Consider the following 248,859-nt stretch of genomic DNA (forward strand, 5'->3'; position numbering starts at 1 on the left):
AAATCAATTCGTATTTTGTGATGTCATGCAAATAGATCGGATCAATTAATCTATTCACTATGACTAAATCAATATCTTTCTTCAACAAGTATTCCACATGATTCATATTAAAACCACGTAACGATTCATTATTCTGTGAATCAGTTAATCTAGCTAATCCATAAATAAATAAATTCTTCAAAATCTTTTGATACCAATTTAATCTGCCTAATTAAAGAAGACACCTGTCCATCAAATTTCATTACTAGGACGCTCTCAAGACAATGCAAAGAGTACATATGCTGATGTATATAATGTTATTGTGAGCCAGCTAAATATATATAAAAGTATAAAGCTGCTTAGCAGAAGGGGTTGGCGGCTTCTTTACCCGCTACGATTTGAGTGTAGTTTCCGTCTGGTTACCACATGTTTATACTGTCTGTACGAGACTTCTAATAAAGCCGACGTGATGCCGAATTATTCATATTTTTACGTTAGAGCTGTTTCAGATGATGATGGAAAAGTTAAGACAGAAAAATTTCTAAAAGGGTAAATTGAAATAATCAATCAGTTGGATTCTTAGTGAAAAGTGGTAGTGATTGGAGTTTTCTTGGTTTAATTAGAAATCCAGAATTACTTGGACTTCCGCAAGGTGTTTGGAACACCCTCGGTCGGTACAACTTGCTATCAAGACATCTTCGAGGAGGTCTTTCAGGTTCTGGAGACGTTTTGCATCCTGCATATGCAACATTTAAGGTTTGAATTTCAAACAAATTATACGAGTTAAGATGTGAGGATGCATGAATGAACGACCGCAAAAGATGTTTTTAAAGTAAATAAAAAGAAAAAAATCCAATTCTATGGCTTTTTTACAAATTTTTTGGAATAAAGCCAAATCTTTACGTTAAACAAGCCCGGATTACTGTCTCATATTTTTAGTTGAGCTATTTTGAAATACATTTCATGTTTTACTTCCCCAAAACCATCACTGGACTACCCAAACAAAAAATGCATCGCTGTGCATTTGAAGTTTCACTGCTTACCCAATGTCAAGATTATTTTTGACGTTGTTGTCAATCATTGGTAAATACACGCAACGATAAAAGACAAGTTAAATAAAATAAAGTGACAAGTTCGTTAAACTAAACTTCTATTTGTTTTGACACTAAAATTTATTATTGGCATTTATACTATTATGACATGGAGCTTAATCTATCGACAGATAAATTGTAAGGAAACTCGAGAACATTTATTGTTACGTATTACGTAAAGGTCATTGAAAAATTACATCCAATTATGTGACAAGGGCGCCGGTTTTACTTATCACAATTTACACGTTAATAAATACTTGAATGTTGTCTAAAATTATAGAAATTTTTTAAAAACATTTTTAACAATCACATATTCATATGACATGTGACAGTCACTTTTATAATTAGCTACAATATATATTTAATTAATTTTCCTATTTTTATCATTCAAAAAAAATTTAATAAATGATAACAAATAATAACAGATGTTCCTAAAGTAATATCTAGCTATAAAAATTTTTTTGCGTGCATAAAATGACATGACACTGAATAAAAACCATCTGTTAACTTTTTTCCAACATTCATTGCACATTTTTTAGTGTGTGCATTTTTTAGGACGTTCGCAAAATGTGTTTAAATGCTTTCTCAAGTCATTTATAATAAATAACCAAAATAAAATGGGTTCAAATACCTTGGTTATTATCAAGAATATTAGGAGTGATAACATGTGACATATGTTTGAATCGATTTAATTTGTAACGCGACGCAAACGCATAGAGTATTACAGTAGTTTACGTACCCAAATGACAATAAATCTTATCTCTTTTATGGATTGAAATCATGGTTGAAAATAATAATCCAGCCTTCTTTTTGTTATGGTTTATTTTTATGTTTTTGGATCTGTTTGAGTCATCAGTTTATGATTGCCTTTTTTTTAAAGTGGTGCAATGACAGAGGCTGTTCGCTCCAATATCCGCAGTACACCACGAACTGTCAGACCAGTAGCGTAATATTTAGTTTTCTTACTTTTATTAAATAGTCAACTTAATTACTGATCAAATAATCATATGTTTACTTGGTGAATTCAATAACAGAGTTTGAGTGTTAATATTGAATTCAATGAAAAGGTAACTCTCTAATTGAGTTTTCCATATCTCAAATCATCTTTATTTATATTTCACGTGGCTGCTACATGTGCAATTATTCTTATAATACCAAAGAATTGTAAAATTAGTTGGCTAAATTATTTAGAAGTTGATGAATCACCAAGTATTGACATACAGAGAGAACTGAAAAGTGATCTAGAAAAGGTCAGACAACATTGATGATAACAATTGTGATTATCAACGCTTAGCACTAAGTTATTTGAAAGTAAAAATAATAATAAACATGAGCAATAGTTATGGATGGAACATGAATGTTATTGCTGAACCAGAGTTCATTCAGAAAAAGGTTGAAAAAGCTGAAGTAAGTAAAATATGGTTATTAATTTTAACATGGATGTAAAGTAACTTGATTTTTATGAAACATTTTCAATAAAAACTGTTTAGAGGTTGATAAAAACATAACTTTAATAACATCCTTTGAAGGAAATTACTAACTGAGATGGAATCTAGATGACATGTTGAAGATTTACAAAGAGATTTTTAATTATTTTAAAATAATTTTTACTAAAAGCATGTTGTTAATAAATGTGATGAAAGTAATTGATGCAATGCTATCATATCTATCAAAGTACCCAATTAATATTAGAGTCACTTTGTCATCTGAGTTTAACATTTGCAAACTTTTCTATCAAACTCATGCAACACACATCATTAATTTCGAGTCTGGTCACGCTCTGATGCATTTACACTGCCATAATTTTAGCTGTCACATAATAAACACAAAAATAGTTGCAAATAACGATATTCTAGTGTGCTTTTATATCAATTGTTCAGCTCAATATGCTATAAGGGACTTCAATAACCGACCGATCTTTATTGTTACATACTTTTCTAAGGAAATCAATTCTACGATGAAATATTGAATGTGTTGTGACTAACAATATACAGAAAGCTATTTCCTTGAATAGATGAGGAAATAGCCTTGCTCTATGCAGCAATTTCGAAATAAAAAATTAGATTTTATTTTTGATACTTTGAACTGTATTTTTTAAGGTCAGACCTGAATCACTGTAATTGAAAATTCTTAAAGTGTTGAAATTAATTAAGAATTAAATTAAAAAATGACTCAATATACATCACATAAAAATTTTTAGATTTGAAAAAATTTATATTTCTATTTTTATTAGTATTTAAGTTGTTTTTAACTATTTGAAATGGTTAATCTCCTTGGAAAACAAATAAAAAATATTTACTATCAATTTTTAAACTTTTCATACACTTTAATTCTTTAAACATTTATTTTTCAGTAAATAATAAATTTTGGAGTTATTTCCTTTAACTCGATGAATATAAATATTTTTTTTTAATAGCAATTATTCTGCTCAGACACTATTGTATTGCTTATTATACTATCAATTGCATTCAAAAGGTAATTGAAATAATAAAGATGAGTCGTTGACCATCGTTATATTCCTCTCCCATTATTCTGATGAAATCAGATAGGTGAAGTCAGCCTGGAGTTAACGGGAAAAATACCTGCTATACGAATCAGTTGCTATTCGACGCAATTTACTTTGAATAACGTTGTAACGTTTGTTCATTGAGAATTGTGGTTCATTTTAACGTGTACATCTCTTACTTTTGACACTTAAAAAATAATCACAACAGTGTTTACGTTATTAAGAGTTGTAAATTGTACTGTAAAATATTAATAAATAGATATGGGTGATGGATATTATGGAAATTATCCACAATCTTGTGGTTATGGTTGGAACATCCAATCTAATGAGCCAACTGAGCCTGGGAATGACGTATTTGTAAAAAAAGTTTGCGAAGTTAAACGAGTATTACCATCTCTCAGCAATATTAAAGTGGTATGCCACATTATTGACACATCAAACACAAATTTAAACACCTGATATCGCTTTCTCCTAATCCTGGATGTGTCACATGCATGCACTGATAATAATTGTTGAGATAGTCTGCAATTTCATATCTATTTCACCAATGACATTATTTGCTCAATAGAATTTCAGTTTAAATTAATTAATTATTCATGACATTTAACAAAAACATTGATAATTCAGTAAAATATTTATTTTAGAAATAGTAGAGCCATCCTAACCTCAAACATAACATGTCAAAGTGTCAGATGCTTATACTGTATGATTGTAGAGTTTTGATATCCAATATTTTGGATTCTTCATGATGTAAATATAATAAAATATGGCTTATTTAATTATTTATTTAGAAAATGAAATGAATTATTCTAAAAATTGAAACTCATTTAAATAAATAGATCAAAAAAATGATTAGAAAATCCAACTCAAGTTGATAAATATTTTCTTTTGAATTTTTAATGAGATTTACTCCATAAATAAACCAAACATTGAATAGCACTCGTTTTCAATTGATTGACTTATCATTAAAATTGTAGTATTTCAGAAAAGCATAATGGATAATATTTTTCTGAATGAAATCAATGGGTATAAATGTCTATTTATCATTAAACTTTTTCACTTTTAATAAATGTCATTATTCATGTACTTAACTTTATTACTTTATACCTAAAACTACTTGTAGTTATTTAATTCAGTTAATAAATTGATGATAATTACCATTAAGAGTACTTTTTCATTAAACTCACGTGCTATCGTATTTACTAGCTCATCATTCATGTCACTCACTACATTTTTATTTAACTTTGTCACAATGAATTTCATAAATAAACCATTTACTGTTAATTAAACTCGTAAAATAGGGTCAATAGCAACTGTGGTCAGTTATGCTTTATTCTGTTATCAAGAAAGTACATTTCCTGTGAAGATAAACAGCCATAACATAACTAAACATACTCTGCAGTATATATTTGGCCTTTGTTCCGACTAGTAGATTTTTAAATTTGTTTGACGATTGACAATCTTTGTCAATGTTAGTTCAACAATTAATATGTATAGCCAAGATTTGCGTAAAGTAAAACATTATTTACAAAGTGAAGTTGCTGTTAAAAGCTTAGAAAGAAATTCACCAATTCAATTGGATGATATTTCACTAAATTCATTGTCTTCATTCAGCAAGTTATCAATGTCTTCTATGGATAAAACGATTGTAGAAACTCCTTCAACAAAAAAAATCCTCACTTATTCTGATACACCGATTCGTTCAACGAAAAATTACGTTGGAAAATCTGTTTACAATGTAAAGAAGAAAGTTTTGAAATCCTCTAATCGTTGGTGTAGTATTTGAAGAATAATTTAAGCTTATAACTATTTACTCATAATAAAGAATAGCTCTTTTCAACAACTTTTGAATAAAAGGATATTGGTGATTTTAATTAGTTTCAAACTTTAACAGAACTAGAACTTTAATTACTAAGTTCTTTATGAAGATGATTTCCAAGTTAACCTTCATTCAAGTCTTTTTTATTCATTTCTAGTTCGAGTTACTCTAAGGAACTTGATAAAATTGTTATGGCATTATTGTTTGATAAAAGTATTTTTACAGCTTGGGGAAAGAGGATCTGGTATACGAACTCGTGGGGCAGTACAAGACTTTCAACAACTACGACAAGAATGTCTTTCACAGGGAACTTTATTCGAGGATCCAGAATTCCCTGCGGTAGATTCTTCTTTATATTTTTCGAGAAGACCTGACAGATACATTGAATGGAAAAGACCAATGGTAATAGCTTTTTGAATTTACAATGCCAACAATTTGAAATCAATTTTTCCATTTTAAAATTTCACCTCATACCTTCGGAATTTATTGGTTTCCATAAAAATCAACAAATTAATTCAATCATGCAACTGTTCATATTTGATATATTTTTTTAGGAAATAGCTGATGATCCTCAGCTGTTTGTTGAAGGATATTCAAGATTTGATGTTCAACAAGGAGAACTAGGAGATTGTTGGTTGTTGGCAGCAGTAGCAAATCTAACAATGTATCCACAGTTGTTTTTCCAAGTAGTACCTGAAGATCAGAGTTTCGGAGAAGATTACGCTGGGATATTTCACTTTAGGTGAGTCTATTCATCAAAATTAATCAAGCGTACGCCTAAACAAACATCTAAATATAAGCTCAAATAAAAAACAATGTGTAAACACACCATTTTTCACTTGAAAATTTATTTTTAGATTCTGGCAATATGGACGATGGGTAGACGTAGTGATTGACGATCGTTTGCCAACATACCACGGTCAGTTGATGTACTTACACTCAGCAGAGAATAATGAGTTCTGGAGTGCTTTATTGGAAAAAGCATACGCGAAGCTTCATGGCTCTTACGAGGCTTTGAAAGGAGGTACCACCTGTGAAGCAATGGAAGACTTTACTGGTGGAGTAACGGAAATGTATCAAATGGATGAGACCCCACCGAATCTATTTCACATTCTCTTGAAAGCTCACGAACGAAATTCTATGTTGGGTTGTTCTATTGAACCAGATCCTAACGTGCTTGAAGCAGAAACTCCTCAAGGGCTTATTCGAGGACATGCTTACAGTATTACTCGTGTCCAGTATGTTGATATCGCTACGCCCAACACTTCCGGAAAGATTCCACTTTTAAGATTGAGAAATCCATGGGGAAATGAAGCTGAATGGAATGGACCTTGGAGTGACGGATCTCCAGAGTGGAGATTTATTCCAGATCATGAAAAAGAAAAATTAGGATTGACATTTGATATTGATGGAGAGTTTTGGATGTCTTTCCAAGACTTTAAAACATATTTTACAAGTTTAGAAATTTGTAATTTAAACCCTGACTCTTTGACGGAAGATGATCTAAACTCTGGTAAAAAAAAATGGGAGATGAGTGTTTTTGAAGGAGAATGGGTTCGTGGTGTTACCGCTGGGGGTTGTAGAAATTTCTTAGAAACATTCTGGCATAATCCACAATACCGAATAACTCTAGAAATTCCTGATGAAGATGATGATAAGTGTACAGTTATTGTAGCCTTGATGCAGAAAAATAGACGAGCACAAAAGAGTATGGGCGCAGACTGTTTGACTATTGGATTTGCTATTTATCATCTCGATTATCCTGATCGTTTGCCAAAACCTCTAGACATTAATTTCTTCAAATATAATGCATCTGTTGCAAGGTCTCCATCATTTATTAATTTAAGAGAAGTTAGCTGTCGTTTTAAACTACCTCCTGGAACTTATTGCATTGTACCTAGTACCTTTGATCCTAATGAAGAAGGCGAATTTTTGTTACGAATATTCTCTGAGACTAAAAATAACATGGAGTAAGTTACATAATTATAATAATCACTCTACTTAAAATTCTTTCAGAAAAAGTCTTAATACATTTAATCATTGTTTACAGAGAAAATGATGAATCTGTTGGTATTGGAGAAGTTGATGATAGGGTATGTAAAATAATATCAATTACTATAAGCATCCTTTGTCACTTCTTACAATAAGAAAAAAACTTGATGTATTGCACGATTCTATACTTTTATCACGTAATCTATTGATTATGAATGAGTCACTAATAATCATTTGTTGAGTCACGTGTAAAATTATAAAATACATAAAACTATTTATTGTCTTTCATAAAACGATAGTTTATAAATTGGTCAAGGCCAATTTAAAAGCCTTTACCGAAATTGAACTTTCTAGACAAAGTGAAGCAATTTAACAACACTAAAAAATAAAGTAAATTTTTTTTAATGTCCGATTTATAACGGATAATAATTTTCACATTTATAATAACCACCTGAAGGCTTCATTCCCTCAGGAAGTTATGTGAAGGCTGATATATCTATAACAGCTTTATAAATAATTATGGCATGTTTATCACGTTTGCTTTTAAGATAATTGACTCACGTGATAATGAGAGGGATGAGAAAATTAACAGTGTAAGTAATGCACCCCAATAATTAAAAACAGTTCTGTAGTGTCGTAGCGAATAATAATGAGCTTCAGATGATGTTAGAAATTATTTTATAACAAAGCTTTCAAGAAGTTTATAAACTCTAGGAAGTATGAATATTCAATGAAATAAGCAGTTGATGATGTTTAGAAAAGTAGATCTATCACTTGGCTAGAAATTAATACTTTCCTTTACCTTTCATGTGTAAAAGAAAACATTTAAACTCTCTTTAAATTAATTAAAGGTACGAGAACAACCTGAGCCTGATCGCAATGAAGAAAAAGTTCGTGAATTCTTCAGAAAACTTGCTGGTGACGATATGGAAGTGGATTGGATGGAGTTGAAAGAAATTCTAGACTATGCTATGCGCAAAGGTATGAACTTTCAATGATTTCTAATTTACTAACATTCACAAATTTTTTAAATCTAATATAGTAGCATTATGTCATCTCAGCATGGCTCATTAATCATTAATCAGAATTTTAGACTCGTTATGCTTAAGCCTCGAATTATTTCACTTTTTGTAAATATATAAATATCAATTCAGCTTCTTTGCTTTTTTTCAAGACTTCCGCTTTACTAAAATTTCAAGGTAATCACATTTAATTATCATGAAATAGCCAATTTATTTTTGGCACAAATAAAGTAACTAAGAGAATATGACAGTGATAGTTGTACTACTTTTGAATATTAATTGATTTGATTGCATGTAAGCAATAATAATAAAGCTAACATTTAGTGTGTGTTGCTGGTAGAGCTACCACTGTCCTCTCAACGTAGTGAGGCTCATACTTCAGACAATGTACAAGAAAATGGCTCTTTTGTGGATACAATCATCTCTCTACTATGTAGTATTGTTTGCAATAACGAACAATACAATAAGTCTACGGGTAAGCAATTTTGTTATCATCACCATCATTGCAATCATCATTGAAACATTTTTTGATATTATTCGTTTCATTTTTTTTATTGAGTTGGTAAATGAGTTTTTAATTTATTTATTTATATTGTTTTATAATTTTATTAGATTTGATTTCTTTTGTTGAAGAGTACTATTATTTTTACATTATTATTTCCCAACTCAATAATCCAAATGTTAATTTACTCGTTTGTTGATGGTAAAAAAGTTCTTTGTAATTTTGTATGAGTATTAGAGATGCTTTTACTAATAATATTAAAAATGCACATTTGAATATGACTAAAATAGTTTGTCTTTAGAATATTAATTAGAAGTTTTAAAATTGAAAATGATGAGTTAAATAATAATAAATTCGAGGAAATTTTTTAACTTCAATAATAAAGTTTATAAATGTTAATAATGTTAAAACATTTGAATTTTGATGTTATCATTATAATTTTATGATAAAATTTAATGTACTTCGAGATATCAAGTCATACAATTACAATTTTTAGGATTAAAGTTAGTAACTATTATTCATGAAATTAATTTAAAAACTTCCTTGAATCCTCTTTTTGTAACAGAAGTTTCCAGTATTTTATTATTATTAACAGTTAAATATAATTTTTTTTAAATTTATTATTTATAAACTTAAAAAATTTGTTTCCTTTATCTAATTAAATGAATATATCGTATAAAAGACAATCCTATTTATATAAATAATAGCAATACTATGGATGATGTAATTTTTTTATTTCTAGAAATGCATAATGAAGGATTCAGTAAAGATGTCTGTAGGAGTATGGTTGCTATGATGGATACCGATCATTCTGGAAAGTTAGGATTCGAAGAATTTAAAAGTTTGTGGGCTGATATAAGAAATTGGAGGGTAAATATCTTGATACAAAATTTAATTATTTGTTCAGATTAAAAAGAAGGAATTCCATTCTCAAGTATTTTTGATAGCTTGTTAATAATATAATACCTAACAACTTAAGGAATCTATTATTTCAGGCTGTGTTTAGATTATACGATAGAGAAGGAACAGGATATTTGAGTGCCTTTGAACTAAGACAAGCACTCAACAGCGCTGGATATAAATTAAATAATCATATTCTAAACATTTTGGTGCACCGATATGGAACTAAGGAAGGAAACATTACCTTCGATGATTTTATTATGTGCGCTGTTCGATTGAAAACCATGATTGGTGAGAATGGATCGATATTTGATGAAGATAATTTTTTTAATTTTGATAATTATCTATTGTAAATGTAGTATCAATATTATTTTATTTTTCTTTGCTTTTCATTATTCATGTTATTAATAATCAATTAACTTACCTTTTTTATAAATAATATAACCCGAATTAATTTCCTTTTGCTTTGTTTATAGACATCTTTCGAGAACGTGATCCAGATCATACTAACTCTGCAACCTTTACGCTGGAAGAATGGGTCGAAAAGACTCTCTATTCATAAAAATCATTATATAAATCACATTTCTATTAATTAATACTCCTGTAATTAACTGACTATAAAATGTTCCTTCAAATTATTTAGAAAAAAATACATTATACTCGACAAACGTCTGCCAAAATTATAACAAATCTGGCGTCTGTTGGAGCGCATTTTTTTTAAAACAATGGCGCTGTCACAATTTTTTACGCGCTAAATTTTCAAAAATCGCACAAATAAAAATTTTATAACTTCATCATGTGCCTACTATTCTTGCATTCGTCATTAAAACAATTAATATAAAATAAATTGTTTAGAACTTATATACTATTGATATTACCGAAGATGAATGTATTAAAAATGATAAAAAAATTGTGATTAATATATTGTTTTTAAATACTCATGTGTTGGTTTAATTCATCATTTATTCAATTATTTACTTATATATAATTATTATTATTATTATCGGTATTAAATTAAAAAAATCCTAGTAAATATTTTAATTATCAACAACTACAAAACGTACTATTGCAATTAATTTATAAAAGCATTATTATAACAAAAGAATGCTTTTCATTCGAAAATTTTCAACATATATTAGCTAAAAATTGAGCGATAATTAAATTAATTATTATTGATTAGTAGAATTTATTTGTTGCAAAAGTCTACCTAGTGTTAAATATTATCATTAGTTCAATATATACATAAATATTAATGAATAATGTTTTTTTTTAATACAGATGAGTGTTATAATAAATAAATAATTAAAAACGTAAAATGGAACTGTTAAATAATATAACACTGAATAAAATTCAAAAAATATAAAATATGCAAAAGTGAGTAGACTTTTGCAATAAATTGATATTAACATTTAAATTATTGTACTAAATTAATATTAATATCAGTCTATAATCACGTTAAATTTTTTTTTTAATATAAGTACGTGAGGTTGCATAATTTTTGTATTTATTATTATAAAAGTTATTCATAAATAAACAAAAATAATATCAAGAGATATTACGGAATGTGCATTTGATCATTTGATGATTACATTTTGCTAACATTTATCATCTCATATACATCAGATTCTTTTTTACAGTTAACAGTTGACTAGAAAAAAATACGGAGTGATAAGTAAATACATTTATTTTACAATAATGTTTTTTAATTGTTAAAAATGCACTCTGGAGAACTCTATATTTTTGTAGGAACAATTTACATAAAAGATCTAAACTATTATATGTATCTTATGGCTTTGAGCCTTTGGTCTTATATTTTAAAAAATATTGAATATTTATTTTAAATAAAAAACATTAATAATTATTAATAAACTTATGAGAATAAGCCATTAAATGTATGAATGTTTACTGTATTATACTCTCAGTAAAATTAATCTTTAATAAATAAAATGTCCAAGTTTACATCGAAAAATACAGTCTTTTGATATTTTTTTTCAGTGTTTCCTTAGTGGTTTCATTACTATACGCGCAAAATAATTCAAGCATTTGTTTTAATATCTAGGGGAGGTATGATATGAGATGTTCTTTAGATATATTAAATTAATTTATATTTTTAATGATCTTTTTTATAAGACTAGACAGTTTAAATGATTTATCTCTTCCTTTTCTTTTCCATATGTTGCTTCAACAATTTAAATAATCATTTATGTTATTTTATTAACTATTTTTTTGATTCAGTTTGTTTAACGAAAAAATTTAATATTCATTATTCAAAATAAATTGAAAACTGTAAATAAAAACTGTATTTACACAATACAGAATATTCCTTTTAAATTCAATTTAATGCAATTATCGACGTATTAATTTATTCACATTGAGTATGCAAAAAAAAATATTTATGAGAATATTTGATCAGTAATATGATTGATTATTAATATGCAACCTCTCGATTAAACGCATCTCTCATTAATCATCACATTTTCCGGCACTTGTACTTTCAATCATCTGGCTAATATTCAGTAATCTTATCACCTTATCAATTGATCCTATCATTCACAATCTGTACACTAATAAGCCATTAGCCATATTTTTTTCATCAATTATTTATGCAATTATTTTATTATCAATGTATTCATCTTCATCCTCATCAGCAAATTTAAATTCCTCTTCGTCTTCACCAATAAAATCATAAATAGAATCTCGAGAAATTTCTTTTATATCAGCCTCTACTCCATAATCCGGACTTTGAATTTCTTTTTCACGCGTAATATCTTTATCAGTCTCTTTTGATTTGTGAACTCGAGCGGGAGATTCATTTCGACCTCGAATGAATTCTTTCATCGGTATACTTTCTACACCTATTTTTCTGCTTTCCGTAACAAAATTTAAGTCGGTGAAATCTTTTAATCGGCGATTAACATTTGGAGTTTTTGGTTTAGGTAAAATAACTTCATTTTTATCATCATCCCGATCATTATTTCGGTTTGAGGAGTGTCTTTTAGGTTTTGTAGGTTCATGAGAATTTTTTTTTCTACTCTGACTAACTTTAGATAATTCACTAGAACTTTTAGAAGCTTCAGAGGATGCTTGAAGTTTTTTTGTATTATTTTCGTGATATTCCTGCAATTTATTCCTTACAGTTGCAGGAGTTTTTCTTTTGTCTTCGTCAACTAATTTATTATTTCGTGATATACTACATCTGGAGTGCTCTTGTTCTTCAACTAATCGGTCTCGATTACTTTTAGGAGTAAATTTTCCATCAACAGATTCTTTAGAATCTCTTTTATCTGATTCTTCAATTAATCGATTAGGAATCACATCCAATTGAAAGTCTTCTTGACTGTGCCTCGTAAGTGATTCTTCACTTACTCTTACTCTAGATTCTTCTAAGATACGATGAATTGGTAGCATTCCTTCTTGTAATCTGGCACGATATTCCATAATTATTTCATCATGAAGTCTACATTCACCAGGATCCAGTTTACGAAAAGGAATTTCACTGTCTGTTTTAATTTTTTGATATTCCGAAGGTGTCAGCGCAGTGCCTTCAGTATCAAGAATTACTTTCGATTCGTCGTCAATTCTTCTATCAGGAATCTCTTCGTAATGATGGTCTTCCTTGATAGCTTCGAGGATCTCGGTTTCTCCCGGAATTAGAGGTGGAATCCATACGAGAAAAGCAGGATCCATAGCTAGATATGATCCTGGAGCTGCTCCAGCATTTGATACATTATAATCATAATAATCAAGCTCGAGATCAGTGTCAGGATTAGCTAAGCTAAACTCTGAGCCAGGTCCTTGAAGGAGTCGTTCACGATTTCGTCGATCTTTTGTTTCTTTACCACACCGGAGCGTTGATGAACTCGATAAAGTGCTTGCTGGCGAGAAACTCTGCAATATTTCAAACCATAATGATAACAATGATTTTATGAAATCCATACGTAAGTGATTTGTGGTGGTGAAATGCATATAAATGAGCGGTGAGGGGAGGAGATAGTAGAGGAAACCCATCCAAGATATTATGGCAAATTAATTAAAGCATTAATATTGAGGACGGGTACCTTGGTCTGCAGACTAGATGGTTTTGGGTGAGAGACGCTTACGTTATTCACGCTGGTTGAACCGCTGGCAGTACTGCATCGTCTACTGTCTTCTGAAATTGATGCCTCTTCTGACACAGGACTTATAGGACCAACCGTGCGAAGCCTGTAAAATAGTTTCAAATTACTCAATGAATGTGCTTCTAAGTTAATCAAAATCTATTGAAAATTAATAAATCCAGTGACATATCCTCGAACACAACTGTTCTATCAAGCGTGAATAGTCTCCTGAGCGTTTTTGCGTTTTATACAATTGTGTAGATAGATATAATAAAAGTTATAACATCTAAATGATGCTTGAAACAGTGTCATGCACATTTGTTTTTTCTTCTTTTGTTTTTTTTTTAAATGTAGTTTTGTTAATTATTTATTTCGAATGTGAATATTTGAAAATAAAGCCTGCCAAAAGTTTTTTAAAAATACTAAAACAAATTTAGTTTTAATAAAAATCTTTTAGAGTGGTTGTAAAGAGTTTTTATTAATTCAATTGTTCATTACTTGAAGAGGAAAAAAATCCGATCAATAAGTTTTTTCTCTTCAAATAATAATTAATCGACTTAAGCAAAATCTTTACAACTATTACGAAAAAGATGATAAAAAAACTAAATTTTTTTTAAACAAATATTTTACTGCATTACAATAACATTTCCGTACTATAAATTAGTATCATTTGTATTGTTCTTAAAAAAAATTAATATCTATTTTTGGCAGGTTGTTCTTAAAGATAATTAACAAGTGTTGTATGATAAAAAATGATCTAAAAACTATAGTCTTTGATTCGTGCAATCGTTTGGCACATTACTTTATTTGAATTCCAGCCAGCAATTCTGGAGAAGATTGTTATAACAGGGAGGAATGCACTAAAAACAGATATTAAAGCATACGGGAATATATTGAAGTTCATAAATTAATTAATATAAACCCAATAACTAATCAATTATTATTTTGTTTGCGTAAATTAGCAAAATAATAAATTTGAATAATCATAATCCATAATAATAACAGTGACAAAAAATTAATATTCATAATTATAATTAATAAGTTAAAAAAATAAAAATGATAATTAAATTCAGGCAACATGCCTATGAAAAACTTACTTAACTGGACGGGCGTACTTGACCTCAGGCTGTCCTGAAGTTATTGTACTAGCTGTAGAAGATCGTTGAGATGGAGTACTTCGAGCACTTGCAACTATCGTTTTTTGAGACCCACTTTCTTCCAGTTCTCGCTGTTTCATAACTCCAGATTCTAGACTTTGTTCATCATCCATCCTGCAATTATAATAAATAAATTTCAAAATGTTAATAAAAAATTATGCCCCAAGGCTTTTTATATTATATTTACTAGAGCATTGAGTTGTTGACCACAAAATATTTTTATCAAGACTTCTTAAATATTTTTTTATAATACATCGATGAATGATGCCCTTAAGCACTTGAATAATGAGATAAACGGGTAAATCGATGGAAAAAAATTATACAAGGTGAGTAAATGTAAAAAAACTTACTCTGCTTGAGTTTCTGTACTTTCGTAACCGTCTTCAAGATCAGCAGGTGTTTCTTCAAGTCTCCCGTGTCCAGAAGGTCTTCTTTTTGGCAATCGAACGAGAGAAACGACCTCGGAAATGAGTGTCGCTGATGATAATGCTCTTGCACGTCGGGCAAGTCCTTGCATCGAGCCACTACAAGCTGTGATTTAACAAATTATTAATTTATTTCAAAGCGGATTTATCACAGCGCAAAGTTGAAATACATTAAATGAAATGTGTTTATGAAAAGCAAAATAATTCATCCGTATATATGAATTAAATTAACATATTTTTGTTATATTAAATAGTGCTACAAACTGTGTTAGTATTCCAACCTGTGGAATGTACGGTGACATAATTTTGGAAATAAACAAACATTCATTACTGAATGATGATTTAAATATCACAATAAATTGACTGATGTTAATAATAATTCAATGTACTAATTGAGTCATCATTTTGAGGCTTTACATTAACACTCTTAATCACTTTTGAGAATTTATTTAGAAGGTTACGAGATAATAGTTTAAAATAAATCCCTATATTAAGGAAAATTTAAATTATTCAAAGAATTTCTACCTGAATTACTTTGTGACGAAAAATTTAAAAAATGGAAATATCTAATCCAAGAATTATCTTTAAGGATTTATATAATTACTAAATAATGTATTTCAATCACATATTCTTGAATCTCTGTATATTTCGTTACATTTTTTAGCGCTGCTATTTCCATCATAAATCATATCATTTTTTAGTCGGAAGCTTTCAGTTAAAGAATTTAATATTTATAAAGTTGTTTTTCGTGCCGGCTGTGTTATCTAGAAAAGCTAAAAGAGGAAAATTGATCTTACTAGAGTTGTCAGTCAAGCTATCCAAATCCTCAGCAACTTGATATTTTCGATATTTTACGGCGTATTGCAACGCTAAGAACATCGAGACAAGAAACATGAGCAGTAAAAGCACGGCAACAACTAAATGAGGTGGAGACAACCATAATGCCCATCTTCCGACCGCTGCTATCACTTTGGGTCCGATAAAGACAGCAGTGGTGACTTCTGTCTCATTCTCTGGTGGGTAATTTGCTGTAAAACGGAAGCAGATTAGACAATCAAGTTCAATATCATCTAAATTTTTTAACTTGAAATAAATTTATGACTATCAAACATTTTAAAATAAAATATTTTATCGAGAGAAATTTATATAACACTTGAAGTGTTTAAAAGAAATAAATTTTTCATTATATTTACAGAATGTCGTTGCATGTGCTAGAAATCCACCAGCGCAAGCTGTTCTAGAAGCAACTATTTCATCACTGAAAAATTCCAAAAGTAAATTTTGTCCTGAGGATATCACCGTCCCTGATTCCGGAATATTTCTATCGTATGCAATATCTGCCAGAAGCTCAGCACTTGTAGAATCACCATCTCTAGCTTTTACATATTGACCAGCACAAGGAAACTTGGATTGATAAAAGTGGAGTTTTACTACAGATCTTGGTTCAGCCTAAAAAAGAACTTTGTTTACTTTTGTCTTAGAGGTTTCAAAAAGGTTGTTTATCATGTCATTTACCTGAACAAGCCAAAAGGAACGCCCAGGGCAAGCTTGAGTACTAGCTGCTAAAATTTTTCGTGAAGTTTCATTACGGAGATTGATAGAACAGCCACACCTACACTTAGTGCCTACTTTTGCAGTTATTTCTGGTCGCTCAGCAGCCAATGCTTGGCCATGTTTACATTCCCATTCGCTTGCACTCAAGGTTTTTTCCAAATCTAGTTCACTAGCACTTCCACAGGATTTCGCTTCTACGGCTTCACCTTGACAAAATTTTGCGCCGTATCGTGGAGGTGGTCTATCGCAAAATCTGTAACGTTTTCGTACTCCATCTGCACACGTACTGCTGCATGGTCCCCATGGACTCCAATCACCCCATCCACCTGCATCGCTATCTGCCAACATTCAATTGATTTATGTAAATAACACAAAGATAATTGTAATGAATATACATTTGATAATTTCAATCAGATATTGGATTTAATAGCCAACAGTTATTGACTGTCTAGATCAGAAACCACAACTGTAATGAGATTTGCTTGTGAAACATGCATAATCTTGTTTCTATTAAACGTCTTTTGATTATTAACATCAATGTATTCTATGCATTGAAACTTTAACTCAACCATTTGCTTTATTATGGTCATCAATATTAAGCTATTTACTTGATTAAATAATTATTATCATAAAATAAGATTAATATTAACATCAAGCACAAAAAAGTTAATACTTCATTTTCAAGAGATTAAATGTTGATATTAATTTAATACAAATCCCAATAGGATTTAAACGTGAAATAAAAGGCAATAAATGTATATGATGTGGATTTAATTATATCTTTGAGATATAAAAATTGTATTAACGTATTAAATACTTCATTTCGATGGTCATTACAATGTTTGAGATTAATTTATCAATTTTATTATATTTTGTATTTTATTTTTTCTCTATCTGTAAATTATATTTTTAATGTTGAAATTAGTTTTGTAGCAAATGAAGAGGCAGCTGAATAAATTTCGTTATTGCAATTTAATACATAAACTAAAATCATAAAAAGGCAAAATTGATGTTAAAAAAGTTTAAAATCTTCGAGATAAATATATATGTACTTCTTTTTACTCTGCCAACTCAGCTAATCTTTTTCTTGATGAACGTCGAAATGGACTCTCTGGATTGTTTTGTGGAGAATGAAGCGCGTCTTATAAAAAAGATCTTAAAATGTTAGTAGGTTTCTTAAGCCGCCAGTGAAACCAACTTCATCTCAAGAATTGTGTGTTATATAAAGAAACTTGGAAAGTATTTACAATGCTATTCTTTAAGGAAAAAAAAATAGTAAATTTTATTTTTGCTTGTATTATGTAGATGATTTAACTTTACTCTGATCGCGTCTAAGCTTTTCTTCTTCGTTGTTTATGATTATTCAGTAATGGTATTTAAAATCAGTTTGTAATAAGAGACAACTCTAAATTTAATTGTTTTGATTGTATCACAGTAACTTAAGAAATAATCTCAAAAGTAAAGAAAATCTTCCTACAGTGTACTGAGAGAATTGAAAATTTTAATTAACTATTTTCTTCACTGTAAAATTTACGTCTTCCTGGTAATAAAATAGTGACAAGAGCAATATTTTCTCATTTAAAAAAAAAAGATAGAGGTAAATGAATTTTCATTTATTCCTAGAATATATTATTTCTAGTTGTAGATGAAAAGGAAAGATTTTCATTTTTCAAATAAAACATTAAATTTTTAATAAAACATTTTCTTTAGAAATTTTTATACGGGAATAAATTATTTCGAAATTACACGCTTTTTCACTTTAATAAGAAACATCGCTTCAATTTAAGTAAATGTTATTTACCTAATAAAAACGTCTTCCTAACAGGAATTCATATTTTTCTTGAATAGTATAATATTTTTTTTTTATTTAATAAAAAAACCGATGTAATAAACTATTTTTTCATTTTCTATTTTAATTTTTACAAAAAAATTAAAACCCTTTTCTTTAGAATTGTATTTTATTTAATTCGAAATATTTATTGAATTTTTTTATTATAACTTTGAAGAAATATCCTATAAAATAGTGAAATTAATGACATTTAGATTTAGAATGAGATACTTTGTCACCATTAACTAATGTTGCAGTAACAAAATCAGATTTCTACACTAATATAAGAAATTGCAATGAATTAATAGCTATATAATGTTATATCTTGGTCGTCTAGATGAACGTAGGAAGTCAACGAGGTTGGTTTATATGCAAATTGAAATAATTCCATTAGCTTCACCCGCGGGATTTCCACAGTTACGATAAAACGAGTAATCGAAGTGACGGATAACTATTGACTGTTGTTAACTTCTCTCTCAATTATCTTGTCTAACTCACAACTTTTTAGAATATTAAACATTTGATAATTTTGTTATACTCTATACGTACTATTATTATGAAAATTAAATTAAATACTCTTTCGTCGTAAAATTAATTAACCTGACTACGCAATTGTTTGAGAGCTCTAACAGAGCAAATAATAACTCGTTGGTGGTATATTCTATCTAGTTTCACATGTTAAGTGGACACTTTACTGGTGGCTGGATGCTATATTTTACGCAAAATTTCGTCGTTTAAATTCGACGTCAGTGGTGCAAACGATATTTATAGAAGTGAGTGTTTTGCTCTACAATCATTATGGTATTGCTATGAAATATTATTCGATCTGTACTAGTCGAGAGCATGAAGAGATAATGTATTCTAGACCATAAATGATCACGTATTATTACATCCGAATATCAATGTCGATAGCTATCGATTTGAAAGCTACATTCATGTTTAAAATCTTATATTATCATTAGAATCCAATTGTTGATTAATCATTCATTTAAAAGCTTTGCTATTATGTTGTTTCCTAAGTAGACTAACTTATTTATCGAATGAATATTCATATAATTTTCTCTCACTGTTTCGAAGTTTATTATCAATTAATGTTTTAGATAAGCAAAGTAAATTTTTTTAAATATTTAGAAGGTTCATTTGTGATATTTTTAATAGATCATTTTATCGTTAATGATGCTGTTCTCGAATGTCTCATTTAACCTTAGCTCTTTCTAATTATTTCTTATGCTCATGACTCTTTAAAGTTAATCAACAATTCATCTTTATAAAGTTTAGAATTTCTGATTAAAACTGCCATTTAGGCTTACAGAATCTCTTTAAATGTTCATTTATAATTAAGGCACCTATTAGGAATCTTTAAATACGTTCTATGATAGACTCTAGGCTAACGATCAATCATAGCATGAATCTGTTTGAGAAATATGTAAATTTTGATGAATAATTAGCAGAAGTGTTTTTATAGAAGTCACATTAAGAATGTTCATTATCTTTTGAAATTGTCTTGATATTAAATAACATAGAGGAAAATTAATTTACTGGATCAGTTCGTAATAAAAAGTTAATAAATATTTTAAATATTTAAAAATGTGTCTTAAGTTAAAGACTTTTATATAAATGACTCCATTCTTTTAAAGTTTTTTTTATTAAACTTTTTTTGCTAGTTTGCTTTGAAAATGTATTTATCTAAGTGACTGAAAGTGTTTACTACTTTGTCTCAGTCTTTCTTTTGGTAATGGAGAAGAGCCACTATTGCTTTTGCTCACTGAGCTGAAATGAGATGCTCATTTATCCGTAATAGAAGTGAAGCAAAGTGTTTATATTCAGAGTTTTCCTCAATAAAATACATAACAAATAGACTTCTACACAAAGATAACTGTCTTTTTATTCTATCTTCAAACTTGTGTTAAGTAATTAACTTATTTATTAGGATTTATCTGTACTAAGGATTCAGTTGTCCTGAAAATTAATATTACATCGACTAAAATATTCAGATTTTAATAGTAAAAGCTCATTTTTAGCTATATATTAGTGGAGTTAAAGCTTCTTATTAACCCGTTTAATAAATTAAAATCTTGATGTTAATTACCTTTGATAGAAAATGTTGGAATACAATCTACCCGCACCTCAGCTACTGCACCGTTGATTGCTTGACTAACATAAACGAAACAGTATTCAACAAACTTCTCTGTAAATATTTCACAATCAAATTTTAACCGATTTTTTTTCCGAGGAGCTTTCAATTCTGCAATATATTTAAGCGTCGATGGTGGTGCTAGTGACGTTACATCTGCTCTGAGACGTCCATAAACTCGTACACGATCGTCTTCAAGCCGACAAGACGGATATTCGTAAAGTACTGACAGCCCTCCAGAACTTCCGTTACAGGGATAAACTGATTTTTCAAGAACATTGAAGATATACTGGTTCGAAACTTCTACCTGTAACATTTGTGCCATTTTGATAATAAATTTCCCATCTTAACAAGAAGAAAAATGATAATGTAAACATTTACGATGTCTCCAACATTTGATCATATTTTCTCGTGAATAAAATTCAAGTAAAAAAATACTGACAGACAAATACAATTTACTTTTAAAATATTTTTATTGGAAATAGATGTTGTAACAAGATTTTCTACTATCTATCAATTTTCATATTTAGATAAAAATGTTAGTTTTTATTCCTAGATGTTTCAAATAAAAATAATAGTACTGTTGACGTGCTTATTGGAGACATATTAAACGCATACAAACATAGTATATAATACATGCAAAAAAATATTAATAATTACTTTTATTTAAAATTTTTTTCATTATAAAGTGTATGCTACTACTGATAAATATTTTTTATTAAAAAAAATTGTGAGTAAAATTTGCTTTGAATAAAATGTTAATACTTAGATAAAATGAAGAGCTTACTTTCATGTATGCACTGGTAGTTGGAGCTGTTGAATTAACATCGGACGGTTTTAATCTCAATGCATAATGTCCAGCAAGTCCAAAGAAATCACATCGCAAAACAAGATTCTTTCGCAATGGAAATCCTGTGATTTTTTCAGAGTAAAGTATCTGAAAAATAATACCCAATTCTATAATTCGATTTTCCTTATTGAATTGAGTACTCTCCATTACCTGCACGTTGCTTTTGTTCCTCGGATCACATGACAATACACTGGCACCACAGTAGATGAGTTGTAGAGAGAACGTGTCTACAGGAATACCTTCAGCTGGAGCACATGAAACTCCAGTGTATTCTAAAGTTGCATCAACTGGTTTATCAGGATAAGTACTAAAGTGGGAGTCTATAGCTAACGAAGGGGTTGGCCATCTCACGTCCAATGTTGTTCTCATCTATTTAGGAAAATTCCATATTGTGATTAGTTTTAGATTCATAGAATAGATTATCAAATCATTTTTTTTTTATATTATCATGACTAGAAAACAAATTATGACCAAAATTTTTGGTTTTATAGAATTTAAAAAAACTATGAAACATTTAAAGCAGTGTATTTTAAAATTTGATTTTGTAAGAAGATTAAAACGTTCTAAATAAATATTATGGTATAAAAATTTTTCATTATAAAAACAATTCATGTATTCACTTTGAGCTTTTTAATGATACCGCGATGGTTGCTGTACCATCATTCGTTCGTAAATTACAAGGTTTCAAAGAAAAAGTGATGTTTTTGCTTCACTAACTAATATGTAGTATCATATAATATATTAAAAGACATCATACTTGGATTCATTTCTACATTTTTCCTAGCATTAAATTAAATTCAAAAGATACATTAAAAAATTGCTCTATCATTTTCGAATTTAAGATAAAAACTGTGAAACTATTATTTATTATTAAAGTTACGATAAATTAATCAAAGTCTAAACTTTGTCTGTATTTATCAAAAATTTTATTCACAATTTTTATTTTGTCACTTTGTTAGAGTTGAATTTTATTTGCACTTTACCTGAACTCCATTAGTATCCATAAATTTTCCACTAGCAGGTACTGACTTGCGTTGAAGTTGTAACGAGTAAGCACCGCCACGAGTAAAAAATCCACAGGGGATGGAAAGAGAAATATTCGCTACTGATGTGGAAGTTGTTTCTATTGCTACTTCTCCAATTAACTCCGATGAGAAGCCATCTAGACGCATTACTCTGGAATAATTATCTTAATTATTATGATCCTTATTATCCTTATTATTATAATTATTATTTTTATAATTATTGTAAACTTTAGCTTTAAAAATAATAATAGAATAAACTTTTCAATAAGTATTTTTTTTACAAGTCCATTATTTAAAAACCTTATAACAAATGGGTCTTGTTGAAGAGATGATTGCCAATCATAATTATCACTTCTTTTCTCTTCTTCTTCTTCCTCTTCTTCTTCCATTATGATATCAGCCTCTTCTGTTGTCGTGCCAATTCCTGGGACACGAGTACTAGTCTTCACACGGTCTAACGCTGATAAGTTGATTATTAAAACTGCCAAGTCTCCTGATAAAGCTGTATGTGAGGCTGCGACAATAAGTCTTGAGAAAAAAGAGTCGTCTGTCGCCAATGTAAATCCCATCATATCTAGAAAAAAAAATGATAAATTCATTAAAAAACAATTAAAAAATTCTACTCTCATAGCTTGTATGCCATGTAAAGAAATTAAACAGCAATAAAAAAGAACAAAATTGTACAGAGCATGAAAAGCAACTGGTGGGTGGAAAACAAAAAGAGAAAATAAGCGGATTCGTGGTATTATACATCATCAACTTGACTAGGAATTATGGCTAGCTATCCTGTGTAAAATTATTTTTAAAAAACTGCTACCTAGATATTAATTATAAAAAAAAGAGGAAAAAAAAATATCTCCTCTCGTTGATCTTTCAAGAAGTAATAGAGTCTTTTACGAGGATAATCCTCAAGATAGGCCGACAATCTTGCGCAATTTCATTTTCCTTTTAAGCGTGAACACGTTTGCTAACTCACTCAAGTGGAAATCACTAGTGGTCAGAGGGAAAAAGGTGGAAATGATATAAAATAAAATTACAAGTAATTTCATGTTTGATCCGTCAAAAGTATTACCACCAATAATAGGTTGAAAGTTTATGCAAGTTTGAATAGATGTTTGCTGAATGTTGCAACCAATTAAGGATGATTAAAGTATTCTATTATGTGCATATAATGTTTACAACAAACTATTATTCATATTAACAACGATTCATATCGTTATGATAAGTATTTCAGTAGGAATATTTATGGATTAAAAAATAGGAATTCAATCTAAAATCAGTGTGTTATTTTCAAATAGGTGATGATGTTGTATTAGATTATCCAGATTAGCAAGGGAAGAGAATGTGATCTACCTCATGCATTGAATTGTTTGAGATATAGTACATATTAGGTGCTAGGTAAACCTTGCTATCTGTCATGAAGATATGCCAAGCTGCTAAGAGACACGGTGAACTGAGTCAAGAGAACAATGATCATTCAACGCAACATGACATCAACCAAAATAGTATCTAACGCAGACATATAGCGATGTTGAGAACACCACTAAGCTTTGGAGGTCTCCATGGAATGCAATCTCTTCAAGTACCACAAGTCAATTAATTAATTGCTTGCATACGTAATGGTTTGGAATGCAGTATTCATGGGATAAAACTCAGCTTGGATTATTACTAATGGATATGAAATTTATCTTGGTCAACAGGAAAAAGCAGAAAGGATAACAACCGAGTATCGATCGCATTATTTCTACAGTGGATATGGTGGTCAAGAGTCACATCTCCAGAGAATTATCTTGAAAAATACAATAGTTAAGGGGTATTTTTCCAACTCATGATCCTCGTGAGTTCCAATTGGTCCACCAGAATAAGAACATGCTACGGTACCAACATACAAAGTCTTAAGAGGAGGTGAGAATTGCAAAAGAAAATATCTTCAATCCGACCTTGTATTCCCTTGAGAAACATTACATCTTTGTGTCCATATCATGGCGGCACAGAAGAACAAAGATCGACTCTGTATGAAATGAGGGGACGTAAAGTCTCTTACCCACTCACGAATAAAATGAAATATACTATCTGAAGAATGAAAAAGTTTTCATAATATTTTTCATAACCATTTTTACCAAGAAATATTCTTTTTTTTTTATATCTCAATTTAAAAAAAAAGTTTCTATAAAATCTTCAATACTTTTAATAGGTATTGTTTTGAAATCAGTAATAAGTTAATAAATTAGTCTATTAATGTTAAAAGTTTTGAAATGAATGTAGAAACTTTATATTAGTTTATCACGATCTTATGTTTTTCTCTAATCGAATAAAAAAAGTGCTAAAATAAAAATTAATAGCTTTTATCGTAAAAGTATGTGTTAATAAAACCACTAATCAAATAATGGCTTCTGATGGACATTGTATACGAATAGCAAGAGAAGTAATTAATCATCTAGATTAAGATCGATAGTAGCAAACTGATGAACTCAATGATATCAATCCGGATTCTAAAGTTGGTAGCCTAGACCAATGACCAACGACCACTGAACCAATCGTACCGTAAATAGTCTCATTATCTCCACAGTGAGATTACTGAAAGACATTTCAACAGAGATCAATAAGGATTTGGTGTCTGACCACCTTGCATCATATTCAATGCTTGATAATGTCTGAATCTTATTAACTCCCTTTCATCATCGGAAATTACAGGATTCTATGTGAGAATGAAGGGAAGAAGCACATTCGTAGAAAGAAGCCATTTTCAAGACTTTTGGCTAAGGATGAAGCCTTTAAACTTCATGTCATGTAACATGAGAAAATAAAATGTTTATTCAATTTATATATCATCAGCAAGTTTTTGTTTTGTTTTACCCATGGCCCATTCACTTAGGAATTGACTTTCTTTAAAAAAGCAAATTTAGATTGAACAGGAAATGAACATCCAACAGTTTTTGATTGCTCATAGACCAAGTCACTTACTGAAGAATGATTCACTGAATTTCATTGTATCCTATTGAGAACTTCCATTCAACATTCACGCATAGAGCATAATATTAGATCTGACTACTCAATTAGTCCAAGCATTGAGCATGTTCAAATCTGTTGCTCAACTATGATTCAATTAAACCAGATCATTTTTTTTCTGGTCTAGCTTTGAATTGATTTTAAAATCAATATTTTTTGGTATTCTATAAATTCAATTAACCGCATGAATAGTTAAATGCAGGATTGATTGGTGAATCATGAGAAATCATGGGATACGGTTGGAATCAAGCTAATTGTTTTGAAAACTTCATTAGTTAATTAATTCTAGCAGTACTTGGAATTGTAAATTTCAAGCTGACCAGTGATAAAACATGAATAAATGATGGAATAATTTTATTAAAAAATCCAATGAACTCTTTCTAGATGATAATTACAGCTAACTGAACAGGTTGTTATTGAAAGGTTTAGGGAAAAAATATCTAGTGTTAAATCAAGTGAATCATGTGCATATGTTTAGAAATATACAATAGTGAATTGTCAACACTCGGAATTTAACCTCAGATGTATATGACAGATGCTACAATATTCAGCTTCGTCGAACCGCGAAACGGCAGTTCTGATGGAAGGTGACTGAATAAGAATTTTGATTACTCTCTATATACCCACCACCACTTGCAAACTGTCAATGCACTTGACATGCGTCGATATAATGCTCCTCACAGAATATCTATGAGTCTATTTCCGCGTCAGTGTCTACGGACCATCGGAAATGTCAGAGGTTTAAAACGAGACATCGATCATCTTATGCATGTTTGGGAAAATTGGAAAGAGTGTTCAACACTTTAAGGAAAAATCTTTCTGCATGCAAAAACTCATTAAGTTTTAAGAAAAATGATAATTTTTATCAAATGGTAAACCCATGTTAACATTATTTTTTACTGTTTATTTACATGAGTGAATTTATTGAATTTTTTATCACATTTTTCTTCAGATAGACATGAAAGACTTTGCAAAGATTCATGAGCTTACTTTAATTTGATGGAAAAATAAAAAGCTATTGGAAATATTGAAAAGACGTTTTTTTATTTGATAAATTATATTATTTTTTCAATTGAGTTATTTTTTCATTTCCAATAATATTTCAGAACAAAATAAATTTTTCTAAGATATTTTTTTTTTCATTCATCAAACTTCAAAAAACACTAGGAATTTTTGAATGTTTGTAGAAATGTGAAGTATTCCAATCCAATCCATCCGAAAAAGCAACACATGTGTAAGAATTTTCAGCGCCTGGTGAAGAATTGGTTTTCTTTAAATTTCGATCTTGCTGTGATCCATAATAGATAAGAAAAAAGAGCATAAATATCAATCTAAGAACAGCAAAACCAGATACCTTCAATATTACTTGTCTTTCAGTCTTCAATATTGTTTCCTTTATTCTGAAAGAAGAAACTTGGGTTAGTCTTCAACAACAGAATTCCAATATCTTCAGAACGAGAGTCTCTGTAGCGTGATTTTGAGCAGCTCTTACTTACGATATACCTATATTCTTGTCAAGAGCTTTTTCATACGAGCATCGCTTTAAGCTTGCGGGACTCCTGAGACCTGGCTCTTTAGAATAGGTATACTCAGTGGCACACACAATAGGCTGTTCTCAGCTTGTATCTTTTTCAATCCTTTAGCATCATTTCTATGCTCCATAATTTTTTTCCACCTCCCTTTATATTCTCTTTATCAAGGTTCTAAGCTTTAACTCAACAAGGTTTCATGGAGGTCAAGAATCAGCGGCTTATTCACTCTGTCAAGCGAATAAATTGCTCAGTACTATTTTTCTCGCTTTTGTCTTTCTATAGGAATCATGACATCAGGTCAAGTATTTTGTGGCATGAAAGAAGGAAAAAGAAACCGATTCACACCTGCTAGACTTTTTTTTAGTAGTAGTTTCTCATTTGCTTTTTCTTCTTCCTCTTTTTTTTCTTTCTTTACTTTTTGCTTCTCTTCCGTATTTCTACTTTAAGATTTCCGCACAGTTGCTTGTGTCTTGCACTCGTTAAAACTTTTCGCTTTGTTTCCTTTGTTGCACACATTTGTACGTCTTACGATAAAACTCTGTTGTACAAGTCAGACAAAAGGTGAGAAGACTTGGTAATGCTCTTCTTTCTTATTACCCAAATTGAATGTTCAACACTCAATTGGCTTTATTTTAACAAATTATTATTAAATCTTTTTAACACGTCATATAATATGTATGAATAATTACTTTCACGTATTTAATTTCTTTAAATAGTCAATGGAACTAAGTCAACAATTATTGGAGAAGCTTTTCATCAAATTTCATGAAATTTCATGAATTATTCAACAGTTGTATACACTATATCTTTTTCAATGAAGCATGCTGAGTAAATTATTTAATTAAACATTAATTTCCTATTTAAATGGAGTTGGAAAATTTTTTAAACTACTGAAAATTCAGGAAGAATTCAAACAATGTAAAAAAAAACTAGTGAACTGTCTCTGTGAAAATGTTGAACATTTGATTTGTGAATATAAAACCAGAAACGAGGGTTTTATTGAATTTTTTCACCCAGTTTAGTTTTTATCTTCAACTAATTCAACATTCTAAACCTTTTAAAAACTATTTTTCTCGAATTTTTCATAAAAGAAACATGTAGTTTGCTTATCAGAAATTTGGTAGTAACAGTTTGAGAAAGCATACATTTTTTATGAGATAAGTCATATGTCTACATGACTTGTGTGCTGGTTGAGATATATGAAATGAATGGGCAAACAATCTCCAATCTTGTGATGTACGAGAATCCACTAGGATCTGACCGAAAGAAACGCATCCAATTGCCAAGTAGATAGTGAGAAATCTTTCTTTTCTTCTTACCGAACACCAGTTATCATCCACTTGCATAATGATTGGTGCTATTACTCATAACTGACACTTTTCTTATAGGATTTGTTACAGTTGGTAAAACGAATAAGTCAAATCATATTGATAAAATCGGATTGTATATATTGAGTATTTCCCTTCTTTCATCGAATTCGTTTCATTGGAAATCAAACATTTATGCTAGATAAAATAATTAATATTAATTCGTCACTTACCCCAGCTGAAGAAAATGAAAAAGAGAATTCGTAACAGCGACCATCTGAACAACCAATTCATGTCCAATCAGTCATCGGATATTTGTTCACATAAGAGCTCCTGTGAAAAAAAAATCTCTATTAAATAATCTTTTTTTTGTTGGTACTTTAATTAATGGATTTACCATGTAATGTGAACTAATTAAAACTAGCATGCTGACTTCATTATGGAGAGGGAGTTTTCTTTTAGAATGTTGGCTTGTAAAATACATTAATATGTGCAGTAACTTAAAGCATCAAAGATTTTTAAAAAATTATATTTTTTAAATTCAGTATCATAATTATTGTTAAAGAAAAATACAAAAATATCCATTTGTAAAAATATTGGTCTGAATGGCCTCTTCTTTATAATAATTACTATTTTCAACAGGGTAAATATACTTTTTAGAATTTTTTTAAATTTAATTCAAGATAGGATTACCTACATGGTAGAGAAATACTTTAAAATATTAAAAGATGATTACATGTTAAAAATAGTTGTAATTCGAACGAATGTAGAAGTGAAATTAAATGATATCTCCAAAGGTTTAATTAATGAGTTAAAATGCATCATCTAATCTCGTGGGATTGTTGAAAGATATTCAATTATTATTATTATTATTTAATGTTGAGCTTGAAATATCTGCTACAATATGACAAATTATTAAATTAAAATAAACATTGTGTGGTAGTAATACTATCAACATAATAAATGTATAATTTCTAGAATTAGATTTTCAAAGTTATATAATTAAATAGTTAAGTATACTAGATTTTAGTCACGTAAATTAACTTGATATCATTAATTAACTACATCCTATTGAGACATGTAAAACGTTTTCGTATTTCTTTGATATTACTCTCATGACAATTTTCTTTTGCATTCAGGTATTATTTATTTATAAAAAAATACCATCATAAATGTTAAAAGAATTCTTTTACTTTAATTATAAATTTCATTGTTATTTATTTGCTTAGGATGTTCATTAGCTTCCTCAAGTTTATTTAAAAGAAAGAATTTTTTAATTAAAATTTATTTTATTACCATCATTTGCGAATTATTTGAAGCTTTTCTCACGAAGAAAAATACAAGTTTTTTTTTTTTTTTTATAAGACAACTGAAGGCTATTTGTTGGACTATAAAAAAAATATAGTCACAGAACTCTAAGAGAATTTTCCTTCTTATTTCTCGTGTAATATAATCGACTATAGGCTTAAAAGGATCGATAAAAGATCAAGAATATTTTTATTAGGACATTGTAGTTGCTTCCGGGTAGAGAGACACGTTCATGGTGTACTTGGGAATTCAATACATGCATTTGCATCCGGTTGTTTGCGATGCAAAGAAAGGCGTCACGTGTGAAAACATGAATACGTCTGAGTCAAGGAAATTGTCCTCAATAAATGACAAAGTACCAGTGAGCGCAGTGTCTCGTTATCACTGTATATTCTCTGCTAAGGTTGAACGCTCTACATAAATTCCCATTGAAAAATGTCAAGCGAATAAATATTCCAGTCCAAATATATTTTATTGGAAAACAAGAATAAAATAAATAGGTGCAATCGTCCATAAAACTTTTAATTAAACTTTTTTTTCTCCTGCGAAACAAATTAAATTACCTTCATAAAAAATTGCCCAAGTCAACTAAAACTTCCGATAAAAAAAAAAAAGATAAAAATCATAACTTCCAGAGGATGCTTTTTTTTTTAGCAATGAAAATGATTGATATGATGATGGATTGTAATAAAGAGATACATCATTCTGATTTACAAAAGCTAACATGCGTTTTTTTGGTTTTATAATAGAATTGTAATAATCACATATGACGTGATTAGCTCTCTTCTTCTGAGATCAAATTTCTTTTTTTATTCCTTAATCCTCCTTTGTATAATCACTTAAACCTTTTTCAAGACCATCTAATCCTAATCCACACTGAAACCCGACTTTAATGTTTGGCGTGCGAACGTCGCTTTTCTTTTTGAAGTTTTAAGCATCCGATCTAAAAGTTACTGCTTAATACGTTTCTTCCATTATATCTATATGCATTTATGCACTGAGTACACACATATAATAGATGTATTTCAAGAAATTTCATCTTCCCTGTGGTATTATTCCAAACAGTATTATTATGCAAATGAAAATTCTTCTATTATAATCAATGTAATAAAAAATATTTGCATTGATGAAAAAACTTAAAAAATAATGTCATAAATTTATTATAAAAATATTTTAAAAATTTATTCTTTTTATATTTTTTTGAAACAATTATTTTCATTTAAAACAATGCACTTTATTAGATTCTTTAGGGAATAAAAAAAAAATTATTTTTACCAAGAATAAGAAGCTTAAAGGTCTTTGTTTTAATTTAAGAAATATTAAACTCTAAATTTTTACTTCAAAAAATTTTTTTGCCCTCTACAACACAACTGATGTGACATCATTCTTTAGAGTTTAAACATTTTTATAATAAATTTTACATGAAAAATTCTGCTCCAATTTTCAAAGAATTTTTTAACAAATTTTTCAAGCATAGTTTATTTTTAAAACACATTCAAGATTTTTTTATTTCAATTTATCTAAAAATAATTTTGATGACGGGATATGGATTTTAAATGAAAAGAGCTGATATATCTAGCATGGGTAGCTGATCAAATAAGCTTCATAGACCATAATTAACCAAATAAGTCTGTCAAAGACAGAGAACCTTATTAAATAGGCCCCACCAGTCAACAACTGACATGATGCATGGCTGACTACTGATATACTGACCCGACTTCAATGTTGTTCCCAAGATTATTTACATTCATGAAATGAATAGCTGGAAGCAGTATTTTCATTACTTTCAGATATCAACGACTATACCAAACTTCTTTATTATGGCTACCAGCATACTTCACATCCCTCTTCTCATACTTAACTATTTATTCATTCCAGTGTTATCTCAAAAAGTTACATCAAATTTTATTTTCAAATTAGTTTGGAAAAAAATCCTAATTCATGTACACTTTTTCATGAAGTGAAACTTATAGATAAACTTTTCCTTTGAGATAAATAATTTGATTAAATCTCACTCTGTATTGTTTTAGCTTTTGTTCTCAACTAGTCAAGGAGTCGAACAAAATTAAATGAAAGTACACGAGCAGATCGTAAACTTGTGTAGCTCAGATATTTACTGTAACAACCTCAGTAATTGTTTTACCAATATTAATCTCAAAAGAAATTGATATTATTTAATATTTCTAAAATAAATAAGAAAACTTACTGAATAAATACATCAATATTAAGTCAAATAAAATAATAATAAAAAGTTAAATATACAGTGTGAAATATAATGCAATATAAATTTATTACAGTGTTATAAAGGTAAATCAATAATCAAGAAATAATTATCAAATAGTGCTCTGTGGTTTCCTGACTCCTTTGTACAACACTGACTATACTGTTATTTCAATGGCGTTATGATGTAATTAAAATGCAAGAGCATGATCATAACAACGTAAAGGTAGGTCAGGATGTTTCAGACGAGCCCAAAACTTTTGTTTACTAATAAAACCAATAAAAATAACTGAATTGAAATTTTTATAAAGAGAATATAGCATATGATTGGTGTAGTAATTAGCAAAGAGAATAATCAATTAAACTAAAAAAATATATATATTCTAGTTAAATTAGCTTTTATAGTTGTTTAATTTCTAATTGAATATGTCAAGAACTTGTTTTAATTGGAACAATTACAAGCTACAGAGAAATGGAATTTTTATAGAATCATAAAATGAATTTCTTACTTCACCATTATGTTAATTCAAGTCAACAAAACAAGCAGATAGAAATAATTATGATTATTACACCTTTCAATTTATGTGAACAACATTGACTGGTTTGAATAAATTATATACTGCTTTGATAGTCAATTAATATAAATTGATTTTAATGATTAACTCTCCTCATTGAATTCCTCTAAACCCGAAATAATTGTTTAATTATAATTTCTAATGTCTACTTCATTTATGTCTAATCGAGGTTCCAATTAATTGAGAATTATTCTGTACTCTCATTATTATATTTAATGAGCGAAGTGATTTAGAACATGTCTAGATAAAATTATCCTAATAATCGTAATCGTGATGGGTACTTAATAGATTGTTATTAATTTTAGCTAATCAATAAATTTGTATCAATAAGAATGGAGTATTATTTTTCATTTCATCTACTTTATTGCAATCAATCATGGCATCTGCATATTATGGGCTTGTGACAGCTTTGATACATAATTAAAAAATAAAAAAAAATGATAAAATTCTTTCGATTATTAGCTATTGGAATTTTTTCAATAGAATTCCAAAGTTGGCTGATTTTAGTTCAATAAAAATTTTAAAAATATTCCAAATACTAATTACTTTTGATTAGATTCTAATTACAAATTCTAAAAAGTTCAATTCCTAGCTATGATTAACATGAATACTTAACATTTTAATATAAATTATTTGAAAGAGGAAAATACATACAGAATATATTGAATCAAACTTTACAGTTTAATGATGATTTGAATATTATTTGTATTACTTCAAGTTTTAATGATTAATAGAAATGATTTGTTTTTGTTTATGAAAATTTATGTTTCTTTGAAAAGCCAACAACTTTCCAAATTCAATAAACTTGGATGTGGAGAAGACAAATTGGAACTCGAGTACGCCCACCAGTCCCTACAATCTGTTAAAGCTTATAGTTTCATCGAAGTTTGATGAGGAAGTCGCTTAGATTTCCTCTCCCTTCTTTACCTTTCCTCTCTACTTCTATCCCATGTAGTTGATTTGATAATGAGATATTTTTCTCAAAGCAGCACAACTGAAACTTGTGATAAGAACAACTTGGAAATAATCATTTCTATTAAAAATAAAATCATTCTGACGTGACTTGAATATGTGTGTATTCTACATCACTTTTTAATGTCATTAAGCTGGTGGAAGTATAAACTTGCTTTTATGATAAGCATAAAAAAATTTACAATTTAACATAAATTACTTTAATCATCAGAAACTCCATCACATTTTTTCTTATTATTAATTCAGTACAATCTTAAATAATCCGCAAGTTTTCCTTATCAACATTTATTATTCTCGGGTGAAGAATTTTTTCTTGTAATTCAAAGATGAGCCACTTGGACTTGGCACGTAAAGCAAGTGGAATGGAGATAGGACCATAGGAAGATTCTCACCTAGACGAATTTTCCTTGGAATTTTTTCCTTTACTTTTGTCTTTTTTTTTTCTTTTCGTTTCTGCTGCAAAGGTCCTCGAAAGCTGTGTAGCATGCGATGCAGAAACAAGATAGACTCAGAGTGCATTTCACATTATGTACACTTTTTTCACAAAAAAAAGTTTGTTTAGTATGTCAAGTACAAATTTTTGTGCCTGGAGGAATTTTTATAATTTTTCATCACAACAGTTTTACTGGAAGCTAACTTGTAATGGTTTATTTCAAGTTTCAAGTTTAAAGTGGGTTTCGATAACGTTCGAAAGTTGGATTAATTCTTCATCCCTTTAGTGGTTGTGATCAAGAGTATTCTTATATAAGTTACGGTAGCTCTTGAGAGTTTAAACGTCATCAGTTAGCGATTGGAACAGAAATATATCAACTTCATACGCCCGATGTATTTGAAATCTATAGAGAGTCATTAATGCTCACGTGAAAACGAAACTTTCAGAGACTCACGGCTTGAGCTAGTGTTTTAATCCTACCTCGGGACGTGGAACAATCCTGATGGCTCCATTTGTCAGCGCTATATTCAAGTCCCTTTCATCCCTTAATCCAGTTGAGAATGCAATTATCGATAACTCAAAACCTCGTATCACAAAGAAAAAATTACTTTTGCATCGCAGAAATATATGACCCATTTTGATTTATACTATTCAACTGTAAAAATTAGATATTAAAAAAGAATTCGGTATTTAATTTTTAATTTCGGCAACATTTTTAAATTAAAGATAAAAAAAAATTTTAAACTAATAATACACGAGGCTTCTAAATATTTAGAGGATGAAAGCCTAAATTATAAGCTCAATCTGAGTTATTCAACTATTTCTACCAATTTTTTATGAGTGTGAATGACCTGTGATGTCAGTGCAAGTAAAGCAAATATAAAGCTGAATTTTTTTTCGTATTTATTTAAGCATCAGAAGAATGTGTATACCTGGATTTTCAGCTGGATCTGATTTGTCAAACTATTCTCTCAATATTTTTGTATAAACGCCATACAGCATATGTAATTTTCATGTTAAACTTCATTGTTAGTTCTTTTTGTCGTTAGTTTGAGTAAAGTTCAAAACTTCACTTACTCACTATTCTAGTTCTTATATCAAAACACGTTGTGAATATTACATATACCTTCATTTCAAAAAAATGAACAACAAAAACATGTACAAATTATTGATTTCATAATTTCAAACCTGTCTGTCAGTATGAGTAATTTAATCAAGGGAAAACACAACTGTAACGGTCCCAGAATTTTATTACATTCATCATTTATTTTTTTCCATGACAATTCATGCAATATCGATTTTTTCAAACACTGTTCTATCTATGTTACAAAAAATATCAAAAAAAAATATCATTCATTCTAGGGAAGTATCTAACTAATGATAGTTTTTCCGGACTTCACCAAACATTAATTCCATCAATTCGATGACTAACTTTATCTATGAAATACATATTTGAATTTTATTCTTCATAATTACATCCACAAAAAAATACCTTTTGATACACTATCAATTATTAATAAATGTTGAAGGTAGGATTAGAAGCAATAGATTTGTCTAAGGCATCCAACTTTGACAGTCTACATTTCACCTTAATAATAGACGAAGAAACCAGACATTACACAGACTAGTATCTGCAGCACCCGAGGGAACGTGCGTTTCACGAGCACGCGTCTTTATTAACCCGAAGGCAAACCCCAAAAACCATTTACTTCACTCTGGTATCCATCGTAACTGCGGGGGTCAATGTATATATAACGACACCAACCTTAATCTAGTAATTTCAAAGTCAGTCTATTGGTCCGCTTCAACTATAACTCCTACAAAATTGCTAGTCATTAATTGTCGCTGTAAAAGTGGTTTTATCTATCATAAGGTCATGACACTAATTACAGGTTCCAACTATCAATTTTTTTCCAACTGTACCTCGTTTTTTTTTATCTCATTGATTTTTTAAACCATTCGAACCAATTAATCATCAAAATCCTGATATTTTTAAATAAAAAAACATATCAGAATTGATTCAAGAGGCCGAGACATAAATTGGTGGTTGTAAAAATATTCTTTTGAAATGACAGCAATTTTTTTTTATAATCATCTCACAATACTCTGTTCTCTTTTATGAAGGTTGTGTCAACCGGAAAATTATTTTTATCAATTAAGGGAAATCAATGTGTATTTTACAGTTATAATTAAATCATCAGTGATGAAAAAAAATTCGCTCTTGGAATTGATTTTACAATTTTTCCATCAAATTGAGAACAAAAGTTTTTTTTCCTACTCGATATACAATTTTCCCTCTCGAGTGAATCATAAATAACCGTACAATCAACGAATATAATCTCGCGTGAATCACGCGATGAAATTGTCTAGAGATCGGATTAAAAAATCGTCAAATTTTTTGCAATAGTCAAGTTATAGAATATTTTTCTGATTTACTTAAATCAGTTATTGAAGTAGAATTTAAAGCAAAGAATAAATATAAAATTTTTTAATAGATACCTATAATACTTCTTCGAATTTATAGCTGTGCGGACAATAGAAGAATATTTATCGTAACAAAAGCAGTGCCCTGGTATTCCTAATATTCAATGTGGCGGAAATTATTTGCTAACTCGAGAGCAACGACAGTAGAAAAAATATAAATAAAAGCGTTATTTATACTAAAAAATTGTGCGCATTGTCAGTGAGTTTGTCAGCAACACCAGTCCCGCCTCGTTGACCTCAATAATTCACATGAAGTACTTACAAAAAAAATTTTCATGAAAATATAATTTCAAGTATTTATTCTTTACACCATTGTAGTCACTGAAAACCATTTTTCTAACTACGATTTTAATTTATTGTGCATGAAATAATTTTGCTATGATTTCAGATCCCGAGTCGAAATATATCCACATATTTTTTTAACTTCAAAGTCTTTAATTACAACTTTGAAGTTGGAATTCGAATTTCAAGTACATCACTAGACATATAATCTAAGCCCATTTTCGACTTCAACTTTGTTGTCACGTCGGTTTTAACAAAGTTGAGGTTAAAAATAGATCTTATAAAATTTATTTTGAACTTTAAAAATGTCTTAATGTCATACAAGCAATGTTATACAAATTCATGATGGCATTGATGACCGAAATAAAGTTCTTTAGATCAGTCTAAGACATCTTCAATGAGGTTGGTGATTCCAAAAATGGAATTAAATTATAGGGAAAAATTAGAACATAAATGAAATTGAAGATTTTGAAGTTGAAGCTGAAATTTAAATTTAGTCTTGGGTAGGTATTTTTTTAATACTTTAAGTCCTGATTTGTAAGTATTTAAAATTACCTAATTATTATAAATTAAAAATCAAAAAGCCATTCATAAGTACTATATACTATGGATTTTAAGTTCTAAAATAAATCCTGAATTATAAAATATTTGTGAGACAGTAAGTTTTAATTAATTAAATATTATTATTTTTCACTGCTCATATTCATTATACATATTCATCATGTGTTTCGATTAGGTGTTACAATTTACTTTAAATTAATTACTACAAAGCCTTTAATCTTAAAATCAATTTTTCTACAAAACTGTTTTAAAAAAATATTACTTTAAGTATATTTTAGTGCTTAAAAAATATGAGAGAAATAACAATATTGAGGCAACAAAAAGATTAAAACCGAAAGAAGAAATTTTTAGTATTAAAACAGACTTTGAAAGTGGCAAAAGTGATCCAAAAAGACTTAGACATGAACCTTTATTTTGACTTAAGATATACTTAAAACAAACATAAGATTTATTTATTTTGTTTCTTGAAAATTTGTTATAAAATGGTGGACATAAAAAAATTTTTTTATTTGGTTTTAAAAGATTGGATGAACGGAATGTCACTGAAAAATCCTTGATAATTATAACAAGTAGTTGTATAGTATAAAAAAGAATTTAATACATTTGTGATAAATTGAGTTATCAACACAAACATTTATGCTGTGAATGCAATTTTTTACCAATGAAATATCTGTCAATAACATTTTTTTCCCCTTTTATTTCTATTTTTTTTTAAAGTTCCTATATTGATGAATCGAGGAAGAGGAGAGAACGAGGATGGTATCTCTTCTGTAGCTTGTCTAATAGCAATACACGCTATCACTCACTATTCTCGGTGTGAAATTGACCTCCGTTAACCTCACGGAGGGAGTATGGTCGGTAAACTAAAGCTTTCGCTTGTGCACACGGTGATGCACCATGGTAAATATATCGTCCGAAAGGCCGAGAGCTTTCAACTCACCGGAACAAGTTTCCGCCCTTTCGCCAACTTTGTTCATTCGCCACTTTGCAATTAAACGCCTTTATTTGGAGTACTGAATGAATGAGATATCGCTGCGACAAATTTTAATGACCATTTTCTTATAAAATTAGGTCTTGGATTTCTTATTATTATTTTAATACGATTATCTCTCATTATTTATAAGAACTCAAGTTGTTCTTTATTGCAATTTAAAGTGCAAGAAAGTAGAACAAACTAGACTATTTATAGCAATAACGGAGCCATTGTTTCTATACTACTGAAAACGTGCCGGTGTGAACTCTGATAATTCTACTTTCCACTGGATTGAATTAAATGTTTCTTTCTAATGAAGATAAAATTATTTTGATTGTTTTAAATTATATCCAATGATTATTTTATTGATCTAAATCATTTCTTTAATGATAAAAAAATTTTTTATTTCAATTTTCCAGTGAGAATAATTATTTTACTCATTAGTTAATTCGTAATTTTTTTCACTTAAACCGATTAAACGTAAATTCCTTAAAAGTAAATAAAATTAAATAAAAAAAAACGGATTTAGCCATGCAAAACGTTAGTTTATTTTCGAAATTAATGAATTAGCTTATTCGTCGAAAAAACGTTTGAAAATGAAGCATTTAAATGAGCTAAAAGAAAAATCATGACTAAAATCAGTTAAATAACTTTTAATTCCTGTAATAAGGCTTAAGATTAAAAGTGATTAAAACTGTCAAAAGTAAAATCTTTCATTTAAATAAGTTATTCCCTTTAATTAAAATTGATCTTCTTAAAATTAAAATTAGATTAAATGGAAAAAGAAAAGAACGACTATCAATAAAATATCATTTTGAATATGTTTCTACCATCTGTGAAAATTTTTGTTACAAAGTATCGACTATTCAAAACGAATAGAAACTTTTCTACATCACTGAATAGTTATACAACAAAAAAAGTAGTATCAATTTTTGCAACAGTTTTGTTTTTTTTTTTATCGATACTGAACTGAGTATTGTTGAATATGTAGGATTTGCAGTCTAATGAACTCTAAATGTCATTGAGAGCAGGCATGTGTCTACCATTCAGAAGTTAATTAAATCTACGATTTCCGCACGAGCTTCAAGAATACATATACATGTAAATTCAAGTCATGTCGTGGCAAGAATAATAATCTACGCTTAATAAGATTAAGAGCTAAAAGTCTACTAAGATAAAAGACTAATCTGATGATACTGTGAAATCATGAGAATGATGAAGGTGGATAAAGCATAAAAAATAATTAACATTACACCTCCAATTATCAACTTTAATTTGGAAAGAAAAAACCAAGTGGTTGCAATTCGCTGTTGATTTTGCGCGGTTGCAGTGCTCAACGTCAGTGCAGAGATCATATATTTTACGTTGGATCCTAGCCAACACCAAGTGTGTGTGAGAGTCATTGATCTTTTTTTTTTTTGATTTTAAACTATTTTATTTCCCATAAATCTTTCTGATCTACAATTCAATTTTGATTACAAATACGAATTAAACTTTCCTGCTTAATATCGCGTTCTATGAGCATCATGTTGCAAAAAGCTTTGCTCTTGATTCCACTGCTTGGGCAATATTGTTTGAATTTGTGGGAATATTTCAATTATTTCCAGATCTAAGAGTTTAATTAGCAATTAATAACATGGACTATTATTATCAAATGTTTGACTAAAAAAAATTGCTGAAGGAAAATTTCAATTCTAATTAAATTTAGGATTTATTGTTTTTTTATTGGATCAAGTAATAATTAAATTTTTGGCTTTTAATTATCTGTATGCTATTAAAATTTTTGGACAAATGTACAATTGATGTAACGAATATCAATCGTCCACAATGTTTGTTGCTTTTGTGTCTTGTGGTAAGGAATAAAAAAAATGTCTTTTATATTCCTCTTAATTAATATTAAATAAATGAATTACTCATAGACAATAATGTTTCTCTTCAATGAGATTGAGCAATTTGTAAAATAATAACTATTATTGATTTTTAGGACACATCTAAATAATCATAATTTAACAATAATCCTAATTAATTAAACTTTAACAATGTTGAATTAAATAATTATATTTAACTGTACAAGAAATAGAATTTTCTCTGACCAATTTAATTTTAAATAATTACTTCATGTCTATGTAATAATGCAGGAATAATGAATTGTATGTAAACGTAATTAATGGCCAATAAATCTCTTATTTGAAATATATCGTTTAATAATGATAAAATGAGAGAGTATGGTGTTATTTATTTCTTTTAACGGTTGGATATTAAATGTATTAAAGCATGGAAGAATGTTTTTTTATTAAACAGTAGCGCAAGAGTAAGTTTAATTTAGGATGATTGATCAAATTTAAACACGTATAATTGAGCTTTAGTGTCTACATCTCCATTAATTTTGTATATATAATACGACCTAGAGAATCTAATAACACTAACGCGTTGTGTAATTAGATACGGAGCGAATAAAATAAGAAGCTGAGAACACCTTTGGAGCTGCCTCCAAGTACTTTGCTCCGACAAGTCTCGAGGGTGAATACCATTTACTCAAATATATAAATTCAGGGTAAACTAGAAATGAGGACCACCATCGCTTATATGTACCAGTTTACATAAAATCACGATGGTTGAGTATTCAAACAAATTCGTTATTCCACGGGCATATAATTATCACCCAGAGCAAATTGAAATAGTTTGCAGCAATTAGTTTTGCAAATGTTATAAACCCAAATGCGCAAACATTTTACTAAGCAAACTAGAATCTCATTATCATTTCAAATTTTTTTATCATTTTCTTTTTTTTATTATGGGAAATTCTCATCTCCACCCATCTCGTATGGAAAATTATGTCTTTTCTTCTTTTTTTCATTTGCAGTCCAATTAGAAATATCAAAAAATGCGTTTTTTAATTTTCTGCTGTTATTCTCTTTTACATGTTCGTGAAATTATGTTTGATTCTATTTTCGATTCAGTACCACTTTATTGTGCAGAATCAAGTGTTTCATCAAGTAGGATCACGATTCTTTTTAACACACCCCATTTTATCCCTTGATAACAAACTCTTTTTCAATTTTTTTCTTCCCTCTCGTGTTTCTATTCCTTTTTTTTCCCTTCAAGTATCTTTAAAAGTGCTTGGGGTAACATATGTTCTTAGAATTAATACTAAATTATTTTTAATTTAATGCATACCTTTTTCCTTCACTTCAACAACTTCACTACTGTCTCGTTCTTATTATGTAGCATACCGATGAACCTGCAACAAAGATTTACAAAAAATTTTAATTATACTAGAAAATTCTAGATGAAATACGGTAAGAAAATTTATAACTCATTAATTCTTCAGCTGTAATTATTTTTAATTACCTAAGAAAATTTTTAGTCAAAGGATATATTTTCTTACGAACCTATAAATTATCTTAAATTACTATAATAATATTTATATTCTTTTTTTTAAATAAAACAATGTTATTAATAAATAAGAATAGAAAACAAAAAATTTCTTAAAGTTTAAAAAATTTTCCAAACCATTAGAATGAACAAAAAAAATTTATTAAAATAAGTAAGATCATTATAAAAGGCGGCAGCAATTATTCTTCAGATTACTGAAAGTCTAAAAAAAACTTTTAATTATGAGCAGAGTGAATTTTCTTTTTTTTTTTTTTTTTAATTAATGAACTCACAGTATGTTCATTCGTTCCTCTATAGCCAATCTGTAACTATATATCTACTGGAACGTTTTCAGGACCACACCGTGTTATCCATAAAATAATTCAAAAAGTTTTTCAATTTAATATTCGCTTCCGATCTTGTCGGACAATCTCTACAACATGACCTTATCTTTGAGCTACGATCTAGAAATTTGTATTTCTGCTTTTATCCATTATGCTCTCGATTAATAATTCACACTGATATTAATACTGCAAAAGTATCTTCACAATTAAAATAAAAAAAAAAAAACACGAACAATAGAATAAAAACTAAATTACTAACAGCAAGAGAGGGTCATCTATTAAATAAAAAAACCCACTTTTTAAAATTTCAAACATCAATTTGCAGTTAATAACAAATGTTAATTGTTAAATAAAAATCAACAAAAATGCTTTTATCAGCTATTTATAATACTTGATAATAAATAAATATTCCATTACTATATTATTATATTTAAATTTTATAATAATAAAATAGTACTCGTTGTATTTTTATTTAACAGAATATCAAATGCTGCAAAAAGTAAAACACATGTTTTTTTTTATTATTTAAAATCAAAAGCGTGTATAAACTATTTGATGTAAATGACATATTCCTACAAATGCAACAATACTTAATAATAACGAGCTGTACAGTATCCACGGCCATAAAATATCGCGTGGTGTGGATATAAAAAAATACAAAATATAGTATAAATATACGAGGGTAGTTATACAATCGGAAGCTGAAAGCATTGCAATAAAAATGCCTAGAGGGTTTTCCACGATGCGTACAATAGACTTGGCGTTCTCGGGGTTTTTTTTTCTCTCTAACTCCCCCATATCTTTAACTCTCTTTATTAAGACCTTATACGTATGTAGTAGTCTTATAAATCCGTATATAAAAATATTTCATGCAATCTTAAAGTATAAATTTTTATATAAAAATATTTTAGTCTTTTAGAAAAGTTTTACCGCAAGATCGATATCATTCATAACCATCTGCAAATCCTCTGAGACTCTCTGACATTATAAATAATGTTTTCTAAGTATAAGTAATGTATTGTGGAAGTGTTTATTACCATCAAAAAGACATTCATTTTCCACAGATGAAGAAAACCATGAAAAGAAGGACAATGATTTTCTTGACGTGACATGTATTCAACAATACTGTTATGGATGCTAGAAATGCAGCTGCACGAATTTTGTGACCGTGTTGAGTGGACAACAACACCCAAGGGATATGACAGACATTCATTCTACATTAGCTTGTGTAGAAATCACTTATCCATGCAACTTTTTGCTCTCATTTTAGCTGTTTCATTAATTCGTCGTGTTTTTTTTATCAATAAAACACTTTTCGTGTGGTAACATTCAATGACAAACATTTTTTTTTTATCCAAAAAACCTCTCGGAACATAAAAATACTCTGGAATATTTTTTTAGAGTCATTGGTTTGCAATCAGAATATTTAATTACAGCTTACTTGGTATATTTTTTGTGATGATAATCATTTTCGTTGATTTTACAATCAGTATAAGCTCAAAAAATATTCCTACTTTATTTGAATATTATTTAATTACTCCAAAACAATGATTACTCCAAAAATGTTTCATTTTACGTAGAAAATGTGTTAATATTATCATTCTAACCTTTCATTGTCTGCTAATAATTGCTTTAGGAAATGATGAGTATTGATTGATTGATAAATAGCGATACTAAGAGTAAATATTTACTATTATTATTTTTGTAGCTATAAGACAGCATGGCCGAGTGGTCTAAGGCGCCAGATTTAAGCTCTGGTCCTCGAAAGAGGGCGTGGGTTCGAACCCCACTGTTGTCAATTGTTTTTATTAATATTTATATTAAAAACAAATGGCAATTCTAAGAGTGACTCATTTCTAACGTCTTATCTTTTTTTATGAGGCAGCGTGGCCGAGTGGTCTAAGGCGCTGGTTTTAGGCATCAGTCCGAAAGGGCGTGGGTTCGAATCCCACCGCTGTCAAATTTTTTTCCTTCTGAATAATATTTTTATAGCTGAAAGGATTGAATCCAATAAACAAATAGTCAAATACTAGGGCAATTAGGCTTCTGTGTATGAATTGTTTGCTTGGTACTACACCATACAGACAAAATGCTGAGTAATTTTTTCTGTTGTCAGACTACTTTCTATCCCACAGTGAGCAACTCTTTGTGAAGCAAACTGACGCATTTGCAGCTCACAAGCATTATAACTGCTTGACAGAATAAATCGCTTTGTTTCACTGGCTTCCATTCCCTATTTCTTACTCACCCTTTCATCGACTAACAATTCACTCTTTGTCTTTATTTCAGCTTTACAAATGCTGTTGTCTGCCCTCTTACACTCAATTGTCTCAATAACACACTAGAATGCTGATAAAATCATAGATTGGTGATAAAAAATATTATACTCACTTGAAAATTGCAATTAAAAGGCTACAAAAAAGACACTTGCTCCAAAATAAAAGTCATAAAAATGTGATACTTGGATTAGAATACCAAATATGTTACATCTGAATACATTTGTCATACAATTGAACTATGTTATATGCGCATAAACCAATAAAATAATTCAAACAGTTTACCTTGTCGAAATATGCGCCAATGGAATTTTAGAACGTCGTGAGGGATTATTTGAGAATTTACTCCATGTAAAGTATTTAGATCGTATTAAAACTTGAACAACGTTATTAAATTCACCCTCAAAAGCTCTCTTGTGATATGTATCCACTTCTTGTTCGAATTAGGAAAGTACATAAATCGAGTAATAATTTTTGTTTGCAGAAAAAAAAAGTCTTGAGTAAAAGAAATGAGACTCTTAGATCCATGTCAATATAATTATTTGATTGAAGTAATTTTACTAAAATACTTTTACAATATTCCAGAGTATTTTATTTCTTGTTAAATCAAGAAAAAACTATACTTAACAAAAACAAAATATACTCCAGGTTTAAAGTAGATGATAAAATAGAAAACAAATTATTAACAACAATTTATGTTGTGGAAATGGAAAACTTTCCTTGAAATATTTTATTTTCATTATTAAAAATTAATTCAAACGATGAAAGAACTTTTTTTTTTAATAAAAAATGTATTCATATAAGAAAAGTAAATATTAACAATGTTACAAGTAATTTTAGTAGCAGTGTTTCGTTTGTTCATTTTAGAGGCATAATTTTTTCTTAAAGTGGACAAGTGAAACAATAATTAATTAAAAAAATATATCTCTACTGTTCTGTCAAGTGAATACATGAATATTGAATGATAAAAACGTCCAATCCAATTAAAAAGAAATCAATGCAATTTATCACCATAAATTTATGAATTCTCATTGATAATGAAGATGATCAAAAGGTTCTTTGAGGCATTGAAGAATATTTTAAAATATGTAAGAGTGTCTACTATAGTAATATATAAAGAAATTTCTTCTTTTTAAAAAAGGTGCGTTCTTTTTTTTTTTGTGGAGTCACCGTGCCACGTGGCAGTTGTCACGTGAATAGTATAGCATTATTGTCATAGGAACGTGTCAGAAGCGTACAATACACTCCCTCATTATTCGCTAATTCCCAGCTGGCATGCTTTTCTATGTCAGACGTTTTACGCCTCCAGCGAATTGCATCAACCAACTACACAACTCCTACATAACCAAGAGCTTCAGCATCAAAGCTTAAGCACCGAAATCTACTCACAGTAATTCATACAATCAGTGAGATGACCAGAATCCTAGGTTTAAAAGCTTCTAGTGGCCATCTAGTTAATTGTGATTTGTAAATGAAAAAGTTCAGCTGAGATAATTTGTATGACTCTATAAAGTGCTTTTTATTTAAGTCAAAAGAAATAAAGACAATTGTTTTTATTTGAGATTTAATAATAATGTTGCTTTTTAATTAACAAAAAATATTCATAGAAAATTTGCGTTTAATGAAGTTTGAAAAATTTTACAGCAAGTTTGTTTCAATGAGTTTTAATTAGAATTTTTTTTTAATAAGATTTACTTAAAATTGTCATGGCAAATATTTACTAAACTGAATTTAATTGATAGTTGAAAAAAAAATTAATGATTCATTTGTAAGAGGAAAAGTTCAGCTGAATGAAAATTATTCAAATTATAAAAAAAAGTTTGTATGAAGTAAAATTAGTTTTATAATACAAGTAATTTTGCTTATTATTTCGTTCAAAAGAGTAGAGTATATTATTTATCATCAATAAAAAATTGTTCAACGAATACTAAAAATTATTCAAATTCAAAAACTTCATTAAATAATTGATACCAAATTCATTTCCATATTGGAATATATTTTTTTTCTTATTCAATTTAAAATTTTTTATCATTCCAACTGTTAATATTTCCGAACACGTACCTATATCAATTAGTTTGTTTACCATAACAAATTGTTTCCAAGCAATACTGTAAATTTGATTAAAAGTAAAAGAATAATAAAGCTAAAAATAAAAAACCATGTCGTTCCATCTCCCACATAGATAACACACCATGCAAACTAATTATAATTACTATAAAGGAAATAAAAAAATCAATTCTAAAATACGCAATCTAACTTTCATTCACAAAAATAGACCAGTAAAGCCATAAATATTCATTGCCGCAGACAATTGATCGTTTTTAGAAATCGGATGGCTTACCCTAATCGTTCTGTAACAACTTGGCCGTGACTTAAACCCAGCCTATCTAAAATATCCAAAGAGAAACAAAGGTGGATCGATACTTCAGCTCATTTTCCGGGAGTAGTCTCGCCAGTCGACGGTCTAACTACACGCGAACTCGCGTGAGCATTAACGCCCTCGACCGCAAGATGTTTTTGCTAGCCTGTGCTCCAAGGCACATATGACTTTTTTCACATTAATTACAAGAATACTGACTGCATAAAATGCTGTTGCTTTGTTCAACTCACCTACACTTTTCCTCATATTAAAATCCTCCTCGCCCATGTTTACATAAAACGATCATTTATTAATTTCTAATTGAGTCGAAAAAATTACCGGCTAAAAGCTACTATTTGAATTTAATTAAAAACTACATCAATTTTTATGATAATTTATTACTTGAAACACACATATTTCATTTATATAAACTCATTGAGTTTATTTTTGCTTCTATTCAGACTAATCGATAATTTCTGCAATATTTAATTCCCTTCTTTGTATCGATTATTTTGAAAGGCAACTTCAGAATACTGTTGGGGAAGATAGTGGTGCATTGATATATATATATACCAAACTCTTAGAATAAAATCAAAGAAAAGATTGAAAAATGTGTGGTTCACCGGTTAGTCACGTGTCGCGGAAGAAAGCGTTCGTTCACTCGCGTTTCATTTCGCTGATTTGCGCTTGGATGCACGAACAACCAGCTAGTGAACGAGAGCCCTTCCAACTCGACGAGCTAACGGGACGCTCCATCCTGTAGCGTTACTCCCCATAAGCTTTGTACGGAAGAGAGAACGTAACCCTTCGCGTCACCATGACGACCATCACAAGATGTGTCACGATAAATGTAAATCAGACTGTGCGAAGGTCATTGTCTAATTAGATCACCCACTGCATTTTTGCATTTTTATTTTATTATTAAAATTGCCAATTATCAGTAATATCGCGGTACTTTGCACTTCATTCTTTTTTCGAATTTTCAAAATTTACTATCGAGCTAATTGGTGAATAACGATCGTAAAGTGATATTTTATTGATTTTAATCTCATGTAAAGTTGATTATGAGATAGAAATTGAAACTTTTTATCAGGAATTGTAATATCAAAGCTATAGATTCTTCATATTTAAATGTTTGAATATTCATATTAGTATATCTTCTTTTGAATTACTATAAAAGTGAACCTTTAAAGTTCTTTTTAATAATAAATAGTTTTAAAAAAAAGCTCTTTGCATGGGAGAACTGAAATAAAATTTTTTTTATATATTTTTTGATGCAATGTGGTAATTAAAATCCTCACAAAGAATATTCACATGGATATTAAATAAAAATTTTTTAAAAAAGAAGTTTGTGTATTTTCAATATATTGTTATAAATGAATGAAAGTAAATGTATACGATTTGGTTAATAATTTTATAATTAAAAGCAAATAATGAATTATTTTAATAACTTAACTACGCTGTAAAGTATTATTTACTTCATATTGATTAACCAAAATATTCAATTTAAATAAATCAAAAATTCATGTGATTAATTAAACATTGCGTCAATTGGAAAAATCTTATATTTTAATATTAATGTCAGTTCTCGAATTAACATATATCAATTTAAATGTAAATAGATATTCAAAACAGATATTATCATATAAAATCAAACCCGGAGTTTTTTAATAATCGAATCAAAAAATCCTGATGACACTAGATACTAATATTTATAGGATCAAATTTGTTGTCAATTAATCAGGATGATTTTTAGGTCAAAGTCAGGAGCGCTGCATTGAACGTTTGCCAAATTTTCGATGACCTATTGAATGCTCTAACAAATTGACCCTGATTCGATAATATCAGGTAACGAAAAAGGTTACATCTATCATCGACTGAAATGAATGTTAAATCCTGCATGTTGCAAACAAAAAGAATATATAAATTTATAGAGCAAACTTTTAAGGTAATTCGATAAATAAATATATATATATTTTTCTTAGAAAGTAATATAATAAAAAATGGCGATGAGAAATTGACATCCGCGTGGGTAGTTTCTTTAAAATTACTAGGGGTTTTATTCTCGCTTCGAGGGAAATAAAAGTCGTGGCTCGTCCTATGGGGAGCTTCTGGGTGCGTGCAAAAGCTACGAGCGACCACATATAGAGCAAAAGTATATACATGTATGTATTAGAAAAGAGAGGCGGCAGGTAAGTAAATCGTTGGCTTGGGAATAAGGGCGAATGAACTTGCCGAGTATTGACTGGACGCTACTTGGAAGGCTCCTCACATACACATACTCTATTCGTACACGGAGAAAAAATTCCGTTAATTTTTATTTAAAAATCCATACAAAAATTACCGTGCTGCTCAAGAATGTGAGTTCAAACTTACTGAAAAGTAAAAAGTAATGATCAACATACAAAAATTATAAGTTACATAAGAAAATGTATCATTCAGTTTTTTGAAAATTACTTTGGCAGCACCAGAAAATTTAGTGTTCCACAGCACCTGAAAATTTAGTAACGTTAGCTGTGATAACTACGTAACCGACAAACAATTTTATTTAAGTTTAGTGATAATTTTTTTGGTTATATAAACAAATAAATAAATAAATTAGGTTCATTGATAATTAACTTTCTTAACTAATTAATTCGTTGGAATGAAATACGGCACACGTTTTACAATACTGCCCCCCCCCTATCCCTACGATCGGGATCTTACGCAGAAAACCTGTGTCGTCGATACAACCACCCGGCTCTCCGAAGAGATCTTCCTCTCCCGCTCACGGTGGCCCGAGAAAAATCATATAAATGACTTTTGTCTCGGCCGGGACTCGAACCCGCGACCCATCCGTGTGTCAAGCTGACGCTTACCCATGAGTCCACCGCGTCAATCCGTTTAAGCTTATCATAAATTGTTAAGATATAACGTGTTGCCGCCAATATTGAATCGTAACGAAAAATATGAATGTCATCTTTGTTTACAATATGGAAAAAGTAACTATAGCACTGAGGGTGTTCACACAATCAAAAACAAAAGCCGTAAGATGTACGCATGCGTACAAACCAATTTTTAACTTATTATGATGTTAGTATGCACGCGTACGTCTTAAATTGTACGTTTTACGGCTTATGTTTTTGATTGTGTGAACGGTCTTACAATACAAAGAAAGATTGTGTTGGACCGATAATTCGAAGATTCCCGACCCAGCACGGAAACTCTCGAGAATAGAAAAAATTATAGGAGAGCACCCGAATTTTTCCTACCACACGGATCATAATAAATTATATACAGATTCTCATTTTTTTCTAGTCACTTACTAATTTTTGTTTAAAGTTTGAATAAAAATTAATATTTATCGAATATTACCGTGCTGCATAAGAATTTTTACTTTTACTCTTCTTAATAAATATTGAATCTATAATAAAAATTTTAAAAGGATTACTAATTTTTCTTTGAAGGTTGTCTTAATTTTTTAGGGAATTGACATTTGCGCGTGGATTGTTGTGCTGAGCACGGTAATTTTTATTGGAATTTTTTCTCCGTGTAGTTACCTATATTCAAAGGTGAACCTTTCAAAGCAACCGCAGTTACTATCTTTGCCATCAAGTAGCCACAGCGTGTGCCATGCATCTAAAATAAATAAAAATTTTAAAAGAAATTATCCAAAGCATTTCCTGTCCACTTTCTTGGAAGTCACTTCTATTGCTTTTGTTCAGTGAGACATATTTTATTCGCGTCCTCTCGACATTATTTATTTTAATCATTTTTTTCATAGATAAATGTCACCTTTATTTGTTGTACTTTTTTTCTGTTTTGTATGAATGAATCGAAATCTCTTGAATACTCTTGTAGCTAACACAAAAGCCAGCCCCCCTACGGCGCCATCTCGATATGTATCAATGACAAGGTTACATTTTTCTGCCCTCCTTCTAAAAGTCGTAAGTTAAGAAGACATCCCTATAAGAAATCAATCGGGCGTAGCGAACCAAGTCGAAGAGATGAGTATACATCATGACAATTTCAGGAGCGTAAAACTCATCACTTCCGGAATTCGATCTTCAATAAAAAAAAAAATAGTGTGAATTTTAACATTCAATCGGAAAATTACCATGAAAATTCTTTTTCTTCTATTTTTTAAGAAAAAGATCTGTTGATTTTTGTTGTAGAACCAGACAATATTTATTTAAATATTTACTCCAAAAATCTTAATCGATATTCAGCAGGATGCGATGTTAGTCTCCCCCTCCCTCACTAACTTGACTACATATTTAATAATATCGATAGTATAGTCGCTCTCGGGGTGGTTTAACACACACGAGAGTAAGGGAAACCAATAGTACATACCGGTTGCACGCGAGGGTTGTTATGTCGGCTGTGGCAAAAATTTCAGACAATAATTCATGCACAAATTTTATGCTAAAAATTGTCCAGGTAATTTAATAGTTTGAAGAATTGATTTCAGATATATTTTCAAAATATTCTCATGGCTGATTTTCCTGCTGTATGAATTATTCAATGCACTTGATACTGGTAAATATGTGCAACGGATACAATATATTATGTAAAATACATCTATGTAAAATTGCACCTAAAGCCATGCTTTATAAAATAATTAATCAAACCCTAGTCATGGTAATAACAATAACATGAACTGATGAAGTTGTTAAAAAAAAGCCTAGACATTAAGGAATAGTTATGAACTTAATTATTAATTTGGAACATTCTATTAAATTTCAATTATTGACTAAATGTCATAAGCAAGGATAGTTACACTCAAGTATTCAAATTAATTAGCAGGTAAAATGGAGATCATAAATTATACAACTTTGAGTTCAGAAGAACAATTAGTTGACAAATGATTTTTTTTCTGTTACGAATATTGTGAGAAATTCAAATAAGCTACAATTGGAAATAATTTATCATCCAATATAAATAAAAAAGAAAAAAATTTAGCTAGAATGCTTATAAGTATAATCACGTAATCATGCATACAATGGAAGGAAAGTTTTTTTTGTAAAAGTTGATTTAATCTGAAAAGCAAATGGTAAAACATCTACAACGAATCTAGTAAAAAGTCTACCATCACAGTCGACATGTTCCTGACTACCACGTGCTAACAAGTCCAACAGAAGCTGAATAGATTAGAGGTAACTTTGGTGAATTATTAGCGAGCTGAAGAAACTTTCTTTGCTGCAATAAATGAATTCTTCTCAACGATTATGATAAAAAAAAATTATACCTATTCTTTATGTAAACAAGTATGATCTTCAAACTCAAATAATAATTCTTATGATGATATTCCATATTAATTTATTCTTCTGATATTCTTTTTTTAAAATGTTAACAATTTTAGTGATTACAATTCTTTTGAGGAAAAATAAATGAACTCAAGTGTAGAGGGGTTAGAGGATTAAAAGTGCAAAGGGAGCAGCGACGATGAAGTTGAGGGTGAGAAAGGACTAAGAGGTTTATGTCTGTCTGTGTAACTCTAGAGAATAAATGACTGGGTAGAAGTTTGCACGTATTATGGTACTACATACTAACAGAAAGGACAGAAGACTTGTATAGTTTGCACGCTATCCGCTCATTTCCACATCTGACCGCTCATCAGAACAAACTCAGCTATAATTTGACAATAGATTACTTGTTTATTTTAAGGTAGATTTTTTTTTATCTAGAATTGTTCCTGTAATTGTATATTCAACTGAATGTATGATATTTTATTTTTAATTAAAGCAATTGTTGTGAATACCACTGAAAAATTACATTTAATATTAAATCATGATTACATTAAACATGCACTTATTTCATTCAATTCTATGCAAAAATGTTTCCTGTAGAAATTCACATTTTTTGTGATCTAATTTTTTTAAACTTTTTCTTCTATTTAAAATAAAATCATGACATATATGAAAAATGTAAAAAAATCTGGATCATGAGTTAACCAGGACAACTGCTGGGTTAGAGAATAGTTTATCCCTTGAGTTGCAGTGAAAGAAAAAATACATAAAACATAGCAAGAATAAAAATTTGAGTGGTTATCTTGGGTTACTTTATTTTGAAATAACCCAGTTATTCTGATGCCAATAGAAGCACGCCAAGTATGTGAAGCACCTGTAGTAAGGCTGGTAAAAGAGTGAGGAAGTGAACAAGTTTCCAGAGACAAAGACTTAGAGTAGGGAAATTGCTGTTGAACTATTCCTCTCTCCATACCAAGACAAAAAATTCTGCTATTCATTATTGATAATTCACCAAAGTAAGCACATAAAACTAGATAAGATCAAATAAAATATGGATATGAAAGAAGACTTCACTAACAATCATTTTATTGAGTATGACATTGACCACAACTTTCTTCCAATACTCAGAAGTTCTATGAATTTTTCAGATGATCGTAGACCAAGTTATGTGACATTGCTGATAACATAAATATTGATGCAAATGGTCGGTTTTCAGCAGCATTGGAATGCCTGCGGTTCATCAAAATATACAGTAAAGCAAAACAAAGACTGCACTAACTCGCTGGATGCTAACAAATTTGAGCCAATACCCTAGCCACCAAGACCACGATGTGGTCAATAAACCGGAGAAACAGACATCTCCAATTTCCTCCAGACACACAATGTTCGGTCCAGTTATTTCTTTTTCCATAAATCAAATAACTTCAATTACTGAAATATTTCGATCTACTTTTACCTAATTAATTATTTCCAGCTTCTTAATGAGCTTTTTAAATGAATATTTTACATACATGTGTACTTTATACTGCTTTCAAGTTATTATTGATCTCCAATGCTCTACATTTTTTCATATTCTTATTCTCAATAATTAATAACTTTCAAACAATTACGACACTTTGGTGGATTATTATTTAATGAAAAATATATTGGCATTGCAAATAAATTACAAGTTGACAAGATGTTGATTGATCAAATATTTATTTAATCATGAACTCGTTAGTGAGATAGGTTTGATAAAGAACCTAGGGCAAGATGAAGTATCTTCAGAGATAGCATACTTACAAACTCAGTTAAAATGTTTATTTTTTGCTAAAATATAAAAATAATTTTAACAAGATAAAAGATTTAATCATTATTTCTGAAAAGCTTCAGTACATACTAGGTTAAATAATACATTGTGAATATTTTAACAACTTCCAGATTATATGTGATGCAATATTCATAAAAAATAATATAACAGATACATGATCCAAATATAAGGATAAAACATAACATCATTTATTTTAAAAATTTTCTCAATACCTGTCATGCCCGTTGGCTATTTTATTTATTTTTTAATGAATTTTATTTTTTCAAAGAACAACTAGTTAAAAATACAATTTGACTGGGTATTATTTTGAACAATTGTTTGGAAAAGTCAAAGAAACCATCACGAAAATTAAATCACAGGAATAGGTTTTGATATTGTAGTTCAAGGATAAACAAAAATTCATAACTGAATTTCCTACGTCAATCATTAGATATTGACAAGAAAATTCAATACTGGTTTTTTATTTGAAAAAAATTGAACAAAACACCAATCAAAATAATCTAGATGAAAGGTTTTCATTTTATTTCAAAAAAAAATTTTAAATCTTAAAAAAAAATCATATAAATAAAGATTAACCATTGCTAATTCAATTAGCACAAAATAAATACAGACATTATCGATAATTGGCTTTTAATCACACATCAGAAATGAGATAGGACAACAAATGAAGTCCAAAATGGAATAAAAAACTTTAAATGAAAAATCCAATAACATAACGACGATAATGAGGAGGATTGAACAAACATAAAAAAAAAGTGTAGACGCGGAATGAAATTATTCATGAGTTAAACGAGTGATGTAGAACAGGTCCAGATACAAAAAAAAGTCGATCAATCGGTATGTTTGAATAACTATAGGGATATAACAGCCGTGAGTTGATTGTCATTTATTTGACCAGTTTATTGATTCATTTTTTTATTTTTTTTATTTTTTTATACGTGTTATGTTTATGATAAAGCAAGTGTTTGATATTTTGTAAATGATGAGTTAAATTACGCAATTCATTATCAGCTAATATAATGTCAATAATTCATTTGTTATTGAGTTTCATAGAAGAATACTTTGTTTTGAATATAACATGGTGGTACGCAGAAGAATTGGAGTTGGAGAATTCGCGGAAATTCAAGCTCTAACGAAAAGCAAAAATTTCAAAAGGATCAAGTGTATATAGCAAGTTATTGTATTGTTATGATTGTGGATAAATATTCATACATCGTAGATCGTGATATAGAGAATTTGCTATGAGATTTAGTTAAATCCAATATTATGACTATATATTTTATACAAATACAATCAGTTGATTGGGACTGGGATTTTAATAAGCACACATAAATAGATGAACATAATTTGCCATTTTTGAATATGATAAGCTTGCTTAATCAACAATTCAAATAGTCGTAAATTTATAATTTATCATAAAGCATCTAAATTGAAGTTAAAAAAAAATTTTACATTATAATAAATAGTTTTACTTACAAATTTGTCGGCATTCTCGTTTCGATTTTTTTAACATTTTCATCAAGTAATTTTGTTTCCTTTGGCTTATCTCCAAAAAGGTTTTCTTCTCCCTTAATAGAAAATTAACTAAGTTACTTTTATTTTAAAATTTCACTGTAATTCAACAAAAACTTTCTTCTCCGAAATTTGAATTCAATTGACGACAAAAAACATTGTAAAAATGCCTAGCATTTATTGAGGTTATAAAAAAAAAAACTTTTCAAACACTTTGAATAAACTTGGAAAACATTATGAAATTTTTTAGGTATATTGACATTTATATTTTATGATGATTTTTTTTAAGTTTTTAGTTGGTTTAACCGGTTTATTTCGAAAACTACATGAAGTAAATATTATACGTCCAATAGACGCGCGCGTCGCGACAACACTGGGGTTGGAGAGACACCCTACTCTGAGCAGACCAGCACAGAGAACACCCCGCTCCAACGGGAATAAATGGGGGCGTAAACTGTATATGGATAAGGACTGCCGAAAAAGAGGGTGATTTTCAATCGAAAAATAAACTATGTAGAGTATCTATCCGAACTGTCTGTCATTTTTAAGCTTATTCATTTTAATTTATCACTAAAATTATATAAATCAACATTCTAGCAAAAATTTTATCAAAAACTTCTCATTCAATAATTGCGAACGGTAATAACTTTAATCAATAAAAAGAAAAGATTACAAGGATTGTCATCTGCAATTAAAAGACTCAATTATGTTAATTAGGAACGTAATTAGTTCTCTAATTTCAAGATAAGAGAAAAAAGCTCGATTAAAATGACGAGCACCAAATTTTAATAATGTTGATAATGCAGCGACCATTGCATGTAAATGTTGGTATTATAGAAATTTGTTGGTAAATTGATTTAGCATTGGGTAATTTATCTACTGATGTTTTTATTGTCTGCTGATAATGAGGATTCATTAAATTTGGAAAAAACTCCAAAAGTTTATCCTTATTTATTTGAGTATTGGATTAATTTCATTCATAGCTGGAGAAAAATGATGACTCCGATTCATTAAGGATATATTGTTGGAAAATTTGCACTTGAAAAGATATAACAGAACTGAATTTGTTAAAATGCATTGAACAAGATGTATTTACAAAATCAATTGTTAAAAATTGGTAACAATAAAACTGCCTAGATTGTTATAAAATACAATTAAAAATCTCTTTTTTACATTTTTAATAGTAAATTAATTGTAATTAAATTATATTAAAATCATTTAACTGTAAATGGTTAAATATTTTTTCGTGTGCAAACCACACAGCGTAAAATTTTACTTCTATCTTATCATTCAATGATTATTTCATAATATTATGTTTATTAGTATGTATTTGACTTTGAAATACATATTTCAGTTGTTATCACAGACTTCACATAGCACCCCTACACTAATAACATACTTTTCATCGATACTATTATTAATATTCTCTACAGTATTATCTTCATATCTATTGAAATGGTTACAATGAGCTATTGTTATATTCGAATTGTATACGAATCCTTCTAGTATCTATCTCAATAAATGCATTCAACTTTTTTAGAACTTGATTCCAATAACGATTCTTGAATTAAAAAGTGATTAAAAATTGACCAGGGTTCAATGACTGACTGCCCTAAATACTACCATTTCAACTGGTCATTTTAGACTTACAGTAATATATAATTTGGCTAATAATCTCAGAGATCGGTATCAATCATAGCTGCATCAATGACGCATTCTTAAGTTAAATACCTTCAAAATTATTTCAATTAACTTAATTAAAATATTTGTGCGATCTTAAATATTCTAGATGCGATATAATACCTGGAATTATTGTCAAATTCTATACACTGTCTCAAATAAAATACGTTAAAAATATAACTTCTAATTGGAACCTTAGTCGATTTCTCAATAAAAAATTACAATTTGGCAGTTTGGTTGTGTAATTAAATAATTATCACACAATATTAATTATATTCACGTACGGTGGTTTGATAGCATTGATCCGTAACCTTTTACTTTGGAGTGATATGTAATTAACTTACTATATACAGACAACGTTGCCACAGATTTCGTCACATTTAACGGATGAAGAATCATTTGATTGCGATAAAGACCCGTAGGGTCTTTTCCGACAGCAGCAAACTCTATCGAGCAACTTATTCCAAGTTGGATCATCTGGTTCCTGGCTAAAAACACCACTGGATGCTTCGTCAGTGCAAACTGATATAAAAGCTTGAAGATCACTCTTTGGAAAACCGTCACGGTAATATAATTTAATAGTGTCGTAAGCATCCATGATTATGGAAATGAAGAGACTCAGCACGACGTAAATAAAAAGAGAAAGAAATGAATAGAGATAAATACGACAGTACCACCACAGTATTTGGGACTTGAATGATGCCATGGAAAATGTGGCGTATAATTCATCGCCATTGATAAGAGCGAATAGACACTCAGATGTTGTCGCTAATGACCGGAACTTCATATGATAAGGCCCGAAAATTAGCCATCCACAGAATGTGAATCCGGCATAGATGAGAATGGCACAAATTAAAAATCTCACTACTTTTGGTGCTGCTTTTTTCAGTGTAAGAATTACTACGTTGTACGTTTTAAAGAATCCAAGATACCTGAGTACTCCAAACCAAACTAGAAGGTTTCCTGTACCCAAGAAAATACTGCATATATTCCAATGATCACTATCAAACGATTTCCTTTCGATTTGTTCCTTAATTGCTGATCCCATTATTATTAGAAGGTCATTGATGATTATCATGATATACCAGAAGTTGAGAAACTCTAATCGACCCTCAAGACTTAGATTTGTTCCATATGTTCTTTTGAAGAAATTTATCGTTTCAAATTTTAAGAGTTGGGCTCTGTATATCGATCGTGAACATAGAATTAAAGAGATTCCACAAATGAGTATGACAAATAGATTCAATATAGTCCTGAGAGCTGAATCGATTTGATTATCTGTTATATACTGTATATCACCTTTACACACTAATCTTTTTGGTTCAGCATCAAGTGATAGTAACATTTGTCCATCAAAATCACTGTTGTCGAAGATTATTTTAATGTTAAATTGATAACAATCAGGAGGCGTTATTGGACCAGCTGCTTTTAAGTTGACTGTTTTTACAGCAAACTTGAGATGTGCTTTAACTAAAGCTGAGAAATTTATTCGAATATTTTTCTCTTCTAGTAATTTCTTGGAATGAATTCCATCACGAAATTCGCCACCAAACGTGTGATTTATATTGATGCATGTACGTTCGACTTTGTTATTAAAGATATAACTTTCATTAAATCCAAAAATAATACCTTCTTTGTATTGATATAAACATAAAACCACTGGACCCACTGAATTGTCTTCAGCTGTGTAGGAATATGATCCAATTGCATTACTGAGATTGTAATATCCTTGTAGAGCATAATCTATTGTTTCATAAAAATCATCTTGTCTATAAAGAGCAAAAGGTCCATGAGCTGGCGGGTAGGCTGGTACCTATAAATTTAATTTTGAATGTATTATTGTTTTATTATCAATTCAGTAGATGATTAAAAATCATGAAAAATACAAAAAAATTTTAACAATACCGAGAATAACCATGAACTTATTATTTTATCTTTTACATTGAATTTTTAAAAATATTTTTACGATTCTGTTTAAGCTATGAGTCATGGTCAATTTTAGTATAAAACAAAAATGTTAAGCAAAGATAATAAAATCTGCAAATCATAGCAAACTGTGTCCTATTCAATGATTATTATCAAAGTTTTCAGAATTAAAAATATTTGAATCAACAATCTTCTTAACAAATAAACTCAAGTAGCGCTTACGTAAGCGATATAAGTACTTTACCTCTTGATCGGCGTCCCAATCTTTGAGAAAGAGATGAGAGAATGTGATACGGTTGTCCCATGTGTAATTCACGTGAATATAATTATTGTGAGCAAATAAACAAAGCTGAACAGTAACTAAAATGATCTTCACCACCTGAACAATAAACTTATATGGGAATCGTTTTCTGGCTTCCCATTTTTCAATGGGATTCATGAAGAAAAATTTCAATTTTCTTCTCATTTTATCTTCAGCATAGGCAATAGCATCATAACGTGGTTGGTTCATGATGCCAGTCCTAGAATCAAAGTCAACAATAAAAATAATTATAACAATAAAATTAGATAAGAATTATCAGTCATGTATAGGAATTTACCTAGCATTAATTGTGTCGTCATTTGTAAGAGGAGAGACTTCATCCTCACATTCTGAACCTTGACTCCAGGTATGCGTTCTCAATGAATTACTTCCTCGAGCACGATCTTCAATTATTGCGTTAGTGCTTCCTTTATTCTCTATTTTATCCGCCATTTTCGAGAACTTTGTTGATTGAAGTTTGTTAGTTGGTGAAATTTAATACTTGAAACTATCTAAACTGCTTTACTCTCTATCCCGAAGGGTCGAGACTTAATTCCGCGAAAGCTGCGTTACATCCGTGCTCCTAATTAAATATAGAGAGGAATATATTACTAAATCATTAGCACTAATTCTTCATAACAAAGCATGGTGTCAAGAAATGAGAACAGACTGATTTTACGGGTGTCGAAAGTGTGTTAGTGGAACAATGGAAGGTTATGACATTGTATACATGTAATTTGACCGTGTAGTGAGTAATTGTAGTATTTTTTTTACTTACGAACACACTTTGTACGAACAGCTGTGTTTTCTGTAGTTTATTGTAATGCGTTTCAGCCATCGGACTAAATCAGACTGAATTAATTCATTTTACTGCTGTTTGCACATTGCTAGCGCTGTCATGACGTAATTGTTTGAATAGGAGACGACAGATAGCGTTAGTGGACGTTATTTAAATGTGAGAAATATTCCGACATTTACATGTTGACTAATAAACTACTTTTTTCACACTATTTTTGCTTGTTAATAACCGTGAGAAATAATTACAAAGAAAGTAAACTTTCAAAATTATTTTATTATTGTATATTATACACGAAATACATCGACGATAATTTTTATTGTCCAAGGACAAAAACGAAGCTTACATTTAGAAGTGAAATCAACTCACATCATTTGAAAATGACTATTCAATAGATTTTCAATGATTGGATAATCTTAAAATAGGAATTTAATTCAATTTAGTTAAGCACATGTGTTTATATATATTTTTCAAGTAATTGTTTATAAAAGAAAAAAAAAAACAAAAGGATTAAAAAAAATAAAATTCATGAAACAGCTGAGCATTTAAAAATATCAGATTACGTAATTAAACGTTTATTTATAATTCAATTAATTCGACGTATGTAATCTGTTTTACTTCACTAAATGTAAAATAAATTAGTAAGAAAGTCATTAATGATTACAAAAATAGAGAGCATTCTTTAATAAATTACAGGTTAAGTAATACTTTGTGTCAAAAATTTATAACAAATTTAGATATCAGAGAAATTAATAGAATTTATTCGATCATTTTTGGTATGGTCTTTTCTCGAATAATTGTAACTACTGAAGCTTTATTAGATTTGTTGTAAACTCTAGTAGGCTTCTATAAACGAATAGTGAAGACCACCAAGAGCTGTGGAATTTTAGAATTTTTCTAACTCCCAGCGAGGTGAGCACTATTCACAATTTTCGTTAAAGACCATCGAGAAAGTGTGTGAGAGTACGAAATAAAAGGATTTTGTGGCTTCAGTTTTTTTTTTTTTAGTAATACCTGTTTATTATTAGAAAGGTGAGGCTTATCACATATCACTTTTTACGTTTCACATTTGTGCCATTTCATGAACAAAACAATTAAACAACTATTATTTATTAAATATCAAAGGAAAACATTTTGAAAGGATTGCAAAAAGGTTCAGTAAAAAATACATCACAATTCTACTTTCTAATTCAATATTTATTTATTATTTACATTTTTTGTCGTTTCTTCTGTTTTTAATGATTCAATATAAATCATTAATCATCGTTTATTCGTTGTCAACGGTTGATTTTAATTGAAAATTAATATAAAAAATTTATTCAGTGTAAAAAATTAATTGTAATTTCATACGTGATTTTATGAGTGAAATTTGTGGATTTAATATATTCAGTATTGAAGAGGTCGATCTCTCTACAGGTAAGCATAATAATTTTCTAAAATTTATTATAAAAACTCACAACAATAGCTCAGGGTGAGTATATCCACACGATTATTAAAGATGTAGGACAGAAGAAATTTACGGAACGAGCATTTTTAGGTATTCCTTTAGACTTATAATCCAAACGAATATGTTGTTCATGGAATAATATCATACTTTACATTGTACAACATAAGAATATCAACCAAAAACACTCAAGAGGAAAAATTATAAAGTTATCGTGTTGCTTTTATTTATGTACTTTAAAATGAAGAGGCTCTCAATTTATTTAATTACCAAGCTAATTAATTTATTCATTAATAGATATCATTAAAAATCTTTATCTAGGTAGAAAATTAAAATTCTCTTACATAAGTTGACACAACCTAGGTAAACAAATAATATCTTATCAATAAATTATAAAAAATGTATTTTATAAAATTTATTTTATTAGATAACTAATTTATAAATTCCTGCAACATTATGATATGTTCATTAGAGTCTGACAGTTTGATGATTAAAGTTTATGTTAACATAATTGACGTAAAATAAATTAGAATGTCATCCTTTTTATATTTTCAAATCTTCTTAACTTTTCTCTGCTTCAGTGGAACCATTGGAGATGAAGAGCCTGTTCGTCGCACTAATATTCCAATAGGCAAGGGAAATTAATTTTTTAAATTTCAAATAAAATGTTAATATTACATCTATCAGTCAGTTGCATATTTAAAATATATATTCATGAGTTTTATATTTTATTTAAAAAATTATTGATCATACTTTACAGCTCTCCACAATTCATCAAAGCCATCAATGTGGACTAGGATCCCAGTGGGCTATGAAATAACACCTGGTATTGGTGCACTTAAGATCAATCAACGTCGTGTATCATGGAACCAAGCACGTAATTTGTGTATTCAAGAAGGAGGTAATCAATAATAGAATAAATGTCTCAATTAGTTGTATTAATGCTGATGTTAATAAAAAATTGTTGCAGCACATTTGGCAGTAATTAATTCCACTGCTGAGGCAAGAATCATAGTGCAAATGGCTTATGAATTGGGTGTCTTTGGTAATATATGGATAGGAATCCATGATATTTTTGAAGAGAATGATTGGGCGACAATTCATGATCAACCTTTGTCAAATGTTGGTTGGCTTAAGTGGGCAGCTGGACAGCCAGATAACTATTATCCTGGTCAAAATTGTGGTTCACTAACAGCAAGAGGAGTTTACGATGATTCTTGCAGAATCTTATTTCCATTTGTCTGTAAAATATTACTGCCTGATAGCTTGTGATTTCACTATATAAATGTTGATCAATGTTGATATACCTGGTACATTATTCAAATAAATATTCTTTATGATGCTGTGAAATTAATTTTTTTCTTCATAAGCCCCAGCTGGTCTAGACCAGAAGAAAATGTTGATACTTTCAAGTTTGAAAATTTTCTCAGTATTTTATGTAGCAAGTGAAACAGTAGGACAAGAAGAACTGGATTTTGAAGAAGCTAATTCTTCATCAGGTAAGCAAGATTAATTTATAAAATTAGCCATAAATTGTTGAAATAGTTTATGGTAAGAACTTGTGTATGTACTTAATTATGAGAGGTTTATACCAGCAATGCTAATAATACTATACTTTACATAGTACAGCTACAAAATTAAAACCACAATCGGATTTTTCAAGAATCCCAGCAGGCAATGAAATAATTCCTGGCATTGGTGTTCTTAAGATTAATAAGCAACGTGTAACTTGAAATCAAGCACAAAATTTATACTCTCAGAAAGGAGGTAGTTAATTCTTGAGTTAATTTTGTAATTAGTTCATTCGTTATTTAATGATAAAACATCTTTTCAGGTCATTTCGCTGCTATTAAAGTCGATTGCTGAGGATTCTTTTGCAAGAAGCTTGGGAAATGAATATACTAAGATTGTTGTGGAATGTTATATTAATAGATACAAAGAAACATAAATTATAAGATTATATTAAATAGGAATAAATAAATATTATATTCAATATACCTAGTTAATTTAATTTTTCACTGGATAGACAAGTCTAATTGTGATCTTTAATTCCCATGACGCTTTTGCTCTAGAAAAAATTTAATAAATCATAGATAGTTTCTTTTATTTTTAATATATAAACTACGTGACATCAGGTAATCCTTGATACAGCACAGAAGAACAAACATCTGGGAAACTTTGTTGTTTTGAGAAAAAAAAAAAATACGATCACTAATAAAAATGATTGAATTTGATAAAATAATTAATAAAAAAAATAAAAAACACATGAGAATAATAATTAGTTATATGTAAAATAAAAAATAAAATATTCCATTATATAATTTATAAATTTGTTTACTTTATTAAGAAAATTTTAATCCACAAACAATTTTTTTTTTTTTATTAAAATAAATTTTGGATCTCTTTGACCCTATATGCAATTAAGGTACTAATTTTTGAGCTTCATTACTCCAAAAATGAATTATTCTTCTAATTAAAGGTCCTCCTCATTAATAGTTAAATAATTAACTAATTAATTAATTTATTAAAATAATAAGGAATAATTTAAGAGAAAGTTTTTTTCCCCATGGACGGTGCGAGGTAATAAAAATCACAAAGGCAGAAATAGGGGTGTGAAAGCTCTATGAATAGTATAGATGATTGAAAAAAAAAATGTCTTTCTTTACTTCTCATATACTTTATCATATATATGTATTTATATACTTAAAATATATACTGTAAACTCTAGACGCAAGTATAATATTGATTTTCCCGGTTACAGGCGCAAGCGCTACGTCGATTTAACTTGCGTCAGGGGGGTGCGGTTGTTACCATGGATCCCAGTGTACTCGCCAACATGGATAAAGACGCACTGAAGAAGCAGATCGAGAACATGAAGTATCAAGCTACTATGGAACGGTGGCCCTTGTCAAAAAGCATTGCAGCGTAAGTTCACAGGCCATCTCAAATTTCTTCTGTAGTATCGTCATATCATTTTCTTTTACCTTTGTTTTTTTTCTTATCGTTTTTCATTGTCTTTCGATTGAAAAAATCTCAAGATTATCTCACCTCCAACAGTATCTTTATGTTCACTCTTTCCAAGAATGTACAACAAGATAATAAACCTTTTTTTGTTGCTTGCTTTGCTTTCGTTAAACTTCCTGTTTGTGGTTAGACATGAATTTTAAAATAATCTGTCAAAAAATGATTTTATAATATATTATGCATAAGTGATAATTATTCATGTGATTAGCCAATATTGTGCATAATTGACCAAGGTGGGAGTAGAAATAAGTGAAAAAGAGACCTCGATAGTGTGTAGTGATTGGAATAAAAATAATTACGCTCGAGAAAATCCTTGACTTCGAAGCGAGTCATAATTATCAGAAAATGTATCAACTGGAGCTTGTCGAGTAGAAGGGAGAATAGTGAAAAGTACTTGGACGTGGGTTAGACTGTTCGGAAAGTAGCTGGCGCGCTTGTTCCTCATTTGCGTTGACAGTCAAGGCTGAATTATCCTCTAAATTCACACTCACAACCTACAAGATCTCCTTGGAAGATTCCTTCTCTGTACACCAAGCCATCCATCTCCTTATCTCTCAACACTGTCTCAAGTCATACCTATTATTGTTGTTATTCTTATTATTATGATAAACCGTATGACAGAAAATCATTATCTAGATCTTAGATATCCAGCTAATCTTGAATTCAAAGTGATTTCAACTGAGCATCGATATAATTTTATGTATCTAGATCAACAGCTACGTTAGACCATTCACCTATTGTGTGATTCGTTGGAATTAAATTCCATTGAATATCAACATTATCATATTGAACAATCTCCAAATAAGTAAGACCAAGTACTGAAACCTTGGTTTTGTGTCCTTGTGTTTTTACATTGTTTTTTCGAGCCTTGACAAACCCTTCCTGGTTTACAATCTCTTTCAAAATCCCACTGATCCATTGGGATACTCTTACTTGGAGATACTGGGATATATGTCCAGATGGTTGCTAGGACAGACAATGCTCCGATATCAAATCAAGTTGTTTACCGGCTAAATTGTATTATAGGAAAAAAGCCGGTGTTTTGCGGTCGACGAGAGTACAGAGTGAAAGGTTCGTTTATAAGAGTACAGTAAACCGGATCGAAATATTCTTCATCTATATTAATCCCCATTTTATTTCGTGTATGTTCAACTCAACTTTTACTCTGAAAATTTTTATTTCAATCAATACAACGATTTTTACATTTTTTAATGAAATTTCAATTTTCAAGGCAATTTTTTTACTACATTCTACTTGAATGATGACTAATAAATTCATTTTCATTATAAAAAGGTGCATATATGAATAATAATAATAATAATATTTACCTTTCTATTTTATTTTTATCAATATTATGAAGAAAACTTTTCTAAACAAAAAAAAAATATAATTGATGAAATTATTTTAAAAAAAAGAAAATTTCTTTTTTTATTTCTTAGTGGTAATTAATAATTGTTAAATTTAATTAATAAGTTGCCTCCTAAATCATATTTAAAAGTTTTTATGAATAAAAGTTGTTTCATTTTTTTTTGAACAAAATAAGTTTTAATTCTTAATTAGTTAAAAAGTTTTTACAATTCAACTTCTTATTTTTTTAAATTCAGTTCAATAGTAAAACCTCCTTAAAAACAAATAAAAAGAGCCTTTTAAACTTTGATAATTCCAATAATGACTTCAGTATAATCCTTCATTCTTGGCACAGAGTATGCTTTAGATTTATTTTCCTTAAATCTATGCAAGGCTCAAACTCCTTGAATGCAAGCGTTGAGTGCAGTGGCAAACTCCCTTTCACCAGAGTTTCCAGCAGACGGTATATAACGGTGGCAATGAGCAGTTTTACTGCAGCAAGAGAAAGAGAGAAGGAAAAAAGACTGACTCGTTCAACTACACATCAACGATGAAAAATGTATAAAAAAGATAGAAGTCTAGATAGATCAATATTCAACATGACGACTAGCTTGCAGAAGCTGTGAGCATTGATTTTCCTTTTATTCTTTATCATATTATGCACAATTTATTCACAGCTGAATGGTTAGTGAAAATATTTTGAAAGCAAATGCATGATAGGTATTAATTCTTTGATCGTTATATGATGCTTTTAAAGAATATTAATTATTACTCAACCCTCCTCCAACCTTCTTCGCTCTGGCATTGTAGTTATGAAAAAAAAAACTCATTGTTATGAAAATAAACTTGTGCTATTTTCCATTTCCTTGTTTATACTCCACTCAATAATATTTTTTTCTTTATAACTGGATGAAATAAATTTAAAATCAGGATAATTCTTTTATTCCAGAGATGAGTCATCTTTATTGATCTTCATTGTTAATGAATGAATGGAAATGGAATCGAGGATTATATTTTTACCCAATTTTTACTTGAAACCTCTACCTAGTATGTTCCACAGTTAATCCAGAATTGATGAAGTTTAGAAGGGGGCTAAATCGATTTTGTTGTTTATCTAGAAGTTCCGGAAGAGTCAGGAAATTAACTTGTTTAGTTGAAATTTTGTTCTCGGTCAATGTTTTGAATCATTTTTGAAAGTGTCATCAATCATTTTTCTAAGTAGTTAATATTTTTAAGGAAATTGTCAAAAATGTTAATTTTTTTATTAGTCATCAACTTTCTTGTCATTAAAAGTCAAATATCTCTAATAAATCAATGATATTATTTTGATGGTAATTAAATTTCTCATGTCTTCTTTTAATTACATCAATCTAAAGTAAACACCTAACGGTTATTTTTTTTTACTAAGAATCTTAAATATTACTTTACAGTTATCAATATGAAAGTTCTACATTCATTTTAAATATCAAACCAATTATTATAAAATCTTTCAAAACCATGGAAAAGTTTTTTGTTAGTTAAAATGTAACATTCACAGTCACTTAATTTTTTACATAATTTTTTTTTTCATCAAATTAAGAGTTAAGTCTTGACTCCCAGTAACCATTGACTTGACTCGTTGACTTTTTGTCTGAAGTTGATGACTCTAAAGTATTTTTTCTTGTTTCTAAAACACCGGAAAATTATTAAACTCTTCTGAAAAAATTACTCGACACCAAAAAGTGTATAATTTTATTCAACAGCAATCTTGAATATAAAACTGAAATTTTAATTATTTATTTTAACGAGTAAAAACTAAATGAAATGGCATAGACCTTATCATAAAAGCAAATTTTTTCGAAAGCATCATAGTAATTTCACGTTGTCTAGCAATTTTCATTTGAATTCTAAATTAGATTCTTAGTTAAAAACAAAAAGATAGATAATTCTAATTATAATACGAATACAGAATACTTGCAACATTACCATTAGTAGAAGTGAATGCCTTTAGCTTGAGAATGATTTTTTCATAAATTATTTTTAGATCTGTTAAGATAATTTCTCGCGCAGTTGTATTTATAGTAGCACATCGATCTTTTTCAATTGTAAATGAAATAGACGAGGTTCTTGTTAATCCGGAAGATGTAAATTCCCGAGTTTGCTGAACGTCGGAAATAACATGGGAGAGGTGGAATTGTTTTCAGAAAAGGGACAAGAAATAGGAGGGTTTCGCAGGAAGGGATGTTTTCCTAATTAACACAAACGAGGCTACGGAACTTCATCATCACGAGAATTGAACAGATGAATCAATGTCAGTTGTATGCCGTTAGATTTTCAATCTTAGTATGTAGGCTTCTATAATCGTGCAGTTTAGTCTAACGACGAAAGAGTGAAAGCCTTAAGAATTATTAACCTTTGTACTTATTTAAATATTTATCTTTACCTTTCTAATATACTTGAAGCATCTTCTTCTTATTTACGATAATTTTTTCTTACCTTTATCTTCATCTCTGTCCTTTCTTTTACAGAATGCGGGAGTATGTTGAAGACCACGAGAAAAATGATCCACTGATCCACGCGCCTGACAAGAAAAGTAATCCTTGGGCAGAGAAGGGCAAATGTATAATCATGTAAACGAAGGAGTGACAAGAAAAAGGCCAGTAACAACAGGCAAATAAATCTTAAAAACCATTGCAAGCTGCAACACTTAAAAATCATTAACAATCGGCGAACATATGAATGGAAAAAAATGTGAACGACTGAGTGAGAGGTTAAATAAAAAAAATTACATTGGCTGTTAAGAAGTATGATGAACATTCTAATGTTCCAATAATGTTACTCATCATTTTAAGAAAAATAAAAAATATTAACAAGTGGGCCAATTATTCAAGGCTTCGATCTAATGATATTTTTTATTATAATTTAACAATGAAGAACGATTAAACAAATAGGTATTAATGTTTATTATTAAAAAAAAAAATTAACATCTAAAGTGAGAAATCCATTCAATGGCCAATTAATTGTATTTTAATGTGAGATTATTTCGTCGACTTCACCAATCATGTTTATTCATTCCTGAAGTCCTCGAAAATGACCATAAACTCAGCGATCAATCTCAAATATCTCCTGTGTATGAAATGCATTGAAAAATGTTTTATTGACATATTAATATTATAAACTGAAATTGTGTCAATCACATTGTATTACGAATTATTATACATACAATTTATCCACGAATTTTTAATCATTTTATCATCATCTCGATGCGATATTAAATTATTTATTTAAAATTAAATAAAAATACTTATACACATTATGATGATGAATATTTCAATATCTTCATTGTATTATTATTATTACTAATATGTATCGTAGGAACGGAGTTGGTAATATTATATTTGAGCTATTTCTTATGAAAATATACATGTCAAATGGTCTACATTTCAAATAACACAAGATTCTAAATCTTTAAATCCTTTAAATTAGTGCTATTTATCTTTTTTGTTAGCTAGTCAAGCAATATAATTGCATATAGATAACATATCACTGGAAAATTATAAGTCAAAAGTTTCTAGATGAGTTTTAAAATTTTCATCATTTTCAAACAAATATGATTCTGTAAAAAAGTTTGTGCTTTGGAGTTTAAAAATGTTCTTTACAATATTTTGTATTACTTTATTCAACTGCAAAGTCAAAGGAGATTAAAAAACTAATCTTTCAATATTTTTTTTTTTGTTAAATTCAAAGTCTTCCCTAGACTTAAACAAAGATTCTTTGATGAATTCAAATATAACATTCTTTTCAAATGCTTTTTAAAAAATTGTTGTACTGTTTTTTTTTTTTTCTTTTTTTTGACTGAATTAATTGTAGTTAATGTAAAAAAAAGCTGCTTTTAATTTTAGGCTTTATAATGTATTTAAAAATATCATGAAACATTTTATTCCTTTTCAACTAAAGCTTTTTTTCAAATGAGTGTATTTAAAGTGGTAAATGCTAAAAGATATTCCAGTGTATATTCAATTATGTAGCTGCTTAATGCAATTTACTGCCGATTAAGTGAAGAATAATGTACTGCTGTGTTAACAAACATGCAGTATAAGGTTTTTGATAATTTCTTATTCAATTTAATATCTATTGTTGCATTTTAATTTATCACGTTCATAATTAAACACTGAATAATAAATTTAAAGTCAAATGAATACTTTATCATTTAATTATCAAATTAACTTGACAAGTCAATAACAATTAACGTTGCATTTAATAATTCAAACATTGCTTGCTTTCCAACAATTAGCTAATAAACTCCTTAGAACTCCAACAAGATTAATCGAAAAAAAATCATTACTCCAAAATTCTTCAAATGGTAGATCATTGAATAAATAAAATTGTATATTATTCATCAAACAAATGTACTCAATAAGTGATTGTATGATTTTTCAATCCAGATTTTTAAACAATAAAAACATTTTATAAGCATACTAATAGCTACTGATTATTATTCAAACCACAAAAAGCTAAAAAATGATGAGAAAGTAATTGATTGGATCAAATTAAAAATCTGGATTAGAATTAGAGCTGAAAAAGGATCGCTTGTTTTCTCTCGAAACAATCGTATTAATAAGATCACTGAAGGATCAGTCTCCAAGCAGGTTACTGATTGTAAAGGAAAGGAAATCAACGGGATTATTAGATCGTCTTATAGATTGGCGAACTGTGACGTATTTGAACAGGTAAGTGTTTTGGTAAGACGTTTTTTTTTTCTAGTCAGTTGTCTCTGGTCTGGTCGTTGTCACTCGCTCTTTTACCTTGTCGCGTCGTCAAACGCATTTGCAGAGGATTGGCGTTTCACTCTCTCGCGTTCTCATTTAGCTCCATTGGGATTGGATATATAGATATACACACAAGAGTAATCGTCCCGGTGGGGATCGCGACACAGAAACGTAACGGTGTTTGCCACTATAGTTAAAATGAAAGGTGGCTTAATTGTTGTCTATAATATTGCTCTGGCAAGTACTAAATTTGAGAATGATAGTTTCAGTATTTCCTGAACGTCTGTCAGTGTTAGACAACGCCCGAAAGCGAATAAAAACCTATTTGAAAGCAATCGAGATTTTCTAAGTCTCTTATTTTTTAAGTGATAATTATAGTGAGGGACAGAAACATGCGGTGATTTTATTTATTTATTTTTTTTTTTATTTAACAGTTTTAGAGAGTTTTAGTGGTTGATTATTGTGTAACTTTGACAGTTTTTTTTTCTAAACAATCTATTACAAAATAGCATAAGGAAAGTCTTTGTTATTATTTTTGGAGGAAACAAGGCTCAACAACTTGCGTAAAAATGGTGAGTCCAAGTTTGATTTTCAAATAAATTCCAAGTGCGCAGACTCAACGTCAATGAGTTTAAATAACCCGCGCTGAGAATTGGATAAAATCCTACAAACTCTGATATTTTGCATTAGATGTCATGCAAAGTCTAAATTTCATTCAACTTAAATTATTTCAAATAAAATTGTTGATAACTCTTTGAAATATAAAATAATCATTATCGAGATTTCGTAACAAAGTAATATATGATCCAGTTGGTTTTAAGTGAGTAATAAAAAATACAAAAGTCATTTAACAAGAAAAAAAAGAAGGTAAAATGCCTAAAAACTGGTCCAAGACTTTGCGGTTAAATGCTTTCTATCATCTGACTGAACTGGAACTCATTGCTCTCACTTTCATCGTACGATAACCTCGTAATACGTAATTTTGGCAGGTTCACGTGGCACAGTATTTAATATCATGAATATCTGAAAGAAATTTATAGAATAAAGTGTCAAGATCTCATTCGTGGTAACAATAAATGTATAGTAGAATTGGAGAGGGAAAATGGAGCAATGGAATATCGGAAGGCTGGTGAAAGCACATTACCAAGAGCACACATACTTTGTGTAATACATATGTTTTATATTAGTATATTGCCAAATAAATCGAAAATCATGTACATTAAATGTATCTCTTTAAAAAAATCTCCAGAGTTTATGGCATGTTTATTTTTTTACAACCATCAACAAAAGTAGGAAATTTATTTTGGCTTTTATCTCGTGATTTATCAGGTTTATGTCAAAAGTAGTCATTATCTAATTTATTACTTAGAAAATTCTCTACAAAAAAGGTTCTTACATTTTTTTCAACGCAATAAATTGTTTCCGAGAAAAGAAGCCTGAAAGTTGGATTTATGTAATTCAGTGTTGCTGTGCAATTTTTTCTTTGTAAAATGTCTCGAAAACTATTGATCAGGGAGACTAGTACATGGAGTTAGTACCTTTAGAGAATCGTTTGACGAATAAAATAAGCTTCGATTGAACTCTCTACGACTTGTAGTTTACGAGATATTTATTATAAAAGATAAGCGTGTGAAGTAGGTACGCTAAGAAAATAATGCTAAGTGAAATTCTCATTTGACCGGATTTATATAAAACGGAATAAAATAGTACAGGTATGAGATGGTGTGTATAAATTTTTTGCTTTTCTTCTTTTTCACCAGTTCCTTTACAAATTTAGCTTCGACCCATTTCCCCAAGCGATAAGATCACTGTTATTATGGCAATATGGGTGCGCGCGTGTTGTCAAGCCGGGTCTCTTATAGACGAGTAGTCGTAAGTAGAAAAAGATGTGAAGAAAGTGGTTATATCCTATCGTGTCTGAAGAGTCAACGAAGCTTGAGCTCATGATGGTTATGTGAAGACTTGTTTCATGCCTGTTATCTACACACGTATATATTCACTGTTGTCCAGCACATTTCACAAACAACCAAGCCTTTTGTCGTCACTTGAACTCGCAAGCCCCCACCGGAAGTGGTGAAAACGATCAGACGCGTGCTTTGCATCTATAATTCTTTATAGCTATGACATCTTGTTCTGTGAAGGAAATTCGTTTTCGTTTCTCTACACACCGGATGAAAATGTCCATTCTATCCAATGACAAACAGTTTTTTTGCCAATAAATCACATTTCCACCGAGAAAATTGACCGCAGAAAATTCTCTTTCTCCTCTTTCTGTCTTTACTTTAGAGCTCGGAAACACTCTTTCATTATTGATGAAAACTTTAACTATTTTTGATGTTATTTAAATTATTTTTTATTATTCTATCAATATTGAAGTAGTCGAAGTTGAAGTGACGAGAGAAATTCAAATCAATTGAACACATCTTTTTGATGTTTAATTTTTTTTTAGTCAAGTACATTTCTCTTATCAAAATATGTTACATAAATTACTTTGTGACAAATTCAATCATGTTTTTTTTTTACTTTAAAAAAATTTACTAAATGAGATTTTATGTAATATTTACATTTATCAGTCACTTTGTTATTGATTTTAAATATTTATAAATTTTACTCATCAATAAAAAATAAAATTAATTCTCTCAATAAAGAAATAAACTCCTGCTGATTTTATTTTAATAATCTTTATGTCTCGTAATCTGTTAATTTTTTAGTATTAATATTTATTGGAAATTTATTATAAATAAAAATAAAAGGCAACCATAAAAACTCTACAGAGAAATATTTTAGTATCAGATATTTGCAATCTATTATTGTCAGGAATTTTAATAAACTTCTCTAGAATGCATTTGAATAATCTCAATATTTATTGAAGAGTAAATAAAGAATCTAAGCATAAAGAAGGATAAAGAGAACAACCGTAAAAATTTTCTCTATCATTTTTTTAATAATCAATCGGGTTTTATTAATTCAATTAATTACGCTCATTTAGATGTCTTAAAGATGAAGAAATGTTTTGCTTTTTACAATATTACAAAATAAACATTAAATTATTATTTAGTAATCAATAAACTCTTACTGAATTCCAATAATTAACAGCAACTTCAACATTTCTCGATTGGTATAATTAAGTAATCGCCAGTAGTACCTTAGATTGTTAAGAATAAATGAATGTATCGTCTTTACAACAATTTTCAATAGATGATGCAATTCAAATCGTGAAGAGAATTTTAATCGGTTTTTGAGCTTTGTCTTTGATGGTCTTTAAAGTCTATTGTAATTTAACATTTAATTATCTGCAATAATGTACAAAGTGAAATGAAATACTAGTAACTTGACAAGAAAGTTCTTCTTAATAAGTATCGAGACTTATGAAGGAGAAAAAGCAAGATGTTAAATCAGTCACGATATTAAACTATAACCAGCAAAAAAATCATTCCTTGAGATTGATTTTTGACATTAACGCATTCACTATATTTTACTCTTACTCAGTCGTAAAGTGTGTGCCACTTTATCAGAGGCCTTTAGTTATCCTCTCGACTGGTCAACAGGTTGATACCAACTTGAAACAGTCACCTGCCAGCTTGCCTACCTTAACCCACCATGTGAGCTTATATAAGTCCAGAAATATCACCGTCTCTTCATGCCACTTGCAACAAAGCCGCCTTTTTGTACTCAAGCAATTTATTGAGACAAACCACTTTACGATTGTAATTACTTACATTCTACTTATCACCACTTTTCAATCTAATATAATTTGGAATTTGCTGAACAAGATTTACTGTTTCGTGAAATATCTTGAAGATTCCAATGCCTTCCTGGATCATTATCAGATAATTTAATTAACAAATTAATCAGTTGACTTGTGAATTACCAAGAGCATTTACAACTTTATCTTATTTTATTATCGATTCTTTTTAAAAACATTATAATAATTTCCATTAGTGAGAAACTTGTTGAACAGAGTGAAACTATTTTCTACTAATATATTTCAATAAATTAGATTAAATTTTTTTTTATCAAGATTGCATTAAATGATTTAATTTCACCATATGTAAAATCATAAAATAATAAAATCAACTACACAGCTGTTATTTATATCAGATAATTAATGCATCAATACTTTTTACATCGAAACTATCTTTCAGAACATTAAAAATTCATTTTTAAATCTCCTTGAAATATAGATAGACTATTCAATTGTCAAATGTATAATTGACCATCACTGACATTTTTATTTTTAATTAAATGAGTTATTTTACATATAGACATTAACATGAAATATCATCTTAACTGGATGATAAAAATTTTATTTCTCTAAAAGATCCTTTCGCTATAAATTTTTTTTTTCAGAGGATATTTTCGTCATAATAAAAATATATTCTCATACGAAAGAACAAGAGTCACTTGATACCAATGTCAAAGAACGGCATCAGTATTAAGTATACGGATACTTGGTGTAGATTAGAAAGCGATCTCTCTCTTTCTCTTCCTCTTTCTGTCTCCCTTGAGTATAGTTGATATAATGATTGCAGCAACAAAAAACGAAACATCTGAATATTTAATAAATACATGGCCTTGCTAGGTCATCGAAATAATTAAATCTGTAAGCCATAACGGAAGTGTATGACCTTTAAACAGGTTTATCACCAAATTAACTTGGGGACCTTAAATATTTTCAAAGAACCGCTGATTTAGAGTCTCTTGGACAGGTAACTCGATGAAAAATATTTTTATGACTCCATACACTTACGCATAAGTTTCACCTAGGAGCATAAAAGAAATATTCGAATTTTCTTATGCAAAGCTTGACATAGTAAAAATAAAAAATGCTATATAATCGTAAAAGTAAATTAAAAAAGTGTCTTCTTAAAACTCCAGTCTCTTGATACTGCTCATTTAAAATTCTGCAAGTGATATCGTTCTCGTTTTAGTCAGCCATTTCACTAGAGGTCAAGGTGGACTGAATTATTATCAGTAAATAACAGTAGTGATGGATAATTTATTTATTTTCTTATCATATTTGTAGAATGTATATTAAATGAGAACCAAGGGATTTATGGTATTGTAGAAATGTTAACTCCATGCATTATCTTTTACTTTCTGCATTGAAAACTATTATAACAGAAGCATGCACATTTCCATCAAAAGAAACGAGCCATGAACGAGGTAAACGTAACGTTGGACGATCAAAAGGAAAGCTAAGCTGGAAGCTGCTTATGGTGGGAATGAACTCGTCAACATATACTACACCAACGCTTACGGTACTTTCGAACCAAGCTAAAACCTTTCTTATCGTGTATACATATATCTGTAGGTGTGGTCTGTGTATTATGGCAGTTGATGCGATTCATTGTGGTTTACTTGATAGATTTTCACCGTGAAAATATGCTTTTCAAGTGTCATACGTCAATTTCATATCGAAATGCTGTTATGAAAGAATATTTAATAGAATTCCTTTAAATCTATTTTTATTACATTTTATTCAATATTAGGTAATTAAGTTGTTGACAACAAGAGGAAGTTTATTAGAAAAACTCTTTGTTGAAAAAATAAAAACTACAAAGGAAGCATTTTTATTCATCAAAATATTTTAAATATATTTTTTTTTATTATGTTTAGGTATTTGGAGATTAAAATAAAATGCATTACAATTTTTATTTATATTTAAAGTCGTATTAATTTCAGTATTGCGTGTAAATCAAGTTACTTCGATGAGATCTTTATTATGGTTATTAAATGAAAAAATTAATTAAAAATCCACTTAAATAATCTTGAGTAGTAATTTATTAGATAATTTTCTCCATTAATAAATCCTCATAAAAAAAAATTAGAAATCATCTTAATAATTTTTTATATTCCATTTTAGAGAGCTATTTAATCATCTCAAGTGTGAAGAAATGCAGGAAGAATTATAGCTAAACGTTTTTATATTTTTCAGGAAGCATTGAATAGAATAAAACTTTTCCTTATTATTATCATCGTACTTGTTATCTATACAATGTTATTCGTGAATTGATACTCTTCATTTCAATCATGTGAACAGATGGATTTTGAGTGTCGTACATTAACCTGATGTTGAAAAAGTTGTCATTGCCGAAAAAGTTACGTGAGAAGAAGATGAAGAGGAAAAAGAAGAGGAAGAAAATCAGGTCGTTCAAAGGCTTCTCTTCCTTTTTTTTTTTTCGTCCAGGTTTTCTACTTCCGTCGACTCGACACGGTCTATAAATTTCCTCACGACTTTCTGGCTAGAGTCTCGATGGCCTGCTAAGTAGATAAAAATTGTTACTAGATGAGTGAATGTACCGGTTTAATCCGAGAGCGCTTTCTCAAAATTCATTTTTAAGTTGTGCTTATTTTTTTTTTTTTTTATTCAGCTCCAATCACATTTAATAAAACACAAATAATCATACAAATTGTCTCACCTATTATTCCAACATGTCTACATGAACATGAATACATTTATGATGGGATGTGTAATATTTGAAAACATGTGTTTACATTATTTAGTGACAGTGGTGAATTTAAAAATTGTCTTCGAAGATATTTCTTATACTTGTTCAGTTTTAAATCGAGAAAGACATGAATAGAGTGAGGTAAAATGGAGGCGTTGTGAATAGGTACTTCTCTGCCAGAATATCGTGAGTAAAAAAAAAAAAATGTGAAAGAAAAAAATATCCTTGGAAATAGAACAGCAGAATCGGTAAAACTGCAGTCTTTTTCTGCTCTTCACTGCACGTTGATATTTTTTGCGTGAAAACTGACGCGAAAACGGGGCATGATTACTTATTCAAATTCCAGAATGCGACAAGTACTTTAAAAAGAGTCATTTAAACTTGAGTCTATTATCATAAAAAAATAATATTTCATATAATCAGTTATTTAAGTACAAATTGTTCTGCAGCATATTTTAGGAAATATGTGTGCAGTAATTTCTCTTTATTTTATATACTCTATAAATGTATGTATATAAAAGGCATCTGCATGGTTGAATATTCCTTGGGTTAGAGAATGTTGTGTGTAAAGTAACAGAAGCATCACAAACGAGAGGGCTTCAAAAAAGAGCTTCCAAACAGAAAAATTCCAAAACGTAACGACATAACGTTCTTTCGTACCGCAAACTTCTGGAATATAAACCCAGGGAGTCGTCAAGTGAATAGCCTGAAGGTGGCAAGAGAATAGAACTAGAGAATTGGCAATAAACGGTGGCAAATAAAACGTGTGAGTAACGGTATGCGCGATAGTGTAGAGTTTCCGTTTGCTACTCGGGAATATATACCAACTTCCAATATTCTTCACTAGCCCGCGGATATCCATCCTGGCGTCGACGCCAACCCCAAAGGCTTTGCATATTTTTATCCATTTTTTTTTATTCCGATATTAACCAGTAACTTGGTATATTAGCTGTGACGAAAGATATTTCTGTTACGCAAGGTATATCCACTTTGATAAAGATGCATCATTTATGGTGAAGATTTGATGTGACGTTGAGAAATTTTATTCCATCCTAAGATCAACAGCCATCGGGTTTGAAATTTTTATAAGATATAGCCTCATTATATTATTAAATAATGGCGAAAAAGAAGCTCAGAATAAATAAACTTATAAACAAGAACACTTTTTTTTTTATTTGTCATAAAGTCCATTGAAGTCTGTGGTAAATCAAATGATGAAAACTTTTTTAAATCCCAGTGACACATTCAAGTTGGAAAAGAGAACATTTATATAGGGAGAATTTTATGTTTAATAGAATGACTGTGAGAGAATATTTTTTTTTTTATGTAAAGATATGATATAAAAAATAAAGTCAAATTGTTTTGATTCATTTAAGATCCATTTCAAGAAAAATATTTCTTAACATTAAGAAGACTTTTAGCTTCTGACTTGGAGTGGATATTGGAGAATATGCACTCCAAAATAGTTTGTTGAATTTTGTGAAACATATTTTCAGACAATTTTCCCTTGTTTTTCGAATACCCTAGTGATGTAATGGAAATAAATATTTTACGTTTTTATTTTTTTCGAAAAAATATGTCACAGTAATTCGAAACGTTTTTGATTGGATTTTCATTAAAAATATACAGTGTTATGTTTTCTCCAGAGATAAAGTAGCTCTTGATTAATTTAAAATAATAAAAAATTAATCAATTCAAGACAGTGAATGTTTTTTAAAGATTGTGGTTGAGTTGACTTTAACTTCATTTGTGATAAAAAAGAAATGAATTTATCTACAAATATAATTATGATTATTACATTATATATCTCTTGACTTCAAAATAAATACCCTAAGAGAATTTTCATATTTCTCATTCTTAAGTAAATATTTTTTATCCCATTTTTGAAAAGATCACAAATTTCTTTACATTACAAATAAATTATCATTAAAGATAATATAGTATCCTGGATAAGATGAAAACGGAAGGAAATAAAAGTGAATAAAAATGTGAATAAATATTTATTTAATATTAGTCTATTCCCACTTTCATTACATTAATGATATCAAATAAAACATAAGGAGAAAAATATGCATAAAAGCGATTTCTGCATAACAAAATTTACCACAAAAATACCACTAGAAGAAATTTTATCTGAATAATATAACATTATAAAATACTATTCACACAGAATAAAATAAGAAACAAAGTATGTATTTTTTCGAATTCAATTTAATTTTTCATCAGTTGAAAACGAGTAAATATCCACACACCTCAAGGAGATTCTTGGAAATTTTCAATCAACATTTTTCTTAAATAAACAAAAAGAGGATTCTCTTCCTTTTTCTGACAAGTCTTTCGCTACAAATTTCTCTCTATGAAGACAAGGAATTCTTAAGCCAAGAAAGAATCTTATTATATTTAACTCAAAAGATAATCTTCCATGAACCAACAAAAAAAAACCTCTTTGAAGCCATTTCTACTGTTTCCTTTTTTTCACATAAATAGCTCCTTATTTATAGTTCAATTTGTTTAATAGTACAGTAGCTGTTAAAAAATTTAGAACTTTTATTGAGTACTCTCATCTTATTATTATTTAAGAAATAATAATAAATCCTGAAAAAGAATTGTAAGTATATTATTAGACTCTTATTCTTTCTCCCTACCCAACTCTTCAATAATTCTCCAAGTACTGTCTTTCTTGCATAACGAACGTAATAAAATGTAGATTAGCAAGGCGCACAAGGTTGTACGCATTCTACATCGCTTACTTATTCGTTATGAATCGCTTAATAAAATAAGTTATGCTGCGTCATCCAACAAGAACAAGTTTTCCCGAGAAAAGAATGGAAAAATAATCAAGTGATAAAAAAAAATGAACAAATATATGCATCTTGAAAATTTAACATTTTTTCATCAATTTTATGGTAATTAAAAACACTTAATGAATTTATGAAGTGAATTATTTTCATTTATGAATTGTTGTTAGATTTTTAATGAACTTCTCTCGAGTACACTTTTACATCTATTGATACTTATCATTCTTGCTAGTAATTAAAATGGAATTTTTTTACACGATTAAGAGACGATGATTAAAGAAATTCACTTTCGTAGAGAAATCGTGAATTAAATAAAATATTTACTGCAAATAATTAGAGAAAAATAGTTTGTTTGATTAGGGAAATGTAATTAAATATCAACAGTGAAGTAAACAATATTAATGAAGTTAATTAAATTGTTGTATGAATTTAATATATATCTATTGTGTTTAAGGAAACCATTAATATGAAATTTTCATGAACATGGTGCTTTTGTTTACAAATTCAAAGAGATTTAACCATGTTTATACTTTAGATAAAAATTTAATTAATTTTTTGAATTCTCCATTTCAAATAGTTCAAGATAAGTTTTTTTATTTTTTCAAAATTGATATACATCATTCAGCAAGTGATTCATTTTAATAATTATTTCAGAAACCAAGTCCTCGAAGAGTAACAAAAAACAAGCTTGCTCTTCAAAGTATGTGGAAATTCACATTTTTAAAGAAGAATAAATTTCAATAGATCTTCATATTTTTTCACCCTCTAAAAACACCGTACGAATTAAAATAAATAATTTCTCTATAAGAGCCTGAGGAAGAAAGAATTTGAGAAAAAATAATTCAAGCTTTTTTTACAACATTCGATAGAACACTTAATAATTATTCTCGAAGTTTTATAGATTCTTTTAAAATTATCAAAAGATATTGAAATAATTAAAAATAAAGCCATCCTCCGTGGCATGGTTTAGTATTCCTTATTATTTTGTAAAGTGAATTTTATTTACTTGATTGAGAAGAAGAAGTAAATAATGATAAAAAAAAATGTTAAAACAAAACTAGAGGTTTGATTAAAACTCAAATGGTGATTGGAAATGAATTTATTAAATAAACTGCATTCAACGACAAATTGTTAGATAGTTAATTGACTCTTAAATGGATATTTGTTCAAGAACAACCTTTGGCTCAGTCTTACTCCTCTCTTTCTTCTTCTCGTCTGAACGAGCCAACGAGTTGAGTATACGCGCGTAATTACTAGGCCATATTGTTGCATAGTTGCAGTGGTAAAGTACAATGCAAAGACGAAAGAAAGAGAGACTGAGAGGAGACAACGTCGATACCATCAACGACTGACTCCAGTGTCTCCCTTTTTGCGTTAAACACAGCACTCACTTTATTCCATGCATACATACATATACATTATATATTATACATATGTTTATAAACATCTGTAGCGGATATCAGGGTAAAAATAATGAGCTGTGTATTCTCACAGCTTCAGATATGATACATGTATATATATCTAACGCAACAGCTTTTGTGTGTCGTGGGTGACATATTTTTTATTCTCCCCAGGTATTTTGCATAAAAAAGACGCAGAAAAATGCTTCCAATTTTAGTTTTATGCTCACTACATTTTTGCTTATTCCATTGTTTCTTTTGCTATTTAATTTTTAAATAAAAGGAAAAGTGTATGCATTTATTCCTATTTTTATGCATATCTTTCATCACACTTCACATTGTTTATTTCTACACAAGTGTGGACGTATCGTACTTTTAAAGTTATCATTATTCTCAAATTAAATTTATGTTATTTCATTTCGAGTATTTAATTATCATAATGTACGAGAGAATGTTTTAATGAGATATGAGAAAATAACCTAAAATGGTGGATTTTTTATTTTTAGAATCAATATATCAAAAGGAGTTATCTTCAATTAATTTGAAAAATTGCTGTGTTGTTACATAATGAAATTTAATTAATCATCTAACTATTGATTGATATTATTACGATTTTGTGACAAAATATTCAGGATATTGCTTTGTTATCTTTATTACATTAATATTTTATTATTTTATTGTATAAAATATTTATTACTCAATGAAAGTAATATTATCAAATTTTTTTTATATTAATATATAAATTTTTTGTAGAGATATCAAAATGTCATGAGATATTTTAAAGTTGATACATATTTCAAATCCTCTACTTTTATGACTTTATCTAAGAAATTGATATTCCATAAATTTTTACGATATTTTTAAAATAATTATACGGTTTTTGACACTGCTCGGAGGTGAAATATAATATTTTCTGTCACACTAAGTGCGAAATATTTTGATAAAATAATTTTGTTCAACTAACATAATAATAATCGAACAAGTTTCCAATGTTGAATTATTTAAAATTAATCTCAACATATTATGTAACCATTTTATTCATTCGAATTCGTGCATGAAATACTGTTGTCAAAATATGTAAACATATTTTTCCTCGCAATAACATAAAAAAAGATACTTTACAATAAACAAAATGAATAAATTATCGATAAAATCGATGTTTAACATGCAACTAAATGTATTGTTACCAATATTACATGAAAATTAAAAATAGATATTGATTGGAATAAAAAAAAATTTTTTTTCATTATTATTTATTGATGCAAATAAAAATAAATTGTGTAATATCGATTAAAAATGTCCATTAAATTGAATTGTTTCTGATACCTTTTAACCAAAGTTTTTAGCAAAAATCTAAAGCATCAGAAATGTAATTACATTTGTCGAGAGAGCAAGAAATGTAACCGCGACTCTTAACAGACTTTCGCCAGTTATAGTTTTATGTTCGATACCTTGTCAAGTGGAAAATTCGATTTACTTTTTCTCTCATCGTCTTTTTTTCTATATAGATATGTACATAAAATCGTATATACACATAGTTAACAGTCTTTTTCGTTCTCTCAATGTATATATACATCGACGATAAATTACCAAGTGAATATTCACTGATCCGAACCACTTTCTTTTTGCTTCCAGGTGTCGTCTACAACAACGAAGACGGCGTTTATATGCTTCGCTTTACTCCTTCTCCTCGTCCAAGTCATGAATCACGCGGAAGGTAACGCCCTGTTACCGTATGCTATCTCTATTACATAACCCGTGAATTTTGTAATACACTTATCAACCTGATAAAATAATTGAGCCCAAGATCACTCTGAGAACACATCATACCTTACATGATAATGGCTAATTTATTCAATGAATTAGAGGCTAATGATATGTATCAGCCTATAAATTTACAAGTTACTTAAACCTCATCATTCTGATGAAAGGAACATTAATGCTAGGTACCATGTATTGGAGAAAAAAAAAATTTTTTTTTCATTAATTGAGTACAGTTCATTGCTTATAAATACTCTAGACGAGTTTTCTTGCATTAAATTCATTTATTTCAGTGAAAAAAATGGTATTAAATCAGCTATATTGTTCTTGGATAGAGTAGAATCATGATTGAACTTGGAAGTATTTTATTCAATTGAGTGAATGATTTATTGATTTTATTTAATAGTTTTATTTCATTTGTTAGAAAATTCCACTTTTTTTTTCGTTGAAAAATTCGGTCTATTATTAATGGTATTATTAATCACAACTGAATATTTTATTTGCCAAAGTTTTCGATAAATTGATTATAATTATTGGAAAAAGTATTTTTAACGATAAAACTTTTTTCTCAAACAAATTTTAAATAGAGAATTAAATGGAATCAATTGTGTACTGAGTAAGAAATGATTAAAAATATTTTAGCACAAATATTGTGAAGTTTAAAACTTTGATGAAGAGTTTTTTCAAATGTTTAAAGCACCGAAACTTTCAATAAAAAAAAATGCTTCAAAAATATGGGTTAAAATTTGTTTTCATATTTTTTAAAAACATTAAAAAAAAAAAATGATTTTGGTTAAGTTTGAAACTGTAGTTCTTCTCACTTAAATTTCATCTTTAAAAAAAAATATCCTACGATTCTTTTTCACCAAGTTATCCTTGCTTAAATCTCAAACCATCTCTCCAGCTTTATGACTCGATTACTCAGGAACAAAGTTACGGGGAAAAATTTTAAAAAAAGGGAAATTGAAGCTAAAAATGTGGACTTTGAAACACTTTCAAGTAAATTTAACTATAAATTTTTTATTTTTTTTTATAAATTTTAACTGCAAAAAAATGAAGCTGATTTAATCCTCTAACCAGCTAAAAAATCCAATCACAATTAATAGTCAAGGTTGATAATAAATATTTATTAAAAAAGAATAAATGAAGTAACTCGGGTTGATTGGGAAATCAGGTGCGAGAAAACGATTTCGCAGACCAACGACATCGGCGCCTTCTTTAACAAGCGACCAAGAAGTTTCGGCCAGCGTCAACAGATTCAAAGTGACGAGAAATCGTTTGGGCACAAAGAACACGAGGAACGAGCTTCAACCAAGCAGTGACAGTCCTGGCAGCAAGTCAAATGATTACAAGGTAGGCTGATCAAAGAGAGAGCAAAAGTCACTCCATAAAACGCTTCTTAATCAAACTTAATTACGTGAAGAAACTTTGAATTTTAATTAACAATGATTACTATTAAGATACAATTTACAAATCAAATACTTTAGTACTTGCCTACTGTTGCTGCTACTGACTGAAAACTTATTTACAATTAGCCTGTGTATTTGTTTGAGTAAGAAAAGGTCTAAGAATATTCATTAAGTATTGAAAACTAATTTTAATTACTAATGGAACAAATTAAACTTTTGAGAGGTTCGTGTTCACAAAATGCATTCACAGGAAATTTCACTGATGTTTATTTAAGCAAATATTCAACTGAATTTATTCTCACTTGATAGAGTAATGGTTCTTCCTATCAAAACAACCGATTTACATAAAATTGATAATTTTTTGTTTATTTACAAATAACCAATTGATTCAATTATTCGATTTATTCAGCTTTTCGGCCTATAAACTCGTTCATAAAATATACTTTGAGATGATAATGACGATAAATAATTCAACATTTATTTTATTCCATACATATTTCCGGATATAAATATTTTTGCAGCTTCAAATGGCATTTTATTGGCAATTAAATTAAATTTTTCACAATTAATTGAGGGTGTTCGTGGGGAGAGTTTCAAGAAGAGTGAAAATAATTGAAGTGTTTTGAAATTCATTATCATGTCAAAACACAGGATAAAAAGCTGTATATGAAAAATCGGAAATCGATCTTCGGAAGATTTAATGGGAGTATGAATGGGAAAAACTGTTTCAGGTCGTTTGTTACTATACCAATTGGTCGCAATATCGAACGAAAATTGGTAAATTCATGCCTGAAGACATCCAACCCGACCTTTGTACTCACATAATTTATGCATTCGGTTGGTTGAAGAAAAACAAGCTCACAAGTTTCGAGTCAAATGATGAAACTAAAGATGGTAAAATTGGCCTGTACGAACGTATAGGGAATTTGAAGAAGGCAAACCCATCGTTAAAAATTCTTCTTGCGATTGGTAAGCTACATTATTGTGTTATTTTTTTTTTACAAATTCACATCATGATTTTTTTCTATTTAATTTCGGCATTACATTCAATAGTTTTTTTTAAAATATTTTAAGTTTCCTTTTTTTTAAGGTAATAAATGAATATTTGATTGCTCTAAAAAAATGGCTTTCTATCATTTCAGGAGGGTGGTCTTTTGGTACTCAAAAATTCAAAGACATGACGGCAACTAGATATGCACGACAGACTTTTATTTACAGCGCCATTCCCTACCTTCGTGATCGGGGATTCGATGGACTTGATATTGATTGGGAGTACCCCAAGGGTGGTGACGATAAAAAGAACTATGTTCTACTGTTGAAAGGTAATTAATATTCTCTATATATTATATAATAATATTGAACTCAATAGTGAACTCATTGTCTAATCATTATTATTAAAATATGCTTACACATACTACTACTGTATTGCATATATTATGAATCATTATCCTCCGCTGATCCACTTTATTATGATAACATTATAATAATTGTGGTGACGAAAATATTTCACTGGAACACAAAGAAATCAATTGCATCATAATTCATCTCATATATATTTTTATTCTAAAATTCCTTTAGAATGAAAAAACGGAAAAATCCCTGAGTGATAGTTGAAAGTATTTTTTCAAGATATTCGAGATGTTTTTATTTTGTTTGAAAAAATTTTTACGTTTCAACATTTCCTCTCTAATTAATTTTTTATTAATTAATTTCCTTTTCATACTGTTTAATAATTATCTACCAAAATTATACTTAATAAAAAGCTATTTTTTTTGAATTGCAAAAAATTTTATACTCGCTTATTTATAAATCATTGAAATATTCTATAAAATAAAATTGTTAATTTTTTTTTTTTTTTTTTGAGTAAATATTCAAACTCTCGATTCCAATAATAAATATTAGGCAAGAGTTAATTAAAAGTTGATTAAAATTTCAAGGATACCAAGATTTTTAAACTGGTAAGTTAACCGGGAAATTAATTAATGAAATCTAAATAAAACTAAATAGAATAAATAATTTTTCTTTACCATTTCTATGAAGCAATTTTTGGATGTACAAATATTTTTATTTAAAGAAAAAAATTAAATATTTATGACATCAGTTTCTCATTGCCACAAAATGACACTGTCGTAACTGGAATAAATTAAAAAACTAAGGAAAAAAAACATACAAGTGTGAAAATAAAATTTCGATAACATCTGTTATAATCAGTTATTAATTTATAAAAAAATCAAACAAATGAAAAGAAAAAAATTGATTGCAGAACTGCGGGAAGCTTTTGAAGCAGAGGCTCAGGAGCGGAAGAAGCCTCGACTGTTGTTAACCGCAGCTGTGCCAGTTGGACCGGACAACGTGAAAAGCGGATATGATGTACCGGCAGTAGCGAGGTAATCACCAATACTAATTAGTTAGGCAGCTCGTCAGGTGCGATAAATCAACATCGATGGCAAGCTTATCTCGATCGAGTGGTAGAATAGTTAATTGATGGAATTATGGTAGCACTTCGTCTCTCTAGTAGAAACGGTTATAATTAGTCAGACGCACTGTGTTCCACGTAATTTAAGCTGTAGTTTATGAATTTTCTCTTTAATCTTTGTCCCCTATCCCTTCACCTTTACCCTATGTCCAATTTCTCTACTCTCATAACTCATCAATCCGTCCCATTAATCAATAATAATTGATAATCGAATATTTCTCGAGCTTTTTTCCCAAAGTCAGCTGTACTTTTCCACTAAAGCACGTTAGAAAAATCGGGTTTTCAAACTGTACAGCATCGTTTATTATACAACGTTCATCTCTATTATTATTTATGCATTATTGACTTTAATATCTGATAAATAAAGCCGGGAAATTTTTTTTTTGTCTTATAAATATTTTAAACCCAAAAAGTGTGAATATTTAACTGGTCATTATTTTGAAGGGGGTTGAATTATATGGTAGTAAAATTTTTTATAAGATATTTTCTGGAAAATCCGATAAAATAAAGACACCAGTGACCCTCTAAAAATCGACCATTATTTAAATTCTCACGATATATGAACAAAAAAGTATGAGATATGCACGTATAAAAAAATTTGATTGTCACTGTTTTACTGCTTGGTACCAGTACTTTCGTATAATTCATGAGTTTGACGTTATATAAAGAGGATTTTTTTATAATACAACCTGATAAACCGTCCATTCGTGGATAAAAATATATTCTGATTTTCAATTTCCAACTATTCAAGTCTAGTCAATCGATTAATAACCAGTTTTTTAATAAACTTCAAAAAATTATCTGCTGAGTATTTTTGTGAAATTAAAATGTGGTTGCTTTGTATCATATTAATATAATGTGGTAGGCCACAAACTATTTTAGCAAGAAAATTAGAGAAAAAAATATCATTTCATCAGATTTTTTAATTTATCTTTTAAAATGATAATTAATATAAATTCAAATAAATTTTTTAAACTTACACAATAAATTAATAAAGAAAAACTAGGTCAATTTTATTACGTTTATTTATAAAAGAGTTTGAGTACTTTCAGAGTGATATTATTCCAAAACAATTAAATTATAAAATGAATTAAATAAAATTAATCAAATTTATTCCATTAAAAACGAATAAATCAATTAAATTATTTGATTCAAGAACTACACAATCAAACCAATTAATTACATTAATCAATTACTTAAATTAAAAATTACTTATTTTAAATGAATAACTCAACTGCTGCAATAAAGTTTTAATTAACCTATCTAAGTTATTGCACTTTTATTTGTTTTTTTTTATCAAGTATTTCTTCAAATTTTTATCCAAACAAAAAGACCAAAGTATCATCATTCATTTTGAACCTGAAACAACTTTAAAATCATTTAATTACTTTCAAAGGTATTATATCCAGTGCAAGTGGGCCACCAAAGCAGCAAACTGACTTCACCTTTCACTATAATTGGTTAATTAAAAAAATTCTATTGGAGTAAAAGCAATTTTTAGCATTAATGGTTGTCATTAATTATTATAACGATAATGGCAAATCATTATGATAATGAATGGTCAATGAATTTACATGCCATGTATAATTACAGCTACCTGGACTTTATAAACCTAATGGCCTACGATTTCCATGGAAAATGGGAGCGAGAAACTGGACACAATGCACCATTATATGCATCTTCGTTGGATTCTGAGTGGCAGAAACAACTAAGTGTTGACAATGCTGCTTCAATGTGGGTTAGACTAGGTGCACCTAAGGAAAAGATGATTATTGGCATGCCAACGTACGGAAGATCATTTACCCTCTCTAATCGTGACAATTTCCGGGTTCATGCTCCTGCTAGTGGTGGTGGTAAAGCTGGTGAATATACCAAAGAATCAGGATTCTTAGCTTATTATGAGGTGAGTTTTCTCTTGTTTATGCTAAAAAGAATTGTGGTTTTCTTCTACGACATCTCGAGAAAAATAATATTGTAGTTTACTTTTAAATCACACGATAAATTTTTTTTTTGTGGTTGCGGATATTTTTTTTTTTTATCTTGCGGTAAAAACTTCCGCATTTGATGAGAGTATCAAAATCTATTCAACTCTGATTGTCTGTGATGAGGATATTTATTCTTGATAATTATTTACAATAATGCAATAATTTTTTTCATGGAATAATAATTCTAAATTAATGTATTTTGCCAAGTTGGTTTTGTCAAATAGTTTCTCTAAAGAAATCAATCATGAAGTTTTTTATTCTATAAAAGAAAATAATTGCTAATTATGAAGCCACAATAAATTTTGTCGAATAATATTTATTCTCTAATAGTGAGGAAGTATTTACTAGAGTTGAAATGAATATTTGATTAATAGAAAAAATTCTTGATTAATTACATAACTTGAGCAACAATATTTTTTCTTGATTGAACTCGCGAACATTACTCAAGTAGGATCAATATTTATTCCATCAATCAAATATTTTCCAGGACATTCTCGAATATTTTATTCTTACTTGAAAATTTTTTTTTTCGTCAATAAAATACCCAGACATAAATACTTAAAAGTAATGTAAAAAAATTTGTATAAAAATCCACTACACCAACAATTTATATTTAATGAAATCAATGATAATTTAATTTTTTATCTTCACTATCAATATTCAACTAAAACACTTTAGTTTTATTTTAACGAAAATATGAAAAAACAAATGAAAATGATGTAAAGCTTTCACATCAAAATAACTGAATTATTCTCTCAATAGTGTTTTTTACAAAAGATCAAATTTTTTCCAAAAAATAAACAATTTTCATCTCCCAACATATTCTATAAGAGCCAATAAAAATATTCTATAACAAGCCATCGAGTTTTTTATTGTGTAAATTTATGTAAAAACATCTATTGTTTATTATCGTTGAAATTCAGAGAGGAATTTAAATATTCAATGACCTTTCAGATTTGTGAGATGCTGCAAAATGGAGCAGCATATATATGGGATGATGAAATGAAAGTTCCATATCTTGTGCACGGAGATCAATGGGTAGGCTTTGATGATGAAAGATCCATCCGTGGAAAAATGCATTGGTTGAAAAATAAAGGATACGGTGGTGCAATGGTGTGGACGGTTGATATGGATGACTTTAATGGAACAGCTTGCGGTGGTAACGTTAGGTATCCTTTGATTGGTGCTATGAGAGAAGAGCTGAGAGGAATATCACGAGGCAATAATGCTAAAGATGTTGACTGGAGTACTGTAGCAGCTACAGTTAGTGAAGTTGTCATTAAGAAGCCAGAACCTTATAAAATAGCTGTATCAGAAGTTTTAAGTAAAGCTAAAAAATTAACTAAACCCAGCACACAATTAGTCATCAACACACCTTCTCAAGGTATTATTTAGCATTCTAATGTTGTGGTAAAAACAAAATTTTTCATCATCTGATAAAGAAAGTAATTTAATTAGTTTTTAATTTAAGCATCTCTTGGTATCTAGAGGTATTGTTTTCTCTTAATATTCTACTTTTGTTAAAGAACAATAGATTATTGTGAGAAAATATTTGTTTCAATTCAAAAGAAAGTAGTCATTGGAATAATCTTTAATTAACTTCTAAATTCATGTCTTCGAGCTTGAAGAAATCTTCACTTTATTAATAATTTATATACTCGGAAGTCTCGTCTTTTGGGCTAATTATTAAGAACACAAAGAATTTTTTTTTTATACTAAAAAAAACCCGAAATAATAGTTTCAGAGTCTCTTCTTCGAACACATGAATATTCATCATTGAATGTAGAATTCATGTTTTTTTTATAACGAAAAGACGTTTGTTTTATTAAGATATAACTACCAAGAAGCCAAGGATTTCCTGAACAAAGAAATATTTTATTGATATATTTTTGTTCGTTTTAATAAATGTAATGAATATTCCTTCATCACCCTAAATATAATTTATTAATTTATTCTATTTTAAATCATTTCAATTTTCCTATTGGACTAATTTTTCGTTAATTTTCTTTTAAATAGAACGAGAAGCTCAGGCCATTTGTTATTTAACTAGCTGGTCTCACAAACGCCCAGGCGCTGGAAGATTTATGCCAGAAGACATTGATCCCTTCCTCTGCACCCACGTTGTCTACGCATTCGCAACCCTGAAAGATCACTTGCTGACAGAAAACACCGAGAAAGACGCTGAGATGTATGAGCGTTTAATAGCCCTTCGTGAGAAAAATCCGGACATTAAGGTGAGTCGTGAATTTATGTTTTTCTAATTATTTATTTTATCTTCCTTTAAAAGAAACAAATTTTCAAGAATAATAAATTTCATTTGTTCATTTCATTTCTATAAGATTAGCTTTAAATGGATATTTTAAAAAGTCATTTATTTTATCTCATAATACTTCATTTCCATTTAATTTCATGTTTAAATCGTTGATTTAGTCCAATGCCTTCAATTATTTTTTTTTTATCCAGTAAACCATCATAATGATCAAAAATTCCTTTCTCACCTCATTATTAATTAATTATTGTCTTCATTGATTCATTAACAAGATATAATTTATCAAGAAGAATTTTCATTAATGGATTTTGATCACATTCATAATGGCATTGTGAAATAATACATAAAGAACATTTTGAAGAATAATTCTACCAAAAGATTGAAAATAATGTAATAATTTCAATCATATACTCGTCTATGATGGATTATCAAATTAATCAAATTTATTCAAATGTCTTTTAAATTTCAAGATACTTTTGGCAATCGGAGGTTGGGCATTTGGTTCGAAACCCTTCAAAGAACTCACCAGCAACACATTCCGCATGAATCAATTTGTTTACGAGGCCATCGAATTTTTGCGAGAATACAAATTTAATGGACTCGATGTCGACTGGGAATATCCACGGTAAATGAATGAAGATAAATTTATAATACAACTAGAGAGCTTATAACTTGAACAAAATATAAATGAATGGCGTATGTTCTCAGAGGAGCTGATGATAGAGCTGCTTATGTGAATCTTCTAAAGGAGCTTAGATTGGCCTTCGAAGGAGAAGCCAAAGACTCTGGGCAACCTAAATTGATTCTTTCAGCGGCAGTTCCAGCAAGTTTTGAAGCTATTGCCGCTGGGTAAATAATCTTATTCTCTACATCTCGATATAAAATGGTCTCTAGCTTAAATTGCTTTAGCTTCATGTTGTAATAACTTTTCAAACTACTTGATAGATTTTTTATTTTTTATTAAAGTCATCGAAAAGAGGAAGAAGTTATACAATTTTTCAATATATATATATATATTTCCTTTTTTCCTATCGTTTATTTTTATTTATTTTTTATTACACTCTTTACAGTAAAAAAAAAACGTGTTAATTTAGCACAGTTTTCATGTTGAAAAAGATCCATAAAAGAAATAGTGGCTAATCTAAACGAAATCTTATTCAAGTTAATAATTAACAGCAAAAATTATTATTAATTTTATTTACAATTTTTATTTAGCTTAATAAAATTTTATTATTACTCTGCTTAACATAAAGTATATATTGTTTGAGTAAAAAAGCCATTATTATGGATCATGTTAAAAATATCTACACGAGATTTTTTTTACTGTATCAATTAAATTTTGTTGTTGTTCTCAACCTTTATATTATTTATTTTCATGAAATAAAAACAGTTATGACGTTCCTGAAATATCCAAGTACTTGGACTTTATAAATGTGATGACATATGACTTCCATGGACAATGGGAGAGACAGGTTGGACACAACAGTCCTCTCTTCCCCTTGGAAAGTGCTACAAGTTACCAAAAGAAGCTCACAGTGGTAAGGGAAAAACTTTCATCATCAACTTATTTTATTATATACATATATTTTTTTCTTAATTTTTTATCTCTCATTCCACTCATTCCTTTTGTACTCCCATTTCGTGATTTTTTCATGTTCTCATTTTTCCTTAAAACTTAAACTTCTTATCTTACGACAAAAATAAATTTTATTTTGTAATTTAATGTTATGTTAATGCATCCTTTCTGTCTGCTTTTACAGGACTATAGTGCTCGTGAGTGGGTAAAACAAGGAGCACCGAAAGAAAAACTGATGATAGGAATGCCTACGTACGGTCGATCTTTCACGCTAGTAGACAAGGACAAGTTTGACATTGGTGCACCAGCTTCAGGGGGTGGAGTTCCTGGTAACTTTACTAACGAGTCGGGTTTTCTCTCGTACTACGAGGTACTTTCTATGGAAATGAAGAAGAATTCACATAATAATACTTCGTTGCATTTACTTTCTATGTAGTTTTCTTGATCACGTGATTTTAAGTTTGCTTGAGATGCATATAAGTTTTTCTTTTTTTTTTAGGTTTGTAGTTTTTTGAACGAGGACAATACGACCCTTGTGTGGGACAGTGAGCAGCAGGTGCCGTTTGCATATAGAGATAACCAGTGGGTTGGATTTGACGACGAGAGGAGTCTCGTGAATAAGGTAATGAGACTTACCACAAAAAGAAAAAAACATTGAGAAAAATTTTTTCAAAGGCGACAGCTTGCGACTTTCCCACATTAAATAATTTCAAACATTTTCAAAAATAAGAAAAAGGAATGATTAAAATATAAATTCACATACATTTGCATACGCTCAAGTACACTCACATAGACCTTCCCTGTAACAATTGGGCATTGATCAATATATTAATATATTATAATATAATTTTATTAAATTATAATTATGATATGTTGATTATTGAGCGATCTAGCATTAACTAATATTGCTCATTTATTCTCACTCAAGATGAATTGGCTGAAGGAGGAGGGCTTTGGTGGTATCATGATTTGGTCAGTGGATATGGATGACTTTAAAGGAACTTGCGGAGCTGGCAAATATCCTTTGATTAAGACGATGAAAAAAGAACTCAAGAATTACTCAGTCAAGCTCGAATATGACGGTCCTTATGAAACTAGTGCTCGTAGCGGGAAATATACCACCAAAGATCGTAAGTAATCATTCATTATTCCAAATTGTTGCAAAGACTTGACAAATTAACATGAGCAAGAAAATTCAAATGACGCAGTAAAAACTTTTGTGTTAATTTAGCATAATTTTATGTAAAAAAGAACAAGATTCTCTTTCATTTAAAATTCTCTCTCTTAAAATTAAATAATAAATTCATTAAATATTTTTTAATAATTTAATTAAAATAAATTCATTGAAATTCTTTTTATTCATTGTTTAAATACCACCAAGAGATATTGACTTTGACTTTTTTTTTTTTTTGCTTATAGATATTTTTGATTAGTAGTAATTGAACAACCTTCTTTAGAATTCATTGAATAAGTACACAAATATATGTTGTTTCAATAAATCAATAACTTTAAATATTGACTATAAAAACTCAACATGAACCACTTTTGATATTTACGTATACATTTTTTTTTTTCACTGCGTCAAGTTTTAGTGATTATTTTTAAATATTTTTATTTACTTTTTATTATTATACAAATATAACATTGATTAATCTGTCAAGTTTACGATTATAAAACAATTTGATGAAATGAACAATTATTCATACGACAATTAATCATTTTAGCTAATGAAGTAACTTGTGATGAAGAGGATAATCACATTTCCTACCACCCAGATAAGAACGATTGCACAATGTACTATATGTGCGAAGGAGAACGCAAACATCACATGCCTTGTCCAGTGAATTTGGTGTTCAATCCAAACGAAAATGTTTGCGACTGGCCTGAAAATGTAGAAGGATGTCTTCAACATACCCAGGCACCACCTCCCTCAAAATAAATCTCATACTTGGTACTAGCCGTCCAAGTTTGTATAAAAACAAAAAACGAATAGGATAAAAAAAAAATATTATAACAAGCGTTACTATGTAAATTTTTACATGAAGCCGCGTCGACTGTATCCGTCTCTCTTTTCTATTTTACACTCTTCCTTATTACTCTGTGACTACCTAATTTCATATTGTTTCAAATCTTTTTTCCACTTCTTTCTCGTTCACTCTTTCTCTATCTTCTTTAATTATTTCGCTCTTTTTTTTTATTGTTATTTGATTAAAAAATTTATTCTAATATTAGACCACTTTACCGTATAAGCTAGGTGTGGTTGATGCTGAATTTGATGAGAAAGACAGTGATGAGAAAAAACCAGGATTCAAAAGGTCGTATAAAATGTCCACTACTAAGAGCTGATGCTTGGCAAGCAGTGTGAGGTGTTCCGAGAGTTAAAAGTACTCGATCAGACGAATACGATGGCGTTGTCTCTGTGCAGACTGCACGACCAGCTATATTTCTCAGCTGCCTTGCGTCCGACTGTGAAGCCGTATGAATCTGCCGTGCTTCTCGTAACCATCTCCGTAGCCAGAGACTCAGCCAGGCGATCTCACAATCACACTCAAGGGGATTGCCCGACACCTGAAGACCACCTGAGAATTTCAATGAACAAATAGTTATTTTCCAAATTTCTAAGACTCTATTTTTATTCTTTTACTTATAAACTATCCTAAATTTACGAAACTTTCTCAAGCATTAGGGGCAAAAATTACTTTCAAATAAAAAATGTAATCAAATTTTTTTGCTGGAAAATTGTTTTATAAAAGTTTATATTAAATTATTTGACTTTAAATATTTTCAACAGTTTAATAAAATTTTATCAAATATTTATTCTGTTTAGTGGTAAAGCTTTCCACAAATTTATGTTTATCATAAAATAATTTTTCATGCAACTATTTCAATTATTTAAAATAAATTTTTGCCCTTAATGTATTTTAATAATTATTTCTTAATAATATAATGTATAAAAAAAAAAAGAAAGATGTAACAATTTAATTTGGGTTATAAATTAGATAATAATTAAATAATAGTTAAAAAAATATTTTTATAACATTAAATTGTAAATTGCTATATTACAAAGTGAACAAAAAAAAAAAAAATATTCCAATATTGTACAGTAGAAAGTAGAAATTTAAATTGTCAATATAAATTTAAAAAATGCATATTTATGATTTTTATTTGAGATATTTTCATTCTCGTTTTCGGTTAGTTGTTTTTATTTTCTATAATAGCCATCCATGTACATACCTGCTACGAGGTTTGTACCAACAGTCTCCCACGAGAGATTCCCGTAGATTACAGATGGACTGAGTTCGTTGATGTGATTGTTGCGTAAATCAAGCGTCAACTGTGACATTCGCCGTGCCAAAGAGAGAAATATATCAGACTGAAAGCGTCGCACATGGGTGTCCTTAATTCTGAGGATTAGTTCACTAGTTTCGATTGTAGAGAATGCTTCTGACGAAATTATCTCAAGCTCTTGACCTGTGATGGTTAATTCTCTCAGTCGACGAGTAAATGCATTGTGAATCTGTGTCTTCAGCACTGCTTCAGCCACCTCTATCTCAACTGTTCGCAAAGGTAATCCACTTAAAAGTCGTTGTAAATTAAGTCCGCCGACTTGAGGCCAAGTTTGAATGCTCAAGTGTTTGAGGTAACGTAAATGTCGAAGACAATCGTTATGCACTGATCTAATCCTTTGAAGCTTCCGTAAATTGAGTATTTCCAGTCTAGGATATCCAATGAATGTATCTTTATTTAATTCCTAAAAAAAGATAATTAAATAATTAAACTCGCTAATTCATATGCATAAAGTTAATTAGGTAGACTCATTTGCAATTAGCTGCAATAGATAGTATCTATTATTAGATTCGCAAATATTGGATACTTTTTTGTGGCATCTATTTTTGTTCAAGAGTATCATTGAACTTTCAATAATGACCATTTTGTTATTTCACATAAATATCAATAAATTATCCATTCATACTTGAAAAATAGTTTTCAATGAGAAAATAATTCTGATGATTTGACTGGCATTTGGTTAAATTTAACGTTTTTCCCTGTCATATTACGTTTATTTTAAAACTGTTACCATATGAATTAACTGCATTAACTAAAAAATTTTGACAGGAGCATATCTACCACCACTCTGTTATTTCAAGATATTTTTATTGGATTTTATTCAGATGTTATTTTGGATTTATAAAAAAAAAAAAAATTCTCTGATATATCTTCTCTATTCTATTTGTTGTTTGTTCCAGTTAATTCATATAATCTCACTGAAAATCACTAGAAATGATAAAATGTGAAACATCAGGCTTTTTATTTTTGATGAAATAACTCAACATTAAGTCAGTTTAACTTTATTATCACAGCTGCTGAATAATATTTAGACAATATATCAAGGAAACTGAATATGATATGTCATGAATGTACTTAAACACCTTTTAAACACTTAGGCTGTAATTAATTCTATTTAATTATTGAATTATAGCTTACATTGTTTATGATTGCAATTAAAACTTGCTTTTAACAGCAAATAATTACATTATGATGATGAATTTGAGATATTTACTGCATTACAATATTACTAGAAAATTTATTAATTTAACTAATATTTAAATTGCTAAATTTCTAGATTAAATTAAAGAATAATTTAATAAATTTTGGAGTATTCGAAAAAGTAAACTTTTAAGTGTTTTATACCATATGTTACAATTCTTTTAATCATTTCCATTGTGTTGGAGAAATTTCAGAAATTCAGAGAGGAAATTTCTTAATTTTTTTTTCATTAGACGATATCATTTTTCATCATAATTCTCAGATAAAAATTACATTGTAAAAAAAGTTTTTTCTTTGAATCTAGTGATAACATTTGAAATAGAACATTATTAGGTTTCCACTGATATCCACGTTATTACTATAAAATCATTATTTAAAGAATTATAAGAGTTCGAAGTTTAAATGGATCTTTTTGCTTCCACAGCTGATAACTAGATTTGGAAAAAAAAAATCGAACAAGGATTTTGCAGTAAAAAACAATCCAAAGAATAATCCCTTGAACTTAAAGATGCTTTAAATAAATATTTCTAAAGATTTTTTTTTTCTTTAAGAATGTTTTTAAATTTTTTTAATAACTAAAGAATGCTCTTTATTTTTTCGAATCTCTCACAAAGTGATAAAGAGAGATGGAATATTTGGAAAAATGAACTATAGAATAAAAAGTACATACTTTTCAATTCATTACATTTACATTTCAATCTACTAAAGTGACAAATCATACCAAGTAAAGAATTTTTAAATGGAAACTAATTGAAAATAAAAATATATAATAAATGAAATAATAAACGAAAATTGTTAATAGTTGATAAGAAATTGAAATATAAAAGCAGCGAAGGGAGCTTTAATCTATAAATTTTTTTGAAGTTAACAGTGACTCGTGATAAATTTTACCTCAATAGGGTTGTCAGAAAGATCCAGCTGCCTGAGGAGCGGTAGTCTGACGTCTGGCACAGCGATAAGGGAGTTGTTAATGAGCCGTAATACCTTGAGGGACTCTAGGTACTGTACATGAGCCTGAGTAAAGACGTCTATGCTGTTGAATGACAGATCTAAAATGTTGAGGTTTGCCAAGGGGAGCGTTGGTATTCTTTTCAGGCCACAATTGGCCATGTAAAGCTGCCTCAGTTCTGGCAGATAGTGAAAAAGCTCCTTCAAGTTAGCTTGCAGATGATTCTGTGACAGATTCAAACTCAAAAGTTTAGTGAGTGATTCAAAAGAGTTATCAGGAAGTATCGTAAGCCGATTGCTGGCAAGATTGAGATTGATGAGCTGTGAGGTAGAGAAAGTTGATGAGTCAAGATGCTCAATAAAGTTTTCCGCAAGGTTGAGATCTCGTAGGGTATAACCGACCTCAAGAAAAGCGGATGAAGGCACGATACTGATCCTGTTTGAACTAAGATCAAGTAACTCAATACGTGTTCCCTCAAAGACATTTCGAGACAAAGATCTTATATGATTTCTCGACAAATTGAGAATGCGGAGGTTCCGTAGATTGCGAAATTGCTCAGTAGATAATTGAGACAGAGAATTTCCACTTAAATCCAGTTGCTGAAGCGATGACGTTCCACGAAAAGCCTGCTGCCTTAAAACTCCTAGACGATTGTCTTGCAAATTTAATGTTTCCAGACGATCCAGATTAAAAGTACCTGTACAAGAATTCATTTAAACTTGCTATAAATTCAGTAAAAATCTTCGAATTATGTAAAGAAAATTCATTCAACGAATATTTACATTCATACTGTAAGAATATTTGAGGTCAAGTAATGCAGTCGAGTCCAATGAAATATTCTTTTGATGTGAGAAATCTTTCTTTTTTCTTTTTTCTGTTAAAAATATTAATCTACGATGCTTTTAATACGACTCTACAATTATTTTAAATTTAAAAATTACTCTAAAAAATTGCTTCTAACGAGATAAAAATTTTTTTTCTTAGACATAAAGAATGTCTCACATAACTCTGACTTTTTCTACTGAAATACCAAGGTAATCTTTGTTTCAAAACACAATGCACTATATTTATAGGAATTTTTATCGTGTTCGGTTTTCATTCTCTCTTTTTACGCCACAAAAAATTGAAGCTGTCGACTACTTCGAGAAATGAGCTTCCATTAAACGTCAACATTTTAACATTGTAGCAGATGGAGAAACAATTTTACCTTAATATTTATATTATTTACGTCGACGAATGATTTTATTTATCCTCTGATAACGTATTCTATTACATTGAAATAAATGCTGAGAAATTTAATGCATTCACATAAAATTTTTTACTAAAACGAAATAAAATACCACTAATATATAATTTTATTCAACTTTGTGCGCCTGACATTATTAAATTATCAAATTAATTTTATATAAAAATTTTCATCTTGTGGATGTTTAATTTTATCCAAGAATAATAACGTCTGTCTTTAACATGCAGATTGCGTTTCATTAACACACACCAAATGTATCATACTCTGCAATTATATTGTCTTTTTTGACGGATGAATTTTTTTTGTTAATTTTTGGAAAATTAATAAAATGTTTTATGATAAAATTATCCGTTTCTCTTTCATTAACTTGAATGGATTAATATTAATGAAGAGATGGAAATATTAATGATAAAAGTTTGAAGTTTCAGAGAATGAGGGAAAATATTTATAATAGATTTAATCATTTGTTTCTTAATTAAAGGATTCTTCTAAAGAATTCATCTCAAGTGCTATCCTCTTAAACACATAAAAAAGCTTTCCTTTATAAAAGGATTACTCTAAATTATTTTGCATCTATTGTTATTGTACCATCATGAAGTTTTTTTCGGTAATTTTCTAAAATTTACGTGATTGTTGAGTCGTTTCACTTAACTAGTTTTCAGATCACGATTTTTAATAGCCACTTTAGTCAAGTGCTTAAGTAAGATTATACTTTTAGTGCACTAAAGCATAAATGCAAAATGTCAAAGCATTATTTAATATACTTAAATTATATTTTTTAATATTAAAGTATCATTTATAGATATACACATTGAGAAAAAAAAAATTATTCCTAACATCACTGAGTTTAATGTAATTTATATACACACTTTTAATGAGTCACAAGAGTAATTTTTAATTACTACGTTTCTTTGTTCTCGCTCAATAATATTAACCCTTTATAATATACATTTTTCAGAAGTGTTCTGAAGAATAATGAAGGTAATTATGATGTGGTATGAAAAAGTTAGGAAAACTCAACAAAAAATCTATGCAATTGAGTTTTTTTTTTTTGTTTTAGTACTGAATTTTTTACGCATCTAGATAATTACGAATAATTATCAACTCGGATGGATGATTTTTTTTGGGGAATTTTTATGAAAATATTTCCCAGTTTATAAATTTTTCCAAGATTGCAGGTAAAATTGTGATATATAATATTTTTTATAGAAATAAATTGAATAAATATTTTGAAAATCAATCTTAATCTATTCAATAAGAGTATTTTAATCAAGAGAAGACAAAATTTGAATAGAATATCTACCTAAAATTAATTTTAGTATTGAAGTTATTTGATCAATATTATTGGTATTTCAATAAAAAAGATAATTAATCAATGCAGCAGAGTTTAAAAAAAATAAATAAAAGATGCAGAATGAAGAGAAGAGAATAGTTTTTGACTCACCTGAGTGGAGAAAGGTGAGGTAATTACTACGAAGATCAAGAGTCTTGAGATTAGGCATTCCAGTAAAAATTTCCGCAGGTAGTTGAGTAAGATTATTGTAGCCAAGGTCGAGACTGGTTAGATTTATCAGACCAAGCTCGAAGTTAATAACAGAGATAGAGTTGAAAGAGACATTCAGTGCAAATTCAGAACCACCAGTTTCCATTATCGCATCCAAATCAAGAACAGTTAGAGCGTTAAACTCCAAATTGAGAAACCTGAGGCTAGTGAGGCTCCTAAATGTACCCTTGTCCATCGTAGATATTCGATTGTAAGCTAGTGAAACGGTAACTAATTTCGGACAATTTTCAATAGTTCCCGACACAAGATAGCGTATTCGATTGCCTGTTAAGTCCAACGATCTTAATTCAGTTAAATTGAGAAATGTACTTTCTGGAATCTCCTCCAAATAATTATATCCAAATTTAACGTCTCTCAATTCTCGATGGATTTCAGCAACAAAGAGTTTCTCTGGTAAGTAATGAAATCTATTGGATTCAAGATTGATGTATCTTAGTTGGTAAAAGGAATAAAAGAAATCATAGTCAATGGCATGGAAGTTATTATTGTCAAGCACGAGCCATTGAAGATTCTTTAGCGGTGCAAGAGAATCCTTTGGCAAAACATCAGTAGCAAAAGCAAAACTCAATTCTAAAATTTCTAAACTGTCCTCGATGCCAGTGAAGGCTTTGTCATCCAACTCGGTCAATTGATTGAACGACAGACTGAGCTCCTTGAGTTTGACAGCACCTTTGAATGTGCCAGGCTTGAGTTTTGCTAGAACATTGTTTCGTAGAAGTAGTATCTCGAGACTTTTGGCCCACTCAAAGTCTCCAGGGAATACATGGGTGATCTTGTTGTATCCTAGATTAAGATGTAAGAGTCTTTGACAAGAGGCCAGTGCAGCAACTGGCACAGCTGCTAAATTATTATTAGCAAGGGAGAGGGCTCGTAAGTACTCAGCAAATGACTCAAAAGCATCGCTTGATATATTGTAAATATCGTTATTACCGAGATAAAGGTATGTAATTCTCTTGAGAGTTGCTAAAGCGCTTGGAACATTATTGAGATCGTTATTCTCTAAATTTAGATACTCCAAAACATTCTCCAACCCCCGAAAGGCATCTTCATCGATGAAACTGATGTTGTTAAATGACAGATGGATCCGTCGAGTTTCTGCAAACCGGAAGGCACCAGCTGGGATTATTGAAAGTTTGTTGCTTGATACGTTGAGATCTTTCACGTGTAGAGTTGAATTTGTTGAGGTTAAAAAGCGAATTGATTCGATCAAGTTATCGCTTACATCAATCAGTTCAAGCGATGAACTTTTTAAGTTTGGTAATTCTAATACTTTTATAGAATTACCCCGCAAATATAACCAACTTAGAACTGCCAACTTTGATATACTTATTGGAAAATTCTCCAGTAGGTTATTGTTCAGACTAAGAGTACGGATATTTTTAGGCAGAGATGATTCTGGTACATCTACTATATTGTTGTCATCTAAATTAAGCCATACGAGGTTGTGAAACCGCGATAGAACTCGTGGAATTTCAGCAATGCAATTCTCTCCAAAAAATCCATTAGTTAACGTCTCTGATACCTGATCCCAGTCGCCGTCCAAACTTGTTATGTGATTACTGCCGAAAAATATACACCACTGATCAATTAAACATCTAGACTAATTTATTTTACGCGAAAATTAACTGTTAACTTTTTTTTTGTTACAACTGAAATAACTTTTTTTTTCACAGTTTGATATATTTAAAAATATTAATTTCAATGATTTATTTATAAAAACTTTTATCTTTAGATGAATAATTTGTCTACATCTATTTAAATTTGTTAGGGAAACTTTCACTGCTGCAGAAATCAAAGCAAATAACACTTTGTGATATCCAGTAACTAAATCTATTTATTATTATATTGCTCCACTGACAAGTTCCACATCTAGACTAATTTATTTTACTCTAGAATTAATTGTAAAGATCGTTGTATCACCATATATATATAGAAAATTTCAATTAAATTAAATTGTAATTGAATCCTTTCTTTTTTTTTCTTTCAAAAATCAATAATAATTATTTATTTAATGTAACTTTCTATTCTGAACATGAGAATAATAAATGATTAGATAAAATTTACAAGTTTCCGGTGCAATTCAATTAATTAATCACTTTTGTTCCCTCGGTAAATTTTTTAAAAATGAAAATAACATTTATTTATTACGATGCACATGAATAAACGTGAAAAATAATAATTCGAATGATTTATTAATCTGACTGAGTAATTTATTTATATTTACGTGAATTTTGCTGTAAAAAATCGTACGTTTACGGAAATTTAATTGAAACAAATAAAATTCAATGAGATTCAGAAAGTAAATTTATTAATTACAGAATATTATAGACATAGGAATAATTAATATAAAATTTGCATCGTTTTATAGGACTATTGGAAAATGAATATCGATATTGAGTTAATTTTTTAGGCCAAGTGCATTAATGGCATAATATTGAATTTTTATTTCAACGTATTTAAACCGGATGATATTTTAAAATGGTTATGGATACTTTAACAATATTTCATTTTACGTATTAAACAAATAAATACAAATACATATAAAGAGAATGTAGAGGTCAGTGAATGCGGCAAATAGAAGCCCGTGGGCAATTAACGTATCGGATTTTTTAATCCAGGTATCGGGTGTTCGGTAAAAAACACCACGGGAGAAGTGAAATAGAATAAATACATTAGAGAGAAACAAAATAAAAGAGTAACTTTGAGTAAGAGTATCAATAATCCCTATCGTTTACTTTTATCTATTCGTCCTTTTTTACTGTACTCTTCCTTTTGACTTCAATAAATAAATCTGTCTAAGCAAAAATAACAGCAATTCGATTCCAGTTTAACTATATTATCGTTCTGGAGATTCATCATCCCCTGACAGACGATCGATTTCGTGAAAGAGCATGACACAACAGTCAAATCCCACTTCTTACCTGTGCATGTTGAGCCAATTCAACTTTTTCAATCCTCGGAGAGCTTTGAACGAAATTTCCTCCAGTGAGTTGTAGCTCAAATCCAGGGATCGCAATGTGCTGGACATACTCCTGAAATACACGAGATTACAATGGAAATAAAACATGGAACGAAATTTTTAATAAAAAATTCCATAAATTTGGAATAAGACAATAAGGGGTAAGGGAAAACGATAAAGAGATAATTTGAGTTGGGAAACAAATAAATCAAACGAGAAAGTAGAGATGGGAAATAAAAAATTGGGAGATGGGATCGATGAAGACAATTTCCGCTGAGTAAAACGTTTGGTCAACCGATCAACAGGAGTTGTAAATTGATGGAAGATTGGAAAACGAAGAAAAGTGAAGTGAATATAGAGGAATGAAAACATCTTGAGGATAGAGGGAGGTTAGTGCAAACACTCACACGAGAGACTTCTCACCGATGCTTACGAGACGGTTGCTCATGAGTCCAAGTGCCTCGACACCCGAGAAACTCACCGGTGCGTCATTTTCAAGAACCTGCATTCCAGAGTTCACGATGTCCAGCTGTGCCACATAACTCACGGATACATCTGAGGATAAATAAAAGTTACGATAAAGAAAAGTCGCAACATGAGCCAGGAGTATTTTTATCGAAAACTTTCCTCTTGTGTGGCAAATGCTCGACTTTTGCTATTTTCACAGCAAAACATTTTATTGAAACTCCTACACGTTGAATTTATATTAAATTTCAATAAAACGTTCTTGTTTTTCCAACGATTAATATTAAATATTACCTACAATAAATTTCATCAAACATTTATAAGCTTAATGTTACCTTAATAATCACTTTTTTATTTTCATTATATCACCTCATTTACTCACATCATAATTTTAGTTTGTGATTAAAAAATTATATAAATAAATAATCCATCTCTAAACATCATTAAAACAAAATTGTAAATAACAAAAAAAAATTCCATCATCAAATGCAAATTTAATTCTGTTCGTTGATTAATAATAATCTACTTAATTTTTAGTGCATTGGTATTTTATAAAAACCAAATTACCATCAACTCTTCTCTAGAAGTAATTAATTGGTCACGATCATATAAATAAAAGTTAATGGTATAATGTTTCATTTATATTTGTTTGATACCAGAACTTAAAAATTATTTATCGCGATAAAACGACGAAACATTTGACTATAGTTTACTGAACATCACTGACAAGTGGTTTTATCAATATTCCGATAATCCCATTAATAATTGTAATAGGTATAAGCATTTATCCCTCACAGAAATACTGGTCAATGTTAATATATTTTTACGGTTAAATAAAACACCGACTATACGGTTGAATACATCAACTTTGAATGACATGTTCAATCAGTGAAAGAGAAAATGAAAAAAAAAAATATATTGGAATAATACTAATTTATAAAGTTTTAAACTCAAAGACATGAACAGTTAATTTTGAAAGATATCCCCTCGAGAAATTCTAATCTAAGTTCAAAAATGACCTCGGGTAAATAGACTTCTAAATGAACAGTTGAGATCTGAAGATGGACATGAAACATAAATTTTGCACATATTTCAAGTTAACTTGAACCACGAAATTTCACTCTTCCCTATTACTCTTCTATTTTTTAATTTATATGAAAGAAGAGGAATATTAATATTTAATGAATGCAAAAAATTTTTGAAAAAGAATCTATGCTTTAGCATAATTAGATAAAAAGTTTCAAAAAAATAATTGTTTATGTGAGATAAAAAAAAATAAATAATATTAAAATGATGATTAGTCATTTCACCAACAGTGTATAATCCCGTTTGTTTAGCCCAAAATGAAAGTGCGCAGCTAAATTTAAATTTACTTTTCGCCTGTAAACAATAGAGGTAGAGAATAAGTAAGGAAATTTATTAAAACCCAAAAGGTCTTTGATATATATATATATAAAAACATGTATAAAATTACTTAGGGAAAAAAAACTATGTAAATAGTTATGAGTAAAAGGACAGAAATTAATTAAAATCCAGCAAGAAGTTGGATCCCTTTGATGTCGAAGTATTCATTGCGGATATAAATTAACAATAGAAGTGAAATGGGTTAAAGGGTAAATAACTCAGTATTTAATGGAAAAGTAATATTCAAAGAAATTGGGAGAAGATGTAAAAGAGATAGAGAGAAAGTAGAAGATAGATAGAAAGGTAAGCGCATTGTGGTGACCCTGTGTGCCGCTTATTGTTTTCTATTGTACATCCGTATTAATGCTTTCTCTCGGTATTCAGGAAATAATGGGTATAAATTGTGAGGAAAATGCAGTATTCAGCTGGTCTCTACCTCGGCTCTCTCGTTGGAGCTTGGCATGCTCTCCAAGTTATGAATTTAACACCGAAAGCACACACTGTACGCTTTAAAAATTATTGCCTCACAATGTGGAACGCGGATTAATGCGGATTTTAGTATCCACAAGATGTCAAAACTCATTTATCATTCCTTCTATTATATCTATGATCTCATCTGATCACGAAATTTTCCAAAAATCTCACTGAACGAAAAATTTTTATTTATATACGATGATAAAGAAAAATTTATTCTCTACTTGACTCTAGATAAATGATGATGAACATTATCATGATCCCCGTCATATTATCCTCGATATACTTGCAAGAGATGAAACGACTATTTCTGACGCATATTTATTACATGGTGCTGCAAAATTGTCAGAGCTGTATAAACAAGAGTACATCTCACGCCGTTTAAACTTCTAAATTGAAGACAAATTTTAGTTTCATTTCATCAAGTATTAATTCAACGTTTCAAGTAACTGTTTATTTATTTATTTATCTTGTTTAAGTCATTTCTCGACATTTTCATCCAAAGTATCATCTTATTTTCTCATACTAAAATAAATAAATATTTCTTTTTTATTTAAATAAAAAAACATTCGGAATCAAATAACAGTTTCCTCAATTTCATTTTAACTTATTTGAAATTTCTGGAATTTTAAAAAAAAGTTTACTTAACTATTGTTGTTAATTCAGATGTAATGGAAAAAATACGAAATTTATGCATCTAGAGTTTCGAATGTTCAATAAACAAGAGTTAAAAGTAGAATCAGACAAAGTTTAATGTACTGGTCAGGCATGCTAAAGAATAGAAATAAAATTGATCGACTTAGTGTATGTTAAATTGAAGTACTAAGCTGATTTTGAAGCTGTTAAATGGTGTAGTATTTACTTCAAAATCATCTTCTCACATTGAAAACTATCCCTCACAAGTCCAATTACTATTTTTAAAATAATTTTCTTTCTTCTTTACAACAAAAATTAAAAAACACTGAAAAGTACTCTGATATATTTTTTTTAGAAAACCCTAGACCTATTGAAATGTCCTGCATTGACTTTAATTATTGTCTCCACAGTTGATAATATATATAAAATGACATAAATAGCTTTTATTCGTACAATTTTTTCAATTTAATCTCAACAATGATTGATAACATTAACAAAAAAAAACTAGACTTCAACATTTTAAAAACTTTATAATCAATTCATCATCTTTTCAAACATATCCAATAATTCATCTCACTTCTAATAACAGAAAGTAAAATTTAATATTACGAAAATTTATATTTAATGATAATTTAAAGATAGTTTTAAGTAAGGCTTTTAACTGCAGCATCATCTGCGGACTATTGGATCTGCAGTAGAATCTTTTGTTGTTACCCAAAGTAGGTTGCAAGTTTCGGTAGTTAAATAAACGTGTTTTTACTCATCACAGCCTCTACCACTAAAAAATTAAATTTTAAAAAAATCTCAAGCTCAGGATGCTTTTAAATAATAAGCAGTCTTTCTGTCGCAACGAAAAAAATGCGGAAAAAATATCAAGCAGAGACCAGAATACTGTTTGGAGAGTGATGCAAGATGTCTTTGATATGGTTTCCTCAGACACATTTACTCTTACTCAAAATCATCAAAGCAACTCAGGTGCACCGTATTTCTACGAAAACCTAGTACATATACCTGGGTCGATTGTGCATCAAGTGCTAAGCTCACTTTTCTCCATTTTTCTATTTCTTTTACAATAAACTCCAACCAGTACACAATGGAAGAAATCACGTAAATGACTCATGCAATTTTTCCAAAGTAAATTATGTTCGTGAGTGTATTACAGTATTAGTCAAAAACAAATTCAATTAACAGTGAAAAATAACTTTTACTAACGATTACTAATTCTGCGTTTCAGTCTATATATCATCAGCTTTAAATTGTGTTTCTAAACTTCCAACCAACATTTTTTTTTTTTTCAATTATCAAACTTGAAAATTTACTATTTACTTTAAACACTTGTATACTTATATCATAGATCTAGGGGAACAATCACTGTGCGATACAGCTTTTGTGTTAAAACTGTTTAAGACTGTTTAAAACACGATATTTAAAATGCATTTTTTTTTAATTAAATGAAAAATTAGCATACTTTTGTGAAGTTAAATAAAAGTTTGATAAGACTCGTGATCTTATTGCCAATATGATTTTCCAAGTAACTAAAAGTAAAACTTAAGTAAATAAAAATTATGTAAGCATTCAGAATATCATACTTGAGAATAAAAACTTTTGGAGCCAATTGTTTATTCACTATTATTCGACAAATTTTGAAAACAAATCATTCGACGATGAAAAAAAATTTAGTTTGAATAAAAAATTTTTTTTTTTTTTTACAAATAACCACAAAAGGGGATTTTTTTTTGTTTTATTCTTCAATAAAGCTTTTTAAATATTCATAAAAATATTTTCATTCTCGATATGTGAATATTCAAATATTTTTTGCTCATTAATTATTAAGTGAAATGACAAAAAACTTTTTTTGAGTAGTTTGTTTGTCACTGGGACTAATTTTTTTTAATGAACTTTTTTTTTGGAGTAGTCAAGTGAGAAATGTCAAAACAAAACTGGATATTTTTATTGTTTTTTTTTTTTTGTCAATGTAGGATTTTTTAAATCAAATTTTAGAGCACAGGAAAAAATTTCAAAAATGCTTTATCTTCAGTTGAAATCAATTAACTGCTTAATAGTTTTTTCAATTTAACCATCAGAAAAAATTTTCGAAAGTGGAATTAATCGATTTTGTTCGGACATTCAATGTAAAAAAAAAAATCCACTTAAAAAAACACGAAGGATACAAGCAAATAAATTTGAAAATAGGAATTGAAATTTATTGTAATACAATAAAAAAAGAAATAAAAAAAAAAATTACCAGGAAATCGAGTGAAGCGAACACCCACACAGCTGATGTCCATCCTTGAATATTCTTCGTCGTCCTGTATCCAGCATAAACACATTGTATTGAAGGCACAGGGCACATTGTACGAGTCAAGTAGATGTACGTGACATTGCAGGAAAAACAGTGTGAAGTAAAGAAACTTGTTCGTTGTCTCCATCTACAACGTCAACGTAAAAGCATCACCAAGTGAGTAGGATAGAGTTGAAATAAAATGTAGGTATGAGTGTCGTGAGAGTCTAAGGGAGGTTGAACGAGTTCGAGAGTTAAAAATATAGCAAGAAGGTAAATGCAGGTAGAACGTAAACAAAACTTGAGTTTATCTTATAAAGTGCGGGAGAGCAAAGTCTCTTAAAAAGTCATTCTTCAGTTGCGTCGTTCACGAGTTTACGTAAACTTGAAAAAGTTTCCTTTGGAAAATGTATCTCATTTACCTTCAACCAATTTGCTCGTTTCAAACATTAATAGTGTTAATACAAAGTAAATACTCCAACACCACAAGTCGAATGTAACAGTAACCGGAAATAATACTGAGTAGTAGTTGATTTTAGCATAAAAAAAGAAGCTTCGATAATTCAACGTTTAAACACAGTGAAATTCCGGCGGGAAATAGAGTTAATTAAAAAGTAAGAAGCAAGTAAAACACAATATCCGTTGAATAATGTATGGCCAAACCTTGGTTGTTTTGGTCATCCGGTTAAATTCCAAACAGTAACTTTATAGCGTTTACGAGGGTAGGCTTTATTGCTTTCGGATGCCGGTGGTGAGAGGTGTACTCTTGGCAAAGAGACACTCAGTAGTCGAGGGGATATTCATGTATCTACATATATACAAAGTATTTACTTTATGTAGGAAACAACACAGTATGAATGAGAATAAGAGCTAGAAGAACGTTGGTAGTGCGCGTGGATGCGAAAATTCGGTGGCGCGTCAGCCGCCGGCCGGCTTGATTTTCCGGCGGGACCTCATTGGGGTATCCGGCAGAGGAAAGAGAGTCGGCAAGAAGCACCCACAAGGACGAGAGGGAAGCCGTACTAGAGACACGCACGACTGCGGGCCACTATGTGAGAGACTTGGTGAGACTCGTGGCAAATGCTCGCGATAGGGATGCATTTGTGGAAGGGGCAACCGCGACGCCGGCGTTAGGAAGGGAGTCAGACTGAAACGCGGCTATGTGTGTACAGACTCCCCCCTCGTGAGGCGCGGCAAGGAGTCAACGAGAGTAGAGTACAGTCATCGTCGTCTGTAGACAGTTGCTTTTGGCGGGGGTAGATCGAACTTGGCGCAGGTTCCGGGTTTAAATGCGCATGCGCAATCCCCACGCGATTGTGTTATGGATCGCCACAAAATTGGGGGAGGATTTATCGAAAGGGTTGAGAACTGGTGCGTTCGAAGAACCATCGTAGTTTAGCTCTCTTACGACCATCATTCGAGGGACTACCGGATACCGTACATATTCAGTTTACTCATGTCTACTACTTCCACGTGCATTCTCGTTTGCGAGTCTCTCTATTCATTGGCTTCTGCATGTTTCCGTTGGCAAACACAACCGCCACACTAGAGAAAGACTAATAGACAATAAATACCTCAATCCGATATATACAAACTCATGAAATCATCTTACCAAGGTAATCAATCAAATAAGCCGCTGGGGATAAAAGGAATTAGTTTCATATCGCTCATGTACCCGGATGATTGGTCATCCCAACATTTTCCTTGCTTCGACTATTGCAATATGTACCGGAGATACATCATACCAAGATATACATTCTATTTCCACTTATCCACCGCAATCGACGTACCGCAGATAAACGAAAATTTTTCCCAAGATTATACGAGCCGGAAAATTGGAGATTGCTAGCCTCGATTGATGATTGTCTCAGGTCACCTCCAGGGAAAACTAGTTTATTCACCAGGGAAATATTTCTCCTTATTTCGGCTGCACTTGCACTCATATTCCAAATAAAATATTCTATATTTCTCACCGGAATTTTTTATCCTATTACTTGTATTTTTAATGCATCAATAATACCTTTCGACCAGTACTTGTCAACTTCTAGCCAAGTCAGTTTCTATTTAATACTCTAGGCAGAGATTTTTAAGCTCTTTAAAACATTCCAATGATCATCATTTAAAGCATTTAATTATTCATAGAGTTGAAATCCACAGAATAATAAACGCAGTTCATGTAATTTAATTTTTAAAATGAATTTTACTCTTGAAAATTTGGCATGAATAAAAAAAATATCTGTCTATTGAATAAAGTTGCTTTTAAAAAAAGCATTACAATTAATTCGATTGTCTGTTGATAAACGTTATTTTTATTCCCTTTCATTAGTACTAAAATAATTATTATCTTCGGTAATAATCAAAAATAGCTGATCACTTTTCAGCATTATATTATTGTGAAGCATTAGTTATATATAATCAAACGTGTCGTCATAAATCATCGAAGGAATTCACGATCGTTTCTGATAAACAATGCACGATATCAATAGCATGCGGATGACAACACATTGGCACGAGAAACTTTTTGATTCAACATTTGAATCAATGAAAGAAAAAGTCTCATCAAAACTTTGACAAATTGAGGTAAAAAACTTTAAAAGAAAGCCTTATAACAATTTATATCCCCTAATAATACTATAAAACAAAGTTTTTGAATTATTTATTTAATTAAATGACATTGTATATAAGTGCATTTAAATAAGTAGCTTTGCCTGCTTTGCTATTCGAGGAACATGTAATATTGATTAATCGAGTTGTTCGGGTGCGATTGAAAGAGCAAAGAATAGATGTACTTGATAGTTCAATAGGAAGAACATTCGCGTACTTAGCAAAAGGTCTAGAATTCGATTTCCGGATGAGTGCATATCATTTTCTACTCTTTACTTGATCTCCAACTCAATGGAAAAACAATACAATTATATATTTATGTCATGAGTTATCTATTTACATTGTGATGGTGACTTTATATATAGAAGGCCTCTTGTCTTAAGGATGACCTAGTATTCGCTAAAAATAAATCAGGAATTTTCACTGATCAGAATGTTGACAAGCTTATCTTGACATCATTTTTATGACATATTTTATCGATTGTAAATGTTTTATAATGCTTGACTGGTTTAAAATATCAAATATATGCGAATATATTATTAAAGGGTATCAAACACTATAAAATAGATTTTAAACTCAAACTTGAATGGGTTTTTTTTTCTATTTACTTCATTCTTTTGACCGTTAATTAAATTATTAATTGAATTTATCAGAATAAATTACCTAGAGATGAGTAAATTTGTAGAATATTTTAATGAGTAAAAGTAATGTAAGAAAAGTAGTATTTGTTTAACAGCTCTCACCAGTCCCATCAACCAGAACATTTACTGAATCCTAGGCTACAGCTCAGTGATTCGATCAGAAGATAATTCAGCTAATCCCAACCGTTAAATTTCACTGATTTGCAAATGCGTACTTAGGGCTGTCACCATGAATCAATATTTACTGATAGTCAATACCGTTTCTAATCTATTCTTTATTATTAATTAATTTCCAACAAATATCACCCTTCAATCAACTACAATGTATCTATTATTTTTCATTTGTAATCTAAAGCCTCAACCATCATGCATTCTATTTTTTTTTTTTTTTACTAAACCATTTTCACAAGGTTTTTTATTAGCTTGTATGACAGACACTCGGATCAATGATACTCCAAAAACTATTTTTTTTTTTTTTATGTTCCAAAGAGTTTGAAGCATAAAGTTCAATCAAATTTTTGACAATGTCAATTATAAATTATTTAAAAAATATTCATCTGACTGAAACAAAAAAAATAGACTGATAAGTGTTAAATGATGAAGCACACTCAGTAAAATTTTGCTGAAATATCGAGAATAATAAGACGAAAAATAGAAAAGTCATAATTTCATTGGGTGACATATTGAAAGGTGTGTAAACGATAAATTGATATAAATTTATATGTCTATATGTTTGTAAGTAATAACGATGAAAAAAACCTTTTCGAGAACCATATTCTATCGAATGACAGACAAATAAACATGTACATCAAACAATCAAATTTTCCACAATTTACTGACGGAATTTTATCATCTCTCGTTGATCCCCTATCTACATAACCCGCGTGTCGGTCGATTGAATTTCGTTGATTGACCTTTTATATACTTTTATATATATGTAAAATCTGTATTAAATAGTTAATTGATTTTATTGAACTTTCGATAGATATTTACTTTATCTGGGATTCTTTGGGATATCAAAAACCTTCAATTAACAATGAGAAATAGTAGGATTACATTAAAAGAAAAATACTGAGATAAAGCTTGAATTACAAAGTGCACTTGAGGATGAGAGCGTAAAGCACACTTGAGTTCTCGAGTGCAGTGTTCATTCAAAATCAGATCAACCATTCCCAAGTGTTTTTTGAACTATATATTCTATTGCTGCTTTTTTTTTATACATATATATTTTAATACAAGTTGTATTAACACAATAGAAGCTTACAATAAATTTGAATTAAAAGTTGTTTTTAATATCACTTTTATCTATTGTATACAATTATTATTGGAGTAAGTTTAGAATTTTATTGTTAATGTTTGTTAGATGCAGCTTAAAAAATAAATTCAATGTTATTCGTAATTTTAATAATAATTCATAAAATAACTTGAGCGTCATAATTTTGTTTACCATTGTTTCACAAACATTTCAAATTTGCTCAAACGGAACAACGCAACAACAGAAATGTTCCAAACTTAGTCCCATAAACGTATGTCAGAAGTCAAACAATTGAATTTTTCAGGCATTTAAATGAACAGAATAATAAAATGGTTTGTTTCTTTTTTCATTAAGTTATCCTAAATGTTGGGTTGGTAAAAACAATTAAAATAATAATTAGCATTTATTAAATAGAAGATGAAAGATATTAGAGGTTAAAAGTCGTTGAAACATTTTAATTAATAGGCATTTAAAGATAGAAAGGATAAGAAGTATAAAAATTGAAAGAGTAAACGATGAAAAAAAATGATCATATTTTATACGTCCTGTACTGATTAATTAATCTCTTCTCCGTCATTAGAGATAACGAGTAAAAGAGATTTTACGGGTCATCTTGTAAGTATCACGATTTACGAGTTGGCAATAAAGCAGTTTCCTGTGAAATTGCTATGGGACATCGTTATTACGCCGGAACGCCTCTATGGTCGAATAAACTTTGTTTTTGCAGCACACCGTGAGTTTCGTCTTCATTCCAGACCAAACTTCCTCTCCACTAACTACCCTATATCTGTTAGAAAACGACCGAATATCTCTTAAAAACTGCTTCATTCTTAATTAACTTGAAAAATGAGAAATGCCTGTCTCTCGTTTGAAAAGGCGATTAAAAACGTTTATACTAAACTTTAAAATTTTTTTCATATTTTGTCTCTTTGCATCATCAAGTATCCAATTTTCTCTCATACGTCATATTTTCACTATAAAATGTAATTTTCCTTTTAATTCTACCAAAAAATAGCATTTCACATTTATCTTCTATCAAAGGAAAATTCAATATCCTGAATATTTCACCAGCATTTTCACTACTTCCATTAAAATTAAAAATAAAAATATCTACGTCAAATATAAATGTAAGGAACATTTTTCATCTAACATCTAAATAAACTAATATCTAAAAATGGCCACTTATTTAGAAATGATGAACAATAAATAAAAATATTCATCAATTATTGATAGAATAATTGAAAACGTTCGAGTAATAAATATTGATTTACTGCAGAAAATATCTATTTTTAATTAGATCCATTTTTAATTACACTCATATTAATTAATGTTATATTATATTCCATTATCCTTAACTTACTACAAAATAAATTATTTTAATTAAACGAGCATTGCATATAGAAAGATATTAAATTATTTCAGAATATCATTTATTGAAAGAAAAAAACAAAAAGTAAATAATGAAATCAGAGTATCAATAACTTCATTCATGATTGCCATATACGAAAAACTCATAAATTATTGATGTTTTAAATTCTGAAGCTTCATTCAACAAAAAATCAGTTTTAATAATTCATTAATTTTGATTTACTTTCAAATTGATTAAATATGTAATACAAAATTTTTAAATTAAAAACAACGATTGTCCATTATTTTAAAATATATATTTTATACGATTAATTGCTTTTACTTTATAAAAATATTCTCTAAAATCAATTATCGCCAAATAAAACATTACGTTCAATTCAATCTTCTTCCAAAAATTTTTTTAACGAAAATGTAAATTAAACCAAATTTAATTAAAAACATTCCTTTTTATATTATTAAAAAATATTTATAATTTTATTGCAGAGAATTAATTGTAATTTGAAAAAAAAAATCAATTCAACTATACAAAAATCTTCTAATTAATATTAATTTGTAAAGCTTCCCAATTTTCCATTAAAAATAAATAAAATGAAGATAATATAAATCACAATTCAAAATCATCAATATATTTTTCTCAAACTAAAACAGGATTCAAATTCCATTAACACGTTGGGACACATCACGAGATAGATTTGTACATTTGGAAGTTGAATTATTAAATAGCATTTGGCTTGAGAGTTGATTAAATAAATGAGTTTAAAAAAAAATAAAGTAATAATATTATCTAAAATAACTTAGACAAGTAAATGAACAAGGTTAATTGGCGAATGACATTGAGCTAAAAAAATATTTAATTGATTTCTAGTCGGAAATAAAAGAGTAGGAAATATATAGATATAAGCAAAGGTGGATTTAAAGTTGTCAAAAAGTGAAAGGTTTTTATACGAGAACACACAAATACATATATCCCCCACACGTTCTGTATTCTTCAAAATACCGATCTCTTCTGCAGCATCTCTCTGCCTCTTACTTAGACTCAACATCAGACCTCCCTCAATCGTAGTAACGAGAAGAAGAAGTCGAAGCCGTACACGTACAAACGAGACTCCGAAATTTTCATTCCAATATTCGCGACGAGGACTTGAAAAGGTGTCTGTTCGTGACGTGCTCCTTTCATGAATTGCGTGATTCGATTTATACTAAGAAATTTCTCCGGCTACAGGTTTAGTATAAAGGAAAAAAAAAAAATAAACAAATATTGATTAAAAGTGAGAGACGATTCGAGTGAAATTTCCTGTATTAACTGAGTTCAGGAGTTGACAATGCAAAGTGGAAAAGCATAAATTAACGAAATAAAACAGAATAAATGAAATTCAGTATACTGGTGCTGATTTCATTCACAAGTGAAGGTGTCTGTTCTTAGTCTTTTTTCCGTTTGACTTGAATCTGTTTACCCTTTTATTTGTCTCACGGATTTATTGAGTACGCTGAGTGTGTTTGCACGCGGCTCAACTCACCAAGCTCATCACTCCATCTCTTGAACTTTCAATTTGTCTTAAGTTTCAATTTTTTTTTTCCAATTTTTTTGTAAATGTAAGAGCGAAAAATTTTTCCACTTTTCTGGCAGTGATTAAATGACCTGAAAAAGTGGAAAATCCTTGTGTTGGTTTGTTATTTTTTTTCATTTTTTCCGTGTATTTGTGTGGTACGTCGTTTACCTAGAGACTTTACGATGGCAAGTTACGAGATTCGTGCTGAGTGCATGAGCTCAATGGAAGAGGAGTGCCTTATTGAGAGACAAAGAAGCACCACCTTAAAGGAGTGCTCCGATTTCCTCAAACTTGAAGGATCACCGAAATATGGAAGAGAATCTTTTCGAAAGCTTTTTCAGGATGAGGTAATTTATTACTGAATCTTTTATAATAAAAGTAAAATACAGCAATTAAATTATTGCTTAAAATTACTAACGACTTTAAAAGCTCGTAGCACGTAAAATTCTGACTTCTAAAACGTTATTCATAAATGTTGGAAATATAATCTTTTAAATATATGTACCAAACTTTGCTGTTCATTTTATATACATAATTTATTTGGATATTCACGTGGAATTAATGATTATGTCACATAACTAGAATGAAAATTTTTCTTTACTATTAACATTTAAATCTTCATTCCAAATAATAAATTATAATTTACTCTCTGAGTAACGACAATAAAAAATTTGTTCTGATAGTATCAAAGATTTAAAAAAAGCTGATAATGCTTTTAGGAATTATTCGATAACTGTAAAATTTAAAACTAGAGATTTAAAAAAGCAATATTAAAATTCATAAAATTTTTTCTAAAACCCACAAAAAAAAAGAATTTATTTTAAAAATCAAACTTCCAAGCTTTTGAAAATCAGTCAAATAATTTGTCTTTAATTCACTCTGCATGAATCGATAGAAAAAATCATTTGAACAAAAAAAAAACACAATAAAAAAAAGTAAAAAGTGAATACACTTGCAGATTATATCAACTCTCTTTCACTGAAACCTTTGAATAACAGATTGAGAGAGAACGAAAGCAGTGAGTTTATTTTTCTGCCAACAGTTCTGTTGGTGAATTCATGAATATTCGTAAATTGATCGAAAGTCTGACAAAAACAGTAAAATTTTTTCATGTGAATTAAGAAAGACAATTAAAGATCTTGGGTGTAAAAGCACGTTCGAGATAACGAACGCAAGCTGCAGCTGGCAAGGAGGTAAGGATAAAGTTAAGTGGTAAGGGAAAGCAATTGTCGGCCACCCCCGGGCAATCGACGAGGTCTCGTTAAATAATAATCGATAGATCGTGCGCGCAACACGTTCTTCTCTTCTTCAATGCATTACTAGTCTCTGTGTATATTACGTGATCAGGTAATAGCCGATTCGAATCGAGGAGTAGTCGATCTATTCAGGGCTTTCTTGTTTGATCAAGGCATTCGATCGCCTACGGCGCGAGACCTTGACGCCTCGAGCTCCTCGCACATTACGAGAAACCTATGTATACTATCAATGGAGAACAGAGATGGAGATAATTAAACCGATGGCCTGCAGTAAGTTATGCCGAGAGCCATTTGATTTGATGAAATTAGCACATACAAAAGTGTACATAATAAAAGAATGCTATTTATCATGATAACAGTTATTAAATGGTGTGAAAATAATAAAATTACTTGAATTAAAATATAAATAAACTGAAACAAATATTCATTTTTGCGCCTTCAATTTTTATGGATGATGAAAGCGTTGCTCATTAACTCGGTGTATTTGTTAAAAATATTCGCCAAAGCGAAAGTAGAACTCTGGATAATCGGATGATAATTGGCGGCACTCGTTGAACCGTCATCAAGATTACGAAGTTTGCTCGAGTTTCGTTCAAGAATGGGATCGGATATACATCACTCATACCATCACTTATATGTCTATGTATAAATTTATATATATATATATGTTACTTGTACGAGTTATATGTACATTTCACGTTGGCTGAGTGTGTTTATACTTGCATAGTATGCTCTTGGGAAAGGGCGAAAACCAAATGCAGAGATTGGTTTACGGATGCGACCGTGGTATTGACCCATTTCTCAATTGATCATGATGTAAATATACGGCTTCAACACTGTTTACTTCAGTATTTATTATTGCGAAATGTTATCTTAATGTACGGAAGACAGATCGTGACCACGAATTTTTAATTTAGAATAATGGCTTATAAAAGTGCATAACCGTTTTCTGAATATTTTTTTTTAATTTATCAGAGACTCGTAAATATGTTATCAAATTTTGTTCATAACTTTAGTCAACTAAATGAAAAAAAAAAATTTGATTAATTCTTTTAAAAGCAAATAAATTCAGTATTTGATTCATTTTTATATTAATTAATATCTTCGCTACCTGGCTCGAGGAATTCAATCTAATTTTTTTTTAATAAAAAAAAAAAACAATACCGACAGAACAAAGGTCTTGATTGTATTATGAGTCAAAGCATATTATTTTTTATCAATAATATTGAGCATTTTTTGTTTAACATCAATTATTTTTTCTTAATGAGAAATTGTGGAAGCTTTGATTTACTGATGATTCTTGACTTTAAATTTAAAAAAAAAAAAATTTTGATGGTAGTCTTTATTCTAGTTAGCATGAAAATAATTTTTTATATGTATAAAAAATAGAACGAATGACATCAAGGTATTTCCTTGGGGTCTTCAAAGTTTGTCCACACAGATTTAATTTTTTCTGTTTTTTTTTCGGACATTCAAAAATATTCTCTGCAATCATTTTTCCAAAAGTTATAGAAATACAAAGTCAAAAGAAACTTTTTGTCTTTGACAGGCTCATAACTCAGCTAAAAATATATATAGATAAAAATTTTTTAACAAAAACTTTCAAAGAATAAATTTAAAATAAAATATTCCTCTTTATCATTTAGTTGTAAAACAATCAACGATACTTTATTTTAAAGATAAAAAATTAATTACGTGAAAATTGGAGCTCTGAAATGCTTTCTTAATAAATTATTTCCGATAATTTCAGTAAAAATAGTACCATTTTAAAATTTCTCCTTCAAAAATGTTAGAAGTCTTTTAAGTTTCACAGAATTTAGAACTCAACTAAAATAAAAATTAATTTTAAATAAAACAAAATTTTGTACTTAACGTAATTGGAAGATTAATATATCAACATCGAAACTACGAAAAAACTCCTTCAATATTAATTACATCAATCCAATATTAAAGTATATTCTCCAACTGAACTATTTTCATCAGTAATAATAAATATCACTTCGTACGTTCCACTTTAATATTATCTAAAAAATTTTCCATCAGATTATTTATTACAACAAATCTAAATATTTTTTATTTAATGTAAAAATAACACATACGAAAGGATATATATTCAAAAAATATTATCCGTAAAAACTGTATATATTTTAAAGAGCATCTTTTGATGCATTACAAATAAATGCAATTCCCAAGTCTGATTAATTCAACGGTACAAGCACGAATGGGGTTGAGAATATATCCATCATAGCACATGTTAATACATTTTGTATAAATGATAGATATTTAAAATATACTACGGGTCGTACTTTCATGCAAACTGAATACATGTTTAAAATAATCCTTTTTCATTTCAAAAATTTTCATAAAACTTTTATCAAGATATAGTTTAGAATCACCATCAAAAGTTTGATCTTTTTTAAATAGTTTCTTTTATTTCACTGCTTTCCAATAAAGTTTTGCTACTTCGAATCACAATACAAACAAGAATACTTAATAATTGTATTCCTTATTATATTCCAAACTTCTCACAAAAACCAAACCTCCAAACACAAAAAAATTCCATTATTACTTTTTATCTGTTTTCAAATTTGATTAGCAACACTTTTCAAATGTTTACCTTTTAATAATTGTTTAGGACTGGAATAAATTTCCATTACTGTTGTATAATTCATCCAAATAAATCCGTAGAATCCGATAAATCAATATGGAAAGCCATGTTGTAAAAAGGCGTGTATGTTCTTTAAAAATACATCGTATGTGTATTGTATGGAAAGATGGAAATGAAATGAAAGAAGCCAATAAATTCCACAAGAAAAAATTTTATGAATGATTTAGTAACGCAAAACGTCTTCACAAGGAATGTAGTAACTTTTCCAAGAATCTGTCCGTGTCGTAAATCGTACGAAGCAGTTCGTACCAACGCATGTCAGAGTTGGAGGATCTAGAGCAGCGATGATTCACAACTCAAAGCCAACTGCTTTACGTATCAACTTTTAGGTACTCCTGGGAAAATTGTTTATACTCTTTGATCAAGACAGGGATGGTCTGCTCAAACAAGATGACTGGATTGAATTCCTCAAAGCCCGACTGACGTGAGTACTTTTTTTTTTTTTTTTTGGCCATGAAAATTTTACACCATTTTATATCCCTCTGTCTCTCTTCCTATCTTGTCTGTTCATTCCACCAAGTGTGCGGATTTATCGTCGTCACGTACATTCGTGCGACTATCACGTCAAAAATCCATTCTACCTCTTCCCACATCTTTTTATTTTTTTTTTTTTCACTTTCGGTTTACTCACCAGAAGTGACAAACAAACAGACTTCATTGACCAGATAGAAAGTGTTGCTTATGTACTGTGTGAAGATGAGCCAGTGGATTTAATTGCTTTTAAAAAAATTATTTTCGCCAAAGGGGTGAGTATATTCACACATACAAAAATTGATAAAAATAAAATTTCAATTAAAAATATGAATAGTCATTGAAAAAATTTAATATTAAATTGGTATTTTCAGGTTATCGACAAGTTATTTCGATTAATCGACCAAGAAAATACAGGCTACATTTCACCATCACAAATAATGGAGTTTTTAGTAGCAATAAGTAATCCACGGTATGAAAAAAAAATATCTTTTATTTTCTTATTTTCTTTTTAACACATTTTTATATGTTTATGAATTTTTTTCTTGAATTGGGCTTTGGTGATGTGTTGATATGATATCAAAGATCACCAGCAGGATTCGATAAAAGTAGTTTGGAATGGCTGGAGAAGATCTTCAAGCAGACAGTTGGAAATGAACGAGAAATACGTCGGGAGGAATTCAAGAAAATCGTTATATCGAAGAACGTGAGGCAGTAAATTTTCGCTTATCTTAAAGGCACGCTTTGCCCTCGCTTCAGGAAAACAACAATCTTGAATAAAGCCTGGCACATTTTTATCCACGTTACAGCCTTTCTTCACGGAGAGAGTATTCCAGATATTTGACAAGGACAACTCGGGTACAATATCTCTCCAAGAGTTTCTTGACGCGATGCATCAATTCGCTGGGAAAACTCCAAACGACAAGATTCGATTTCTCTTCAAGGTCTACGATATAGATGGTGAGATTTAGCAGTGTGCTGTCTATTTATTTATTTATTTATTTATCGTCGGAATGATATTACCAAAGAGATACAGTGCAACTCAAAAATATTTCAATTTGATTTTTTGTTGAAAAATGTGATATTCTGTCTGATACACTGATAGAAGTATCTACATGAAATAAAAAAATATTTATTATTATTTAATATATGCCTAATTGAAATGATTTTTTTTTAAAAATTAAAAACCGATAAAATCATTTATGAATGAGTAATCAATGGATTTGAAATAGATAAATTTCACTTGCTTATATTGGATTGGAAAAAGTTTCAAAAAAAACTTCTACCTGTGTGTTTGATGAAATCATCCATTAAATTTTTCTGGTTCTAGTTTTTACATCATATTAATGAATATTTCAATTGCATAACATAGGATTAAAAACAATCTATTTCAGTAATGTTTGTTTTTTTTTTTAAAAAAAGGTTCTAAAAGCATTCTTTCAATACAATAAATTAAATATTTAAAAAAAGCATTTTTCTGCACAATAAATTTGATTGTTGGTAAAATTGACAAATATTTTCTACATAAAAATTTTTTGTTAATAATTATTTAACTGGAATATAAAAATATTCCATTTACAATTATTGAAGCATATATATATTTTTTGTTCAATTGATATGAACTTTTAATAATTTTTTTTGTGTTTCAAACAAACAATTAGTAATAATCAATCTTATTCTCTGAGCACATTTAGTGAGTTAAAAAGAATATAATTCACTTCTGCTTCGAATGATAATTTTTTATGAAACAAAAAGTTGGTAAAAAAAAGAAAGGTTTAGGAAATTGTAAATGGCTTGAATAAGTTGGCTGCAATCATAAAAGACACACTCACAAACTGAAGGAAATAATGCCAATTGGAGATCATACTTTTAACATTTCTAAACTCTCGTGGGAAAAGTTTTTAAGATGAGCCATTCACTTAATGCGAGTGCTTAAAGTTGTACAACTAATTTTGGCTATGACTGTATACTACCAAAGTAATGTATGTCTATAAAATTTTATTTGAAAAAGGCGATGGACTGATTCAATATCGAGAGTTGGAACATGTGATGAGAGCCTGCATGGAGGAAAATGGAATGAAATTTAGTGATGAACAGATTGAAGATTTGACTCTTGCTTTGTGTGAAGAAGCTGATCAAGAAAATAGAGGAGCTATAACATTTGAAGCCTTGAAGAAGCAACTGGAGAAACATGAAGGTCTCTTGGAGAATCTATCAATCAGGTAAGTTGATACAATAATTTGTGTCTCACTATTATCGATTAATTTCCTACAATATGAAAACTTTATTATTGGAAAGAGAATATCATTTGATACGCTTGACTTTCCCATCTGGATTACACATTTAATCGTGGATCACAATTCTAATCTGCACAATCGGATTACCATAATTTTTCCATAATTTATATGCGTAATTCAATTCAGTAAAGTTGAAACATATTAAACAAAGATATATGTGTATTAACTGGAACATAGAACAGTAGGAGACACAGAACGCGGTGTGAATAAAATGAATTTTCTTTCAGTATAGATCGATGGTTAGTACCTGCCAAGCCTGAACAATCTCCACGATCTCCTCTAGGATTCCTGAGTTCACTTAGACCATATCAATTGACGAAACCATATTTAAAAAATAATTATGTGTTCATTACTTTCTTTTTGGGCTTCATCTTTATCAACTTTCTTCTGTTTGTCACAAGAATTTATCAATATCGGCATGCTAATGGATTTACAATTGTGGCTCGAGCATGTGGTAAGATAAATCTTTTTAAAAGAAATTAAACAACGTTCAGTCTTGTTCACCTTAATTAGTTTTTGTCGGTAAATTTTTTAATTGAAAATCATCTTGTCTTTAAAATGATTTAGAGTTATTTTATATTTCGACAAATTGGCAAAATTTTTTAAAGGATAAATACATGAAATTTCCAATAAATTCTTCTTTGAAGCAAATTATTGATTACTTAAAGCCATGTGTATATATAAACAACACTTTGATCACCTACAGATTTTTTAGCTCTGAAAATATCTCGGAAATTCCGTAAATATTTTGTATTGGCAGCTTTATATAAGAGTGTCTGAAATAATTGAGATAATTTTAGCTATGACCGTATAAATTTCTTATTACCATAAAAGCATCTAAAGTTAGATAAAAATGAATAAAAAAAAATGATTTCAGGACAATGTTTAAATTTCGATTGCACATTTATCCTCATTCTGATGCTTCGTCAGTGCATAACTTTTCTGCGAACGCACGGATTTAATTCAATTTTACCTCTGGACCATCACATCTACTTACACAAAGTGGTTGGAGTGACGATTGGTATTCTATCACTCGTCCATACGATTGCGCATCTCTTGAACTTTGGTAAAACATCCTGATTATTTTACGTGAGATGAAACCAAAGAGAATAATGTACAATTTATACTTCTGTTCTCATTTACCACTAGGTATGGTCGTGATCAACGATGAAGTATTAAACAGCTCACACTATACCATGTCAGAGTGGCTTTTGACTAGTAAACCAAAACTCTTTGGTCTTGTGAGTGGTGGAGCTAACCCAACGGGTGTTGCCTTGATCATCATTCTGTTTGTTATGGCTACGTGTTCAATGCCCTTTGTTCGACGCGGAGGATGTTTTGAGGTAATCAACATCTCATTCTAATTATGTACTTCTAACAGTTGGAATATCAATAGTCATGATGAACATTAGGATTATCACCAATAGCAACAGCAAACCAGTAATTGATAAGAGTATACGGAGGAAAGGATTACTATAGCTAATGTAATTTACATCTCATCTATTATTATATCCAATCAAATAATTGAAATTACCAAGTTGCATCTCATGTGATTCAAATTTAAAGATAGCTTTTTAGTTCTAAAACAACTAAATTTATGTATTTGAATTTTAAGTCAAGCATTAATCAGTCAATTTTTATTCTATTATCTATTATAATTCTAAAACTAGAACACCAATAACTTTTAGTAGTGATAATAACCACTTATTATACTGTTCTGATAATATTGATATTAAAGCCTATAGCCGCAGAAATCTATATTGTCGTTTATAGAATCAGAGACTAATCAAAAGCTGAAATCATCAATAACAGATTGACCACCAGTAGGAGAGATTATTCTGTCATAATTAATTGCCATGGCAATTAAACTTTTATTCATAGTGAATCAGGCTCCTTTCATGGAGAGCAATATTTTTAAACAGTAATTATATCTTATAATGTTAAATGCACTGCTGACTTTTATGAAAGAAAATATGCAGACAATGCTAAGATTTTGGTCATCATTTTGTACATATTAAATTTTTTATAGTAATTTTTTACTTTGCTTTTAATGGTTTTAAATAACCTTCAAACAATTCTCTGAACTCATTAGTTACCGAGAAACTTTAGTAAATTCTTTCAGAAATTTTAAAATGCTGAGAAAGAAGATTTAACAAAATTGTGCTCATTAGTTATAGATAATTAATTAAGATTTATGTTTATCAAAATTAATTGATAAATTATTCGGTAAATATATTTATTCATCAATTAGAATGCAATAGAAAGACAAATATTCTGATTAAATTTTTAAACGTGCAATGAAAAATTTATTGCCACAGTTAATTACAATATGTCCACCTATTGACGACAAGAATGGAATCAAAATTTGAAAATCAATTAAATGAGGAAACAATTAGAATGAAAGAGTAATTACTGTAAAAAAGGCATCATAACAATTCATTATAGAATTCTATTTTAATTAAAGCAATGAAATATTATTTGAATAGATATTCTACTGGTCTCATTTGCTGTATATTCCCTTCTGGATTCTAATGATATTCCACGGACCAAATTTCTGGAAATGGTTTGTCTTACCCGGTACAATTTACATCATCGAACGGGTACGACGTTTGATGTGGCTCCGGTCACAGCGTGGGAAAACGTACATAAGTTCTGGTCTCCTTCTACCATCTCGAGTGACTCACCTGGTAATTAAACGACCTGAACATTTAGATTTCCGACCTGGTGACTACGTTTTTGTCAATATACCAGTTATTGCAAAGTACGAGTGGCATCCATTTACTATCAGCAGTGCACCAGAGCAAGAGGGTAAGTTTTCTCTGTTTTTCATCCTTTTATTTTCCTTTTCTACTTTTTTCTATCTTCTACTTCATCCGCGTCGTTCTCTACCCTTGTGGATCTCGGGCACAAAGCCCTTGCGATGCCACTTTAAAAGTTCCCTCCTTACAACTCCCAACTTCTCCAGTGGAAAGAGATGCCGAACTTTTACCCCGAGCGGATTGAAAACGTACATCCTCAAGCAGCCGGCAGGTGTTAAGATTTCTTTTTCTGACGCTGAAAGAAAATCGAGAAGTTCTTGTGCAACGAATTAAAAAAGTCAGACTTAACAATGCTTGTTAGAATACAGAGTTTATAAACATCATAAAAAATAAATTTGTTGGCCAACTTTTTTCTATTATATTCAAAGCTGCTCCATTTTTAATTTAAAACTATCATTCATTTATTAAAAATTTGTATTATTAAATTCATTTACAAAGAACAAGTTTAAAATTTTATTTTACTCTCTAAAAATATGCAGCAGTGATTTTCAATGATTTTCAGTTTTATTTCTAAAGATTATATTTTATTAAAGTACGTTATATTAAAAATTGGAGTTTTTTTTTTTTGAATTCATTAATTGATAAAAATAAAACTTAGAAAAATGTGAATTACATGTTTTTAATCTCTATGTAATTATTCTCCAACAATGAATTTTCATTATAAACAAATGGAAAAATAAATTGCATTTACAGATTGGAATAATCTCTTTCATTGAATATCGATTAATTGTCAACAATGATAATTTTTTTATTTTAAACAAACACGAAATAAATTAACATCTTTAAACTAATAATACTTATGAAAATCCAAATTTTATGGTTGTCATAAAAATAGGATTTATTGATTAAATTGCTTTAATACTTTTCCTGAAATAAACTCCAAATCACTGACCTTTTTAATCTGAGAGCAATTATTTACAGCTGTTGACAAAACTTGATTGTGAATAATTAAAAAAGAGTCAAAAAGTTCGAGTTAACAATGTTTGTTACCAGAATTTATAGCACTCATAAAAAATAGGTTTATTAGTACATTTTATTTATTTACTATATGTACGATAAATTAATTATTGTTTCCTACTTCAAACTCATCGATTGCTAATTATAACTCGTTGTACTGATTAACTTTCAAAATATATTTACAATCAATAAAGAATACCTGTGGTGTCATCAAACAAAAAAGATTGTCGATAACAAATATTGTTTTACCAACTTTTGTAAATAAATAAAAAATAAACAAGCATGCTTTCAAATTAGTGATAATCCAACGATAAAGTTATAAATTACTTGAGTAAAAATAAAAATATATAAGGAACATAACAATTATATTTTATTTTGACATTAAAAAAAAAAATATTAATCATCAAAAGAGATGAAGAAATAAAAGAAGTAATTGTTTTCAATTCAATTAATTTTTTATTTTCTAACAAAGCAGCTTTAAAAGATATTGGTTTTATTGAGTTGATAAACGAAATAAACTTGTGCACATTAGTGAAATAACTTTGATTATTATTGTATCTAGCATCTCTACTTCTAAAGATTCGATAATATTTTTATTTATGTTTTCTCTTAATATTCCGCGATAGAACCATATGCATCCGATTCTTGTTTTAGAAAACTCAATACGCCGGTGTTCTAAAATATTTAACATCTTTGTGTTTCAGAATATATGTGGCTGCATATCAGAGCTGTTGGAGAATGGACCAATAGTTTGTATGCATACTTCGAGAAGGAACAGGAAAAACTTGAACAAGGCGACGTAATAATCGTAAAGGGATGTGAATCACAAATGCAGAATACACTTTCGTCAGTAATTTTATTATTTTTATACTTTTTTACATTTCACATTACTTTTAATGCATGCATTGAAACACAAACATACTTTAAAAGATATGAAAAACATATAAATATAAAATATTCATTTTCTATAATGATATTTCTATAAAAATTTTTTAGTTTTAATTTAAAATAAGTTCTATTTAATATTAAATCTCTGTTGAATAATCAACTCTTTATCATAATTTTCATAAAATATTCCTTATTATTTTATCTATAAAAAATAATATTGCTCTAGATTTTATTATCATTTATTTAAGCTGTATATTTTAAAAAAAAATATATCCAGCTTCAATTCTGGATCTACTGGAAAAGTTTAAAATTAAAATAAAATCTTTCTATAATTTCCTACAGTTTGTTGACTATAAAAATTATTGGATTTTTATTAAGTTTATTTACTAAATGAAAAAGACGTTTTACTGTAGAGTAATTTTTTTCTGAAATTTTAGAATGCCAAAATCAACGTCTATAACAATAGAGAAAAAGATATCAAACGATTCTCTCGAGGATTCTCGGGGCTTGGATAACCCTCGTTTCATTCCAGACAGTGACAAGACAACGTCCAGTCCAAGTACCAATACACCCACGACTTTTCTTTCAACTCCAGAAAGTAAGAAGGAAAATTGAAATCACTTTACACACGATGATATCATTCCATAGCAAATATCTATCGTAACTTTGAAACTTTGACAACATTATATTAAATATAATTTTATCGATGGAGAGGTTTTACGAAAGAATTGTACATATCCAATACTCGACAATTGCAGATTCAAATGGATGTGAATTGGGTCGATCTCTACAAGACAGAAAGCTGAGACAGCTACTTCTTAACAGTAAAATACCGCTTGAAAAGTCATTTTCAATGCCGGACATGCAGACTAAGCGCAAGAAGAGAGAACGACTGATGGCGTGAGTTTAAATAAACAAACGTTGATTAAATCAAGCAACCTGACCAAACCTCATTAAAACTTTAGCTCAATTACGGGCGCCCGGCCAGTTTCATTCAGTTGTATATTTGTAACAAGGTCTATTTTAAAATTAAAATTTAAAACTAAGTATGAGTAATATCAAATTTCATATTGCCATGATTGGAATGATCCTCTCGTATACGCAAACCAAAGAAATTGGTAAATTCCATAACGATGCCACTATTGTACATTTTTTTAGTTTAAAATATTGTAGAATATTCAATTTCATTGATTACATATTGTAGATCTCTTTTGTAAGCAGCTCATAGAAAATTTCGGGATAAAAATAAAAGGAATCAATCAAAAAATCCTGGCTGTCTATCTCGTTGAGGTCATATTTATTCGAAAGCTGCATTCAATATTATTTCATACTTCAGAGAAATATGTTTCTCACTGATAATTACTATCGAACAAGTAAATAATCGTATAGAGTTATTATCTCTTTAAATAACATAGATTATTTAAAATCATAATATTTTTTTGTATACTTTCTCGATTGCTATATGTATAATTTTTAAATTTTAATATTAAATTTTTATATTTTTTATTTGAAAAATATTTTTACCAATTACATTATTCAATGATGGGTAACTACGTTGATTAAAAATTTAATTTGAAAAAATTACTGTAAAGTTTGAAAAATTTCTCATTGATGTACATTACCAAAGAAATAGATTCACAGTAAGCTCTTTCTATTAAAAAAATCCAAACATCATTCATTTAGTGTAAGCCGACTAACAGAAGATTATTGGAAATTTGATAATTGGTAAATGTGAATGACCTGGTGAAAAGCTTAATGATAAACCGTAAAAAAATAAACAAAACTATGAGAGTTAAAAATGGAAAAAAATTTTCTTTGTTTATTCAAAGATAGTAAATTAGGATGCTTACATAATGGGTTTTTTTTATCATTGCAGACTAAGAGATTACATGAGATCCGAGTCAGAGAGAAGCTTTGATAAAACTAAAATTCGACGAGCCCGACACAAGTCTCTAGGTTTAGCTTACCTCAGCCCGCAGAACAAATCACTTGCACAGAGTTTTAGATATATGAGAACAAAACCTACTATTATAGCTTTTAAGACACCGAGTCTGGAGGATTGTAAACGCGAAATCCCCACTGATACGTCAGGTAAGGCTACATTCAACTATTTAGATAATATTTAACTAAATAATCAAACTCATGTTTATCATTGTCAGTACTTTGCGTCATTTTCAGAATTAACTAGTTAATTAGCAATTTCCAATGTTGATAATTCCCTTGGCTAAATAATTATATAGTAATTCGTTTACAGCTGACAACTTGTCAAGTGTAAATTATTGCGTTATGTATCGAGAAAGGCGAGACAGAATAGAAAGCAAAATAGAATATTAATAATTTCTTTGCATTTCAATTTATCTATGCATTCAACATCTCAACGTCTAACATCTAAATTATTAATTATTCTTCCTCGAGTTTCTGGAAAATAAATTTTTGATAACTCTGTGTTCTGTAGATGGTGAAGTCTACTGTATAAATGTAGCTTATCTCATAAAATTCTCTTTTCTTATCACCATTTAATTTTATTCAATGAATACACGCATGTTTTTTTTATACACATAGAAAAATAGCATATAATGCAGCCTAAATACATGAATTGATTGTAAATATTTTTTCATGACCACACACATTTTCAATACTTAAAATCTATTACCTGTTTCCGCTGAGAATAATTTATTTCAAGTAAGATCATTTATTATTAATAATTAAGGTCTTAATCTTATATGAATTTGTATTTTAATAAGTTATAAAAATGCACATAAATGGAAGCTGTTTCTATTCTAACAAACAATTTCCCTTCAGTAGCTTCAAATAATTATTTTTAACTTGATTATTTTATCACTGACATAGAGAAAAACCATGAAATATAGACATAAATGTACTAAAAGTACATTCAATGTTTTTCAATCGTTCTTATGTAAAAAAATAAAATTGACAAATAGAATGACGAATAGACAGATGTGATTATGATGTTTTTTTCAATCTTCTTTGTATATCTTCTATTTAGAGCTACAAATATCAATAATGTCGCTTTTAGCAATTTCAACTTTTTTTTTAGACGTTTTTCAAAATATTTCCATTTATACATTCGTATGTCTCTTCGTTTTTCATTAAAAGATTTTTGTGACAATAACTTAATAAAAAAAATTTTATATCAAAGGTGAAAGAAATTCTTGATAAAAAAATGTTTATTATGTTTCGTTAAATAAACAATAAATTCTGTCGACTATCTAAAAATACGTTCAAAAAATAATATCTCAATGCACAAATCTTGTACCTGCAGAATGAATGCGATAATAATAAAACTGTCTTATAAAAGAATTATGGTAAAATAAAAAAAAAATTGACCCTATCATGTATGTGGGCATACAAAGCTCAATTTTCTTTTTAATATTTGTGAAAATTGTCTATAACGAGATTATTTTGTTGAAATCAAAGAAAAATGAGATTTTATAAATCGATTTTTTGGATTAGAATTTTATTTTATTATGAATAATAACATATTCGTTTTTTTTTTTAACTATTCAAAAAATATTGATTAAAAAATGTTGATTATAGAATTTCTATTCATTGATATTTTTTGCATTTATTGATTTTTTCTAATTTCAGCTCAACAAAATGAAGCTAGACAAATTGTACTATCTACAACCCTAGCTACTATTGCAGCTGAGGAAGGAAGAGTAGAAAATAAAATTACACCAATTGAACAAAAAAATAATAATTCATTTATAGAAAATCAATCATCTACTCATGCTCCAATAAACTATCCTATCGGAAAACCACTTGAGGTACTTTTCGAATACCTTAAAAATTAATTTTAAATCCAATGTAATCATTCAATCTTTATTCAATTTTATATTATAAAGACTTTAATTCAATTAGAGCAAAAATTCCCTCAATAAGTTATATTTATACTCGATACCAGTGATATTAAAAATCTATTAAACATTGCCAATAAATTGATTCAATGAAATGATCAGTGATGCACTAATATTATAAGAATAAGAATGATTTGTATCATCGACAAGTTTTTTCCATTGAATATTTTTCCATGTTCTAGATATTTCTAGATGGTCCATATGGAGCACCATCCAGTCACATCTTTCAAGCACAACACGCTGTCTTAATCGCCACCGGAATTGGAGTCACACCTTTCGCGTCAATCTTGCAATCAATAATGCATAGATATTGGAAGGCACGACACACTTGTCCAAATTGTCAATTTCAGTGGGCAAGTGACATACCCATTACAGTCATGAACTTGCGAAAGGTTGATTTTTTCTGGATCAACCGAGATCAACAGTCATTCGAATGGTTTGTTAATCTTTTGTCACAATTAGAGATGGAACAAGCTGAGCTTGGTACCACAATGGAGAGATTCCTTGAGATGCATATGTATATCACAAGTGCACTCCAGAAGAATGATATGAAAGCTGTGGGACTTCAGCTTGCTATGGATCTTCTTCATGAAAAGGTAATTGTTTTTTCTTTTTCCTAACAGAAAGAACGATTTTTAAACGGAAGAAAAATTTTACAGAAAAAAGAAGTCTATTCAAAATTTTTGGAATACTTCTAAAATACTCTTTCAAGTAATTATTAAAAAAGGGATTAACAAAACATGCATTCACTAAATGGATATTTTTTTAGCACGTACACTAAGTAAATAAAGCTTGCTTTGTTCTATTTCACTGATTGTACTAGATGACAATAGCATGTTAAGAACTTAAAGAAAAAGAGAATTTTATTCCAAAAATTTTCTAAACTGTTACTGAAACTTAAATCTTAAAATCCACCAATTTCTATTGATAGTTCCAATTTAAAAAGTCTTTTGTGAAACACTTTTTCTTTCAACAAAACAATGTTGTTTCTTGAAAAAATATATATCTTTGGCTGTTTTATAGTTTTAAAAAATTAATAATTTTTTTTTGTTTACTCAGGAAAAGAGAGATTTGATAACAGGTCTGAAGACAAGAACAAACGCCGGAAGGCCAAACTGGGACAAAGTGTTTAAACAGCTTCAAGACAAGAAGAAGGGAAAAATAACAGTTTTTTATTGTGGTCCACCCCAACTAGGAAGAATTCTACGTTTTAAATGCGATCAATTTGGTTTTAATTTTCGAAAGGAAAGCTTTTAAATTATTCACGAGTTCATTTTGATTATGTTATGTTCTGCTCTTCTCTTCCTTCCCCTCTCTCGTTTGGTGTCTCTTTGATTCGTCATGAAAACTTGTACACCATACGTGTACAGACAGTCAATCAGCGAAGAGAGATGTGGCATTGATAATCCGTCGATTAATAATCGTTGGTGTACACGACAGTCAGCATAGCACGGGGGTTGAATCGTGAGTATGGAAGCACCAATCGATTGCGCAAATGGAGCGAGAGCAAACAAGAAGACATTCCCATGTGACACATCATATGTATAAACGCGTCAAAGGATATCCTCAGGACATATCTAGATGCACACGAGATTTGTACTTGAGTTCAATTATCATAAATAAATCATAAAAAGTCCATTTGCAAAAATTGTCAAACGTCACTTACAAAAAATTCTCATCATTTATTTTTTACCTTTCTTTGTTCAAACTAATCAACTCACCATTAATTTTTGTCCAATATTTTTTGCTGATGATAAGACAAATTATTATGTTATTTATATTTGATGATTAATCAATCTTACACCTTATACATTCGAATAAAAGTCTACTTGGATTTAAATATTTTTTATCACTGCTGAGTTATGATAAATATTGCATCGGTTCCATTTGTAAAATGTCACTAAAAATGTTTTATATCATCAATTTTTTACTTTTGTTTAGTTAAAGTTAATGAAATTCATATTTGTTTTCTTTGAACAAATACTTTCTTCCTATTTTATATTCTTCATTAATATAAAAAATTTGATTTTCTTGTATAGTTATTATTCATTTACAAATTAGCTCAATTTTTTCTAAACTATACGGTCTCATATGTGTGTTGAATCATAAAAATACAAGAAACTCACGCATTTAGGATCCTATTGTAGTTATGTAAAGAGTACAAATAAATGATGTAACTTATATTAAATTATAAAATTAATTTTTTATTGAGATAAAAATAACATATATTATCCATTATTATGTTAAAAGTAATACTAAGTTGGTTTCTTACAATAATTCATACTAAGAAAAAGGAATGATAAATATAGAATGTTCTCATAGATATAATATTCTATAGTGCTCTAGAATAGCATATGTAATAATTTATCACAAAAGTCTTTGTAAATTTTTATAATAATAAATTTCATTTACTTGGTTGTTTATTTATAATTTTTAGATTGATATATCTGAGTCGGATAAAAATATTTCATTCTTAACCATAAATTTTATAACAAACACTTAACTATTTAAAATTAAAATAAAATACTGTAAAAATAATGAAGTATTTTTGAATGTAGATTTGTATAATAAGGACTAGATTTGTATATTTTTATTAATAAATAACTAAATCGTATTACCGCTGTTATTAATCAATAAACAAAAGATGTAATGGATTGTACTGATTTTAGAAATTCGAAAATAATTATTGATGCGTCGACATCAACATTGATGCTTGATTGCAGTGAGTTATGGTAAACTCACAGGGACTTTGATACCAAGGTTCACCATCGATTTGTACTGCGCAAGAGTCTAATAATTTTATCTGTTGATAATAAATTTATGAATTATGTATGTGGTGGATAAATTTGATGGGTTACAATTAAATCTTAATAATACATAAATTATTTATCACAGTAATTTACATTTTATTTCATTACCTTGACTGTTTTGGCTTGGCCTAAACGATGGGGTTGCGATAGTCCAACTTGCAACTGAGCTATGTGGAATGATGAATACAATGCACAGACTTCCAGTTTACCATCGTTTATACTTTGAAAACCGACACCGTCATTACCTGTCGTGAATTCTTCAATTATTGTATACATTATAATGATATACAATATCATTGAACAATGTAAAATATAGTTATTGTTATAATTATTTTAATAATACCCTACGTAAAATGCTACGGTTGTGTTTCATGTAAAGTATACCATTAAATTAGTAAGGCTTTTAAAATATATTACGAAAGATTCATTACAAATCATCGTTTTGTGAGTAATTGAATAGTTTCTGTTCAAATAATGGTTTAATATATTTACAGGTTCTTTAAGTTGAAGAATCTCATTTGAAGCAATGCTCATGAATATTACTTTCTTAAGAAAATCGATTAGTGACAAATCAGCGGAATGATCGGACAAAAAGCTGACTCAGAAAATGTAAAATTTTGCAGATTTGATACTTTTGTTGGAGAGATGAGAAACTGCCATGTGTCGCATTTGACTTGAACATTTGATTCTTTGGCAAATAATTACTTGCTATCTTTAACATCTGAACGTACTTTTATATTTTTACCTCAAATTGATTAAAATAATATTATGCAAGAATTCATTGGAGGAAATTATTTAAATTATCAATATCGTAATTTTTCAGGAATTCAAATAATGAAAATTTTTTCTATTTTTTAAACAATAGAAATTTACAATAAAAGTTATTAGTTTTTGTTGCTAGGAGTGAAACAATAAATTACCAGATCAACTAATAAATTCCCCTTTAGAGAAAAAAGCTTTAGATTGTTATCTATTATTTTTTATTGCTCGAAATAACCATTGACCAGAATATTTTTTAAACCAACAAAATTGTTTCACGAACATTTAGATTTTAGAAAATACATATGAATTTTTCATGCGTAAAAATTGCCAAAAAACTAGAGAAATTGGAAAAAAACGTCATATCAACTATCTCCCACAACAAAATTAATATTTATTTTTATTTCAATTCCAACGATGTGTATTTGAACAAATTACAATGATAAAATATTTTATAAACAATTTTCGCTTACCTTGAAGTCCTAATTCCCAAAGCTTGACTCCAGCACCCCAGCACGGAATGTTCAAAATAACTACACCCTCTGATGAGGGTAATTCAGCTCGTTTTCCATCTAAGTAAACTTCTATGCGTTTATCCAGGTCTTTACACTCTCGTTCTACCACTTGCTGAGTTCCAAAACATAAGTATAATATCTGAAACAGTGATATTCACCATTATTTTATTACTCTTAGTAACATGTAATTTAAAAAATAATAATAATTTAAAGTAACTAAACCAAAAACACACAAATAAGGATTTTATAGTACACATCAAATTATCAAATAACTTTTAAATTAGCTAGTCCGGAGAGGAAATTTTATCTTAGCTAAAGAGATGTCTATTTTTATCATTCTATTGTATTTACCTTGTTAAATATTCTACGGTTGAATAAATAGAAGCCGCTTTCTCTTGTCCGATGAAAATTTAAAGCTACCTGAGCATCAACACCTACACCCATATAATTGTACATAAACTTTCGCTCCTGTGAGCCCCTAAACCCCAGACCTCGCCCGTCATATGCTGAAGTGACTGTCCATCTAAATAATTGTTTTGTTGGATAATAAATGATAATTTGAATAGAAAAAGATGGAATAAAAAAAATTAGAGATAAAAAGTATTATTCACCTGTCCAGTTTGACTGAATGAGCCTTTTGAATTTGATACAAAATCCTAGTAGGATCCACATCCGCATTATATTCTTTACCCCAGCCTAAAACGCGGGATAAATCATTGCCCGTGCCTAAAGGCAAAATTGCGACAGCTGGCACTGGCTATTTTTAAAAACGAATGGATTAATTGTAATAAATTTTGGATATTTTATGGTAGCAATATTCCTCTTATTTATTTTGAATGTTCAATAACAAATGAGTCAAAAGTAATTGATTCCAACCTTCAAGTGAAGTTTATGAATCGAGTTCAATAACCAAGCTACAGTTCCATCACCTCCAGCAACTAAAATACTACAAGGCTTGTCACCCAACAACCGACACCATTCTAGAGCAGCAACAGGATCACGTTCAGACAGATCTACAACTTGAGCCGGATTTAATAATCGACGAAACATTGAAAGCACGATAGCACCATCATTATTGCCTGACTTCTTGTTAGCTGAAAGTAAAAGATTAAATTTAGAAGTAGATCAGATCACTCTTCATTATCAATACAATTTAAAAGTTATTTTAAAAATAATTATTAATGAATAATAAAATAAACTAAATAAAGCAAGATTTAAATCAATTGAACGGTTCATGAAAATAACGTAACTTAACTTCAATTCATAAAATGTATTTTAATATTTTATCGATGAACTATAATAGTTCATACTGATTGATTAAATCAAGTGATGCTGTATTACTACAAATGCCGAATAATTTACCTTTTATTGATTAAATTGTTACTATATTATTGGCTTGTTTATTCATCTTTTTTCAGATGATATAAAATATTAATATTCTAACTTTGGAATATTGAAATAATATACCTATCTAATTTATCTTTCTGCTGATAAAATATTTATCACAGAATACATTAACCAATTTACATAAGGATCAAATAAAATCAAAAATAGTTCAGAATCTTGAAAACGAAAAATTGAATAAAATGTAAGAATATGATATAAAAATTTCCATCAATACTAAGTTTATTTCTCCATGTAATACCAACCTACTACTATAAGAGGTTTCCACTCATCCCAAACAGGAGGTATAATTGATCGAAGCTGTAATCTCTTACGCACAGTACTGCGTCTATTCACAACTTCTAAACTTCCAGGTGGTATAATCATCAGCTTAAACTTTCCAAAGTCACAGATCTGCAATTATAATTACCTGTATTATTTATATTAATATTATAAACAATTTTATTTCCTTTAAAATTATTTATATAACTCTCGAATCATATTTCTTTTTTTGTGATAACTTACTTCATTTAATTTAGATTTACAAAGTTCATGGGTACATCTTTGACACCAGCAACAAAACCAGTCATTGAGTCCAGGTTCAGCATCACATTCTTCATCACAAACATCACACATGGCAGCGATGGGTAAATTTCCTGAAATGTATATAATTTTAATTCATGAACGCAATAAGTGTTAACATAAAAGTGTAAATATAAATATTTACTTGAATCATTTACGATTTACATACAATAAAAAAAATAAACTGGTACCCTTAATCCAGTGATGCTTCATTGGTCCATCAGTATTCAATGTTATTGCTTTACATTTCAATTGTTTATCAGCAGATTTAATGCATCCAGTATCTACACATACACCACAAGAATCACACAATACACCTGCCATATTCAATAGAAGTGATTCACAGATACTGCAATAATATGACTGTAAATAAAAAAATTGATTCGTTAATGGAATATATTAAATTTTCTGTAAAAACTATTTTTTAACACAAGAAATACAATGACATTACGTTAACTAGAAAAAAAATTCTGTAAAACTCATTGATATACACTGAATGTAAAAAAAATGTATGTGTGTTTATTTGTAATGTAATCAATAAAAAAATTAGTTTTCCTTAAAAATGTTCAATTTATTGCATACTACCTTAATGAGAAATAAACATAGATATGTGAATAAATAGATCAGAATTTGAGTTGTAAACAAATGAGTCAAGTAATAAACAAACTAGGAACAATTACCTTATCATGTCTGATGATAGTAGTCCAATTATGATTTTTAGATGCATCTCTTATAGATATATGAGGATCCCTCATCAAATATCTCATAAGATTAACTGTCAACATATAAATTATCATTGTTGACACTGTGGGAATTATGACAGTGCATAATCCAGCTTCCCACATGCTTACTGTAATGTTATAACAATCTATCTGGATATAACTCTAGATGCTTTAATAAATAACTCAAGCACAAGAATCTAACTCGTTGAATTATACTCTAAATTAAAGATATTCGAGTTTATATGGTTTACTTAAAAACTTTTTGTGTATGAATTTTTTTGCCCATTCCACAATAATGACAGATGTCGAACAAACAACAGCCACGAAAATCTAGGAAACGCATAGACCGTAGTTTTCGCATCAGCGCCTTTTTTGATTAAACTGTGCAAACTATGAGCTATACATCTGTTGGTAAACAGTGATTACCGATAACATAGTATGTATGCATATTGGTTGGAGAGGAGGGGGATCATATTCGATGGTTGAAAGACAAGATTATTAATGTTGATAGGTTGGAGTTTAATCAAGTAACATGATGCTGATTACGTATTAATATTTGTCTCTATACTAATTGATTATAAGTAAAACCCTATGAATCTCATTAGAAATACAAAACAATATCGAATCAATAATATTAGATGATTCCATATTGAAATCAACTTGTTTCATTTCATTAATAAATTTATATGAAAAAAATAAGTTTATATTTACTCAGAATAGCAGTAACTAGAATTATAAAACTAAATAAATGTTTTTTATTAATTTTCCATAGATCTAAATGTTCCATTTTATATTTAAAATACTTATTTACAATATTTACATGCTCATATTAAGAAGTTTGTTGGTCATTGCCTGAATGGCTAACTCCATTAAGCTATATTTTATTTTCATTTCCTACCTCGAATCACGAACTTTTTGTGACTTTGGCAAACTGTACAACCATGGGTTTATCTTTCAGAATAAACCCATTAGTTTCATTCAAAGCAAGCTGGGCTTGACCAGTATTTTGAAATGTAACAAAAGCCTGCCCTTTCATCCTTCCCTCTTGCATTAACCGGACATCGTATTGAGACTCAGAGTTCTCTAAACTTGAAATAACATATCTTCGATAAATGTAGTGAAGGTCCTTCAATTCAACTTGTTTCGCTAGGTTTTTAATATACAGTCGACATGAAGGTTTTCCAGGATGATAATTTTTAAATACTGGTAACACTCTTTGATCTGAAAGACCAAAAAAAATAAAGAATAGTTTTATGAATTAAATTTATCTAATAAAAAGTACTATTGTAAATTAAATATTACCATTTGCAGATACTCGATTAGCAGCTAGCTCTTCTGACGAAATAAATTCCTTCGGTTTTTCTTCTTCAACTTCAGTCTTACTTTCTTCATCATCTTTTTTAGCTGGGAACATCAATCCAAATCCTCCTTCTGGTTCCTGCAAATCTTTATTGCTTCTATTAACGTCAATACTTTCTTGATTCATTAATTTTCCCACTGACTTCAATTCGATTTTCATATTTTTTATCTCTTCTCGTTGGACAGACTCAAACATATCTTCAGGTCTAATTACTTTTTGCGTAGAATTCACAGATATTGGATGCTTTGTAGGGTTAACAAACTTAGGAATCTTTAATCGTTTTGTGGATTGTCTTAATTTTCTTTTGACAGGAATTACTTCTACAGGTTTTACATTACTTTCTTCATCTGATTCCAACTCTGACTCTTCCTCCTCATCTTCTCCTTCAGGCAATTTATCATCTTTTATCTCTTCTGTATCACTAATAACTCTACCGAAAATGTCTTGATAATTATCTACATCGTAAGCTTCCTTTAAACTTGGAAATTCCGCTTCAAGCTCTTCAAACGGTGGAGGTAAATTCATTTTATTCATTAAATGTAAAACCTGAAACAAAGAAATGTTCAGTCCAATCAAAAAGATAGATTAAAATCCTTTATCCATGTACTATCTATCATTTTGAAGTCTTTTATTATAATATCGATACTTTGTATATTTTTTTCTTATGAAAGTAATAAATATTACCTGAGTATAAAATGCAGGTTCTTTTAAAAGTTGAATTGCTATTCGTAACAAAGTAGTCTTAGTAGGTAGTGGATATTTGTACATAATATTTGGAGGTGGTGGTTGTGAAAAATCGTAACCAGAAGCCCAAGTATTCAATTTATTTATAAAAGCTTGGAAATGCGTGGAATCAACCGTCTCTTCATTATCATTGATACTCTTCGATGTTGATAATCCATTATCAATCAATTCATCCATAGATTTTCGAGCAAATTCCACCGATAAATATTGTCCCTTAATTTCTAATTGATGTAGGTGCAAAAAAGCTCTTGTAGCTTCTGCTTTCGATGCAAATTTAACAAAGGTTTCAGTATAATTGTCCGATTTTCTAATTGTTTTGGTATTAGTAGCACCATATTTTTTGAATAATTCATCTCTTTTTGCATCATTTAAATATGGAGGTAAGCGTAAAATTCTTAGTGTGTCACATCCCTAAAAAAAAACAATTAAACTTTTATTTTACTAATAATGATTATTATAATCTAAAACTATTAATAGGGAAAGATTACTTTATTCTTTTATGGAGTTATTGTTTGTCATAAATATGTCAAGCTGAATAAATATTACATACCGTTGAAGAAGACATATTCAAGCATATAGCTATACAAATTGAACGCCAGTATTTGAAAAATATAATTTTTAGGATGTGTGTGTCTAATTTATTTCACAATACACGAAAAAAACATCAAAAAACAATGAAAACAAACAGTGCTTTATGAATATATATAGCAGAGAAGAGAGACCTGTACGAGTCTCTCTTCTCTGATGTACAGTCACGTCATTTAGATGAAAAATACTGACATCTTGTAGAGTACAAAGAAGTCTTCTCTCTGCTAGAGATGAAGATTTTCCCTGCTGTCGGTAATTGCTCGTAAGAGACAAACAAGTCATAAATGCTCCGTAAATTTCTCCGAATTTTTTTTATATTGAGCTCCAATCTACAATTTTTGAAAATTGGACTAAATTGAAAAATTATAGAATCCGGAATTATGTTCCAGTAAAGATATCTTAGTAATATATATCAACAATAAATGTAATTTTAGTATTTTTAATAATTTTCCGTCTTAATTTATCTCTAGAAAATTCTCAAAATTCGGAGAATCGTGGGAGTTTTATAAGGACGTGCTATCTTTCAACGTTGATTGAAACGAGCGCTGTGATTGGCTGTAGTAAGTGGGGGAAGGTAGCACAATGTGCAATCTCTGTTGTTCGCGCAGGTCCGCTGCAGTTTCGGCGGGAGTGCAAGATCGGTTGGTCATGTGAATCAGCGTCTTCTCCTATTTTACGTATAAAATAACAATTATCGTTATCGCTATGATTAAATTACTCATTAATTACAAAATATATCATTTTTACAGTAGTTTTAGTTTTGTTTGTAATTTATACTCCATTTATTGGAGTCATTTACTTTAAAATAAAATCTCGCCTTCTAACCGGCTTGGGTAAACGACGCGCAGTCATCTTGTTCTTGAAGCCCGCTTCTAGACCGTTTAGTATAATTAATTTGGAAATCCATAATTCTTTTAAATCAATCAGTGATTGTGGAGTAAGCTTGTGTTTACATATTTATGTGCTTGAAAATAAAATGAAGTTATTTACGATTTTTAGATAGTGAAGTAATTTTGTGTTTATTGTGTGGTATAGAAAAATATAAAATCATTTTATCATAATAAATAATTTTTGAGTGATTGTGTGATGTAAATAAATGCCCACATTTGAAATTGCGTAAATGAATTCTACGAATAAAATGCTGGGAGAAAAAAAATGTCAACAAACGTAAGTCGTACATATTTTTTTTTCTTCACTTTTCAGAATTTAGTTCTAACTTGATTATCGGAAATTGTGCACGTTAATTATCGATTAATTTTTTTTCAAAAATAAATATATGTTGCGTTGTTTTCATTGTACATGATGGGTATCAGAATAGCTTGGAGTATTTGAATGAGTATCTGAACACAATTTTGAGAAGTTTTTTATTAATAATTTTCGACATTGTTCAGTGAAATCTTTTGTTACATTTACCTACAATAGTTACATTACAAATACATGGCTGGCTACTAAACTCAAATGCATTGTTTTGATAAACTTAATTGTTTCATTTCGATTTGGCCGTGATCTATGCTCTAGAGTCACTGGATACAACGTAGCTTCAGTAACAAAATTACATTATTTTTCTCAATTTTATTGTTTTCGTATGAATTTATGAATTCCCATAGAATATTACGTATAACACATATAACACACAATAAACTGACAATCACACATTCATACGCCTTTTTTACAAGAAAATATTTGATTTTTAATATTCTGAATCTTTGATTTCTATTTAGCTTGTATATTTTTGTTTGGTTTTCTCTCTGATATGTCCAGATTAAATTATTTATTGATTTAATGCATTATTTTATATTCCATCCAATTGTTATTATGGGATTGTCCTTTTTCAGGATTTATACATAAATGATTGAATTTTTTTTTTTACAATCAGTTCTGGAATTAATTACAACATACAATGTTCAAACAAATTCAATTTTATACATATTTCTTTTTCTTCATAGTTTTTTTATTATCGAACTATTAATTCTATCGTTATTTTATTGTAAATAGAATACTTCATCTTGAGCATTATTTTGCAGAGAATTTTCTTCATACAATAAAAAAAAAATCGGCAATATTATTTTGACACATAATCATAATATAAAAACGACAAATTTCTTTTTCATTAATTTTTTTTATCCCAATTCTTTCTATATATTCCCCTTATTATCCATAATAATTCATTATTTATCAGTATTATTATTAAATCTCATTCGATAAAAATTTTATTTACATTTTATTTATAGTTATAGCTTCCTTACTTTATTTTTATTATCTTTCCTATCATTACTTAGGAGTTATCACATACAATTTTCATTATCATTACACTCCATAGCTTAACAGTGCAAAAGTCTTATTTAATCAGACGTTATGTTACCATATCAATCAATGTTTCGTTGTCACCAGCCAACCCATGTAACCGAGTGGGGATAAATAAACGACGGAGAATAATATGATCAAGGTAGCTTGAAAAATTACAACGTCGATTCGTCCTCTCGAAGTTATCTTGGGGTAGGTGGTGGTGGTGGTGGTCATACAGCACTTCCAGTGTAAAAGCTTGTTTTACCAGCGATACCAGGCGCTCGTTGTTTTCTCTTTTCACATTCAAGGGTGCTGAAGGTATTCTGAGCAATCTGAGACTTTCGTTTAGGATTTTGTAAGGTCATACTGCGTTGACTGGAGTTGGAGCTAGAACTAGTACCTGGTTCTGATACCCTGAGAATTCCTGAATGAATTGTCCCGAAGTTTTGATACATTTGTTGAGTAGGAATAGCAGAAACTGTTGGACTATTTTGATGTTTCAGCGTTATTGGTACTGTTTGTCCTGCCATGTGATTATATCGACCATATCCAACTGGAGCATCCAGCAGAGATTCGTTCTTGGTGTTATCAGCATAGGTGACATGCCTGGGATCGAGGACAGTCATGACATTATTCGTATCAAACACAGGTTCAACAGAACAATGATCTAAACATTCATTTTGGCAACAGGTCACATACCTGGGCTCTTGCCCGTGAATGTGCTCTTTACTGTCGGTGAACGCAATCATATTTTGCCGGGAATCGGGAAGCATTCGAGAGTCCATGAGACCTTCTTTATCAGCGAATCCACTGAGCCGTGAGTCGACAACACCAGGATCTGCTTTATCGACGAACGTAAATCGGGGGTCTACATTTTGCGCATCGGGATATGCTGGTAACATGTGTGAAAGATCTGCTTTATCGACATAACTGATTGCCTGAGGGTTTGATGCACAGATATCTGGCGCAGACTTGCATAAAAGTGATGTCCCCTCTTCTCCAAGACTTTGTGGTCCTAAAATCACGTCTTTAAAAGCCATAATTAGAAATTTATAGAGTCTTTGAGGAATTATTAATGACTATTAAGAAAGTCGGGTTTGCTACCTTTTGTTGGAGGATCAAAATTTCTTGCTTGAGAAGCTCCAGGGGATTTTTGATGAGTTCTTACGAGATATTCCGATGATAATCCATGCTGTTCTCTTAACTTTCGTGCAGCACCAGGAACCATAACTTGAACCTATATAAAGAGACAATCTTTTAGGTAATCTATTGAATAATTTATTGGATTCACAGACTGTTCGAAGTGTGGGCAATAAATATTTACCATTTCTTCGACTGTTGGAAATCTTGCCATATAGCCGGACACAGTTAAGAGGGCTGCAATTTCAGCAAGGATCAGAGCCAAACCTGAAAGTTGCAAACACCAGCCATATTGATATTGCGGTAGGCCATTATCCTCATCTGAAGTTGTTATGGATGAAAAGCTATATCTTGGTGATTCAAAAGATGCATCGGAGAGTGCTGATGCGAGTACTATAAGTCCTCCTCCTAGAGCAAGTCCTAGAAAATTCCAATACGATATTTAGACTTGTTTATTTTTAAAAAATTATTAAAATTTAAATATTAATTTTTTGTCTTTCTTTATAATAAGGTATAAAGTGACACAACACAGAGGAATTTGTATTTAGCGTTCATTTAATTTTTTAAGAAGTAAAATAAATGAATATTAGATACAAGGATTTAATTGCTTTCTGTCGGTATAAGAAACTAAGACGAAACGAGACACAATAAACTTCTTTAGTATCGCGAGACTCGAAGGAAAGAAAGAGATGATATCGATAGCAATTTGTAGTCGGGACAATTTCCTCGTAAGCTCTCTATTGGGACTCCGATATCGTTTTTATTACGACCGATCGTTCTTATTTCTTCCCATTCTACTTTTCATTTTCCTTTCAAGCAAAACCACGATTAGGTACTACCGCGACGAACTATACAAGAAGCCGTATGCGTTATACACCAATATCACAGCTTCGATGTCCCGTAAAAAAATTCTGAAAAATTCGGGTTCTGTTAAAGAAGGAAACGATTGACGATATTTCAGACGCGATAAAATTTTTACGCTTCAAGAACTCTGTGAAATCTGTCATCGGAGTCTAAAGCACAACTCAAATTCCTAGACTATCCGGTAGAAACGCGTGACCCGAATGTAAAATATTTTCTTTAAAAATCATGAAGAAGATGAAAGATGAGAAAACCTGAAAATTGTGAGTCTTTTTTTGGTGCATACCGCAAAAATAATGTTAAGGAAGTCTGTGAAATCCATTTTAGAAATTGGAAATGTAAAATAAATCTACGGAAATTAATTTAATTTGAAAAGTTAATGAAATTGAAAACTCACATTATTTTTTATTATTTATAGAATAAAAATGAATCGTTTTGGATTTCAGACTTATTTTATCGCTCAAAATTATTTATTTTTAAAGTCAAAACAGATCGATAAATTTATTTCAATTGACATCAATTTAAAGGAAAAAAAAAAAATTAATAAAAATTCTTTTATTACGTCGAAATGAAAATAATTAAAAATAATGAATAGAAATAGCAAAGAAATAAGCTAATATGTAGAACTTATTGTTATTTATATAATAAAGTGTTATTAAATTTTTTAATTTACAAAATATATTTAAGTACAAAAACATTATCAAAGGAAAGTGTGATAAAAATTGTCTACCCTTGAAATTGCAAAAGCTTGAAAAACTTAATTCAACCAAAGACAGACGTAGAAAAATATAAAAACTGACATCAGTTCAATTTTAGAAATAAAGAAAAAAAATTTCTTTGACTTTAATAAATGTTATTTCACTAGAAGAAATATACGTAGATGGTTGCCGAGTGTGAAGCAGATAAAAGATAAGAAAATCTGAGCTTTATTTGAACTCAGGCTGCATCTTTTCTGTATTTTACACTTACGTTACTTCTTTACATTGCCCATCATCCATTCTTATACATTTCCTGTACTCAACTTTTTTTATTTCTACGTTTTCTTGTCCGAGTGGCATAAAATGAGCGAGATGTAAAAATTTGCATTGCCGTAAAACCAGAGTTTAAGGTCGAGAGCGTATAAACGCGCGCAATCTCTCTACTTGAGAGAGAATATCTTGGTTTCCTCATAGCCTTGTATGCTTATGTTGCCATAGGGAAGGAAATACGAATGTCTGACCCCACAACGACCATTTTTACTGTTGATCGTTCTCGTTGCTGGCTTCTTATGTCAGCTTGTCTTCTTATTATCATGGAACACTTTTCCACTCTTCTTATCTTCTTTTATTATTTTTCTACATTCCGTTCTTTTACCATACTGTGTTCTAGATTATCGGTTTTTCGACTTCTTTTTGCCGTTAAAACTCACCGGATTTCCGCATAAAAACGAATGAATCCAACTGATTGTCGTGGGAACGATGGCAGAAGAAAGAAATCACGTAAAGTGACATCTTCATAGATTTCTTTCCTGGCAGAATCTTTATGGTCATTGGAACTAAGGGAGTCGTAGTTGCGGTGTGTGCAGGGGGTGCAAAGCACTCGTTAGAGACCGTCACAGACGAGAGAATTCAAGTAGGACAAAAGAAATAAGAATAAAGAATGAGAACTCTCGAGAGATTTCGACAAAATTACAATTGGATATCCGTTTTCCATCCACTGAGTCTCTTCTTCCATTCTCGTTTTTCCTTTTCTCTATATCTGTGCAAGGTGTCGAGAGGTCAAGCAACCCCCGAAGTAACCTGCAGGCCCCCAATAGAGTCGCTCCACTTTCGTTGAAGAAGCACAACGTCAAGCTGGATCGACAGAAGAAAGTCGAGACAATGGAAAGTAGTGAATGAAATGGGGACAATGGCTTGACTGGTGAAAATTCTTCCTTTTACAGGAATTAATGGCCACTCGTTATCAACCAACTGTAAAAGAGATGGAATAGAATCTTCTTTCATGAACAAAGGTCGTCCACTCAAAATGTCACAGTCCAAGTTGTCCAACTATAGACTTTTAAACTTACTAATAAAGAATATTACGTTTTTGTTGAAAAAAAATTCAAGTTGTCATTCCTATGAGTGATGTATTTTCTTTCAGTCATGTCATTTAATATTCTTCATTAATAATCAATCTATATTTTAATTAATATTTTATAATTAATACATAAATATTAGAGATGAAGAAATATGATATGGAAAATAATGATTTATTCTCTGAGAGGTTGGTGAGCATATATTTAACAAATTGAGATGAAAGGTTGAAAAAAAAAATTAAAAAATCATTTTAAAATTTTCTGGAATAATATCATAAAAAGAGATAACAGCGAGTTGGTATAAATTAATTTCTACAAAGTGATAATGAGGTTCGCAGGCTCGTAAAATTATAATTTATTTTTTCCAACGCACTTTTAGGTAGAAAAAAAAAATTTAAAGTAAAGTTTAACTCACTTTTATTAAATAGTACATCAATAATGTTGATGTTAATTCATTCCAATAGAAACGGATTCACTCGATTGACTCAACAAAAAAAGCTTTCGGAAAAATGCCAAGGTGTTTTTTGACTTGAATCTTCGTTCCAATGTATTCCCTCTTTCTTCTTCTTCTTCTTCTTCTTCTTCTCTACGTCGTCATTCACCCCTTTATTTTCCTTGCACGTACACTATATTCCGTTCTATTTGTCCGTAGCAACTCCCAACCCGTTTTCGCCCCCAATCTTACGGCAAATATTTGCCAAGAGCGAAGGCGTCGGCTTGAGAGTCGCACGAGTACAGAGAGAAAGAGAAGTACATGGAAAAGAAGGTAAGCAGGCAGGATCTTTCCTCGTTTCACTCTCAAGACCCCTCATGGGAGTAAATAACTTTTTCTCTCCTTCCGCGAGTCGCCTGCCAGATTCTACGGATCAAGTACGCTCTCTTCCGAAGAGTGGGAAACAGAATTTTGTACTCCTCTACATCAACTTCTCTCTTCTCTGTACTCTCTAGGTTTCTTTTCTAGCCACTTGCAGACTGCGAAGCCACTTTCCGGATCTACCTTCGTATCACTAGAGAAAAAGCTTCTTTCAACGTACCTTTGACACGTACATCTGCCTTAAGTCAATATAAACTCACTTTCTGTATACACTAAACGTATTTCATGTTTTCATTACAATCTCATATATAACGTAGCATCGAAAAATATGATGTTGAAAAATTTCATCAATGCTTTTGTTGAAAATTAATAAATATTTTCTACACATACCCAAAGAATATTGATATTCTATTTTATTAAACTAGAACATTTTTTGATTTTTGTGTTCAAACTGATGAAAAGTTTTATTTAAATAAACCGTGGAAATTGTGATAAACATTAGAAATGGAATTTGAGAATGAATTTCCAGTAATAAATCTATCAATTTTGGCTACGGATTTATATATTATTCAACTGAAACGGTGTTTTGCAGTCAGATAAAACTAGATATTTTTTTCCAATAAATGTATTTATATATTTTTTTTTGATTTATTTTGTTTACTGTTTTCTTTTAATTAAAAAAAATCCGATAGTTATTATGATTATTACATTTTTTATTGCATCTAAAATTCAATCTAAGTTTAAAAAAAAAAAAACAACGACTTTAACTTTGAGAAAGTTACATAAATTAATTTGATGTTGAAACAAAAATGTCAATCAATCCCGTCTTCATCAAGGAGCTTTTGTTTTATTAATTAAAAGTTGTAAAATTCATCAAATAATGTGCTTTTCATTAGCTCTTGATAACACTTGGGTTTTATTATTAAAAGAAAAATTCATTTGTAAGTCATAAGATAAAATTTTTTTAATATAATCGAATCAATTCTAAAAAAATTTATTTCAAATAATTAAGTTATTAAGAAAAAAAAGAAATAGAATTCTATAAATTTCAATTCGAATAAAAAAAAAAAAATGAAACTTATTGCATTTTTCTATTCATGAATAAAGTTCTTAACGACAATCGGAATTTTTCTAATATCACAAAATCAGTTTTCTGACGACATAATTTAAATTCTTCCTCTTATCAGACACATTTGATCAATAGAAGAAGCTCTTTGATAGATTTATAGTCCAAGTAAATTTAGGCATTGAATTTCCCCGAAAGCGGTTTAACATGATTTAGTAAATATTTTAACTGAAAAAGTTGTCTTAATAAAATGTTTTTCCTCGGAACAAGAGGACCATCCGTCAACGACTGACACACTGATATATAAGTTATGTTCACACATAGTGTTTTAGTTTGATCACTTAACATAGAGTCACGCCAATCCTATTTCCGATTCCCTCTTTGGACCCTTCTGCAATCAAAGTAAATGTTGTACTAGCACGTAACACATATTGTCTACAGCTTCCTTATAGACACGAACTAAATGGCGATTTCATCTAAATGATCTCATATTATTCTCGATACTATAACTAGATAGTTTAGCAGAGCTTTTGTGTCAAGACCACGCTCTTTGACCAATAAATTAGTCGTAATTGCAATCTCGTCTTTGAACGTAATATCGAAGTAACTTTCAGTTGACTGGTTGAATACATGATAGACTATCTTAACTATACCTATAAGCATCAATGTGTCTACGTGATAGCTCTTGATCTACGTCTATATAATAAGTCTCGTCTCCTCATCATCGTCATCAGGGGAGACCAAGAAGATTAGAGTTGACAAACTCCATTTACGGTAGAGAAACAAGAGATGCAGTGAAAGGATGTAAGGGTCAAGTGTACTATACACGTGACCACAGTCTTCTGCAAGGACTTCCGGTTGATCGAACAACAACCTCTAGAAACCCCCTTGTATTCTAGCAGTAGCACAAGCTGAAAGTTTTCCCTATGTTTCCCGAGGCAAAACAGCTTACGAGAATGTTTTGAGGTCGTATTTCCAAGTTCTCATGCTTGTTTGGGCTATCGATTAGGAACGAGTAGTCTCGACCGTTCGAGCTTTGAATATTTCAAATTAAAGTACCCAAGGGTATTCTGGATCTCCAACGAATGGAGATCTGGGTGCAACCTTCAAGCTTACTCTCAGGATCGGTATCGGTTCTACAACCTCTCTTCTATCCCCTCGCTTCTGCAACAACGAATATTTACTGGATATATACCCGACATCCCCCTGGCACACGGTACCAAGCATAAATTCCCATCGCGTCCCTCGCTTAGTTTATGTTTACGGGATTAAATAACTTGACCCACTGGTAACATATCATGCGTGTCGAGATGGGACATTTCTACATGTGTGAGTATGTGGAAATACATGTCTTGAAATGTACAACTCACCCAAAATACGATACACTAACTTGTAAATATGAATTTTCAGGAATATATTTGGTATTTATGCGACATTTCATCATGATTTTTGTTGGAGTAAGGTCGAGTGTAATTTATTCAAAGAGACAGGTAGAAAGAAAGTAATATGGAAATTAAAACAAAATTTTCTCTAAATGACATGGATATAAAAAAAAAGTCAAATAAATGGAATTTTAATATTTCTCGAGAATAAATAATTATTTTTGTTTATGTTGTGTACATAAATTTCTCTTTTATCAGAAATTATCATCGAATATTTAGTTAATATTACTCGGTATTTTGTGTTATGTAAAGCATAAATAAATAAGGTTATTTATTATCTGACTGTTGGTTGACGTACCTCATAAAAAAATATTTACAGACATTATTCATTTTAATATCATTTATAATATAAAAAAAATAATATTTGTGTGCAAAAAAAAATGATGTATTATTTGAAAATTCAAATTTTTCGATTTATTTGTCGAGTACAATTCTTTTTTTTAAAAAAAAGGGTACACAAAAAAAACGTTTTAGAGAGTTCAAAGTTTAGTTGAGTTAATTTTTGATAAGTGGAAGATCGATATGGTCGATTTGGCCGGGAAACTAAATTGATTATTCTCAAATGGGAATTTTACTTTCCTCAAAAGCACAGAGTAATATTAAATTCCATTTATACCCCTTCCGGCGACACCTAGGGGTCGAGAATAACTCGAATGGCTTCGACGTAACCGCAGGCTAGTAGAGAAATAGTCCATTCATCTCCACACAAACGATTTAGATTGATTAAATTAATTAGCGTCATATGCAGTATGTGCTATATTCAATATATAAAAATATCATACTTGAAATTTCTTTCCTTGATTAATGACATGATTAGTGAATATGTTGGAACACCTAAGGGTCATCTCTAAGACTCATCTAACAATCTCGTTATCGTATGAGGTCGTCTCAGTTTGCATCTACTTGCCTTATGTCACTTTCAAGCTTCATATGAACAGGTCAAGATGCTTTTTGTTCATAATTGTCCTATATCCCACATTTTTTTCACACCAGTATGATAATTTAGTCTTGTATTTCATGAAAGTTACACTTTGATTCCATTGAATATTAGACACATATGTTTTTGCATATTTCTTTCAATTTGATATCTAAAAATTATTAATTTATCAAAGTGTAAAATAATATGAAGCATTAAAATTAATACTGAATTTTTTATGACAATAATTACTGACCATTATGTTTTAATAAATATTACTTTTAATTTTTTATATCATTTAACGAAGGATAAAAAGTGTAAATGATAGAGATAAGTTTATTTTCATTCTTTTGAATATGGTTTTAAAAATAACTTTTTTCTGTTATTATCTACAGCAGCTAGATCTGATGCTGCTAATGATATTAAAATTTCCATGACTCCTTTGATTGCCATTTTTATATGATAATTGTACAGAGCGTGAGTGAAAGGAATGAAGAAGATTATTACTCTGCAAGTAGTACCTTGGATTTTAGATTTTAATTAAAATGAATATCTAATGGCATAAAAAAACATTTTTATGTAATGAGATATGACTTCAATGAAGTATATTAACTTCAATTCCACATTAAAAAGTTTTTTAATATTTTTTAATTTCATTTTTTCTAATTAAATATAAAGAAGTTTTTTTTCATAAACTTCTCATTATATTTAATAATATTTTTTTTATTGATCAATAGCTAATTACAATCTATTTTTTAAATAAATAATTGTGATGTCTTAAATTCAATAATATTTCTACAAATATTAAATACAACTAAAGATAATAATGTGTATTAATAATTTTTATTATTTTTCTTAAACTCATTTTATCAACAATAGAATTCAAAAAGTAAAACTTGAATTTTTTTTTTTTCAAACAATAATCTTGGTTTCAATCTGCTTTATGTTGCATGGTGTTTTCCATTATCATCATTTGAAATATAGATTTAGTACAATCGTTATATTGTAATCCATGGTATAACCGATATGATCAATTTTAAATCGAACTTTAATCCGAAATTCGATAAAATGAAGGAGGAGAGCTTCATTCAATCGATCGTGTGTTATAACTATTCCACCCCTTGGCTTTGTTTCGACACTGCAGCCGCATAATTCTCGATATTGTGCTCTCCGCAGCAGCAAGTCTAGTTGTTCGCGATAATTAGGCCTATCGGGCGTTCACAGAATCGCATCGTTTGTCAGTCTACTCTCCCTTACCCCTCGTTTTCTCGAATAACAAACCCCCTCGGGACGATTCCATGCGCGTTCCTATATTCTAACGCGTGGCATGCAAATTCCAAACGCGTTCGTGGCCGCTAATCTCATTGATTTTGTTTAGAGTTGCCACAAATCAAACCCACCGTTTTGCCATTCGCTTGTCTGAGGCTAAATTGTCGACTATGGTTGACCAAAATTCCTACAAAAATTTTAAATATAAGGGAAAATACAGTCCATAGTTGGATTGGACCGTACAGAATGTGAGGTTTTGTCTGTTGACGTCTATATTGAGAAAATTATTCATTCATTAGAGATAAATTTATTAAATATTTCACTAATATATTTGAGTAAGTATGTAAATACAAATATTTATAAAAAATTTATTAAAAACATCGATTCATTTAAATATGTTTTTATTCTTTATTAGCAATATAAAAATTTGGAGAAAGAAATCATCCGTGTATAATTACGAATTTAATTGCAACGAATTCGGCAGTGTATATTTAATTAGTAAAATACAATTTTAATCGTAATGGTGAGCGTGCATGGAGAATAATTATTTTAAATAGGTACTGTAGGTCATTGATGTTTACAGAAAATTAAATTATAATGGTACAGGACATTAAAAAATTTTATGTCAAATGAATAAATAAAAATCAATGATGATATATAACATGAATAATGAAGAATACAAGTTCTTCATCGAGTTATAATGCATTTTAATAACCAGATAATTTTAATAATTAGATTAAAATCAAGTTTTTAATAAATAATTAATCGTGTTTAATTAACGTAAATACACATATTTCGATTAATTTTGAATCAAGTTAGATAGTTTATTAACAGTTACGAAATACTAATTTGTTGCATTGGACGTTAAATTGGTCATCAATATTGATGTAAACTTTCCTACAATCAAATTGGAGATTAGATTTTTAGATAAAAATAAATATTTACTTTATTATAAAAAAAAATTACCATGATTTAGTATTAATATTATAAATTTAATCTTAATATGTTTACTATTGGACAAGTTGAAATAAATTTTCAGCCATTTTCTATATTCAGTATCAAAAGGCGAATTATCTACATATTAATTTCTGATATTAAACGAAATAGATTCAATATCATATTGAAAAAATTTTAACTAAAGCTCAAACGAATTCCTCTTAATATTTCATGCTGTACGTCAATGATCTCAAAAAAAAAATCTTTTTGTAACATAAAATGAGGAATATTTTTAATTAAATAACTGTGAAGATTAGAATGAAAACCAAGACATTATTCTCTCATGTATAAAATATTAACTAATGAAATTTATTAAAAAATGCCTGACAAGTTTTCAGTTAGTTAACCTTTTTTAGTTTTACTTTGAAATTTTCTCTTCAAACTTCTAAAAGCAAAATGAAGTTGTTTTGAAGTGAAAAGTCTGGAACAGACAGACAAACAGACTGGACGAATTTATCAAGGTTACTGGTATTTTACCTACAGAAGCCTAAAATAAGAAGTAAATTGAGATTTTCTGCATCATCTGCACGTTTTTCTCGTTTATCCTCTTCACTTTTTTATCCTACTCCTTCAAACTTGTCTTTCTCCCTTGCTCAACCACTCTATCGTCTGATAGATATATTGCATCGTTCATCGCTCACTCTATCAGGGCGTCTGGTGTGCTCTTTTCCTTCAATATTGATTGGATGGTGGTTTTGAGAAAAATTGCTCATCGTAATTGATCGTCAAGATTTTTTTTTTCTATTAGTAAACGGATTTAAATGCAAAACTTGATCTGAGAGTTCTGATGGGATTTATTTTCTGTTATCCATATAACTGAAAAGAGTTGAAAGAGTGAGAGAAAAGAATGGAATATCTACTAGAATAATTACTCGAAAAGTACGATTATTTACTCGTGGGTTAGTGCCAGAACTGTACTTGGACTTGAAATAAACTTTGAGAACTACGACAGCTACCATTAATTCGGTCTTTCTCTACTTGAGTTTTCGTGCAATTCTCGTTTCTATTTTACCTCTCACTCTTTCCTTCCTCTTTTATCCTCATTTCACTTGCTTTAGATTCTTGCCAATTATACAGCCGCGGGAATTTTCGAAAATTCAATTACTAACGATTTTTCCATTAAATTGTCCAAAATATAAAATTAGAGACAATGAAGTTGCCGGGATTCAATCCGGAACTTTTATTATTGTTGACAGGATAAACTCTAAACACTTTGAAATAAATTTCACTCTATTTATCCTTTTGTTCTTTCATTAAAATAAAAAATTATAATTAAATTAACATCAAGATTTATTTGCTACTGACAATGAGTTGAATAATTGTTTAAAATACCAAAATTAGATTAAATAATAAATTGACCAAGACGAGTGGAATTTATTTAGTTATTTTTTTTTTTTGCCTCTGAAGAAAGAAAAATAAATATTTTGAAATTGAAAAAGACAATTTGTCATTTTTTGCTTTACATATGAATAGAAAATTCGAGGTAGTGAAGATAGTTATGATTACGTTCCGCAAATATAGAGTGCAAAAGTGAGAAAAGAAAAATACATATTGGACAATCTCGACGAAAGCCGGAATCTAACTTTCTTCCGTAGTGAAGTTTGAAAGAATAAAGACTGAATGATGGTTATTCAGATTGAACATCACGTGGTTATGATACCAAGTTCAGTCTTGCACTCAAAAAGTTTCTTAACACATTGTAGTAATAAAAAAAAAGTGCCACTTTTTATTCCATTCAATTGTTACAATGAAACAATAAAATAAAAAAAAGAAATAAACCAGCGTCAATTGAATTATATCTTGTGAAAAAAAAAACAACATAAATGAAATTTTGTCGTTTTTCATTTATTCCAAAATGTCTTTGTGACAATCACCATTCTTCGTCGTTGATCATTCTCCGTGAACGTGACTAACAAAGCTAGAATAAACGATCCCTCGTAAATGGAACACGTGTTTTTCGATCCATGAGTCGAATTGAAGATCCAAAGACTTAGAAGTAGAATAGAGAAATGGAAGAAGAGTGAGTTGTGGGGATGATGAATGTAGTTCAACGTTTGGACCCCACTGAGCCGCGTCGAGATATCGTGATTTAGAAACGTGGTTGAAACTGGTAGCGTGCCCGTACAGAAAAGCGTGTCTTGAAAAGTATGAGGTCGACGTCGCGAAGGACGTTTATTACCCTCAGGCTTCAGTGTTTCATTTAAAAATACTTTCAACAGAGTTCCTTCAGTTATCTCGAGAAAATACAAATCATTTTCTATCGGCTTTATTTTAGATAAAAGTGATAACAGTTTTATTGTTATGGAAAAATTCTTAATAGATAAACAGTCAACAGACTATTGAATCAGTCGATAAATTAAAGAGGATGGAGTGTAATAAAAAATAATATTTGCTTTTTATGGATGATGTTATTTGAAGAAAATATAATATCATCCATGTTGATTTTTGTTAAACAAGATGTATCTATTTATGTGACTATCCTAAAGCTCCCCAAGATTTACCCTCTAACTACGTTTATTTAATAAACAAATAAATTATGAGAATCCTTGACTAATTATTTGAGCAGTAATTTTATACCAAGGGTTCATTAAAAATTCTTTTTAAATTTATCTTGTTCTCCATCACAATAATTAATGAACAAAACAAATCTATTATAAAATTTTAATAAAATATATATAATAATAATGATAAAAACATTTAATAAAAATAAAAAATTTAATAAAAAAGAATTATTGTTATAAAGAATATAAAAATAGTGTTTTTAATTTGCCATGATCCAATAAAATAATCGAGAAAAATATAAGTGAACAATAAAAGTGAGTTTTCGATAGACAAAGGTGTCATTTATCAAACTGAATTCAGCCGAAAAAAACTATTGTGACAGGTCTACTGTAATAATGACAAGAAAAAGGTTCGAAGTATAAAAGCTTTTAAGCTGAAGACAGAATATTCCATAAAAATTTCGGTAGATTCAATGAACAAAAAAAAATGAACGTCATAAAATAATTGGGAAAAATGATAGGAAAATCTGTCAGAATTTCATACATCTACGTAATGAGAATCTAAAGAAGGAAAAAAAAAGTAAAACAAATTAACAAAAAATAGATAATTATACATGAAACTCGAAAACTATCATTAGTGGTTTTCAGAAGTTAATAAGTGGCAAGGGAAATAATTTTCTTGGCCTCAAACGAGCTGATAATTAAAGTAATTAATAGTTGTCTATGCTTCGACATTTCCCTCTTGCATATTATGAACCCTGCTATTACGTTCAACTCTTAAAGTTTCATTCTATCCTTAATACTCATTAATATTAGTCTCTTTCTCTCTCTCTTTTCATTTTATCTTTATCTCTTCTCTCATTCTCCTGAAGCTTTCGGGCAGAATGACATGTGCTTTTTCACGGAGTTATGATTACATCATGAGCAAAAGTTCAGATTTCTGTAGTGAAGAAGAGAGGACGTTCATATTATATACTCCATGAGCTTTCAACATCTCTTTTGTAGTTAAATTTTCTCTTCAACTCGTTACAACTTCAAGTTAACATATTTGCTGTATTCTATTTAGCTGATTTCCTGTAGATTTTCATCTACATAGCAATTATATCTTAAAGGATATGAAGCTTGCTAAAATTGTTTATGCTAATGAAAAGTATGCTATAGTTGAGAAGATTGAGAAGAGAAAAATTTCAAGAGGGATTCGTGAATATAAGAGATAGTAGGGAAGTGTTTGTGCGATTTAATAAAGAAGGCAAATTTTCACGAAAAGGAGCATCGATCACACTTGAATACTGCCGGGACAAGAAAAAGCTCTGTTTAGCATAGAAAGCTCATTTTCCACGTTAAATTCTAGCTCCTACTGGCGCCAAAATTTTGCTAATACTTCATTCTCTTTTTTTTCGCACACAACTTTTTAGGTTCTCAGTAATTCCAACGTGTCATGGAACACTTTCCAACCTCTGGATGTATGAAATGATGAATTTCAGTAAAAAATCTCTGCTGCGTAATGTAATGGAATGACTAGAAGTTTTATGTAACTAGAATTATGATGGTTTAAAAAATGATAGAAACTAGAGTTCTAAATTAATTAAATATCTAACAATTACTTCATTTGTACTAAAATCAACCCTTAAAAAAATATTTGGAATGTGACAACATCACTACCATTTCAGTGTTTAATAAATGTGTTGAAAAACATTAAATACTTCAAATTTTATTAACAATAAACAAAATCAGTTAGTTATTTTTTAATTATTAAAAAAGATTATGAGAAATAATTCAAGGCTTTGGTCTGTGACATAAAAAAAATTGTGAATGATTTTGAGTTTAATATTTAATAATTATTAAAATAATTTAACTTGACTGCCATTCGAAATAATTTCAAATATTTCTTTAAAGATGATTGGCATTTATTTTTACTAATCCAATATGAAATAATGAAAATTAAATTTCCCAACCGTAGCAAATTTTCTCTAGTCCAAACAGAACAGAATACAAATGTCTAGTATTTTAATTCAAATGAACATTGACCAATTTTAATTTTACGATATTATTAAATATTTCAAAATTAAATGAAAATATTTTATTACAATTAAATGTGTTGCATATTAGATTTATCTATTTTCTGTAGGTTAAAAATGACATTGAATTTCCTAGTTTCCATATCAACATTTTAACTTCAATAAAACTGTGTTCAAACTCGAAACAAATAGTATTATCAACTTCAATCCATATTTCACCTCTATAATCTCTTATGTGCAATTTCATAAGTTCATTCAACCTATTAAAAGATTTTATAGGTCAAAATCTCTTCATTAAAATAACCATGTATTAAACATTTTCAGCCAAAAAAAAGGGGGAAAAATATCCAATGCTTTAAAAAACTCTAGAAAAATTCAGAAAACAATGTGAAAAATCTAGTTTTTCTTACAACACATCCCCAACTACTATGAAATTGTTTTAAAGCTAGTATAGCATGATGTGATGAATTTTCTCTAAACATTCCAACCTCTATTTGTTACAAAAGTCTACTGGGAGTATCATATGGATAGAAACGGATTATAGCGTGTCCCCAATGAGCAGAGTGACGCTGAGGATGGGTGAGTTTCATTAAAAGCACGAAATCCCAGTTAGCGAAGTAGTTTTCATCGACTGACTAACTCATTCGTTTGCTGCTCAAGTTGATACAGCAAATATCCAACGACGATGTTTCCTGTTCTATGACCTCTTTCTCTTTGTATTAGGAATTATTTTTTTTTTGTTCCTTATTCCTTTTATCTTTTTATATGTCTTTGTGCAACTTGAATTTAAGCTGAGGGTATCTTGCTGATACGAACGTGGTAAAAGTGGATTTTATTGAAATGTTAAAGCCAAGGAGTCTTGCGTGACAAAATCAATTTGATTCTTCCCTTGACGTTATACTCTGACGGTATTACCACAGCCTTGAAAAATCCCATCAGACTTTTCTGAAAGCTATGTTGTATTACGTACAGGATATATATATAAATATATATACATTGGTTCATTTAAGGATTACTAGCATGTCAAAAGCAAGTAAAATGAGTGAAATAAGTCCTTGTCAAATGCCATGAAGATGAATACATTCATTAAATTATTTCTTATGCTTTTCTCATGTTCTCAACTTAGACTTTCATTTTTCGAGGTCTTTTATAACTTTATAGCAGCCGAGTGCAAATCTCCGAAGGTAAAGTTTGAAATTATGAGGTGAAATATATATTACAAACGGTAGGAAAAAGAAAGGTTAATGTTAAAAAGTCTCTTCGGATTCTACCGTTGTTGATTTACTGTGTTTGGCGCTGGATATTAATTTAGACGTTTTTCATGACTCGGGAGATTTTTAACGCTACTTCTCACAACTTTCCATGTAATTAAAAATTTTTAATACTCATAAAACGAAGATGCCTGTTGCAATCGAAACTCTTTCTTACCAGCTGCTGCCAGTGTTTAACTCACCATAAACAAATCTTAAGAAAAGGAAACATCTTTACTGAAGATGAAAAACATTTACTAGTGTTTGCTAATAGATATTACAACATACTTGCTCGGGGATTAAGCACTGGATATTTATTGTGACCAGTGCACACAGTTAATGTTCAGTAGTTGTGGCATTTACTGGGCAGACAGTTGAAATTTTTTGATAGATAAAATTTCATTTTTCAATAATTTATCAATTGAGTAAATAATTCTCAACTACATTGAATAAAATATATGGAATATATTTGAATTTATTGAGAAAAAAATGAATTTTTTTTTTGATAGACTAAACTAAAAATGTTATACAGGGGAAAGAAAAAAAAAATTATTCATCAAAAATTGCAATATTATTTGTCCGGAAGTAATTTCTAATTTATTTATATTCAATAAAATTCAACGAATGAAAATAAATTTTTGTCCAGCGTGCAATCGATCGAGTATTACTTTAACGTAACTATAATTTTTAAAGTGAATTTGATGGAGAAAACGATCGAGGTAAGCCGAGGTATATACAGTTAAAGTGACGAGAAAGAAGTATGAAAAGAAAAAGCTCTTAAAGCTAGAGATCTTTCGTGAAATTTTCGGTTGATTCGGCGATGAGAGACCGGAAGTGAGTGGAACGACGAGAAAAGTAGTGCATACGAATCGAAAAACGGAGGTCGTTCATGGTCGAAGGCATGAAATCGTTAAAAGGAATGCTTGGTCAAGTGAAAATATATTCTACCTTTTCGTTTTTTCTTAAAAATAAACGATTGATATAGATATATATATATTTATACATGAAGAACAAAAATATATAAGAACCTTTTCATAAAAAATTCATGAGGAGAATAATTTTAAAATGTTTTTTCAATCGACTCCAATTTATTATAATCTAGAAAACAAACAACTTTTTTTCTTTGGAAGAAAAATATAGAGAAAATGCTTTCATTTCAAAATAACAAAAGCCATTAGGTGTAGATTAATTTGCTGAGATTAAGAAGATGCAAAAAGTGATAACAAATGAGGGAGGAAAGACGTCGTAAAGCGATGCGACTTCTCTCTGATGAGAACATGGTGTGCGTTTAGTCTTCTACCCAGTCATTATGGATTTTTTTTCATCACTTCCACCCACACTGTGTATTTTCGCATCCTACCTCGGAATCTTTCATTCTCTAAGCACTTTGGATAATGCTCGCGCTCTGCTACATTAACCTCGACTTATCCACTATCTTGCACGCACACATTTAACCTATCCACGACTTGTGAATTTATAAGTACCACGTGTTTACTTATCATCTTAAAAAGAATTTCACTCTAAACATTTGAGCCAAATTGGAAGTTTAGTGAGTAATGATATTTTGCCTGGTATTGACAGCAAAAATAAAATGATTTTTTGAACGTTTGATTCACTTATATTGCATCGTTTAATTTGACACTTTAATATATGGATCTAGGGTTCATGCTTCTGAAGCTTAAAGAGTAACAGTGATCCAATATATAAATACACAAATTTGTGAAGAGGTTTTGTATGAAATTGAAGGCAGCCAGATTAAGTTTGTACCTCAATTTTTTATTAAAATTTCCTGTGTGTCTCGGGACGTTATAAAAAGTAGTGGACCTTTTTTCAAAAGAAGTAAAAAAAAAATTCCAACATAAAAAAGGGGTTTGAATAAATATTTATCAAAATATTGCATTTTTTCTTTTAAATTTCATCTTTTGTAGAAATAAATTTGGAGTGTTTGATTTAAAAAAAAAAATTGAGGACTGGTTGATTAAAATTCAAGGATATTACTATTTATGTTGATGTTATTAAAATTTAAATTGCAATAAAATTATAAAAGTACTATGATTATAAACTTTATCAAAGTTACATTTACTTAAGCTTTTTTTAAGTATAAATTTCCGTCTAGAATAATAGAGCTTTATTGTACCAGAATTTGTTTAATCTTTTATCACTAATGATTATAATGAGAAAGGAAAACAAATGAGAGTAGGAAAAAATTCCGGGGAAGTTTTGGTAGAAAGTAAAAGCTAACATATAAACTTAAAAAAACAATGGCAGTCTATAAAAATGTCTAACTCCAAGTAGTTTTATGATATATAGTTTTGATCGAAACCACAGCTTAGAAAAAGAAAGAAAAATATTTTGAACAAATAACTATTAAATTATAAAAATTATTTTTTCTTTTTATTATTATTCAATAAATAAATTCCTTGACTATTGATCAACAATAAACCTTTTGCATGAATAACAGAAAGAAATAATTATGAACAAATAAAGCTCGAGCTTAAAAGTAAAAAACATCATCAGCAAATCATAAATAAATTGGTTTTTTACTTTTAGTTTGAAGATAATTGAGATGTGATGATAATTAAGATGTATTTAAGGGAAACAATTAACCAAAAGTATCAAGAAATTGTAATTTTGGACTTGAGATAAAATGAAGAAGTATAGCTGTCACGACAAAAGTTCCAATGTGGTGATAGGTGTGGCCCGTAACTTGGTCTACAGGGGATCGTACCAGTCGTCCTATAATTTCTCATGTCTCCTGACTAAGCATTTCCTATCAGAGCACGGTTGGTACGCGTATTGCTCGGTGAATTGCTAGCACTTCCCTTCCCACAACTAACCCTCTCTGCACTCAGTCACTCTCACCCCATCTTCTAGTTGGTGCCACTTAACCAGCTCCTGTCCCATCAGCATGGTAGTGCTCCCTCTGGCGTTTGGCTCTCAGGCGTTATTGCCACTACCATCTTGTCCGATTGCTTTTTGGCGTGATCGACCCTTACTAATTGCTCGTCATACTGTATATCTTGGTTAGAAAATATGCATTACTCTCCATCTACATGTTTCGCTCAATAACAATAAATTATTATCTTTTCAATAAAACTTGATTCATGTCTTTCAGAAAATATTCATTCATAGTTATTGAGGAATTTTCTAATTTTAACATCGATATTTTATTTCTTAAAAAAAAAAGAAATGCCAGTAAATCATAGAAATATCTTTCATTGTAACTTCATGCGTAAGCGAATATCAAAATCGAAGAGAAAATGATGCGTGTAATTGTATTTTTTTTTCTACAACTTGGTGGAGATAATAAAAATACTTTCCACAGTTCATAGCCGTAACTTAATAACAGTGGAGAAAGTTATAAAATTTTAAATAGCATCATTAAATCGAGATCCACTTGATGAAGTTTCGTTACACCCAAGAAATTTGCTATCTCATTAGAATATCGATTGGAAGTGAAATCGAGTGTATAATCAGAATATTCATCATTACGGTTAGGAAGGATTATTATTTGAAATGATAAAAATAATTTTGAGCCAATAGTTTTTCTATTTTTTCAACAATTACCTATTCGAAATTAACAGATTTAAAATAGAAACACTTCCAAAAAATTAAAATTATTTCTAATACTTGAATATTTTATTTTGATAGAAAAAAAAAATTAATTATTGAATAGAAAACTCTTCTCCGTTAAGATTTGTTTATAGGAATACTTTAAATAATTCCTACAACTATACATTTTTTTTTAGTGTAGTTTTTTTATTTTTAGTCAAGACCTTTAGACTTTTGAAGATGAGAAAAAATGCAGAATAAATTTTCATAGTCTTTAATTTAACTTTAAACGTAAGCAATTTGGATGAAAAAGTTTTCGTTACCTATATGAGTATTTATAAGAGTAGTTAGAAGTCATATAATAATTTTAAGCACAAAGGACATAGAGGACGACGTATAGCAAAGCGTCATGTAAAGCAGGAAACGACGCGCAACCACACTCGTGATCTCGTTCTCGAAACAATTACAACTATGCTTGAACAATTTATAATTTTAAGCTTCTAACCCGTTCTGGTCTGTATTCCGACAGTCTAACCACTCTCTCGTACGACGCGCGTCGGTTAAACGTTATTACTTCAGCCTCTACGGATAATTTCCCTCATTTGTTCGTCGGTACTGTGCTCATACCACTGAGTTGCGAATTCGCAGTGCACGTACGAGTTGAGTTCGCTTATGAACGAGGGCCACCTTCAACACCAGGAGGGAAACTCGAACCTAATTCGTAGAGTTACAAGCGTGTTCCTCATTGTACCAAGTGGCAAAAGAGAAATAGAAGTAGACAAGAGACACACTCAAAACTTGCGATTTATTAAGTAAATAAAATTATCAAGTTAGGATGATGTCAGAATTTCTCATAAATTTCAAGTGAAATATTTCCCCTGAATATTTCTTCAAACTATTTTTTTTTATATGTTTAAGGAGCAAAAAAAAAATAGAATTTATTCTTGATAAATTTTAATAGAAAGGAGTTGGTAAAGGCATGAACAAATCGAGTTAAAAAATACTTAGATTGTGGATAGTGAATTTTTTTTTATTATCATTAAAGAATACTTGCTATTGATTTAACGTAAATTTCGAGTTGCTGTTATTGACAGTTGTTTTATGTACCATGTTAACGTTTTTTTAAATCCAAAGTTCAACAATTTATGTTGCTTTTAAGATACTGTGGGTTATTGCAAAAAAATTGATATCAAATGTTGCCGGAAAATATTGAAAATTACTTGACGATAAAATTAATGAAAAAGAAATATCTTAAAGGTGATATAAAAGACACACATTTATGTTAGAAATAGAAAAGATTGTAGGAAGTGAGTAAAAAGTGATTATCTAATCGTTATAACCCTATCGACTTCTATTAAAGTCTTTGATTCATTTCACCAATGTGCTGAGAAATAAAGTTTGTGTGTGAATCAGCCAAGGGATGAAAATAAAGAAGTTATCAGGTTACGATTTCAGAGAGAAGATAAAATGGAAAAATAAGATGAGAAGAAACTGGTCTTTGAGATCTGGCGATGGAAGTAAATCCACGCGGAGTTGAGCGAAGATTCTCAGCAGTGGTAAGACGAAATCTGTGGACCTAGACCACGGAAGCTAAATCAGACTAATCCCGTAGCCCCTGAGTCTTATACTCCACCCTCTTTCCCGTCCGTATATCTTCAACTCTCATCTCTTGCCCTTGTTCCCCCTACCAACATCTACTATATCTATCTCTCCTACCAGACTTTTGCGCTATCTCTTTGTGTCACTTCCGTCTTTTGGACACGCAATTACGAGCCTGAAGAGATTTTCTGGACATCCTGAACCTCCTAATCGTATCTAAAAATCTTTATGAAAACTTTGTAATAAAAAAAATTTCTTTATCTTTAATCATTCAGAAAAAAAACAACATCTCCTTTCTGAGTTTATTTTTTTCTACTTAAATATTTACAATAACAAAGAACGTCTCTTCTGTAACAACAAAAACAATTTTCCAAGGTATTTAAAAAAATGTTATTAAAAGATATAATCCACGTTTATTATCAAGTTGTGAGTTCTTATTTTCTCAACAGTGTAGACTCCTAGAGCTTTAAGTAGGTGGAACGGTTGAAAAATGACTGGAAAAAGACATCTCTATTGATGGAGAATGTGCAACGGAATGTTGAAAAAAAATAAAGAAAATGAAAAAAAAAAGAAAAACAAAAAGTAAGGGTCAGACTTTCTTACAGTATGGATCGAAAAGGAAAGCTAGGAAAGTGCTCACAAGTGTAACGAGGGAAAACGTCGCCGAGAAAAAGAAGTTTGAGTTCCTATATCTATATTTCCTTTTTCTTTCTTGAAACTCTTGGAAAAGAGCTTGCGGTAATCAGTGTTGAATTCCCAGAGCGAATTCATTTAATTGAATTTTGTGAAGCGTATTAACAAGTGACGTGACCCTTGACCTCAAACGTTAACTACACTTTTCATTTGGCTTTGGTTTTGTTCGATTGTGTCGATCGTCAATATAATACCTTATTATTCTTAAGCTTTATTTTATCTTTCACAATGAGAAAAAAAATTATGTTAAATGGTAGCTAATGATTTTTTTACAGTTTTTTTTTTTATCAGCAAATAATTCTTTTCTATTTGACAAACACCTTAAAAAAGGTTTTGTTTATTTTCCTTAAATGAAAATAGTATTTGTTACAAATTTATTTATAAATTAGACTGAATGGCAATTTTTTATTGTTTTATTCAATAAATCGGTTACTATTTTCTCTGAAGCGTATTCCTTTATTAGTGAGGGAAATAATTTAAAAAGAAAACAGAGTACAAATAAACGTAGAAGAAAAAAAGACAATGTTGCAATCAAAAGCTCTCAATTCAGTAGTAAAACATAGAATAAACATTGCAGAAAGTATTAGAGTGTAAGTCTTTTCAATCGATAATTGAAGTTAAGTATAAGTTTTCATTGTCTTGATTGGAATAATAAATAAATTTATTTATAAATTCGATTGTCTGGTAGAGAATTCACGCCTTTGGAAGCTCGATGTACAAAATGGAATGGAAAATCCCCAAGCTCAATCCTTATACACACTGAGTTGAAAATGAATCCTCTACTCACAGTTCCTTTCTTCCAAATACCCTGAGTGTATTCAAGAAAGAAAAGAATAAGATCGAATAAGAATTGTAAGGATTCAGAAGCTGGTGGTGAGTTTGAACGAATAAAAGTGGACCAAGGCGAAGGACGAATTGTAGTGAATGAAAAAGCTCCTAGTCATGGAAAAAAGCTACGTAGTTCTATTGAATGTGGTTCCGAGAGTTGACCATTAGATATTGTTCAGATTTTTGTGGGTGATTTTGAACGGAAGTCTACAATATAGCGGAAACTCAATGTGCTTGTGGGTACACGCAAGACGTCCCCGAGGACAAAGAAGTGAGAAGGTACACACTTTGTATACTGAAGAAGGTCGGAGAATACTTGGAAAAGGTGGCTGCACGTGCGACAACAAGACCAAGGATCAAGAATCGCATTGTTGCCTTGGTAGAGGGAAAGTGAAGCTAATATACGACACTCAAGACTTGTAGACTAAAGAAGGAGAGATGAAAAGGCTCTAAGTACGTGACCAGTAAGCCAAAGAGTATAGCCGTTTACTTTCGTCCTCTTCAACGCCTCTGAGCTTGAAAAAGCATCATTCTTTTAATCCTACACCCGACTTTTTGCTATTTATTCTACTCGTTTTCTTTGTTTCACTTTCTCGGCTTTTGTTTCAACTGTAGTTGTTACATTACTTACCACCCAGTAGAAACAACCCGCAAGCTATCACGGTCTTATGATCAGCATAACAGTGGCCAATCATTGCGGAAAATGTACCAGCAAGAATCAGAGCTGCTGCTGCTAGTTGAAAAGGTGCTGATATTCTGCAACAAATTATTTCATTTCTTTTTTTAACATTGTCTCTTTTTGGTTTCATTTTTTTTAATGAAATGTGAAGGCATGTAAATGAAAAATAAATGGAATTTATTTATTAATATTTTTGTTAAATAGTAGAGGATGGGTGGGCAAAGTAAAACGCTCGAGAAAATGTACCAATTTATTAAAAGAATTTAAAAAACGCTCATTGTAATTTTTGTTTATCAATTTTTCAATTTATTAATGCATAAAAATTTATTAAAATTTTTTAATTTAATGGATAATTTGTTGATTTAAATTTTTTCGTGGTGTTTCACTTTATCCCTTCTTTCTCTATAATCTTTTCTCTTTGATCTCAAATTTACTTTATAAAGAAAATTTGTTTTTATAAAGAAATACTTTATATTTTACAGAATAAATCAATAAATAATAAATTATATGTAATCAATACAAGTAAAATTGATATTGAATAAATGAAATGTGATCAATACAATAAAGGAAGTACTTTGATTAATATATTTTTATCAACTAGAAAAAATAATAACATCATGGACAATGAATTTTTAATTAATATGTAATTGTTATAAATAATCTAGGTAAAGTAAGTGTATTTGATAAAAGCATTTCAGTGTTGAAATATCTCCTCAATTAAATTAGAAAAATTAAATAATTTATCATAGAGTTTATTATGAAAATGTCCTACTTTTTATGTTTATTTTATTATCATTTTATTTTTTCTCAAAAACTTTTCTCATTTTCAAGGAGAGTTAAGTAGAGAAAACTTTTGTACGTACTCAATTTACTAATTTACTCATATTAGCGTAAAGGAAAGCAGAAAGCTAGTATGAATTACCAGTCATACATACATATGTTCTGTACCCAAGTGAATAAATAAACGTCGCATTATCTTGTAAAATATCAACATAAATTCCTTTAGCACAAGTGAGAGAAAAGACTCACGTGAGAATAAAAATAAAAAATAATGAAAACAAAACAAAAAAGAAATTTAAACAAGAGCAAAGAGGAAACCGAAGAAAATAAACTGAAAAAATCTTGCCGCGAGCACGCGGATACATTCACTATAATAATTTTCTTCATTGTTAACTGTGTCGTGTAGTCGGTAGCTTCGTCGTCCAGAGCATAAAGGAGAGAGAGGAAAAGGAAGATTCGAAAAGTGAGACGTTGTATTCAGATGAAGACGTAATACATGTATTTGTATTGAAGCAAATGGAGTGCATCTAGTTTTCTTTTCTTCTCTTTTGCCACTAGAGATTTTTTCTCATGACGTTTTGGTTTTATGAAAATTTTACGCCCCATTATTGCAACTTTTCCACCATTTTAGTGAATGAGTTGAGAAAAAAACATTTTCATTCACCAAGGTGGAGAAAAAAATTGCTTGTAAAATTTTTTTTTTTTTAGAGTTGATATAAATTTCTCAATAGACGCTTTGAATTTTGACATTTATTTTGATATTTATCATGTTTACAATAGTTGATAAGAAAAGATAAAAATAGGGCATTCAAAAAAAAAAAAAAAATGATTAATGGATAAATTTTAAATAATGACATCTGCAAAAATCAGATAATTTCTATAAAAATAAAAAGATTCGTCAGAATAAAATTGCACTGATTTTACTTTATATTAATAATAAATATTATACAAATATACACATATTTAAATACTCGAAATATAAGTGAGGATGAGAACAAAAAGTTTCCCTTGACATAATAAACAGTAAAATTTATTTTTTATTAACTCTACTCATCGTAATGAAATTTCATTTCATTTATTTTAACTAAAAAAAAATCTCTCCAGTAATTTATTATTTAAAAAACTGCATCCTTAGCATTGCAAATTTACGAAAAAAGATAAATATGACTAACCAAGTTTTTAATTAAATTAAAATTCAGAAAAAATTTATTAAATTTTTATTTTCGTGTGACCTAAATCATTAAATACACATTTCCATCATTCACCCAACAAACAATCTAAGTTTTACTCAATCAATATTCCATCAATATTCACTAATAAAACTTAATAAACAATGATTGACATAGAAATGAACGAGATACCTGAAAGCGATTATTGCAACAACAAAAATCGCAGCAAAAAATCCCTTTCACATTTCATCGAATTCTTTTCTCATTTTCATGTGTTAGGCTGATAATCCAAGCGACCACAATTTGAGGAATTATCGAAACTGTTGCAGATATCGTTGGCAGTAGTGTCCATACTGAATTCAAGCCCCTGGTGAGCTTTACGTCACTTACGCGTGGACGTAACCAGGCCGAGCTCGTTAATAACGCGACGAAGCTCGCACACGCGCATCCGTTGTCACAGTAAATAACAATAAAACTCTATTAACGTGGTAGTACTAGTAGTTACCGTTTCTGGCAGTCAGCCAAGAACATACCGACGTGGCTATTCACCCTGTGGAATACACATCTCTGCAGTATACCTTGCTGAGACTGCTGCATCCTTGCACCTTGAGCATATTCTCCAACTGTTCCTCTACTCCATGTTCTCTCTGTGATCTACCTTGTACGTATACCAATACACCATCCCAAACTATCCTCAGTTTACTTCATAACTGTTCTTGAATCTAGAAATGCACACGCAAATCTTGTATAATTTAGAATGGTTGTGAAGCTTCATGCGGATTTTGCATTTCTCTAAACCGTACAAAATCATTTCTTCTTATGTTCATGAGTAAATGGAAGCTCTGCCAAGTAGAAAGAGAGTAAACTCAAAACTTTTGTCTTTCCTTAATGCGCTTTCATGTGAAAGCAAATGCATACTCGTTGGTGTTGGTGGTGCTGCTACGATAGAAAGGTGGTGATAGAATTTTCAAGAAGTTGCATAAGATGTTCGTGTGAAGTTATAATGACATGAATAAGACAGCGTAAATGTTAGCTATCAGACATCTAATTCGTTTTGCATTTATCATGACGTGACAGTTAAAACTCTTCAAACTACTAGAATTATTTATCGCGAATGGAGAAATGGTTTTCAATATTACAACAGTGAATTTTGATTTTATTTATTTAAGATAAACTTTTAAAATGTTTTTAAAACTTTCACTTCCAATTTTACATTTGTTTTTTTAATGACATAAATCATTGGAAATCTTTTCTAAAAATAGCTATAAATATTGAATAACACTAGAATTAAAAAATGTGAAAAAATTATTGAGAATTTTCGAGATATGATATTTTCTTTTTTATTTTTTCTATAAAACAAGCAATCGTTGATTCAACACTCCGTGGCTATCCTGAGGTCCTAGAGGTTCCACTAGATTGGAAAAAACCAGCAAAAAAATTTTTCCAATATTTTTTTTTTCGATCGGTGGAAGAAGGCCGTTCAGTTTAAGCCAAAAAATGGCTACTGAGGCGTTGCTGACCACAGCATAGTCATTGTGTAGACACATTGCCACTGAAGATTGAAATTAATTTTTTACTCCAAAAAGAAAACAAAAGACTCCACAGTACAAAAAATATTAAAGCCCATTTTTTTGGAAAGAAAACTAGATTTGAATGATTTTATCGTTATAATTAAAACCAGTTAAATTTTTCATCAAAAGTCAACAGAATGTAACCTAGTAATAAATCTATATCTCAGATAAAAAAAAACGATTTGTTTGCTCAATGTTATTTTTAGCTAGAAATGTAACAATCGGTTATTGACAAATATCGTTTTTATATCTTTCAATTCGATCGCAATCTCTCTCGAGACGGAATAAAGGACCAAAACGAATAAGCTTCGTAGATCCTTCAATAATATAAGGTCAAAGAAGTAAAAAGTAAAAAACAAAAATTGTAGAGCTAGATTTCTAATAAAAGAAAACTCCAACACTCCAATATTATTGTGAAATTAGATTTCTCTATAGTATCCTTACAATTGTTTCTCTTCTCTGCTATACAATTGAAGCAGACATGAAAAATAAATTTAATTTCAATATCAAAAGTTCGCCCATTTCTCACACCAATGAACTAGAAAAAAAGTCAATGAAGGCACGAAAAAAAAAAGATATTTTTAAATACTATGCTATAGAAACAGGTAATTTACGGTAAGACAGGTTTGGAATTTCAATTACATTGGCATTATTTTAAGAATTGGCGTACTCTCAGTCAGACACGTTTTGTAATTTGCATTAAACGAAACAAAGAGTAATAAAAATAATGAAATTGAAAATTCTCTGACAATACTTAAACAATTTCTGAGATCATCCTAGTGGTTAAAATAATGGTAGAAACGCGGTAAATGTCCGATTAAAATTTCACCAATTAATCGATAATCTTTTCGGGGATTGATGTGAAACGTTTCATTACTACTAAATGAGGCTGATCGTGATAGTCTATTAGTACTACAGAATTTCTGATATATTACAGAATGCAGCTGCCAAACTATCAGCCTTCCATATAGTTGACCAACGAGCTTTCCAATATTCCATGGTCAGCCAGAATAGCTCTTCCTCTTTCCTTGCTTTAGCCAAAACTATTAATTTTCAACCATTGTGCTGGTTCGTGCGTTCGACGAATAATTTCATTTTCGTTTGACCGTAAAGTAGATGCAAAAGGGCTTGAAATTAATTATTATATATTGCTTGACTACTACGTATGGTAGTCTCTAATTTTATTTGTCTCTTCATTCTAGCTTGTCTGCAATTAATACTTTTAATAACATTCCAGTGTGGGTAATGAACAATTTATGTTCTCATTTGGTTTAGAGATTTTTGTTAATGGAAATGTTTTGAGTATTTATGGTGAAAATAACTTTTTGCTTTTAGATAGTTTATAACTCAACAGAAATGCTATTATTGTTTGATAAAGAATGAATTAAAAGCTTAAATGATAACGATCAAATGATACTTTTGCATTTGCTGAATTTTTTATTTTAATCTTTACATAGGCTTTTACAGTTCATAAAAAAATTACAGACTTTTTCCACTTTTTTTCGATGGATGATTTTTTTTTTTATTGAAGTGTTTGAATTGTCAAGCGTTTTTTAGCTTCCTATAATTCAATTATTTTTAAAAACAACTTTTATTTATTAAAATTTGAAGAAAAATAATAATAAATTTCGGCAATAGTTTTTTTTATATCTGCATATCAGTAGGAAAATTTTAGAAAAACTTTCAACTTCGATGAAGAAACTTTGTCGAGAGATTCTGTGATCTGTTTGTCACGTCGAAGAAACAACGTCGTTGTGGTTTTGTAAGATAAAAAGAAAAATGTAAAAACGTTTGCCAAAAGTTCCTCACAAATATTAGAGATCTCAGTATGTAGCCAAAAAAATTTGTCGAAAAAGTTCTGTTTAAAAATTGGCAAGCTCGTGTGTTATCTCAAACTAAAAAAAAAAAGAAAAAAAAATTTCTAACGACATATCTCTATTTGTTTTCCGTCGATATCAAGATAAATAAATATATACATAAACAATTACCGAGTTGTAATGAGTTTAACTCGAGAGGTGTACATGAAAGGAAGGCGTAAGGTTTTCAAATGACCAGTTATAAGCGGTTGAGAACGAAGTTGTGGAGAGTCAACTTTCTCATTGAGTTTGCAGAACCCTTCCGAACGGCGCTATGCATTTCTATCGGCTACTTAACCTCCGGAAAGTCAACTACCCAACATTATTTCCGGTGTGAAAGCATAAAAGAAGACGGTAGTAGGTAGCTACTAGTTGGTGGAGACCTAGCAATGGGTTTCTATCACGTTGAGCAAATATCCGCATAAGTCCACAAAGTTTTACGTACAACAAAAAATTGCTTTCCTTTCGGCTTTTTCTTCTACAAATAGAAGCTTTAATCCGAAATTAATGGGAATTTATCTTCTATTTTTCTCTCTACTGCTTTTTTATCATTTATTTATTCTCGGATAAATATCGAAGAAAGAAAATGCACAGACATCGTGAAAATACTGCAAGAGAGGTGGTTAGATAGTTACAGTTTTTGTTTTTTTCTTTTATACGTTAGTGACATAAAAGCGTAAATTATTTCATGTCCTTTTTTATCAAGCGCTAATGGCTCCTACGCGGCGTATAGCTACGATTAATGGCCAACAGTCCGATGGACAGTTGGAAATTCCATAAGCGTCCAGCAAATCCGCTTTCTTTTCTCTTCTTTTTTTTCTTCGTTGAAACTATTCTCTGATGATGGCAGATGAGCTTGAGGTTTAATAAGCTTCTAAGTCCTTAATGCCTCTAGTTGACATGATGTGCTGCAACCAGATGAAAAGAATTTTTCTCTCCTTCCTCATTTCTGGTCAGGTTAAAAATGTAACTCAATAAAAAAAACTTGTCTTTGCGATTAAACACTTTTAGAGAGTCATGAAAATGCAAATATTGGGGTGGAATATGTTTTTTTTCTGCTAGAGAATATTATTAATTTTTTCTCTGCTTATGTTGGTGAATTGGAAGTATTATAAATCATTTACAGTACATTTTCCATAAACACACAGTTTATTTGAACATACTGTACTGAGTTTATATTAATTTGATAAACTGCTATTTCGTGGTGATTAATAAAAATTTTATTACTATGTTTTAATATATTATTTTCTAAAATGTCACGTTGGATAAAATTTTTGATGGAGTTGTTTGCTATCATTGGTGAATTTATTATCTTCATTAAATCAATTTCACCGAATATTCATGATGATTCATTTTATATCGTTTGATATAAAGGATATAAAGGACTATCAAGACATGTCCTACTTTTTTCATTAGAGCTTTTTCAAGAAGATTATTTTTTTGTCACTCTGCTGAGAATCTTGATAATAATTTGATTAATTTTGATATATACAAGTTTCAAAGAATTATTTTTCATTACGATAATAGAGTGTTTTTTATGATATGAAAATAGAATACATTCAATTTACAGATTACTTAGAACATTATACTTTATTGTGTACTTTTGGCAAGATTCCTCAAGCTGTTTTCCTCAGCTGAACCATCAAGACTAATCAAATCTATTTACTCTAGAATCGATTGTATGAAGTATGACAGTTTAAATTTTAGAAATATTTATTCTATTCATTTAGTAGAATGTTGCTTCAGCACTTCATGATTTGATTGCGTCTTTACTCATACTTTATTCCACCGAAAAATGCTAAATTATTTTTTCCAATACTCCTTGCCTAAGTAGGCATTAAAAATCCTAACAAAAAATTGACTATAAATTTTTATTATTCAAAATTTATTAACAGTGCAAAATAAGCAAAGCAATTGATTAATATTTTTCTGTTATAAACTTTTAAAATGCTATTACAAGTCACTTAGACAGTGATTCATTGATCATGAATTACCTTTAAACTCAATTGATGATCATCAGCATTGATGATCAATTGCAAAAAAATGATACACATTTGCCATGAGCTATTACTAAGAAGGATATGTTAGTGAATGAAATCAATAAATAGGTAGATGTATAAAAAGAAATAGACATCATAGACAATCAGAAGTGATGAGGAAGATAGTGAAAAATCTATGTCCACTCGAAACATGTGGTAGGAAAATTAATGCAGTTGCTGGTTTTGTCAGAAGGCCGCTAATACGAGCAGCTTTTTATTTATTCTCCTCATGTCGTCCTCACACTGCACACTCCTGTTTCTTTCCTCTATTTCACTGCATGTATATATATCCTTTTTTTTTATTATTATTCCACAAGAGTGTGACTCTCTACATTTTCCTCTTCTCCTCCATGGTTTTTTCCTTCTCCCTTGGAGTATGTTATGTTTTTGTTTGTAAACCGACAGTGTAGTGGTCGACCACTATTCTCTCATCCTCTCGTCGACGACTCTGACGATAAATAAAAAATGCATTCTAACAAAGTTATCCTCATTGTTTAAGTATCTATGAAGTCAATGGATAGATGTTGATGAAACTAAAGTGGAAAAAATTAAACAAGTGTCAATTAATAAGTTAGTAAATTAATAATAGGAAAATGAAAGAAGATGTTTTATATTATTTACAATGTTATGGAATAGAGAATCCTATTTCTATATTATCGTCAAAAGCCAAGCATGAAATTCCACCTAACCGTTGAGTATTTCACAACTTTTGGCAGCAAGTCTCAGGTTTCATTAAAGTGCCACTTTCCTCATCAAAATCTCGTGTTACGTGGCTGCTGTCAAACAGCTATTAGATTCCAGCAAAGAAGCTTTTAACTCGTAGTCTATATAATTCTGAAATTCACCAATTAAAGGGTTTTCACATATTTATTATTCCTAGGTATTTCGTTGCTACTTAAGCTTCCACGAAAGCATTTACTATCAATTAATTAATTAATCATTTTTTCTGTAAATAAGAATCAAAGTTTAAATGTCATTTTATAAATTAGTTAAAATATATCGAAAGTTCTTAGATATGTTTTAGTGTAGAAAAATGATGTTGGTAATCTGATTGTAATCCTAGATATTCTGCTTACATTTGTAAATGTATATTTAAATGAGAGTCTTTATAATTGAAAATGATCCGATAAAAAGTACTTTTAGATCTTGAAAATAAAGCATGAATTTAGTTATTATTTATATTTAAATGTATGTTTTATCTATCAACTTAATTAACATTCAACAATTGAAAGAAAAAAAAAACAAAGATAGAGTTAAACTTTCTTTAATTATGAGATAGAATATTTAAACTTTTAGTAATCAATTTTAATTCCACTAGAAGCATTTAATGTTTCTGTTATTTAAACAAAATTTTGTCAATTTAATTATTTTTTTCATTCAAATAACCTTTGATAAATTGGGATCTAAAAGTTTTGAAAAAGTGTCAATAAAAAAATTGGACAAAAAGTGAATGATAGTGGGTATAAAAAATGAATTTTACTGGTCACTTTAGCCACACTAAAATGAAATTCAGTTGATAGATACACTTGAAATAACATTCATTGAAACAGTTTTGTCATTTTCTCTTCGTTTCATTTGATCATTGTTTAAAGTTACATTGTTTATCATTGGATGTATTACGAAGAGCGTTTTGAATAGCAGTCGAAATGATGGAAATACATTGAGATGGCCTACTCCAAGAGTTGTTTAAATATATACCATGAAGACCATATATACCTCATTCTCTTCTATTCGTTCATTCTCGTCTCTTTTTCTTTTCAAACTATCCGTCACTCGGCAACGACATGAAATGCTTATTGTCGCACATTCACATTGAAAAGCCACGCAATACGAATAGAACGCGCGAGAACGGCAATTAAATGCGAGAAAATAGAAATTCCAGAATTTAAGGGAAAACTGGAATTTGACGATGACTCATTTTGTTTCTTTTGTTTTAAAACACCTATTCAGACTCAGTGTATATCGACAAAGTCGTATTTTTGTATGTTTTTTTTTCCCTTCTTCTACTCTGCCTCGATTTTAATTAAAAATCCGTTTCCCATGCCATATGCCCCTCAGGGAAGGTACATCGATAGCAGAGAAGAAAAAAAGGAATGAATTCTATTCTTGCATCTGGCAATCGAATACTCAGTGATCCAACACAGGACCTCGGCTAATTTGTACTCATTCAATTACAAAGTCATGCAAATAAAATTGAAAAAAGTGACTGAATGAGGATGAAAAATGTAATTTTTTTTTTTGTTGTTTTTAACATTTCCCATCCTCTTCCTGATTGACTCAATTTGATTAACGATAATTTTATGAGTTGATAATTAAACTAATTGATGGCTCAACACTACGATTTGCAGTAAAATTGGTAGAGAAATATTAATTTTGTTAAAATGTTGGTGTGAACAAAATTATTTTGTCGACATAAATGACACATTACAATTTTTTCTTTTATGTAATTTTATGTCATTTTATGCCTGCAAGCATTCGTCTTTTTTAAATATAAAAAACAAAAAAATATACTAGGTGTTTTTTTTGTCTAGCTCTATGTTGCTGTTGTTGTTTAAAATTTTCTGTAGTAGTCTCTTAAAAAATTCCGACTCTGCTTCTATCCTAGTACGATTTACCAAGTAATTAACCATGTTAGTTGGTCTTTTTCCTTCTACTTTTCTGTTTTTGTTCCCTAGAATCTACTTTCTGTGAAATTGGCCGTTTATTTCAGACGTAAATTTAATTTACATAAACCTTAACATAAAAGACCTTAATAAAAATAAAATAATATTAATATTCATTTTCTGTATCTACTCACAATATTTAAATTCCTCAGCAATTATAACTTTGATGAAGAAGCTTTGGTTTAGACATTTACGTATATAATGAAATTAAGTTAACAAAATAAAATGTTCAATCCCTGCCAAAATAAAATGACTTTTGGGATATGATTTTTGGTTATGATACTATACTTTAATCACATATATACATATCCTGTACTAATTGAGTTTAAAAAATATAGTGGAAAAATGGCGAACCTAACGGTTAGTCAAGTCACATCGTACTCAGTGTAATCTGATTTCTTATACGTATCCAAAATAATATCCTAAATTATTTCCAAAATAATATCCTAAATAAAACAATTTTAATTATAGAAGTGAAAGAAACTATTTGGTATGACTGCAATGCATTAAAGTTTAAGCATACTAATTTAATTTTGGATTTTTCTTAAAATTACATCAAATGATAATTAATTTTCTTATATTCTCTTCTGGAAAACTGTAAACGAAGTTAATTATTTACTCGTAATGCATTTAATTTAATTTACATCAAGGTTTTAATATTTTTATTAATTTTACGTCTGATGATTTTTCAAGTTTAATTACAACCTTTTTTTTTTTATTTTATTGCAGTTAATGATATAATTGTAGGAAATTAAAAAGCTTCGGGTTATTTATGTGAAAGAATGATATTAATTATTGTGGTAATAAATATAAATTTTCTGGTGATGTCATGTGTTACCTGATATTTGACATTTAACATTGATTTAATATTAAATTGTCCATAAAACAATTTACTATTTGGAATTAATATAATTTATTGATATAACAATAGCTATTTTTCAACTTTATCTCTAGTTTTAAAAAATCCAATAAAATAAAAGTAGACTTTTAACTCTACCAATCGATAACTTCTTGAAAGAAAAAATATAAAAATTTCCACAAATATTGAACAAAAATGTAGAAACTTTCGTAAGGGTTTTTTTTCATTTCAAGAATGCTTTTAAACTTACTCCAAAATTAACCATTTTTTAAAATTTTTCCTCAAGTTTTTATGAAGTAGTGAAAGTTCAAAAAATTTGAATGTATGATTTAAAAACTGGGTGCATAAGTTTTCACTTGTATTCTGGTTCATCAAAACTTGCTAATTTTTTATGAAGACTAAACTTTTAAAAATTATTTAAATTCTTCAAAATTACTTATCGAGGCTGTATTAATATTAAGTTCATTTCAATGCAGGCTTTAATTGTTGATTAGAAAATTTTTTTTATTTAATTAAATCGACAGTCTTATCTTTCATTCAAATTATATATATATATTATTTTAATAGAATTTTTTTTTCTAAATAAAGATTCAACTACAGTTAATATTAGGTTGGCAATAAAATAGTGAAACAACGACAATAGTTTTTAATTTAAATTTTTTATTTAATGGCTTACCAACCTTAGTCTCCAATGCAGTCATCATGTCCATCATTGACTTTTATCCATCTCCAGAGCAGAGACATTGTGGTAACATCATAATACTCTACATTTTCTAATATTTAAATTTTAAAAGTGTTTCACTATTTTCTTGTCAACCCAATGAATCTTGTTTACTTCAACAAAGTTCTAACTCATCCTGTACGTCTAATCACAGCATTTAGTTCCTCTCAGAAGACAACAAAAGTGCACATACTCGTTTCAGATCCCTCTTTGATATGATTCTGTTTCGAGTTACATTTATCAACAGAATATGCTTCATTCCACTTATTCAATCAATTTCTAGGAATTTTTAAAATAAAATCAGTCGGAATAACATTCCAATGTGAAACATGTTCAGAGCTTAATTAAGACAATTAGAGAATTAACGTAATATATATTCTTGAAAGGAATAACATACATAGATATCGATTCAAAGGAAGATGATAGTAAAGCAATGCTGCAGTATCTCCTGGTCGTCAGGCTGTTACCTCTATTAGAGGGTTCTCTGCAGCCCCACAGGCACGACACGTACGGTCGACATGGTATGCGACGAGTTTATGCGGGTATACCTCGACAGATCTACAGACAAACGGAGTAGAGCATACCCTGTCGTTGACAGCCTTCTCTCTAGTTACACTCCCTTATCTTCTCTCATCTCTACTTCCTTCTATCTCTTTTCATTCTGTTTCTACCACTATACCCCAAGTCATAATGACTGTGTGTGTTGCTCAACTCTCTGGTCTGTCCCTTGACAACTGGATAGGACAGGAACTGTTGATGTTTTCATAGAGACACTCATCCGTGAAAAACACTTTATGAATGAAAATAGAAATAAGAAAAGAAATATGATGATTATTTTTAGAAGATAATGAAATTCTAGCGAGACAAAACAGATGTGAGAATTGTTTGCATACAAGTGAAATGAATATGAATAGGAAATTGAAAAGCGTGGTGAAGATGTTGGACTCTGGAGAGACTTGTTGAGAGAATTGGAGGCGTACCACGAAAGCAACGAACAGTGAACCTCATGCGCGCTCGTCTTGATCTAATTTTAGTAGAATCCACTTAATTTAAATGGCTGGCTTTCCCTACTATATACCATTCACTTCCTCCACTGGCACTTTCTTCCCTTCAAAAGCTGCGTCTCTATCGTTTCTTTGAAAGACTAAATTAATTGCTTCTTCACCAACTGAAATTATGTTTTCAAAAGTAACTTTGTCCTTGTATTTCTGTGTGAATTGACTTCAAGTTACTCTTAGTTACATCTAGGTTATTCGCAGAATTGAGTGATACAATAATTCTGGTAACATAGAAATTCGATTTGAATAGCATGCTAACTATTTTATCATCTATTAATGATAATAAATAATAACTACTTCATTTTTTTCTTTAATTTTTCAACTCTCCCTCATCTTTTTAATTCAATCGTTTCATTTTTTTTTTTGATAATGTTCCACTTTCATTTATAGAGGTCTCATCAGTGTGTTGAGATAAGCAAGAATCTCTTAGCATTAATCAACTCGTTAACTAGTTAATTGGGTAATTAATCAACTCTGCCATTAGTTAGCTATGCTTTTAATTAAATGACCTTAGGGAAATGAAAAATAAAAAGATTGCAAACTCCATTCTTTATTCTATTTTCATTAATAATCACCAATCAAATGTAAATTCTCTTGAAAGCACAAATTTATCCAATCAATTTCATTCAAAATTATTTAAAAACATTTTTATTTAAACTCACTCTATTTAGTGAATATAAAAATTTATTTTATTCACTGAAAAAATAGAACGATTCACTATTTAGGAATAATTTGAATCAAGGAATTGGAACGCCAACATTTGGACTTATTTTCCATGTCTTGCAACAGATAAACTCTCATACCAAAGCACTTGTAGCAACATCCAACTCGAATAATAAAATGAATAAAAAACATCCACAGATTGAAAATCTTCAGAATCTATACTAGGTTTTAAACGTCGAGCATCTAGTATACAACAACAAATTGAATTATTTAAATCAGCTACTGTTATCCGGTTAGTCGGCATAGATTCGTATCTACTGGGACGAGTGAGAGGAATGAATGAGTATATATACCACAACAGAGAGTATACCTGGAATGTATATACAGTGACAACACTCGCGAGGATATACAGCAACAGTGGTGGTGGTGGTAGTTGGAGTCGCGCTGGAAAATGTTGGGATAACTGTACGCGTTTCACATCGGAATTGCAAATGCAATCACCAAGAGAAAAATTGGCTGTCATCTGACGTGGAACGGAAGGGAAAGCAACGTTAAAATGGGTGTGGGCATTGTCAAGGGAGCAAACGGGGGACTGAGAAAACGTGCAGAGGTTCAACGAATCAACGATAAAAAAGAAATAAAGAATATTCAAAAAGCACTTAGATGTTGCATTGATGCAATCGATGAAATGGAAACTCTGGTCGGATCTAATAAACTTAGCATGCATGAATGATCATCAAAATCAAATAAAATCTCACCAACTTTAGCTTCCATAGCAGTTTATTTCAAACTCAGAATCCAAATATGCTCAAGCTTTTATTCGTGCTGCGATCTTTCAGCTTCATATCTTGACGATATGGCTTTTTTTTTTTTCTTTAATAATGCACTCTTTTTACTATTATATATATATATATATATATATATATGCAGCCCGAGGCGTCGCGACACAGTGAATACGAGGGTTGAGCAACAGGTGACGCGTCGCGGGGTTGTCACTGTTACGCCATTTGATAAAATCGCGCGCAGATGGGAGTAACGGAGAAACGCGTGCGTCCCGTAAATGTCCGTGCGAATTTTCCTGCTCTCTCTCTCTCTTTTGCCAGCACACTCTCGACCGCACTCGAAATCCGAACACAATTAGCCAGCTTCCAATTACCGGAAAACCGCTGAATAGTTATATACTCTGTAGCCAGTCAACTGCTTGAATCGATTTTAGTCGTTGGCGTTTCTCTAACATTCGAATTTCCCTGCTGACTCTTTTGTTAGGTATGTAGGTCTCATTGTAGACACATATATATATCTATACCACTGTATAGATAAGCTATCGATTAATATGGAAAGAATTATGACCGTTATTAGGATTGTAAGTAATTTTAATTACCGGTGATTTATGAAATTAGGTCAATTTGGCCATTAATAAGCGATAATGGCCTCCTATTTTTTAAGGAGCTTGTCAATCGGGTGGATTTTAATGAAATAATAAAGTAATAAGGTTGGAAATTAATTAATAGGACAAGAAAGTTAAAGAAAAATTGAGCGTGAAAAATGATAAATTTTTTACTGAGATTGTACATGATTGGTATTTTTTTTAATCTTGAGGAAAAGAGGATTATTTGTGATATATTTTAATATTTTTATTGAGCTTGAAATAAATATTTTTCAATTTTGAAATTATTCACTGTGAGTAGATATGTTTTATAATTTTAAATAACGATATTCATTTAATGTTAACTGAATCAAAGAAATATTTGCTTTTTATTTTATTCCTTTTCTGCAGTTAAATATAGAATTCGATTTTTAACAAATAATTTTCAGATACATAATAATAATTTATTATATATTATTCTGTAATTAATTCAGCTATAGAGATTCAAAGTGAATCATGTTCTATGAAAAAAAAAATATACTTTCAATGTGATTGATAAATTATTATTTCAATAAATTATTCATACTGAATATTGACACAAAAATGTGAATTAATATGAATCTGATAAAAAACATTTGATGTTTAATAATAAAATTCATATATTAGTTTTCAAAGTACGTAGATTTTTTTTTCCATTTTAAAATAATTAATTTCGTATTAACTATATCCAATTCAATACCCTTTTTTTAATTTTAATTAAAAACAGGATAGAAAAAAGAATGTTTTACACAAAAGGCATCATTTCTATTTAAAATAAATCTTGAATTTTTTTTCCACCGAATATTTTTTGAAATAAATTATTTTAATGAATATTTAGAAAAAAATTTTACTGAACAATAATAACGTTAAAAATAGCTAGTAAACAAGATTATCTTTTTCATCATCTTCCCCTTTTCCAATAAAGATACTTTTAGCAATAAAAATTCTTCTAAAACCTTTTGATATCCTTCAACTGCAAATAACGTTCCCATAATAGACTTCAGATACTTTGTAGCTCCATTTGGTCGAACAAATTATTAGAAATTCCATTAAACTATCGTACACAATAATAAGATCATAAAAAAAAAATTCTAACAATATTTTTGTATCAAGTTAATGTAAAAAAAGTTGTGTAAAAGGCGTGGTTGGTTGGGCAGTATCAGTTGGAGACTCTTTTAAGAACACAGAGGTCTTCTAACGACTTTGTTAATACCCACTTGGAGTATCTCGAGGCTCTCAGCACTCTGTTCTTTGAGAATTGTTGTGAGAGAAGACCGGTGTATTGTGAGGGTGAACAGAGTTGCAATAGCCGAGAGTTCGTCTTGCGCACGCGAATGAAAAAGGATGGAGATAACTAAAGGGGGAAAAACACTGGAAAACTCTTTGTTTTCTCACTGGCGTTTTGTTGCGGGATTACGAGCTTATGAAGTATTCGTGTTAATCCACGGTTCTAGCGTCTGCCAACGAGACAGGTGATGGTGTAAAGAGAAGAAGATAAATAAAAATTAAATTTACGTCAAATACGATATTTGACGATATTTCATTCCATATGTCATCATTTATAATCGTCATTGAATAATGTTTAATTAATTATATGTTTCAAATTTCAATTAATAACCGATCATCGCTTACTATTAATTCACATTTAAATGATACGTTTCATTTTCTCGTTGATAAATGAAATGAGTGTTCAATAAATGTCGACAGTTATTCAATTAGTTGTGGACTTTTAAAATAGAGAATTTAAATGAATAATACTCACCTCATTTTTGATACCACCTCTGGCGTGAAATCCAACTGATTGAAGCCAAGCTCTTGCGATGTCACGTCTGCTAGACTATTGTACCTCACATATGTACAAGGCGGTGTCGTTATATCTGTAAGGAAATTATTTGCATTGATGAGAAGCACAGTAAAAGCAATTAACGCGGTAATTTTGGAATAGAGATTCTACCCCTTTTATTCTCATGGGTAGTGCTTAAACTACCAGGAAGTAAAGTCAAACATTTAATGAAGATAATGATTTCTATCTGTAAATAATTAATTTCTATTATGTCATGGGTGTCGAATGTAAATACATTTTAGTCGTTATAGTTGACAATTATTTAAATAATTGATAATCATTGGAAAATAAATTCTTAAAAATTATTCAACAAATTATTATTTTATTAATAAAATTTAACATCATGAAACAATTTAATATTTATTGATGAATTAATTTGATGTTATTTCAATTTAAATTTTCTATTGATATTGTAAATAAATAAAAAAAAACATTAATTTGTAAAAAATACCAATCAATTTTTTAGTGATAATTTAAATAGTTAAAAACTTTAACCAGTAATTTTTATACCTAATAACTAAAAAAAACCAGAGTGAATGTAAAATTGATGAATTTCCGATTATTCTCTTGAAGTAAAACAATTATCGATAAATGAATTTAAATAACAAATAAAAGTTTAAACTTCTTTTTTGTCGACATTTGACCCAAAAGAACAAGAATAAAATGCAGTCTGATATCTCACATACGAGAAAACGTATATAAAGCTCACTATCGATTTTACAATCTCGTTTCCCAGTGGAGCATCTCTCGTTCTCTCTCATCTGTGTTATATTCTTGCATCCCTTGCGTTCTCTATAGCTATCGGATTTTTTCCAACGTATTATGTTCTACTGATCCATAGTTAATGAGGCGAGAACAGACGCTTGGGGATATCTGATAAGCTCGGATTCAATGATGTAGACTCTAGTGTATTCAACCATGTATTTCATAGCGATAAAAGCAGCATTTGTTGACACATGAACATCCGATGTCTACGTAATTTTTTCCTGTATCGTACTGCACTCTCTAGAGTGAGACATCGCCAGCTGCGACGTAGATTCGTTTTAAAGCTCGTGAGATACAGCAAGAAAACAAAGTGCTACAAAACAAGGCAATATTCTTGAGGACTCGGGAGTAGACACGAGCGTAAATTTCTGGCGAAAAGTCGTTGACAGTTCACAACTTGAAAATTGCATTACTGCAACAGTTACAAAGTGTAGTACTTTATTATTATCTCTTAGATATATAATACTGGGGACAAAGCGACGTGTAATAAATAAATGAAATAATATATTTCAAGTGAATTTTTATTGAGAATTCAATAAACTTTCATTTCCGCTGTACTGTGCTTCATTTTTCTCATTTCCAAAGGCACCGAGATGCTCCGGGGATACATTTCATGGTGAAAAGTCACGCTCTTAATAAGTATATTTTAACACACTAAGCATACAGAGTAACGTGTTGGAATATTTTCAGCTAAAATAACTTTGTGACAATAATTTATCATTAAAATATTCCTCTACAGAAATTCATTAAGATTAAAAATATTTACAACTGTGACTAATTTTTTTTTTTTTCATTTTCTTAAAATAAATATTTCTATAGAATAGATTTTTAAATTACAAGCCAAGAGAATAATAATTAAATGGTGATCATTTTATTAGTAATGAATTTTAATAAGATTATTTTTTTAAATAAATTAAATTTTAACTTGATGTGTTGATACTTTGATAGATAAATGATGAATAAATAGTACACTAGTGCCATAGAGAATCACGTTAAAAATGATATTTGATGTTCGTCACCCATAAATATGTAATGCGAAAAAAATATTTCATGATGTCGGAAAAGGAACACTGATGTTGTACGTTTTACGACCTTACGATGGAAAGTAGCTGATAGAAAAAAAATATTCCTTACCAAGAGATACTTTAGAATATTCAAAAAAAAAAAAAAATTAGCAGTACTTTTTTTTGCATTTTCTCCATGCACTACCTGTTTCATGATTCTAAATATTCAGACAAAAAAAAAAAATAAAAATATTCACTTCATCCACAAGTTTTTATTCTAATGTAGCAGAAGACTGATCATCTTTTATACCTACACATCTTTAAAAAAAATTCTCCTTCGCTTCATAAATCAAACGAATAATTTCCTATGATTACTTGTATTTATGGCATAAATGAAGTCTAACATAGTGTAATGAACCAATGAAATAATAAATCTAAAGTGAATTTTCACTTAAACTCAATACAACCTTCATCTCCACTGTCCAATGTGTTTTTTTTTTTCTCATCTCTACGACTTTTCCAAGAGATGTATTTCATGGTGGAAAGTCATTCTTTCTACGAAACGGTAGCGGAAATGGCAAAAAAGAACATGTAGAGTTGCACATCCTGGCATAGTAGTACCTCTGTGGAGTTTTCCTTACGCCGGTTGAGTCGAGAGGGGTGTTTTTTCTCGCGCAATGCACGTCGAGAGAGAAGTAAAACTGCGGCCAATTTTTGTGAGTGCACCTTAAAATAATCATACCGAGTGGATGTAAGTTACTCCTTCAACCATATACTCGGTTCTATCTTCAGCTTTCAGATAGTGTTCACGCGCGGAATATATCCTCTATCGCTCTTTCTGTATAGACCAGACGGGACTAGCAGACAAGTTTACATACCAAGATAGAGATAGGATGCTTCAAGAGCTTCTTGGAGAAAGACGCGAACGCGCTGCTACGACGGCTATACAATATTCATGCCGCGATATTGCATCTTGAGTGGAGCCATTAGGGTGGAGCATCGTCTCTCACGTCGCTCTACGAGTAATAGTTTGTTGTCTGTTTGTTTTTGTCAGATGTAAGTACTTTGATGATGTCGGAATACCGTATACTCTAATGTACATTACATTTTTTAAATGTTCAATGTCTAGATCTTACTTCAAATATTTTTCAATTTAATTCAAACTATCAACTCATTCCATTGACATACAGTTGCTTTGATCTGATAAATTACTTGATAATTGAGAGCTTTCTATTAATTATGAATGTAAAAAAATATCATGAGCTATAATGCAAAATATTGAAGAAGTTGTTTGAGTTTATGAAATTCATTTTTAATTGTAACTAACTCGAGTCTTACTTTGTCGAGATTTTGCGACGAAAGAGAAAATATTTTGAAGGTATATCCTTGAGTATTAATGGTCTTTGGTATGGCTTTTACCAAGAGCTTTTTATGATTATGAAGGTATCATTAATAATGAGATGGCCATTTATTTTTTATCATAACGACAGAATTATGAATTGGAGTTTAATTTATTACTTGTAGCTCTGAAATGAATATTCATTGGGAAAGCTATTCAAGTCACGAAAAAATTGACTTTTTCATTATACAAAGCGAAAATATCCATTTTTCACTCCGTTTATATTTTATTGATCAGCAAAAAAAAAATATAAATCACAAAAATCTTACCTCAGGTAAAAATTATTATACTCCGTTTAATAATTCTGATTGTAAAGAAAGAGAAGAAAGGTTTGAATAATTTTTCTTTTCATTATTATGTGTTTTAAAAAGTTAGAGGTGTAGAATTTCACTTAATGACATTTAATTCTTTAAAAACTAAAACATTTAAAATAAACACGAAATTTCTATAGCTCATCATTGATCAAATTGGTAAAATGTGATTTGTATTCACTGTGCTTTCGACTTGGAAGCGGTTTGAGATTCCCAGACGACTTGGGAGCATTAATGTGAGGAAGGAACGATGATAACAGTGCTGAAGCATTGGAGGGAGAGATTGTGTCGCGGTTCCTACTTCCAAAGGCGTACCTTGACTGTTGACGTGGTGGCACGAAGTTACGAAAACGTTCATAGAATACTATTTAAACTGTTGCTATTCAAAATACGTAAAAATATATTTAAACTTCATTTTACATCTCATTGACTTATTTTATAATTACACCATCTACGTCAATTAATTATTTTACAACTACTTTCGTCTTCTAACAATAAAAAAAAAATATTAAAATGATTTTAACCCTATAATAAATCCAGTGACATATAAGGTACATCCAATATTATTAAAACAGTTCTAGATTAGTATAATATAGAATAATATTATTAAAAACTAAGACTACAGATTATGAACTATTATTATTATTAAAGACTAATATTATTAAAAACAATTTAAACCTTAAGTAGAAGCATATATATATTTTTTCAGACCAAGAAAAAAATCATGCATTGTAGGTTTAAATTTTTTCTTCATTTTTAACTACATGGAGAGAATTTTTTCACTAAATGTAAGTGCAAAAATGGCAAGCTCACATTTCGAAATTTATAAGTAAAAATATTTCCAGTCAATAGTAAATTTTGAGTTCTTGTAAGTGAATACTTGAGACTTAACGGGTGTCTTAGTAAAAGAATTACTTAAGATAACTCCAAAATTCATTGCTAAACAGAAATTTTTTGACTTATAAATTTTGAAACGTGGGCTTGTCATTTTTGCACTTACATTTAGTGAAAAAATTATCTCCGTGTACATCATTAAATAACACTTTTCTTGGATAATATAAAATTACAGGATATACATACGAAAATGAAATTCATCACAAGATTATAATGCTGATAGGAATTTTCAGTCTATTTTCATTACAATATAGATAATAATATTTGATCAAACGAAACGAGATTTAATTAATTGGCTCGTTATGAAAATCTATTAAATCACAATTTTCAATTATCTATATATATATATCGTAGCGATTTGATTATCACATTAATTTATTTTATTCCATCTGATAATGATTATTTAATTAAAAAAATTAACATGACTGCAGCTGAAAGCTCAATTAATATTCTACTGTCGACAAATAAAAATATTCGGTTAATAATCGAATGCATATAAATTTATTGATTATCAATTACTTTCTTCAGGTACAATAAATTATTCTTATCACTGTTGTGATTATTGTTATTATCATTATTAATATTATTATAAATGCTGAGTAAAAAAAAATTAATTCATCAATGGTATGAGTCGTTGAAAAGTTGTCGTTTATTTGTACAAATCGATCGGTATATTCTGTTGACGACGCATGAGTACAAGAATAATTACGTTTCACCTGATTACAAGTTCCTCTTAAATTGTCAGATTTTATTTCACACCCAAGCATGTCCTAGATTTTAACCAATGGTGACATGTTAAGAGCTTTTCGTTTCTGCCAACCGGCTCTTTTACGCTTTATAGAATTCCGTGGCTTCTTCCTTTCTACTCTCACTATTCTCTTACATTTTATTTTCTATCCTACTCATTTTCTCCATCTCTCTTGCTCACGTCCCCCTTTCTTGCCTTCATTCGTTACCACGCAGAAAGCTCTGCAACGAGACTCAATTCCAATGCCAGGAAATTTGATTTCACAAAGCCAACGCCGTCTCGACTCACTGAAATTTTATTCTTTCATTATGCAAATTCAATATTTTCAATATTAAATCAATTATTATTTTCGTGATTAAATTAAACATTTTTTATTTTTGACTTTATTTGAGGAATGGTAATTTAGACTGTGTTTGTGCAAAAAAGAATAAAAGGCTTTTTATATTTTTTTTTCTCCATTCAATGCAATTATTGTGGTGTATCACATGTGATAGAACTTTGTTTAAATTATTAACATCACTATTGATGATTTATTTATTTATTTTTCATTAATTTACGTATTTATATGATGAAGTGAATCTTTTAATTATTGATAAATATGCATCTGAACAGATCATAAATATTTATTCAGTCTTAATAGCACGCAAAAAACGTGATAAAAGTGAAAAACATGAGATCGAACGTGTATTTATCAGCACATGTTTGCTTTTAATGAATAATGCCTGAAAAAATTTTGTATTAACTCGTTATTATCGACGATTTTTTTTCTCTTAAATATACTTTATGCATGAAGTGTAGCATGCTACACTTAAAAGTTGACTAATGAATGTATGGTTTGTTTATAATGTTTTATCGCAAAAAGAACATTTTATAGTGGTACTATTACGCGCTGAGTTCAAGTTATTAGACAAGTACAATGGCCTTTACAATACCCTTTTGCGTGCCAGATGTACATTTGATTGCGAGTTGTTCATAATTGGAGTGTTCATTACTTGTTATCGAGACAGATTTTCAACTCTAATATTTTTGTCATGAATTATGATTTAAACATAAATTAACACATAACTAATTTTTACTATAAAAATTAAAAAATAAATTAACACATTTATTTATTGATAAATATTTCCTTTAACTTGTTAATTAGAATAATAACCATATATTTTTACAACTAATTAAATTTTAGGAGTAAATAATGAAAGAGAAAATAATCAATTCTACCTGTATTGTATACCTGGATAATATTCTACTCTTTATTACTGTACCATACCTTGTCTCCTCTTTACCATATTGTACATAAATTCTACCATATTGCTTTGGAATTAAAATGATTATGAACCGTTTCTGAGTGTAACATTAATACAAATAATCGAAAAAAAAATTTTTAATTACTGAGAAAGAACCCTTCAAAGACTAGCTAATTTAATTTTAAAAAAATAGCTTGTAAAAATTGTAACAGAATTATTTGATTATCTTTTCTATTTGATGATTAAAAAATTGCCAAAGTTATTTGATAGTCGTGAAGATATAATCGTTGACTAATGAAGGTACGATAAAAGGTGAATAAAAAAAAGAAAAAAGAAGAAAGTGAGTGCGAATGCAATAAAAATAAAGCTTTGTGTATCAGGCAAGTCTCTTCAGTAACAAGATGGCCGACCAAACAAAGCACTGAGGATGACGTTGTTTACGAGCAGCGATTGTTTCAGAAAAGGAGTAAAAAAGAGAAGGAAGCTACAGAAAATGAGATAGTGTCGGAGTGTATATCGGCAACAGTCGCTGAAGAAAGTGGCTTAGAAGGAGAAAATAAAAAGAACAATGCTCAGGAAGTATGTGGCAGTGACTGAAGTAAATTTATCGGATAAAAATAAGGTGACGATGAGATCAAAGTATTTGTGATAATTATTTTAAAAAAAAATATAATACATAAATTACTACAAGTTCAAATAATTCATTCAGCCAACATAAATGATGGTGAGGGAAGTGGAAAAATGTAAAATAAAAAATTAACACAGGTATTCAGGATTCTGTGAAGAATATTAAATTAATAACTTCATAACAAGGACGAATTGAAGAAAAAAACTGGTTAATTAAACAAAAAAATTAGTAAAAAGCTCGAATATCAGTAAAAAATTAAATGAAAGCCAGTCTTATTTTACGCTTTTACTTCGAGATCAACGAAGACTTGTAAAAGACATTTATTGCTTCTATAAAACATCGTCCAGGATTATTATTATACGCTTGAATCGGCATGAAAACTGCAGCCTCATAAAACGCTTCATCGCCATTGTTCTACTGCCTTAATTTCCCTAGATCTCGTATTAAAAGTGGAAAATTAATATTTTTTATATTTTCCGTCAGCTTTAGACAAGTTGTTATATTCAACCTTCCATTCTCTTAACAGCATGTAACTTTTACAAATAGTAATTTTTAATTGAATAATAAATTTAATTGGAATCAGCATATAAATGTTGACTGTAAATGAAGGGATATTAAGTTTTATGCAAAAAGAAATATAGTTAGTTGATAAATTAATTTAGAAAATAATTTATTTAATTTTTACCAACTTCTCAAAGTGAATTTATCATTCTGTCAGTATTCAGTGGATATAAATTTCCACTATTCGTTTTATATACCTTCTAGTTTTAATTCTGCAATAAAAATTACGAGTGCAATTGATATCAAGAGGCCATCGGTGATTCTCCACAGCAGGTCAGTTAGCACACGAGAAACGAGAGAAGACATTAGAGGCAATTTCAATCAAGCCGATTGAATCACCAACACTTTACTCACAGAATTTCCCTCTTTCTCATTTTATTTCTTTTCGTTTTTCTTTTAGTACAATGCACTCCAACATTTCTCTTTGTATTTTTCTACATTGTTTTTCTGTCTCTTGACGTTGTCAATTCGAATATTTGATCAACCACAAAGAGTAACTCAAGCTATCAGAATACTCAAACCACTTAACTTCTTCAAAGTAACCTCGTACTTGCACTTATATTTTTATTTTATGTTTTTCTGCTTTTTTCATTTTTTTTTCCCCCTTTTCATACATACCTACTATCTTTTCTCCAGTCATCCAATAGTTAATCGAAGATCAATCAATTGGAAAAATATTCTCTTTGTTCCAGTATCCACCAATGTCAAATGTATACTTCGAAAGGGACTTTATTTATTTGTTTCAAATTTAGAGAGATTTTTTTCAATAAAGGATCAAAATTTTTTTTTCTTTTACTCTTTCATTTGGTTTGAATAGGGGAAAAGGTTATCAATTAGGGAAAGATTGATGAATTGAATCATTTCAGAGTAAAACGATCATAATTTTACATAGCTTTATGTTTTTTTCTGTATGAGGAATTTTATTTAATTACTTTATTCATTTTATTAATCATATTTATATCATTTGCTGCACTCAATTCTTTTAAATTATACCTCAATTCTGTCTCTACATTGCCAACCTTGGTGTTTTATAAACGATTTGTTTAAAAATACTTCCAGTGCTTGGAAACACAATAGGTTTTGTTTGTAACAAATTTGTTATTGTAAAACATATCGATCGCGAATGCATTAGAAAACAAAATGCAGCAAAATCCTTGTTATTATAAAACATTAGAAAGGTATTATATTGCATTAAAACGTTGTGATGTTTAAAAACTATTTCCAAACATTGTGTCTATTTTGTTTCAAAACCTTTAAATCGTAAAACATGAAAGTATTTTGAACATAACGATCAGTGTGTTTTAATATTAAACACTCAGTTAGCACTATTTGCAGTGTACTCTGGTAAAATAAAATAATAAAAATCATGGAGTCGATGGTAAAACAAACAAAAAGTTATCCAAAACCTTGGAAACCATCACACTGCAAATCTTGGTGTTTTATTTTAATACACTGAAAGTGTTTCAATATAACGTCATCTGTTCGATCAACATTGTCTCGTTTTTAAAACCCTTAAAAGTGTAGTAGTTTTCATGTATTAAAATAAAACACTAATTGTAAGATTTGCAGTACAACTGCTGTCGATTTTCCTCAAAAATTTATTGAACCAGAAATTTCACTCCTGCAATCAATTATCTACAGTATACATGCTATTAAAGAATAAAAAAAAATGTTTTACCTTGAATAACTATTTAATTAATATTAATTATAAATCCGGATCAAACTTCACTGAAATAATCTCCCGTCCGTAGATTTTTGTAATAAAATCCTCGATAACAGTATAAAACGTAGTAAAAACTATCAATTGTCCTCGAGAATTCGATAAAAAAAAAAAATAAAACCCAGACTAATCTATCTATTGAAAAGAAAAATAATTATCCTTGAGTGAAAAAAAAAAGCTTCGATTGAATTAATTAGCTATAAATAAATTCTAATCCTAGATATAAACCCTTTAAATAGTGGTTTCTGTGGAACCTTTTGGTTATAAGTAGCTTTAAGCAAATGTCTAAATTTTCCCAAAGCTTTTGGTTCGATTCTAGTTTAACCACAATGCTGGTAAAACTTAGTATCACAATACCCAAAAGCGCGGTTTCGAGTCTGATTGCACATGTAGGTATTCCCCAGGTGGAGTGGCATCAAGATTGCCATCAAGATCGTATCTTGCCCAGACAATAACGATACTAGACTTGCCTAGATCGAGGTCACGTGGTCTGAAATTCAATCAGGAGGTAGACAACAAACGCCATCCAAGTTTACCTCGAGATCGGTGCGGTAATCATCCTATCGATTAATCCGAACGCCTGAGGTCTATTAGAAATTGCATTTGCTTCCGAAGCATTTTGTGGTTATAATTCAAACATTCATGTTGTTACAATCATCTTGACATCAGTATTGATGATATTTACTTATTTATTTTCCACGTATTTTGAGATGTTTTTTTTTTACAGGTTATTATTAATGTGATGTTTAGAAATGCAACAAACTGCTTACTCGTGCGTATGCTTGTTGAAAACTCAATTAAAAACAGAATGCCGCGTCGACGCGTTGAGTAAGGGCTGTATTCAGAGTGCAATGAATTGTGAACGCGACCAACTGGAAACATTGGATTCGCGCCAAACATGCTTTCTCTCATCCTGTCTTTGTCCAGCCCTTCCTCGCCCTTTAAATGCATCATCATGTTGCCGAAACTGTTAATAGGTATCCGATCGAATTTTCTCTGTGTCAACAGTCATTTCCTGCTTTATAGTCTTTTTTATTGCGGTTAAAAAACCGTAGGTTTTGTAATATTTATTATAAATACTTCAGTTTATTTATTGATAAAGTTGGAAACTTTTAGATCAAAGGGGAAGCTGTCATCAAAGATATTGCCTCTTAACCCTTCAGAAAAAAAATCAGAGAACCCTTTGCTCATTAAGGGTAGGGTTTGTTGGGTACTTAATTACCGAAAAAAATATCTTAAATTGAAAATCAAAAATATTAATGAAATTGGAAGTTATTAGTTAATTAAAAGCAACTGAAATTAGGAATTTTATCATTAAAATATTTCTCTTGAATTTAATATTTTAAATATTTTTTTTCAATCGGATATAAAAAATGACATTGTTAACTTTGTATTTACCCTCTCAAGGTTTCAAAGCTATTCGGAGAATAATTTTCCAAGACGTTTTTTTCATCAACTAATGATATTAAATCCTTTCTAAGCCCTTATAAGCTCATTTACGTATGTTGACATATCGATTAAATACTTAAATATATGAGAAAAGTTTTGAAGAAGTAATAAATGATTTATTTTATAATTCATAAATTACGACTTCGTTATTATATCAAATACAGTCAAATTTTAATCCGCTTGGCAAGCGAGTATTTGGGATAGTTAGATTCATGGTAGAACGAGTCTAAAGCTTATCGTTTGTTGAGAGATTTTGCGACCGCTCGACAGCAGCCAAGTTACTTCATGAGGAAAGGTAAACGTGTAAAATGCAGATCATGTTTGTTCGTGTGGGTGTGATTAAGCTATTGGCAAACTTGTTTCTCAAAAGTCGAAACTCATTTACTCAAGAACTTTTCAAATTGTAAAAATAAATTTATTCATATTTACTTTAGCTTGGAGATAATAAGTATTCTATTTCTACATCATAAGTATCATTCAAATCAACATTAACTTCCGATAATTAATTTTTTATTTTCCGTTTAAATTTAAATATTCAAATATTCCTTTAATTTTCAGAAATAAAAATTATTCTTGGATTTTTAAAGACTTGGAATTTTTATAGAAATAATTTTTTTGGCTTTATAAAAATGATTTACGTCAAATAATAATCAGACAGTGTATGAAAAGCAACTGCGAGAAATTATTTGGCACGTTTGAGGACCTATCGGGACACATTTTAAGATTTACGCAGTCTTTTTCAACGAACTGGAAAGCTCGATAAGCGTTTGTAAAAACCATTAAAAAAATCCTGGGCCATTGAGAATGAATGAGAGAAAAAAATAGAAAACTTAAGTACGATAGCATTCAGACTGCACACCATCAATTTGGCAGAAAAAAAAAATCTGGTAAATCTTGACAAAATTAGTCGGAAAGTTTTGGGGGATACAGACGAAATTTTATGGAGGTTATTTGGCCGGGAAGTTAAGGTTGATATTTTATTACTGAAATCGGTGGTTTCTCCCGCCAGTCTTGCTGCTTTGTCGTATGAAATACTGCTGCCGGTTGTTGCTGCAAAATCAATATTACTCCGCCCACTCAACCTACCGTCCGACGCCCTTCCTTCCTGCCATACTCCCTCGCTTGTACTACGTTCTCATTCCGTCACTCTCATACATGTACCACATACTGCACACGTTTCCGTACGCATCGTTCAAACAAATGTTGAAGTTCCCTTTGTTGAAAAATTATTATCTATCCATTATCTATTAGATGACAGTTTATAAACATCTAATATCATTCCTGATCTTTTTTTTCTCTTTTCATCGTATTAATTCGATAATCATTTGTCATTGTCATATAAGAAGCTTGGAATCATCAATAATCATTAATTTTTTTAAGATTTATTAATTAAAGTTACTAAGAAATGATTATTATTTATTCCTTCACGATTTATTTATCATATTTATTATAATCAATCCACTGCTTTTATTCATTTATTAATATAAAGTTAATGCATTTTTGACTCATCACCAAGCTAGTCATCTGTTTGAAACAGTTGTATTATGTTCACTATTTCGCAGTGATTCACAATAATTGCCACTGTTTCATTTTTAGAGAACATATTCAGGAATCCAAATTAGAGCCAGCTTGGTAAGCTAATCTTGCTCTTTATCAGAGATCATACCTTGATAACATACATATAGCAGAAAAAAAAAAAATTTTTACAAATTCCTAATCAATGTTCTCGAACATTTATCCCAATCTAGAAGTATTATGATCAGCAATTATAACAATGAGTATCAATTTGTCACTCATTAGATTATTATCCATTCTACTGTGACATAAATCCTGAAATTACTCAACAATCTATGATTGCAGAAAATGCTGATAAAAAAAAATAATCAATTCAATCATATTCAAATGAGAGGAGAATTTATTTGAGACAAATTTCATAAAAGAATATTGACATTAATGATGTAACTATCAACAATCATAGATTATTTATCTAATAATTACATTGACTGATGATTTTATTAGAACTGAAAATTCGAAATAAATTCATTAGCAAAAAATGAGACAAATAAATTCCGACGAATATTTAGTAGTATGGAGTACGAAAGATAGAGTGAAAGAGAAGGAGAAAAAAATATATATTAATATTCAACGTTGTACGAATTGAGAAGTGGTGTAATTTAATCAATATATAGAGCGTAAATAATGTAGACGTGAGGGTTGTAATAACTTGCCAAAGGCACTTTAGCTTTGTCCAGTGCATGTATTAAGGGTAGATAATTACCAAGAAGAGTATATAATGCACCAGCAGCACATTATTGATCGTAACGCGACATCAAATTCTGTCCTGTGTTATAAAATATTAATGAAGCATGCGGGATGCATTGACACTGTTTTATTTATAGCACTAGAGCCATTGAGAGTGTTGGAAGTCATTATTATATGGAGTATCTCTATTATTATTACAATAATACTTGGCTAGCTGACAATTTTATTTATAATCTGCTACCTATGATTGTTTCGAAATGGACTCACGTCATTTACAGGATAATCATTATTATTATTTTCATAATAATATTTATTCGAGTGTTAATACTTTCATAATTAAAAACACTTCACATTGCTAATAAAATACCAGGGAAATTTCATTAACTGTTCATTCCATTTAAGTTCAATTACCTATTTTGAATGGGCCCTTTTTTAATCTGCCATTTTCTTTTTTATTATTTAAAAAAATTAATAGAATTAATAAGACTATGAATATATAATAAAGATATTAGCTACTTTTAGAATAATAGCAAACTTACTTAACGTCATTTTATTTATTAAAATTTTTTACAACATTCAAAAGAGAAATAAAAATATTGATATTGTTTAGTAATACGAAGTCAAATGGTAGAACAAATTCAACAAACTGGAATTTATACATGAGGAATATTTAGAGTAACTTCTGAGGAAAAGTATGAGAGACATTTTACTCTTTTAGTTACTCAACAACGTAAATAAAAATTTGTAAAACTTTATTTATTATTTTTATTCAAACATAAAAAAGAAAAAATATAACAAAAAAGAGATAAAGAATATTGTTGTTTAATATCAACTTTCATGTTGATAAATTTTTTTTAAATTACTTTTGAATGAAACATCAGATGTTGTGACATTTTTGTTTATATATGAAGTTTAGTTCTAGTTTATAATTTTTCTTTAAAGAATCTTTATTAATAATATTATTCGTAACTCCAATTTAAATAAAAAAGAATTTGATTATCATAGTTTAGAGTGCCTTCATTAATGATGTTATTATGACATCTTCGTTATATAAACTCAAATAATAATACTGCTTCAACAGTTGTATTACTTCCTTGTTATACTCTACAATAAACCAAGAAAGTAAAGAAGAATAAAAAATAAAATCATAATCATATTTCTACGGTTCAGAAATGGTTGTAAAGCTCTTCATTACAATCATTATGTTTTTATTTTTTCTTTTTTATAAAGAAAAATGTTTTTTCACTCGAAGAAAGTTTTATATAATACAAGCTAGTAACGTTACTAAGTGGAAAGAAGGTTGAATTTTTTTACTTGACATTATAAAGTGTTCTTTGATGTTACTATAAAATAATATAAATGCAACTCAGAGTCACTAATAAGAGGTAGTAGACAGTCTTCTGTAAGATCCTTGGTCTCGTGTGGCTTAACGAGCTTAATACGCGTCGAAGTTGCCTTGGAGGTAGCCACCTGGCTCCTAGTATACGAGCAGACAAACGAACTTGGTTAGAAGTTGCCCAGTTCTCTCGTTTAGTTGTAGAATAGTGCGTGATACGGGTGAGTTTGGGCTTACAGAAAGGGTGAAATCGAGCGAGACTGCATGAGATGAGTTACAGAAGGGTATGAGGACCATTGACTGAGCAGCGACTAGCTTACTTCCTCCTTCCAAAAGCATAACTTTCAGCTGCGGTTCCAAGTAGTTTCAAAGCAGTTTCATATGCATCAGTTCGACAGAGATTATGGCAACGGGATATAGATATTGTTGATGGAACTTTTACATAGTTTCTTTTGTCTCTAGTTTTTTATTATGTGGTTTACATATTTTTATTTGCATTATTGTTTGTCAATAAAATTTTATAAATGGCGAAAGAAATACTTCAAAAGGTTTCTAAATGGTTGAAAAGATCTAAAAATATAACAAAAGAATAATAAAAATATATAATAAACTGTAATGATAGAAAAATCTTTTTTGAATGATAGAAATTACTTTCAATTGGAAGCAGGTAGAAAATTGAGACATGGAAGTTTCTTCTTAAATGAAATATTAAAGAAGAAAACTTGAGAGGAATCAATGGAATATATCCTCTTTATTTTTATTGAAGTATTTATCTTCTTTTATTTAAATATTTTTATTACTCAAAAAAACTTCATCTCAAAATTCTCACTGACTTCATTTTACTAAACACAAAAAAAAACTACTTTTTGATTGCCACAAAAAAACCGAATTTCCATGAAGCAAATTTTTGTTGACATACTGACTAATTGCAGCTCTAAAAACATTTCTGTTAAAACCATAAAATATTATGTAGACAGAACTCTTGAACATCAGAAGAAATCAAATATTTTTCCACACACTAATTTATTTGCAAAAGAAAATTTGTTCCTTGGGTAAGTGAATATGGTAGAAAAATTCCCATTAATTACCAAAAATAAAATTCAAACAAAAATGTGTAAAGTACATATAGTTTTTTTTTATTTTATTGCAAATTGGTCGTCGTGTACATTGATGTTTTAACGAACCAAAATTTTATTTCTATTTATTTTATTTTTAAATTATCCGAGAAAAATCGGAGAAGATATTTTTTTTATTTTCTGAGAATTACGATCGAAAATTTTACAAGATAGAAAAGGGGAATGGTTGATATAACGACTGCAAGCTGAGGGTTGTACCTCTGATGGCTCTCATCTGATTGAACATTCGAGCTGTTATTGATGAGAAAAAAAAATACATACTGAAACAAAAGTAAATATTTATTATCTCTTTGTTTATTAAAATGATAGGAATTGTATTTTGCACTGCCATTAATGGCTTGTTATTTACTGTTGGCAATAACCGGCACGATAGTAATACTAACTAGTATTATTATTATGACTTCACATCGTAAATACGATGCTTGTTGTGATTATTGTATTTTGATTGTCACTGTTTACGAAGATGTATAGTATGAAATTACGTAACATAAAATAAAAATCAAATACATTAATAGTAGCCATTTAATAAATAAATGAACGAATAAAACTTTATAAACAGATCTGGATGACAGCCAGAAATTGGTATCATTTTTTAAAATTATTTTTCTTATAATTTTTCAAACTATTATCTCATGAAGTGAATTTATCAAAAATTTTACTATCACTATACATGATGTATAAATCAAAATTTTATTCTTCGGTAGAAATTAATCCAAGTTTAAGATAAATTTATTGAGCAATTATTCATAATAAAAAAAAAATATATTCAAAATTTCGTCAACTCTAAAGATGTACTAATTTATTATTTATTTCATTTTATTCACTTTATTCCAAAAATCTAGATTTAAATTTTCAATTAGTAATTTATATTCTAATCTTTTTTTTTTTCATAGAAATAAATTATTTCCATCTATTTTATGATTATGTAGGATAATGTACATTAAAAATCGCAAAATTCTCTTGTTCATTATTCCAAAATTTTATAGAAAAATGAAATTAATACTAAAAAATTAAATTCATTTATCCCAGAACACTGAATTACAAGTTTTGTTTAAAATATTGAGAAGAGGATTTTAAATTTACCAAATAATGTAGAACAAAAAAATTTTTTCTCTATTTATCATTTTTAATATTTTTAAAAAATTCATTTCGTCCAAACACAGTTAAGCTTGAAATATAATAAAAAACAAAAAAAATATTCGAATAAAAAATATACAGCTTTTTGAAAGAATAGTAACAATAGAGTACATAAAAAAATTCATTTTTTTATCCATTGTAAATAATTCGTAGAGTAAATTAAATAAATTGCCTATAAAGGTAAATAACTCAATAAAACTTCTTAGAGATATTCCGAAGAAAACCTGAAGAAGCAAATTTTTTATAATACTCTTTTATTGACGAGTTATTGGAAAAAGTAAAAAAAAAAACATTAGTAGAATATTAAAGTATCATTCATTTGAGTAAAAAATTCAACATTGAAGGATAACAAATTGACTTCGCGATTTATCAATTTGCTACTTCCTATTTGCCTCGGTTTACCTTCAGTTTATCCTCAAAGGGATTGGATGAAAGTTAGTAATCCTCTGACAGATTTTCAATCGATCATATAATGTAAGAAGTCAGTCAGTTTTCCATATTTCGCTTCCAACTTTATTCTTGTTTCTGTGTAAACTCAATAACAATATTTCATTTCGTCTTTACCACAACTTGAAAAAAATAGAATAAAATATATCATCTCATAAATTAATGATTTTCATTAAATTAAACCACGAATGGCTGCTAAGTAATTGAAAAAATCATTATACTTTCTGCTCTTGAAAATAATAAAACGTAAAACATGAACGCATCAAGCGATATAACCGAGTATCATAAAAGTTTACAGACTTTTTATAAGTAATATACATTATTGAATGAATGTATATATATATATTCACTAGGACAAAGTAAAACATATATTTTAAAATATTGAGATGTATATAATATATTAAACAAGTTTGAAAGTATCATTACAAAGTGACGAGCTATGTGTACTACCTTTCGTTCTCTTCCTTTGTGTTTTTTCCTCTTTTGCTGTTGCCACGCAAAAATGCCAGAGTTTTAGTTTTATGCCAGCGAAACTTTCCACCGAGTTGTTTTTTTCTTTTTATTAATTTACACCCAAACGACAATGTAGCAAAGGGATAACATGAAAAAAGAATTTTTGACATAAAAAAAAAAAATTAACGACAACGAAGAGAATTAGAATTTTCAAACATTCTTCTGTTGATTTTTCTATAAACATAAAACAAGGATATAATACACATTGAATAGAAATTTTTCTTGCACTTTTATCTATATTTGCACTTTGACCTTCTCCGGCTTCGTCCTACTCCGTGATAACTTTCGCGAGCTGGTGGATACGCTCGTAAAGTTCAATTTGTCGGAGACATAAAAGTTTGCTGTGCGGGAAGGCGACGGTCTTTGGAAGCGTCTCGGGGCTTCTTTTTCTTCGACAACGAAGAAACGAGTGAAGAAAAAGAAAAAAAAATAGGAAAAAATATACTTAAAAGAAACTGGAGAAAGAAGAAAGAGGAGGAAATTTACCACGCGATCGGAAGTAATCCTTTCTCGAGACGAGTCCAGACCCGGAAGATTCGATCGATTAGAGTGGAACAAGAGGAGTAGCACCACAGGATGATGCTGGTAGCAGTGATGGTGGTGGTGGTGACCGGACGATATCCAACGGCCGTTCGCTTAATTGCTCGAAACGATAAATTCTTAGGGGCGGTAGCTACCACCACTATTCTACTACAGCTATTCCGTTGCTGCAAAGCCATATTAATTTGTGCCATAGCCTCCATCCTTTACTTCCATCCCTTTTCATTTCCTCTCTTTTCCCATGTTCGCTGGACGAGTTGTGTGTACTCGTTGCATAGCAGCATAACGAGCACGAGCTTCAGAGCTTTGGATTTGGTACAATGGTTCTGCTAATTCACGAATGAGCCTCAAACATCACCGGCACAAAATGGAATATATAAAGCTTATGGGCTTTTGATCGACAGTTTTCATGAAAGGAGTTTACCCGATAATATAGATGAACATGCAACTGCTTTAAATAAATTCAGACATCGAGAGGAGAGATAAATAGACATATAGAATGATAAAAGGGATGTTAACAAAATGTCTGCTATTAGATGAGACAAACCAGCGTTGAAATATATTGAATACTGGTAGGCATTTGCCTGGAAGTCAGCTCATTCAGAGGAATACTCTATTATATAAATACCCAGTATAAGAGCAGCCAAATTTTAACTAACAAATCAATCTTCTCAAAAGAAAAATAAATTTTTATTTGAATAATCTTTTTTCACTGACTAAATTTAGTTTACATTGAAAAAAAGATTTTTTTTGGCTTTTTAAGAGAAATAAATCATTTGAATTGAAATAAATATTTTTTTAATTTAATTATTGTTGATTTTAGAGATATTTGAAGTGAATTTATTTATAGAGAAAATGATTTTTAAATTAAAATGAATAATTGTTTTAAAAGTAGTCTATCTAGTGTGAATAAAAAAAAAAAACTTTTGAATATTCATCCAATCACTCTTTGTGGAGAGTATCTCACAAGATTACCTTTCAAACATTGTGATCATCCTTTTTTTGTCCTCACTTTAATTTATACTGTTTCAATTATTTAATCAATCTGTTACACCTCCACTGAGATTTTTAAGCATCAAAAAAAGTCTCAAGTCATATAATCCTAATTTCTTTGTCTGAATTAAACTTTCTCAGCTTCAAAGTCATAAAAAAGAATCATTATTTGTTTATTCGAAAATTTGTAATTCAATAAACTCAAAATAGTTTAATATTTTAGCATAAATAATAAATCTTTAGAATTAATAATTAACTGTTGCAACTGGGCACAATTGTTTAATCAAATTCAATCCTAATTTCAAGTACTATTTTCATTATTACTATTAAAATAATTTACCATGATAGATTGAACAAAGTTTTATTCATTGTTATTTTTATTTCAATTGAAAATCATACTTTTTCTTTAAAAATGAAAAATTTATTGAAACATCTTCTATATCAAAATTTTCTCAAGTTATTTTTCGGCAATATGTAAATGGTAGTATAATCCAGAGTAATTAGAGTCAGTCTGGTTCAATATTTTCTCTGATTTGAAATCTTGAAGGTAAAAGAACGAACAAAAAAGAGAAGAGGAAAGGAATATATATATATATATATGTTGTATTTGATTCTGTGTTGCATTCCAGGGAAGCATCGTGCGGTGGGTTGTAGCTCAGTGGCTCGGAAGGAGAGCAAGACCGTGCTGGGTCAGACCACGGGCGGGCTTTGAGCAGAGTTAACTAACCGGAAGTGACACGTAGATAGGCGTCGTTGAATAGGTTCGTTTCGCGTTGCCATCATGAACGATTCGATCAACTATCTCTTGTGATTCTACTGTAATATTTCTGTTTTGCATTCATGGAGTTACTCTTAAATTAATGATTGTAACTATGTATACAAGATTCAAAGTGGATACACACAAGTTCGAATGGGAATGAGAGGATGGTGAAAATGGGGCTGACTTGGTGGTTTACCCAACACCACAGTGACTACAGCTACAGTTACAGGAGCTAACTAATGATATACTATAAGTTTAAACAATACCTCTCAATTAATGACCAAACGCACTCTAGAAAGGTTAAGGTATACAGTTACGTGAGCTTTAAGTACACTCAGTCACTTTGTCTTTGTCTTTCAACCTTATCTCATGTTTCTTTTGTTAAGGAAAAATTTATTGGTGATTAGATTTAATTAAAAGGTGGTTTATTATTTAATTTTTGCTAGTATCTTTGCAATAAAAATGACCAATAATTAACTTCCATCAATTTAACTATATAATTATTTGTGTTACTCAAATTGAATGACAACACTCTTTCTCTTTTAGGATTGTACAGTTAGATGTATCATTTAATTTAATTTAAATTTAAGTATTTAAATATTAATGATATTAAGTGAAAAAATTCTACAAAAATCTTCTTTATTAAAAAATTTATACATTTTATATTGTTAAAGACGATATTCATCAATTTCTTGAGAATAACAAAAAGATGAATAATTGATGAACGTCAAGAAAAAAATTTCCAATCATTTAATTAATTCCATGGATACTTTTACCTTCTTTTTTTTTTTCTTTTATTCAATATTAAAAAAATTCTGTTTCACATCTTAATTTGAATCTCTTGGGTCGACTTCCAACCAAGACGCGTCACACGACGAAGTTTGAAAATCAATTTGGCGAAAAGACCGTGAAAAATTATCGAAAGTAAAAAAAAAGAAAACAGTAAAGTCGAGTGAGGGATTACGAGGTGGATGAAATAAAGAGAATGGAATACAGAGGGTGAGTAAAGAGAAGTATGCCTCAAAATTGATCGTCGTCGTCCCCAACGTCGTCGTCGTCGGCGTCGTCGTCTACGTTGTCGTTTCCGCCCGTCGACAAAAGTTTTCCCCATGCGTCATCTTAATTGGCTTAATGCCGACAAGTTACAGCGTGCAGCACATACCTAACTTGCTTTTTTCTCCTCGACCTACTCTCTTTGTGTCTCCATCTTTTTCTACCTCTAGGGACCTCAGCACCAAATCATCGCAAAGTTTACACCTCAATCTCCCAAAGGGCGATCGCTCATACTAGCCACCGGAAATTCTCTTGGGTTTGTGCTAGCTGAGCTCTCTTGTTTTACGAGCTATGACAGGAAACAAAATAATTGCTCAAGAAACTTTGTAATTGTTATTATGGTAACTTTGAATTGGGACTGCCATTGTAATGAATACTTATAAATTCAAAAATTAATTCACCACTGATTCAATTAATTACTCATCTAATTACGATAATTAGGTTGCTGAAAATACCACATTGTTGGATAAACATGAGTATCCAATCCATTTTCTTTGATTTTCCAATTATTATTTATTATTATCTTCATTATTGAGTTTATCGAGTATCACGTAAACCACTGCTTATTATTATAAAAGTTGTAACAATATAAAAATTTTATTAGGTTCAGGTGAACGATACAAAGGCAATACACGTAACTTTAACATCAAGGAATCACTATAATTCGATTCAAAACACGTGAAAGAGTTTAAATTGTAATAAAATTCCATCGTATCATTTTATTTTTTTTCTTTCCATCATTTTATCGACTTAGTAGTGTTCATTACAATCATTCTGTCGAATTCCTGCTCAAATACCTCGGAACAACTGAATAAGAAGATTCCACAATATGTAACGAAAAATTCAACAATCGAAATTGTCTATGAACGTGAAAAGAAAAAAAAATAGTTGGATAAAAAAGTAGATGAAATGAGAGAGAGAGAGAAAAAAAATCAGGACATTCCTCGTTGCAAAATCCATTTCGAGTGTGCACTTGCGAAAGTCTATCCTCGTAATCTCTTGGTTCTCTTCAGAGTTTCACTAACTTTCAGTATCTCTCCTTGTTCTCTCTAGCTTTCGGCTTTTCTCTTCTGTTCTCGTTTCCTCTCAGATTGAATGGAGGAAAAATAGTGCGGATAAAAAATAAAAAAAGCCACAAGCACAAGAGAGCAAGAGATGGCGTTGTCAAGTACTCGAAAAACTACCAGTGGTTTTCTCGAATATAAGAGAAAAGTGTAAAAGAGAAAATCGCGTGTGAGAACACGACTTGGTACGTTTGGTTAACTTTTCCTTACTTATTATCGTTGTGTGCCTCTTTTCTCAAGACAAGCCAAGACTTTTTTAGTTCTAGTTATATCCAAACTCGAAAAAAATCCAGGAAAAATTTGCTGCGTCTTTCAAGCTCTGCTATAGACATTGCAAAAAAAAATATGAGCTTTTTTATACTTTTATATATATATATATGATGACGCGACGCTGTTACATTATACGCGAAAATGTTTTTCGTTTAGGAATACCATGCCCGGAGAGTCGTTGAGGTTTTTTCATACACCATCTCTCACACACCTACCCAGCGAGACGTATTAAACGTTTTGACGCGAAGTTTTTATGCGCCACAGGGGACCCCTACGAAGGATTACCACCACGCAAAGACTTTACCCTCCCGTCGTTTGTAAGAAAAAGAAAATGACCAGGAAACGAGAAGAACTCCCAGCGAGCACAACTTTGTACGAGAGTCTGTGATTATTTCCACTCGTAAGAGTGACAAGAAGTATTAAGAATATTTTTTTTATTCTTCCTGAAGTTGTGATATTTGTTTTTTTTTTTTAACTGAATGAATTAATATCAACCACAATAACCACGAGAGTTAAAATTTTATAGTTGTGCTTAACGATGAAAAATGGCTAAATAATTTTTTTAATATTCGAATAGAGAAAATATTAAAGAGATGGATCAAGTAAAAAGGTTAAAAGTGCAGTAAACCTGTGAACTTTATGGTGAATAATAGTTTTTAATAGTTTGACGTAATTTTTTAACATTGATGCTTGCATTAAATTTAAAAATAATTTTAAAAAAATACATTAGATAATTTTATTAAAAAAAGAAAAAAATAAATAAAAAATTCCATTATTTTTTTGTCGATTACATTCAACTATAAATTTTTTTTTATTATAAAAAAATTTTTATAAATAAACCGCACACAATATAAATATGATCTCCACCTCTAACAACAATACCAAACTACAATAAAAGTTCTCTGCAATTTATTTGAAAATAAAACTGATGCTCGAATTGAAAATTGATAAATCAAAATAAATTAATTATTAAAGATCGTTTTTCTTTTGTTTAATGAAAGGTATAATGTCTGCCTTATCACAGTTTTTTGTCACAAATCCCCTTGAAGAAGTGTATTTTTAACTAGAAAAGAAAAATAAATCGCTACTCCAGTTTTATCTTATAATATGAAATGAATGAACGACTAAATGTTTCGCTTTTTAATCGAGATTAAGCGACCGAGTCGCTGAGTAAATGTTCAACTACCTCGTCGCTGAGTGCGAGTGGAATTTTAAGTGGAGCATCCCCGGAAATTAGGAAGATTTGATCGGCCGTCTGAATTACAAATAACTTCATTATTGTAGTTCCCACGTGAGATGCCTCCGTCACGTCTATTTATCCACACCCATAGTTAAATGGATCGCTTTATTTTATTCATCCATATCCCTTCCATACTTGAGATCTTCATTTAGTTAACTTTATGATGAAAAAGCATAGAATGTTACATCACATTGACAAGAAAATAATAAAAAATCGCAATTGTCAAGAAACAAGGTTCCATCAGAAGTATTATATGACCAAACATAAACAACTGGACTATCCTTTTACATTCCTTCCCAAAGGACTCTCGTAAGGTAAGACGCAAGAGACTCACCGTAGAATATGAGAACTACGTGAACTGAAATAAAAAGGACTATAATGAAAAAATATATTTTTTTTTGTTCAGAATTCGAAATGCCTCTAGCGATACTCTCGTCCTCTCATTGTCATTCGTCCTGAAAGGAATTATTCCACGGCCATGAATAATGCTCTCGAGATCTAAATTCTCTGGAAATTCATGCAGAGGGTTCGAATATGAGAAAATGGGGAACAAAACGGGAGGATTGAATTTTATTTTTCATTTTGCTTTATTCGTTGGATTCTTGATGCATTCTGACAGGATAATAAAGTATTGAAAAAAAAAAAAAAGAGAATTATGTCAAGCAAAAAGTTAAATTTTTATTATACTTGCATTATCTATGTTACGTATATTTTATTTTTTGATGTTACAATAAGCCTTTTGAATTTGCTTTGTGAATATTTTTTGTGGTTCCGCGTGAAAGCTAGTTATCATTTTTATTCATCTACTCGACGTAATTTTATATTGAACCTCACAACCACATGATATTGGTGGTCAATTATTTATTATTCTACAAAAAAAAAAAAAAAAATGGTGGAAGTTGATGTAAATTGAAGCAATAATTATATTAATGTGTTGATATATTTGAAATGAATGTTAATATTATGTTAATACTCCCTGTTGAGATATTAGAGGTCTCATCTCTGGTAGGGTAAATACGCTATAGAGTAATCTCACGTGTTTACCAGCGTCTTTAGAGTTAGTTTGATGGTCTAACAACGTTGGGATATTGCTGAAATAATTCTCTCGATTCCTCTATTTCCTCAATCTGATGTTTAATCATTAGATTCCGCTTGTAATAATAATCAATGAGATGTTTCCTATAGTCATTCCATCAAATAATCGCTTCTTTATCAAATAATTTGATTAAAAAAATTGGAACTTTCTAAATAGTATCCATTAATAGTGAAATTGTTATCATTATTTCATTTAAAGTAACATTTTAGGATGAATTCGAAAAATAAATGGGTAAAAAAGAGAATGTGAGATAAACACAATACACATACATGATTCAACAATGTAATAGTTAAAGCCTCGAGAATAGACGAACAAAGAGTGCTTTCCCACGGCTGGACGCCCAGTGAAACTTTCGAATTTAATTCGATTAGAGTCGACGACTTGGGCTAGAGCTTTAACGAGTAAGAAAAAGGACCAAGAAATAGGTAGTAGGATAAAAAAATAATCTAATAAAAAATTATAGTATTGAACTTGAATTTTCATTAATGTTTGCTACATAAAAAAAAATCAGCAATTAATTCTTTGTTTTTTTTCTGTTTAATTGATTTGATAGATAAAAATGTGAGTAATAATCACTTTTGAATATATTGAACAACAAAATAAAATTAAGAGTACAATAAAAAAAATTATCTAGAGCAAATTAAATTTAATTAAAATTTCACGTAAAAACTTTACTTTTCAATTACCGATTTATAATCAAATAGCTTCGGGCGTTGAAAAATGTTTCAAAAAGCGAGAAAACTTTATGCAGTAAATAATTGTCAATAAAAGTCTAGATACCGTGAAACTTAGATAAAAAAATTTTTTTCTTCTATTTTTGATGCCCTAGAATAGAAAGTGGAGTATTGTATATGAGTATGTGACTTGGATTTCTCTCTAAAAATAGATTTTAAATATTATAACAAACTTTATAAATAATTTGATACAATTTAGATCGTTAGATTTTTCAATTTTGTAAATAATAGAACTGTTGAAATAGTGGTTGTAATAAACCGTCAAAAAATTCTAGAACTATTTTAAAAACGTGTCTCGTTGATGGATTGACTCAACTTGACCTCATGCAATGCAAAAAATGATAAACAAAAATTTTATCATGATTCTAGCACGTTTTATTGGCAGAATTAAAATTTTTTATAAATTCTTATCACAATTTAGCATCATTAAAAATTATATTTAAAGTATCGAATGATATTTAAATTGCAACATGAAACTAAAACTAGTAATTGAATATCCGACTTGTGGAAATTGAGTTTCAATTTAGAGGAAAAATCAATAAGTAATAAAAACAGGATAAATCAATATTTACAATTAAGAAATAAACTTTGAAAATTTTTTGGTAAATTAAAAGAAATAAATTTTCATCAGTAAATAGGACATTTTTGATGGAAGTGAGGTTTAAAAAGGTTTAAAAAAATAAATGGCTGTGATAAGTAATTATTTGTTAATTCTATAAACCGTAAAATTCATGATAAAGACGTGCTTTATCTTAAAAACACATCTAAAGTCTCACGAAACGCCCAACCAACTCGTTACGTGTCTTTTTAACGATTAATTACACCTCGGTAGAACGGCGGGACGCGAGCGATTTGTCTTCATTGGCGAGACGACTTATCGGACCGCGGGAACGTACGCTAAGGGCACAGGAGATGGAACGAGATAGCAAGATGGATGCCCCAAACCAGCACCACTTCAACCCCTGTCTCGTTGGAACCATCTATCAATTGTTTTACAATATCGCCCTGTCGTACTCTACATTTTTTTCGTCCTCTATTTTTCATTTTTTTTTATCTTTTTTGACACATGTCCTAGATATTCCTGGTGCTTCCTGCGGAAACATGCCAGTCAGTTTTGCGTTCAATCATCCGAATAAAATTGTTATTTGCTATTGTAGAACCAAGATCATATATGATACCGATTACTTTATTCGCACCATTACGGTTTTAGTTAATTATAAATGCGATTAAAAATGTCCAGTCATGAGAGAAAAATCCATGGGGGATAGAAATTCAATATTGACAGTGATAATGCACTATTATCTATATATTTATCAAATTTTATTAAACTGTGATTGATGGGAGACTACATGAAAAAAATTAACTCAACATTAAAAGCATATTTCGATTCAATAAAAAATTGATATTTTTCTGCAGTATTTTTTATTTTGAAATTTTTCATTCGAATTAGTGTTATGTTATAAACGAAACTTTACATAGAGAATAATTAATAGAGAAACATTTTAAAACAAAAAATTTTTTTTTATCATCTGATTTAAAAGGTTAATAATAATTTGCTTTAAAAAATTCTAAATATCTATGAATTGATACAATTATTAAAATTAAATAAAATGATAAAATTCTGCATTATGTATTTAATTACATTTTCAGATGCCTGAAAGACGGAAGTAATTGGCACGAATCCATTAATATGATTTCCAACATGTGAAGTAAGTGATGAAAGATATAATAATAAATAAATTGATTTGTTTTCATTCATAACATTTAATATTAATATTTAATCAAAGGAATATTTTATATTATGAAAAATAATTTAATTATTGACACCAATTGTGAAGATTAATTATACTAATTTATTTAAACACACCATCAAATGAAAAAAAATTGGATTAAAATCCAAACATTTTATCTAGGACACCCTTTCAAGAGGCATTCAAAATCTCTTTATTAAATAATAAAAAGAATTATTGAAAAAAAATACTGACCCACGCCATTCAAGTGACTACGTACATAATTAGAAACACAAAAAGAACGTTGCCCTAATCCAAAAAAAGAATCAGACGTGAAAAAACAATTTAGGTCCTTTCGAGAAGTTAAATAACACACGTAAGATGCCTCAGGGGAGGCTTGAGGCTAAAATGTGTTACAAGTTCCCCCAACTTTCAGCAGTATCCTACGTCCATTGAATGTGAAAAGTATCAAGTTACTTCTCATCCAAAACAACCCTCTGATAACCCTGAACCCTCTATTCAGAATCATCAAAAGGTACCGAGTGGTCTCGAACAATCGCCATTATTATAAATTTATTATAATTGGTATATTTTTCCACATAAGTGTAAAAGTGTCGTAGCATAAAATAGCACAAAAATGACACAAAAGTTGGTAACAATAGAGTGAATAGACGATGCAAAAAAAAAGTAACAAGCAGGCGACAAAATGAAAACGTCAACATCAAGAAAATAAAACACAGTGTCTGAAATATCAAAATATCTTTTTTTTTTTGTCTTCACATTTTAGCAGTATTCATCTACTCTTTTTAAAAATAAAAATACAGACATATAATATTTACTTTATTAAATTGCTGCTTGATAAAATTACCTGACGATGATAAAATAATGTTTATTTAATAATTAATAATATATGGTGTCAGAGTAAATTAATAAACCATAATTATTTAAAATTTATATTGATTTTTCACGAATAATATTACTTGAATAAATCTACATCTGTTGCTTTAATAATAGATAATATTTAAACAGTTAGCATATTTATTTTAATGCAAATTAACCAGACATTACCTGCAATTTCACACAATCTGGCTCATTAAATTCAGCAAATAATATACAGAAAATTAATTTCCTCATTCATATTCTATTTGCATCGAAATAAATGAATGCATAAGTAAACAATGTCATAATTACTAGAAACATCAAATCAATAATAAATTTATATTTAAGTACTTACGAATTGTTAAATTAGCTGGCTTTACTATCTTTGGACATACTTTGAAAAGTCCAAGTTTGAATTTGACACTGACTGTAGACGCAAACTGTCGTGGAAGATGTGGAAGGAAAAGTTTTTCTTCAGTGTGAAGCCAAGCTGGGCCAAGAAGTGCAGTCGAAAGTGCGGCGAGTGCTGCCAGACCACAAACGACTCCACATCGGGTCATCCTGGAACCACTCGTGCCTCCAGAGCAACACATTTTCCTTTCTTTTTCTTTTATTCACTTTTTCACACACAATGCTATCAACTTTCTTTCCTCCCTTATTCTATTCTATCTCCTATCCTATTTTCTATCGCCCTCTACACACGTTTCCAACAAATCGTGAGTTCTTTCACGTCGAAATCAACTTAACAAATTTTCATTCAAGCTTTGATTCACTTTTTTTTCATCTTTAACGACTTTTTTATTTAATTATTTCATTTATTTAATTCTCCATTTTCATCATTATTCATCTAAAGATTTTTTCTTACACTTTTGTGTTCAATTAACATTAAAGCCAATCATTTTTCGTGATTTATTTTGACGAATCATTTGATTTTAACTGCTTATTGCTTCAAAATGATTCTTCTGCACCGTCAAGTGTCTGAGTTATGTCCCAACAGCAATCGGAAAGGCTATTTGCCGATATTGTTTCGTGTCCTGTAAAGAAAAGAAAAAATATTACTGAAGAAAAATATATATATTAGGATATCCGTTAACATCTGGATTTCTTTATAGATATATGAACAAAACTCTTGTTTTTTTTTTGTCTTTGCGATATCGACGGGCACTTAATATCAGAGCGTGAAAAACGATCAGGACAACAATTCTAGGTCGCTACAAAACTTAACCGATGCCAAATGCAGCTGTCACACATGAGCTGTATATTGGAGTGTAGAGAAACTGCAAAGAACTAGTGAATAAAAAGGAAAAAAAATAACTGAGATTGAAGATCAAAAAGTGAAAATAAAATAAATAAAGTCAATAAAGAAAAGTATTTAATAATTGAAATAAATACTTCATTGAATTCTAGTCAATATTTAAATAAAATTATTATTAAATACTAGCTTTACTTCGTTATGTTCATGTATGTGAACGAATAATTGAATTTATTAATTCATTTTTCGATAAATTATTAATGTTCGGTTGATTAAGGGAGACTAGGGTAATATGGGAACATTGACGAGTTATATTTACTTTACAATTTTTAATAAACATTTTCTATATCCCTTAAGTAATAAAAAAAATTATATTAAAAAAAAATGGGTAATTAACAAAATTATTTTTACATGGGGTTCCTTTTTACCTTTTGGTGGAGGAGAAACCAAGGCAGTACGAGGTGCCAGGAGTAAAATGGGGTACTTTAAAAAGTAAAAGAATGACTCATAAAATTTTTTTTATCAATTCTTCATTTTTTATTTAATGTAATTTCTTTAGTAGTTAAGACCTAAAAAAATTGTTATTGAGAATATTGAAGTAATTATAAGTTCTTGTTGTTCTCACATTGTCTCAGTTTCATCTAAAGATGTTCTTCATGGCCATTTTTAATCAAAAATTACATAAAGTTAGTACTCTATTGTTAATACCAATAGTCTATTGCAAAATATGTGAAACGAATGTAAAATGAATAGTTAATGGATAATAAATTGTTATTAGTGAATATTTCAATATGATTTTTCAACTGGAATGCTTTGATTTTTGATTATCAACTGATTCTCAAGGGACCATAAAAATATTGAGGTTCATGAGAAAAATTGTTTCATGTTTAAAGCTATTTTCCTACCATTTCAAAAATTTTAAAAATTAATTAGGATATGAATACAGATGTTTTTTTTTATAATTTCGAATGTTCTAATATTTGTTTCACTCATAACTTTTATATTTCCAAAAAAAAATAGAAATTAAATACATTGGTGAGAATTGTATTTTATTTTCATGAGATAATGGTTCAATAACCTTTTAAAAAATTCAAAAATCTGTACTAAAACTTTATTATCATCCATTCCTATTTATTCGGACCATCATTTCGATCGATAGTTAAAGTTGTAATGGTGAGTATTAAATTGACATCAATATTAATTTCACATAATCTGCTTGAATAAAAACATTAATACTTTTAAAGCAGCTATTTCATTCTATTCAAACTCTCTTCATTCTCACTGTAATGTTCCCATTCGTACTTTACGAGATAAAAAAATTTAATCGGCCTAAAGTTAGTCCTAAAATCATCACGAGTAGAGTAAACATACGAAAGAATTCATTACTGGACTAAGTAGACCATCTCGGCACGTGCTGAAGTCTCCATAGGAAGACTAAAGCAAAGTTAAACCTTGGATGGAACTTGGATAACTCGCTTATCGAGCTGAGATTATTCTCTTTTATTGGTGGAAATTGGACCAAGAGTCTTTCCAAGATAACCATGAATCGTAGGAATATTCATCTTTCCTTTCTCTGCTCACTTCCGTTTCTCTTTCCATCATTTCCTGCACTTACTGTGTTGGAGTCTTATACAACAAGGAATGGCTTTCTTTAACTGATCAATTACTGTTCATATTAAAACTTTCCTAATTACCTGCAGGATAATTTAATTATTTTTAGAACCATAAAGGGGGAATTTTTTTTTTTATTATTATCTGAGGATTATTTGATTATCGTGTAAATATTTGTATTTGATTGAGTTCAAAGGATAAATTTGGTTTTAGGAATTCTTTAGAGTTTTGGGAAAATCCTATAAAAAATAGAACGTGACGCTGGATTGATTAAATGACATGTTGAGACCAAACGGATTTAAATTCGAAACTTTTCTTCAGAAGGAAATTCTCAGGAATTTTATTGAGTTATTTGGATTTCAAAGAATGAGATAGAAATACGAGAGACATAGAAACTTTGATTCTCTTACATGAAAAAGATTTAAAAAAAAAAAAAAATGGGAAGAATTTAAAAAAAAATATTTCCTCTGAATATTATGCTTAAGTATTTATTTGAAAAAATATTTAAACCTTAAAATTCATCTCAACTACTTTAAATATTTTTGTAAAATTCTTATTACTTCTTTTTTTTTTTATACTGAAAAATATTTTATAAAATATCCTTGATTTTTTTTCTTTGATAAACTTTTTATTTTGAAGCGAAAAAAAATATTTTAGCCATAAAAAAATGTTTGCAAATTAAAATAATTTTAGCTTAGTTCTCTCAAAAAAAATCCAAAGAAAAATGGTTGGTTTATTTAGAAAAAAAAAAAAAAATTATCATATAAATAGAATTTTGTCATGCATAGTAAATAAAGAGATGTTGATTGGAAAAGAGGGGGTTATATTGTGAAATATCAAAGACGCATAAACTGCGAAATTCATTGGAAATACTACTTTACTGATAACGAGAGGATCACAAGAGTTGAATGATGGTTAGTACTATTCGAATTGTACGTGCGATAGTAAGCGTTTTGCAGTAACACTTGGTGCAAAATGACGATGTATATACGCACATGCATATGTATTCCACGAACGTTTCACTTGAAGCCAAAGGCAATTTCACCAAATGCCGAGCAATTGTTTGAAGCCGCTGAGCGAACCGAGCTACATGAAGTGTCAGAGTAGCAGTAGGAAAACGAGAGGAATATGAAAGAAATATAGCCAACTGATGGTAAAGAGAAAGAGGGAATCATTTTGAAAAGTCAATACGAAAATCGGTATCGTTTGATGTACCAACGGAATCATTCTCTATTTTATTGAAACTCGTAAGTATAGAAAACTACGGGGTAAAAAAAAGTTTATAAAAAGAAACAAAAAAAAGGGTAAATGAAAAACTAAAAAACTAAAAAATAAAGTTCTATGTGCCTCAGGCTGTAGCTCTATCGATTCCCGATCGACGCGTAAACCTAGTGCTAAGCGGATTTTCCACTTAAACGTTTTGTTTCGAAATTTCTCTTACTTGTATTTTTCAGTAAATGTTCCCATCAATTTTAATGATCATTATAACCAATTAAATTATCTACATAAAAAATAATTGCATTTATAACACAACAAGATCTAGAATCTTTACAAACAGAAAAAAAATGTATTTTTTTAATTTTATAAAAATCAAAACAAAGTTGGAGAAAATGTAAAGAAGATTTTCTTTGTGTTTGAATGATTATTTTTGTTTTTAAAATATTTATTATATTGATACCGGAAGTTAAGTAGCTTATGAAAATTCTCAATTAGATTGGAAATCAATCTGAATAGTATGAATAAAATATTTCAAATATGTTGACTTAATATAGTTTGATATTCATAATGCATTCATCTTTATAATCACTAGTATTTTTTTAATATATTTTTATGCAAAGATGAAAAAATCATCCTGTTTCTATTGAATTATCAAAATTAACTTCTTTATGCAAAACTACTATATTTTTTTTTTCAACGTACTTCAAAAAATATGAAAATGAAAAACTGGTTGAAGTTAAATTACATTAAAAACATCACACTTGCACAGTAATTTGATGTTGATAAAATTAGAGAATAGTAATTTGTGTGATAATATTAATGCATGAAAAAAAAATGATTAACATATTTTAGCAAAGTAAAAATTAGATTGAATTTTGAAGCTATTGCATTTTTTTTTTCTTTCCAAATTTGAGGAATTCTGAAAAAAATTCCTCTTTTTTTACTCTGAACAAACACCAAGTATCCTTTTAATCTCACTCGTGAATGCTTCTCTCCATTTCAAGCAATTGCATTCTCTGCATTTTTGTACCAATTAATTTTATTATACCCCAAAATATTTCTCATATAAAGCTTCAATCAAATTAACTTAAAATAAATTCCTTCTTCACTGTAATAATTCAATTTAAAGATCATTTGGCGATAATTGGAATACAATAAATTTATTTGTAGTATCATGAATTAAGGCTTAGAGAAAAGTATTTCTCTATTACGAAAATCCATGGGTCTCTTTCGTGTCTTTACTCTTTACTCTAAGCCTTTTTTTTGTCGTGTTCTTGCCTTCTTCTTACTCACTCGTTCGTTCACATTAACGTTGAGAATGTACCCTAAGCACGATCCCAAAGGGTGGTTACCTACCCACCTCGTTAGTCGATTTCCTCGTTTTTTAGAAAGGTTTCTCTCTTTCTCTTTCACGTTATATTCGTGATACTTTGGCAATCAGAATTAATTCCCTCACGACCAAAGCAAACGTTTTAACGATTTTTTTTTTTCACATAACTAAAAATCCATTAGTGATAGCCGTCGCTTATTGGAATTGACAGTTGTGTATGAAACTTTTTATACATTATCAATATTTTTAACATTTTATTCTTTTTTTTCCGTCCAATTTTTTCTTTACATCCAAAAGAAAGAAAAAAAATATTTTTTTACTTAAGTCGTTTAAGAGATTTATTGTGTTTTTATTCGCCGACAAATAGCGTGAATTTGCCACACTCTTGACAAATTATGAACGATAGTCAAGGATGTCTGGAGTCAAGAGTGTCTGGGAAAAGGATAAGAGTGCAGGCAAAGATAAAAGTAGTGCATATATATGAAAAAATAGACATTCGCATTCAATGAAAATGTCGACTTTCACTATCAGTAAGACTCTTCACTTTATACGGAGACTAGAAAATATTGAGAAAACTTTCAACGCATCGATATTCCGAGTTGATTTCCTTTTTCTATGGATCCCTAGAGTAACTTGAGATCCGTTAAATTCAGTGATATCTTGCGGGCCCTAGCTTATTCCTTATTCTTGTACCTTCCCTCAGGAGTCTTGATGCTTCTAGATACCACTAGCATCTCCGGAAAAATTGCAGGCTTACATAGATACAAAAAAAATTATATCAATGCCAAGAAATCAACATTTTTTTTTAAATAAAAATAATATTTCATTGATGTTAATACTTTTATTCATTAAAGTATGAATCATAAAACTTTTTTATTATTCCTAAGTTATTATCTAGAAAAACGAACAAATTGTTAGAGAGAAATTTTTTAATAATTATAAATATTACTTTGAACTTATTTTTAATGATTCACAAACAGTTTTACACTCTGCTGAATATATTTCTCTTGTATATCACCTTTAAAAAATTTAATTTAATTTTTAAACTAGTCTTTGATTAATCTAAGTTACTTTTCCTGTATCAATTTGATTGCCAACACTACGAAGCAACTGTGATGGTCAATATTTTGAGTATCGTCAACTAATATTTAATTATCTGCAAGTACTCAATGTAGAAGCTTCCTCTTGTCAACTCGTTTAACAAAAAAAATCAATAACACCAATGAGTAATTAGTAATTAGATAAAATGAACGAGAGAGTTTTTTACAATTTCGATGAGCGATTTTTTCTCGTATTTATTGAAAAGTCTCTTGATCTGTGGTAAAAGAGAAGGGAAAAAATAATGAGAGAATATAAAGTATTGCCCCTTCCTCTTTTCAATTTATTTATTCCAACGGAAAGAATGGAAAAGGGAGAAAATGATTATCGTATTTCCCGAGGTAGATGAAGGCTTTTTCGCGAGAAAGAGCCAACGATCGTGAACTCATTGGCTAAGCGGAAATGGGAGATCCACAGTCAGGAGATCTAGAGTACGGTAAAACCTAGTCGGAGCTTTTTTTTTATTCCTTTTATCACGGGAATCATGACTGTAGGCGAACTTTTAATTACCCAGGTCTTAAAGAGATGTTGCTAAGAAGTGAGAAATAAAACAAATTTAACAACTTGTTTGGGTGCGAATGACCGGGCTATTTTTCTTAAGAGAAGTCAAACATTTTGACACTAATATTTAACATTTGAATCTATTTAAAATACTTCTGTTTATATATCTACAATTATTTTTCGCATTCCTGGCGTTGCTCTTTCACACGACAGTCACAGAAAATTTCCCGGAGGGGGTGGCCGGGTATTTAATTGAAAAACGTGTTATATTCGAGATTTCCCGCGAGAGCATGAGAGTAGTAATAGAAGGATAGAGTTTGTGTATTTTCTCAGAGAGAAAATCCGTTCGAACTCGAGTCTAGGGAACGTTCCACTTGGTGGTTGCTTCATTTCCTATTCTTTTCATTTTCTGTTTTACCTTTGAATTCATTTCTTCTATATGACTTTTTCAATTGAGAAAAATTTTTACCCCACAAAGATATATCATAGATACCTACATTGTGAGCCAGCTAATTTCTCATTAGTTTGCACAGTATTCAAATGTCTCTTGAAAAAAAAAGAAGCATGCTCTATTTCAATTATAGCAACTGATGTACGATTTTTAAAAAATCTTGATAACTGATTTTTTCTTTCTAATATACGCTAGAGAGTCAATAGCGAACAATAAAGCTTTGTAAGGAAGAAGTTTGTTTTTGTGGTAAATTTTTTTTTTATTATGGTTTACAACAGTTTTTCAATTTTACGAGAAGTTGAATGATGGTAAAACAATATTAAAACAAAGAACGATTTTTTTTTTTTTGTTGAATATTAATAGAAAAAAAATTTTGAAAACATTATTTAAACATTTTTTATAAAACAAAAAGAATGAATATTTTATTTATAGCCATAATTTTAAAAGTTCTGGTACTTAGAAATTTTAAAAATTATTATTCTCTAGAAATATATACATAAAAATTGTTATAAATAGATTGAAATATTTTTCTAATGAAAACTATTCATCAAAGTCTTTCAAGCCTTGTCTTATTAATTTATAAATACTCTAAAAGTGAAAAAAAAAATAATATTGATTGTTAATCATTATTAATTAGTATGTAAAAGTTTTTCTAGTAGTCTAAGTAATTTTAAAGAAGACCTCTTTCCTATAGGATCATTATAAAGGTCTAATAATTAATTCAAAATAGTCCTCCCAAGCTGTGAATATTATCTAAGATAGGCTTCACTCCAATTCAATTATTTTCATCTTTAGGCAAACTATCTAAGAATATCCCACATCATAATAATAATTCAAACCAGACAATTTAATTTCAGGAAAACTTCTTGAATTTCTCCATCTCAATTAGCCACAACAATTAATAGAAACCAGAAAACGCATTGATCTCATATCACTTTATCTATGAGAACGGTCTAATAGCTTTTTAATTCAGCAATCAAATGCACTCTGATGTATAGAGAAAGAATCAAGTAGAGCTGATATCGATATTAAATTCCTCGCGTTATTTTCTCAATGCTTGAAGCAGTAATACTATTTAATTTTTTATTAAATTTCTCAATGCTTCATAAATGCAAATTTTTTAATTCTCAATTATAACCCGAATGCAATTATAAACCACGCGCTGTCATTGACTAATTTTCTGTTTGCACTGTAATTTAATTAGCAAGATGACATCAAACGGATACGAACAATATTATCATGGAAATCCAACGAATTGAGTTGGGTCATCAAGATACATCTCACTCTATAGATAATAATAGAGAGATTGAATGAAACGAGACAGAGAGATATCGATTCTGATCGATTGCTAATTGAATGTACCACATTCATGCTATCTTAGACCTCTTGTAGTTGACTCTCAAGCATGCAAGACACTTCGCAAGCGTTCGATATGCAAGTTGGTACATTCCAATGCTTCTTCATCTATTCAATGTTGCAATTCGATCAACGATCCAACACTCTATCTCAAGTAGCAATCCAAAATTATGCTAGATATCGTGATCGGTAACATGAGACATAGATTGTAAAACATTGCAGCATGTTGGAGATAAAATGTTCAGGATAATATGAGCAAGATAATGGATTCTACTATTACATTTCTATACAATTCCCTGTATGATGGAACTATCAATGGCATTGTATAGCATGATATTATACATACCTGTACTCTGACGGGCTGATGGGAATACATGAGAAAGGGATATTTTTCAAAAGTATGAGACATCCACTGAGTGAAATGCTTGCCAGAAAATTCCCCATGTGACTCACACTGCAGAGCTTTCGAAGTGATAAACTCGTTTATCTTTGGGTCAGACCACAGAAGCACGAGCGCGCAGCAATATCGACGTGTTTAACGAGCCGTAAACCGGAACAGGTGTATCATTTGATCTCCCGAATAATCATTCTTTATATCTTGACGTTTTGATTAAAAAAAAAAAAAAAAACAACTTTTTGTTCACACTGAGAAAATTATTTTTCTTAAGAAATAAAAAAAAAAAAAGAAAATCAAAAGATTGGCAATTTTTTTTCTTCTTTTTAATGAAATAAATATGATGACACTATTTTTAGATGACGGAAGTGATTGGTGATTTGTTTTACATCTTTGATAGAACACGCGGAAGTTGGTACTTTCGGACAGAAGTAGGAGCTGGAATGAAACAATCTGCCACACGCGAAAGCCAGAGGCATACTAGCCCTTCGTAAACGTTCGTGCAACTTCCAAGGAGGGGAAGTCTTTCCCCTCTCGTGCCTCCTGCCGTTGAGCGATTCCTATACTGCGTCTGGCGACTCGCGCACCCCCCGTGCAACTTAACCACCCTCTACATTGCGCTCTCGCGCTCGTTAAGCGCACGCACCCCCATCCCCCTAGTGTTCTGCATCATCGCGGGCTTCTCTTGCAACACGCTTTGAACTGCCCTCACTGCGCACTCTATATAATTATGTTATAACAACCATCGCAGGTGCCGTTCCGTTAAATTGGCAATACGCTGGTGCCAAAGGGTCCACGAAATTTAACGTGACGTCTCTCGAATGGTTCAAGCACACGCCCAGTCTACTGCAGCCGTCCGAATTTGCCATCGTAAAATCGCACATTTGGGAATCGCGTTATTGCTTCCGGTGTGCCTGACATTCAGTGGCTGTTACTACTCCTGCACTCGTGACATTCTGTTTCGTGTTGGTTGCTAGTTATTATATCGATAGTTTGCCCAACTTTTGCCTTCAGCTTATCGATATAATATATAATGTTTGGAAATAACACTTTCATCTCAACTTTATTATGAAGTGATCAGTCGATAGATTATTTGATTATTTATGCTATTATTCTCAGAATATAAAGGAAATGATTTCTTTAAATATCAATGTAGAGTTTATCAAGTCATACTTTGAGGTTGAAATACATTTAATATTTTAATGAATTTGATATCTTTTATCATTTTGACATTTTTTAAAGCAGATGTATCTTTATTGAATGGAAAAAATTATTTCTAGTAATAGGAGACGCTTTAATAATTATTATAAAATAATGAATTGTTTAATGAAAGTTTATTAATTGAAATTTTAATTGAATGAATCATTACATTCTCATGTAAAAAAAATTTATCCCCAAGATATTTGAGAAATCAAACATAATAAAATGTTAGAGGAAATTTTTAGAATCACTTTTTTTAATGATAGAAATAAATTATTTATAACAACATGACTTTTTTTTGTATATTTTAATTTAAATGTTTTATTTCAATGTAAAAATATTTTATGACATCGTATTAGAATTTTTTTAATGCATTACACACTTGTAGTGCATTAAAATAGAACACTACGATTTACAGTGTTTTTTTAAATTACAAATAAAAAAAAAAGTTATTGTTAAAAATTTATTTTTATCATTTAATTAAGTATTTCTTTAAAATTTCTATTCTGTCTGATCTTTTGTGCATCCTCATGAAGAACAGTTTTGTATTATACAATGTATTATAAGATGCATTAATACATAATAAGTGCATTAATAAAATACATGGTCTCATATTTAAATATTTTTGGTGCATTGAATTAAGACACTTTTAAAAAATCAAAATTTGCAGTGTGAAAACAATCTATGTTTCACATTTCATTTTTGTATAAACAATAATTATTATACAGCAATAAAAAGTGCATCACAGCAACTGTGAACAATGTCAATGATCCATGCAAATAAATTTTATTTTTATTTAGATAATGGATAATTTGCATTAAGGTGATTAATTTGGCAAATAGAATTATGTATTAAATATATTTCAATTCATTTAATCGCAGTGGTTTTTATTCGAACGTTGGGATTAGAATGAAATATAGTATTATTATTACACCAGTCAAAGTAGCATACGATAAATGTTTATCATTGAAAGGAAAAAGAAATAAATATTCATATTTGTTTTTTTTAATCGTTATTACCGAATGTTTTGATTGACTAGTCACAATTGACCATTTTTTATTTATAAAATCACACATCTTGTGATAAACTCCAACTATCAATGCAAAGATTGAGAATTTATTTAAGGACAGAGTATTTTATACATACGACAAAGATACGCGATCATCATCAGATAGCATTGGTGGATGTAGCAACGACGAATAAATAAACAGATAGAGACTCCAGAGCTTGAATACGGTGTAACTTGCATGTGATTGAGGATTTTGAGATTAATTAATCGATAAACTCTCATGAATAGAATTCACAATATCTTTGAGAGAAAAATTTCATCCTCTCCAAAAGAGTAATCCTATTTATCAATAACAATCCTATCATTCATTAACAATAATTCTATTTATCCATTACCAATCTCAAGAGAAAAATTAAAAATACCTTGACCAAGAAATTAATTTATCTTATTTATAAATAAAAATTTGTAATTTAAACCATTTCAAATGATATTAAATCAAAGATAGAAAATATTCTTGGTGATTTTGAAAGGTATAGAATAAATATATCAAAAAAATTGACGAAAACATCATGGTTCACTACATAAATCATAGGATATATCTAGTGATTCACTTCATAAATTCGTCGAATCATGGTAGAATAACAACGGTGGATGAAGAAAATCCTAAGATTTCCCGAAGCCTCATGAAAGTTTTCACTGAGTTCTTTTCATCGAGGACGATAAATCCCAGCTTGGACACCACGAAGCTTCCGCGGACACTGAACGATACAATTTCCTAGCCACGGTGGTGGTGAGCTGCACGAAATTACTGCTGGGTCGCGACTCGTATATTATGTATATACACACCGATATGAAATGATTGTGAGGGTGTAGAATACCACAACGATAGATATGGAAGCAAGAGGTCACTTGATCTGTCCAGAGTCAAAGAGTATAACCCGATACCAGTAGCATTCGTATGGTCCAGGTACTGAGAAATACCCTCTCTGTGGCTGCTGGCAATACCATACAGAGTACCAGAAAAAGGAAAAAAAAATAATACGACTGTATGACAGACTGGATATTCGATATTACATCGTATCTCATTTTTATCATTTTTCTATGATCAGCTTTTTCGATTCTGTAGAGTCAAAAAATGACAATAAGCGGATGATTCTTGAAATATAAATGTCAGCAAGTAATCCTAAGAAGTCAAAGAGCTCAACTGATGTAATTTTACTTAAGGGGATCTTGAGCAGCGTATAATCTTGTTTCTCTCCCTCACATCCATTTCATCAAGGTAACAAGCTCATTGAGACATTGTCAGCATAAAGATCTCATCGATCTTACCATTCTCTTCTTTACATTTATACTAACGTTACAGAAAGAATAAGATAAATGACGTAATTACGTATATCGCCTTTGTAATCTTCATAGAAACAAAATTTACTTTCGTATCTTCAACTTTAAAAACACAATTTAAACTTGGAAACAAAAAAACTCGTGATAAAATTTTTTAGATTAACAAGTTACTTTTCATGTATTGTTCAACACTTTGTATCATAGAAAATAATTAAGTAAATATTGATTTTTATTAATGAAAATGGTTGGTACACAAAAGAAAAAATATTATTGGGAATATATATTCTCTTTTAATTTGTCAAGTACTGGAGGATGAAGTTTTATCTGTAGGTTTACCAGGTTTTGGAATTATTATTATTTTTTTAGCTATCACTGTTTGAAGAAATGTAACATGCAAGTTATTATATTGAACATCATCGAAGTGATTTCATTATATCCTGGTGCTTTTTTTATAAAAAAAAAGTATATCAAAGCAAACAATATAAAAAATTTTGTTTATCATCGAATTGGTAATTTTTTAGCTTCAGTTTATATTTATTTTCTTAATTTCACTGTCATATTTGTTATTGGCTAGTAATCTTTAATTAATCAACTTCCTTAAAGGTATTCCAGTCAGTAGAAAGAAAGGATATTGTCATCATTTTAAATTTAGTAGGTTTCTTTTAATAATAAGATCATACAATTCTGGTTAGAGATGTTGATAGGTAACTTTCTTCAACATGAATCTATTAATTTTGTTGGCAAATTTTTTTACTGATAAGAGAGTGTGGAAAGCAAGTTTATCATCATCAGCAACCATTAATATATCAAAACCATCAAGCATTTATCAAATAAAAATAAAATTACTTAGCAGTAAATAAATTGTTTTGCCAGTATATTTCATAAAAAAAGGAACTCTCAAGAACTACATCATTGCGAATAGATAATATTTTTTCCTTTTTCTGTTTGCGTCTTCAGAGGAGCATATCCGGCTTCTTGTTCTTCTTCTGCTCTTCCAGTAGAGATGATTAATTGACTTCATGCGAGCTTGAAACTCTAGAAGTGGCTTTTCTACACCACATTCCCAAGCTGTTTCTCGAGAAACAATGAACTAGCAAAGGGAATAGCAAGTTTAAAGTTTTTGTACGTGTGAGTGTAATCATTAGTAGGTATACACATCGACCATTAAACTATTCTATTGTTTTCACCATCAGTATGAACTTCAACACCTCTGTTGAGCAATACAGACACGAGGCTGGTGGAATCTGATGAAAAGTATGGATGGAGAGTATGGTGGAGAATAGACCTAGTATGAGTAAATGGAGGTGAGAGTCGTTGTTGGATCCTACAACTATTCATCATGATCTGGCGGCTGTTGTCGTTGCTCTGCTTCCATTCTTTTATTTCCCTATCGTCACCGCGGAGCCACGAAACTCTGAAAAATTGTTCCGGGACGCGAGAGCTAGGTTGGATGCGTGGAGACAAGCTACGAGAATGGGAAATGAACAGAGCGGACGTGGTGTACTAAAGGTTTTGTGTAAGCCCCAGCTGGTACCGTTGGATCCTGCTAAGTCACCTGGGCTATTTTTCTTCCCACGTGCGCTTGAAAGCTCACCTGCTGACAGGCGCATGCATAATGGTTCGTGACGAGAACACTTAACTACAGACACTTTCAGTATAATGACTTAACATAAAAAACTATTTATTTATCCACCATTATTACCATCATTGTTATCATCGTTATGTTGGTATTATTATCATTTATATGGTGAAAAAGAAAATTGAATTTTTGCACAGCTCAGTTGCTGTGCAAATTTAATTTCCTTTGAATTACATTTGAAAAAGCTCATATACAATAAATGGGTATATAAAATAAAGCTTTGGTTCCATTTTCATCGTAGTCAAACAAAATTTATCTCAATTTGAGTGAAATAAATATACTCCTCTCACCAATGTCTCGAATCACTGAAGCATAAAATAAATTGAAACTCTTAACCACTGGTTGGTACACTAAAGCGTGCGATACCTTTCAAAGCATGGCTATCCCATTCAAAGTACTGAAAATATTTTTAATTATTATCACATGAATGAAGGCAGGAAAAGAGACAAACAATGCTTTCATTACTCGAGTAAATAAAGACATTCTATGTTTATTATGTAATAGACATGAAAATTTATTTTCAAAAGTTCAAAAAAAAATCTTAATGAATTGGATGATTAAAAATGTAGAATAAAACTTAAATATATTCTCTAAAGTTTCAATAGAGTAGTGAAGTTTAACTTGAACATGCTTCTGAGGGTTCAATGCTTAGACTAACTGTAGATTCTATAGTATAGAATTTACTTGTGAATCACGTAAACTTACTGAGTAATTTACTGACCTCATCGATACGTTTTGTTGACTTTAACTAAGATTCAATTCTTGTAAGGCTCGTTTATATATGAATATGAAATGCTGATAGTTACTTAAGGTAAAAGAAAGTAAAGTAAGCTGAATGAAATTATTTCAAAACCAGACTTGAAGAACCTAGATTACGTGATTGACATTAGAATTTATTTCACGTAGGAAAATAAAACCCAAGTTGCAAGAAAAAAAAAATTTATGACTAAATAATCAAAGTTGAAGAATGAAAATTTTTCACATTTTGGCAACATGGATTATTACTAGGGAAAATCTCCCCATTTCATACCACTCCAACTCTTCTTCATTGAGATACCACTCTCATTCGACCTTTGTTAGTACACTGCATGTATTCATCTCCATTAAAACTATACCTCTCGTACCATGATTATATTGTCTGTAACAGGAAGATTAAAAGGGATGTAAACTTATACTCGCCATCCTTGAAATAAATAAAAATAAATTCATAACAATTTCACACTCCATTTATACCAATTAGTAAAACCATAACAAGTGCAAGATGCAATGCTGGAAAAGACTTGAAATAAATAATTAAAATCATAAAGATTATTCATCAACCGGATTATCATGTTGTGGTGATGAAAGTCACACCTAATTAGAGCTCATTTCATCCTTGTGTATCCCATAAAATGTTGAAAGGCTCAACTGGTATCCCCCTTCAAATACTCAACATCATACAAGAGTTTGTTTTGATCTTTTTAATGGGTGTAAAAAAGATGAGGGGGTTTTTTTTATCAGACAGAGTTACGGATCTCATCAGGTGTTGTAAGTTAAATTGAGTGGAAAGTCTAGCAGTCATAAGTGCATTGCCCTCCGAAAACCACGGAACAGTATAGCTAGACAGTAGAAGAGATTGCCAGGGAGGTAGAGGGTGACAGTTTAAAGGGTAGAATACACGAGGCGTTCGTGCGAAAGGGCGGCCATACGAGCATTGTGGCGCCTTTATACACATCCACGCCCTCCAGCTTACTCTACATAGCCTTTGTCAACGCCAGAACTAACATCACCCTAAAATACGAGGAACACGTTCCATGACTACTGTGGCCTATGTCGTGTCCACGAAAGCACGAATACTCAAGATACCCTCAGAGTCTCACTCTTGCTAGCAGCACTGTTGGATGCTCCATGGTAATAGCCGTTGCTATGTGGCGAAACAAGCTGAACGCCACAGTAAACGGGCTCTTAGCTAAGCATGCTTCGACTGGAGGATTAACTTTGTCAACAAGCTAAAGTGGAAGAAAGAGATGGAGATTGAATAGCACCAACTAATGGCTAAATATAGAATGATACGAGGGTACATCGTTTATCTATTGTCATTTTAGGATTATAGAGGGATGGACCATGATTCATGGATAAGTTTTTGATGAAAATAGCAAGCTTATTTTGAATAAATTATCTCACCAACATAATTCATCTTGACGTTGTTTATTGAAACTAAGTAGATTGGCCATCTCACCCTGGCTTTATGTATTATATATATTATACTGAGGTGTCCTAGATACTTTAATGAAAGAAAGTGGAAATTGATATTAGTTGATAAATAAAATTATTTTTATGATTAGTTTTTAAAGGTCTTTGGATTTAGGAATGGTTGGAGATGCTGGGAATATTAGTTGGTGATAAAACATTAATGAAACTGTAAAAGATTTTTGAAATTCGTCAAAGTTAGTTAAATAGCAAGGGAGTTATTAAATTTCAAAAAAAGTTTAGATTCTGAAAAATTAAATAGATCCTACGAAAGTTTTGAAATTTGGTGAGAGCTAATAGATTCTGTAGGAAAGTTACTGAATCTTTGAAAAAATAATTAGTTTGTAAAATGATTAGTGGAAAACAAGTTATCTTGCTCTCAATATTTATCCATTAGTATCCTATAATTATTCCTAATTAATTAAACATAATTAATTTCCAGCTCTATTTTAGTCTAGACAAAAAATAATTTAAAATAAAATCCAAGGGGGCTTTTCTTTCTCGTTCTATTTCAAAATATGACATAAAAATAAAAGAATCAAAAGTGTTTATTAATCCAATATCTTTCTTCTCACCTGTTGAATAAACCTGAATAAACAATAAATATTTGAAACATCAATAATAGATCGTTCGTTCGACATAATTGAATTTTTTTCTTTCTATTTCGGTTGAAAAGGAAATTTTTTCTTCTTTTCTTTTAATGGATGATCGATAGAAAATGTGAGTGACTTCTCTTGCGCTCTAATTCGTTTGAGTATACGAGGCAAAGTAGAAAGACGACAAGGAGATAGTAGAAAACTCGAAGCCTCGAAGCGAATACGGAGTGACAAGTACTTTTATTCAAAGAGTGCCTTCAGACACGAGATCAAATTAGTTTGGAGCCTTGAAGACGTACAAGAAAAAAAGTTGCACTCATCCCCTGTGACCCCGATGCTTTTACTTTCTCATGATGTGATGTTAGCATTAAAAAAGAAAACTCCGGATATCGGAGACGCGAAAATTTGTTTAGCTTTTCAGAAGTCACATTCTTCTGATGTCAAAGTGCACTCAGAAATGTTATTTTAGCAATGATACAGTCAAATAAGAAATAAAAAAATATATATACAAGCATAATAATTATTCTCCTGAATGTTATTAGTCACATGTCCGACATAATATGGATTTATCTACTTACTTCACCTCACCTGTCCAGACAGAGATTATTAAAGTTACGTAATTTATTAAGAGAATGTTCAAATGAATTTCAGCTTGACAGACTGACTAAAATTGGCAACCTGTAATTTCGAAAATTACTGCTCACTGGAAACTCTGATGGGACGTTGGATGCTGATTACCATGGGTACCAATCCACAGAGTGACGTTATCACTACGTATTTTGCGGTTTCCCAGCGTCCGATAGACACACGGGAATCTCATGGACATGCCTGCCACCGACAGAATCCACCACTTTCGTAATCCGATACAGTAACTGAGTTGGTGAGAGGATCAATTTATCTTAAATATATATTATAATAACAAAGTCGTGTTCTTTTTAATCATTCCTGATAAAATGTTGTAATAAAAATATCATCAACTATTATCCTCTGATCGAAAAGCTCATGATTAAATAAAGAGAATGAACAGCTGAATGAAAATAGCCAGGGTTTTCATGAATTAAATATGGTTTTGGACGATAAAAAAATCAATATGAAAAATATTTGAATTTTTTGAGTAAAAAAAAATATAATTGAATTCATTTGATTGATAACACTTGGTTCTATATTTTTTTTCCATCATTTTTTCTTATTTTTCAAAATGATAATTTTTTTATTGGAGATATTGAGAGAACTTCAAGGGTGTTTTTGATGATAAGTCAAGTTGAAGTCTAGACGTGATGATGAGAATTATTATCTATTTAGCAAAACTCCTAGTCATGGGAATATGCAATATCAAGAATTTATTTCCAATCTACACAAAGAGAAGTGATTTTCAGTTTTTTATATATAAAACAATAAAAAATATGAGTTGAATTAATTATAGATATAAAAGTTCAACCCAATACTTTCTAATATTTATTTTAGTTTTTTAACAGTGTAGCAAACTTTTCTCATCAATACTTGATATTTATAGAGAATAGTTCATAACACACTAAATATCCACTAAAATCAGTGCTAAAAATATCTTCCATTTATTTTATTCAGTGATAAATTTTATTTAAACTTTTTATTCCATTTTTATCAACACATTTATCCACATAAAAAAATAAAAGAAATAATAATGACTAATCAATTAATTTTATCAAAGAAATTGATCTTCAACTTCTAGAGCTATTTATTCAAAAATATCAATAATCAAATTAATGCCTATGATGTTCAGTAAATTTTTATAAAATGTAATAAAATCGATCATTTATTGATTTAAAAGACAAAAGAGTTGATGGAACTCTCAAAAATCTAGTGATATGAATTCAATAATTTTGTCTTCATCAAAATGATTTCTTATAAATGCAAGTCACTAGACTATCAAACGTTTTCCCAGTTCTATCCAAATAAATATCTTGACTTTATACCAAAGGTTTGAATAAATTTTTTTTATTACAGAATCTCCAATGAACAATTCCAACGTCTACAAGATGCAAAGGTCTTCTCGTGATTGAAATACAACAAAAATACCAGCAACAACTATTGGGCATCAGCATACACCAAATAAGGTATGTCAAGCTTGTTGAATCAACATTGAAATCCAAGTATTTACCTTTTACGTGGTGCGTTTGTTAATCAATTGAAAGTGCCTCTCTAGAGCATGAATAGTCAGCAACTTTGAATGAATCGTAGCATAAAATTAAATACATCTCAGTTATTTAGGTATTAAATTAAATTGTCTAGTGACCATAATAGCCTGTACTGTGTAGAAGAGGATTGTGAGAGAATTATATTTCCCGAATAATAAACGATGCAATTATAATTAACCGGGACATTAAGCGAAGCACTTCTTACTCCAGTATAGTAGTTACGAGTATCTAACGTACTCCAAAACCGGAATTTGGTCAGTTTCCACGTATTTTCTATTCTTCCAACTACCAGCACACTTTGTGGATAGTAAAATCGTGCGGATATCGAGCGAGCCGTGTAGTGTAATGACGATAACCTTTATGGCTTTGGACTATAGCAGCATAGATAGTAGAACCAGCAAGTCTACCACCTATTTTCAAAGCTCTACGTGATTTCACACACATTCCTACGCTTCCATCCCTCTCTTCATCCTCTATCTTTTAGGATTCCTGTGCGCCTATTATTTATCTCCCGCTGAATTTGATGCTCTCGCACGAAGCTCAAGAGCGAGAACATTGCCCGGTAGGCAAAAAATAAATAAATAAAAAAATGAACAAAAAAAAAAAAGAAAATATCAGCAACTGGTGTGGGAAGTAAACGATGAAGGAAAAAAGGAAAATATTATCCTCGTCGGTGAGGGTGAAATTTTATTAGGATCTCGGAAGCTAGGGGTAAGAAATGCTCTTGGGGAAATGAAAAAGAAAGAAAATCAGATAGAGACGAGTATTGAATCGATCGACTCTCAATTTGGATAGTCGACGTCATACAAGACGAATATCTTGCTTCGTCGAACTCAACTTCTTGTCGTTGGCATCGAGACACTCAGATACTTGTCACAACCACATCTACACTTGTACACAGATGCAATTCATTCGTCACCATGTGAAGATTCCATGTCGATAGCTGTTGCTAGAGTGAGCAGAGATTGAAAGAGCTATCAGTCCAAGAGAGATATATATGTTCTCCACTTTCATATATGATCATTGAGGTATACAAGCTCTTCTCGGTTTCGCGGCCGACCACTATGAGAGCCTATATGTTGTCATCTCTTTCTCTTGGTGCACTCACAGCACGTGGTAATACAACTTGAAATACATGGCCACGACGCACTGTGAATAGACAGGGGATTTACGGCTGTCAGATCCTCGATCTGTCATACGTTTCAGGTGATCTATTGCTCTCGCGAGACTCATTAGAAATTCTAAGTAGTATAACTCTACCTTTCGTCAGACTGGCCTATATACATCCAGTTATATATGTATACCATCAAGTGTATATAGTTCAAGAGGCATTATATACTAATCTTGAGAGAGTTTAATGAACTGAATGTTTGTTGAAACTTTTCAACTACTATTTGAATACTGCCAAGTCTTGACATAATTATTATTTTAATCGTATTACATATACATCGATTCAATGACACCATTTTCTACTTTACTTACAACTTCACTATTTTCTCAATCACCTTTCTTTTTTGTTTTAGGTTGACTTGAATTTGTTAGACATTTTTTTATGAATAGGTTTTACTGGTGATATTAAATTATCATATTGATGGGATTAGGATTTTCTTTTATTAAAAGCTCTGAGCCTGATTGTTGAAATAATTAATCAATTGATAGCAGAGAGTACTCGATCATCAACACAATAAGCTGGGTTCAAGCTTATTCTCGCTGCTGATTTTTGATATTAACTGCGATCAGACTAATGAATTCAGTCGATTAAGTTGAGAGATTTAGTGTTTTATAGTTAATTCGTAGACTAGTAAAAAAAATTATTAACTTCTTTTATTATTTATATTATTTATTATTAATATTAACAATTATTAATAATATTGATAATAATAATAATATATTATTAACAATATTAATATTATTTAGGAAAATATAGTTAAAAAAATTAATCAATTTAGTTAAGAATACAACACAAAATAAAAAATAATAAGATGTTGTTGAAGTTATTAAATTGAAGTAATAATGAGGTAGTAAGGAGGGAAGTTTTGTCAGTTCATTAGTATACAAAGATAAAGAAGTATGAAGGAAGTCAAAGAAGAAAAAATTTAGATGAAAAAAAAAGTCAAGAAGATGGTTTATACAGTGATGGAAGAAGTTGGGATGTTTAATAATTTCATATTTTATTTTTCTACCTTGGAAGTAAAAGTCTTTGTGTGTCTGTGAGTATTTTCATCTCTGTACTTGCCACAATATCCTTCCTCTTTACTACTGCATTCACTTGAAGGACTTTGGCTTAACATCAAAGTCACTTAACGAGACACAAACACCTATTTAACACAAGCTTAATAATATTATAATGTTGACATTATATACATTTATCTATCATAAATGATTTCATTAAATATTTGGATTTAAATTAAAGCTTGGATTTTAAATATTTATTATCACTCTCGTAGAATAATAATAAAATTAAGTGACATATTAATGTTATAACTCTCGATGAGAATTGTTCACTAATTGATGTTTGAGGTAATGTTCTCACAAATTTCCAATATTGCGCTATCGAATAATTTCTGATCAGTAGAGACCAAACTAATCTCATTAAGAGTACCATTATCAGTAGAATAATTATTCTGTAATGACCAATCATTAATAATACATCAAAAAATTTTTCATATTATTTAATAGACACTTTTATCGTTACAAAAGTTTTTACTACTTCGATGAATGTTCAAAGACCAAAACTACTGAGAATAAAAGTTTCATTTAATTTATTAATGAAATCATAAAAATAAAGGTTTCTTGAATAAAGCTGTTGAAAATTGAACAGGAATTTCTTTTTAATTACTCGTTTATTCCTTGAATTATTTTATTTCAAATATTATTAAAACTATCTAGCATTGAATTATTTTACGTTTTATCACCAAAGTTTTATCAAAAATTTAAAAAATTGATCTGCAATATGATTTTTTATTGACTACACTTGATATTTTTAAAATAAACTTTTTGTTTTAAATAAAATTAAAATTGTAACAATGGCGTTTTTTTTCACAGTTAACATGGTGAAGAAATGATTTTAAAAAAAATGTGAGGATAAAATCTAGTAGATTTAAAGTAATGAAAGCTGATGCAAAATCATAAAAAAATAAGAGAATAAATGAGATGAAGATGTTGAGCTGAAAAGGATCAGCAAATCTTCTGCTAGGCAGTTGTAAAAACTAGTAATTCGCATGGGGCCTATAAAAATATTTATCGCCTCCAATAAAACGACTTTCGACTCCTAAAACTGCCATCTCACTCATTCTTCCTTTCTTTACCTCAAACACACGTTCTGAAGATCTCTTTTTACTCAGATTCTTCCAGTTGAATGTACTTCTTTTACCCCCCAGTTACGCTAGTGCTTTTTCATTCTTTAAGACTCAACCTGCTAAGGTAAAACTCTAGGGACAACGGTCGCAGTTTCTAATCTTAACGACAACTCAGGTCGATAAACTCTTGGACGATTCGGAGACTCCATTGTTTTGACTTTAAGACTTGTTTTTTTTTCTTAGCTGTAAATTTTTTTCTGTTTAATTTTACTACCGTTGCAGTGTGTATAAAACTTATTCTTATCTTTTATAAAGTTTTTTTCGACTTTTATTTGTGTAGTTAAGATTTTGTTACATTTAATCTTGCCTTGTTGAATTTCTTGAATTTTAAGTAACCATAGGTTTCACTCTAGAAGATTTGGGAGATATATTTCTAGCGATTATTCTCGTTAACTCTGCTGTGGTTTTATTGATGAGTTATGAGAATAGCAAGCAAATATCGGATTAAAAGGATACGCTCAAGCTTATAAATAACCAACAGAGATGACTATACACTAAATCATTTACATTTAATTATTTTAATTGACATTTTAGAACTTAATACCATTTTTTACTATTATTTATTTAGTATTTTATAAAAATACCTTTAATATTTTGCTGAAATAAATATTACAATACATTTAGTTTATTAAAAACCCAGTTGTAATATTTTTAATTTTCTCAAATTTATTTATTAATAATAAAAAAAATATTTCATTTAAAATTAAATGAAATAATTAAATTAATACATGGAAGTATTGATTTTATATTTCCATTGATTGAAAAATTGTCTTATTTAACAACGAATAAATAAAATTCAATTGGCTATTAATTATAATGAAATAATTTTTATTATAATTTTGACATAATTAATCATCTCACTCTGTGTGAGAGAATGATAAAAATTTTATTGAAAATTTCTTGGCATTTTCCGAACATTTTGCATTCCTCCTCAGCACCAACTATTATTCATTATTTTCATTCTTCCTTTTTTTTTATTCAGTCTACTGTGAGTCTGATAACTTAGTTCACATTTCACGAAACGATTTCTCTCGCGTCTGGGACATCAATGATCCTCCCAATCGCTTGTGGACTCTGGATTGAGTGCCATTATGGAAATGGACTTCCAGTAAGAAAAAAACGAAGAAGATTGTCATAAGAATGAGAAGTAGTAGAGAAGTAATGGTAGTTGTAGTAGTGAAGAAGATCGAAATACGATGCTAAAAAGTCCAAGATACTTTTACGTACAAGTAGTATTAGACTAGTAATATTACAAATGTAAAATCTTTTGGAAAATTATAACGAGACTTTGATATGACTTTTTTCAAAAAATAGCCTCAAGACATTGACATCAAGTTTACGCGAAAGATCGTGAGAAAATGAAAGAGTAAACGAGAAGAATTTCCATCTCAAATAACTTAGAAGAAAAGAAAAAAATTCAACAGATAAAAATTATGTAAATATCTTTTTCTCAAAATGTCGATTTTTTTTTTTTTTTAAATAATAAACTGTATTCAAAAAAGATTCAAGTATGGTAAGGAAGAAAAGCTCTAGGTCATTCAGGACAAGCTAAGAGTGAAGCTGAGAAGTCTCCATTTCGTCTTCTTGAGCTTGGGCGAAAGCTTGCTGGCACGTCTTATTATTCCTGAAACTTGACTTTCAGTAAGCTGTGGCACAAGTTTCACGGCACGTTCTTACCATAAGGTAGCCTCTTAGAAACTCTAAGCTAGTGTTACTCTATTGATCGCCTCGACATATCTACTCGGGCAAGTTCATCCCAAGAGTCAAGTTTTTACAATAAAGTTCATCGAATCTACATTAGCCAATCGATCTACGTGTAATTAACGAAGTTTATTGAAACATACGTTTAGAGTTTAGCTTTTCTAAGTCTCTTCTAATAAAACATTTTATTCAATTCATCAAAAAAGTTTCAACATCTTTTTAAAATCAATAAATAAATAATAATTGGTTTTCAAAACATGTAACAATAAATGAATTCAACTGAAAAATAGTTATAAAATATAAATGATTGAAAAAAGTGCACAAAATACTATTTAACTATGCTCTATATGTTCATTATGATATACTTATTCGTTAACATAATAAAATTAGCAAGAAAAAAATGTATTCCATAACAAAACATTCTTTCCTATATAGACAAAAGGATCTTGAACATGAGCTAGAAGAACACTGATAAAGAAATGATAATAAATTTATTTATCTAGTTAAGTTCAATTTTCTCACTTGAGTAACAAAAAAAAAACAAATTCCATTCACTTTAGAAATAGAATACTTGAATTTTTTTCACCACGACCACAATTTCCATTACCAATCTTTTCTACTTTACCCTCTTAAAGGGTGTAGAGAGGGCACGCCCTCTACTAGTGACCCTACAGACACGAGACACCACTCCGGAACTACCGTTGGGCATTACGTCAGAGTGGCGCTCAAAACCCTCTAAAAACTTGAGATTTTCGTTTTACCAAGACTACGTCCAACACTCATTCTCTAGCTCAATGTGGTTTTTATTCTGCCATGTCTACCCGTGTGGACAAGATCCATTGTTTCGTGTGCGCTGTAATTAGCGTTGTGGCCAACGCCTGCCAGGAGACTGCTTGCTGACCATCAGCTGGAGTGAATGAAAAAGGTAATGAAGTACTTCCTGACACGAACCAAGACTAAAAAATAATCCAACATAATTAAACTATGTATATATAAAAAAAAATTTATCATTTTATTTTCACTCACTAAAAATGTAAAGCATAGAAAATTGCATAGTGTTGATCATAAAATATCTTTAGACATTATTTTTTGTCGTATGGCCTGAAGCAATCCTCTGAAGAAATCCTGACTGGATATTTACTGGAGTGACCTATATTCCTTGGGTCCATCTGAAGATAGATAATCCCAAAGCTGTAGAAGATGTTGATTTTGAAAAATAGTCGAAATCTCTAGTGATTCAGTTTGAAATTCCAAACAGAACGAAATACCAAAGCATGTTTATTGGCAATTTTCTAGAAATAAATATGGAAAAAAGCATGATGATGCTTGAATTGAGTTAAAGAGTATAAAAAAAAAAAAAGAAGTTGAATAAAAAACATCCTTGGGGATTTTGGTTGCAAGTTTGCTAGTTAAACGAGATCCCTAGGGTCACCCACTTATTTCTCAACTATTTCCTCCAAGTTTTTCGATATCGTCGACGAGTGCCCTCGAGCTTTTTTGTTTGATTATCTATGTGTATATATTTATATACATGAAATATCTCTGTTATATCTTCTTTCTTCTACTCCTCCTCTTCTTCCTTCTACTTCTTATTTACCGTAAAATTCGAATAAAAAATCTCAAATTTCTTATTTGTCGTATCATATAAACATAAATAATACCTCTGAAATAACGTCATACTTGCTGTTAATAAGCCCTCCTCTTTGTGTATGCTTTTTTCAGGTCTTTTTTTCATCCCTTGACTGCTCTTGCTGTTCACTTGTCTGCCAGGAAAACGTTGCGCGGTCTTTCAACGACATTTTGAGAAGAGGAAAAACGACCAACTCGTCGACGGCCTAAACAAACCCTCGAGGGGTGCCACTAAACTGTCGAGACCTCCCAGCGACAGGAAATTTGATGAAGAGGCAACCAAAACAATAGAAGGAAGAGAGACAAAATAAAACTCTCAAAAATAACTATCTTCTATACATGTCTACCAACTTCACATTATTGTGTTTGCAAGCTTATTATTTTTGTATTTTTTTTTTTTTAAACGCATTTATTTAATATTTTTCAAGGATTATAAACATTCTCTCGTGTCAATTTAATAAATTCCTAAACAACATTATATGTTGTTTTTAATTACTTTTGGAAAAATATTTATTGTTAATTCATCGAAAAGCTGATAATTAAATGTACTAATAAAATTTAATTTTAAATATAAATTTCGTTAAATATTTGACAATACGATCTAGTACATAAATAATTTGTAGAATTATATAGAAATTTGCAACATGAGGAAATATTTACTTCAACATTTGTTTGCACTTAATAATGAAATTGATCGTACCAATAAAGGAACATTGTTTATTTCTCCTAAATAAATATTGGTAATTAAGAAAAAATTATAAGTATGAATTAAGTTTGTGTACCAATATAATTACCAACATGAAAACATGACAGGTTTATTCAAGTTGAAAAAAAAAGAGGTATTTAAACAGGAAATATAAATTTTTGGTAAACGATATAAAAATGGTTATTTGATAAAAAGTAAGATAAAAGAGGGTTTTGGAAGTTCAATCTTTTTCTAAATATTCTCATATAAGTTTCATGTGTACACATCGAAATATTGGATTACCGACATCAAGGCGACTTCAAAGGTAACCCGTAAAATCGCAGGCGTCGCAATTTCGATGGGCTTCCGGCCTGGCGCTCGAGATAACCGGAATATTCGATAGAAGTACTCACCCTCCTCATCTCTTTCTCGCTTTCACGTCGCCTGGTATATTTGGAGAGCCAGGAATCATGCTGGTAATACGGCTGAGCCTATATGGCACATAGATATTTGAAAGGAATTCACGACCCTCCGGAAATCGGCCTTCATAGCTATCAATATCAAGACTGGTATCTCTGTATATTCAAACAGTCAATGGCAAATATGTTACCCAGTACGCACGCAAGTAGAGTTACCATACACATTAGTCAGATGCAAACGTATGACTTTCATGTCTTTGGTGTCTCAGAGATTTCATCGTCTCTGTCGAGCAGGAATTCCTGGATTGCGTATGTGAGATACTAAGATTTGTGAACTCGTATCTTATAGGAATTCTTGAATAATTCAGGGCCGTCAGACAGATGGGTAATATTGAGGTAACGTTAGAACGACATGCACAAGTGTTAACTTGGACACTTTTACGATCTACAAAAAATGTAACATATGGAGTCGAGAACTTGCTTCATCATCCATTTTTATCTTTACATTATTTACTTTTTGAGTTGTTTTATTTTTTATCATCTTTTAAACTGCTGGGAATAAATGAGATTACTATTTTCAGTTTAAATCATAGTGAAATAGGTACGTACAGAGATTTCTTACTATTATTCATCAAGAAAATATCGAACTGAAAGAAGCCATTTGTTGCAGTTAATAAATTCGTTTAATGAATTGATTAATTCATTAATTTAAATTCTAGTCTCAATAAATTAAATGAATAGGGAAGTCTTTGAAAACTTGAAGGAATTCTATTGATTTCGATAGACTGATTAAATGATTTCTTTATTTTTTTTTTTTTTTAAAAACAAATATTTCATCAGTTTTGTATTCTTTTCATATGGATTCGAGATACTCACTTAAATAATTTACAGACCATTTTTTGAATCATTTGATTCCGAAAAATGTTGAAAAAAATCAGTGTAATGCTGGAAAAATTTTATCATTTCAATACAAACGACAGAATGTCAACAAAATTCCTGTATGAAATAATGATATATTGGCGAGAAATTGTAAAACATAAAAATGTGCATAACTTTTATGCTAATGATGCTACGGGGTTGATCGAGGACTCATACGGAAGATCTAGACGAGAGGAAAAGAGTCGATATGGTGAAAATTACAATTGTAGATTAATTCATGCTAAAATTGAAGCAAGTTCCCGTTTTACCCCATTTTAAGGGTGAAATAATTGATTTTTTATATGTTTGACCTGATTCCGCATTTCTAGGCATCAAGACGAAGAGAATGAGTGGTCAAAATTGAAAATCGGACAACTTTGATTTTTCGACCTCAAAAAATGGCAAGTGGTACCCCTTTCCATTTTTTTTGGCCAAAAAATAAAAGTACTCCGATTTTCAAGTTTGACCACTCATTCTCTTCGTCTTGATGCCTAGAAATGCGGAATCGGGGCACCGCCCAGAAAAACTCACCTAAACATCCTCAAAAAGGGGTAAAACTAGATACACACTAAAAATCATCATCCCCTTGACTTTAAACCCCTAGAACTCATGAACGGATGATCCAATAACTGTTTTTAGGGACGTTTTAGAACATTATAATCTGAGCTATTTAACGATTTACAAAGATTCATTGAAAAAAATTTCTTTCACCCTTAAAATCGCTAAAATATGAAAGAAAATCACATTTTTTTGGGAGTTTGCAAACTATTTTAGCAATTTTGAGGGTGAAATAAATTTTTTAAACCATTTTTATGGATATGAATCTATAGCTTAGATTCTGAAGTTTCCAAATACTTCTCCAAAATCATCGTCTGATGATTTTTCTACGAGTTATTAAGACCCAAAGTCCTAGTAAGGGTCAAAAAATTATATACTTTTGACTTTGAACCTCTATAACTCGTGGAAAAATTATCAGACGATGATTTTTGAGAAATATTTGGAAACTTCAGAATCTAAGCTATAGATTCATATCCATAAAAATTGTTTAAAAAATTTATTTCACCCTCAAAATTGCTAAAATAGTTGTCAAACTCCCAAAAAAATGTGTTTTTTTTTTATATTTTAGCGATTTTAAGGGTGAAAGAAATTTTTTTAATGAATCTTTGTAAATCGTTAAATAGCTCAGATTATAATGTTTCTAAAACGTCTCTAAAAACAGTTATTGGACCGTCCGTTCATGAGTTATAGGGGTTTAAAGTCAAGGGGATGATCATTTTTAGTGTGTATCTAGTTTTACCCCTTTTTAAGGGTGTTTAGGTGAGTTTTTCCGGGCGGTGCCCCGATTCCGCATTTCTACACATCAAGACGAAGAGAATGAGTGGTCAAACTTGAAAATCGGAGTACTTTTTTTTTTTGGCCTAAAAAAATGGAAAGGGGTACCACTTGCCATTTTTTGAGGTCGAAAAATCAAAGTTGTCCGATTTTCAATTTTGACCACTCATTCTCTTCGTCTTGATGCCTAGAAATGCGGAATCAGGTCAAACATCAAAAAAATCAATTATTTCACCCTTAAAATGGGGTAAAACGGGAACTTGTTTCAATTTTAGCATGAATTAATCTACAATTGTAATTTTCACCATATCGACTCTTTTCCTCTCGTCTAGATCTTCCGTATGAGTCCTCGTTCAACCCCGTAGCATCATTAGCATAAAAGTTATGCACATTTTTATGTTTTACAATTTCTCGCCAATATATCATTATTTCATACAGGAATTTTGTTGACATTCTGTCGTTTGTATTGAAATGATAAAATTTTCAATAAAGAATTCAATATTTTATTCATTAAAGTATTGATCCATTCAACTAATATTCAATCACAACTATTCGACTAAAAAATTCAATTAACCCAACATCAATGTAAGAACTCTAATTCTTTTTTATCAATAAAAATATTCTAACTATGCAAAATCATTCAGGAAAATTGATATTTATTTTGTTCAACACTGCTGGCCATTTGTTATTCATCGTTTTTATTAATTCCCTAACACTAAAACTATTTTTTTTAAATGATAAATCATTGTCATCATTTTTCTATCTCACTCATAAAAAAAAATTGCGTGAGGTTATTCCTACTTATCCTTGGAAGGATATTAAAAGAAAACTTTTGGAAATAAAATTTCATTCATATAAATACAAATTAAGACGAATAGAACATGGACATACTTAAATAAGAAAAAAAAAACAAATTCACTAGGGACTAAACTTTCTTCTATTTTACCTTTTATTACTGGCTTTATATATATTTTTTCCCTCTATTCCTTTATTTGAACAACGGTGGTCAAAGAGGCAGACACATACATAATATGTCCGTTTCTTTGACCGCAAAGGAGAAAACAACAGAAAAATCCAAGTATAAGTAAGGAGATCTAACATTTCTTCCTTTACTCACCTTTTTATATTTATACCTTTACCTTCTATTTTTATTACATCCCCTCAATTCAAACTCTTTGTGATAAAAATCTACGTAACATTTCATAGACTTTACAATTTCACTGTAATATTTTTTCATGTTTCGTTTTACCTAATATCAGTGTTTTTATTGAAATATATTTCTCTTCCAACATAAATCTTCTTCTTCACTTCAATAAAAATCTTCATTAATATCATTATGACATCTTTGTACTTCATATCCTTAATTTTAATCTAAAACCATAATTTTATTTCCTTCTTAATATGAATAATTCTACAATAAATTTATTTTATTAATTGAAAAGATTAATATTCCAATCTTCGATAAGTTATTTTTCTCGAAGAGTTGTCAGCAATAAATGTGAGTTAAAATAGTTGTAAGCTTTTAGTTTATGTCTGTTTACAAAAACGACATGTCTGGAGTTCGTTCAAGCAAGTTCTTATTTTAAGTACTCCATTCAAATGTCAAATTCCAGAGAAGTAAGTGATTTTTATTACTTCCAGAGTCGTAAATGCGTAAAAACATCACTCTTTTCTACCACACACCATGATATTTTTTACCACAATGCAAAGACTGGCGAAAATAATTTTTTTCCAACACCTTATAGGAACATACAATAATATTTCTAATGAGATTACAAAGTATTTCTACTGTAAATATTTTTTAAAATTAATGCAGTCGATATAAAACCACTGGATTCCTGAAAGAATTTTCTTCTTTTAATTCCTGTAAAATAAAAATTTTAAGTAGTACAACTGTACTTTAGTCCAACACTTGACAAATACATACACACATACTATTGATAAATACTCAAATTTTATTTTCAAATCATTTCATTGTAACCTACATTTCTTTATTGAGAGTTCTATTGATTTATCATTAATCCGATGATGTTATAAAGAGAATTTACACCAATTTCTATACCTCGGCTTCATAGCAACATGATTGCGTTGAAATACTATTATTGCTTGAAATAAAGACTAGTAAGCTGCAGCCTACTTCACCCTCAACTCATAAAAAACAAAAACTTCATAAAAAGCTCAATATTTTTTAGTATCCACAAAATATCAGTATAAATATGTTATATTTATACCTATATTACCAACAACATCAAGTCTCTTTTTGTCCAGTCAACTAAACTTTGTAGCATTTTCTCTTATGAGTAATATTTCTTGCAAAAAATGTAGGTATATGAATAAATTCTATTTTAACAGGCGTAGAGCATTATACACGAACTGCACACTGGTCTGATGTATAATATCTTTCATCTAGAGGTCGTGAGACCACCCGCAGGGTGTTATTCTTGTATCTCTCACCCGCTGCATGATAAATAATTTAGCTTGGGAAACGTTGCGAGTTATTACACCTCATACGTACGCTAGAACACTGATATCTTTTTAAAAGAAAAAAGATCTGACGACACTAAATAAGCATAAATGGATGTAGAAAAAATATTTGATATTAAATATTTCCTCACCACATAAGAAAAAAAGGAAATTTTATTCAACTTATTAAAATAATGTCTTTTAAAAATTAAAAATGAATTTTTTATTACACTTTTAGTCTATGACTGCTTTTATTTATTCGAAAAACAGAATGTTGGGTCAAGAGTTTTCAGAGTTCTTCATAGTCCAGTACAAAGTAAAAGAGACCCAAGCAATAAGTAGTTGAAAGAAGTATATTTTATGAAAGAAATAGCAACGACCCTAAGCATTTCGACCTTGTCTGCTGCACTTGGTTCGTTTAGAGTTTAAAGTTCGAGAATTTTACCATTAACTTTGCTTCTTTCTTTTTCCTTTGACGATACAACTATTCTGAGAATTTTAATCTTAAATAAAACGAGCAATCAGACACAATGTGGACTCTGTAATTGGTCAATGTTCTTGGATGAACAGACGATCTAAGTGCAAACTTCCTTTTAACGAGAACAATAAACCTTTAGATGGTCGTTTATTGAAAACTCTTGATAAACGTTAATGATCACCTTGCTTTGTAACAGTTTTAAATTACTTAACAGATTTCTTTTCTGTTGGGTAAGATGAAAAATTTCAGTCATTTAATTATGAAATTGTAGCTGGAGTGAAGTTAAACTAATTACAAGGAAGAAAATAATTTTTTGATGACGGAGATGAATGAAAACAATATAAGTTGAGAGATTGTATTATTTAGATGCTATGTTGGTTAATTTACATTTACAATCATTCATTTGAACTTGCTACTTGAACTATTCTCATTCCCTAGTTTATTAATCCATTCGTTTCTGCTATGAATAATTTACTTATTTAGTGTTCCTATATTCTTGGAGATACTACTCTGTTGGGGGATTATAGTGGTTGAAGTACAGTATATCATTATCAACCACAATTAAAACTTGATGCAATGATTAAGAGTGAAGGGACTATCATAGCTGTTGTAATACAATTTATGTTCATTCTGAATTGTTTTATCTTCAAGTAACAAATGAACTTTTTTATCAACATTTTTCAACCAGAATCCTGAGTTTGAAATTACTAGAAATCATCAAAAATAGCTCATAGTCAATCATGAGAACATCAAGAGTATTTTTTAAAATCACTGATTATGGAAGGTGACTTGATTCCTAGATGATAACTACCCCTGATGATAAAATGGAGATCTTCTAGCCCTTGTGTTGGGGTTTATTTCCCTCTTGATGATACCACCAGCTTTCAAAGCTGCTTGCAGGACTCTAACTTGCCCATAGGAGTTGGTACAGATTTGTTTGTGACTATTGGTGGATCAACTTTTGATTGAGTATCCTGAAATCAGTAGACATTCAACGTTAGTCAGAAAATGGAGTGAACAATAAGAAAATGATGATAATATACTTACAGTGAATGAAGATGTGATATTAGGCTAGATATTTTTGGATGTCTTTCCTAGATAGCAGCAGCCTACATTGATGTTCCATGCTTATCTCATGTGCACCAGCCAAAGTCTGACTATATATACACCTCTATCACTAGCAAAATGAACCATCAATTATCCTGATAACATCTAATTGGCCTCAGAACTTGCTCATAGCACGGACTAGTAATTTACAAGCTCTTCAATCTCATTAAAAAAAATTTAGAACATTATCAATTAAAATAAATTTTCATAAAACTTTGGAATGCTTTTGTAGAAGATTATACACGAAAAAATTCTAGTTTCTTGTTTTTTTATTCTTTATCTATGAATTTATGATTGAACTCAAGTATTATCATATTAAAAAAATTAATGAATAAATTACTTATAAAACATTCCTGTATCGAGAAATTTCGTTTCCCGAATGTTCCCCTCGTAAGACTATAGGGAACGTTTGGGGAACAAAACTTTTTTTCTGAAAATTGATATATTGGCGAGAAATTGTAAAACATCAAAATGTGCATAACTTTTATACTAATGATGCTACGGGGTTGAACGAGGACTCATACGGAAGATCTAGACGAGAGGAAAAGAGTCGATATAGTTAAAATTATAATTGTAGCATAATTCATGCTAAAATTGAAACAAGTTCCCGTTTTACCCCATTTTAAGGGTGAAATAATTGATTTTTTTGATGTTTGACCTGATTCCGCATTTCTAGGCATTGAGACGAAGAGAATGAGTGGTCAAACTTGAAAATCGGACAACTTTGATTTTTCGACCCGAAAAAATGGCAAGTGGTACCCCTTTCCATTTTTTTAGGCCAAAAAAAAAAGTACTCCGATTTTCAAGTTTGACCACTCATTCTCTTCGTCTTGATGCCTAGAAATGCGGAATCGGGGCACCGCCCGGAAAAACTCACCTAAACACCCTTAAAAAGGGGTAAAACTAGATACACACTAAAAATCATCATCCCCTTGACTTTAAACCCCTATAACTCATGAACGGACGGTCCAATAACTGTTTTTAGAGACGTTTTAGAAACATTATAATCTGAGCTATTTAACGATTTACAAAGATTCATTAAAAAAATTTCTTTCACCCTTAAAATCGCTAAAATATAAAAAAAAAACACATTTTTTTGGGAGTTTGACAACTATTTTAGCAATTTTGAGGGTGAAATAAATTTTTTAAACAATTTTTATGGATATGAATCTATAGCTTAGATTCTGAAGTTTCCAAATATTTCTCAAAAATCATCGTCTGATAATTTTTCCACGAGTTATAGAGGTTCAAAGTCGAAGTAAGGGTCAAAAAATTATATACTTTTGACTTTGAACCTCTATAACTCGTGGAAAAATTATCAGACGATGATTTTTGAGAAATATTTGGAAACTTCAGAATCTAAGCTATAGATTCATATCCATAAAAATTGTTTAAAAAATTTATTTCACCCTCAAAATTGCTAAAATAGTTGTCAAACTCCCAAAAAAATGTGTTTTTTTTTTATATTTTAGCGATTTTAAGGGTGAAGGCAATTTTTTCTAATAAATCTTTGTAAATCGTTAAATAGCTCAGATTATAATGTTTCTAAAACGTCTCTAAAAACAGTTATTGGACCGTCCGTTCATGAGTTATAGGGGTTTAAAGTCAAGGGGATGATGATTTTTAGTGTGTATCTAGTTTTACCCCTTTTTAAGGGTGTTTAGGTGAGTTTTTCCGGGCGGTGCCCCGATTCCGCATTTCTAGGCATCAAGACGAAGAGAATGAGTGGTCAAACTTGAAAATCGGAGTACTTTTTTTTTTGGCCTAAAAAAATGGAAAGGGGTACCACTTGCCATTTTTTCGGGTCGAAAAATCAAAGTTGTCCGATTTTCAAGTTTGACCACTCATTCTCTTCGTCTCAATGCCTAGAAATGCGGAATCAGGTCAAACATCAAAAAAATCAATTATTTCACCCTTAAAATGGGGTAAAACGGGAACTTGTTTCAATTTTAGCATGAATTATGCTACAATTATAATTTTAACTATATCGACTCTTTTCCTCTCGTCTAGATCTTCCGTATGAGTCCTCGTTCAACCCCGTATCATCATTAGCATAAAAGTTATGCACATTTTTATGTTTTACAATTTCTCGCCAATATATATCATTATCTCATTACTTTCATTATCTATACATTGTTTTTGCAATTAAAAGACATTTAAAGTACATTTGAAGTAGAGAGAAATAATTTAAAAAAAAAAAAATTTTCCCCCTAAACGTTTCCCATAATCCTACGAAGGGAACGTCGGGGAACTTCTTTACTGGGGAACGAAATTTTTCTATACGGGTTGTTGCTGAATTATGCAAAAATTTTCCTGAATCCCAAAAGGATGACCTCAACGATATTAACTCAACATATAAAAACCTCCAACATGTTTTTACCTTGTTTCAATAAATCGTCAGGATGTGTAAGAAGTCACGTTTCGTATAAAACTTTCTCATAGCCCAATAGAAACTTACGCTTTTTCTTCCGCACCAAGGTAAAATCGTAACTGTCTCAGTTAGGTCGTAAACCGAAACTTCTCTGAACTTGAGGACAAGTCATTTTCTTACATGCAAACCTGCACTTTGGGAATATCTAAATGTATATATAAAGTAAATGTATATGAGAACGAAAGTAGTGGAGGAAGTAGCAATGGAAATAAGCGACAGCAGTTATTTTATGACACAATATGAGTCTGCAGATACGACAAACTGTTCCGCATCTGGATGAAGTTCTTATAAATATTTATAGAACGAAGAGAACTGCGGCATAACGTTGATATCACAGATCGCATTGTAATGCTTCCAATATACCATAGAATTTCTCTGTATGCCAGCAGCGACCTTCTACGAACACTGAATAACAAAATCAAGTTATCTCGGGGAAATCCCATTGACCGAAAAAAAATACTCATATTTAATGGTGCGGACTAAAAAAAACATTTTAGTATACAAATAAACTTTTTACGGCGTAACAAATTAAATATTGTTGTACTTTTAGTGACATGTACACTCTGCGAAGAATTCTAGCTCACTCGTAAAAAAGTGGACTATAGCATAGAATTCAATTGAAAAAAACGTTTTTACCAGCAAATATATTTTTTCTTGCAGAATTTTTAATCACAAAAGCGTGCAGGTATCATTCAGAACCAGTCTTTACTTAAATTCATCATCACTGATAAATAAAATGAATTATTTAATTATTGCAATTCAGAACCTAATTAATTAATCATTTTTTTAATGATCAAGTTCATCCTTAATTATCTTCAATTATCATCCTATAATGATTTGATCGAATATATTTCATTGCATTTATGAATTGAAATGAATTCGAATATATATTTTTTAGAATTTCTCAAAAAAATATTTTAAATCCATGAAATATCAAAGGATTCAATAAACTTCTCAT

General features: G+C 29.8%; 11 protein-coding genes, 1 long non-coding RNA gene and 2 other non-coding genes across 24 annotated transcripts; 8 read left to right on the forward strand and 6 right to left on the reverse strand.

The window, feature by feature from the left end:
• The first annotated feature begins 378 nt into the window (after positions 1–378).
• Positions 379–10,713, forward strand: CalpA (calpain-A). 7 transcript variants are annotated; one of them, XM_035078211.1, is made up of 11 exons: positions 379–528; positions 603–735; positions 5,621–5,797; positions 5,950–6,137; positions 6,253–7,365; positions 7,446–7,488; positions 8,239–8,368; positions 8,750–8,884; positions 9,654–9,781; positions 9,907–10,102; positions 10,288–10,713. In XM_035078211.1, the coding sequence occupies exons 1-11, from the start codon at positions 449–451 to the stop codon at positions 10,371–10,373; spliced, it is 2,409 nt and encodes an 802-aa protein (XP_034934102.1). In that variant the 5' UTR covers positions 379–448; the 3' UTR covers positions 10,374–10,713. The 7 variants fall into 7 exon arrangements, with proteins under 7 accessions (XP_034934102.1, XP_034934106.1, XP_034934105.1 ...); XM_035078215.1 differs by lacking the exons at positions 379–528; positions 603–735 and adding exons at positions 1,071–1,208; positions 1,951–2,477 and having other exon boundaries at positions 10,288–10,712; XM_035078214.1 differs by lacking the exons at positions 379–528; positions 603–735 and adding an exon at positions 1,600–2,477 and having other exon boundaries at positions 10,288–10,712.
• Positions 10,714–11,273: 560 nt separating this feature from the next.
• gogo (golden goal) lies at positions 11,274–55,797 on the reverse strand. 2 transcript variants are annotated; one of them, XM_035078167.1, is made up of 15 exons: positions 55,406–55,797; positions 41,715–41,778; positions 28,963–29,062; positions 23,182–23,455; positions 22,840–23,032; positions 22,007–22,225; positions 21,794–21,943; positions 20,962–21,313; positions 17,006–17,382; positions 16,684–16,939; positions 16,288–16,518; positions 15,416–15,596; positions 15,006–15,179; positions 13,912–14,014; positions 11,274–13,699 (listed from the first exon to the last, which is right to left on the reverse strand). In XM_035078167.1, exons 3-15 carry the CDS (start codon positions 29,021–29,023, stop codon positions 12,413–12,415), a joined length of 3,858 nt encoding a protein of 1,285 aa, XP_034934058.1. In that variant the 5' UTR covers positions 29,024–29,062; positions 41,715–41,778; positions 55,406–55,797; the 3' UTR covers positions 11,274–12,412. The 2 variants fall into 2 exon arrangements, with proteins under 2 accessions (XP_034934058.1, XP_034934057.1); XM_035078166.1 differs by having other exon boundaries at positions 13,870–14,014.
• TRNAL-UAA (transfer RNA leucine (anticodon UAA)) lies at positions 43,971–44,054 on the forward strand. The gene has a single exon. It is a non-coding gene; the product is annotated as a tRNA-Leu (tRNA).
• On the forward strand, positions 44,137–44,216 carry TRNAL-UAG (transfer RNA leucine (anticodon UAG)). Its single transcript has one exon. It is a non-coding gene; the product is annotated as a tRNA-Leu (tRNA).
• A 717-nt stretch (positions 55,798–56,514) lies between the features above and the next one.
• Positions 56,515–60,280, reverse strand: LOC118063827 (mucolipin-3-like). The gene is made up of 4 exons (XM_035078000.1): positions 60,127–60,280; positions 59,647–59,931; positions 59,292–59,568; positions 56,515–58,934 (listed from the first exon to the last, which is right to left on the reverse strand). The coding sequence occupies exons 2-4, from the start codon at positions 59,799–59,801 to the stop codon at positions 57,465–57,467; spliced, it is 1,902 nt and encodes a 633-aa protein (XP_034933891.1). The 5' UTR covers positions 59,802–59,931; positions 60,127–60,280; the 3' UTR covers positions 56,515–57,464.
• Ggamma30A (guanine nucleotide-binding protein subunit gamma-e) lies at positions 59,641–69,583 on the forward strand. Of its 3 annotated transcripts, none has more exons than XM_035078004.1 (3): positions 59,641–59,715; positions 64,350–64,513; positions 68,467–69,583. In XM_035078004.1, exons 2-3 carry the CDS (start codon positions 64,401–64,403, stop codon positions 68,570–68,572), a joined length of 219 nt encoding a protein of 72 aa, XP_034933895.1. In that variant the 5' UTR covers positions 59,641–59,715; positions 64,350–64,400; the 3' UTR covers positions 68,573–69,583. The 3 variants fall into 3 exon arrangements, with proteins under 3 accessions (XP_034933895.1, XP_034933896.1, XP_034933894.1); XM_035078005.1 differs by lacking the exon at positions 59,641–59,715 and adding an exon at positions 60,825–60,840; XM_035078003.1 differs by lacking the exon at positions 59,641–59,715 and adding an exon at positions 60,961–61,176.
• LOC118063828 (hemolymph lipopolysaccharide-binding protein-like) lies at positions 62,052–62,938 on the forward strand. Its single transcript, XM_035078002.1, has 3 exons — positions 62,052–62,219; positions 62,349–62,489; positions 62,559–62,938. Exons 1-3 carry the CDS (start codon positions 62,120–62,122, stop codon positions 62,858–62,860), a joined length of 543 nt encoding a protein of 180 aa, XP_034933893.1. The 5' UTR covers positions 62,052–62,119; the 3' UTR covers positions 62,861–62,938.
• Positions 69,584–71,157: 1,574 nt separating the features above from the next.
• Positions 71,158–94,839, forward strand: Cht7 (chitinase 7). Its single transcript, XM_035078015.1, has 16 exons — positions 71,158–71,279; positions 82,993–83,074; positions 84,293–84,471; positions 85,259–85,496; positions 85,670–85,849; positions 86,791–86,914; positions 88,597–88,906; positions 89,943–90,372; positions 91,005–91,222; positions 91,728–91,882; positions 91,966–92,106; positions 92,648–92,795; positions 93,018–93,203; positions 93,333–93,455; positions 93,762–93,963; positions 94,558–94,839. Exons 1-16 carry the CDS (start codon positions 71,277–71,279, stop codon positions 94,770–94,772), a joined length of 2,934 nt encoding a protein of 977 aa, XP_034933906.1. The 5' UTR covers positions 71,158–71,276; the 3' UTR covers positions 94,773–94,839.
• A 170-nt stretch (positions 94,840–95,009) lies between these two features.
• Positions 95,010–110,390, reverse strand: LOC118063836 (chaoptin). The gene is made up of 8 exons (XM_035078016.1): positions 110,023–110,390; positions 109,324–109,507; positions 104,507–104,654; positions 104,062–104,172; positions 101,021–102,699; positions 98,273–99,027; positions 96,068–96,584; positions 95,010–95,412 (listed from the first exon to the last, which is right to left on the reverse strand). The coding sequence occupies exons 1-8, from the start codon at positions 110,038–110,040 to the stop codon at positions 95,084–95,086; spliced, it is 3,741 nt and encodes a 1,246-aa protein (XP_034933907.1). The 5' UTR covers positions 110,041–110,390; the 3' UTR covers positions 95,010–95,083.
• Positions 110,391–116,564: 6,174 nt separating this feature from the next.
• Nox (NADPH oxidase) lies at positions 116,565–133,659 on the forward strand. The gene is made up of 18 exons (XM_035078168.1): positions 116,565–117,124; positions 121,031–121,125; positions 121,336–121,447; positions 121,547–121,644; positions 121,758–121,878; positions 121,982–122,132; positions 123,184–123,394; positions 123,697–123,923; positions 124,347–124,535; positions 124,619–124,812; positions 125,956–126,277; positions 127,950–128,091; positions 128,571–128,731; positions 128,892–129,033; positions 130,010–130,224; positions 131,743–131,921; positions 132,194–132,607; positions 133,071–133,659. Exons 1-18 carry the CDS (start codon positions 116,960–116,962, stop codon positions 133,266–133,268), a joined length of 3,336 nt encoding a protein of 1,111 aa, XP_034934059.1. The 5' UTR covers positions 116,565–116,959; the 3' UTR covers positions 133,269–133,659.
• Positions 133,660–134,435: 776 nt separating this feature from the next.
• On the reverse strand, positions 134,436–139,154 carry Dgkepsilon (diacylglycerol kinase epsilon). Its single transcript, XM_035078040.1, has 10 exons — positions 138,741–139,154; positions 138,252–138,423; positions 138,004–138,134; positions 137,745–137,892; positions 136,972–137,189; positions 136,707–136,852; positions 136,447–136,618; positions 136,054–136,234; positions 134,930–135,066; positions 134,436–134,814 (listed from the first exon to the last, which is right to left on the reverse strand). Exons 1-10 carry the CDS (start codon positions 138,903–138,905, stop codon positions 134,695–134,697), a joined length of 1,590 nt encoding a protein of 529 aa, XP_034933931.1. The 5' UTR covers positions 138,906–139,154; the 3' UTR covers positions 134,436–134,694.
• Positions 139,155–139,514: 360 nt separating this feature from the next.
• Positions 139,515–141,602, reverse strand: LOC118063918 (RNA-binding region-containing protein 3). Its single transcript, XM_035078169.1, has 4 exons — positions 141,437–141,602; positions 140,827–141,297; positions 140,085–140,688; positions 139,515–140,003 (listed from the first exon to the last, which is right to left on the reverse strand). The coding sequence occupies exons 1-4, from the start codon at positions 141,449–141,451 to the stop codon at positions 139,687–139,689; spliced, it is 1,407 nt and encodes a 468-aa protein (XP_034934060.1). The 5' UTR covers positions 141,452–141,602; the 3' UTR covers positions 139,515–139,686.
• Positions 141,603–142,107: 505 nt separating this feature from the next.
• LOC118063919 (uncharacterized) lies at positions 142,108–238,480 on the forward strand. Of its 2 annotated transcripts, XR_004689998.1 has the most exons (5): positions 142,108–142,641; positions 211,022–211,080; positions 229,857–230,085; positions 231,189–231,298; positions 238,162–238,480. It is a non-coding gene; the product is annotated as an uncharacterized lncRNA (long non-coding RNA). The 2 variants fall into 2 exon arrangements; XR_004689999.1 differs by lacking the exon at positions 229,857–230,085.
• On the reverse strand, positions 143,677–221,650 carry LOC118063843 (uncharacterized). The gene is made up of 7 exons (XM_035078024.1): positions 221,144–221,650; positions 212,336–213,014; positions 183,987–184,101; positions 167,393–167,517; positions 145,085–145,320; positions 144,865–144,997; positions 143,677–144,787 (listed from the first exon to the last, which is right to left on the reverse strand). The coding sequence occupies exons 2-7, from the start codon at positions 212,571–212,573 to the stop codon at positions 143,991–143,993; spliced, it is 1,644 nt and encodes a 547-aa protein (XP_034933915.1). The 5' UTR covers positions 212,574–213,014; positions 221,144–221,650; the 3' UTR covers positions 143,677–143,990.
• Positions 238,481–248,859: the final 10,379 nt, after the last annotated feature.

This window comes from Chelonus insularis, unplaced genomic scaffold (genome assembly GCF_013357705.1).
Source record: "Chelonus insularis isolate UGA/USDA-ARS -01 unplaced genomic scaffold, ASM1335770v1 contig_150_pilon, whole genome shotgun sequence".
Lineage (NCBI taxonomy): Eukaryota > Metazoa > Arthropoda > Insecta > Hymenoptera > Braconidae > Chelonus > Chelonus insularis.

Coding starts and splice junctions, on each gene's coding strand:
- CalpA (XM_035078210.1), top strand. CDS start 5,066: ATGTATAGCCAAGATTTGCGTAAAGTAAAACATTATTTACAAAGTGAA. Junction 5,798..5,949: donor TTGAATGGAAAAGACCAATG/GTAATAGCTTTT, acceptor ATATTTTTTTAG/GAAATAGCTGATGATCCTCA. Junction 7,366..7,445: donor GAGACTAAAAATAACATGGA/GTAAGTTACATA, acceptor CATTGTTTACAG/AGAAAATGATGAATCTGTTG.
- gogo (XM_035078166.1), bottom strand. CDS start 29,023: ATGAATTGGTTGTTCAGATGGTCGCTGTTACGAATTCTCTTTTTCATT. Junction 16,940..17,005: donor GTTCCTTTTGGCTTGTTCAG/GTAAATGACATG, acceptor GTTCTTTTTTAG/GCTGAACCAAGATCTGTAGT. Junction 16,519..16,683: donor AGCACATGCAACGACATTCT/GTAAATATAATG, acceptor TCCGTTTTACAG/CAAATTACCCACCAGAGAAT.
- LOC118063827 (XM_035078000.1), bottom strand. CDS start 59,801: ATGGCGGATAAAATAGAGAATAAAGGAAGCACTAACGCAATAATTGAA. Junction 59,569..59,646: donor GACGACACAATTAATGCTAG/GTAAATTCCTAT, acceptor CTTTGATTCTAG/GACTGGCATCATGAACCAAC. Junction 58,935..59,291: donor ATTGGGACGCCGATCAAGAG/GTAAAGTACTTA, acceptor TTAAATTTATAG/GTACCAGCCTACCCGCCAGC.
- LOC118063828 (XM_035078002.1), top strand. CDS start 62,120: ATGTCATCCTTTTTATATTTTCAAATCTTCTTAACTTTTCTCTGCTTC. Junction 62,220..62,348: donor TCGCACTAATATTCCAATAG/GCAAGGGAAATT, acceptor CATACTTTACAG/CTCTCCACAATTCATCAAAG. Junction 62,490..62,558: donor TTTGTGTATTCAAGAAGGAG/GTAATCAATAAT, acceptor AAATTGTTGCAG/CACATTTGGCAGTAATTAAT.
- Ggamma30A (XM_035078004.1), top strand. CDS start 64,401: ATGGATCCCAGTGTACTCGCCAACATGGATAAAGACGCACTGAAGAAG. Junction 64,514..68,466: donor TTGTCAAAAAGCATTGCAGC/GTAAGTTCACAG, acceptor TTTCTTTTACAG/AATGCGGGAGTATGTTGAAG.
- Cht7 (XM_035078015.1), top strand. Junction 85,497..85,669: donor AAAAATTCTTCTTGCGATTG/GTAAGCTACATT, acceptor CTATCATTTCAG/GAGGGTGGTCTTTTGGTACT. Junction 91,223..91,727: donor AGAAAAATCCGGACATTAAG/GTGAGTCGTGAA, acceptor TTAAATTTCAAG/ATACTTTTGGCAATCGGAGG.
- LOC118063836 (XM_035078016.1), bottom strand. Junction 104,655..109,323: donor TCGCTTCACTCGATTTCCTG/GTAATTTTTTTT, acceptor ATTTATCCTCAG/ATGTATCCGTGAGTTATGTG. Junction 102,700..104,061: donor AATTGGCTCAACATGCACAG/GTAAGAAGTGGG, acceptor ATTTTTCGGCAG/TAATCACATAACAAGTTTGG.
- Nox (XM_035078168.1), top strand. CDS start 116,960: ATGGCAAGTTACGAGATTCGTGCTGAGTGCATGAGCTCAATGGAAGAG. Junction 121,879..121,981: donor AAATCGTTATATCGAAGAAC/GTGAGGCAGTAA, acceptor TCCACGTTACAG/CCTTTCTTCACGGAGAGAGT. Junction 128,092..128,570: donor CAAATGCAGAATACACTTTC/GTCAGTAATTTT, acceptor CTGAAATTTTAG/AATGCCAAAATCAACGTCTA.
- Dgkepsilon (XM_035078040.1), bottom strand. CDS start 138,905: ATGTGGGAAGCTGGATTATGCACTGTCATAATTCCCACAGTGTCAACA. Junction 138,424..138,740: donor CTATCATCAGACATGATAAG/GTAATTGTTCCT, acceptor TTTTATTTACAG/TCATATTATTGCAGTATCTG. Junction 136,619..136,706: donor CATTCAGTCAAACTGGACAG/GTGAATAATACT, acceptor ACAATTATTTAG/ATGGACAGTCACTTCAGCAT.
- LOC118063918 (XM_035078169.1), bottom strand. Junction 140,689..140,826: donor AACCTGCATTTTATACTCAG/GTAATATTTATT, acceptor TCTTTGTTTCAG/GTTTTACATTTAATGAATAA. Junction 140,004..140,084: donor TAATCGAGTATCTGCAAATG/GTAATATTTAAT, acceptor TTGGTCTTTCAG/ATCAAAGAGTGTTACCAGTA.
- LOC118063843 (XM_035078024.1), bottom strand. CDS start 212,573: ATGTGTTGCTCTGGAGGCACGAGTGGTTCCAGGATGACCCGATGTGGA. Junction 145,321..167,392: donor CGGGTTGTTTCTACTGGGTG/GTAAGTAATGTA, acceptor GGAATTTTCTAG/GACTTGCTCTAGGAGGAGGA. Junction 144,998..145,084: donor TTCCAACAGTCGAAGAAATG/GTAAATATTTAT, acceptor CTCTTTATATAG/GTTCAAGTTATGGTTCCTGG.